At 46.1% G+C, this 258125-nt stretch overlaps 5 protein-coding genes across 9 annotated transcripts; 2 read left to right on the plus strand and 3 right to left on the minus strand.

Moving 5' to 3' along the window:
* Positions 1-7428: 7428 nt before the first annotated feature.
* On the minus strand, positions 7429-13525 carry RpL30 (ribosomal protein L30). 2 transcript variants are annotated; one of them, XM_089564231.1, is made up of 5 exons: positions 13466-13525; positions 13295-13342; positions 12577-12722; positions 8873-9003; positions 7429-7498 (listed from the first exon to the last, which is right to left on the minus strand). In XM_089564231.1, exons 2-5 carry the CDS (start codon positions 13313-13315, stop codon positions 7458-7460), a joined length of 339 nt encoding a protein of 112 aa, XP_089420357.1. In that variant the 5' UTR covers positions 13316-13342; positions 13466-13525; the 3' UTR covers positions 7429-7457. The 2 variants fall into 2 exon arrangements, with proteins under 2 accessions (XP_089420357.1, XP_089420362.1); XM_089564236.1 differs by lacking the exon at positions 13466-13525 and adding an exon at positions 13440-13458.
* A 148-nt stretch (positions 13526-13673) lies between these two features.
* On the plus strand, positions 13674-81970 carry Oseg4 (intraflagellar transport protein Oseg4). The gene is made up of 33 exons (XM_089564243.1): positions 13674-13831; positions 14473-14584; positions 18198-18272; positions 18659-18751; positions 18839-18940; positions 19090-19169; positions 20954-21034; positions 31936-32092; positions 33467-33609; positions 38289-38414; positions 39779-39871; positions 40815-40907; positions 43810-44012; positions 45823-45889; positions 46016-46033; positions 46121-46180; positions 46289-46398; positions 47161-47281; positions 48739-48807; positions 49976-50104; positions 50803-50891; positions 50999-51116; positions 53009-53094; positions 53945-54091; positions 55356-55488; positions 58563-58625; positions 58728-58940; positions 60278-60421; positions 62555-62687; positions 67814-67900; positions 69086-69215; positions 71735-71803; positions 79250-81970. Exons 1-33 carry the CDS (start codon positions 13808-13810, stop codon positions 79428-79430), a joined length of 3549 nt encoding a protein of 1182 aa, XP_089420369.1. The 5' UTR covers positions 13674-13807; the 3' UTR covers positions 79431-81970.
* On the plus strand, positions 21585-30620 carry LOC149371000 (uncharacterized). Its single transcript, XM_089564254.1, has 8 exons — positions 21585-22344; positions 22432-22557; positions 22805-22964; positions 23126-23289; positions 24188-24396; positions 24993-25344; positions 25676-25778; positions 28304-30620. The coding sequence occupies exons 1-7, from the start codon at positions 21752-21754 to the stop codon at positions 25770-25772; spliced, it is 1701 nt and encodes a 566-aa protein (XP_089420380.1). The 5' UTR covers positions 21585-21751; the 3' UTR covers positions 25773-25778; positions 28304-30620.
* On the minus strand, positions 27473-30321 carry LOC149371001 (uncharacterized). Its single transcript, XM_089567887.1, has 5 exons — positions 30287-30321; positions 28292-28378; positions 28112-28165; positions 27973-28011; positions 27473-27770 (listed from the first exon to the last, which is right to left on the minus strand). Exons 1-5 carry the CDS (start codon positions 30319-30321, stop codon positions 27554-27556), a joined length of 432 nt encoding a protein of 143 aa, XP_089424013.1. The 3' UTR covers positions 27473-27553.
* Positions 81971-88651: 6681 nt separating the features above from the next.
* Rim (Rab3 interacting molecule) lies at positions 88652-223899 on the minus strand. Of its 4 annotated transcripts, none has more exons than XM_089564267.1 (21): positions 223271-223899; positions 140792-141140; positions 139760-139873; positions 138965-139135; positions 137994-138324; positions 129786-130018; positions 116128-116341; positions 112467-112590; positions 111722-111804; positions 110689-110801; positions 109119-109249; positions 108571-108736; positions 107615-107704; positions 104845-104989; positions 103467-103749; positions 102465-102706; positions 100477-100801; positions 97921-98129; positions 94277-94648; positions 91841-91980; positions 88652-90422 (listed from the first exon to the last, which is right to left on the minus strand). In XM_089564267.1, exons 1-21 carry the CDS (start codon positions 223420-223422, stop codon positions 90219-90221), a joined length of 4191 nt encoding a protein of 1396 aa, XP_089420393.1. In that variant the 5' UTR covers positions 223423-223899; the 3' UTR covers positions 88652-90218. The 4 variants fall into 4 exon arrangements, with proteins under 4 accessions (XP_089420393.1, XP_089420387.1, XP_089420406.1 ...); XM_089564261.1 differs by having other exon boundaries at positions 116128-116344; XM_089564280.1 differs by lacking the exon at positions 129786-130018 and adding an exon at positions 132969-133042.
* Positions 223900-258125: the final 34226 nt, after the last annotated feature.

Consider the following 258125-nt stretch of genomic DNA (forward strand, 5'->3'; position numbering starts at 1 on the left):
AGATGGAAGTATTGTGACAATACTGAGGCATAAAGGGTCAAAGTTCTGCTGCCCTTTTATAGGATCATTGCTCGGAACTCGAGTCTGGAGAACGGGGTTGTGGGGGGATTTCGCACGAAAAATCGGACTTGCCCAAGACTGCAGTGGTACTCTGAAGTTTTTTTCTTCGAAAGAAGGATCGCTTACAGCAGTGTTGTAATTGTACGTTTGTTGAGGCATGCTCGCTAGCGTACGAGTTGAACTCTTCGCTTCGCAGTGAAACATGAACCACCTTTGCAGGCTGAGTGTTCAAAAGTGGATTTACCCCCGAAAGTTCGCAGCGGGGTTTGCGGAGCCTCCTCCAAGCGTACATCTCAGAGGAAGCCGGGTGCCGGGCCGGGGGTGGCTTGTACCCCTTTTTACCGGTGGGTGTCCGGCGGTGGGTTTCGAACCAACCACCTCCTGCAGGCGAAGCGGACGCCCAGACCAGTAGGTCATGACTTCGAGTTCACTGAGGTCGGACAGCAGCACTGGTAAATGGCAAACACTGAGAGGCGCTCGGAACGTCGCGCGAGCAGGAAAAGATCGCCGAGGAACCACTGCACAGTGAAGGTGGGAAGAATTGTACGCGCGCTCGACGGTCGCTGCACGGCGGGAAGGTCGAACAGAAACAAAGAGTCAGTTGGGTACTACCGCGCAGCGGTGGCGCGAAGGGATGAACATGCGATACCCGCCGTGCCGCGAGGAAACCACACGAAGGCCAAAATTAAGCAACCACCGGTGAAATCTGGATAAGGCTGAAGGCACGCGAAGGTTTCGGCGAAGACCGCTGCAGGACGAGCACCGGGCGATGATGAGAGGTCCACAGGGTACTCCATATAGCGGTGGCGCGAAGAGCAGGGCGAGCGTACGAGGCACAAGCAATGGCCGCCGAGCAGCGGAGGAGCCGGACGAGCGACGAGGAATACGCTGCGAAATTACGGCAAGGATTACGGGTGGACACAGGCGCACCAAATGTTAGCACCACGATGAGGAACCCGCACATCCTGAATCAGGCTTGGTGCTGGTATTCTGAAGAGAGAGCGCGCCGTTTCAGACGTGCACCGTGGAGGCCGCAAACATTGCGGGGCCGCCGCCGCCTGCCATCGTCGAGACAAGCAACTTGCCTACTGAGAAAAATGCCGAGACGACACAGTCCGCCAGTATAAGTTGCCTTTCTGCAGGAACTTCTGTCGTCTACTATATGTTTTAAAGAAGGAAGTGGTAGAACCCGCCTTGTACCCCGTACACTACAAACCCGAAAAGACTGCCAAAATTGCATGCTTTCCTGCGAAAACATGTTTTAAATAAGGCTGACATAGAACCAGTCCTCTATCCCGTATCCATTGGAGGCCAAAAAGCCCGCCAAAACTTCAATCGCCTTCAAGGCGCCTATGAGAGGGCAGAGAAAGGACCCGCCTTCTGAAGCTCTCTTTTAAGCGTATCGTTAATCGAATCCTGATAGTAGAGGACCTCTCGAAATCATTAATTTTGGTCGAAAATCCCATTTATCTCTAAAAAATAAACGTTTTGAAGAACTTGCGTGCTACCTAGGTACTTCCAAAACCAGCGGAGGTGGGATTTTCAACGTAGGTCGCATAAAGAGAGTGCTTTGACGGGCCTTACCCAGTGCACACAACGAAAACGTAATCGTGCTAGTTACTTTATGAAGCGCTGACGGAACAAAGCGGAAACCGCACGGAGCAGAAACAGTTCCAGACTGTGCGAGCGGGTGGCGTGATCGTCCGTCAATCACCTTGTGACCCGCCGTGATTCTCCCCGACCTTCCACCCTCTCCCCTAAAAGTGAAAGGGGATTTCCTCGCTCCACTTTGCTACCTGCCAACCGAGCCTTTAGACGGACAGATTTTTTCCGATATCGGGGTTAATCACAGGACGGATAGCATCTGTAACGCTGCGGCGGCACACACATAAATTTCGGGTGCTTGTGTATTGCTGGAATTTTCTGGGCTAGCCCAGCCGCTGGCAACCAAATTTTAGTTGAATGTTCTGACAGTAATCATTGCCTATATGCAAGGATGTTTGATCGATAATCCGATAAGGGCCGTGATATTCAGTGCAAAATTTCTAAGATAGCCCAGATTGAGTGAATGGGATCCACAGCCAAACTAGGGATCTAACAGCGCTTTTCGCGCCTATTTTAAGTCACAGAGCGGGTCAGCCGGCAACAATCTTAGGCATGCCTAGCTATTCCCGAAAGAGGCGTGCACTCCGTAGCACCGGAAATGTAAGGCAAGGATCAGATAGTATCTCTGTGGAGGATGGCTCATGCAAATACAGCACGAAGGCGCTGCAGTGGCTGAATGGCGCTCGGCTGCTGGCTCAATGCTAGAAGGCCGTGTACTGTGCGATGCCAATCCACGTTAAAGAACCTCAGGTGGTCGAAATTTTTGGAGCCCATCATTATGGCGTCCCTCATATCTTGAGCAGCTTTGGGACATTAAACCGCCATAAACCATACAGCAGCAGGAATGAAAGGGAAAATCCGGTGGTTGACTGCATATGTGGCAGTGTTGCATGCGTGCACCACAAAAGGCGTGGCTGATATCCCAGTTTGCCTGATCTAATGTGACGTACATCGTGGCCATGTCTCCTAGAGTACAATTCAAGTGCTCGGTCAGCCTGCTAGTTTGAGGATGGTAGGCAGTGCTGGCCCAATGAACGATGCAATCTGCTGGTCATGGCTCAGCAGAAACATTATTTTTTAAAAATACGTCATCGTGTATATGAGTCACGTGTTCATCGAAGCTGAATGCAACTAGTCCATTGTGGAGAACAAATATTCAGCTATCGTCTGCGCACTAACGAAATTTCGGCCGCGTTTATGTCGTCACAGACCCTGACGATCACATGCACTATGGCTGCTGTCTCTCAAAGACCAGTCTGATTGCCTCGCCAGATGGACTCGCCTTCGGGAGTTCGGCATCCGTGTCATCTACCGCTCTTTGCACAAGCACATGTGTTAAAGGTTTGCGTTAGTTTGGGGCGTGGGAGCCCCGCAAGCGAGGAACCTCTCAATACAGTTGCTGGGTGGAGACTGAAGCATTTACTGCGGTAGGGGGAGAGAGAGAATGAGTGTGTAAAAGAAAGCACTTTAAAGTGATGTGGGAGTGCAGGCGGTCACGGTATGGTGCCTAGTCAGAAAGAACGGGGAATGCGTCAATTGACGGGGCCGGGTGTTGTGGGGAGACGCCTGCTAGTTTTCGTGGAGGCAACCAGCTTGTATGCGCAAAGGAGGCAAGGGCTGCTGGAGCACCCTTGGGTTGCTTGGTCAGCGAACATGACAACATGCATGGACGCCGATGCTCTGCCTCACTCCCCACTTCCCAATGACGCTGCATGCTCCTCGGCTGTCAATTCCCCGTCTCTCGCTCCCTTACAGCCACTGTTATGCCTCTGGAGCAGTGGAAAGATCGGCGCGCTACCTCTCCAATGGCCGCACATTCTAGTGCACTGCACTGTCAAGCACCTCATTTTACTCTCCAGGATGGCCTCTTATACCACAGCAACTACAAGCCCGATGGTCTGAAATTTGTGCCTCTTTTGATACCGACCCTCAATGTGTACATGCTGGTGTTCTGAAAATGCACGAAAGAATTTCTCAGCGTTACTACCCAGGTGAAAAAAACCACTGAGTGGGCTTTGCAGTTGGTTCTAATTGGAATGCCCCAACTGGAGCTTTCAAACACACAATTAGAACCAACTTGAAGTTGCACTTGGGATGTCCAATTGAGACTAATTGGTCGCAAATACACAACTGGAACCAAATGGTCATGCCAACAGGAAACCCCAGTTGGGCCCAATGATTTTTTTTTCGTCTGGCATAGAATGTATGATTAGATCTGCAAACATAGTCCCGCCTTGCCTTTTGGCAGCGCAAGTCTCTCGCGACCTGCTTGGCTGACCCCTTGCAGCCACTACCGTGCACTGCATGCCCCTTCGATCGTTTTGGAGTTGACCTCTACGGGTACGTTCAGTCTCTGGGAACCGCTGGATTATCGACAGTGTCGACCATCTCGCCCGTATGAGCAGACCGTGCATTCCCATTGCTACTGTCCATTAGGTTGCTCTCTTCCTGCCAGATCATTTTTTGTTTTGCCACTGTGCGTTCCATGAGCTGATTATAGTGACAGAGGCCATGTATTTCTATCCCACATTGTTGAGGCACTCCTGGTAAAATATCGCATCGTTCACTGAACCAGCACCACCAACCATCCTCAAATTAACGGACTCGGTATTTTAATCGTACTCTCGGAAACATGCCCACGATGTACGTTACAGTAGTTAGCTTTCAAAGGCAGATTCACAAAACTCTATTGCACTCATCTTGGCAGCGCGCAAGGAATCCTCTGAACCAACAATCGACAGGGAAAAAAAATAAAGGCAGCAGTTTCAACGATGACTGAAATAAGGATGTTTCGCATTAGGTCCATGGCCGAGAATGCAGCTCTGCAAGCGAGAGACTGCTGCTCAAATGCCAATGGCAACAAAGGTAATTACAATTTCACACAATATGCTGGCAAAATTCACGCACCCTTGAAATCCTTAACAAAAAAAGCGTAACAAGTTAACCAAAAGCCCAGTAGACACCTTTAATGACCACTCACACAATACAGGGAATTGACAACTGAAAGCTGCATTACCTAAAAAAAAATTACATCATGCAAGCAAAAAAACGGGATGCTACGTTTAAGCACAACAGTCACAACCACCTGCATCCCGAGGTTCAGTGATGCGACTGGTGAAATGCAAATTGAAACAAGTTTCGGAGCTCTAAAATTTTCAACCTGGAGTATGTATTTTGAAGCAGAAGAACGTGCGATTTGGGAGCAGCCTGGGGCACTATTTCCAATCAGGAGCAATACATTAGTGACTTAGAAGCACTCTGGAGCAAGCTGCTCTCAGCTTCCAAATCTCTTAGGTTGGCAGAGAGGGCTGGGAAAGTTTGAGTGTGATATAAAGAGTTGCTGCACCATTATGTTTGTAATCCAACAGTGTCACACTCGAGGTCTTCAAGCATAACTGCGAAGCAGACATCTTAAATATGTCAATCTTTCGTTTCAATGCACATACTTTGTATACACTCACAAGCACAGTAGCTCAAATGTGCCCTTGTGCAGCTTCCCACTTCTCCACATCAAAACCACTCTTTTATTTACATTAGCCAGTTCTGTCACATTCTCCTGCACTAATGGGCTTGCCTCACACAGAAGCAATTATTGACACCCAGTTACCTCCACATCCTTGCCAGCCAGAGCCAGTTCTGTCATCGGGGTTCATGCTGGTTTTCAGCCATGAAATTCAAGGATTTTCAAGGACTTAGCAACACAGCATTTTATTAGAGAAACTTTTCTTCTATCTCACGTATCTAGCATTTATTGCACAAGAGACTTTAACGTAACAAATAAACTTTTCTTGAGGGTTGTTTACCAATAAAGAGTTGCTAGTAAGAGCGGCAACTGCGATACCAACAAATTTCTGCCGTTTCTACCCACAGCTGCAACTCACATCTGTCCTGCGTCTGCAAGCTTCGCTGTTGAAACCGTCGTGGAACTTGACCACATCATTTTATTATAAGCCGATGGATTTGACATCTAGCCGCACCAAAAGCAGACCTTTCATTCAGCTCTGGCCGCTTTAGATGCGCCGTCAGCTGCGGTTTCAATGCGAAACAGGCCAGGCCTAGCAATGACTACGGTGGGCAAGCAGCAGCGTAGTCCCGTCGCCAGACGTGCCAGTACGCGGCATCAATGCGAAATGATTGGCACCTGAGCCAGCATGCTCAGTCCTTGCTAGAAATCATTCTAATAACAAAGCTGTTTTGACTTTTCTGGTGCGAACTTTATGCATGTATAGTGCGCCAAGCAGTGCTCGATCACTGTTGCCCGCATGAAAAATTTCCTGCGTGGCAGAACTGCTATGGGCGATGCTGAAGCCCCTATAACTTCGCTTTTTTTATGGTGGGCAGAAAATTTTACAGAATGGCTTCAGGTGAATCCTGCGTTGCGTTAGCAGAGCGACGCACACGTGCTTGCTATGTGCCGGTGAACAGCTTGCGTCGCAACTGTGTAGGCTTCCTACGCTTACAGCGCACCAGGTTCTGTGCCCAAACCTTGCTCTTGGGGCAGGTTACGGGGCGACTGTAGCCATGTGCGGCGACAGCCGAAGACAGTGGGGCTTCGTGTTTACGCAGAGCTCTTGCCGAAGGGATGGCAATCAAAGACGCAAAGGTGGAGCTCTGGTAAAGTTATCTCCAACAAGATAATTAATAAAACTTAAAGGATACTAGCGTTTTTCCACGGCCGCCTCCCTCACCACACCAGAATTCAAGGGTTTTCAAGGACCCGCATGGACCCTGTGTAGTTTTCCTGCACCCGTGGGCTTGCCTCACTCGGTTACCTCCATATCCTCGCAAGCCAAGCGTTGATCAGGCTGAAAAAGTCTTCGAAAACTCTGCCTGGAGTACACACAAAGCCTGCACTAACCCTGTATGATGTTTAGCACTTCGTTTAACAAATGGCGGAGTGCTGGGGTCACCACTGGATCAGCCACGCCTCCAGATATTTTTTTACAATGGTAGCTACGGTCATACAGTCCAAAAATTTGACTGAATAGCGTGAAACACTGTTGACACGTTCGCGCAGCAAAAGCAATATCCTGGCACATGTAATGCTCCGTATATGCAGACATCGGCATATTGGCGCGGGTAAATTATACCACCAAATGACATGCGAGTCAAAATTATAAGCAATCTTAAATCATTTGACTTTCGCTAAGCCTAATCAGTCGGCCAGCCCAAATCATGCCAACAAAAGGTAGATTAAAAAGACATGCAAGCCCAAAGACGTTGATTGGCTTCCATCTCAATGCACGAGTTTCCTAATTGAGAGATAAAGCACCAGCATCTCTTAAACACGAGCAAAAACTTTGCTGGATCAAAGGTGGCTCGTGCATACAGCCTAAAAAGTACACCACTGAAGCCTGCACTGCGACATGTTTTTATCAGTCCATTTACTGCAAACTCCCAAACAAAAGGAACAAATGCTGCACAACGCTCATGTTCATCATGTATGTCTGCCTGAATAGCCAGTACATGGCGTCGCCCAATATCAAAGCCGAAAAATTTTCGTCACGATGACACAGCTCTTCTGGTTTAGTGCAGTTTTGCATAAGGGCGGCATCACTATGGGTTCAATGCCTAAAAGCAACATGGGCTCTGAGAGACATTATAGTGGAGAGCTCCAGATAAATTTCGACTGTCTGGTGTTCTTTAATGTGCCATCTGCCTTCAACAATGATGATGGGAATAATTTTCACTGAGTTATACCATTTTACAATACAAGAATTGACAAGCGATATTACTGCAAACTGAAGAATAAACAGTCAGCCGGTGTTTCTTACTTAATTGTTTATTACACTTCACTGCTCAGATGGCATGCTCCTGATGATGTCCGAGTCACCTGTAAAAGAGGTGAAAACAATAAGAAGCACACTTAGTCATAGCACTACTTTACTCTCCTTCTAATTCTTGGTCTTTAAACCCATGGCCAAGACCCCCAATTTTCTGCAGTGGAAAGTTTAAAATTTCCCAAATTCAGAACAGACTGCACAATGTTCCAAGGAATAACACACATAAACGAATCTCATGGGGTCACAACACATATTCATAGTCCAACAGAAAACAAAATCCATACACAGAAGCACGAGATGTGCATTCATGTAGACCTGTTTAAAGCAGACAGCAATAACATACGGCCACACAGCCTGCGCTCACTACTTGTGGTGCGCACCCTGTGACTGGCAATTGCGATGTTGCTGACGTGCGGGCAGAGCTTTGTGCTCGAGGATTACATAGTTGCAGCTTTCACATTTGTACCTTCTAAAATTCTGTCTACTGTACACAATGCACCCTAATCAGGAAATTTCACAAATTTGTACCATCCCAAAATTCATATCAACCATGACCGCAACATTGAAATTCTACTGTACTCCACTGCTGTCGGTCCCCATACTTAATCCACTGGCTTCAGTGAGCACACAGGAGAGCAAGCACGTCAAGGCAGCAGAGGTTCGCTTGTTACAACCTTCAGCTCTGAGAAATTCAGATCGTCGAACTAATCCTATTGTCCTGCTGTTCCTACTGATGTCTGCAACAATATATATATATATAGATGCTGACACACAATTAAAAAAAAAAGGCTCAAATCCTAGACATTTTATAGAATTGCAGAAAACAAGGGGCGCTGTATATGGCAAACTTTATAACGACATCAAATGTCACAACCATAGCTTGGTAAAACGACAACACAGTGTTACTAACAGAAGCTCAGCAACAATGTGCATTAAAGTGAACATGTAAGTGTGTGGAGCCACAGCTGCTTCATTGAGAACTTACAAAACCATAACTGTTGCATAACCTGAAGATGCACTTGCACAATAATGCAGACACGTCCAAACCCTGCACAACTAACATTCTGCCAGAAATTTGAAATCGCTTTCTGCCTGGTTTCCAAGTGCATGCAACAAGCACAACCTTCACGAGGACCAACATGTTCGGCCTGACAAATGTTCACATTGTGAGGCAGCTCCACAGAAGCAAAGGGGCAACAAAAACACTCCCTCATTTAAAGAGGTTCCCCAGTCTTATAAGTTAGCAAGCTTCTGAGGTACATATGAGCACAGGAGGAGGGCAGCGTTCGACAACAGGTCCACGTGGCCGCAGCAGCACGTGCACCTTGCTCGGGAGTGACACAAGCATTTGGAGAATGGAATGCAAAGGTGGGTGCAGTGTAGGGGCAATCTGTTCCAATATGCCAATAACTGTTGAAGCCTACCTGGATCAGTGATGCTCAGACAGCAGACACGGTAGTACTTTCCGCATGCTGTGCCCAGCTCAATGTTGTTCCCCGTGTAGTGGTGAACACCAGTCTTGGCAAGCATGGCGTAGTACTCGATCTCGCTTTTCCTGCAATAAATCAGGTAAGGTAAATAAATCAAGTTTGGAAAGGAGAAGTGCAGAGGGGAGGCCTACAGTTCTTCACTGCGTATACTAGACAGCAATTAATACACAATAACAGGAGCTCGGCATCCGCCCAACATCTATGCTTTCAGAGGCACACTTTGATCATGTGCTGGGGATCATTATGTGAGGGTAACCCTTTTTGTCTGTACTGCCACTGTTGTTACTAAGAGCTCAACTAAAAAAAAAAAAGAAATAGTTCACTTTTGGCACACACTGCATCGATACCAACATCCAGATCAAGATGCCATCAGAACCATTGCGATTTGTTCCAAATCTACAGTGGTACAAATTTTACAATATGCTGGGCCCTTCCCACAGCATGACAGGTGCCTGCTACCCACACAGCTACTTGGTGGCAGTGAACCTTCTGAAACATGGCTCCACTGTGCATAGCCCAGTACTAAAAATAGTTGACACCATGTCCCTGTTGATTCTGAATGATTCTAGCTGCTGAACGTGAAACTTGTGCGCTTCAGGCAACGACTGCTGTAAAAAATACATTCAATCAATCCTGTCAAAATTGCTACCCACAGTTTCTACACTGTTGTTTTTATATTGCACTGCGTTCCAGTTTGCTCACTTAACTATTTTGCAACCGTGAAAAAAATGACAGATTCTGAGTGTCTTAAAAAAAAAAAGGTTATTTCTTCATGAAGTGCTAAACGCACTGCGCAGTGTAAGGCACCAAACTAGATTATTGGTTATACTTATAATCTGCCTAGCATCCTACTTTGTAGGATGTGTTAAGAAAAACATTTCTACCAATAAAAGGATGACTCTGAAATGAAGTAAACATTTGATAATGAAAAATGTTTTAATTTTTTTCAAATTTCTGAAATGTTGGAAAAAAAACTATGACCATGGTGAAAAAAAAAAGATCTAGGAATCTAACCTCTAATACAGGACTAATATCTGCCCATGAATCCATACACATCCACTAGGCACATGACAGGTGTAACATTGTGGAGAGAGAGCAATGCAAGCAAATGAGAAGCACACATTCCACAACAGCAACCTCTGGGTGCTTTGTTTGCAGACCTGAACATCTTCCCACGAATGCCTTCCACAGCCCATGATCTAAGGCTCCACTTTATGAGCATGTTGACTAATGTAATGAGCATGCAATGTTGATAATTCCAGAAGCAGCTGAATTTCAAAAGTGGGACCTAGAACGAACTGAGGAAGTCAATCACCTGTGGTTTGCTGAACAAAAATGCACTGCTATGGCTGCCAACACTACTGCACTTCAATCCTCTAGGGTAATAGTCAAAGAGTGGGAATGTGGGAGCAACCAGCCACAAATTAAGCACAACGGCAGCGTCACACAACAGCAGCACAAAGAAAGAAAAAGAACGCAAGGCAATGCAACACCAAGGAAACTAGGCATGCAACTAATACCCATGCCACACGCTCACAAGAAATGGCAGTAAATGCTTAAGGCCTTAATTTTGTTAATGCCATTATCGAAAGTGACGACGACGACAACGCTTGCAAGGTAGTCAAAAGTTTCATCCGAATACAAACATTGCTAATGAGCACAATATATGGCAAATGTTGTTCAAATGTAATATAAAAACGATTTTTCAGGCTGTTCCTGCTTTACAAGTCGAAAAAGTAGCCATAGACTTGCATGTCAGCACCGAAGTCAAGAGTACCTGTCAATAAGGCAGGTTAAAAAGGCGCTCTTCACATCGAAAATGCGGTATAGATGCCTCATCTGACTGAAAGTTAAGAGTTAACCATTTCCTACTGGTTAGGAAGTTGTTACTAACAAAGCTGCATGCTTTTCTGCGCGTGGAATGGGAACGAGAGTACACATTGCACGGACGAATGAGTTGTGGCGAACTCAGTCGGTCGCGAATAGCAGTAAGGGTAATGCCATTAAATTTATGCGTGTGGCACCGCACGAATGCCATTAAAACTTAAGGCAGTAAGCACTTAATGGCATTAAATCTGTGGTTTGGTTTATGGGGTTTAACGTCCCAAAGCGACTAAGGCTATGAGAGACGCCGTAGTGGAGGGCTCCGGAAATTTCGACCACCTGGGGTTCTTTAACGTGCACTGACATCGCACAGTACACGGGCCTCTAGAATTTCTCCTCCAAAGAAATTCAACCGCCGCGGCCGGGATTGAACCAGCGTCTTTCGGGCCAGCAGCCGAGCACCATAGCCACTGAGCCACCGCGGCGGCGCATTAAATCTGTCCATGTGGAACAGGTTTAAGGCTGACACACAGTGGCTTACGCGCGAGCAGAAAAACTGGTGCAACACACTATGCAGATATCACATTCTGCCCCGTTGGAATGCAGATGGGCCCTTGATCTGTTTGTCTTGTGATGCGTGTGCTTACCATGTAGTCCATGGTACTAGATCCTATCAACTGCCCTTGTCTGCTTTTCTCCGCACACAAAGTGAGCAAATGCAGGAACCCTGCCCTATGCATCCAGTGGTAGCTTCTGCCACAATCTGCTATTTTTGTACGGACATGTAACAGGTTTAAAGTTTTGTGCATTCAGCACAGCATTCCCATCAGTGAACCCCAACCAAGCAACAAATGGAAGCGGCAACAGTAATGCAGCACTGTGAAGACACCTAGGAAGCACATCAGCAGAATGCAGACATTAATGTCTCAGAGGAACAGCCATTTTGTATTCAGCAATGCGGCAAAAAATGGCATGCCACCAGACGGAAGGTTCCTCCGTAATTAGGCTGCTTCCATATCTTTCTCACTTAAATGGTGTGTGAAACTCTCCAAAGTAGAAAACAAATGCGGAAAACCACCTGTGCTATGGCCAAGCAGGCTACAGTGCTGGCTTCGAATGCCATAGTACTCTACGTAGCTTAGATTTAGTATACCTACTGAAAAGTATGCAAAAGAATCTACAGGATCATATTTCACCAGTGTGCATGCTGCGATAAGACCACCTGTCTATGAATAAAGCCAGCGGGCAGAGCTCAGGCAGTGTAGTAAATTGCCAAAATGTAGACGCATGGACATCACCCAGTTAGCAGAAATTAGTCCCCTAATTCAACAACAGGAACCTATCAGGAGCACTCAATCTGTGTTATCACTTCATCATGAATCAATATTCATAAATCATGAACCTAGATCTCTTCTGCAGTAAGAGCACACCTCTCTGAACGGCAACTTCTATACTGTTTCATACACATTGTGCAACAACGCCAAAGCTAGCAAGCCTCTTTACACTAACTACGTCCGAGCCCAAGTAGTTTGTCATACACCCAAAGGACAGATAAGAGTGGCAGAGTGATGTGCTTTTGCAGGTGCATTACTTGCGTAGCCTCCGGAAGTGTAAAACAGTATATATGAGTTTGCACAGTGGAAATATACTAGAGTTTTAACATAGCGCATCCTGCTTTTGATAGGTGCTAGCTGTGCATGTATTTATTGAGGAGATGACACATGATGTTCTGACCACACACTTCAGTCACACAATCAGTACCATGCCCTGTACAGATTGCTGAAGCCCCGTGCAGCAAGAAATGGCTGGTTTACCTAAGCGGAGGAGTGTTGTTGGCGATGATGATCAATTTCGCCTTCCCCTGCCGCAACGTCTTGATCGTCTGCTTGTGGCCCAAGACGTACTTCCCGGACTTCATCACCAGGGCCAACCTCGAATTGATGCTCTCCAGCGCCTTTTTCTGCAGTGGCGTAACGATACGGGCATGTGACACGTGCTTGGTGCCGACGTCAACCGCTATCTGAAACCACACTGCCTTTTCCCGCCTTTTTAGCGAACGCTAGCCTGCCATACCAAGCATCAAAACAAAATCCTCGGTCGCTCGCCGGATTATTTCCACGCCGACATAAAGGCATGAACCAAGACTTATGTCGTGGTCGTCTCGCCTGTGCCGAAAAAGCTACGCCGTTGTACTGTCGACAGCGCCCACCTTAAAAAGCTCGTGGCTAAGAAGGTCCACAACCATAAGGTAAGACCGCGCAAATCACCCCAAAACACGAGTTGGGTGACGAATCCTGAGCACATGACAAATCGCTCGTCCAAAAGAAATGGGCTGGCTGACCGGCAGTTCGACCTGCCCCAGCATGTAATGCCACGGGTTACACTCTAGATTATCCTGACGCTACAACATATTTATTGACAGAAAAGTAACAAAAAAGCCGCACAAAAATCATCAATTGCTGCTATACCAACGGCGGCCGCCAAAAGCGAGATGCGGCGGATGCCTGCAGCATGGAGTTAGGTTTAACTCACCTGTTTCTTTTGAGCGACCATCGTGAAGCCGCTTGTGGGTCCGCCAATCTGCAATAAAAACACTGCTGATGAGATGCTGCACACGCGTTAAATCAAAGGTTTGGAGCTTTGGAGCGGAAAAGAATATTAAAATATTGACACAAACGGCACACTCAATGAGACGACACTCACACCACGTTGCCGAAGCAGGCAAAAAGACCCGTGAAAGAACTCTCAACACCAAGCCGTTCACGGTGAACGTTGAATGTAATAAAAATGACATTTCTTCTACGTTTAACCGCAATTTACAAATATTGCTTAAATAATAAATTAGTTTTTAAGTTATATTTGTTCATTTGTTGAACTAAATTAAGCGCACCTTGTTCGAGGGTAGCGTATAGCGTCGCCATGGCAGCTGTTCGTGATTGTTGCTGTTGTGATGTGCTGTTTTGATCGGTGATCGGCAGGTTTCATGACCGCTTTCACTCGATCTCATTGAAAACGATACTCTCAGCGCTGCACAAGGCGGTCATCATGTTCATTTACTTGAGCAAGAAGGTGAGACTGCTCTTACAACTTTTTTTTCCCACGGTCCTGCGGGTTCAGGTGAATGACACTTGTTCACAGCAGTTAGCGCGAGCGTACAATACATTGAAGCCGAGGCACCGTTTTGGGAACCGCTGCGGTGCAAGGACGTTCTGCGCTCTGCGCGCTGAACGCGATTGTTCGTGTACTCAATCTGGTCGCGCCAATTGTTGAGAGAGCCCCGTACGAAAGAAAACATTTCTTATTTCAGCTGTGCACAGCGCGAATTAACTTGTGTCAACTCTCTGGTAGTGGCGTACCAGCTGAGCGTCAGTGGTAGGTTGAGTTCGTGAGGCTTAAAAGAAACAAAAACGAATAATAAGTGCAGAAATGGCTTCAGTTGCCTCCGAGAAAGGATTGCATTCACGCCTGTGAGCTCATAGTCGAGTGTTTTGTGCAGCGCCCATTTGCATTGAAGCTTAAATGTAATAAAAAAACTCCCAACTTAAGCAACTCTGCAATTAAAAAAACAAACAAACTTTGATATAGTTTGCAAATGATCTATCAGCGCGTCTTTAATCCATGAAAGGAAGGCGCATGCGCGAAACAGATCGGCTGTATAATTTGAGAAATGGCGGTGATTTACGTTGCTTTTGTTTTTATTTATGCTACAGATTGCCATCCCCAACAACACAAGAATTCAGTGTTTGGCGTGGAACAGAGAGCACGGTTACATTGCTTGCGGAGGTGACAACGGCCTACTGAAAGTTTTGAAGTTGGAAACAGGTAATAGAAGCCTGTTTTCTACCTTTATTTCATATTTTGATTTACTTGATGATATTTGCTTTCAAACCACAGGTTGCACAAACATTCAAGGATTTTCGTAAGACCATTTATTTTCCATTTAAAGGTGTGGAGACACCAAAATTTTCGTAGTTCGTAGTGTATTTTTTCTCTCGAATGATACGCAAAGCATTAGTAAACATGAGTCACCATGCGAAATATGCCTACGCTTGGTACCTAACATATAATTAAATTTATTCATTGATGCACTTTTGGTTTTGTTTTCAGCAGCTGAAAGATGGTTGTGACACCACAAGTGAGCACCAGGTCACGTGAGGCATACAGAAACTACAAAAGCCATTCTGGCTTTTGGGGCAGTTTAGCGTAAGAGTTTAGAATGAATTAAAACAACAAAGCGTCTGTCATATTGCAGTTTTTGTGTCGTTCTTGTGATCTCATGCTCACTTGTGATGTCGCAACCAGCTGGCAACTGATACCGAAACTCAAGCTGCAAAGGACAAAAAAAATTCAATTACAAAGTATTTATTGAGTGCGGATGAATTACACGTGGTGACCCATGTTTACAGTATGCATCACTGCAGTGTAAAAACACACTCCGAAAAATCTGATGTCTCCACACCTGAGTATAGTTGATAGCTTGCCAGGTCTTTCGAGTGGTGAAACCTTAGTCATCATTTCAAACACTTCAGTTATGTCATCTGCTGCACTGACACCAGGACTTTATCTCTAAAAGTTTGCATGAAGGGCGATATCAAAAACAAAATATCAGGAAGCTACTGAAAAAGTGCAGGAAGAAAAAATAATGTCTTGTTGCCGTGCTGTCAGTCTCTTGCCTGCTATGGAGAGCCACATTTGATGTGTACACTCGGCGTCAAAAGTAAATGGAAGGCGACTTTGTCAAAAACAATTAATTTCTTTAAATCTAAAGCATAATGGTTCATGTTTGTTGGTGCACAGTGCAATTCGCAAAATCACAATTAGCCCGAGTCGCTTTGGGACGTTAAACCCCAACAAATCCAAATCCAGTACAATTAGGCTGCACATATGTATTCAAGGATGCGTGAGTTGGAGGATGCGTGAGTTGGGGGCCAATGATTAATTTTTTTCGTTAATATTGCCTTCCATTTACTTTTCACGACACCTGTACATGCTTCGTCATGTTTGGGATGAACTAATACACTGATCTAACATGAATTAGATTTCTAGGTGCTAACAATGTTTTTCCTGTACAGCCCTCAAGGTTTGATATGAATATTTTTTGTGAAACGTATAAACACATCAACATTAATCTGAAGAATTTCTTTCTGAAATACTTTTTCCGCAGAATTATTAGGTAGCTTTCTCACTTTGGATGGCTGACTGGGCAATTTGGCTACTGGTTTGTTTCTGCCTAGAAAAACCAGAAAGAACTTGACCCACTTGTCTTCTCTGCTGTTGTTGTGCCTTGGTGTTGCTTCCCCACAGAGCTTTCTCATTTTCTATGTGCAAGTCTTAGCTTTGCGATGGACATTGTCACAATGGAGCTTACACAAAATGAGGCCATTGGGGCATGCTCCCATTGACGAGCTCTTTTCCTTGCATCGTAATTTTTGCTCTCTGGCCTATCGCTGTTTATCTTATACTCGTGCCGCATGCGCACAGAAATGGCAGTAAATGCTTAAGGCGTAAAGTTTGTTAATGCCATTATTTTTGGCATTGGTGCTACACATCTACATTTAATATCATTAAATGAAAGTCACGATGACAGTAACGCCTGCAAGGCAATCAAGTTCACCTACATGTAAACAGTACTAATGAGCACAATAACTCACCAAAGTGATCGATATGTAATATAAGAATTATTCTGCAGGAAATGCCCCTGTTCCTGCGTGATAAGTCAAAAAAGTAGCCATAAACTCGCTTGTGTGTCAGCACACAAGCCGAGAGTATCTGTCAGAAGAGCTGGTAAAAATTACGCCTTTCACATCGAAAATGCAGTAGAGACACCTCATCTGACTGAAAGTTATAAACAAATCATTTCCTGCTGGGGTTGTTACTAACCAAGTTGCATGCTTTTATTGAGTGGAATGGGGACGAGATACGCATTGCTGGGGTGTGTGGGGAACTCAGTTGTGTGGGGAACTCAGTAGGTTGTGAATGGCAGTAAGGCTGATGCTATTAAAAATATATGTGTGCACTGCATGAGACCCATTAAAACGTGAGGCAGTAAACACTTAATCACATTAAATTTGTCTGTGTGGCATGGGTAGCTGTTGTTGCTGTAGGAGTGTTTCAAAGCCCTTGTAATCGGAAGCGTTTTCAACAGTCAGCATCATGACAGCCATCACAATCACCATTCAAGTAGTCGGTTTTGTACAGAGATCACTGTTGATGTGTTAAGTGAGGTTTTGATGTAAAAAAGGAGCATTTCTCCCTTCTTCTTCCATTGTATAGTCTTGTATGGAGAAATTTGAAATGTGTGGATTGGCTTGGCTTGTCTCCAACAAGCAAAACCTGAAAGTAGCGTCCTGGCAAGGACGGCATTTTGCTTAGAGTTAGTGGTTCACTCTCTGGAGGTTAGGCTTCTAGGCAGTAGGGTATTCAGGACTATGCCTGAACGCAAAACCTTTTCATTGTTTTTCAAAATGCTTTTTGCAGGAAGATGCGTTTCTTTGTGTCATGACTGTCCCTTACATTGCATTACAAAAAATTATTCGATCATTAGCAGCACTTTTACTGAATAATAAATGCATAACCTTTGCCAAATCTATGCAGTCCACTGTCTCTGCTTGTGTGCCGTGCAGCATGGCTCGTTTTGCATTGTAAGCATTCCATATCTCTTGAAGTTGAGAGGAACTTATATCCTCTGTTCATGAGCTTAGGGCTTCTTGGTCTGCTGGAGAGCCCTGCTGGACGGCTTAGAAACAAACTGTCTTGGGCTGTATATATTTGACAAAGCCCTTGCATGCATTGTGACTTTCATGACATTCCAAAAAGACTTTGCATCTGCTGTTTATCTTTGCATCTGCTGACTTTGCATCTGACTTTACATCTGCTTTGCATCTGCAGTTTGGGCAATATGAATGAGACTTTGCATTGGATTTCAGTGTGCTAGCTCTAGAGCTCCCGCTCTCTGATTTCGCCGTTGTGAGTTTATTCGGTCCCACAGTGCCCGCCGTGGGAGCTGGCGGTTCAATTAATGATTGGTCACGAGAGGTTGCTCGGCAAAAGCAACCAGGGACTCACAAGCCCGACCAGTGGCAGCACCTTCCATCGCAGGGCAGTGGTGCATCGCTTAACCGCTGCACCACAGCACCAGGAATGGTACGAGGACTCCCAAGGGTCTATGAATGTAAAGCAGAGAGTGACCAATTCCGCCTATGTGGGCTTTAACGCTATAGCGCCATACCCTTAAGGTGGAGCTGAAGTCCGATTCCGCCAATCTTTGTCCGAAGCCTGCTTCACCTTGAAAACCGAGCCTTGAACCGAAACTAAGGTGCTAGCGCACCTAATTCGCATTTGGCCTAACCATGATAAACCTTCCGCCATTTTTTTTCTAACTACTTGATAATTAGTTTTTTTAATGACTCGGTTATGTGCATCTCCTAATTTTCAGAGAAAGATGGGAAAGTCAGGGGCCTTGCTGCTCCAAGCAACCTGTCAATGAACCAGACACTGGAAGGACACAGTGGTAAGAGCTAAAGATATGCAGACAAGTGTTCTTTATTTTTTGTAGTTTCTGCTTTATACTTTGAATTTTCAAGTTGCTTCACTAACCTACTGAAAATATTCCTGCGAGCCTTTGAGGCATGCTTCAAACAGCAGGAGAAATAAAACAGATGTATACAAAAGAAGTAGTTTAAAGATAATTTATTTGCTTCTCTTTTTGTTACGTGGCACTTTTAGGCTTTAAGTTTATGTGGAGCTTGGATTTTGAGAAAGTGGCGACATTTTTGAAAACTTACTGTTGGCATGGGCCCACAAGGTCAAGCTATAAATCTCGATTGCGCTATTATTGAGCAGCATTTTTCCCACTTTACTACTAGCAGCAATTGACAGCTCTGCATTATATTTCAGGAGTTGTTCAGGTCGTGGCTTGGAATTCACAGTTTCAAAAGCTGACGTCAAGTGATCAGAATGGACTCATCATAGTGTGGATGCTGTATAAAGGTTTGGTTCAGAATACACTTGTTTCTGTGAAAATCTCCTATGTACACTTCAAGTACACAATCATGTTATATGTTTTCTTTTTTTTAGGATCCTGGTATGAAGAAATGATCAACAATAGGAGCAAGTCGCTTGTTCGAGGCATGGCATGGAATGCTGACGGTCAAAAAATCTGCATTGTTTACGATGACGGTAATTTTGAAAATTTTTTTTATTTACTGGAAATGAGTGCATGTGTGCGGAATTAAATCCTGCTTGCATGCAAATTATGCTGTGAGCTAGGGCCATCCTTGTGTTTGCATTGTTATAATGTGGCTTTATTTTTTATCATTTGCTTGCAGGTGCTGTGATTGTTGGCTCCGTAGATGGGAACCGTATATGGGGCAAAGAGCTGAAGAACCTTCATCTTCACTTGGTAGAGGTGAGTTGAGCTAATTTTTTTCACAGGGTCGCTGTTGTCCATTTAGACAGGAGCACTTTGCTTGTTATTTCCTTATCATCATAGTTCCCCCGATACCTTCCTTCTGCCTTCCATTTTTTGCAAATGCAATTGAGCTCACTTATAGTGAACCTGACGGTCACGCGATTCGCATTCTTTGCATCCGAGGTTCGTAGTAAGTGGACTTCCCATGTTTCTGCCAAAAATACTAAGTCAGACGGTATAAGTCCTTTATGAGAGTCTGCTTTTCCAAACTAGACCTTATTACGGCATTGTTCAAGCTCTCCAGCACACGCTCCTCGCTGATACTCTTGCAATCGACAAGCTGTTTTAGGGACACGATGTACTAACTAAATGCGCTGGAAGCATTCACAGTAGTAAGGGGCAGGTCGGCCTCCCTCACTTCGTCCTCATTAACTACCTGGCAACACGAGAATTCTGATAATTTGCGTACTGTTATTTTTATCAATGCATGGCTTTCCAATGCCGGCGTCTTCATCCACACCAATGAAGTCATGCCAGACTTTAGGTTGGGCCAACTGCACATCGGCGATGCGTTGCCACAAATACATGCGTCCAATAACGGTGTTGATCGACAGCATCCTCCATCGTTTCTGGGTCCCTAAATGCAGCCTTATGGAAGCAATTCTTGATGCACTCTGCAGTCAGTTCCATCTATGGGACCTTGTCGTTCCATGGCAGGGAGTAGACAAATTCAAACTGAGACGTCACTACACCGGATCGGTCAATCGCTGTCGGTATGTGCTGGTGACATGACGCAGACAGGAAACCTTCAGCATCTGAATTATGCCCATGTCAAGTGGCTGGCCTGGCTCATCGCATTTGGTGGCAGAAGAGCATGGTCACCGCAGCGAGAGTAGCCATCAATTGGTGCACTGCAACGATTGTTGAGCATGAGAAGGATTTTCCGGTTTTTTTTTTACCATGTTATGGCTGAACTCAATTAGCCACTCCGCGAACAAGTTGCCTGTCATCCCCATGTCCCCTCTAAACTTATGCCTAGTGACACATCGTCAAATAACAAGAGAAAAAGACATGCATCCTTCAGGCCTTTGTATCATGAATGTAGCATACGAGAACGTAGCTTCCAAAGCACTGCGTCTTGAGAGTCTTCCTGACAACAAATGGTGACCACCAGTCACTGCCGGTCACTCTCGTGCACAGTGAGTCGGTGATGCTAAGCTTACTGCGCTTTCCACAAGTGCCAGGCGTTACTTTTCAAGGCATGCATTTTTGACGTTCGCATCTGGCAAAACGTTTTGTTGGCATTGGGTATGTCCCATATTTCTCATTTGTTATTATGCTTTTATGCTTTTTCGGGTGGCCGCATTACTTTCATAGGAAGGGTGGAGGGGTTGACACGGAGGCCAGGAGATGCTCGTCGCTCTTCGCTCCTTCAAGAAGCAATGCTTCATAACTGCTATGCCGAGTTTACAGCATCTACTTATATGAGAGACATTACTATTGCCCTAATACATATTTTGACAGTAGCATCGCCCTAGTTCTTAAGAAGCAAGTGTTCGTTATAAGTGGGCTCGACTGTAGGTTCTTTCTTGTGCTACTCAAAAAGGGGAATGTGGTGGGAAGGACTTGGGCACACCTGATCACAAATCTTGTCTTGATTGAGTGTTTTTATTTAAATAGCCATAGAAAGCTGTAGAAATTTTGAGGCCAAGCGTCAGTTTCTTGAAGGGATCTTTTGACACGTATAATATGCCTTTGTGTTCACTGCCTGTTTCATCCAGTGGTCTCCCGATGGGAAGTTCTTGTTGTTTGGAATGCAGAATGGCGAAGTTCACGTCTACGAACAAGGGGGCAACGCCGTGGCAAGTACTATTTCTGCATAGTCATCGTGAACTGTGGTGGGCAGTGCTCATTGAAGGCTTTTCTTTTCAGTTTCCAAAGTACGCTTTCAGTGTTTGCAGGAGAACATTGCAGTTTTGCGAAGTGCAGTCAACTCGCCGCTCGTGGTTAATTCATTCAAATGAAAGAGCACGCTTGAAATTTTTTGTATGAAATCAACAAACAGGCTGACAGAAATGCTACCTAGTATTTCAAATAAACCATCACACAAGTCCTTGTAGTGTAAAAATGAATAAGTTACCAAATGTGTTTGAGGTTGAAGATGTTTTTGTGCATGTCCAAAAGTTTCTTCTCTAACATTCATTGTGGATGGAACAGGGTGAAACGAGTCATATGACTTATGAAGAAGGCACGCTCAGATATGCGCTGACTCACAAATAATTTTTTATTGAGAAGAATAAATTTTGTACATAAAAGTCCTGTGAAACGAATACTCTTTGAAAGTGTATTGCACATATGCTCTAGGCCCTGTACAGTCAGAGGACTTTTATGCACAAAAATTTGTTTTCGTCAATAAAAAATTTGTTTGGTGTCGGCGCTCGTCTGTGTGTACATTCTTCATTTGTCATTTGTCTCATTTCGTGCTGTTCCGTCCGCAATGAACTGTTATCAGCTTTTTGCCCCTGCTTTCCGTCCTTCTTCAGTGCTCTAACATCGCTAATTACAACTGCTTTTTCACGATGATAGTTGTTAATGGCAGCTTCTTCAGAAATGTGGGCTGCCACTCCCAATCCATGCTTGACTCACTCTCACCCTCCCTCACATCTGCACCCTTTCTATTGCACTCTTGCGCATTAGGGCTCATTCACACTTGCGAGTCGCAAAGGGCGTGCGACTCGCAGTCGCATGCGACCTGGGAGCAGCTCGCCACTACCGATGTTCACACTAGCAAGGCGACTACGCGAGTCGCCTTCTCGTTCTGTTCTCGTCCCAAACGAGAACCATCAGGAATGCGGTCGTACGCGCCCTTTTTCCGTCTGCTGCGGTTCGCGCCAGTCACTGCTCGCGCTTGTCCCGAGACATTTTGTTGCATCGCTCCTCGGCTCAACACAAGAATGTTTTACGGCGACCTCAGCGAGGAGGAAGACGTCGTCGCTGTTCTGATGTGCACTGCGGCCGCGCAAGCTTTTGCTGCGCGCGCGCGTACGGCACAGAAAGAGCGGCGACGGCGTCGCTGGTGGGTTCGACCATGCCTCCGATCGCGGGATGTCGCCGGACATGCGAGCCGCCTGCTACCGCAGCTGCGGGCGCACGATGAAGAATACTACCGAGAGTAAGTTTTCATTTCTGTCTTTATGGCGCAAAGCACAACTTTGCAACCTTCCTTGTTCAATCCTTTTTTCTCCTTTACGCATTCCAGCTTTCTCCGGATGCCGCCTCGAACTTTCGACACACTCCTGGATCTGGTGCGAAGTTCTATAACTGTGCGGGACACCAGGTTCAGGAGTGCCATTTCAGCGGCTGACCGTTTGGCCATGACAATTAGGTAACCCGCGTTGTCAGAAAAATGGTAACATTTTTTCTCATGTATAGCGTATAACAATTGTAGTTCCGATGTCATAACACAATGCTTGCTGAATTGATCTGTTTCATGAGTTCATGCTGCATAGTAGTGAGCACTGTTTTCATTATAAATAGTCAAGTATAAACAGTTCATCTGTGGTGTGTAAATCAATTTCCCAGTGAAGTGAGTATCTATGCTGTTCAACCTTTCTATGTCATTGCTTTGGCAGGTTCCTGGCCACGGGTCAAAGCCTCAGGGAGCTTTCCTACAACTTTTTGATAGGAAGGTCTACTGCGTGCTGCCTCGTGGCAACAGTATGCCAGGCACTGTGGGATGTGCTGAAGCCGCTTTACCTAAGGCATCCACAGGTGGCAGACGAGTGGCTAAAAGTAAGCTTCATTATATTAATTATGTTATTGTTGCTGTGCTCTGCAGGCAAAGGTTGTTACTGCACATGGTGTTCCGGAATACTTCACAGGATTAACTAATGAATGACCAACGCAATTCATTTTGATGAATGGAAGCATATCCGTTAAACTTTATTCTGCAGATCGCAGCTGACTTCGAAGAAAAGTGGCAAATGCCACACTGCGTTGGGGCCATTGATGGCAAGCATGTGTTAGTTGAATGCCCTGCCAACTCTGGGAGTGCAGATCGAAATTACAAAGGATCATTCAGCAAGTCATTGCTTGCTGTTTGTGATGCACACTACAGGTAAGGCTCTCTATTATGACAATCTTGGCATGTTCAGTTTGCAGACACCTTCTTAATAATGAGGCCGACCACAGGTTTGCATGACTGCTGACTATCAGGCAGCGATGAATAAATAAGACACACTGTCAATCTCAATGCCATGCAGAGGGCAACATTTCGTTTAAGCCCTTTGGGTTTCAATCCATGTATAAAATCATTGAGCCATAATCAAAAATGATGACTTCTTACTTACACTTGCTAGGTTAGAGCAAAGCAGAACTGTGTATGATACCCGCGCAGCAGAGCCTTGGAATGTTAAGAAATGCCGTACAAACTATGGCAAACAAATGTTGCAGCATACCTTACCGACACTTCTGAACCAGTTGCACTGCCACAAGAATCTTGATGTCTCCAATATTTCTCTGAAAGAATTGCCCCAAATATTCATGTAGTTCTTCTTTTTCTTGCTATTACCATTTTGAGTGCACCTGTCAGTTCTGCTGTCCTTTATTTTCTCCTCCCTGTGTTTGCCTTTATAGTCTCTTTGACCTAATATAGTTCTTTTTTCTTTTACAAGCAGAATGTACTGCTTACTGAACGTACATGTGTCATTCTATGCACAGAACATACGAGTTTTTTCTTACTATTTGTTTGATGTCCTATTCCGCCGCCGTCAATGCTGCACTGTAAGAGGAAGCCAGGACCTCTCAAGCTGTCTATACAGCTTTTTCCCTGGCTGTCCTCACAACACCTAGTTGCGGAAATAAACCTTCAAACCTTCAAACTGCACATTCTCAGCAACTGCAACATGTAGTGACCTTTAAAACATAACTTACAGGTACAAATCAAAAGAGCAGTTGTCAGAAACACATTCATTGCTACTCAATCTGCACTGAATTTCAAACTATCTTCCATACAGGTTCCTCTACGTTGAAATGGGGCATTTTGGAAGCGACTCCGATGGCGGAATTTTCGCCTCGTCGACGCTCCAAAAGAAGATTGCTGGTGGCGAGTGGGGCTTTCCCACTGCAAGGCCTCTAGGTGGTGAGGGGCCGCTGCCCTATTTCTTCGTGGGGGACGAGGCCTTCCCGCTGAAGGACTACATGATGCGGCCTTTTCCAAGACGAGGTAGAGGACCACATCTGAAGTTTCAATGCACTTAAAACGTAAAGAGCTATGTCACTGGCATGATCAAGCAGTGAAGTGTGCATCTGTCATAATCTGAATTTTCAATATTTTTTTCCTCTCCAAATATTGCATGCCTAGTTTCATCAATGTTTGTCATATTTTACCATTTCAAGAAAGCTGTAACACAGGCCATGTAAAGCATTCTAAGAGTTTTGTGTTGCATGCCACAAATTTGTCAGCCCAGCCTTTGCAGTGTCACTTTTTCATCTAACTAGGACGTTTGTGGTTCATTCCTGTAAACCGGTGACCTTGCTGTTAACAAGTGTATCGAAATCACATTACAGAAATGCCGCTCTAGGTGTGCATTGGCAGGAGTACTAGAAAAAACAATACACATGCAGTAACTTTTCTACACTTGGCAGCAGCATGAGCCTTAAGTATTCTTCATGCTTGAAACTTTTCAGCTTCAGTGAAGGCTCCAAGGTCATGCTTCCCATGCAAACAAGTAGACTGTTTGGTCTCACAGTGCATTGCTTGCGACTGAGAAGTGCATGCAAATGTTCTCTATACTTCATCACTCATGTTCTTGTCTTCAGCCCTGCATGAAACTGCGGTGCAGTCAAACTACGAGCGCCGGATTTTTAATTATCGGCTGAGCCGGGCACGCCGCATCATCGAAAATGCGTTTGGCATCCTGGCACAGAGGTGGAGGATTCTGCGGCGACCCTTTAAGGCAAAAACAGTTAACATCAATAGATATGTTGGTGCATGCATAGTGCTGCACAACTATCTCCTTAAAGAGTCCGCAGAATCCTCCTCCATGTACTGCCCGCCAGGCTCTGCCGACGCTGAAGATTGGGAGGGCCGCCTCTGTCCTGGAAGCTGGAGGAGTGACGACTCCAGCTCGGCCTTGAGGGCTCAAAGGCTCACAGGCTGCAACGCAACACGGTATGTGGTTTGTTATACAGCTGTTTGTTCCAATCATTGCACTACATGTGCCACCAAAACAGGCGCATACATTAGGTGTCCGGCATTGTCAATCATACTTGTTCAACTTACTAAACCTCATGTAATTTGTTTTGATTTCTTATGTACAGAAAATCTCAAAGGAAAAAAGTAACCCAATAAACTAGAGGGTTCTGTAGAACCCAGTTTCAGAAGTCCTCGTTTATAATGGTACACATCAGAGGCTCGGAGCATTTCGGCACTGTGTGACATGCAGCACTGGAGTTGGCTTATCAAGATAATGAAATATAACTTGAGTGCAATTTCTTCCCAGGCATGCCAAGCAAGTACGTGAAAAGCTCACGCACCACTTCGTCACGGCAGGTGCAGTACCGTGGCAACATGGAATGGTGACCGGAAATCACGAGTAACCAGAGGTGGGTTACACAATGGTGCATTTTATTTTATACAATAAGTGCTTGCAAGATGATGTTTTGCTTGATAAAAATATGTACTGTCTGTAGCAAAAGTTGACAGTCCTCCATGCCTTTGCTTCTAAGGGTATAGCACACTGTAAACTTTTGCAACAGATGGTACTTTTACATGAAGAGGGAAAATATGAGCTTCTTTCATAAGAACAATGCATGAAGTGAGGTCATTCATAAATTAAGTGCAAGTAACATTAGCAGTGAGTAGTTGAAGATGAAGATTGCACAAGTGTTTGTAAGTAAAAAGCCATTGGTAATTTTTATCGGTTCCTTATTTTAAAAATATCACATAATCACATTGATCACAAAAAATAAACAGGAACATAAATACTAGGCACATCGATATCAACTTGTACTTTTAAGGGCAGTCACGTCGCCGCAGTGGCTCGGTGGTTACGGTGCCAGACTGTTGACCTAAAAGATGCAGGTTCAATCCCTGCCTCCACTATGACGTCCCTTATAGAGTTGCTTTGGGACGTCAAGCCCCAGAAAACTCGGACTGTGGTATTACAATTCTACAGCCAACCTTACACAAAGTGTGGCTGGGTGAGGGCTTATGGGTTTAAACTTCCTAAAGCGACTCGGGCTATGAGGGACTGGGATCAAAAAATATCACAGTTTAGTCATGTCACGTAAAACAGCGCTAAAAATGGGAACTTCTGCGGTTCAATACAATAAAATCTGGATTAGCATATGTTAACTTGAGTACTATAAATTACATGGTAGCGCTTAAAAAAGGAACATAAAAAATGACTAAGTCGCAATTGCACATTCATTTGTATAAAACATTTGCAGTTAATGAAAAATAAAAGCACAAAAAATATCACAGTTCAGTCATGTCACGTAAAACAGGGCTAAAAATGGGAACTTCTGCGGTTCAATACAATAAAATCTGGATTAGCATATGTTAACTTGAGTACTATAAATTACATTGTAGCGCTTAAAAAAGGAACCTAAAAAATGACTGAGTTGCAATTGCACATTCATTTGTATAAAACATTTGCAGTTAATGAAAAATAAAAGCACATCAACACTACAGCGTGTTCCGCAATTAAACGTGCTCCATAGAATGCACCTCATAGCTAAACCAGTGAATTGTTCAAGCTCAATTATCGCAAATACATGGCATTTGGTCGGCAGAATTGCTTTCTACCACATTTCTTTGGGGTACTTGCCTGAATCAATAAGAAGAAGTCGGATATTCCCATAGTTTGCAGCAACGACGAAACGAAATGGGTCGCTCTCTCGGTGATTGCACTGGTGGTGCCATCTCGTTGGTCAACCATGGAGATTAGGCAAATGAGGGGGTTCTTTTGTGGGAGGTTTGAAGACTTTTCAGCAACTGCTTTATCAATGACCACAAAAGGCTTAGTTTGGCCAAAACTGCACCAAGTTTGAACTTTCTTAGGGTAGAGCACCTTCAAAACCTCCCACAAAACTCTGCCCCACCTCCTTTGCCGAATCTCCATGGCCAACAACGAGACGACACCACCAATACAATCGCAGAGAAACTGGCCCATTTCATTTCATCGTTGCTGCAAACTATGGGAATATCCGACTTCTTCTTATTGATTAAGGCAAGTACCTCAAAGAAATGTGGTAGAAAGCAATTCTGCCGACCAAATGCCATTTCTGCACGAAATTTGAGCTCAACCAATTCACTGGTTTAGCTGTGAGCAGCGTTCTACAGCGCGCCTTTAATTTCGGAACAGTCTGTATGTTAATTATTCAATCCTGCCCTGCACCTGCAGGCTATACGTCATGACTTCAATGTTGTGCATGAGGTCTTCAGCCAGGTGTTGTGGCATGAGTCTCATGCGGGCGTCCAACAGCATACAAAAAAGTCCGATGGGATCCCTCTGCTGTTGCCGCTGTTGCCGCTCTTCCCTAATCTGAGCCAAATGGCTCACACAAGCCCTCATGACGTCATCGCCAGCATTCCTGCAGACCAAGCAATTTAGTGTAGTGCAAACTGGTTAGTCAGTTCACCAACCGTCATGGAAGGAAATCATGGGCAAAAGCGATTGGACAAGGGAGAGCAACAGACAAACCGCAGTCTCACAGTTAACCTTACTGCAAATGCCTTCAACTTTGGGAACACAAACATGTACACTCTCAGTAATGATCAGATTGCAAAACTCACCCAGAATTTTCTGTTGTTCTCTTCTGCGACGTGCGTGGCCTATAATGCAATACAAAGTTTTCTTCATTAGACGAAAGAACTTGTCTTGGTCCGCCTGTTTAGCAAAGTAATTGTTTTGCCAGAAACTCTGCCCACGTACCGTTTTGCAGGTGTCGGCTCAGCAGCATCCTGCTCATGCACGTCAGGACTGCATCTGCAAGACGAGTATCATTAGGGCACTTTTCTTGCACGTGCAATTTATAGCAGAACACAACCTAGTGCAAAGTAGGTGGACGACAAGAATGTGAAAATCTACCAGGGTATTGCAAATTTTACTTACTCTTGCTCCCAGGTTTCTCCTTCGGCATCGCTGCCAGTGGCCTGAGGCAGTAACTCCACATGCCCCTCCTGCGTTGCCTGCGTGGAGCTGCAATGCCAGAGATCAAGGATAAATATGCAGCAGCATGATAACAGACTGTGCAAAGGCACCATGAATATGTTCTTTGTTTTCGCTGATGGCAACAGTTTAAACAAGACCGCTTTAAAAAAAGACTGCTTTCAAAGCTCTGCTCCTGCTGTACTTTTGGGCCTGTAGCGTGCCATCGTGGTCCGGCAGCCGAAGACTACGACTGTCCCAGTACGCCTGCCAAGCACGCGCAGACTGGATTTTCATGGCTGCTTAACTGCAAGGCCGGCGCAGCGCTGTTCCATCCAAGCCTGGCTGAGCGCGTCCAGCCGAATATATTTGTGGAGACCTGACGTCCGCTTTTCCTTCGCCATGGATTGAGCGCCTACCCTTCGCCCTGCTTGGTCTCCGCACTGCACTTCGCAGTGACTCTTCTACCTGTGCAGCAGAGCTAACGTTTGGCACTACTCTCTGTGTCCCTGGCGAATTCTTCGAGCCCTCACCACCCACGCCTGCTGACGTCTCAGATTACGCCTACCGCCTACGTAGCGCTATGAGCAGTGTAGTTCCACCACGTCAACGCCAGTATTCCCGTCATGTCCACGTCCCCTCCGACCTTCAGCGGTGCATTCACGTCTTTGTTCGCCACGACGCCGTACGCCCGCCCTTACGGCCACCATACGATGGTCCGTACCAAGTGCTCCGGCGTGCTCCTAAGCACTTTCTCCTGCTCATCAACGGCCAGCAGGACACAATCTCAGTTGACCGTGTTAAACCTGCTCATCTTGACACCGACGTCATCGCTAACTGTGCCGCTGCATTCCCTCCCGACCGTGCCAGTCCTCGTCGCGTACGATTTGCGCCAAGCCTATCCGCTTTTCGCCATTCACACCTTGCTCGTGGCTTCATCGCTAGAGGGGGGGCCCTGAAGCGTGCCATCGTGGTCCGGCAGCCGAAGACTACGACTGTCCCAGTACGCCTGCCAAGCACGCGCAGACTGGATTTTCATGGCTGCTTAACTGCAAGGCCGGCGCAGCGCTGTTCCATCCAAGCCTGGCTGAGCACGTCCAGCCGAATATATTTGTGGAGACCTGACGATGACTGGTGCCCACGATCCATCTCCACAGGCCTAAGTTGGCCAGCTGCTCAATCGGCAGTTCATTTATCATGTTTATTTCCATGTTGCCTTGGCAGGCCCATACCATGCGGTATAGGTCTTAGGTTGTACCTAAAAAGCCTCCTTTTTGTCACTAACCTTTCACCACCGTCATCAGCAGCATGGACAAAGCTGAAAAGAAATTAACGTGCATATTTTACACCAGAATGAACTTTTTGAATAACCAAGTGCAGTCGCTTGTGAAATTTGTTTGCGCAAGATTAGTTGTTTTTTTAGTGGCCTATTTGTTTCTCACCTTGTACCATCTTCCTCTGTACTGCATAGGACTCTGGAAAAACAAATTATGTAGTTCAACATTTCATGATCCACTCTCATGAAAGCAAATACAGCTGCTTGATTACACGCAGAGATAACAGTACTACTGCTCAATGCACTGAGGCACAGATGAGAGGGTGACTTGTAAACATGTGACTTGGACATTGACTGCCTTAGCAAAAGAAATCCTAGCGTTCAGCTTAATGTTGCTAGCAGTGTAGATATGTAACAAGAATACTGCTAGAGGCACTAAGCATATAGTTTGATAACACTAAACTAGCCTTTCTGCTTAGACTACCCCAACAATCACTTTCATGCTATGAGGTGCCTGCGTTTGTTCAATGCAGTGCTCTATGAGATGCCCGTGTTGTTCAACTACCATATTTTTGGCCTTGTAAAAGTCACATTATGCTTGCTCTGGCTCTGTTCTCTTTTTCACATGTATTTCTACATCAAGTGTTGCAAAAGTTCTCATTACACCAGCAAATTAAACTCACAGTGCAGGCTGCAGTGAAGATTCCATGAGCTCCATCATGGATTCAAAATGCGGCCATTTCACAGTAGGGATATCTGCCGCCCCAGCTCCACTCTTCTGCTTTTCTTTTATTTCCTGGCGTTTCCTAATGTAGATATCCTTCAAATTTTTAAATTTTTTCTCTGCCTGGGTGCCTGGAAGATAAAAACGTTCTCATGAATATATATGGCAAATAAAATAATCATCATTCAAAAAACGCTGTGCATTCAGCTTGTTTTGTCTGACTGTGCCTGAAAGCTCAAAGTGTTGCTTCTTTCAAGTAATCACTGCTGTGGCTTATCTCTAGAACTTTGTGCTGCATGGAGATGCTGATGCACGTGCATGTTCCGCATGTGCACATTTTGTGCTGTCGTCGAAGTACCGCAGTTGGGTGAGCATGGAAGTGCGTAGCAATAATAACTTGCACCTGAGCAAGCGTTTCACAAGGCGCGGGGAGAGAAAAAATGATAAGAGGCCGAGCGTACACTGTCCTCGCAGTAGCCAACGCACGTGTCTACGTGCACACAATGCACGCTTTTACGCGAGCGTAAAAACACACGTCTCGGCCCTAGTCTTCTCCGATTTCGAGCGAAACGGGGACGAACGCCAAGCGGTAGAAGGAAAGATCGAGTTCGGAATATGTTTTCATCGTGTGTAAACATTAGCACGCGCTCTTGTGAGGAAAAACATGCTGCCCTCGTCATGCATGCTACAACAATACGAACTGAGCACATCTAAAAAACAAACGCGGGATACTTACGGGTTAAGCCGAATAGTCTTCCAATTTCTTCCCATGTGCAGTCCTTTTTAGTTCGGTTTTTAAATTCGGGGTGGTGTTTGTCATACAAAAATCTGTACTCGCGCACAGCGTTGATGAGCAGCTCTGCGGAGTACTCCATCTTTTGAGTGACCACGCTGGTGTGACGCCGATTTTGATCTTGCCGCCGGGAATGAACAACCGGATGTAGGTGACGCTTTCGTCAACTTCCGAAGCGCCGCTGATTGGTTCAGCGGTTTGCGACTCGCAGTCGCGAAGCTGAAAAATCGAGCAGCGAGCGACTGGCCTGCGACTGTCGCATTTCGACCAAGGCGACTGTTTGCGACTGTCGCTTTTCGACCAAAACAGTCGCGCGACCTCTGCGACTCGCAAGTGTGAACGGGCCTTTACTTGACGCCAATAGATGTCTATTTTATGGCATTAGTTGTTGGTGTTACTGTGCAAACACCGCACTCACTTCTGACATGTATACACTAGGTTCTCAAGGATGGAGTGCGCTAGTTCACATTCTTATTCTTTACAAATGTGCTTAATGAACTGAAATGCTCAGCACGCTGAGCATTTCATTTGGAGTAACACTATGACCCATAAATTTTTGTTGGTAACCCATAAATTTTTGCTGGTAACCCATGTGAAATGGAAGTTTGTTTTGCTTCGAACTGCTCCAAGATAAACATTTACTTGTTCCAGACTTTTTAGAAAGAGGATGGCAAATCCTGTGCTTTCTTCCTTTCGTTCTTTGTCTGTTTGTTTGTGTGTTTGGAGCTCTTAGAAGAGTGACAGCACTGGCTGTTGAAATGTAAGCGAGATTTGACTCGGCTCATTGTGGCTTCTCTGGGCTCTCGCCCATGCAGTCCAAGATATCGCTGCCGCTGCTGCACAGTTCCAGCGGGACCAAGCTGATCGGCATGCACTGGTACAACAGGTGCCTGCCCGAGCCAGGCTGCCCCGTCTTGGCCATTGGCTACGAGAACGGCAAGGTTCAGCTGATGTGCAACGAATGCGATGACTGTACGTGATCACTCAACAGTGCATGGCTTTTGAATCGGACTAGATTTGTAAGGAAGAATAAGAATGGGGTGGAGCGCATATGGCAGGTTATCTCGGATCATGAATGGCAGTTTACCAATATCCGTCAAGAGAAAAGTATACAACAGGTGCATCTCACCGGTACTCACCTATGGGGCAGAAACGTGGAGGCTAACAAAGAGGGTTCAGCTTAAGTTAAGAACAATGCGGCGAGCTATGGAAAGAAAAATGATAGGTGTAACTTAAGAGATCGGAAGCGGGCGGAGTGGGTGAGAGAACAGACACACGTTAATGATATCCTAGTTGAAATCAAGAGGAAGAAGTGCGCTTGGGCAGGGCATGTAATGCGAAGGCAAGATAACCCCTGGTCCTTAAGAGTAACGGAGTGGATTCCAAGAGAAGGCAAGCGTAGCAGGGGGCGGCAGAAAGTTAGGTGGGTGGATGAGATTAAGAAATTTGCGGGAATATGGTGGCCGCGGCTGGCGAAGGACAGGGTTAATTGGAGAGACATGGGAGAGGCCTTTGCCCTGCAGTGGGTGTAGTCAGGCTGATGATGATGATGATGAGTTTTAGGAGTGACTGCTTTAAAGGGGCACTGAGGGCAACTGGGGCCAATTTTTCGCTAGCAACATTTGATTGTTCAGCCTTTGGTGCCTTTGTTTATGTTTTTGTGGGAGCAAAAGGCAGATTTATTGCCGAAAAATTTGAAGCTGGAAAATATTTTTTCATGCCACTTGAGTCAGACTTGTGATGTTGATGATGACAGTGAAGGTGTTAGGGATGCCATCATCGCCATTTGCAAGTAGATGGCCATCTGGTTTGGCCTGAGAGATGTGTTTCAAAAAGGAGTGGCGTTGTCATAGGTTTTTGTTAGAACAACTTCTTTTGTGTCTTTCGCAAGTTGTTATTAGTAATGATGCATCTTGTATTTTACTAAAGAAGGGTAATAAACACATGATGGCAGAGTGGTTACAAAGCCTCTTTCACTCTGTTGTTGCACAAAGAAAGAATCAGCGAAGAGTCTTGGTATGGAAGGGTGGGTGAGTGACTTGGAAGTATATATGGGCCTCTGCCATGAGACACACTTCCATGAATGGTGGGTAACAGTGGTGTGGAAAGAGAAATAAAAGATCTCATGAAACACCTAAAGCTCTTATTTGAAACACATTTACCTGTTTTGCTTAAAAGTGAGTGTGAGCTTACGTTTTCTGTTTTCCAAAATTCATTTTATTGCTGCTGTTTGTGCATGTGGTTATGTGATTTGGTTGAATGAGTAAAAATAGAGCAGGACGTGTGATGTGGTTCAAACTTGCATTTGTGTTGCTTGGTTCCAACATTTTTTTACCGTCATTTCAGCTCCACTTGTCTTGGACACAGACATGGTTTCCACATGCCTTCAGTGGAACCATGATGGGACTATGTTGGCTGTGACGGGAAAAAGCTATGGCCCGGAGAGTGAGAAGCGAAACATGGTCAAGTTCTTCAACCCCTACGGCCAGGTGAAGTCTGAGGCTACATTCTGTGAAACCCTGTTTCTAGTTATGTTTTCTACTTGAATAACACAGTGTACTTAGGTAGACGTCAACTTAGCAGTGTTTAAGGGACATGCAAATTGCCTCGTTCAAGCAGGAACCTCAATAAATAGGTGTATTGTTTAGCGCGCCTGCTATCTATAGTGCATTCATAACTTGCACATCAGCTTGAAGGACCTTTGAAATTGACCTTGCTGAATGAGTCTTCAACCATTGCCATAGACACTACTCCTTGCAAGAGCTCATTGCTTTCTCTGTTTGTTTTTTGGTTTTAGTAATTTAATCTTGTACTTAATCATACATGACATGTCCTTTTTCTCACCAAATGCCTCATGTCAGCTGCGAACTTCGCTGCACAGGTATTTAGTTCAAGGAACCGAATTTTCAGATGCAGAGTTTTTCATGGATACGGCTTATGTTATTGCTAAGGGGTCAGAGCTTTCAGTTTAAACGGAAAAAAAGAAAAGAAAAACATACGTTGAATTCGTTTTCTTGTAATTTGGTTTTAACTGAGAAAGGTTATTATCCTTAAGATGTATACTACAGCTTCTAGCATACCATATTTACTCGCGTAATAGGCGCACTCGCATAATAGGCGCACCCCTAGTTAGGGCACGAAAAATCAGATTTTTTTTATTTCCGCGCATAATAGGCGCACCCCAAACTTGGCACTGTGATCAATACTGTATTTACACGATTGCAAGCCGACGCCTCGCCACCCCCCGCTTCCCAATCTTTATTTTAACAAAGTTTTTGCTGAACTGACTACTAGTCCCTACTAGTGCTGCTGCCGTCGCAGCTGCTGCGGACCCACAGCACGTACAACGACATTGCGTAGAACAGCCGCACACAGTTGTCAGGGATGCTCACTTTAAACGTCTGTTTGGAAAGCTTCATCTCCGGCCGGAAACGTTCCCAACTTAGGCCCGCGAAAACCTCGGCGCTTGGAGTCGCGTACGAAAATTTAGGGACGCCGCAGTCGCAACTGCCGCACTTCTCGGCCACGTCGTATTTTCCAACCTGCCGCACGCTTGCCGCGTTCGAGAGCAAACTCCCAGCCGTGTAGCTGTTAAGGTGCTTGCCCGTCGAGCTAAAACATCAACGCTCTGCGGCAAAGCCATAAACCACGATAACTATCGCGCTACCGCAAATCCCGGCACTTAACAGCAACAACAAAAAAAAATGAGCTGGAGATGCTGATGGTGATATAGATAGCAAAAGCTCGCGGCGGAGGAAAACGATGATGATGATGAGCTTGGCCTTGGGCGGCGTCTGGAAGCTCCTGTGCGCGTGTGTGGCCTCTGCGATCAAGCGCCCGTTGCGCGCAGCTGGAGCCGATCGTGGAGGCCTCGGCGCGCGCATTCCGAAAGTTTCGGTGCGGCCCTTACACGGAACTTTTTTTTAAAAATATTTTCTTCGCGAAAACGGGGTGCGGCCCGTACACGAGTGCGTTTACGCGGTGTGTTCAATTTTGCGAGTCGAAAAATTTCCGGAAATTTTACCCCGTGTAATAGGCGCACCCCGAACTTTGAGCCGGATTTTCTGGAAAAAAAGTGCGCCTATTATGCGAGTAAATACGGTATTGATCACAAATTACAAACAGTCACAAGAGCGAATTAACAAAGTGTGGAAGCCAGGAGCGCAGTGAGATAGCGGGATTGTTGGATAATGTAGTGAAGTTCTACGTTTTGAGGCATTCCTGCACTGCTTTAGACACATGTGAGGTGTAGACCGAGAGGCTCCCTACCTTGTCTACTAGTGTAGCGCTTTCTGCACCCACACTGTCATCACCTTGTCAGAGCCATTACCAGAGCCATTGCTTGTTAAGGAGTTCTCACATGACATGTAAGGACATTGAAATCGTCTGTAACCATAACAAGCCAGTGTAAACTTGAAACTGTGCACAACCATCACAAAAAAGTCATGTTCTTGCTTTGGTGACCATTCAGTGGCACTTCCATTACTGCTGTCATTATATGGGCTGCGTGATTTGAGACTCTGGCTCATTCTGGATTTCGGCCGCGGCCACTTTTTTTTCCAAACCGAAACTTTGTTAATGCTGTTGTAAAGCGTTTGATGCTGTTATAGTTTGGTCCTTGAATGAACGAGTGAGCAGTGTGTCACAATCAAGAATTACACTTGTGTTTATCCTGCGCAGTCACGCCAGGTTATTCTGACATGAAGGCAACTAGACGCAAAGGCTTTGTTCCACTTGCCTGTGGCTTTTGCTTGCATTTTTGCTCATTTATTTGATATGTCACTACCTTGTTTTTGGAAATAAGCTTCTATTTATGTTTTTTGTCTTACGGCCTCTAAATTTAATGCACTACAGTAAAATCTCGATGATGCAAGTCTCGCAGGGTTGTGGAAAAATTTCTGTCCTCTGAAATTTCATGTCCAAAGCGAACCAAATCCCTATGCAGGAGCATAGGAAATGCACTCACACAGATCTGTTTACGACCGGCGGGTTTACGGCTGTTTACGATTGCTCTGTACATCACCATTTTTGCATTATTGGTTCAAGAACTATATCCGAAAAGAAAAGATAATTCTTCCATGAAAAATAGTATTTGCTGAAAAAAATTTAAATTTGGATTTTGAAATAAACGCTGAAAATGTTTGCCAAGTTCTGAAAAAAAATAAAAACCATAAAGTCCAAACCCTTGTTATGCCCTGTTATGGCATTTGAAAACTTTGAAAGCAGTGCTTCCTTGTGTTTATGTACAGACATTACGCACAGACCTAATTACCATGCCTGCATGAATATAGTGCAATCTTTATGTCTGATTATACAGTATTCAGAAGCCAGATATTAATAACTGTCAGGCTCATAAGCTGCGAGAAGCGACCATTAAGATGGCCCGGCAAAATGTGTGGCATGCATCAGCAGAAGAAGGAGCAGCAGTGATTAAAATGTAGTGCAGGTCATTCAGAAAGGGAAGACAGTGGAAGAACGGTGTGAGGTAGAGAAAAGAGAATATAGAAAACTAAGTGCAAGACTGGAAATGCAGTGATGGTGGCTGCGTTGCATGATAGGCTGCACGCATTAGGACATTGGAGGCTTTGCTGCACTTACTTGTGTCGCGTGCATTTAGAGATCGTTTTGTCTCAAAATATTGTCGCTTCTTCATTTTTCGAAGTCTGGTCAATTCATTTCAGCCTTTGGGCATGGTTGCCCTGAATTAGCCATAATCATGTATATTCCTCGTTTTTCTTAACTCTTAAACTTCGCCCCTTGCATCACATTTGAGGTCACATTGTATTTGTGCAGATATAATATACTGGGCCATGTGGGAGACAAGGTGAATGGGAGGGGCAGTAGGTATTTACTGATGTTTTTGTTTTGTGGTAAAATTCTTATTCATAAGCGTATGTAGATTTACTTGTTTGATGAATCTTTTTGAGAATCTTAAAGGTGCACTGAAGAGGAATCTGAACTCGTCTTTTTGACGCGGGAACTCGATCTACACGTTCCGAGCATTCTTAGAAACGTCGACCTATTGCCCTGTGCGGCTGATTTCCCTAATTAAATTGAATTAACGTCTGGCTCCCGCCTTTATTTTTTTAATTCTCCCCGTACGGTGGGCGGAGTCGACCAACGCGTGGAGTGCCTTTCAGCCAGCTCCGTGGAGGCTTTGCTTTCGCTTAATTTTGTTTTTTAGGTTTCTGTGAATAAATAGTTTCATTCACCGATAATATAGCTGCAAAATAAGCCCGAAGAAATAAAAATACGCTCGGACTATTCGCTTCTACGGATTACTACGTATTACTCCTCCAACGGCAGAGTGGCAAGCCGCAACGGGACTGGGTGAAAGGCACTCCACGCGTTGGTCGACTCCGCCCACTGTACGGGGAGAATTCAAATAAAAAAGGCGGGAGCCGGGCGTTAATTCGATTTCATTAGGGAAATCGGGCACACAGGGCAATAAATCGCAGTTTCTAAGAATGCTCGGAACGTGTAGATCGAGTTCCCGCGGCAAAAAGACGAGTTCAGATTCCTCTTCAGTGCACCTTTAACATCTCTATTACTATGGCTCTTCAGAACACGCTTGAGGGGTTTTATCTATCAGTTTTGTTCAGCTGTGGAATCGTGTTTAATGAAGTCACATTTAAAGAAAGTGCACGAAGGGACTATACCTGACTGGGCATTTCTTTCCAGACAGCATACACATTTGAACTTGGGCGTGCAATTCCAAGAAAAACAGCTTTTCATTTCTGTGGACGCATGCATACATTCAGTGGGCAAACAATACAACTCACTTAAAGCTCTTCCTTTTATGGCGTGTATGCACTGAGTGTTCTTACAGGGTGTGTAAGCAATAATTACATATCTGAAAAAAAAAAGAAATTCAGTACCAAAAATTAGCTGTTAGAGCATAGTCCGGGGAATCAGTTGGTTTATGAGAAGAACCAACAAGAAAATTTCTAGAAGTGGCTGTTTGTTTAAATTTTCCTAGTATTTGCTTAGATGTATACCCTGTGATTAGCTCCACGTTTTACTAATCATTTTTCTGGGCTCTAGTTAGCCCTTATCTTATTAAAGCTTTGACTGGAGCAGTGCCTTGTAGGTCTCCTGCTTATTCAGTGCAGGCCTGAAATGTTCCTTCCAGAGGTGTAATGTGTTTTTCCTCTGCTGTCTTTCACAGTACCTGCATACATTGAGGGTGCCTGGCAAGGAGATAACTGCCTGCGCTTGGGAAGGGATGGGACTCCGCATCGCCCTGGCTGTCGACTCGTTTATATTCTTTGCCAACATTCGCCCGGACTACAAGGTGATGCACTGCATTTCTTTTTGCCTGAGAGATAGTTGATATGATATCGCTTTTTTTTTTTGTGTGACCCATCAACAGTGGCACCTGTAGTAGGATATAACTTAAAAAAAAAAAGCAGTTATTAACACTGGGCCCAGTCGGCAGTGCCCTGTATTACTCCGCTAGCCAGTCACAATAGTAAACGAAATCAGCTTTTTGATGTTTTTCTGTATTAAACAATCCAGGTAACAAAATTCCAAAGCTAATAATTTTTTCTTGTGATTAGCTTCTTGTTTAGGTAACTTGAAGATTTTTAACAACGAGCTACTCTTTTATCATGGAGGAATTTAGTTTTATCCGTCTATAGTCATTTTACAGCCCACTCTGGCCGAGAAAGTAGTGCCATCAGTTTAGCTCTGTTTGTAATGTGCTCTTATGATTTTTCAGTTGATTCTTGATTGATTCTCCTCCCGTTAATTCCGAAATCCGAAATTACATTCGAAATTGTTGAATATTCATACAGGCCAAGAAATGTCCTGTTTAAAATGATTAGACATTTACTTTTACTCTCTAATAACAAAGGAACAGCAGGAGTACCTTCCCATGCTTTCCTTGGCTTCACTGAACTATTGACTTGTTTTGTATATTACTGTGTATTGCTGGGCACAAGTCAGCCTTGGCTTAGAAAACCAGCTATCCGAAATTGGGGGGGGTCGACCTACAAGCCGAGTCGACCTATTTGTGACGTCTAAGGTAGTTTCGGATCAGGGGTGGGTAGTATGCACCATGTATCTGTGCTCATTCCTGGCAGAACACATGCATAAAGAAAACGGTATTTACTTCATACGCAAATCTTCTCCGCTAAAGGAAATTCGGACTGCGCGCCACTTACTCACTGCCATCAAGTTGGTGGGCACTCTCTCGAACGGGTGGTCAAAGCACGAGAGCTAACGTAGGATCAACTCTAGGGCGTGCATTGCACCGGTATCCGAAACTTGGGAGTTTTATTTACCATTATTCAGTCTGGTTGCACACAAATATGGAAGGCAGGATGGAATGCTGTTTCTTCGCTTTTGATCTCCATTAGTTCTGCTTATTGCCCCTCTGATTGTATCATTATGCATGCCTACAAAACAGAGTGTTGCGATGGTGCGGGGCAGCCTTAAGGGAACGGGTGTGAGGAGGTTGTACTCACTGGCTTATCTTTGCCGTCAACTTTTTTTTCCCAACCAGAGCTATGAGTTAGTGGGCCGACCTGTATTCGGAGTCGACTTGTAATGTGCCTGTGCACGGTACTTACTGTTGAACTTCTTGTGTCGTAAGACGCTCGTCGGGGGTTTTTGGGATTTGTTTTCATTGTTTTCTTGTTTTCCGTAACATTCCAGTGGTGTTACCTGGCAAACACAGTGGCCTATGCATTCAACAAGACAGACCGTGTGGAAAGCACGGTGGTCTTCTGGAATACTAACACGAACGAGGTAAGCTGTTAGGTCTGATGGATTGTTCAGATGGTCTTCAATTTGGTGTGCATTCTGAGCTGTGAACATGTTCTCTCAAAAAAAAGAAGGCAATTTTGCGTTCATTGTGCACAATTTTTAAACTTATGAAATAAAACTAGCACTTGGAGGATTAAATTGTAAAATACAGGGCTTATATGACATTTTTTTGAAGTTGTGTTCGCTTGTTAGTTTGAAAGTAGCAGTAGCTCAAAATTTACTTTTAGTAATTAATTTCTGAACTTACTGGAGCCACCGTTTTTCGACATTTGTTGCGAAGGCATATTAGTTTTGATTGATAGAGCAATTTTTTACTTTGTAAGAGCACCATCACCTGTCATTGCTTTTGGGTACATTTGGAAGACTGGTAAAATGCATAATTGAGTTCCTATCCCTGATGATATGTGCACTAATCAGATATGGAAACCATTGTATGCTTCAAGATCTCTTCCACCTGTGCATCAGTATGTTTTAATCTTAAAGCATGATGGACTCTGTTTAGGGCTAACCCTTCAGGGTTGAATTGTCTGATCAGCTCAACAGTTTGTCCACAGACAGCATTCGTGGGTGTCTTCCTGTGTGATAAAAAGAAGCACTTGTTGCTGAAAATTTCACTCTCTGCAGGAGCAAAATATAATAAACTGCAGACTCAGTATTGAATTTCTGAAACTGTCATTGGGGAGGGTGACACTCTGGGAGTATTTTCTAGCCAGTTTGCTCAAATTGCTTTTAGCACACGCACTTTCCTGTATATGTGTTTTCTTTTTACATATTTTCTCGACTTCTTCAAAGAGCGCACCAGCCACTAAATTTTTGCCACAAAGCCATTTCATCTGCCACTACTTGGTGCCCTCCAGCAATGTAGTGCATTCTGTGCAGTTTCTGCTGGTGCCTTACAATTTTATTCACTTTTTGTGACTGACAGAAGTACGTCAAGTATATGAAAAACCTTCTGAAGATGTGCGCCGCAGGAGAATTGTGCACAATTTCCACTCGAGAGGATGGAAACAGTCCCAAGGTTGGCTCGCATTTCTTTTTTTGCTTTCAGTTTTGTTTTCCTTGCATTGCTCTAAGCACAAATGCTCACATAAGTTTTCGGGACACGAAAATTGCTACAAAGTTTAACTGCGGAGCATTCGAAGGATGCAGCCACGAAGTGAAATTTGTGGTTTTTACATCCATGTGCGACGTGTACAGCGCATCCCACGATGTTCGGCTGTGCCTTTAGGTTGAGAAAAAATTACGCATTTTAGTGATTTCGGTGTTGTCAAAAACTTTTGTGGGTATGTGTATTGTAAGTCCTAAGTGCATAACCGACTGTGAACGAAGGGTTGAATATAAAACGCTTCTTTCTTAACCCTTTTGCTGCCACTCCCGAGATAACTCGGGCTACCACATATGCACACCCCCTGCCTCTCCCGAGTTAACTCGTTTTGGCTTTTTAACTCACCCCCTGCCGCTCCCGATAATACTCGTGTAAAAAAAAAAAAACAATGCAAACATGTAGCGCCATCTATGGAGAGACCCCGTAAATTCATAGATCTTGTAGGGTAAATTTTACACAACAGATGGCGCGCATGTTTCCACATCCGAGTCACTTCGTTTTGGTCTCTGCACAGCAGCCATGAGGCTATGTGCCACACTCGTCCACGCTTTGACGGACGAAGAAATTCAAAATTGCTTGTGAATTCGGAGTCCAAACATAATGAGAACGAGGAAGGAGCCCACCTAAGTGCCTTGTCGAGTGATGTCAGCGATGAAGTCCCCCTGTCACCGAAAAATCTGCATAAGAAGAGGAAATCTGACAGGCCAGATTGGTGCTGGAAGATTTGATTCATTACAACTAATATCTATACGATTATCCTGAATAAACATGTCTACATGTCCTGCAGAGCATTTTAGTGCGTTACTAGCAAAACATTTCCAGGAAACTAACATGCGAAAAAAACCCGGCAGGGTGTGTGCAGATGTGAGTAAAAAAACCTGGCAGTGAAAGGGTTAATTTTAGAGCAAACGGTACCATATGTATAGATTACCATTGCTAGTGATGAACGAACTGCCATTCACTTGCAAATGCTAAATGCTGTTTTCTGGCACTTGATATATTTGACATTTTTTTGTGACATACTAGTACTTGTATAATATGTACAGACATTTGGGACATTCGTGTTGCCTTCACTGAATGCACGTTTTGAAGCTTTGAAGCATAAGTAATGTAATATTTGATCTCAATAAATTAAGCGCATCAGTGTGTAACTGTGCACATGTTTTATTGTATGTGGTGGTTTGTAATTGAAATGCTCTGATGAAATAGTATGTCAATGCGTACAGTGTAGGGTATATCTGGATGTGCTACTAATGTTAACCTATTTAAATGCTGTATGCAGTAATGAGTCTGTTGGCTAACTTATCAAATATTGACCACAGTGCATTTTGTAATGAAAAAATTATCATTTCGGTGATTTTTTTTGTGATAACTTTCTGTGTGGTACCAACGTAACAAAACTAACTGAAAATTTTATTTCTTGCATCATTTTGGGTAGCTGTTTTGTGTTGAGTTTTTTTCAAGCTTTGGTGACAGGTTTTTTGTAATATAATAATAATCACTCTGTTTCAGAAAGTGGAATAAAATTTTCATTTTTGTTTTGACTGCTATGTGTAGTTGATATAGCTTCTCAGTGTAGAGGTGGGAAACAAAACTAGGAAAATTGCATTAAAAAAAATTAAAGTTTATTTTAAAGCACTTGCTAGTTATCATATCTATATACCTAAACAACGCAACACTGATTATAATACGAGGTGGGAGTTTGAGACTTCTGTGTGTTGAAACCAATTATCAACTGGGGACTCGAAAAAAATGATGACAGCATGCGATAATATGGAAGCATCGGATACGTAGATATTATTTGAGAGGCAACGCTTCAGAAATGCACATGAAATCATCATGTGCAGCGAGGCCTCTGATGCATAAACATACGCAGCGTCCCACGCAGTTGCGGCCACTGTCACTGCAGTGTTCCCTCTCTCTGTGCCAGTAAACTATTTCAGTGCTCACTCTTCCTAAACTGGCTGCGCTGTCTTTTTCCAAGCTCATATGCCACCTTTCGTTTGTTTGTGAGAGCCACGCGCTCCCAAGGCTGTTGGAAAGTTGTCTTCTCCTAATACCTCACGAGTGTAGTGGTGAAGCTTGCTGTAACTATTTTGAGGAATAGCGAAAATACGAAAATCGCATTATACCTTCATACCTTGATTCCGAATATAATGTGGACATGTTGAACTAAGGAAAAAAATCTCATATTACATTCATATTAATATGATATGTTGAAGCATTAAGATTAAAATGCAGTGGCGGGACTTCAGCAGTTGTTCTTTTTGTTTCGTGAGAGGTATTTATGTATATTTTTGCTTCTACTATATTTCGTCAGATACCAGGAGTAGTATTCAGGCATGAGGTTTCAGCATTTTATCACATTTTAGTTTGGAGCAGAAGTACCTGTGAAAAAAAAAAGTAACCAAGAAAACAAATGTGAACAACAACAATCCATTTCCATCCATGGTTTGGTTTGGTTTATTGGGGTTTAACGTCCCAAAGCGACTAAGGCTATGAGAGACACCGTAGTGGAGGGCTCCGGAAATTTCGACCACCTCGGGTTCTTTAACGTGCACTCACATCGCACAGCACATGGGCCTCTGGAATTTCGCCTCCATCGAAATTCAGCCGCCTGCAGCCAGGATCGAACCCGCGTCTTTCGGGTCAGCAGCCGAGCGCCGTAACCACTGAGCCAGTGCGGCGGGGCCCATTTCCATTCATCTTGTCGTTTTAATTTTTGACTGGTCTGTGGGCTTTGATTTTTTTAAACGTTGCCGGGCATGTTATTTGTCTTGGCTTACTGGAAGGCACTTTCAACCCTTCTCCCCAGTATGCCTTGATTGTGTGCAACTCCATTGGGACGCCAGTGGACAGCACGATGACGGATGTGGAGCCCCTGCAGCTATCCATGACGGAATCGCACGTGTTTGCGGCATCCAAAGATCAGATCTTCGTGTGGCGCTTCCAGACACCCCGGGGACGCACTGTCGTGCTCGAGTTGTCTGGCCAGCGGAGCAAACCTGTGCTTGAGAGGTATGGAAGTGAAAGGGATGGGGTCAATTGTTACAGCCTGCTCTGTGACGACAGCCATGCTTGAGAGCTCCAAAATAACATTAATTGTCATTGGGTTTTTCAAAGTGGTGCAAAATTTGTTACTGTCCAAAACCTACGAGAAGAGCATTTGTAAGAGAGAAGTGGTGTCTGGTTGTGCAAGTCTTAAGCCTTACTAAGGTGCGGAAACTTGTGCGAAATAGCGGTTCACAGCCAGAGTAAACGTAGCATGGAAAGCAAGGACGAAGCTTTTGTTTTCTTTGTTTTCTGCACTGTGTTTTTTATGACCTCACATTGAGTTAGCAAGCACATGTGATTGGTGATGTTGACCCTGTAACGCTGGGGCAATGAAAACGTTGGGTAAAAGTTCTGAACTTCTAGCATTTCATTGCTACTGACCCCTACAGTGTGGAAATGTAAAACACTAGTAGCTATATTAAGGAAAACTTAATTACTCTGGAAGTAAAATGTGCAAATTATGCTGATTTCTGAACATCTAAGAAGGATGAAGATGAACACGCATAGTGATCCAATGAAAATCTTTCCATCATGTGTAGATGTAGCAGTATTGCCGGTGATATTCAAGGTGGTTTTGCTTGAGGTTAGCTTTTGCAATGAACAGTCTTTCAGCGTGACTCCTTCATGTGTGTGAGCTGACTTTTCCGTTTTATTTTTGTATTTATGTTCAGAAGTGCAGTTTATGCTGTGCTAGGAGAGATGTCACAATCTTTTTTAATGCAAATGAAGACTATAGCCATTTCTATGATTTATACGTACATGATATGTCGGGCATTAAAGGGTTTGAAGTGGCCATAACATGGCTGAATAGTGTGCTTGTGAACAGGCAGCATATTATTTTGAACTCGCCCTGAAAGCAGAATGGAGCTATGAAGCATGGTTTTCAAAATCAGCCTTACAAGTCGGTGATGAGTTACAATTTCCCCGCTATGCATGCCTGTAGAGGTAAAGAGCTCTTGCCTTGTCAAATTTTTCCACTTAATGAGATGATATCCAGGACCAGTGAACTCTATTGAAGGGAATTTTAGCATGCTTTAATTCATTTCTTTGCACTGAATTTATAATTACTGATTTTTACAGTTGGTCAGTTACCTCGTAAATAAAAAGTGAGTTTGATTTGTGCCAATATATAAAAAGATCTCTTCTACGTGGAATTATTTTTGGCTCCTAAATGCACTACTGAATGCATAATTTTGGTATGACAGTTACTAGTGGCATTGGCACATTGCAGGTTTGACATTCAAAGTCTGATATGTGTTGTCTATTGCAAAAAAAAGTGATTGAGTAGTATATTTTTAAAAATGTGCCATTAACATCTTATTCCTTTTACATTTAACTATGCTTGCCAGGAAAATTGACAGCATTTTGTCGCTGCAAATTGAGAGGTTGTTTTGTGAAAATTTTTTTTTTGAGGGATAGTCAGAAAAGTGCAGCATTTTCGTGTCCCTAATTTTGCTTTATGGTGTGGGACAGATGGTAAACTGTAGGTGAACGTATTTTTCAATATCAAAAATAATCGAAAATACTGTTCTGGATTTTTTTTTTCATTTCTTGTTTGCCATTTTGAACAATTCCACACATCTTTCTATGTGGAAGAGGCAATTTTACAAAAAGATTATGATTTCCCAGCACATACTGACAGATCCAAAACTTTGCTTGTATCCCTTGTAAACATGACTGAAGTCTGATTATAAGGGTTTAACTTCGAGGGATGCCTGAAGGAGCATTGGTGTTATCAGAGGGTTACAAATATAGCTGCTTGTCTTTGTTACAGGGTGATTCACATCAATGAAGCCCCAACAGAGGGCGAAAATTCGAATGACATGGATAAGATTTATGAGGTAAGTCGGCAGCCTGCATTTTATTTTGTTTGATGACAGACTTATACCACTGGTGCTCTTATCTTGGTCTTATTATGGTCTTATTATTATCTCATTATGATGGTCTCATCTTGCTCTTTATTACAGGCGAAAAAGAAGCATCAGGTAAGAGGCACTGTTGTCTGTTGATCTTGTGTCTGTTCTTGATGCTTCACTTTCTGAAAGCGCTGAAGCAAGTTTACGTTGTTACAGTTTCAGGTCAACACGGACCCAATATGCTGTCTTGCGGCGTCGGAAAAAATGCTGATAGTTGTAAGTTGTACGATTACCGCATTGCTCTGTCTTCTTTTGTTATATTCTTGTATGTTCCATGCCCTGTTTTTCATGGCGTTTTTTTTTCTTGCTTGGGATATTTTTCAGGGCCGAGAGTCGGGCACATTTCATCGCTATTCAATGCCTCAATTATTGCTCGTCCAGAAGTACTCCATCTCTTGCCGACCGAACAGGATTATGCTGAACTGCACTTCTAGGTGACTGAGAGGGGGCCTTTCTCAGAATGTGCTTTGCGTGTGCTTTTTTTTTTTTCTGGTACAGTTTACTCTTGATATTTCGAACTCAGAAGGGACCGAAAAGTTGTTAGAAACTTTCAGAACTCGAATTAAGGGGAGCTTTTCTGGTGGGATCTAACATCAGTTTAAACGAATCCTTTTAAACAAATTATCAGTTCGATAAGTTAGACACACCGAGAATACACTTGATCGATGCTGACAGTTTTATGAAATTTATGAAGCTTTTTCTTTGCAAGTTAAAATACAATTTGTGTGTAAAGCTGGCATTTCGCTCTTCAGATCTAGTTGGCACTAGAAATGCAGGTGTATTGCAGTCTAGGCATGCAATGTATTCTTCCATTTGTATTTTTTAAATATATATATATATTGCTTAACATATATTTCATATCATATAGAGGGCCTAGCAGCTATTCTTGTGCAGTGCACATCGATATTTTTCCAAGAAATGAGTTGAGCGTGTACATTTGTTTAGTGCGTATGACATGCTTGCCTATCTCAAAAAGCATTCGTCTTTATCCTTCTCCTGTTTTCCTCATTTGCGTGTTTAACAAAAGAGGCAGACAGTGGGTAGGGATGTACCATGTGCTTTCTGTCAGAGGAACATGCATGTAATTTTTTGTATGCTGTGCACATTGACGGTGTCATCTGTACTGTCGTCATTTGTCTTCAACTGAAAATTTCTTGTTCTCTGATATGCTTTTTTTTTTATTCTCAACATTCTAGTCGAATGTCCGTGATCGACATTACAGGCTGCTTACTCCTGTTTGACCTCGAAGCCAGGTCATTGGAAGGAGAACAACTTGCTTTTGAACGCCGTGATATTTGGGACGTAAAGTGGGCAAAGGTAATGAGATTTTTGTATCAAAATTGTAAAGAATATCTGCACCAATTGTACAGTGCCTGATAGTTAGTGAGCTCTGAAAGTTGCACTGCATAGGTCAGTGCCAGCATACTCGAGAATGGCTGCAAAACAGTTGCAGTGGTGTTTTAAAGGGTTACAAGAATTCAATTTAGCATGACTTAAAAAAACAGCTCCTAGCTAGCATGGCAAATGAAAGTGCTTAGTAATGTGAAACCCCATGCTTGAAATGTATGCGAGCATGTCATAATTGGCGTTCGACAATCTGCATTCTTGTTACCAAAACTTCAAGAAAGTTTTCACGAAAGTTTTGGCACTAGCGGTCATCAGGAGTAACCCAGGTCTCAGAATTGGCAGAGTCCTGTGAACCAAATCCAAATCACAATACCAAACCAAATCATAATACAATGTGAGGCATACATGTATAACTACTTAAACAAGCCTCTTGCACTGTGCATGCTTTAGCTAACGTTTTTTCCACTATGATTACCCGTCGCCTCCCTGTTTGACTCCTTGTGTCAGCAGTAGAAACTTGGGTGTGCCACTATGCAAAGTAGTGTTTGATATTAGGCTTGTGCGAATAGTGAATTGCTAAGTGAATATGAAGCGAGTGGTTATCTTGTTCGAACAGTTTCAAAGTGAAGCAAATAGTTTGCGACTCAAAGTGTAGTAGTAAAAGAAAAAGAGTCAATTCTCAATAGCTTATTAGCATTTGCCTAAAGACGCGATTTGCAGCATTCGCTAAAGTAACTGAAATTAAAAAGTGGAACAAAACAAAAAAAAAAGCATTCGAACTTGCATTAGGCAATGTTCAAACAGCAGCTAGCCAAAGTGCATTAAGCATCATGGTCTCAAACCCTTGCTATACGATTCTTTACATGCTGCTGATTTTAAATAAAAAAGTTCCTGACAGGTTTTTCAGACACTGAAATTTTGGACATGCCGCATATGGTGCCACAATTTTTCCAATCTCTTTTGCGCGGCTTACTGTCATGCGACCGCAACAGGTGTAGTAGGTTCTGAAAGTCTGAAAATAATAGGTTCCGACTTTCAGGGCAACTATGGCCCACTACTAGGTGTGCACATTAGCAACTATGGGCATTTTAAATGCCTCTAAAGCAATGCTCTATGCTTTAGGACACACCGTGGTGGAGGGCTTGGGATTAATTTATATGGCCTGGGATTCTTTGTCGAGCACTGAAATCTCGGCACACAAATGGTTTGCATGCCACCTCCATCGAAGTTTGGCTGTCACGGCTGGGATTGAGTCTGTGAACTTGCCCTGGTTACCCAAATGCATTGTCCCCATAACTGCTGTAACGCAGCGCTTCATGTCATTGTGCAGTGTGTCCAGCTCGCAAACTTTGTGCTGAGCAAATGGGGGCAAATTCTTGTGAAGTTGTTAACTGGTGGTGGTGTTGTTGTTGCATTAAATTATGCAGGACAACTCTGAGCTCTTTGTGCTGATGGAGAAGACCCGCATGTACGTCTTCCGCAATTTGGACCCTGAGGTGGGTACTATTTGATGAGTTCTCCGAAGTTCAGGTCAAAAAAGAAAAAAAAATGGCAGTTCTTAAAACCTTGGTGTAACCAGTTAAAAACCATTAGGTGGACCCCACTATGGCCTATGCTACGCATACTTACTGTTCTAGCAGGCACCACAGTGCCATATAGTCTTCGCAGCCTGCCTCATAAATGTGGAAACCGTAAGACAAATAAAATGTCTTCTTGCCACTTTGGGGTTTCCTACTGTAACTGTCACAGGTCGCTTCATTATGTTTTGCAAATGTCAGGTGTTTGATTATGCTGCTTTGAATTAAAAATATGTAGGCCCTTGTCGTTAATTCTTGTCGACAAAATCTGTCAGTTTCATTACGAATCTACCTAGTCTTAAGAGAAAATAAAAAGGATGATGGCCTTGAGGCTTATTACATTTTTGCTATCTGAGTTTGTAGTCATTTGGTATCCATCAGTGACAGCAGCTATAAATATCCTCTATAAGAGCGATAGCACGGGGAAAAGCTTGGTGAAATCAGTCTGTTGAATTTAGTTCTGTTTTCCAAGCTGTATTTGGTGTACCTTGGATTGAAAGGTACTGTCAGGTGGGGAAAAGTATTATTTTGGATATTTCATTCCTTGTCTTGAAGGAAGGCTTGCTGTAGAAAACCTGTGTCACCGCTGTTACATTTTCCTAGTTGCTGCACTACTAGATTCTGGTTGCTAAATGGCAACATCATCATTCAGGTGTGGTTTTGATAATGTTGGATTGAGAGAGAACGGAAAGATAAAATGTCTAACACTGTTCGGTCAAGCATTTTTGCTACAGCAGTGCTGTAGGTAGCGAAATTTAGCTGAGATATCAACACCCCGGGGCTTTGCTTAGCTGTGCAAAATGACAAAGAGAACGAGAGAGAGAGCGCACATGTGTACATGTTGCAGTGCTACCAATTGTGCATGTCTGTTTTCATTTTTAATGTGGGGGCAGCTCCTATTATAGTCTTTTTGGCAGCAGTGATTAGAGCCATCGATGAGGTCAACACACAGCAGTGCTCTGAAGCTGAGTAGTATATATAACTGCTTTGCTGCCTGCAGCCCGTCATCAAGTTGTCTTTTACAATGCGCACTTTGGCTTACTTAGGCCTGAGCCACCCCTCCATCCGTCTTATCTTTTCTTTTCAGGAACCGGTCATGTCGAGTGGTTACATATGTAGCTTCTCAAACTTGGAGATCAGGACCGTTCTTTTGGATGAAATCATGCAAGACCCAGAGAACCCTAGCCAAGAATTTGTGTGCAACATGGAAGCCAAGGTGGGCAGAAAGATTATTTGCTAAAAGAAATGCTCGATAAGCAAATAGCGGTATAAGTTGTAGTGTATTACTGATGAACAGCTTTAGTAAGCAGTCAAGTTCACTTATAAAGGACCTAACAACCACGCGAATTGTGTACGTTGTTTCTGATGTTTGTAGTAAGTGGACCTCCTAAATTACAGCCACAAATGCTTAGTCCGGCAAAAGCAGCACTTATTTTATAAAAACTGTGGTGTGTGTGTGTGTGTTTCTTCAAAGCAGACCCTACCGCAGCACTTTCCAGGCTCGCCAGGGCAGTCATGTTCTCCTAATTCCTGAGACTGTGGATGTGTGGACCTGTAGTGTACTGTGCTGTAGTTTCTGCTTGTTACCAAACCCTGACGCAATGGTTTTGCTGTGAATGCATTTGTAGAATCATAACTGAGGAGACTTTGTGGCCTTTGCTGAAAATGCTAAGTAGCATAACTCCTTTGCTGACCAGGCATTTCAAATTATACAGCACTTTTAAATGCAAGTTTGATTTTTGTGGCAGTGTTGCAAGCAGGTAGCTTTATCTACTTCAGTTAGAGTGTTGCAGTTGAGATTTTGACAAGTGTTTGTCATCTAAATTTACGAAGACTTGTAAAAGTTCTGGCGCAGTTGTGCGACAACGCTTATTCTGCTCCATTCCTTTATGTGTTATTTCTTTCTTGCTGCAGTCACTGCGGGACTCAAGAGATCTCTTAGCCAAGGTGGGCATAGAAGAAGCGACGCAATTTATTGAGGACAACTCCCATCCGAGACTCTGGTAATGAAAACCACTGTTTTGCTTTCTTGCTTTGTCGGGTTCCTGTCAGCATTTCCTTCAGACTTCTTTCAATCAGCAGGAAGAAAAGAAACTTCCTTTCTATGCAGGCAACTTCTGGCTGAAGCAGCTCTGCAGAAAATGGACTTTCAGACTGCAGAAGCAGCATTTGTTCGTTGTCGTGACTACCAGGGTATCCAGTTTGTCAAGCACATAGCCAATTTGCCGGTTAGTTGCATGCATCACTGATTTTGCAAGCTCATTAACAGTCGTGTAATAACCGACGGGTGTAGCTCTTTATTATGGCTTCAGTTATGCATGAGTCAGCATTAAAGGGACACTGAGGAGAAATTGAAGTTGACTTGCATCGACAGAATACCAGCTCCTGATTACAAAAACGCCATTCATACTGACAACAAAGCTCCTGTAACATAGAAAAGAGCAAGAACCAAAATACAGGTATCGCCGCCACAGGCCAAACTCGCAAGTACAAGCTTCATGGCGTCATAGAACAAAACAGTGTTGCTAGAACCAATAGTTCTAGCAACACTAGGACACGAGAAGCTACGAATCACTGAGGCGCAGCAAATGCATGCGCAAATCTCCTTGACGTCGCCAGATGGCGCCACGTACCCGATAGCTACGCGCGCTCCTGCAGCGCCGGGACCAATCAGCGCTTGCTCTCAGCGGTATGGGGGCTCCCGGTATTCCGCTAACGGTAACAAGGTACACGGTATGCTAAAGGCGTCTATTTGCGAGAACTTCGTTGACGACTTCGAGAATGGGATCCATTGTAACGCTGGCAAAACGCCGGTGCAAATGTAAACGAAGCGACGGCCGCAATAGCCGATAGATGCCTTCAACGTGCGGCCGGCGGTAGCTTTCTTTTCGGCTGCTGCTGGGCCGCACTGCTGGCCGCCAGAAATCACGGAGTCTGCGTTACGTCATGTGAATGTCATGTTTCACGTCACTTAGTTCTGTCCCAAGTTTGAATCCCAGAATCCCAAGTTTGAATCCCAAACTTGGGATTCAAACCCAAGTTTGGGATCCCAAGTTTGAATCAGAGTGGCGGGAAAAACTATTTCAACTTCGAATCCAAATTTCTTAGAAATAAATGCATCTTTTGCTGCCGGCCAAGTGGCAACAAAGCCATGAAATGCCGAACTATCGGATTTTGCTATAAAAAAAAATATTAATAGAGCTCTCCTCAGTGTCCCTTTAAGGGCAATGGTACAACATCCAGGGCAGGGCATTGCTGAAGCAAAGTGTATCGATGTACATCACGCAGTTTCAGCTGATGTGCAAAATTGGCTTGATATAGAGATGTACACTCGGCGTCAAAAGTAAATGGAAGGCGACTTTGTCAAAACAATTTAATTTCTTTAAATCTAAAGCATAGTGGTCCATGTTTTTTGATGCACCCTGCAATTCGCAAAATCACAATTAGGCTGCACATATGTATTCAAGGATGCATGAATTGGCGGGGCAAAGATTCATTTTTTTCGTTAGTATTGCCTTCCAATTACTTTTGACGGCACCTGTACAGTACAGTCTTGGTAATGCAAATCTCAAGGGGTCACGAAAAATATTCATATCATCCGAAATTCGTGTCATCCAAAACTAACAAATTCTTTATGTAGAAGCACGGAAACTGCACTCATGCAGATCTGTTTACAGCTGACAGAATTTATATATTGGCTGCCACCCCCACTGTGTGTACGGCACAACTGGCGATCACGGCGTTGGCGATGTGTAGGCAGCGCTTAGTTCGTGAGGTCATATCATTTGTAGTGGTACGAGTGAGTGTTCAGAACATCGGATATAATGCACATGGTACACAATGCACTGCGGCCAGGGATTTTTACAAATTTGTATCATCTCAAATTTCGCATCAGCTGTAATCATATCATCGAGATTCTACTGTGCAAACAAATTTCTCATTTGTATTTCTATTTCATTTTACTGGGTGTCAAAAATCACCAAAATATATGCCTTTAGATGTTATTTGGTATGTTGGATGTCTGTAAAAAAAATTTCATAGTGCCCTCCGTAGTGGGTGTAGTAATATTTTCAATTATAAAAAATGTGTGCTTATTTGATGTTGTTTTGTCATCCCTTAGAATGAAGATATACGGAAAGCAGAAGTCAAAGCATACTTCAAGCAGTTTGATGACGCAGAGAAAATCTACTTGGAAATCGACAGAAGGTTGGTGCCAATTCAACAAGAACTAGTTAGTATCATGTATTAGTTAGTATTCCCCACTTTCAAAGTAGGGCTGGAATGCCTGATATATATGTCAGCCACGTTGACAACCTTCCAACATATTTGGAGAAACGTACACTTAGTATTGGTAGCTTTATGTGGAATCTAATGTCGTTTATAGGGTGTCATTTGATTGGTACTGTGTGCTGGAAATGGTTTAAGGAAGAATACCTCCTCATTGGTTCCACACGATATATGGAGTCTCAGTTCGTTTATTTTTGTGTGTTTGTGTGTGTTTCACCTTGCACGCTGCTGTCCTCTCCATTTGGTTAGTTTTAATTAGTTTCCTTTTTTTTTCCTTGATTACTTTGTTCACTTATGCTGGTTTTAGTCTTTCTCCTTTGTGGGTTGCATTATGTGTGCAAACCAAGCCCCTTATCCATACATTTTACATTCATTTGCAGCTTGCTGGGTGTCACTTTTTATTAGTACCTGAGTGCATGTTTGTGTTCGAGCTGTCCGTTTCGTTTTTTGTTTTAGTTATGGTATGCAATCCTTTGTTGCTTTGTTCTTTTTCCCAGTCATGCCGAGTGCTGCCGCATCTTCTGACCCACCCAACCTCCCTCCGCTGTTGTGATGTGTGTGTGCATTAGCACCATTTCTAGTCCTGCCGAGACCAAACTCTGAAGAAGACGTGTATGCGAACCCTATCCTGTCCAAGGAAACAGCCTAGTCAAGCAAGAAAGTGTAATTATGCTGAGAGTGTGGAATGAAAGTTTTAATGCTGAAACTGTGGAGGGAAGTTGTTGCTGCCATAAGTGATGCGTAAACACGGCGGGCCGGAACTCCCCAGGGATCTGGCAGTGTCTATGCGCAAGATGCTGGGTGACTGGTTTCGCGTGGTCCAGCTCCTCAAGAGTGGCAACAGTGGTACGGACGACAGGCAGCTTGAGGAAGCCTGGAATGCCATCGGGGACTACTATGCGGACCGACGCAAGTGGTAAGCTGACAGGCAGTTCATGCATTTGAGGAGTTGGTTCCACCGCTGTTCGCTAAACTCACATCCGTGCAGATCGTTGCATTGCTGGTGGAGATAATTCATGTCTGCTGCTCCTTCTTAAAGGTGCACTGAAGAGGAATCTGAACTCGTCTTTTTGCCACGGGAACTCAATCTACACGTTCCGAGCATTCTTAGAAACTTCGATTTATTGCTCTGTGTGGCCGATTTCCCTAATTAAATCGAATTAACGTCCGGCTCCCGCCTTTTTTTTTTATTCTGCCTTGTACGGTGGGCGGAGTCAACCAACGCTGGGAGTGCCTTTCACCCAGTCCCGTGGCGGCTTGCTGCTCTGCCATCGGCGGAGTAATACGTAGTAGTCCGTAGAAGCAAATAGTCCGCACGTATTTTTATTTCTGCGGGCTTATTTTGCGGCTATATTATCGGCGAATGAAACTATTCATTCACGGAAACCTAAAAAACAAAATAAAGAGAAAACAAAGCCTCCACGGAGCTGGCTGAAGGGCACTCCACGCGTTGGTCGACTCCGCCCACCATATGAGGCAGAATTTAAAAAAAAAGGCGGGAGCCGGACGTTAATTCGATTTAATTAGGGAAATCGGCCACACAGGGCAATAAGTCGCAGTTTCTAAGAATGCTCGGAATGTGTAGATCGAGTTCCTGCGGCAAAAAGACGAGTTCAGATTCCTCTTCAGTGCACCTTTAAATGGTTATTTCACTTGCATTTGGGTTTTACTTGGGCCTGTACTATATTACACGATTTCATTTTTATTTTATTTTATTTTTGATTTTCTCTTGCTTCGGCACTGGATGAAGCAATGTAGTTTAGTGCTGTAGTGTTTCCTTATTTTCTGTTTTAAAAAGTTTGTTCACTGCCATTTATCAGTGCCAGTGCTCAACCTTGACTTTTTCTGCTCCCCAACATGTAATGAGCTATCCCACTTATGTTCTGTGAATCCATCTGGATTGTTCATGAAATTTTCGCAACCATGTGTGGCCATTTTTTAGTGTTTGGGACTATTTGCGACAATATAGGTGTGCTATATAGAAAGTTTCAGTTTGTATATAAATACTGTTAAGCCCTGGTGGAGCACATCCCTTGCTCTGCGGCTCGTATATAGACACAAACTGGGAATGGAACTATGGGTTGTCATCATTCTTTTTCATGCACAATGTGACGTCTAGCAGTGGCCAGTGGTGTCATGTGTTCACAGTAAAGGGCTCTTGCATCTCTGCATTCGCATAGGGACAATGCCATCACATACTATAAGCAAGGCCACAATCATGGCCGCCTGGCTGAAGCTTATTTTGCCATTGAAGATTACAACGGCCTGGAGAGCCTCATGAAAAGCCTGCCTGAGGGGCAGTCACTGCTGAGTGTACGTAGGAACAGTTGGCACGGTTTCTCACGCACAGCTTTGCACAGTGTATATGGTATCACTGCTTGATTATCTCTGTTCACACTGTGTTAGCACACAGATTCTGAGAGCATGGCACTGTTAATCAGAGCACTGTGGAGGATTGGCATTTGCTCAGAGTCAAGGAGCTTGGAGCTGAAAGTGTGTGTGTAGAGTGCAGGAAATCAGTTTGCTCGGTGCGGGGAAAGACAATGGTTGCCTGATAGTTTGAGAAGGTGGGTCTGTGATGAGTATATTATGTTCACCCACTACCAGAATTTTGCAGAACACGGTTGACAAAACTAGTTGACCACCATTTTTTCACGCAGCCTGAGGTAGACGTATGCAGCCTAGTTTCTTGGTGCGCGGATTTCAAAATTATGCCATTCGATCTTAAGCAGTACACGCTGGATGTGAATAAATTTTATTCACCAAAGTTGCGCTCCATAAGCACTTGACAGCGATTGCACGCATGCTTGTACAGCTGTACTGGTAGCCTTTACTAAATTAGTATCTTGAGCAAATGCCTGTGGAGTGTGTAACATCTGTCCTGGAAGCAGAAAGGTGGAGAAGGAGCTGTGCATGTATCCATCGGACTTTCCTGCTATACTCAGTGTCTCTTTAGAAGAAGCGTTGTGTACTTGAGACTGAATTCACTGGTCTTGGCATCGACTTATTTGTTGAAAAAAAAAAACGAGAAAAAAAAACAATGGGCATTGAAAAAAGAACAACTAGGCTTAATGTAGGGCCGCAAGGCTGCAACACTGCCAGGACAGCCTACCGATGTTTTCAGGAACCTTTTTATGCATGTTGTGATGATTTCTGATATGTGAACCACATTACAGGAAAGCTTGCTCATAACTGCTAGCATTCTGCCAATTTTCCACAGCCCATGTTCTGTTCGCACTAGCCACACAATGCACAGTGAAAGGCAGCTATTGCTCTGCTTAGAAGAACAAAGCTTCCTGGGAGCTCTCACAGGCTACTCTCACAGAGTGCTGGCTGCGGCATAACCTTGTGTTTAACATACTGTGATGGCCCTTCGCTAGTGTCTGTTCCATCAGACCTTCAGAGTCTTCCAACTACAGTGCAGTTAGCCCAGATATATCGCACATCGAACTTGAAGAGGATTGTGAAAGAATTCCTACATAAAAATTGGCAAACGATAGGATTATCTGTAAACTAGAAACAAAAATACATTGCACTCGCGCTAATGACATGCTAATTGCAGCAATGTGCCACCTGTCAATATGCTGACAGTCTACTGCTTGTGGGGCATTATGTCTAACCTGCTTCACATTGGGGTTGCTGCGGCCGGTGCTTTGGAACTAGCCACAAACTATTACGAGAGGTCTAATCCTGTTACCAGCACACCATAAGTAGAATAATCAGTCATTGAAATTAAGGCACAGTTGGTTTCTACAAGCGATGTCTTTGGCAGGGTAGGTAGCAAAGCGCGCCAGGCGAAAGCCTCCGCAAGGCTTTAGTTATTTAGGTTGGCTTCACTGCATGGCAGTGATGTCGCGTGGAAACTGAGCACTATAGACCAAAGGCTACCCTCCAGCACACCCCATGTTGGCTTTGTCATGTGGTTTCTCTACACTAGCGCTTCCAGCAGGTGCCCCAGGCTGGGCAGTCGACCTGTCTCTACGAGCGAAAATTGATTGAAGAGCACCATTGGGAGGAGCGTCACTTGTCACTTGCAAGGGCGCGGCGTGGAGTACGATATATCGTATGATTGGCGAAATTGGAGTTCTGTATGCGGTGAAACTTTCCTATACTCTTACACAGGATTTTCAAGGGGATAATCTGCATGTTTGGTACAGGCAATAATTTGAAATATCAAGGTTCGATATATCTGAATTCAGTTGTGCAAATTGGTTGATAGGTCGAATGCATGACTGCGGGAAACTGAAAATAAAAATGTTGGAATGGAATGTCTATATCTACACGAGTAGATATGGTACTACTTTTCTGACCCTGGTCTTCATCAGTTCTGGGCAGTCTGTGAGCCTAAGGACTAAAGTGGCTTGGTGTCGTATCAGTTGCACAAGAAAAGCTCTTGGCATTTTGTTTCCCTGTTGCTAGCTTGTCGCACATGACATGCATTCATTTTTTTTTTGTTTTTCTGATAAGACAATGGGCTATTATTCCTTTTTACTTGCCTTTCAAACATCAAGACTAGCTTTCCACTGCACCTGAATGCTGCCTTTGAAGTTATGTATCCATGTGTGAAGACAATTTTGTGTTACGCATTCTGCACCACAACACACTGATGTAGCCATAGCCACTGTGCCTTGTTAGGACTGGCAGGAATGTACAGTCCCGGCCATAATATTACGGAGTGTGCTTCAGTGATCAAACTTTTGTCATGCCTTACCCAAATAATATTAGGAAGTACTTTCTACATATGCTAGCACGTGCTGCTGGTGCGTTTATACTCGAACCCAAGAAACCATCATATCTTCTCTACGGAATGTGTGAGAAAATTTCAAACACCGAAGCGTGCCCCCTAATATTTGGCCTGCACCTGTAAGTTGCTGCTGCAAAGAGATAGCAAGCATTCATCATTCTGTGCCTCTTTTTCTCTTTGTTGTTAGCATTGATTGACCAAGTTAAGTTTATCACAGGACAAAGGCCTATCACGGCAACCATGCATTACTTTTGTCGTGAGCCAGCAGTGGCCATCGTGTCCTAATTAGTCTCTGCACCTGAGCCTTTGTTACTGTAATCTATTGCATCATCCCTTATCAAATAATACGCCTAAGTGCATATGTATATTGCACTGGGTCTTTTGTATATTATTTTTACCGAAACAAGCACTTCTGTTAGTTACTGAATGGTGCTTGAGTTACGGAATTTAATATGCATTTGTAGCTGTAGCTTGCTTAGCGAGGTAGTCCTGTACTGACACTGAATTAATTTCATCTAAGTATGCAACAGAGTGTACATTGTGTGCATGAGGATCAATTTGAGGGATTAGTGCAGGAGATCGTTTTGAACAGAACAAGTGTGAGATACGATCTATTGAAGAACTTGATCTGCCATTTGCGCAGGACATTGGCTCTATGTTTGGGTCTGTCGGCATGTGCAACCAGGCTGTCGAGGCATACAAAAAGGTATGATAACATAGTTTTCCTCTTCTACAGGTGCTAAGCTGGTATCTGAGAATTTAGCACCACTGTCACTTTATCACCTACTGTTTCTTTATCTTTGTGCAGTGCAACAAGATAAAAGAAGCCATTGACATATGTGTTTCCCTCAATGAGTGGAACACTGCCATCGGACTTGCCAAGCAGTTCAACGTGCGAGAAATTGACACACTCCTGGCTCAGTACGCAAAGCGCCTCCTCGATGAGCGGAAAATTCTCAGTGCTGTTGAGCTGTACCGGAAAGCCAATCGCTTCCGCGATGCTGCCCAGCTGATGTTCAGGGTACACTTATTTCTGCTGTTCTCTTCTTCATTTTGTCTAGGTTCTTGAAAGTAGACTATGAATGCAAGCTTGTGACATAATCGCCATTGTGCACTGAGGTCTATTTTGAAATAGGTAAATAAATAAATAAATAAATATTGCACTGTTAATCAGCCCTGATAAGCTTGTCTAAGTGTCCATTCAGAACTTTGCTTATTTTTGTCTCTTCATATACTATATCCTACATCTCATTAGTGACAAAGAAATGTCTCAAAAGAGTGTAGCCATGCCTCAGCAATGTGACCTCGGCAAATTTTGCCATAAATGATCCATCTTTTCTATTTCACTTAATGCGAACTTTTTGATATGTTTAGATTAAAACAGACTAGCATTTGTGTTACCATCACGCTTCTGTTGCAGCTTCTCATACTGGCAACCACCAGTGTGATATTAACAATGTTTGGTGTGCCATGTGGCAGGCCTAGATGTGTGCGTAGAGCTTGGTCTTTGAAGCCCTCCCATGTGTAGAGGAAGGAGAGGTGTATGCTTAAGAAACAAAGCACATGTCACAGTTGGGCACCTGATGAACTGACATGTTTTGACCGAGAGAGTCCTGCCAGATGCGATAGGCAGGGTCACCTCTCCACTGATTATATCAGATTTTTAGCGATTATTTCTGAACAAATGTTAGGGTGGCACATGTTTGTTTTGGAATTCACAATTCCTTTATGACGTAAGCACTTTTGCATATAATAGTTGGTGCACAACACAGTCTTCATACACCCGAGTCCTCAGATGCCTGCATACATCTGTGATGGGCTCTTCGAGTCTGGCCAATGGGGTCTTGGGTCCTTTCTTTTCTTCTTGGATGATGCAGACACTTCGGCCTACATGCCATCAGACCTGGAGCTCTTTGATCATGCCAGTTGTAAAACTTCCTATGGGGCCCATGTATTGAAATTCAGCGGTCTGTCTGAGTCAGAGTTCGGAGATTAACAGTCTGTCACGCCACTTGTGCCATTCGGACAAACTGCTCAACGCTGCTCACAACACCCAACGTAGCAGAAAAATAAAAGTTGCAGGACACCATGGATAGTTGACAGTCTAGCTCATAGGTGACGCAACAATCTGTTAACGGCCTGGGCAAAGTGGCCACTGGTACTAATAAGAATTTTGGAGAGGTTTTTTGCTGGTCAAAAAAAAAAAAAAGACATGTACACAAGTGAGAGCCTGTCGGGAGAATCAGAATTTGGAGCGGAGTTTCTCAACTGGCGTGATCAAAGAGCTTTGATTCGAATCTGTCTTTGCCTGTGCCGTTTACTGAAAGTGGTGACTCAGGCGGTGCTTGCTCTTTGAAGGTTGCAGCTGAAGAGTCGAAAAGGAACTGCACGCCATCTGTTATGAAAAAAATATATGTGCTGGCGGCCACCTTGGTGGAAGAGCACCGGCTGCTGTCTCGCAAGATGTCCAGGAGCACAGGAGGCACAAAGGCCACCAATGAGGTGAGGAAAGGAACCGTTGGCGAGTTTATACGAGCTTATAAGAACTGGTTGTCATCCTTACATAGAGGTCACTGTTGGCTGTTATATGGGATGGACATTTGACTGTCATGGATATTTGACTGTCACTACGAATTACAATTGACTCTCAAAAATTTGTGCTCAGAGTGGACCCCAGATTTGTTCAAATTGTGCAGGATGTGAATTAAAGGGGCCCGTTAAAATTCACTCGCTCCTGGCAGAACCAGAGCATCAGTTTAGTAAACCGGGGTTCAAGTTAACCAAAGTACACTGCACGAAGAGAAAAATGTATAGCCAATGTGCCTTGCAAGCATTTTAGTTATGTAGTATATGTGACCAAAACTTTGAGGCTAACAAAAAGGCTGGAAATGATTCAAAGAGCAGTGCAGTGAATGAGAGGTGGAGTGATAAAAAGCAGGATGGTTTGTAGAGTAAACGCACAGCTGCCAACCTGAAAGCTTTCAAATTTGTAAAACCTTTGCAGCCGGGGGGGGGTCTCATGAGCGCGTCCTCACTGGACGCCATCTTGGTTGTGTTTGAAGGATGGGCCTCTTCCCCACTGCCTGATATTACTCACTACTGTGAAATATTATTAAAACGTCCGCATTCCGCTATTTTTCGAGGCCTCTACTACAGCGACCTCCGAATGGCTGGTGTGCACACTTCAAATGCGATTTTCTCAGCTTCGTGTTTTTTTGCCAACATGACTAGCCTTACAGAAGTTTTTATTATGTTCTTGTGGTGAAATTGCTATCATTCTTACACTGTTGAATCCAGAAAGAACTAAACTGTGGAGCTATGCTGTTTTTGTTTGGCTGACTCAAGCATTTCAAATTTTGTGAGCTTTAGTGTCACCTAACTGTACTTCATAATTATGGTGCTTGGACAAAATTTTACCTTTTTTTTATGATGATGTACTTTGACAACAGTGTGAGTAGCTTAACTCCAGATGGCTGCTCTCTGGCTACAGCCCCATTTCAATCCAAACCAAAAAATATAGAAAGAAAGTGTCTTAACTACCCGTAAGAATTTAACTAATTAGGCTTCAGGTATTTTCCTATAATATGGGAACTAATTGAGATATACTGAAACTAATTGTATTTTTGAAAAGAGGAAAAACCACATATGCACACCTAATTTCATTGCGATATCTTTAAAAATAAAAATGTTCACTTCAAGACCCATGTCTCCCCTTAACTGCACACCTAAGTTGAAGCACCACGATTCTCCTGTGCCTTATCTTCTTGGCTCTGAACGTTAGCTGATACTTTTTTCTAGACTTGAAGTAACATTACTGAGAATGAGTAGCTTCATTTGTAGGTGGACACAGGAGCCAGGTAGAGTTCCTGCTGTTGTTCTATGGCTCTGAAAGTATGCTTGTTGTTGCACAATTCGGTTTTTAGGGAATAGCTTGATAATGAGTGAGTTGGTTCATTTCAGTTAAAATTGGGAGCTCCGAAAACACCAGACAAGAGAAAGCGTGTGAAAGATGATGCTGACATTCTGCTAAGTTTTATTCCTACCATGAAAGCCACACTTATGTAGGGCAGTCTTTAGACATATGTAAACAAGTCTTGATGTATGGAGTGAGTGTACAGGGCAGGGCCAGTGGCCATGTATGGTCGGTCGCCTTGTGTTAGAGCACTTGCCGTGCATTCGGGAGGTGTTGGATTCGATCCCCAGTGCTGCCGGGTACCTACTGTCTGTCTAATGTGTACAAGATCTCCGTCAGCCTGGCACTGGGCTCTTCTGGTGTGAAATGCTTGGAAAAGGGCCTTTGATCACCTCTGCCTCCCTCGATGGAAAATCTATCCCTGAGGGACCGAAAACCACCTTGTGCAATAAAGCTCAATGCAGCCCTTTTTTCGGACTGCCTGTTCAAGCCCACAGGGATGGGATTTAAAGGCACAGGTTCTTTTTCCAAGCCATGCAACTTTAGGCAGCCAAGCACCAGTCTGGGCCATAGCTTGTGCCCATTTTTGAGAAAACCGGTGGGTACCTGGCCAGCTGCGGGAGTCGAACCCACCACTTCCCGAAGCGGGGTTGGTATGTTGGTTGTGTGCCAGAAACCTTGTGCAGGAGTTGGTAGAAATTGATTTTTATTGCTCCTTTCAGGCCAGTTTGGCACTGAATGCACTGATGTCTGACGACACGAAAGGTGCTGGCACATTCAGGCCTCTGGACCAGCCCTGGAGAGGTGCAGAGGCTTTCCACTTCTACCTGCTGGCTCAGCGGCAGCTGTATGAAGGTTCGTGGTTTGTAGAGCCCTTTTCTGTACCTGCCTTGATGCAGCGTGTGGTAAAAGTTGCCAGGAGAATGGACGTTATAAACTTGTAGCATGCTTAAAATGATACAGAATGGAAAAATGGAATCAATGGACGGAAATGTATTGCTTTCAGCGAGAGCAAGTTACATTCCTGCTTGCCAGTTGACTAATGGCAGACTGGTGGCATCATCTATCCAAAGGGGGCAGAGTTGTCAAACTTTTTAAGCTTTACTGATTGAGTGACAGGCTGTACCACAATCTTGGTCTATTTTCTGAACATGAATACAAAAATTGAATGTGTTCACTGCTCTGTTAATTCAATATGTAATGTAATGTAGCAAGATAGGTTTATGAAGACAATTAGTGACAGGCTTATTGGTGGCAGCAGTCTCCTTGGGGAACTGATTCAACCACCTCTGTCCTTAATATGAAGTCGTCGGAATGTAGGTGGAGTTTTCAACATGCATTCACTTCCCAGTAACTTACCAGTAACTTTCAGTTGTCAGCAGTGATGCTTCATAAATTTGCTCAGTGTCTTGTTATTTTTGGAAGAAAGTTTGCTAACATGGCTGTCTTAGCCTAGCTGGCATTTGTGTAGCATGAGGCTAGTATAGAGGTGGCGACTGCAACACTTTTTTCTTTTAAAAAAGTTAACCGTTGGGCTAGCTGGTGTTCTGGCGTCACACTCATCTTATTTAGCACAAACCACAGGATGAAGGAAAAGCCGAAGACAAACACGTGCTACTGACAACGCAGGCACATTCTTACAAGAAACCTTGTAAATTGGCAAGCAGGCACGGAATAAAATTTTTGTACTCACAAGTAATGTGACAGCTCAACCAAGCAAGCTTCTAAGGGGCTGAAAAAAAAACAAAAAACATCAGCACGTTGAACCAATTAACCACCTTTTTCAGGCTGTGGGTAACCTTGTGCATGTATGGTACCACCTCCAGCCTCTGTTTACCCTCTGAGGTATTTGCTGTGTCCTTGCTTGTACCGGTGCTCATTTTCTTCTCAAGAATTTCCGCCACTGTAACAGTGGCTGACCCAGGGGAGCTAGCTGAAAACAGCCTGTCCAGTGGATGATCAAAACTTGCTTGCGTCTCATGGACACATGATCTCCAGAGCGTAGGTTTTAAGCAGAGCGTTACATACACACATACACATATTCTTTATTTCTCTAAAAGAGAAAAAGGCCCCTGGGCAAAAAGCTACTTCAGATTAGCTTGACTAGGCCCGGGGCCCATTACAAGGCAGCAGGGCATACAGAATTCGGACATAATAAAGCACAGCATCAATTTGACCAAGCACTGCAATTTCGAACGCAAAAAAAAAAAAGACGAAACTTATAAGGTTTTTTTACCAGTTAAATCAAATTGAACATGGCACAATATAACAGGCAAGAAGAAGAAATAAATCAAATCATAATCAGACATCTAGAACACAATGCTACTAAATATTTCTAAGCGACAGACATAAGTACAAAATATGATGTTCACTATGAGATAATAGAAATAGGGAAGTAGAATTTTCTGTTTGTGAAGAGACACAGTGAGGATGTGCAAGCATGTACACAAAACAATAGTTAAGAGAAAAAACTGTCATCATCCATACGACTGAGAAAATTTTTGATAAAAACATTTCTTTTACAGCCGGCATTCCCACACCACCATTCATTTGAATTAAGTGTGTTAGGAACTAGGAAGCGCATCATTTGCCTCCCATAGTTTGTGCGAGTCTGAGGTACCGACCATTGGTTTCTTTGACGTGTATATCTGGGTGGGTCTATTTTTTGTAAGGATGCAAGTTTGAGGAGGAATTTGCTGCGGTGGGAGATCGTGGATTTCATAAGAAGCAGGACGTTGTACTCTAACATTTTGTTTACTGGTAGAATATTGTATAGGATAAATAACGGTGGCGTATGTGTCATGTAATCAGCGGAGGAAATAATACGGATGGCCTTTTTCTGCAAGATGCCTCTCTTTAAGATTTTTGAGTTGGCCGAGTTATATGCCAAGAGCTCTTTTTGTGCACGAGGAGAATATGCCCAGCGTATATGCCTTTCCTTGAATTTCACTTGCTAATCCAAGAACTTGAAGTGTGTCTTCTTCTGGAAGCTGACAAGTGAAAGTTAGCCCTTTGCCATAATGTTTAAAATCATGCAGTACACTTTTTTAGTGTAATGTAATTATAAATGGAGCACTGCGTGCTCACAACGATGAAAACGTTCATGTAATGAAAGACTTTAAGGTCGTTATTGTTAAAGTTGTTAAAGTTTTGGATTTGCATTATTTGTGAATACAAAAAGCAAGGCTGTCAAAGGAATCTTTAAAAGTGTTTTGTTGAGTGTGCCACGAACGTCGTGTATGATATCTCCCTATCCTGTGGCAGATCATACATCAGCCAGATGAGGCGATACATCAGTGACCGACCCGGAGCGCACACAAAAAGTAGTTAATAAGGAGGGCATGCACCTTGTTGACCATTGCATTTCTTGCACTGATTGTGAACCGTGCTTCTGTGACGTGAAAATTCTAGGCAGAAGTAAGCAAAAAAACTGCTCGTGAAACCTTGGAGGCGTTTTTCTGTCAGTTTATCAGTTTTATTTCATCAGTTAACACTCTACAATGCAAAGATGAAGTTACTTTCGCTCCTGGTACGAACCTTCCTGCTAGCCAGTTTACAAGATTCCTTTTAAGGGTGCACCTATGCAGGCGTACATATATATATATATATTGTATACAGGGTGTTTCACCTAAGACTTTCTGCAATTTTTAAAAATAAGCTATTTGAATTAGATGCGCGCTTTTTCTGGCTTAGCATTGTCATTGGTGTAGTACATCATAATGCAGCTAAGACGTGCTAACTAGCAGGCTTGTTAACCAATATTTAATAGTTAACTTTTAAACTATTACCGTTGGACTCCTTAATTATTGAGAGGCATGTAGCCCACCGTAAGTAATGTCCATATCCGTTTTTAGAATTTCGAGAACGCGATTATCATCGGCGCTGTGGCCCAACAAATTTTGGCTATTTCGACGAGTTAGGTTCACTGGAGAGGTTGCTTTGCCTGCAAGCTTCTCAAACCGCATGTATTTTGGTGCGATGTAAGCAAAATTTGTTAGGCCACAACGCTGAGGATAATCGCGTTCACGAAATTCTAAAAACGGATATGAACATTACTTACGGTGCACTACATGCCTCTCTATAATTAAGGAGCCCAACGGTAATAGTTTAAAAGTTAACTATTAAATATTGGTTAGCAAGCCTGCTAGTTAGCACGTCTTAGCTGCATTATGATGTACTACACCACTGACAATGCTATGCCAGAAAAAGCGCGCACCTAATTCAAATAGCTTATTTTTAAAAATTGCAGAAAGTCTTAGGTGGAACACCCTGTTTACTCTCGTAATGAGCACGCTCGCATAGTGGTCCCACTCCCCATTTTTATAGTTGCGAGTTTTCTTTTTTTTTTAATTGTTAGCTTTTCGTAGCATGTTCCTCAGTTTTCACGCCATTTGCAGCGGAGACATTGGCAGTGCGCCAAGAGACTGTGTGCTGATAACATCACGGCGTGTTGTTCATCATTTAACGAGAGCTCCTGCGAGGGTATGGCGCGCTCGGCAAATTCAATGGCTTGCTCGGTGCTCTGCTGTGTAGCCTGTTGCATTACTGTGTGCTTGGAAAGCTGGCAAGCTCTTGGGCATTGGAGAGGAACATAGCAGTTTAAACTGGAACGCTATAAAACATCATCGAAACTGAAATGCTACGTAGGAAGCAGAATCTTCACACCTCAAGTGGTTTTGGGAGTGAAAATGCTTAACCCCCTCGCCGTGGCTAAAGCTTAATATAAGCATTCACGTAACGCACCTGTAACCGTCAAGCGAGTTTTTCAAACCTCGCATAAAAAACATGCATTTGACCTTCAGGGCTGGTGTTCACCGTGTTTGCTTTATCTCACCACAAACTCTATCACAAAATCATTGGATCGCACCTTGATGCAGTAAACACCTTTCGAAGTGAATAATGCTGAACATAGACGACATGAACGCATCGGACTGCGTGCTTTTTTTTTTATGATGGACGGATGAGCTGGTGGCAGGCGGACATACATAAAATTTAGACTCTCCCAAAAGAACCTTAAAACATTTTTCCACATGATGAAACCTCTCTCCAAATTGATGTCAACTTTTCTGGAAAAAAGTGGGTTCACTATGCGAGTACCGTATTTTCTGGTGTATAAGACGCGTTTTTTTTTTTCAAAAATCTGGCTGGTGCGTCCTATACAAGGGTGCGTCTTATATGCGAATTTTCCGTTTTTTTTTTGCGAGTTCAGAAATTACTCAGGTTCATGTTCAACCTTTTTTCACCGAAAAAATATTACTACCAATAACGCAGTTGTAACATGGTTAATACTTCAATACGGGGACCGCCGTGCGCAACTTTTTTAGGTGAACTTTATCATGAAATGGCGGGGTTGACCACTTCCGGGATCTTAAACACGCGGCCGTTTCGGAGGCCCCAAGCAAAGATAATGTGAAATGACAAAAGATGGTGACAGTCGCGCTTCTCGCCATTGTCAAGACAAGCCAAGAGAAGCCGATGTTTTTTTTTAGTCACCCTTTGCAAGTACGTAGTGCGAAGAGAATGCTTCAGACGCGTTGCCTTTTCGATAGCGCATCCGAAGATGAAGACTTTGAAGGTTTTATGTAAAAATAAATTGTTATGGACATAGAGTTCTTTCGCTTTTTTTCTTTTGTGCTAAAACGTGGGCTGGTATGGCGTGAGTGTTGCATTTTTCGATCACTTAGCGTTGCTTAAGAACTTCTCACACGTATGGTGCATTTTGCGATGGTCGCATAAGCATGTTTAATTAAGCCTCACTAGCCTAACTGGGTAAATGGGGGTGCGTCTTATACACGGGTGCGTCTTATATACCAATTTTTTCAATGACACCCTGCATATATGGCGGGTGCGTCTTATACAAGGGTGCGTCTTGTACACCAGAAAATACGGTATACATTTCACTATATATGGTATGCATGGTTCTAGCTTTTTTTCCAGTGCACACTTAAACCAGCATTTCTTCTCCTTTCTTTTTCAAATAGGATTTGTTGATGCAGCTATGAGGACTGCTTTAAATTTGAGGGAATATGAAGATATCATGGATCCTTCAGAAATATATTCACTTTTAGGTAAGGCTATTTTTTTCTGATATTTGTATTGGATTGTATTTCTGATGCTGGGGTCTCTGATCTCTGCATCTTGTTGAGGCTGAGGCTCTGAGAGCACAATCAGATTTAAATATTAGAGAAATTTAGTCAATTTTTCTAGTGAAGTGAAATCTTGTTAATTCAACCAATTTTTTTTTTGTTTATGAATGCATGTCCTAAAAGTTTACAGTGGTGTTTCAAAGGGCAACTGAACACGTTTTAAAATTCAGTGAGCTTCAAGGGATTGAATGTGTGATTGTTGCAGGTAAAGAATGCCAAGTGTTTAAAAAATTTTTTCCACTGTCATTTGAAATGATGACATAATCGTGAATAAAGCGGCGGTGACATTCAGGCTTCTCCGAAACACAGGTAGGATCTGCATGATGATGTCATCTTAAGCATGGTACATTTCCAACGCAGAAATGCATCCTTAAAAGAATAAAACAAATGCCAGTAAAGGCAAGACCTGCTCTGTGCTGCTTGATGACATTCAACGAGGCATGACTGGCCATGGACGAAAATCGGGCTTCCTTCAATAGATGACACTGTGTGGAGAAGCCTGAATGTGTTCATGGCTTTAATTGTTGATTATATTGTCATTTTAAATGCTAGCATAAAAAACTTGGCATGCTTTACCTGCAGGCTTCATACATTCAAACTCTTGAAGCTCATTTAATTCTTAAAAAGAAAATGGTTCAGCTTCCCTTTAAACATTTGTAATGTTTCTTGTAATGTAATGTAATTCTTGTAACTGCATTTGTAAGGGCATTTCATGCGACTGCACAAATGTGGACTACTATCAACACCTTTCTGCAGAATTCCGTGTTAAATTGAAACATGTCAGATAATCAATACTTGTTGAGGAATTGGTTAGATAATTGCAGAGCTTAGTGGGAGAGAGTGGTTTTGATTAGATGCAACACAAATGTTTGGGAACTTGAAGTCTGTTTAATGTAATGAATGGTAGCAGCTGTTCAGCAGTCAGTACAGTGAAACACCTGTTCAGAATGAAAGAAATTATTCACTTTTAGGCACAGATATCTGTGCCCATGGGTAGTGCAAATCTCTTGGAAGTTGTGAGGGTCAGGCTCAATAGAAACTATCAAGCAGTTAGTAAAGGGTGGGCCGACGACGGGATAGTTTTGACCTTGGGCATTGGTTTCACAGCACTGACCAGTTGCGCCAATCGCTCCTTTGGAACATGCTCCAAGGCCTTTGCGAAGCTAGAGTCCCTGACCTCCCTTAGTCCAGATGAAAGGCAGGCATTCCAGCAGCTTGCAGTGGATATATTCACCAAGTAAGTCCATCTTCAGTGCCTTTTTTAATGTAACACCTGTGGGCTCTCTTGGTGTCAATGAATGATTTGAAACCGAACAAAATAAGGCTGCGTGGCCATGTAGTTTTACCAGTTTCGTTGTTGCTGTGGTGTAGAAATAATTTGCATGTTTCAAGCACTGTGTAGAAACCTTCTGCGTTGCGAAGATGCTTAGTGAGACATCTAGGCATTTGTGTTGCAGTTTACTTGCGAGTTTTTTCTGATGGCAGAAAATGAATAAAACTGGAGGAGTTCTGAAGAGATTCTGAAGAGTTTAGAGGTTATTGGGCACAGATAGCTTGGCAGGTGCATGACTGGAAAGACTGACGACACAAGGGGTTGAAGAGTGTGGTTTCTGTAGCTGCACGTCTTTTTGTGATCGTCCATGGTTCACTTTGAGATTAGAGGTTAGGTAATTTTTAAGATGGGCAGGGCATCGATTTGGAGGTGTGAATGCTTTTCCGCTTTTCCTTTTTTATATTCCTAGTTGTCGCAAGGTCATTGCCCTTATCAAATTGGTTTTCTCAAAGCGTCCAGCAGCCAGCAAGTGATGAAGCTGTGTCGGAAATGACACTGCACTAAGAACAGTAGGATCAAACAGAACGTTACTTGGAGCCATAATTTCAGCTCAGTACACGCTAATTTTCTATTTTGGAAGGTGCATTTGAACTCACTTCTTACCATGGAAGCATTAACTTGGTCATTCTCAGATTCACAATACTGTTTCCTGCAAAAAATGGCGTTTGCACCTTTTTATTGACGTTCGTGCTTTAAACAAGGCCTTCGTGAAAAGTAGCTTTAACCTTCGTGTTTATGGTTCGCATGTTTATGGTTCACGTGTTTATGGTTCCCAAAAGGATGTAACACTAGCATAGAAAACAATACAGCTGTCTCTTGATACTTGTGGGCATTCTTATTGGTGAAAACACTGAGCATTGTTTAACAAACAAAAAAAAAGTTGCAGCTGCAGTCACTTAGCTCCCCACTTTTGTAGTGTGCAGTCATCACACTTAATTTTCACTTTATGATTGTCACTGTTTGTATTGTGCACATCGCCTTTATGAAAGAGTTGCCATGGATTGGAAACGTGCCTTGGTTTTTCACACCATTGCTGAGTAATAACTACTAATGATGGAATGCCGACCACCTGGGATAGTAAGCTTTCTCTGCATGTTCAGAAAACAGAATCCTTGTCAGTTCCTCTAAAGGATGGTGGCCAGGTTTGGATATTTTAAAATACGCCAGCACATTGCATAGATCTGGCAGTTTACAACCATTTTTTGCAAAACCTTAGAACTGTGGACATGGTTAATGAAGGTGAAAATTCAAAATAAAGGCCACCCACACCCCTTTCCAACATGGTCAATCTCTCTTCCTTCGCTGATGATGGTGAAAGTGCGCTCATCATCATCATCATCATCAGCCTGACTACGCCCACTGCAGGCCAAAGGCCTCTCCCATGTCTCTCCAATTAACCCGGTCCTTTGCCAATTGCGGCCACCGTATCCCGCAAACTTCTTAATCTCATCCGCCCACCTAATTTTCTGCCGCCCCCTGCTACGCTTGCCTTCTTTTGAAATCCACTCCGTTACCCTTAAGGACCAGCGGTTATCTCGCCTTCGCATTACATGCCCTGCCCAAGCCCACTTCTTCCTCTTGATTTCAACTAGGATGTCATTAACCCGCTTTGTTCCCTCACCCACTCCGCCCTCTTCCGATCTCTTAACGTTACACCTATCATTTTCCTTTCCATAGCTCGCTGCGTTGTTCTTAACTTAAGCTGAACTCTCTTTGTTAGCTTCCACGTTTCTGCCCCATAGGTGAGTACCGGTAAGATACACCTGTTGTATACTTTTCTCTTGAGGGAATTTAATTGGTGTACCATTCTAATAGACAAGGGATGGATCTCCCCAGTGTCTGTTTGGTGGCGCTCTGTTGTCCTGCTCTTTACGTCCACAACTCGTCTTTAGCACGAAGAAGCCTCATCTTTTGACACCTTTGTGTTGTATTTTATTTTAATTTCATTTATCTACTGTATTTTTGTACTGCAGCTTTGTCATGCTTCTCTACACACATAGCCGCAAATGTGCATTTTAATCCACTGCCCACATGTTACCTTAGATACGTTGGGTAGTCATGTTTTACCACTGGGTGGAGTTCTGTTGGGATCTGCCCAGTCATGGTGACAGATGTCAGCAAGCACCCTATGTTGTTGACTTTTCACGTTGCTTTGCACACCAGTAGTCTACGTTAGGAAAATTGCAAACTGCAAAGTTGGTTTATAACTTACGGGGAAAGGAAAGTGCGCAGTAACTGCCTCGTTTCTCAGTAGAGACCTCACCTGTGCTGTGAGGGAAGAGATGAAGGAGGGAAGAAACAGAGGAGCTGTAATGGTGTGAGTTCTGGATTACTAATAGGTGCTAAATTTCATACACATTGTGTTTGAGTAAAACTAGAGTGATTTGTTCTTCCTCATTGCTTGTTTTTTTTTTTTTTTTCAGGCACTCGAGAAATGACTCAAGGGAGGTTAAGAATGAGTGCCCGAATTGTGAATCTGCTGTGCCTGAATGGTGAGATGTGTTCTCATTTTTTTTTCTGATATAAAGTCGCTCTGCATTTGGACCTTACATGCAAGTTATCGAGGAAAACATTGGGGCAGTTAGTTGTGTAATCGTGTGTTTCACTTGCCAGCAGTGGCACAAAATAAAAATAGCAAACTGCCGCCTAATTATTTCACTTTTGACGTTTACTACTTTCTAATTATAGTTGACTGCGTCCATATCATTCTAGCACTGTGCAGCGTTGTTTGTGCCGGTGAACAGCTCCATTATATTAGTGGCACTGAAGGTTGCTCTGGCAAGACATAGAGACTTCTTAAGGTGGGATTTTGCTTATTGTACTGTGCAACATGTTCTTCATTCCTTTCTTTTGGACGATCGAGAGGGAGGTGACCAATTCTCGAGGATACCACCGTGGTTGCAGTTGAATGACGGGGTTGCTAGACCCTCACCTCGCAGGTTGTCTTTACAAAAAGTGATTTAAAAAATACCATTACTTTTACTGCTCGGTTCGATTCTCCAAGCAACATAAAGGACAGAAACAGCGAAACATTCAACTTTATTTCCGTATAAAACGCAAATAAATTCTTGAAAGAGCAAAAAGAAAAGTTCGCCTTCACTGCAAAGCATCTGCTGCTGTTTGGCTTCGCTGTGCAGCATTTTCGGGAGCTTGCGGTTGCGTCTAAAGTGTTTACCTGGAAAGGTCACTTCTGTACATCGTTGTCTTCAAGAAATATGGCCGGAGTTAGTATAACTTTTTCTAAAGAACCAGTCTGGTAGCTACAGGGTTGGACTTGTATGGTACTTCTAAAAGCATGGTGCCGTGCACAGCATCACACCACAGTTGTCGTGCCACGATCGGGTTCCTTTTTGGTTGCTTAGGTTTTGATGCTCTCCAGCCGCTTGGAGCAAATGATGCTGGGATGTGTAGGCACCGTAGAAAGTGACACCCATTGAGTCGTGGTGCCAAATTGTTGAGTACCATTCGTTATATCAGTTGCGAGGCTAAAGGTTTTCATCAGTCATAATGCCCACTATGTTAACCATGAGGTCCAGATACATCTTCTTTTGACCTTTCAATAAAAAAGGGGGAGGTGAAGGCGACGATCTGGTGGCATTGACCATCACTCGCTGTTGACGTGCTGAACTGTTTTGGTCGGCTTCGAGATGAAGCGCAACAGCTCAACTGCATCACTTTCACTCCCAGAAGAGAAATTGATTTCGTTTTCTGAATCTGAGGAAAGGTCAATAGACCTTTGTTTTGGCCTGTTTTTTGGGAAGACACATCAACACGGCAGGCATCACCACCACAGGCTGCCATCCCTAGTTGCCTGTTATCTGCGTTTAAATTATTTTTGACCATATTTGGCGGCCTATCAAGCTTGGGTTGTTTTTTTTTCTGCACTGCCGTATGTTGATGACAGTGTATACTGCAGTGAGTGCTCGTTAATTTGAACTCAGTCAATTCGAAGTGACGCCCAAGTACTAGCATAGCCTTGTGCATTTCAGTGGGGCAAATCTCTGAATAATTTGAACATGTCGGTATCCACTATGGTTAAAACTAGGGGCCCCTGGCTCACATCGCTCCTTGCAGACAGAAGTCGGCCCATAGCCCTTGGTTTCTGTGGCTGTTGGCTTCTGTCATATTTATAACGAGCCCCTCATTCCCCTTCCCTTGTTTGCTTAATTGCTTAGCGAGGGCCTCGGTTCTGGCAGCCTTGACGCCATAGGAAGCATAAGAGGGTTCTCACGCAGCTTCCACCCTCTCCGTTCGATGACGTTCTATGTCACACCTGCGGTAACTCAGGACGTTCTACGTCCGCCGCTTATGAACGTGTGTGGCGCTGATGAACACTCTCAAGGTTAGGTTACTTGTAAACATAAATACCCCCGAAAGCAGAAGATTTGACAGCCGTCGCCGTAGCTCAGAGGTAGAGCACCGGACGCGTAATTCGGAGGTCGTGGGTTCGGATCCCACCGGCGGCATGTGGTTGTTTTTTCTTCTGGTTTTCTAATAAATTAGCTTTAAGCGATAACACATTCAGTAATATTCTAAATTGATCAGCACCACAAAATAAATAAATAAATTAAAAATCCCCTGTGCCCCTTGTTGGCTTCTGTCATAGTTATAACGAGCCCCTCATTCCCCTTCCCTTGTTTGCTTAATTGCAAATTTACTACAGGTTTTCCCACTGAATTTAATCCTAGTGCCAGCAGAAATAATCTGAGCACCGACAGATATAATCTGCCTGCCATGTAATTTAATCTCAGTGCCATGCACTTAATCCAAGCGCCAGCATATTTAATCCAAGCGCCAACTCAAACAATGCCAGTGCCAACCAATTTAATCCCAGTGCCAACGCAAATAATACAAACGCGAGCTGTTTTAATCTAGGTGCCAACCAATTTAATCCGCATGCGTAAAACGAATGCGGTTGAAGATTCCAGAGCGCAGAGCACGAATGCCAGAATTAAAGCGAAGTTAAGATAATTTCAGAGACCATGCAAGCCTGTGAGTCACATTCTCATGAACTATTTCGTTTTCTTCGCATACCTTGCAGCATCAAAGAGCCACTAGCAGCTTTTAAACCTCAGTATTTGATGCAGCTCTTGCGGCTTGTGACTGTCGTGTATTAATTAGTTGGGTAAGCACTGCTGATTATAGGTTGTCTTATGCGCTGAATCTGCATGCTAGTTACAATGACGGCATTCATGCTGTTTTCATATTGCCGGCCGTTTTCATGCAACAGGTGCGAAATGTTTTCGGGAGGCTCTGATAAAGATTCAACACCACTAGCAGAAATAAAAAGGGAGTAGTGTGATACAGAGTTCTTCCAGGGGGGACGAGTCATAGAACCGGGGTAACGGTTCTTCACTTTACGGTTTATTTAATTTCAAAAGGAAAAGTGAGCGAAGCTACACCGGAGCTTACAGCCTAGGTCAAGAATAGCTACTGGCGGCTGCCTTATAGCGTTGTTAACAATCTAGGTTTATACAAGCACAGAAGGAGCGGTCTTTGAAGTGCAGTTTTATTTTCTGTGGGACATTAGGTGGCGCAAAGTGTGACCTCACACTTTTTACATGCCATCTTCACGCAAAGCGGCTGGTATAAAAGAAAAGTTATGGCGGTCGAAAGCAGCGCACTCTACTCGCTGCACTTGCTGCATACAGTGTCGAGCAGCGTCGAGCAACAAACTGCGCCGATGCTCCCTTTTAGTCAGTCCAAGTCTCTCCGCTCGCTGAGGAAAGCTTTGACTTCAGACTTGAACTTCGAAAACACTTCCTCTATAGGGTTAAAAAATGGGCTCTAAGGAGGCGGCCTCTTGATTGAGTGCAGCTGACTGGCCATGATTGCCTGTTCCGCATGGCTGTGAGCGGGGGCATTATCAAAAATAAAAACGGCTTCTGAACCAGGCTCCTCACTTTCGACACGGGCTGATATATCGCTCAAAAATTCGTTAAACACGACCCAGTGAACCTTGTCGACTGCCGTCCAATGTATGACACCATTTGCTGACATACAGGCGATAATGTTAAGGTCTACGCCTCTGGTGCCAGTCGTCGTCTGCACTGCAGGTTGCGCCTTAACCGCACGGCTGAAGCTCTTTGAACACCATATGTTATAGTTGGTCTCATCAACGTAAAACCTGCACAAGCAGGGACCTTCACACTGCAGCCACTGCGCATATGCTTTGCGGGTGCGTTTCACGCCATCTCTGTTGCGGTCGATCGGCCTCTAAGTCACCAACTTCATAGAGTAGCCATGCGCATCCAGTAGGCCATCAATGCTACTTGTGCTGATGGCAATTCCGGGCAATTCTTCTTCCACCGCCTGCTTTATTTGCTTTAGCGTGAAAGCAGGGTTGTTGTCCACAATATTTTTGAGAGCCGCTACAACCTCATTTCCGAATTTCTTCGACGTTCCGCCTTTCTTCAGCACCTCTCTATCGGTAGCTGCAATGGACCTTGCTGTCTTTAAATTGATGCCCAGCGTGTCTGCCATTTTTTTCACATCTCCTCCACCCCTTGACACATCGAGAATTCTGGCCCTGTCATGTTCAGAGACTTTGCTGTTCTTTCTTCTTGGTGCATCTGGGGGCTTGAATGGCGGTCCTCGCTTTCGGTGTCCAATTAGGACGTAAGAGCACGGCTCATCGGCTTCCATGGAAGAAAATACTGCGCGTTAATGTCCATGCGAGATGAAGGAAAAGTCGTACACTGTCACCTGCTTATAGTATACGAGTGCGTACCACAACAGTCCGGCTCTACTCCTTTGTGCAAATGCAGCCACAATGCGGCACACACAAAGCCGTCTGCTTTGAAACTTTCTTGTCTTCAGTGTTTTTAACAATGCTTTTTTACGGGCCTGAGACATAAGTCTTATTTCTTGAAAAAGAAAGTTCACAGATTTCTAGTAACGTGTGCACATATCTGTCTTTTTCTGTTGTCCTAGCATATTTTGCAAAAGCAGACGACAATCCACAGGAAATGGAGGCGCAAAACTTGCCTTCTGCTTTGCAACTTTCCATCATTGGCTGTGTACCTTTTTTTCACACGAAACTACGTAGGGCTAATCTAAGGTACTGTTTATTAACACTTTCTTTGACTATCTGACAAAATAATCGCATCTTTTATTGAAGGCAGTGGATTCAATGTTCCATTATAAACAGTGTGTGCATTTGTGCCCTCCTCCGTTCTATGGTCATAATAACGAGTCAGTAAGCCATAGCACTGAGCCCCTGTGCAGCTTTTTAATGCTGATATTGTGCGCTTTAAACGGCGCTTTCAAACACTTGTATCAAAACAGTGTTGGTTATAATATTGATGAAAGCTGGATGAATATGTGGACACTTCGCTCAGGCATCGCATGGTTTGAAAAATTATCTCATCTTTATTCCTGGCATTCGTGTTCTATGCTTTGGAGTCTTCTACAGCAATCGTTTTTCGAGTGTGGATTAAATTTGTTGCCACCTGGATTAAAACAGCTGGCGCACGTATTATTGGCGTTGGCACTGGGATTAAATTGGTTGGCGCTCGCATTGTTTAAGTTGGCGCTTGGATTAAATGCGCTGGCGCGTGGATTAAATGTTTTTCACTCGGATTAAATTCATGGCACGCAGATTATATCAGTCAGCGCGTAGATTGTTTCCACTGGCACTAGGATCAAATTCAGTGGGAAAACCTGTAGTTATGCAAAACAATTAAAAGAGAAAAACATGTTGCCCACAGGATGTGAAGTTGCATGCTTGGCTGCCGGAGCCAGTGCCTTGGAGCATGCCGTAGCAGGTCTTCACTGCTGGAGCAATGGCAGGTGTTGCCAATGCTGTGGCGCAAGCCATTGCAGATTTTTGTTGTGCCACGGTCGCTGGGCCTTGCGATCATGTGGTGTGTAAAAAGCAGTTGGAGTATTGGCGAATGGTCGCCGAAGTCGTGTTTTTGTTGGTGGAGTGCCTCCTATATTCTTTCGGGAAAAAAAACGAGCGTTACAGAAACAGGGTTCTCTGTCGCTGATCGTGCACTTGCTCATGTTGAAGCTGCATGCGAAACTGCGTTTGTACTAGAAGCATTGGGACAACCAAGCTCATCTTTGGTTGGGGGTGGGATCCTGTATGAGCGACAGTGTGCCCAGCTTGTTAGTGAGCCCACCGTGTCTTTGATACTTTATCTGGTGCATTTTAAATTGGAACCAGATAAAGCTTGTATGCAATGGCTGCTGCTTCTGTTTTTACATTTACACTTGCCTTGCATGCCCTCAGTGCCATGCAGCATTCTGTGAAGAAGAAAAACAAAGAGAATTATGATTTCACAAGTGCCGATTTCAAAGGGCCTATACTGTTTCTGTATGTTTCTTGTACAGTCGTGTATGGAAGGCAAAATGGGACCGTGGTTTAACTTGACTACCGTATAAACGCGTGTAAGGGCCGCACTTTTTTTTCCAGATTCGGGAGCCAATTTTCGGAGTGCGGCCCATACACGCGATTTAGAAAAAAAAAAAAAAATTTTTTTAAGCAAAAACACAGCAATCAGGGAATGAACGGCATTTATTCTGGTGCACGCTCATCCCAAAAAAGCCGCGCAGCATGTCCGCTGTCAACGCGTAGCCGTTGTTCGCATTTCCATCACTAGCAGAGCAGTTCGGGGAAACTCGCACGGCTCGCCTCGGAAAGCGCGTTTTTTGCAGCTTGTGTTTCTCAAGGCACCCTTTTGATTGCACGGTCATCGGACGCACTTCTCGGCGTCGAGTTCCCTGCCCGCACGCCTGCCGCGTTCGAGAGCTAACTCCCAGCCGTGTAGCTGATAAGGTGCTTACTCGGCGGCAGCACGCGAAAGCCACAACTACGGCGAATGCGCTAATCCGCCATAAAAGGCTGGAGCTGGCGATACTGATGCTGATTAGATAGCGGGAAGTCGCGGAAGCGGGGGAGGGGGGGGGGGGGGGGGGAATTGACGATGATGATGGCTGCGGCCTCGGGCGCCATCCATGGACGGTTTTTGGAAGCTCTTGTGCGCGTGCTTGGCCTCCGCGATCAAGCGCTCCGCGATCGAGCGCACCGTTGTTCGCAGCCGGAGCCGATCGCGGAGGCCACGGCGCGTGCATTTAGAAGGCTATTCCCGCCTGGGTCATGGAAAGTTCGGGTGCGGCCCTTATACGGATTTATTTTTTTTTAAACATTGCCTTCGGGAAAACGGGGTGCGGCCCATACACGGGTGCGGCCCTTACACGCGTTTATACGGTATATCTGAGTTTACTATAATGGAGTTCTGCTCCATTTAATCTTCTTGTCATATTTTTGCACACTACTATGCCTGCAGCCTTTTGTAAAACCCTTTCAGTAGTCCACTCAGCGAGTTAGGATGCATGACAGCTCATACGCACAGAAAGGAACTTGCAGTTTAATCCCTGCCAGCTGAGTGACTGACAACTCCTGTTATTAGGGAGGCACTGTGTCTGATTTCCAGTGCCAGGTACCAACTGGTTTTCCAGTAGGTACCAACTTTCTCCTGGTCTGGTGACCTGGTCGTTGGCTTCTCTGGGGCGAATTGCTTTGGAAAAAGCATTCCTGGACCCCTCTTCATGCAGAACAAACACGTTAGCCGTGGTGCTCTTTGGCTACGTTGTCCTGATGATGATGATGATGATCCTCGTGCCGTTAAAGTTGAATCATCATGAGTGACTGACAGCTATGCTCATCATGCGGGCCACCACCAAATTCTTTTCCTCAGCGATGGGAACATGAGCTAGGCCATTTAACAAGTTGGTTTGAAATTCCACGTATCGCTTGTTCACCCCTACGCTAGTGCAGTATTCACCCCTACGCTAGTGCAGTATCTTCATCACGTTACAAAGCCGGTTAGCCTCGGGGATGAAAAAAATCATCGTCGTCATCATCATCACGGCAGAAAATACAGAAATACAGCAGAAAAAAAAAGGATGTTTCCTCATTTGTGCACTTTAAGGACCACGACATGTTCAAGCTGCGGGAGCAAGTTGCCCGTGTGCATTGCAACCAGCAGAGTCCTCCGAGAGCCGAGCCAGCAGTGGACCTGTTCGCTGTGCCGACACAGTGCCCACAGGCAGGACGTCGTGCACCGACACAGCTGTCCCCTGTGCCACGCGCCCAAGACAAGTGTCGCATAGAGGCCACCCTCTGTGGGCTGTATTGCAAGCTATTTTGAATGACACACTTTTAGATACAACATAGTACCTTATGCAAAGTGTTTACATAAAAAAAAAATGTTCGATATGTAGCATAGCCAGTTAATACCACATGATCTCCAGTTATTGTAGTGTCTTTTGTGGAAAAAAAAAAGGATATACTAATAGGAGTGGATGTGCACTGCGGTAAGTTGGCAGCATGCGATCTCTGGTTGGGGTTCTTGACGTTTTTAGCCTCAGGGAATCCCGGTGACTTTCAACAGGTGCTGAGGAACCTTGCATGTCTTGGCTTCCATCTCCTCTTGCTTAACATGCATGAAAAAAAAAAAGAGCATGCAGTCATATGGCTCCTTAATAACAGTCCATATTCAAGTAATAATGACTAGCTACATGATGAAAACAGTCCGCAGTAAGCATTTCCACTATGGTCAGTCCAAAAATAAGTTGGGGAAAGGAAAGGCGGGGGTCAAGGCATGCATGGATATATAGGTGCTTGGTTAACCTGAGCAGCACTCAAAGGAAGGAATTTTGACAATGTAGACTGAGGGGTCAGTTGGTCAGACATGTTTTAAAGAAGAATGTAGCCTTAATATAACACACAGGAAATGAAATGACAGGAGTAGTGCCTGTCCTGTCCTCGCCTGATTTGCATGCTGTTGTAATGCTACAATCTTCTTTAAAGCAGTCCATTGAATGCAGTTTGGGAGCCCCTGGGGTATGTATATATTAATGCATTATATGGTGCTATATTTGATTACTGCTATTCAAAAAACGGAGTAGTGCCGTATCTGACCACTCAACATATATGTTGTCATAGATGGCAGAAACAAATTTGAGCTAAGAAAATTCAGAATAATGTGAAAGTTAAAGGGTCAGTCTACTCACCGAGATGAGTGTATGGCATATTCTGGTAGTTGTTACCCTATAACATCAATAACGAGGGGACTGCGCCCGGTTTAGGCAGGAATTTATATTTTATTTCGGCGTTAAAAGTCGCGTAAAAAAGCATGGTGGCGACCCCAAACGTTCATTTTGTTCAAGAAAGTGGTAGTCTTTTTTTGTAGAAGCATAAGTGAATATACTATGTACCATTTGTATGCCTCAATGTCAGAGAAACGCACGTTTTGTTCTAGTAAACTGTAGAAGGCGTACCGCTCGCTTTTTCTGTAAATCACATGAATATTTATAGTTACACGTACGCAAAACGCAGGCACATTCCCACTTTTAGTTCAGCGTATGCTAGCAGAGACGCAAAAATAAACTCAGCCTATAGTGGCGCCATCTGGTCGTCAGGACGGGAACCATTGCTGTAAACAAACCGACTCTCCACTTAAGCCTAGGAGCGGCAGAATAGTCACTCTAATTATTAAAATAAAGCAAATTTATCTCTTATATGTTTCCTTATAGGCGAGATGAGACGAAGCGAAAGACAGGCGCCCCATTTATGGCCAGTGAACGCACTGAAAAAGGCAGCAACAACGAGAATTCAGTCCGAAGCGAGAGGTCCGGCTTCGACGGGCGCCGCCATGTTTGTCGCCGTGCGGCGGAAATCCAGATGGTTGCCAGATGAGACTACCATCTCATACAGATGTGTTCCCACATTAATAAATTCTATTTTAAAATGTTCTACCGCACTCCTTGGCACCACAGCTGGCTAAACGGTAATTTGAGTAAAGAGCTATCGGTTGCCGCAAAGAAAATATGGTCGATAAAATTCAGTAGACTGACCCTTTAAGGGAGAAAGGGTTGCACAAATTTTCATTAATGCAGTGCCATTTATTTTTTTCTGCTTTGCTTTCTGTCATCACTGTTGGATACTGTGTGCTTTACCACGTGTATGCATGTGTGTTGTGCTTTTTATTGCATAATTTTGGTTCGTGCAAATGTGATTTTTATTTTTTTTATCCATGATTTACGGAGGATCTCTTTTGTTGTTGGTTTTCCAAGTTCTTGAGTCAGCAGCATCAGAGAGAGTGCTTGAAACTGCAGTATTGTGCCTTAAGTGCCGCACTGCATCAGATATGCATGTAGATATCTAGCAGTGTGCTGCCGCTTTTGTATAATAGTTGTATGTCAGTATGTAATAATGCCTTTGTTAGCGAAATGGGAATGAGAGCGTGCGTTCGCTGTGAAGGGATGTTATGATTTTGTAGAACCCGGTGCTCTCGTATATCAAGATGTTGCGCTTATCGTGTCCCTTTTATCACTCCGGTGCTAGCTATGTTATGAGACCAAAGCTGTACAAGACTTCTACAAATGATCTCCCCTGCTCCATTTTTCTTTAGGATGCACTCTGTACAAAACAGATACTATATGGGCAAGAAGAGTGATTTAGCAGTGTTTCATGTGAAGCTACTAGTGTTTAATGAGTGCTTCCAAAGCAAGAAAATGACACAGTTGTAAATTGTGGCTGATCGCTTTTTAAGTGCTTTGCATGCATACTTGATCACACCTTTCCAATTTATTTCACTGTCATGTCACGAAAGAATTTTGTACGGTGAATTAAAATTCTCTTCACCAAATTCTTTGCCCTTGTGTGTGACTGTTGGAACAGATCAGTAGAATAGTGTACGTCTTGTTAAGAGAAAACCTTCACTCCCTGTTTCACTAATTAGCCAGACTGCAAAATTTTCTAAATCTTGCTTTCCAATTTCAATTCTGTTTTCTAGGGCGGAAATAAAAGATGTACTGCTTAATGTCCCATTGTTTAACAACTTTAAAGTGGTGCCTTTGATGCATTATCTCTCTCTGCACAAGCAGCCATAAAACAGATGGATGTTGAAAATTCAGAGGAATGTTAATCTGACATAGTGTTCATACTAGACAAAACTAATACCTAAAATTATGCAGCCGCCGCGGTGGCTCAGTGGTTATGGTGCTCGGCTGCTGGCCCGAAAGACGTGGGTTCAATTCCGGCCGCAGCGGTTGAATTTCTTTGGAGGAGAAATTCTAGAGGCCCGTGTACTGTGCGATGTCAGTGCACGTTAAAGAACCCCAGGTGGTCGAAATTTCCGGAGCCCTCCACTACGGCGTCTCTCATAGCCTTAGTCGCTTTGGGACGTTAAACATCATAAACCAACCAAACCAAACCAACCAAAATTATGCAGAACAATCACATTATAATTGCGAATTTTGTACTTGTCTAAAAGGTACCAAACCTTTCCGCTGTCCTTGTAGTTTCTTAAAGTTCATTTCCTGTTTCATTTCAGGAATGCAAATACTTTATAGAGCAAGTGTGGCACTGATTACAATTTCTACATCAACTTTGTTGTCCCTCATCTCATGCAAAGGTACAAATTAAGGTTTCAAGGTAAAAATTTTCTATAGCATAGCGTTTCACTGAAACATCAGTGGCAACTGCTGAAACAGAGAATTTTGCTGTTCTGTCAACAGTTTTTTCACGATAAAGGACACTTGCGAGGTGCATAACTGTTCATATATCTAGTTGAATGTGTCCTTGTTTGGCATTCAAATTCCACGCTTGCACCGTCTAGACCAGCAACAGATTCTTCTGAAGCTAATTTATGCATACCACTACATCCAGATATAAATGAGCAGTGGCGATGTGGTAGAGCATCCACCTTGGATTCAGGAAGTGCTGGGTTTGATCCTCGGTGCTGCCGGGTACCCACCGGTTTCCTTATGGGTACAAGATTTCCACCGACCTGGTGCTCGGCTTTTCCGGGGTGAAATTCTTGGGAAAAGGGTCTTGGACCAAACCGTTGCATTGATGAGCCAGTGATTTGTTGCGCCATCAAACAACCCTAAATCCACCTCGTGCAGTAAAAGCCCATTTGTGGCCCTTTCATAAGCTGAATCATGAACCGCCTGTGCAGCCTGTTGGTATTCGAAACTGGTTTTGCCCCCGTATGGACGCAACGGGGTTTGTGGAGCCTCTTTCAAGTGCACACCCCCTAAGGAAGCCGGGTGCCAGACTAAAGGACGCTTGTACCCGTATTTTTACTAGTGAGTACCGTATTTTCCGGTGTATAAGACGCAGCTTTTTTTCGAAAATCTTGCTGGTGCGTCCTATACAAGGGTGCGTCTTATATGCGAATTTTTCATCTTTTTTTTCGCGAGTTCATCGATTACTCCGGTTCATGCTCAAGCTTTCTTCACCTAAAAAATGTCACTACCAATAACGCGGTTGTAACACGGTTAATACTTCAATACCGGGACCGCCGTGCGCGACATTCTAGGTGATCTTTATCATGAAACGGCGGGGATGACGACTTCTGGGATCACAAACGCGCGGCTGTTTCAAAGGCCCCAAGCAAAAGTAATGAGAAGCGCCAAAAGATGGTGACAATCGCGCTTCTCGCCATTGTCAAGATAAGCCGGCGTTCTTTTTTAGTCACCCTTTGCAACTTTTTTTGCTCCGCGTACGTAGTGCGTGTTTCTGCCGAGTTGCTTCCAGAAATGGGTGAACCTTTTGATAGGGCATCTGAAGATGAAGACTTCGAAGGTTTCAAGTAGAAATAAAATGTTGTTATGGACATATGGGGAGCTGTATTGTTTTTTCTTTCTTTTTTGCTAAAACGTGGACGGGTATGGCGTGAGTGTTTCCTTTTTTGATCACTTAGCGTTGCTTAAGAATTGCTCACAGGTACGGTGCATTTTGCGATAGTCGCGCAAGCGTGTTTAATTAAGCCTCACTAGCCTAACTGGGTAAACTGGGGTGCGTCTTATACACGGGTGCGTCTTATATACGAACTTTTTCAGTGACAGCTTGCATATATGGCAGGTGCATCTTATACAAGGGTGCGTCTTATACACCGGAAAATACGGTATCCAGCGGTTTCAAACCAACCACCTCTTACAGCTGAGGCGGGCGCCCAAATCACTAGGCCACGACTGCGGTTATTTTTGGCATTCAAATGCTACACTCGGCATTTCACCAGCTAGAACAGCAATCGATTTTTCTGAAGCTAATTTACCACTACAGCCAATATAACGGAGTTGTGCACTTTTTTCTTTGCCTGCAGTTTTTGCCTGTCATCAGTGTTTGAGGTGTTCTTAACCCTTTGACATGCTATTTTTTGTTTTCCATTGAAATGATATATTTCTTTTGTCTAAATAATGTACTCAGACCTTAAGAATGATAATTAGGTTAGTTTTGCAGCGCCTGAATACTAGCGGTTGATTTTGTACAAAGTGTCATAACTGCTGAAAATAGCAACATCGAAATGCCGGGACCTATCAAGTAAACATCCGAAGGATCGCGGAAATAATTCCTATTTCGAAGGTGCACAAAAATGCTGGATGATGTGCTACCCCGGTCACTGTTTCTCGGAATATTATTTACTGCTTTTGCTATATGGCATAAAAGAACAGGTTATTTGCGAGGTGAAGGATATGAAGTTCACCTGAAACAAAGAAATCACTGCTAGGTGCAGCCCACTCTCAGAAAATGCTGCGAGTTCGTTTTATACACAGTTGTGTACACAGTCACGTCAAAGGTTTAAGCCAGTTGGTCATGCCAGAAAACATGTAGCTGCATGATTAGGCAGGAGAAATGAAATGAGTAGAGCCAGGATGTAGTCCTGTGTGCTGTTTCTGTACATGCCTTCACTTTGATCAGTGTCTGTTTTGTTCTCAGTCATGAAATGAGCTTGCAAGAGAGTTACGCAGTTTCTCGTCTGTGTAACACGTAGTTCATCTTGTTTTCCAGTCAGCTGATAAAGGATCATCTTTTTTCTGCACAGTGAATTAGCGCTCCCCTTCTGTGCTCAACTTTTGTACATTGCAGCTTTGGCATTGCCCAGTTAGCCTGTTGCAAACATCAAAAATGTTGTGGTTTTTTGTGATCATCCATGGCATTTTTCTTGGCGAGTCTTTCATCTTAAAGTGCATATGTGTGTACGTGTGCATGCTCACTCATAGACTGGCTCCAGACATCTCTGTTGTTCATAATGCAAAAAAAAACAGTGCGAACAAACGGGGACGAGACGAAGAATGCACAGGAACAAGCGCTGACTCTCAACTAAAGTTTAATCACAGGAAACACGCTTATAAAAGGAAACAGAAAACAAAAAAACACCAAAATCAGAACGCATGTGTTACTATGTGATGTCCAGATATGCAACCTCACAGTCACGCAGGAGCAGGGATGGTTTGCTGACACACAATCTTGCTTTCTTTGCCATGTTGTACGCCTCGATAATTTCCCTGGTCACTAATCTAGTTGATCATTGCCGAGAGTGTCAATCATGTTTTCCGTCCATACATTTTACTGACATTTTGTACAAACACCCCGACCAGTTGACCAGGGAAATCATCGAGGCGTACAACATGGCAAAGAAAGCAAGATTGTGTGTCAGCAAACCATCCCTGCTCCTGCGTGACTGTGAGGTTGCATATCTGGACATCACATAGTAACACATGCGTTCTGATTTTGGTGTTTTTTTTTTGTTTTTTTTTCCTTTTATAAGCGTGTTTCCTGTGATTAAACTTTAGTTGAGAGTCGGCGCTTGTTCCTGTGCATTCTTCGTCTCGTCCCCGTTTGTTCGCGCTGTTTTTTTGCATTATGTATCACCAACTCGCCCGCTTATCCATCCTGTTGAATCTCTGTTGTGCAAAATATGTTCAGAGGCAACATACTGCAAGTTTTTGAGAGCAGGTATCGCGAAACGAAATTGAGCCTCTCATAAAGACCTAAAATCAGTCCTTGGGTCCTACAGTGCTGCACTAAAGGCATGCTCACTCAAGGAGAGAAATCCCCGTCTTTGCTCCTAAGCAAGCGCATTGCACAGCAAAAGTGCCATGTATTTGTGATGAGACACTGTTGAAACTCTGAGTTCCCCACCGGAACATCATAAACGGGGGGGGGGGGGTCTACTATTTTAGGCGCACAAATGACCTTCCTGGCTAGGGCGTAATCGGTTCAGCACGGCAGCCGTGTGAAGCCCTAAAACATAATGTTGACTCACCTGTCTGTGCCTTCTCCCATACAACGACGTTGTGCTGAGAGGGAGGCAGGCGTTGTATAGATACGAGGGAAAACAATCAACGGCACACTGCAACACGCGTGGCTGCTTTTAAAGATCAAAAAGGCAAACTGTATTGGTACAGTATACAAAATGCATCAGTAACATCACTGCACCACAAGTCCCAATGCTATACCGAGTGTTCCTTTTTTTTTTTTCCACAATTTTTTTTCTCGACACGGCACACGGATATATTTATATCACAAATATCCATGTATTCTCCTTCTTTCTCATGGGCACACTAAGTAAGCCCAAAGCAAGAAGAGAAATGGAAAAGGAAGGAATAAAAGAAAAGAAAAGTTTCAAAGAGGAAAGAAAACAAGTAACGAATAAAAGACTAAGTTGTCGCACAAAAGGTAGAGTTTTGCACTACTCTTGTAACCGCGCCCAGCTATCGACAGAAGCTTGAGAAAGCACAACTTGTGGTTATTCGTAAAATAACACATTCTCTTCGTCTCACTCTCCTTTTTTTTTTTTTACACGTTCGAGCAAACATGCTGCCTTCTTTCAGCGGAAAAAGATGCTTCAAGGACAACCTATGAGGTGATATGGAAGAACTTCACGCGTAATCGTGAGAAAAAGTGTGACAAGCGATACTCATTCAGTTTTCTCAAATTTGGCTGCAGAAGCATAGAGCATCTTTTATGTATATTATATGTGTATATATATATTTATATATATGTATGTATAATATTTATATAATGTATGGGGTTACAGTCTGCCAGTTGCATGCAGTCCTTTGGATAACAATACCGGGTCAGCAATTTTTTTTTCTTTGCTTGCAGAATTTATAAGTTGCCTCAGGGGGGGTTCTTCCTACAACTATGAGTAGACTCTGTTTCCTTCATTTTTGTGCCATTTTTAAGGGTCCTGTGGGCAGTTACACTTCTTTGCATAATTTAAATGTGGTTGATTCATCCTGTACGCATTGCTTCCACCTTGCCTCTGTGCACTAATGCATAGAGCGTGGTGTTTCACTAGAGGAGTGCAATGTACAGGTCTACCGTATTTTCCGGTGTATAAGACGCATTTTATTTTTTCAAAAATCTTGCTGGTGCGCCCTATACAAGGGTGCGTCTTATATGCGAATTTTTCGGTTTTTTTTGCGAATTCAGAAATTGCTCAGGTTCATGCTCAAGCTTTTTTCACCTAAAAAATATCACTACCAATGATGCGGTAGTAACACGGTTAATACTTCAATACGGGGACCGCCGTGCGCAACTTTTTTTAGGTGAACTTTATCATGAAACGGCGGGGATGACGACTTCCAGAATCGCACACACGCGGTCGTTTCGGAGGCGCAAGCAAAAGTAATGTGAAATTCCAAACCTCAGGTGGTCGAAATTTCCGGAGCCCTTCACTACGGCGTCTCTCATAGCCCGAGTTGCTTTGGGACGTTAAGCCCCATAAACCATAAACCAAGAACTTCACAGATAGGTAGGTAGGTAGGTAGGTAGGATAACTTTATTTAGCTCTACGGAGCTTTTATGCGATCAGATGAGTCCATCCATGGTTCATTTCGCGATGGTCGAGCAAGCGTGTTTAATTAACCCTCACTAGCCTAAGTGGGTAAATTGGGGTGCGTCTTATACACGGGTGCGTCTTATACACGGGTGCGTCTTATATACCAACTTTTTCAATGAGAGCCTTCATATATGGCGGGTGCGTCTTATACAAGGGTGCGTCTTGTACATCGGAAAATACGGTACTTGTTGAATCTTTTGTGCTTCCTGGACTACTGCAAATTGTTTCATTTATTACCTTAATCATTCGTTCTGAAATCATAGCTTGCCGATGAGGTAGAAGTCGCACTTGTGGGAAAGAAAGAAAGATAAACTGTACACATTGTTTGATTCACCAGCTTTTGCTATTTTCTCATAACAGTGACGTTAGTAACAGTATTTGTAGAAGAGTGAAATGTGATAGTAATACTATAGCAGTATGATGCTAGGAAGCATTAAGGTCACATCAGGAAAGAAAAACCATAACAGTCCCCATTAATGCCTGTCGGAATGTGGAGGTATAAAGATAGATGCCCCAAAACAAAGTGAGTAAACAAAGAACCCAGCCCGTTTGCTTTCGAACCAGAGGATGCTGCCCTCCCATCCATGCTGGCTCATTTTTGCTGCATGGTAACAAGATAACTACAACAACAAGCAAACAAAGCAGTTAGAGCTGGTTTTTTGTTGTCTTACACTACTCTCACAATTCAGAGCATGAGCTTAGAAGCCTTGGGTTTATTCCGTGGGCCAAGCCTATATGCAGAAAGATACACTATTAACATCAGACTGCCGCAGCAGGAGCCTCTACAGAAGTGAAAAAATTTGAAGGCATGATGTCGCGCTGTAAGAAGCGAAGTAAAACTAGTTTGTATCTTTTTTTTTTCTGTTTCGTTTGGTGGCAATAATTTGAGGAGGAAATGAGAGAAATGAAATGATCACGGAAAGAGCCGTCTATGTTGTCAGTAGTCGTCGTCGTCGTCTCGTGTCGTAATAGAAAACAGCAACCACGTGCAAAAAAGAAAACATGGTATTGATTAGGAAACAGTTCACAAGAACCAACAACCTTTTTTTTTTTCTCCCCACATTTGCATCATGCAACAGCACTTGTCAACAAAACAAGAAAAGACATGCTGGAGCACTGACTTCTTAAAACAGCCGTCATGTAACAACGCCTAAACGGAACAGAAGAAAACAGAAATAATAGCCGAGAACAGCATCATGTGTTACATGTGTGTGTTTATATATATATATGTATATATATATATATATCGTATTTCACAAGATGATGTGGTGATCAACAATGAGTGATGACACTTGCCAGCCCATGCGCGCATGCGGTTCCACCAGGTTAGTACATGGACAGTTCTTTTTCCTAGGCATCCTATAGAAACAGCACAAGATACAGACAGACGTATGCACAGAGCATAACAGGCACTTTCCCTCGAGACTTGAGAGAAGCTTTAAAGTAAAACTCGCTTCCATCCCTCCCGTTTTTCAAAAGGAACCGATAAAGAGCATCTAACAAACAAACTGAATGACAAAAGCGAACAAAATGTGGGAAAAGAGAGATTTACAAAGTCAACAGAAAGCCAACAAGAAGAGAGAGAGAGATACCATGCTTGGAAACTTGTGATTTCGCAAGTATGTATAGTATTTATATATCTATTGTATCTGAGCATCTTTTGCTGCAGAAAACAGCTGCTGCTTCCTCGCCTACTCCCTCTCTCTCTTTCGAAGCTTTGTTTTCCTCGTTTTTGTCTCCTGCGCGCGCGCGTGTGTGTACGTGTGTGCGAGTGGCGTTTCCCTTCCTTCCGCACAGAGGGAACTCTCTGCCAGGCGTTGTCTTTCTTTTGTTCAGTGGCCGGGCAGGGGGTCCTGCCTGCCCGCGCTTGTGTCTCTTTGTTTCTACTTTGGGGGCGAGGGCGGTGGGAGTGCGGGAACGCGGGGTGGGGGGAGCCGAGCGAGGGCAGCAGCAACGACGCCGCCGCCGCACCTCCTCCGCCTCCCACTCCCATTTCTGTTTTCTCCTTTGTACGGTTCCTTCTGCACCTCTGGAGCCAGCTGCGGAGAGAAGAAAGAGAGTCTCTCTCTGCCCCAGCCGTGTGTCCCTCCACGTGCGTCCGCTCACAGTCACAACAATGACGGCAGCAGCGGCGAACACTCCTCGCTCGTGGTCGTCGCCGGTGTCCGCCCGTGGCGCTGCCGCCGCAGTGCCTCCTCGTCGTCGCTGTAGTGTGGCGCCACGAGCGCCGCCTGGCGTCCCGCGGCTGCGTGTGTCGTCGTCAGCCGAAACTGTCCATGGAGGCGAGTGAGTTGCCCTGCGAGGAGGAGGAGGCGGCGGCCGCCACGTTGACCAGCGACGAAGGCGGGAAGAGCTTGTACCAGCCGATGGTCATGTTGGTCAGGTTCAGGTCGTCAAGCATTATCTGAGCCACGCCCATGAACACCTTCTTCTCCATGCGCCCGTACTCGCCCCACACCGTCACCTGTGGAGGAGGGTCACGAGAGGTTAAAGATTGGCTGTAGTGCTCAGCAGTTCTGAACAGTCTATGATTATGGTCTGTTGGCGGATGCTTGGGACAGGGGAGGCCTAATTTACACTGACAACCCCCCCCCAACACATGGGCGTTTTCGTATTTTGCCCCATCGAAGTGTGGCTGCCATGGTCAGGATTTGATCCCACGGTCTCATGTACAGTAGTGGAACATGTCAGTCGCTGCAGTCAGTCGTTTTGTAGCCGGCTCTATTACTTGCTTTTAGATATGCACTGGCAGAGAGTTAAAATGTGCTTGACATTCCAAGGCAAACATTCAGTTAGTTTTCACTCCCTAGCCTGTTCATTAATGGCAACATTAATGTTTATCTACAACATTACTATTCACAGTCCTTGCACAGTTTTGGCCATATGCATAATCTTCATGTTGAACCTCATTCAATTCAATGCCATCCGCAAAGTTGTTACAAAAGCTGGCCAGTTGTCACCACAGTTCTTCAAGGCACAGGTTGACATTGATCATCAAGGCACTGGATGACACTGATGACGTCATTACAACCAGCAGCTATAGCATCGAAAGCGCTCAAAAGAAAGTGTGCAACATGGAGAAGTCGAACCTGAGAAGAGATTGATGAGATCAGAAGTGCAGTATATCGAATATGGGTACTGCTGTTTCCATTCAATGTGACCTGTTTAAAACTTTTGCTGTGCATTGAATTTTCTCACAACTGCACACTAAATACCTTTGCTGCTGAGTGTACAGTCACGTCTTTCTCAGTGCCTTAAGAAGTCTAACTAACAGTCTCTGTTTACTTATACATTTCCAGCACTGCCCTATCTATGTTAGGCATTCTAAGGTTTTGTATGTATTTTTCTGGGAGAGAATTCTTTCAACCTCACATTTTTCAACTGAAAGCTGAAGTAGTTTAAGAACTTTTGTTTGCCAGTTTTGGGTAGCATGAGATACACTCACGTAAATAGACGTCAGGTCGGAATCTGTTACATAAGAGTCTGCATCCATCAAGCAATGTTCATCTAGTCAGCAAAGTCACGTCTTTGGGGCAAGGGTGCATTATAATCATCATGCATTTTATTCAGGAGTCCAGGATAGCTAGTAATTCTCACACATTCACAAGTTTACGTGTTTTCGCTTGTATGCTCTGCCAGTTGGCATGTTCCCAGAGTGAAAAATTTCTAGGAGAAAGTAGGTTCAACTTTATATAGTCGAGGTACACCAAAACGGAATGACTAGATGTTGAGCAAGAAAAGGAAGCACTTTTCGCATGTGAACTGTTACGCTTTACAGTTTTCAGCATAACAAGAAGCCAAAAGCTGTTTCTTCACGACAGAAAACTTCAAATGCTCTCAGACTCCAGATTGACCGTTGGCAGGAGTAAGAGGTATCCTTACCTGAAGCACACAACCTCGGTAATCTTCATTAAATATTAGCACCTGCTGGTAAAGTGGATCTAGGGTTCGTCGAGCTGTTGCCGTTTTCGCCTTTGCTATGCATTTTCTGCCGTTGATGAGATACACCTTGACGTACGGCGCTGCAAGAAGACAGAACATCAGAGTTGTCAAAAGCACCAAGTTTGGCTTCTGTGAATAAATATCAGGGCAACATATTTGTAATTCATGTCAATACAAAGCCAAAAGCACAAATTTTCACGCTGATTGTTCGGGGGGGTGGGGGGCTCATGTTGCAGCGCGGCCTCCTCATAGAATTTGTGGAGGGATCAAACGCAAGAATAAGAACTGTGTTCCCATAATGATAATGCCAATGTGTATTAGATAACGCTGCGCAGTGTCTAGACAAGTGAAATATGTATTTTTTTAAATAAAAGAATGCATTTGTATGTCTTAGAAACCGTGGCAGGCATAACTGATACCAATTCTTCCATACTTTTGCGTATTTAATAAGTAAAGAAAATATCACACGAAGTCTGTAACTATATCAGTCCGAAACCAGCAAAGCAGTGCATGCCGCTGATATGAAAAGCGTAAAGGCCATGAAATTAGCAAGTATAGAGGACAAATATTTTACTAAATCTTTGTCGTTCAAGAACCTTTACATTTTTGTACGTATGCAACAGCCAGGAAGAAATCTCAACGACGCTGTCCTTCGTTCGAGTGTACTGTGCAGCAGCAGCTGTCACCGGTCATGTATTGCGAGCAATTGCACCGAAATTTAGCCGCAACAACAAGCACATGTACAAACGAGGAGTTCTGCAAAATATGCCTGAGAGGTGCAAAGATAAAATGGAGTATTAGAAATGCGAAGATAAAACATTATAAAGGACAAAAAAGTGTCAATGGAAACAAAGTCACTGTATGTATACACAAAACCTCGCAATAAGATATATAATACACGTATGTCTTCATTAAATCTGTGTATCTAAGCAAAAGTCACTCTATATAATGCGTTAAAGAAGGCAAATAAACATCTTGCGCAATCACAGACAGTAAACTTTACACATGGAAAGACAGATGATCCAGGCAAGAACAAAACTAGGATAGCTGCAGTCGCAATATGTACTTGGGCCATGCTGCGGTCACGACAGCGCCGTATGGTTAGAGTAATAGAGGAATAATGTAGAAATCAATACAAAAGTACGTATTTTTAACTGCCTGCACGGCAACAATTATTCTGCACCCATAATTACAGAAAGGTATTCCTTTGCTTCAAAGAAAAAGTAAGTAAAACCAGTTACCTAAAAAGGAAAGAGAAGGACAAGCAAAAGCCACGAATGATGCCCCAAGTTGAAATAACCAATATCTGAGTGTGTATGTTGGGAAACGCTGCGTGAGCAGGGCTTTCAATAAGCAAGGTCAATCAAGATCGGCTATTCATGGCCTCAAAATTTTCGTATTTGCATGGTAATTTTGATCATGATGCTAACTGATGCTTTTGTTACGTGACCCCATGTGCATGGGCGTTGCCACGAAATCCAACTCGAGTTTGCAATGTTCGCGCCAAAATGTCTTTATGGTCTGAAAAAGACATTGTAGGTGACAAAATCCAGAATGACTTCTGGCGCCGGTGGTTGTTTTGGTCAGCGGTGCATGACAAACTGATGCCCCATAAGCCCCCCCCCCCCCCCCCCCCCCCCCTGGCTATGCCCCTGCATGCCTGCACCTTGAAGCACCAGATTTGGCATGCGAGTAAATTTTTTTCCCTCTCGCATTCTTACGGCAGATGTTGTGTAAAGTATTTAGTCGCACTCTCTTTCTCAAGCACAATATTATGCACACTGATCCGACCTGGAAGTTCATCCTCTCATTTCCTGACAACTGAAAGCTGGCTTCATGGCAGCAATGCTGCTACTATGGCGAAAACAGCTTCAAAATTGGTAGAAATTTTCTTGCTTTCTCTTCAGGTTTAAATGCAGACTTTCACTTTCATGTGCTTAAATTTCTATTGCAAAATAGCAAAAGGTGACAAAGCATATTATAAAAAGAAAAAGGAGTTCAAGCAGGACCATATGATATCACATGAACAATAAGGGCCACTCTAAACGAGTCAAGCCTCACTGGACATGCATGTACTTCTAACGGTGAGGTCATTCCCCCTTCCTGCCCATTTTTTTCGCCTGTGAACTATTGGGTCTTCTGAAGTTCGCAGTTTATTCTTTGTTACGTGCATGATATTCAAAGAGGCTCTATGACAACATGAGGCCTGACAGACGTCCTAGCTGCCATTTGGGCTCCCCACCCCTTCCATTTTCCCTTTTATTCCAGTAATTAGGCTGTTATTTTGCTTCCGCAGGTGACTAGTGATGCGACCTGGCTGTTTCAGAGAATTTCCCTCAATTCCATTAACAGCAGCGTCCCGAGAGAGCACCGTACCTGGGAGCATCTTGGCGCCGGGCTTTGGCTGGAGTCCCTTGGCGCGTATGACCTCGACCTCGAGGTGCGTGCGCCGGTCGCAGAGGGAGACCTGCAGCTCGCCCAGGATTGGCGAGGCGAGCGCCTGGCGGCCCACCAGCTGTCCGGGCCCCAGCTTGTCGACGAACTTGGCGAACTCGCCGCCGTCGGCCGTGAGCCTGAGCGAAGGCAGCCACGTGGCGCTGTCTCCGCTCAAGCTCCCTTCCCCGTCGGACGATACGCTGCTGGCCTGCCGCACCAGGTGGCGCACCTCCTCGGGCGCCACCTCCTCGCTGCGGTGCACGCTGAAGGTCGACGACCGTTTCTTGCGAAAGCCCAGCCGCTTCTTCTGGCCTGCACACACACGCACCAGCCTTGCTCACTCTATCCTCACTACGGCACCACGACTGCACCATCATCATTGTCATCCTTACAGCCAGCTTACATCAATTGCAGGACAAAACACTGACCCTGTGGCCACCCTATCTCGTCTACTCATCTGACTCAGCTCTTTCGACCCTGACCACATTCTCTGTTTCATATTACTTGTCCCGGCCATGTTCACTTCCTCTTGAATGCACCTAGGGTGCCATTAACTCGTGTTTATTCTTTGTTCCATGCTGCTGCTTTTCTGTCTGTTATCTTCAAGCCTACCATTTTTTTCTTTTCATACATCGTTGCACTAGACTAAATGCAATTTGAAGGGTTTTAGATAGCCTCCAACTTTCGTCTCGACAGACGATTCCAAGCAGGATGCAACTGTTATATTGCTTTCCTTTTGAAGTTTACAGGTAAGCTGCTGCTCATAAGTTGAGAGTGCGAGCCAAATGTTCTCCGAGCAATTCACGTTCTCCTCGCCTGCAGTCACTACTTGGCCCAGATATATGTACTTCGTTACACTACCAGAGTCCCTTAAGGTACTGAAAGAATGCTACTACCAAATATCTCAATGCCAATTGTAAACTTGCTCCCTTTACGAACTGTTGAACATTATTTTTCTTTTGTATTCATTGTTTAGCCTGCGGTACCATTGCACGCCACTTGTCTACGTCTTCGATCACTGACTGAATTCATTCCCTCAGCTATTGAGGAATTATTACAGCACTAGCTGAAGATGGGAAGGTTCCTGGGCTAAGCGTATTAAGGCGGAAGCCTTTAATGCCTCATCGTTGTAAACAGGAGTTGTCGACAGAAATGTCACGCTTTTCAATTGGTCGAAATGGTCGTGACGTCACAGTGCGCGAATTTCAAACGGCGCAAATTGTACTTTGGCTAGTAACCATGCAACCAATTAAAGGGATCGTATAGTGATGCTCCAAGTAAGTGGAAATGAGTTTAGTTAATTCCTTAATCATGCAATTAGCCTAATTAACCTCTAATTAGGCCAGACAAATAAATAAAACCGAGTACGAAATTGGTGGAGTTCGGGAATCGAGCCCCGGTCTCCAGAGTGCGAGACGAGCATGCTAAACACTCCGCCATGCCAGCTCGATGGTTTCAAATGAACAAAGACGCCTCTAGTCCCATCTTCCTCCCTTCCCTCCTCCCTTCCCGTTACAGTGAGGTTCAGGTGTCCACCGAGCTACGCCAGACAGATACATTTCCTTTCCTCAAAAACCAATTTACCGACGAGCAAGGCGTAGAACCGAACAGGCGATGGCGTTCTGTGAACTCCCTGGCAGCGTTGCAAGACGCTGTCGCGTTCCACTCTTAGAGGCGAAGCTTAAGATCTTAACCACACATCAGTGACACAAGCAGCAACACCGCGCTTAAGGCTTTCGCCTCACCACACTTTAGGTCAACAAAGTGCCCCCCTGAGTTTTTTGTCATAGTAGGGCCAGGCGGGGCTGCACTGGCTGCACTGCCATCCCTTGAGGGCCCGATCACGCGACCACCTCATACACGTAGCATGTGCCTTGCACTAACAGAGCGAAGGATGCCAGGAAAGGCGTGCTCGTGTTGGTAACCGATTGGCATCACTGCAACCGAGTGTGACTGGAAGGAGGAAGGCATTGGGGGAAGAGGCGGTTGGCAGGGACCTCACATAGGCTGGCTCTTTCTGTGCATAATCGTTACTGCACGGCACGTAGTGCTGATTTTCCGATACAAGAACACTATAGGCACATGCCTCCCATGGCAGAAAAATTGCGTGGCATACTAGAGACTGAAACATTTAGTTTTATTACTGAAATGTGATTTGACTGATTTCTTTGACAGACCACAAAGTTGCCGAGTGCTGGTGCATCAGTGAACTTTAAATTTTTTGTCCAAATTGAAGCCAAGGAAAGCTTTAGAAGACAAAACTTGGCTTTGCGTATGCCGAGTCTAAGACCCTTTCTTATTTCTGTGAAGCATGACTGCCGTAGAGTATGCTAGGACAAATATACCGCAGGTGTACAACTTGGTTCTGGTTCCTCTGAGGTGCGAGCCAGCATAGCAGCCGAGGCGAAATGAATGAGGCCAAATGGGTTTTTTAAAATTGAAATAACTAATCGATGCCCTTCACTAATGGCTTGCTTTCTTTTTTCAGTGGGCACAGGAAATAAAACAAGCTTTTGTTTTTCTGCTTTGGTAGCTACCAGAAGTCCACACCTGTGTGTACAACTCTGTCTGTGGATGGCAGAACGGCAGCTTGTGTTGTAATAAAGTAACAGTATATTCGCTTCAGTGTCATGATCCCCGCAAATTAAGAGTGTCTTCAATAGGATGTAAGAATTGACGCCCTGTGACTAGCGCCCAGCTTTCTCTCTTAACCTTCCTACTTGAATACCGGCACATCTCCCTGTGGATTTCTGGTTACTTTACTTGGGCCTCAACCTTCACAAGAGCCCCTCTTGGATGTAATGATTATTTGTGCATTGTCCACTGTGCATCTGGCCCTTAGGGGCCATATGCTCAACGTTTCGACACTGCACTATCATTTCGGAAAGAATAGTCAACGTCTCTGAGGGCCATGAAACCATCCAATCCGTTGGCTGGCGTCAGAGTATTTCAAGTGTTTCAAATATTTCAAGCAAAAGTTTTATGTCCTTAGCAGAGGTGTATGCCATGTTTATGACTCAAATTGGCCTCTCTAGATAGAATAGTAGGTGTTGCCACCCTGTAAGCATGGGGAAGAAAACATTAGAAAGAGAGCATCATGCGGTGTGGCCAGCTGCTAAGCTGACCTCTCTTGAATGTTTCCCTCTCCTCAGCTCTAGCTTTCCGGGCGCACCAAAGTTGGCCCCATGTGAAGGTCGATACCCGGCTCTGGTTGATAAAACATGCCACGGGGTGTCACATGCGGCTGAATTTTTCTCTTTAATTTTTGTGTGAATCTGCTTCAAATCTGTAACTGATGCCTAGCTTCCCGAGTCTTTCTTCCTCCATGCCTAGTCGCATTCACGTGAATGCGACAGAAGTCGACTCCAGTCCACTTCTTGAGGGAAAGTGCAAAAACGTCGAGCAAGAGAGTAGAGCACGAGTCGTGCCAGTCCTTCTCAAGATCTACTCTTTCTCTCGAAAAATCGACTGAAGACGCATTATGCCGCATTCCTGTAAATGCGGCTCCTGTTATGGTGACTGTGGCGCCGAGGCACTCCAAAGAAAGTGGCGCATGCGCAGTCAGTAGGTGAGGGGGCTCTCACCGGGTGGAAGGCGCACGTTGGCGCTGAGCAGCCGGTCGGCGGCCTTTTCCGTGAGCGAGCCGACAGCCGTGTCCGAGAGGCTGCCGTCCACTTTCTCGATGCTGGTGGCTTCCTCTTCGCTGTGGGTGCGGGCCAGCGCCCCCGCGCTGGGCGCCGCCGCCCGCACGGGGTGCACGGGCCCGTAGCTCTGCATGCGCGTTGTGAACTCGCTGCGAACGAAAACGGGAGGAGGGGGTGGTGGGGGCCACTCTCAACGTCACCACCTACGGGGAACAGAGACGGTTGCCAGTATCCCGCTGGCTTCACAAAGAATACTGGCTGCACTAAAGGCACAAAACAAAAGCTGCATACATACATACATCCAGAGGTTCACGCTACCAGCCTCATGCAGAGTCAGCCAAGCTTAGCTCAACATGACGACCATTCATTGCGACATACATGACACATTTTTACACAAGACAGTGAAAAGCGCATAAGTGAGATTGTTCACACATTACTATAGCTGCTGTATGGCACATTACGCGCGTTCTGCGCAGAAGATGTCGCAGTCCAGCGCAGTGCGATTTGTATAGCGCACCGCCAAGTCGGTTCAGTCAGGAGGGCGTACATATCTGTTGTGTTGCACTGTGCAGGACTAAATCGACTAAATCACTGTGGAAGACGCAATCAATATACAATAAAACCTTGGTAATTTGGACATCTAGGAACCAAGGAATAAAAACGTCTGAATTGTCCGAAATCCGAATTGTCGAAAAGCCCTCAAAATGCTTCCAAAAACTGTTCACATCAAGTTAAATTTATTTTCATAAAAATTCGGCACTGGCCTTCTGTTTTTGAGACGAGAACTGTGCAGCAACGACAATTTTTTGCAGCTCCGTTAAGTACCCCACTGCACGTGCACTCTCGAGCATGTCGAAGCAGAACTACTCCAAAATGGTACAGGCCTTTGCGGCCTCCTTCACGATGCGATGCGGCAGCTTTGAAGCTTCCTCACAAACGACAAGAACAGCACGTGAGAAGTGCGTAGTTTAGACATACTGGAAGAACGTTGTGGATGGAAGCCAGGGAAATGCGCGTTGGTGTTGTAACAAAGCGACACCTACAAGAAGTAAAAGAGACGATCAGCGATTTGCCAATCTGCTTTCTAAACGGCGCGGTCTGGCTTGGCTGAGAAAACGAAACTATGTAGCCGGGATATCTTTAGGTGTAGCGATAAGGGCCCTCCGATTGTTGCTATGCCTGCCGTTGTGTGCACGTAAGATGTTAGCAGCAACAATGCAACATACAATTAAGGCTTCAGGAAGGGTATTTTGACGGCTGCTTGCCATGCCAGTCATGCCTCGACACGGCCCCCTTCGGGAGCCCGTCCCAATTAATCAGTGTGACAGTGTGAGCTTAGCAGTGTCCAGATTAACAAGAGCCCGACGCATTGACATGGATGGATGTTGGCGGGGAGCACGCTGGCAGTACGAATTATCAAACTTACTGAATTAACGGAGGCTGAAATAACGAGGTTTTACGGTATATTGATTTTGTGACTGTTGCGAGACTTCTGGTCCTAGGTTGTGCTTTCTACATCAATTGGGTTGTGCCTTTGCTGTTTCGAGCAATGGCAATAACAAAATGGAAAAATGGATTACAGTGATGAAGTCATGTGAGAGCTGATCTGTGTCTGCCTTATCTTGGCGTAGACTTGAGTGAGATAAAGCAAAAACTCAGACGGTGTTTAACTGATCCTTAAGAATACAATGTGACAGCATTAGAGATCCTTCCTGCACAGGTACTCTTTCTCTTTGTTAAATTCATTGGTTGCGGGAAGTCCTCATACCACTCATAGAGCAGTGGTGCAGCTGTTAAGCGATGCGCAACAGCCACGCCAGCCGGTGGCTGTCTCAAACATAGCCACTGATGGGGCTTGTGAGACCCAGGTTGCTCTTCCTGAGCTCCCGCAAAGCTTATTTTTGGACAGATAGCTCTTAGCGAGGCTGTCCGTCTCTCGACCAATGAGCTGATGCCCACTGCCAGGGTGGGTAGACACGCAGTTGAGTTGAATTTATTTGAATTAATTTCACTGCCACCAGCCATGGTGGGCATCTTACCCACCTGCCTGCCATGGCAGGTGGACCACCTGCTTTTTTATGACACGGACGGACGCCGGCTTTTCTCATGAAAAGGACCTCTAATGCTCTCGCATTAAAATTTGCTGTCGAAATCGCTGCGCTGATTGCCGTTAGAAGGGGGTAGTATAATTAGGCTATTTCAAAACTACAGTTACCTTAACATTCAGGCACTTAATCCTTTTCTTTTCCTGGCACAAAAGGCCTGTAGTGACAATAGCATCTACCTTTAAATACTCGTTCCTTTCTAGCTTACAAGACGTTCGTTTTCAGTGAAGGCATCCTCTGTGTCATTAGAAGGTAGTAATCCATCAATCTAGGCTAACGGTGTCAGTTTCTTTTGAACATGTCCCTCAAAATCAACACCGAGGGGCTCCGGTTCCTTTCATCAAGGCAGCACAAAACCACATCGGAGTATGTGTGTGGCACACACGCGCACCTGAGCGTCCTGCTACTCCTTGGGCGCTCGGACTGCGTGGAGAAGGCACTGGTGACGGAGAACTTGGACACAGAGCTGGTCTCGGAGCCATCGCTCTCGCCGGCGCCGCCCTCGGCTCCCCCTTCGGGGCTGAGCATGGAGCCGCCGAGGCCTAGGCCCGCGGCCAGCCGGCTGCCCCCGCCCCGGTGCGAGGGCCCGCGACCGCCGGCTGTGCCCCGGTGCATGGGCGGTGGCAGGCCCCGGTGATGGTGGTGCGCATGCTCCAGCGCCTGGTGGTGCCGCATGCTCACCTCGCTGTCCGAGTACATGCCCACCGGCGTCATCGCTGCACAGGGGGTGTCACTCGGTCAGTGTGCACATTTTGTTGTGGAGAAAACTAATTGGTGTGCATGACTTCAGGGAGGAAAAGAAACAGAAAGAGAGCGTCTTGTGAATGGAAAAGACCACCAAGTGTACGGTGTGACTTATAAGTCACTGTGCACTAGACATGTAAAAACCCTTTCCAGAAATATGGCACAGACGCAGGGATGCAGACAAGGACCAGCTGCAGATCTAGCTCAATAGATCTTTTGTACTCAAAACAATTGTTTAAAAGGGCACACATCTCAATCAAGGGTTCTGTGAGGTCTTCACTCGCATACAGGCATAAAGCATTTGCAGGATCCCGGCCGCGGCAGCAGAATTTTTTTGGAGGAGAAATTCTAGAGGCCCGTGTACTATGCAATGTCAGTGCATGTTAAAGAACCTCAGGTGGTCGAAATTTCCGGAGCCCTTCACTACGGCATCTCTCATAGCCTTAGTTGCTTTGGGACGTTAAACCCCATAAACCAAAACCAAACCAAACCATTTACAGGTGTCATTCAGCACGAAAGTGCCCGCGCTCTGAATGTATGAGTGGTATGTCTGCCAAACATTTTTGTGCGAGGATCATATAGTGCAATACAATAATAATTTCAGTGCACATTAGGGCATCCAAAAAGCTCCAATGGGGTGGTTTCGGGTTCAGAGGTGTCTCTAGATAACTTGTTTTAGTGCGTTAGCACTTATAGTGGCCATTCCCCGCACTTAGCCATTGTGTGCTAGTCTGTGTGTTTGTTTGTTTGTTTGTTTGTCTGTTTGCCTGAAGCCGGATGCGTGGCAGGCCGCTCACCTGCACACCGTGTGGTGGGCAACCAGGTCTGGTGTATATATATATTGCCTGACCGCTGTACCACTACGCTAGGAGTGGTAGGAAGATGTGTGTTGTGTACGGTTTAATATCACATAGTATATAGCCCACAAATGCTACCGCATATCGTCACCCGCTGTGGTGCCACAGTGGCACCGTCTAACGTGCTCTTCTTGATTTTCTGATGCGTTGAGGACGGGCATTATTGACAATGTTTTTTCACAGGCAAATAGTATAATTTCCTTTGTCACAATATGCCAACAGTTATGGCAACAGTTATGGCAACTCGCATGTATGGCACATGTGAAATGGCTGTGTGTTTCTAGAGTTTTTACTGCAAGGCCAGACCAGCTGGTGCCTACTTATATTCTTTGTTTTATTTTGCCACCGAATGAAAACTGCCTGAGGTAATGAGTACACGTGCTGCACAGCTTCGCGGTTTCGGGTTTGGTGTGTACGGAATGCCAGAGTTCGTTGCGCCACAGCGCACCGAGCAGAGCTGCATTTGCGAAATTCTAAAAACTGATATTGCTGTTACTTCGTGTCAGCTGGAAATCTCTAGTTGCAACCAGGTGCCAAACTGTAATTGTTAAAAACTTTTTATTAGAATTAAGTTAACCAAAATTCTAGCTAACATGATCTTCCTGTATTCAGGAGTCCTCCGCCACCGGCACCTCTATGACGCAAAAATCTAAAAGGCCCAGTTTTAAATATCGCCGGAAGTCTTTGCTGAAATACTGAGTTTAGTGCTGAACGACACGTCCCGGTAAACCGCGCTAGGAAGTCAGAAGGCAGAGGAAAGCGTGTGTGCTGCACTTACTGCCGGATCGGCGCTGCTTGATCTGGAGCTTGAGCTGCCGGGCGCGCTCTTCCATGTCGAGAGTCATCTGGTCCCGGCTGGTGCCGGGTGCCCTGCGAGCCCCGGGCGGCGGCACTTGGGGCAGGTGGCGCTTCTTGGGCGTCGGCGTGCCCGTCGGCGTGCCGCCCAGCGAGTGGGACACGCGGCCACCCATGCCTCCTCCGCCACCAGGCATGCGGTCGTCGTGGGGCGGCAGGCGGGGTCTGCACGCGCAGGTACGCACGGTTACGGCTCTCAGGCCACTTATTCTCGGCTCAGATTTCGAGAGAAAAATGTCCCGGTTTGATAAAAGCAGCAAAAAATCATTTGCGTGCAGGGCAGCACAGCTTCATCAACAGCGTCCATAACCTCACAAGAGAGCCCCGTCGCCTCTGATGCCACAGCAGGCGAAAAATGCTGCTTACTGGCTATAAACTGTGATGACACAGGCAACAGCTGCCAATGACAAAAGGGGAAAAGAGTATACATTAGGAAATGAATCGAAACAAAATACAGCACCAGGTCAGACTTTCTTTTCGGCTAGTTTCTGAAGGCCACAGAGACAAGGGCGTCCGGAAGGGGGGACAAGGGGCCCCCTGTAATTACGGATATTATTTATCCACTAGTTCCTTTTTGGTGCCAACCTACCGCCGCCCCCATCCCTGGACATTGGGTGCCCCCCCCCCCCCCCCCTGGAAAAAGTTCTGCGGACACCCTTGCACAGAGATATTACTTCCCATATTGATTGTTGATGGGGGTACTTAGGTTAATGCAGCACGGCATGGATAGGGCGCAGACCGGTGTGCCGCGCTAACATCGTGTCGAAGGAAATCAGTATGCAGGATGCTTAGGTACTCAGGAGAGTACCGCATATGGAAGAAGCCAAGTCTGCATATTTGGTGTACATCTGCTAACTCAGCCGCAAACACTTTATGCCTCGAGCTGTCTCTGTGCTTGCGTACGTCGCGGAGATGGCATCCGTACCTCATGTCTGGCGGCGACAGCGACCTGGAGCTGGACTGCATGAGTCGGCCCATGGGTCCAGAGCCCAGCGACCGGGAAGGCACTCGGTACAGCGTCTGCTGCTCCCTGCCGCCACTGCTGCTGCCCGCTCCTCCGCCGGGGAGCACCACGGAGCCCGACCGGTGGCGCCGGTGCGGCATGTCTCGCCGCGTGGGCCGCTCGCCGAACTCCTCCTCCAGCGGAGGGCTGCCACAGCCGCCCGCCGACGAGAGGCCCAGGCTGGGTCCCTCCAGGCTGCGACGGTCTGCGCGGTCAAGGGGAGGCGTTATTTCGCACCGCTGCCTACTTTTCTTGCACGGGGGGCGTTTTGTGGGAATGCCTGGAACAGCTATACACACCGCCACCTGGTCCTCAGATCTGAGACTCCTGACATAGCTTTGCTGAAGGCCACCCTCCAACTTCCCCAAGCTTCAAGCCCTGTTCACTACTCTTGAACCCCATGTGCACCAAGTTGCTAGTACGGTGTCGGGTGGTATTTTGGTTTCGCTGATCATAAATTGATAGTGGACCACTGGTATGCTAGTGCGATGGCTAGTGTTTTAGCTGACTGTTCAGGAACGCGTTTTGATTGGTGTTGCAGTGAAACAGCTTGTTGTGCCCTCCTGGTGGGGTGAGAATGGCCTGTTGCCATTTATATCTAGGGAGGTCAGGGAGATTGGAGCATGGGTGTGGCGTATCACATGGTGATTGATTGACTGATTAGATCAAGCCACCCGCTCGCACTGTCTGAGCCCGTCAGTGGCAGTGGCTGCTCCGTCCAGAGGAACAATATAATAACGCATAGTCTGCCGCAGCAATTGTATAGATCGTCAGCAATATTTTTTTCAGCAAGCCATTATGAGTTAGGGGTCCCAAGGATTAATGTCTTACAAGTGGTACAAATGGGCTCAAGGTACATCAACACCACAGCAATTCCTGTGATCAATTTTATAGTACTCTGCACATCTCCATGCTTTCTCAATCTACTGCAATTTGCAGCCGAGCTCTGAATGACACTCCGCCCAAATTGATGACTTCGCTGTCTCATTGGGCTCTCTGCTTTAGTGCCGGCAGCGGCCTCTCCTTTCTACGCATCATGTGGTGCCTGTTGCTGCATCGGTGGCTGCTTCTTTTCGCCAACTCCTTTCGTCCATGATGGCATGGTTGACATTAGCTTTCTGATGTCTGAAAGTGCTAGGATGGGCTGCGAGCAACTGTCTCTTATGACAGAGAAGATGTAGCCCAAATATCTGCTCCATCTGCGGGCTTCGCGCGTTGCATAAGCTTCGTAGACACGTGGTGAATTTGATTTGCAAGTCCACAGCACACTCGAGAGGCTCCGAAGCCATTGGCGACTCACCTCTGAGGATGGGGATGGCGTCGTCGTAGTCAATTTCGGACAGGTCGCTGTCGGACAGCCTTGATATCGTGGATGGCGGTGAAAGGCGATCTGATGATGTCACTGAGCTTGTACCCTCCGTATCCAGGTACATGTTGCGATTTTTCTGCACGAGTGCACGCAGAAAGCCAACATTGCATCTCTTATGTGCACTGTAGCACACTTTGAATTTTAGGCATTTAAATAACAGAACTGTTTGTTTATGTAATGGACATACGCATGTGAAAGTTTGGCCGTTAGCATTTGTCCCACTCTGGAATACCTTAACAGTACAACTCCCAACGGGTCGGAAGACTTTTCACAGTGGAAATGTACAATGTGCACGATCTCTCAGTAAGAGAAGTGCGAATGAGCACTCGACGTCACTGTTGCGAGTTATGTGGAAAAGGTATTCAGTAAAAAAGAGGAGTGAAAGAAAATTAGGTAAACCATTTTGACTCTTGATAGGTCTTCAAAATGACCCTCCAGTTCAGTGTACGATGAGTGCAGGAAGAGCTGGCAGAATGCTTTCTTCGGCAAAAAGTTGTGATAAAGCTTCTTAAAAAATACCACACACGTGGCAAGTTATGACTTCTTTTTGAAAACCGAAACCTTGCTTTACCGCATATATATTATGACGATGTTTTTGTGGGCCTGTAACTACCTTTTGCCAAAAAGTTTGTTCACTACAGCACTGTTTCTCAGCAATCAATGTGCCAAAAGCCCATCGAGTGCCAGTGGAAGTGAAGTCCACGAAGCTGGAAATGGGAGTACATGATGACCACAGTATAGGTGATACAGATAAATTTGGCCACAAATAAATTTGTGCCATGGGTATGCAAAAAAGAAGAAAAAAAATAGTGTACCAACTTGCTTCACTGCTTCACCGACACATTGTGTCGCTACTGAACAATGCTGAACTTGCTCATGAAATCCGAGTCCCGGAAGCATGACGGTGGGTTTGAATCAAGCCACTGAAGCTTCATTAGGTGCTTCTATCCAGCAGAGGAACTCAGGCAAGCTCACTTCAAAAGGACAAGAGCTTTGGGGACCATAGAAACGTACACATGCACCATTTGATGACTATGGCAATTAAGTGCAAATCTGAGGAGGTGTCGATATTCACTACCCTAGCAAAAATTCTGATAGGATAAACTGTTAAGAATCCTATCAGTTCTGTCTATTGCATTATGAAACGATACAACTAATACACTGATAAAATTCCTTTTAGTTCTATTCTGGATGTATCAGCGTTATTCTGCGTATATAAGTCTATCAGTGTATTAGAGTATTCGTATTAGTGTACCAGATCTATGGCGCCTATCAGTACCTATATGTGTTGTATAGGTGTAGTATGTGCATCGAGGAGAAACAAGCTTTCTCGACAGCCAAGAAAATAAGTAAAAAACAATCTTTCTGTATTATCACAAAAGGCAGTACATATAATTCAATGATGAAGCAAACAATTTGTGAAGGAATGCATAATGAAAATCTACACAACAAAATTAATGTACCAAGCAGTTCAAAAACGACTAATAAATTGATCACATTTAAAACAGCAAAGGTTTTTACATTGAATAACAATGAAACCCACATCGTATTCACACCTGCCTTGTCCTGCAGGAAACAAAAAAAAATGCTGTGAAGAAAGTATTAACCCAATAAAAATCAACCACACCAACAGGAGGAGTGACAGAAAGTATTTCAAAACACTGCATATCCTGCAAGTTGTAAACCATAAAACAAACGAAAGGAGCCACTGACTAGAAATTCACTGTAAATGAACATATACCTTCTCGTCAAGAACACAACAGGAATAGCAGAAGGGTGATCACATTTAAAACAGGAATAATATTTTCGCATTAAACAGTAAAAGCTTGAGCCCAGAGTAGCAGGCAATAAAAGAAAACTGCTATAAGCAAACTACAAAAAGCAATCAACATCAACCACAGAACAGGTGGAGAAAAAAAATGCAAAATATCTCTGCACTCCTGAAAGACACGAAACTGAAGCAAACTTTGACTAGGAATTTACACCAGCGCTTTTCCAATTCGTGAAACATGTACCAACCAGCCCGTATTTGCCCTCTTCTGTAATATTCTACCGGGCTTTATTAGTGTGTCAGTTGGAATTCTATATGTTGTATGAGGATCTCTGTTTTCTGTAAAAGACTGATACATCATCCTATCAGGTCTTGTACATGGCACAGTGAGATCTATCTGCTCCCTACCAGTCTGGTACAGAGTTCTATGGGTCAGGTAGGAATATAAATCAGACTAATAGAAGGACCTGTACGACCTATACATATTTTTAAGAGACTTGTAGAAATTTCTATCAGTTTTTTTGCTAGGGTATGCTTTGACTTTTATTTTTACTCCTCTGTTTTCAGCACACACACCACAGGCACTTTCTTAGTATCTTGTTAATAGATCCTAATGTTCTGTTTTGCGGCCAATGAAAACTACAAAAAATTTTCTGAAGTCGTGCAAAAGACGACCTATTACAGAAAAAGAAATTGAGAAAAAAAAGTGCTTATAGGTCAACCTGAGCAGAGAAAGGTAGTCATCGAACCCCTACATTGAGGGAGGGGGATAAGCTTTGTTGTAAAAGGGCCCCAACTACGGGGTGCTTTTGTCAGCAGACAATTTGTGTTGTTGAGTGTAAAACACACAATGCACACTAGCTATTCCTCCTTGGTGGGTGTCTCTGTATAGGTGCACACTAAAACAAGAGAACATCAACAGTTGCTTACATAATGTACACCTAGGCTTTCTTCATGACTGGTCAACGGGTACCATTCGCCGTCTCCACCTAAAGGCGCCGTAGCCAATTCAAGCACAACCTGAAAGAAATGCAGAAAATAAAGTTGACAGGACAGTTACTACTGTGTAGCGCGAGATTCAACGACAGCTGTTAGGGTGCAGTCAAACCTCACCATAACGCAGCAGTTTATAATGAAATAACGGATATAGTGAAGGAATGATGATTCCCCTTGGAAGTGCAGTCAGCACAGGCTATAACGAAGTTACGGCTATAACGAATTAATCACTGACCCCATAAACATTGTTACAACGAAGTTCAAGGTCAACTGTATTTACATTTTGTGATGTGTTGAGGTAGACAATATGACAGCGACTTCATATCTGTATATTTACAGAGCTTTCCCCACATACTCGGTTTTCGACTAGCTCACCTCTCCATTATGTCGCTCTAGGCACGTGGCACTACTGATGTCCCTCTCCTCACGCGCCGCGTTTCCTCCACTCTTGCCCTATACTCTTCCTGCTCTTCCCATGGTAAAAACCTTCTGGATGGTTCCCATGGTAACCGCTCTCTGGTTATACATTCCTCCTCTCACGCTCACGTCATATCCTCCTCCTTGTATGGTAACCACCCTCCGAATGGTTCTCTTGGCAACGAACCCACTGGTTGCGCTGACTACTACTATGACATACTACTACTATTACTATCAGTACCACTACGACGACGCGAAACTCAGGAGCAAGCGCTTAACAGCTGTTGCTATATAAAAAAAAGAGTACCTGTTAGCTCCGGTGTCAGCTTCAACTCGGGAGTGAGCTAACTTACACATATACTCACGTCTGCATGTACACATTACCAGAGTGACGAGCAAACAAAGTTGAGTTGGAAGTGCCACGCAAGCGGGGTTTCTCGCATTCGCGGCAGCCAGAGTGAGTGCCTACTGACCTCTCCGAGAAAATCGTTGGCGCCGTATCGGTCGTAGTCCCAGACGGTCACCTCCAGGGCTCGGTTTATTAAGTCGCTTTTCCGCAGTGGAGCATAGACGAAACTTTGGTTCCACTTGGGCTCATTCGTGTTGGCAATGGTCTTTGTTCTTCTTTTACTCTTTTCACTGAGGGAAGGAAAAGCGCCACGTCAGGAACCACAGTGCAGAAGAAAAGAAGTGCGTCGAATGGTAACACTATCAGTTAAACAAAACTTTGTACTAAATTAGACTTGCTCTCACCTTACAGTCAAGCTTATCTAATTGGGCTACTCTCTGAATTCAAGATGCCTTATAAAAATTGTCAGTAGGGTTTAATAATGTTTGATTATGCTATCTGCGAATCTGGCCCAAGAGACTACGCTTACTCTGAATGCGATTTTGATGGCAAACAGAGTGCCATAAAACATAGAAAAAACTAAGCTGCACAAATGAAGAAAGGAACACATAAAACGACATGACGCAATTCTAGAGAAACGATTTGAGATATGTTGCATGAAGAATCACTCACCTTCTATCTTGGAGCAGGAACATTTTTACATAGGGATTCCTGGCTTGGTTATTAGATCGCGGTGGAAGCTCTGTGGCACAAACAATTGTAACAACTAACTGCAAGGATTGAGCATCGTACCAGAGTTTGATCTGAAAAAAAAGGGGAGGGAAATTTGATATGTCAAGAAAATTATTCATAAATTACAAAAGCACAAATCGCAAACATGGCTACTAGCTCGATGGGCATTTTTATCGAAGGGGAGTAAGCATTTAAGTATGAATCTTCAACCGCAAAACTGACACCGAATTAAAATGTTGTGTGAGAAAATAATTCTCCGGTTAAGACATTCTATTCGCTATATTCAGGAAACATGGCAGTACCTTAACTGTGGAAATTTTCGCCAATTGTGAGAAATGTGACCTGAAGTCCTGTTGTCGCAGCGTGCAATGTAGTCCAGTTTCTCTGTGAAAAATTAAGCTGACTGCGTAATAAGCGCATATTATTTGTTACGATGCCAGGCGTATGTCAAGGTTGGCATAATTTAATGTCTACTAGGTGTTCAGCAAATAAAAAAAAATGAAGCTTTGCAAAACGGCTTCTCACTCCTAATATACAATAAGATATCACGACTCAGAAACTGGATGGGTCACTTAAGCTTTGCCATAGCATTCATGAGTTAATGCCCATATCTGTGGAATTTGTCATTTTCTACTTAGCATTCATAGATCCCTGGGAGTCCTCACACCACTCCTGGCACAGTGGTGGAGCGGTTAAGCAATGAGTCAATAATGTGCGATGGCAGGTGCCGCCACCGGTAGGGTTTGTGCAACCAAGGTTGCTCTTCCAGAACAACCTCTCGCCACCAGTCATTAATTTAACTGCCACCCACCACGGTGGTCAGAATGCTCACAATCCGGTGAACAGGTTATTATGATGCCACAAGGTCACGTGACCTAGATGGCCCACCCTGGTTGCTTCTTCAGGGATTTCTCACTCACAATGGTGATGCCGACGACACTGGATTTTCTGCAGAATGGGAGTCTTAATACTATCGCGCTTCATCGCGCATTCTTATTTAGATAATGCATTGCCACATCTTTCACGGCACGCAAGCTACCTCCTATGTTACTAAGTTGAATGTATACTGTAAGCTAGACAATAAATTGGACTAGTTGGTGTCCGTGAATGGTAAAGTGAGCAGCTCACAATAGCAAGAGCACAAGACAAGAAAGACGCAACGTATGTCCGGCTTCCTTCTTTGTCTTGTGCTCCTGGTTATATCGTAGCTTAAAAATTGCTGAATTATCCATTTGCTGAAAAGGAAAATACATGCCGGCAGTGCGCATTTTCAACCAAAGATGGCGCCACATTGCTCAGGCGCAGATGGCGCCAGCCATCACCTCGATCCAATTGTCCATAAAATCCAACCATCCACCCATCCATTCATCATTTGTTCATTTGTAAGCACTCTCTGGTGACTACAGGCGACCGTTGAGTGCGTCCACTAAGCGTGACGCGTCTCTCAATACACGTAAAAGAAACCATGGTAGGTTGAAATGAAAAAAGAAAAGAGTAGTGGCAGGCTTACCCGGATGCGTCCGCCAAGTATTGGAGAACGTCTAGGTCTGTGGCCTAATGTTGGGGAGCCGGGCGTCACCGTAACGCTGGGCCTCCGGTCTGAGTAGTCCTGCTTCCTCACGTCTGCGACCAAAAACCCATGGCACGTCAGCTCAGGCGAACATGACACGAACAGCAATAACTATTTGCACTTCAGAAAGATGGAACGCGTTCTGCTGCCTCCTTACTTCTAACTGGTTTAGCGCTAACATTGCCTATTAATTTGTCTTTAGCCTGTGCAGCAGCTGCTGGCAAGAACAGCAACCATCCTGACTGAACGTCTTATTGAGTCGGAGTTTTGTTAAATGAATTACAGTAGTGCTTTAGGATGTATTGCAGTACCCATTCTGAGCATTTTTCTCAACAACGTAATCATAAAACCATTCAGTTAGTCACTCTTTCACTAGCTGTCATTACTACGTGGTAGTAGCGAGCTACAGGGAGGGACTTTAGTCTACGCATCGAGTCATGTGTTACAAAATGTCTCCGATGAAATGCCTTTTACTGTAATTTGTTAGAATGCAGTGGGGGAATCCTATGATGGGCAGGTAAATTGAGACTGATTGTTTGGTTACCGTTAAGTGCAACGGTACCCCAAAAACACAGGCCCATAATGCAAGAGGCAGTACTGTTGCGTCGCAGTGTTGTATATACATAAAAGGATCCTTATGAATCCCCCCCCCCCCACCGACTACCAGCGACGATGCTTCCAGAGGCGCAGTTCGAGGAAAAACAAAGAATTAATAAGCAGATAAGGGCTAGATAACGTAGAACTAATTTCTCCATTTCTGTTGCGTATTTTGTAAAAAATTATTTCTGGGTGACAACTTTCGTGAGGTACCCTGCGGTATACAAGGCGCTTTTCATAATCGACAAGGAAGTGTCCAGGGCCCTTTCAAGTACGCGTGCACTCAAAAAAAAAGAGCAGAGAAGGGAGCCGCTGAAAAGCAATAATCCATGAGCTTTAGGTTAAGGACGGAGCAAGGTACAGAAGAGGTACGGACCTCGCCGAGCGGTGCTGCCCGTGCTGGGTCCCGAAACATGCCTCCTCATATTCCTGTCCGATATGTCTCCTCTTCCAGCATCACTGCAGATAGCGAGGAAGGAGTAGAAAGAAAGATAGAAGGGAGTTAAAGCCGAAAAAGATTCAGTTGCTTTAAGTCACTGCTGCTCTGAGAAGTATAATAAACATTGAGAAGCTTTCACGAAATAAAAGAGTTCACAAAGAGGCTACGAAGAATTTTTAGTTACTGTTTATTGGAGGTATGTCCGTGGAAGTCTACAATGAAGATCTTTACATGACTTGTGGGAAAAAAAAAACTTTACTTCCGAGCAATGTGGTTTCATGACTTCTCGTGATCAAAGTGAGTACTGGCATCAAAGTTCTCTAGTGAGGATACCGGCATTTCCCAGCAGCCAATGTACAGTGACAATGCAACGATTTTTTAATTATTTTGCTTCAACATGGCTTTAAAATTAAAGAACATCCTTACGTAGCGGTTAAAAAAAACTTATAGAGAGGTTTACTGCTATGCATGAAAGGTCTGTTTCAGTTGAATTGCCTGCAGGTTTCATGAAGCAAAAGGGCGCTATAAATATGCAATATTTAATTTTTTTAAAAGTGAAATGCACTTTCTGTCCCTCAGTGCAACAACCTGTTAAAGTTGTAGCGTTTAAGTGCAATTTTCTGCATAAGGCCACTGAGGATGACATCGCATACAACGTGCAGTAAATACTTCTGAGCACTACCTGAGCGGCCTTGAGACGACGAGTTCGACTTGCATTTCCTGTTTAGATTCTGATATGATATCGTAGACCTCCTCGTATGTTTTGCCTTGAAGTGACCGACCATTCCATTCCAGAACTTCGTCTCCTGAAAAAAAGCCACAGAGATGGATTTGAGGATGGGACATCTGCATATGATAAAAAACACCTTCGGCGGTATCTCTTTGATTTCGTTTTATATACTTTCAGACCCACAAGAAAGACACCACAAATAGCGCCATTTTCTACCATGAGAAGGGAAACATTGTTCGCTTAAGATTAGTCTAGATTTGGCACAGTTTTCTCAGGCCGCAGATGTACTCACGCAAAGCGCACAAACACATTCGCTGCTCCAGAGACAGGCCACGTGGCTGACAGAAAGGCCAATGCAGCAAAAGAGTGCAGTTTTTAGTCTACGGTGGTCAGGGCACGGTGTAAGAATATATTCCGTGGGTCAGAGACCACCTGCAGTACATATGGCCCTCGAACCAATATTTTGGGAGGGTGTCTGGCCGATACATCCAATCACTAACCACACTTCGTTCCCATGTAGAACTGAGTTCTACAACTTGTGAAAACAACGTCACCTTGACTTCAAGCATCAGCCCAGAGGCTAATAGTTGCTTGCTGCTGAGGCCTAGAACTGTATGACAACTTTGAATCTTGCCAGTTTGAGGGATCTGCGTTATCATGCAGTGGTTGCTGCGATTCTGCAGGTGTACATCAGGCACCTCCTGTTCATTGACGCTAACAGGAGACTAGCCATTGTCGCCTCGCATAGTATAAACACATTTTTACTGGATGGAAACTAGACATCTCAGACGCAAGATGCTGAAAAAAAGGCAGCGAGGTTGCCATGTACTAATTGTTTGGCTTGGCTTATTGGGGTTTAACGTCCCAAAGCGACTCAGGCTATGAGGGACGCCGTAGTGAAGGGCTCCGGAAATTTCAACCACTTGGGGTTCTTTGACGTGCACTGGCATTGCACTAAATGTTTGTGCTTCTGTTTCTTACAGTGCACCAAACACAGCTTTAGAAGACTAGTGACTAGGGAGCTTTTTTACAATCCTCGTGCACTTGTTCTGTTCATTTGTCGAACGTACGAACACATACGTTGCCACGTATGACATATTTTAACAAGCCTCGCTTTAAACTTATGTGAAACAGTTAGGGCCCTTGGGTGTAATATTAAGGCAGTGGGATAAAAAGCGTAAGTGCTCTCGGACGAAATTAAAAAGATCACGTGATTTTGCCACATTTTCACATTCTCTCATCTGATTTCATCTCCCGAGCACACGGGGACGGTAAACCACATGCGAACGCAATATACTGACGTCACCTGCATGCGCGTCTTTCTCCGCCCCCATCGCCCACTTCACTCTTTTGCTCACGGCGCGTATAGTTTGGTTTGGTTTATTAGAGTTTAACGTCCCAAAATAACTAAGGCTATGAGGGACGCCGTAGTGTCCAGAAATTTCGACCACCTGGACTTCTTTAACGTGCACTGACATCGCACAGTACATGGGCCTCTGAATTTCGCCTCCGTCGAAATTCGACCGCCGTGGGCGGATTGAACCCGCGTCTTTCGGGTCAGCAGCCGAGCGCCATAACCACTGAGCCACCGCGGCGGCCGCGTGTACAGTTGTCCCATTCCATGCCTTTCCTTATGAATTCCTCCCCCTCCTTGCGGTTTTAGTTAGCGGGAGCCCGAAGTTTCGGTTTCCCGCTAACTAAAACCACAAAGAAGGGGTTAGTGGGCGCTCGCGTTTTCGATTGTTGGTTAGCGCGCTCGGCTACTGAGCCTGAGTACCCGGGTTCAAACCCGACAGCTGCGGTCGCGTTTCGATGGAGGCGAAACGCAAAAACCGCCCGTTTGCTGTGCGGTGTCTGTGCACGTTAAAGATCTCCAGATGGCCGAAATTATGCCGGAGCTCTCCACTACGACGCCTCTTTTTCTCTCTTCTTTCACTTCCTCCCTTCCCTTAATTACGGCGCGCGCGGTTGAGGTGTCCACCGGGAAGTTGGTTTATTGGGGTATAACGTCCCAAAGAAACTCAGGCTATGAGAGATGCCGTAGTGAAGGGCTCTGGAAATTTCGACCACCGGGAAGTGAGACAGTTACTGCGCCATTTTCCTTTCCTGAAAAACCAGTGATTAATTTTCGGTTTCTCGGCATGGCTAGCGTTATACGCGGTGCTCTAGAAAAAGTGGGAAAATCAACGGACGACAGCTATACTATAGAGGCGGACGCCGCTGAGAAGCGCTATAGCGTGACGTTTAGGAGCAGCATAGTGGTACTCTAACGTTAAAATGCGAGCGGTCAGCTTGAAGTTAAACTCGCTTTCGTTTCGACACTGCTCTTACGGTTCATTTGGAACATAAGAACACACAAGCTGCCATTTGCATGTTCAGTTGTCTGCTCAAAAATCTACATCTAAATGACAGAACAACTAATCTAGGAAGGCATACAGTGTTACCTGCCCACTTTTCTGAAACCGGATTTCACGACTGAGAGAGACTTTCAACGATCCTGTGTTATTAAAGTTTCTTCTCCTTTTGAAATCGCCGTTTGGTTTTTGTTCTGCTGGGCCTAACGGTGATTATTATCCGTCTCAGAAACTCAACTTTCCTATTGCTATGGGAACAGCCAGCCCTCGGCGCCACGCCACCCGCAAACTTCGCAGAATGCGCGTGCGTTGACGTGATATGTTCCCCGGTAACCTAAAGGGACCGAACGTGCTTCATTTCTGTTCACTGCGTTGTTCTGCAATTCCTTTAATTTTCTGCTCTGAGCCGCATTATACGACACCGTTTTGATGGCACTAAAAGTGCTCCCGAGAGCGCAGGATTGAAGCAGACGATGCCTCCTAATTGGGACAACAGCGCCCCCCCGCGGCACCCCGCCGTTTTGGCCACAGCGCCTTTCATTGATCCGGGCCTCGCTTTTGTCGCTACATACGTCTAGAGCGCTGTGCTCGTTTGTAGGGTGGGACGGGCAGTAAAGCTCACTCACCGCGCGCTTGCCCGTCGGGCGTAGCTTTGTGCTTTAAATATTTCATGGCTAAGGGATAGCCGTAAGTGGGAATTGCTCATCACTAAGGTTTAGTCAAGTGACTCTCCCTTCTAGTTTTCGTTTCTCCATGCTTATCGTAAAAGTATAATAGATGGTCATTTGTTAATAACGACATAGTTGTTCCTACCAGCTCAACGGAAATATCCGGAACTATTCACAAGACAAACAAACAAACAAAAAAGAAACAGCTGTTCTCTGTCCCTTTTGGCAGCAAAGCAGCGAGCTGGGAAATTGTTAACGGTTTCATCATTAAACAGCGAGTTTCAACGCTAACACAAGAAAACTGGCAGAGCTCATGCTATTGTCCTTTCTCGCGTGATGCAAGAGATGCAAGTTTTTGCACAAAGGCAAGAAAGTAACTAGTCTTGCCAAGATAAACCCAAGTCTCTGGAGATCACACGAAGAAAAGAACTGCCCCAAAACAGCAAAAATAAGAAGCCTCCCGTGAGGCCCAAAGGTCTATAAACGAGGCCGGCTTCAGACAGGAAAAGAAAGAAGAAAAAGGAAAACGGGGGGGGGGGGGGGGGGGGGGCGAGTGCGAGTGAAGAAAGGGAGGAATTGAGGCGTGCGTACCAGGCCTGAGGTGTCCGACGGTGTCGGCGACGCTTCCCTTCTTGACCTTCTCCACGAGGGCGCCCAGCTTTCCGGACTCGAGGATCTTGCCGCCCACCACCTTGAGGCCCAAGATAGCGGCGCTCGAGCTGCCTCCCTCCTGGAGGTTCTTCTTCAGCACCATGTGGCCGAGCATGCGCGTGCCATCCGCCGAGGGCTTCCACGAAGCCGGGTGCTGCTGGGACACCACCGGGAGAAGGGCAGGGGAGCACACATGTACCCAACGCAGGGGTGCAAGAACGCTCCTAGGGTACACGCGTACGACGATGACAGTTGACACGTTTCGACCGTATTAGTCGCGAAAGCTTCCGGCAAGTGGCTTTAACTCTCGGTACGTTGGACTCGTCAAGCGGCCACGTACAGTTCAGCTTTCAAGTTCCCCGCCCACTCTGCGCGAGACGGAAAGGGTTGACAAGTCGTGCGATGGTTCAACTTTTGCCTTCTTGGTACTCTGGATGCTTTAAGGACAAGGCTTCGCACTGAGAAGAGTTCAATGTCGCAGCAGGCGTCCCAAGGTCAGGCTACGTAGCTGTGCCGACCACGCGCATTGCAGCTTTGAAATTATTTGAGAAAATGTACATGCCGAGCAAGATACTGAGCTCTTCTCTGTATTTTGTCTTTAAGTCGAAGCATCAAACTCGAATGAAGCCTTTCCTTTCGACCACGCGTTGTCGCTTAGATGAAAAAAGCGGGGAAAAAGACAGTTCGAACTTGGACAAAAAACTTGACAAGGAAGTTTCGCGACTGCTACGGTCACCAAAAAATGGTAAACCAACGTCCCCGATATGTCAGAACTATGTCCCACTTCGACGACCATGAACAAATTTTGAAGGTTTAGCAGAAATATTATGGTAATCGTGTAGCTGGCTTTTAAGAAGAACTAAGTTAAGGGGACAAAATGCCGACAACGTACTTCTAACCAAACAAAAGCGCGAGGGAGAATGCTATGCATAACACGATTCTGCGACTAGGTGGTTGGTGTTTCCGGCTGCCAGTAAAGTAAAAAAAAGTTTAGCTTTATCAACGTTCTTTTTTTTACACCAGTTGTCGGAGAGAGTTTTCTTCATATTTAAATTCTTAAAGAACTTGGTGACAGATATTAATCCAAAGTGACGGCAGCTAAGATTTGCAAAATATCGGACGCCGGCACCTTTCTCTCTAAGCTCAATATTAATCATAACGAAAATTGCTCGTATTCTAAATGTATTTCGTACCGCTAGTACCGCCTCAAAACAGTGAAGTAGTTTATTACCAAGAATGGTCAAATTCACAGGTTCCGAGACGTCTGCGCCACACTGTGTTGTATTTTTTTTTAAAGCACAGATTGTCGAAGTCAAATCTGAGACCTAAATTCCAAGACACCATTAGGCTAATATAGACGCTGCCATAATACTGCATATAAGAAACACCACACATTCGGACAACATACGTTTTTAAGTCTGTGTCTTCTGGTCACAAGGACGAACGGCATTGCTTTGAGAGTTTGATTGAAGACGTATTCTACTCACATTATTGAATAGATCTGACAAGGGACATCACTCATCGCTTAATATAACAATTAGCCTTCAAACACAATCTCAATTCAAAGAAAAATAAATCAAACAACACATGAAATCAGAGAAATCTGTTTTCCCAGGGCCATTCAGGGCGTTTCTGATAGAAACGCAACGTTAGCGGACAAATCGATCTGTAGTAGCGCAAAGTCGATTACAGCACTTTGGAGCGCTATTCAAAATACGTACAACTGCTCTTGATCGGCGTAGGATCTATTTTCTTGCGTGTCGCGCCGCTCACACGCCTGAGCTGTTGTGTCAGCGTCGTAATTAAAGTAATATTTGTGAAAGACAATAATAAGCCACGGTTTCCTCCAGCGAATACTAGAAGTGCGAAAAATTTCGAAATTTACTATAATTGAAAGCCAATAGTAAAAAGGTCGCCTTTTAACGCTCTTGATGCAAATTCTAGTCGGGGGTCTTGTGTGTTCTGTCCGTTACAGCCGTTGCAGTTTAGGGCGTCGAACGCAGAACGAAAAGGTAAAATTGCCACGATGATGACGCCATTCACGAAAAGAAACATTGCGTGAAAGATCTTCAGTGGTGTCTGCTAATGGCAGGGCTTTAAGTGTGCCGGAGCCTTGCACAAGGAAAATGACACTCGAACTTCCCCATTTTCAATGGATAATAACGCTGACAGACGACCTACAATTCATAAAATCGCTAACTCGAGTGGTTTTTCCCAACACAGGTTACCGTCGGTCAGACGGAGGGTTATTAGTGCAAAGGCTAAATTTCGCTTAGCGGCGCTGCATTTCTCTGTTTCTATTTGACGGTACATTCTTGCCGCCGGTCTACTAGACAAGACACCACCATAAGCGACTTCCACTGCCCTCCCATCTCCTTCCAGTCGTATTAACCCTCACTCCCACTTTTATTTTCAGCGAACGTGAACTAGGGAGAATACTAACAGATTTTACGAGGACACAGTTGCCACATCGACCGGTTTCAAAATCGAGACAAGTCAAGAGGAGGACTACGAATGACGCCGGCTTACCTAAAAGGCACCATCCTGTACGAGTTCGGAACGCGCCGGTCGCATAAGAGGGATGCATCTACACACGTCTGCAATCGCCGGTCACGGTCGACAGAGGCGGGAAGGAGTCCGACGGCTGCCCTCGGCGCGGCGACGGGGAGAACGTCGTCGACACGACCGGGTTTCGAGCTCGATGACGGGAGAAAATGAAAGGCACGGGAATAGAGGAGAGGGGCGAGTGAAAGAGTGGCGGGGGTCCAGAGAGGGCGTTCGGGGAAGACGACGCACGGAACCGAACGGGAAGTGCTGCCTCGAAGTCGTGAAAGCCGACGCAGTCGCCGCAGAGTGTCCCGAGGCGCGCGCGCGCTCTCACGCGATAGGCGACGGGGGAGGAGGGAGCGCAAGAGGAAAAGAGAGCGCCCGCAAAGCTGGCTTCTCCGCGCCAATACTCTGCTTGCGGAAAAGCGCACTGCGCAGGTGCCACCAGCGATTTCGCCGAGCGCAGGACTGGGTTGCCAGAGGAGAGGCCGTTGTTCGCGCGACGGTGGCGACGGCGGCGGCCGTTTGGTCAGCTCCGGCGCACCGCCGCGCTGCTGCAAGTTGTCCGCACGTTCGCCACGCTTGCCTTGGAATTTTGTTTGCAATCACGCTGGCTAAACCACACACCCGTCGCGTTTGAAAGAGCTTTGCGCTTGCTGTAGCTCTAGATGTGATTGGGACAGCCGAGGGAGGGATAGAGAGAGGAAAACATACATTACGTTTAGCGAGTCGATTCCGCTACGGTATTGCGGAACGTGGCTGATTGCGTGGTATCTTTGCTCCATGGTGCAATAACACCATTTCTCGTAATTTATGCTTTAATACTTCAACAAAAGTGCTTTATTTTCATTAATGCTATATTTTATTTCATGCCTACCATTAAATATTATAATCTCCTTCATGCCATTGTCCTAGATTTGGAAAAATATTTGATAAAATTCCCTCACACCCATCTCTCATGCTTCCGCGCATCAACTTCACCTTTGTGCCTTGAGCTGTATTGATTCTTTTTTTTCTTTTAACTGACTGTCAACTACTTGTCCCAGCTCGTTGTCACGCGTCACCTCTCACTTTTGTTTCTAAGCCCACCTTCCGGGTGGTATGCTAGGCACGCCTATTTTACTTATTCGCATAAATGACATGTCGTTCCACGTTTTCACGTTCGGCTTTTTCGTGACATTTACGGAGTCTGTCGCCAAGTAACCAACCCATCTAATGATCCAGCGCTTCATAATCTTTCTGCTATCAAGCCTGGTGTCGTGTATTATTTATGCTTGTTAACGCTAGAGACACGTGACTAACCTTCCTCCACCGTCGTCGCAGATATATAACCTTCACCGATAACCATAGTGGGTACAACTTACCGACGTGTTTAAATATCTTGGTATTCGAATTTTCTCCTGCCTAACATGGACGTGGTACACTGCTTGAATTTCAAGCTCAGCGAATTGTGCACTTGAATATCTATGCCGCAGTCTATCCCTCGCGCTTTCTTCTGTCAAACTACTGGCTTGTAGGACTAAGATAACATTTTAACTTGGATAACGCTGGCGCCATCTTGGATCTCTACCACATTACTCCTATATAAGCTCTCGAAGGCATCCTAAACCGTGCCTTGAAAACCGTGGTGTGGAAAACTTTGGTGTATAGGGGTGGAAAGTGTTGAATACAGTACCTAACACAACACTTTCAAATTGTGCGCCTTTCTTCTTGATTGGTATAAGACCAAAAACTAAACAAAATTGCCCAATTGGTGCTTCGGCACCAATGCGCGCACAGCTAATGAAATTATTACCTGCTCTCCTGAATTAGCTGTGTTTCAAACTTATGCAGGCCAAATCTTTTACATGGCCCACTTATGCGTGCCATATAAAATAATTTCCTCGTTCTGCATTTCTCTTATAAATTTTTTTTTTCTCGTATCAAGTGAATAAGAAGTGCAACGCGAAATGTTACGACTATGTTTTCTGGCTGAGCCGGCTGTTGGTTTGCTCTTATTTGTTATTTTTAATCAGGTTAAATGATTCTTCAGAACCATACTTAGTAGCTACTCTGCTCGCCGAAAGCTACACCTAGCTCACTTCCGCCGAAATAGATGTAGCAGGAGCTCACTTAGTGAGCCCCTGCTAATTATAGGTATCTTACTCATCCTTACTCATCTTAATCATCGGTATCTTAGTCATCCTAGTGTTTCAAACACTAAACTAAGCCACTTGCGAAAACGTGAAACAAGAGAGGAGGTAAAGGCACTGCCGAGCACGAAAGTTCCTCGCAAAGGCGAAAACGAGGAAGCCTGATACGAGCCCGATAACAACGTTCTCGCATTTCTCTGCTCAGTGGTTGCTGGGCACGGACGCGCCAGCACATTTTTGCAAAGACAGCGGAGTTGCCGATTAAAAAAAAAAGAAAACAAAACAAGAACTGACGTCGGTCGGAACGGGGAAACAGGATCATTCTAGTTTTCGCGCTGCCCCGTAGTCCGCCGCGCTTATTTAGTTAGTTTTCTTTTTATTATTTTCAAAGTGCCGACGCGTCCGAGTTTGCACATTACGCGTCAGCGAAAAGCGATAAGACAACAAGAGCTCAAATATTTCTCTTTTATTCTTTTTTTTTTTCGTTTTGCCTCCTCTTCTGTTTTTCTCTTTCATCTTCTCTCTATCGCTCTCTTTGCCTTTCCGATCATTTCGAGCGACGATACTGTGCCACGCTGTCTGCACAAGCGGCTGTCCAGGTCGACGGAAGGAGGATACAAAGGTGGATCGCGATGGCGATAGAAAACGAGAGCAAAACAATGCGCGAGAGCACCGAGAACGAGTTGGGGGGGGGGGGGGGGGGGGCAAAGATGAAAGCGAAGGAGAAGAGAGGACGAGGAGGAAGAAGGGATCTCGAAGAAGGAAGACACATGGCATGTCGTCGAGAAACGGGGAGGGGGCAGGACGGGGGCAGGCGGTGTGTTAGACGGCGAGGGTATGGAAGGTGGCACACCGGAGATCACGAGTTTCTGAAAGCGAGATGTGGGGAATAGTAAAAAGAAACAAACACTAGGGACAGAATGGAGGAAGAAGAAAGGAGAATAAATGAAGAGGGAATGATGGGAAAAGACAATGATAAACACGGTACTCTGTGAGGTATAGCAGCCGGGGTTGGGGAAGAACAGAGTGGGTAGGGACGATCGAGGGCGCGAAGAGAGCGCCCGCGTACGTGAAGAGGGAGCGAGCGAAGAATAAGGAATACCGCGCGCGGCTAGGTAGGGAAATAGAGCGGCCCTCAGTGAGAAGGCAAGGAAAAGAATGAAAGAGGACAGAAAGAAGTGAGAAAGAGAGACCGAAAGCGGGACCTTTCCCTCTCCGTGTCCGCTTTCGAAATGGATCGATGCGCAAGTCAGGTCAGCTTCGATCGGCCCCTCTCTGGCTGTGGTGCTCGCGGCGGCTTCCTTGCAGTGGCACGGTGAGGAGGGCGCGCCTCTCCTCAATTGTACGCCAGCGGCGGCACCGACGACGAGCGGTCACACACGGCAAGAGCGAACCTCCCCCCCTTTCCTCCCCCGACACTTCCCCAAACTCCCGCCGCCGCTTCGGCAAGTCTTCCCTAACCCGTATGGGAGGGCGGGGGAAAAGCCGTGACCGGATCGTCTAACCGGGCTGGGGAGGCGGTGCCCCTCGCCGCCCATCTCAGCGACCGACTCGGGGGTCCCAGCGTGCTCCGACTCGCGAAACACTAGGAGCAAAGCGGCCCCGACGCTGACCGCGCTTTAGTAGAACACGCCGGCAGCCGCCGCCGTCTCAGCAGCGGCAGAGGAGAGAGCGCCGAGACAATCGAATAACGCAAAACCGGGCCATGTTCCCTCTCCGCCTCCTCCTCCTCCTCACGTGTCTTCTTATTCTGTCCCCTCCGCTTTTCCTTCTCAAGAAGGCCTGCCGAGACCTCGCGTGTCCCTCACTGTTTCGCGTCTGTTGTCGGTTCTCCGAGGGGCGATAGGGAAGGCCTCCGCGCTACACCGCTCGCACTTGTAACTGTTGTTTTCTTTGTTTCTGACGGCCCACACGCGACGCGGAGAAAGCTAGCCGCACGCACGACATGTTTGAAAATAATGAGGACGAAGAAGGGAGCAGGTTTAAAATGACGCCACCACCCATTAAGAACTTACACCCTGAACACGAATACGCCCATATGGGTGTAAAGAGGGAGTAAGATGTCCTCTAGCGCACTGGGCTAGAGGAAAACTTGCTTCCTTTTTACTTCTTTCTGCTTAGAGTGTAGGGAAGTGTCTAAAGGGGTGACGCTTAGCTAAGCCGGCGTATATGCGGCAGTACCAACGTCAACGCATATTCCTGTCGTTAGCGCGTGATTTGCTGCGGTGCCGCTCCACTATGATCTTTTCCCACGAATAGCTGCTACTATACGCAATGTGGCACGAACAACATTGACGCTATGACTGTCACTCGAAAGGCATAATTCTAACAGAATTTCGCGCCTTTTCACACTTTGCACTTGCATAGAAGAAGGATTTATGGAGGACTGATAATCCTCTGTTTCATTATGTTCACAGCCAAACGTAGGTCCACGCAAGCATGCCCGGCGCTTAAGCTCGTGACTTAATATGAGTATCGGCACCTTCGGGCGTATATGGAAACATAACTATTGGCTATTGCGTGAGACCTGGAAATAAATATTACTTCGAGGCATGGAGACATACCTATTGGCTCTCACAAAACTTTGTTCTAAATGACTGCGCACTATAGCGAATGAGGCGACATTGTAGTAAATAGTGAGCGGGTTTACCATCTGATGAGCTCCTTAATGGGTCGACACTCTATGTAAATAGAGTTCATGCGCGTTTTAAAACATAGACGGCCGATAGCTTTCGTTGTTGCAGCAGGTAGTACTCAGACTGATGGGTGGGTTATGCTAAGTGTGTGCAAGGTAGAGCTTTCGGTATCAGCGGGGATGAAAGAAATCGGAAAACAAATTTCGCGCAAGCGCGACAAGCTATGTCCAAGAAAGGCGGCGTTTTCCAAAGTGCTGTAACCGCATTTTCACTCAAGGATACTTGACACATTATTGCATTTTTCATCACCTACCCCAGCTACCGAAAAACATTTCACACTTGTGACCAGAAGACGCAGATTTTCGTAAGAAACAAACATTGCAATGCATACACGGCGTGGTTCTGCAGTCTTGAAGTCCCATACTGCGAACTTCAAGCTCAGAAACAGCCGTTCCATAAAGAAAATTCACAGGGGCACCTAATTACTTTAAATGTTGGTAATGCGATAGCATTAGAAGCTGTTGATGCCTTTACCGGGAGTGAAGTCACTTCCGGTTTGACGACGTCACTTCGCTCCAGCCAATGGGAATCAACCGGTTGATGACGTCACGTCCATTCAACCAATGGGGGTCATCCGGTTGGTGACGTCACTTACATTCAACCAATGGGACAATTTTATGAGCGACGGCGTATTTTTCTCCCGATGAGGCTTTTAATGCTCTCGCATTAAAAATGTATCATACAGTGACACAAAACCCACGTCGTCAACATACGCATTGAGCACGAAGTTAAGCAGGACATGCTGCGTGCTGCTACACCAACGAGCAAAGCGGTGCGAATAAACTGTTAAGACAGCCATGCACCGAATTGGAGAAGTCTCGCCACACTATAAAGACATTGAAGCTGAGTGCGCTAGGCTGGTGAATGCATGCGGTGATTGGTGCTCGAGAGGGGAAGCAGGCAAGCGGCGTGCATACGGGTAATAAAAGGTATTTACTTCCGCCCGCAGCTGTAAAACAGTTATAACGTTCAGCCAGTGTTGCGCGCGCGAATATTTCTAAATGGGCGGGGCAAGCCGTTCGCTTGTGCATTCGATATAGTGTGAATTTCGCAACATATAGGCTACCTCTGCGAGCTGCGCGGTGCGGCTAGTTGGACGGACGCACTGGCGAAATATCGGTTCGCGCCGCATTCACGCAAATTACTTTCTAAGCGGCAGCTGGAGTGAAGGAAACTGTCTTGAAAAGTGAAGCGCAGCTAAGCCCGCGGAGATCTCTGATCTAAAAAAAAAGAAAAGAAACCTAGTAAGCATGAAAATTCGTGACTATCATTGTGTTTCTACCTCTTTTCTTTTATCAATTTTCTGTGTTCTTCTTCTTGGGATATTTCTCTCCCCATATTACCCTCTTCCACACTCGGCAGCATGTTGGTCGTTTCAAACATGGCCGACGAAAATCTCTTCTTTCCATCAAGGGGCTCCATTCCTCTTCTCTCTCTCTCTCTCCCTCTCAGCTATTTGCTGGCACGAGTGAGAACACGAAACCACTAGGTTTAAACTCGAGCCCAATAACAAATACAAAGTTCGCTCAAGTTATGTGCTGATCGTCCGAATGACACATGTTACTGGCGGGAACACTTTCATTCACACTGTAGGCGGCCATTTCCCTCTAGACATCTCAACTTGCGTAATTCCCATGCGAGCATTTTAGTGTTTAACTGTTTCTTCTTTCTTGGTCACTCGCATGCGGAGCAGAAGCTATGGATTCTGTTTCCCCGTGCGTAGCAAAATTTTGAGTCACCGCAACCGTGAAATTTCTTTTTAAGTTCGTCATTTGGATGCCTGTTTGCATTCAAGGGGTGCCAACGTTAAGAGAATACAGGGAATAGGAAATATCTCCAAGTAAAATCAGGAAAACAACGAGCCGAGTTTGCCGCTATTAGCCCTATACGTGTATAAAACCAATTCACTTAAGCCTACACAGTCTCAAAAGATCTTAGTAACGGCTACTGTAATGAACCATGTTTCTATACACTATAAAAAAAACCCAATTACGCCTGCCGGATTTGATGTTGAACAGCCTAGTTTTATAGCGTGTGCTTCTTTAAATGAAAACCATCACCTTCTTTCTTACGACCAGGATTTTTGAATAAACTGCCTTAGAAACCCTGATAACGTCTCTAAATGTTCCAGTATTTTTTTTTCTGTGACTGGTGAATGAAATCCAACGAAACCAGCCAGCGCTTATCGGGAAAAAAATGGGGTAAAAAAAAATTGATGGAATTCTTCACGTGTTGAGAGAGCAGAGAGAACCTACTCGTCATAAAAAATTGAAGAGCCCTCTCGCGCTTAACATTCTTCTTTTCTTTCTTCTTGCGTTTCCTCCTCGAGCTAATGGCCTCAAGTGGTATCGTGTACACTAATGCCCTCATTTGGCGCAACTCAGGAAAACTAAGAAGGCACCGCGACTAAGGCCGAGAGAGAGAGAGAGATATGCACCGAAAAAAACAAAAACAAAAAGGCGCCGCGAGAGAGAGAGGGTAAGGGTGAGTTGGCGAACAAAGAGCGGGCTACGACGGTGGCGCACGTCGATAGTGGCTAAGTATAGACAGCTCGACGCGGCGAGCGGTCGTGTTCTCCGAGAGCAGTTTCGAAATAGCCGCGGCTCTCTGTCGACGGAAGGGAGAGGAGGAAAGGGAGCGGGGAAGGGAAGAACCTACAGCGCGAAGAGGCGCGGATAGCCTCAATATTTTAGCGAGTAACAGCGCGGGAGAGGGGATACAGAGGGGGGCTCGGTGTGTTGCAACGCTCTTCTGCCTTCCAGTCGGAGGAAATCGCGCCGGCAGGCCCTAATTAGCAGCTAAAGAAGCGAGCGCGCCAGAGTTTAGCATGCGCGAAGGGATTCCTGGGGCAAAGCACGCCCCGAACGTGGCAGTCCTTGGCTGGCTTGATGTGACGTTTCGTTTTGTGTAGTGAGCAGAACTAAATGGGAGAACAATGGGATCTCAAGGTCTCGGCTGGGCGAACTCTCTCTTCGACCTGTCCTTCACCGGGAGCTGGAAATGTTTAGTATATATTTAGGAGCTTCGTGTAGCGGCGTCGAACGGCAGCGTTCGTTGCATTATATATAGCGAGCAGATCCGCGCGAGATTAAACGCACGTGTTCGACTGATCGCAAATAATCTTTGCGAGCGGCGCTCGACATTGAACATAGCCACGTGATTGTGTAGGGAACGTATATATAGCCTACGTGGGGCTCGGATTTTGCGTCGGAGGATTAGAATATATATAACGCGAAACACGCGTAGTGTGCGGCTTTGTTGACAGAAATATCACCGGAATTACTAGCCGATCGATGCCTTCTTTTTCGCAGGAAGTCATTAAAACGTAGATTTAAATAAGGACTCACCCTGACTAACGACTCCGATCGAGCGAACGAAGCGAAAGTATTGCGAAAGAAAGTCGCATTTTGACATTACGCCGTGACTGTGGTAGGCCTAGTGTTGCTCGTTATAAAATTGTACAGTCGGGGACAAAAGTCTCCGGACCACGTGTTCCTCAAACGAAGCTTATAGCTCTACTATCAGGCAGCGGCTGGAGACCGCACTTGTGGAGATGAAAGAACAAATTAGCTTTTACCTCCACAAGTGTGATCTCCAGCCGCCGACTAATACCATAGCTATCGGCTTCGTTAGAGGAACACGTGGTCCGCAGACTTTTGTCCCTGACTGTACAGCGACGATTCGGACCCGGCTGACGCTGCAAGAGCTCGTATGGGAGGTATATGGGGATTGTATAGGAGGTGTATGAGAGTTTGTATGGGAGTTACGGGAGTCATATGGGAGCTTGTATGGGAGACTCCATAAGAGCCTAGTCTAAAGCTGCGAGGTACGTTGTTCAGAGAACCACCTCCAAGAATACTTCGGTATAATGGGCACTACTCTGAGGTCAGATTGAAACAAAATGTGAAGCATCACTGGAGGAATGGAACTTCTGCAACCGCGTGAAGCGGAATCTCGATGCAGTGTACTCTCCGCGAATTCGCGCAGGCAGCCGGTACTGTTCACAGGTGTGCAGCTGAGAGGAGCGCGTGACAGAGATTCTAGCAGAAGCGTTGTGAGGATGCGAGCCGATCGTTTCACAGCTGAATCGAACTAGGTTTCCCCGCGGTGCGGCTATCGCGGTACGGCGTCCCGTTCTTTTACCAGCCTGTGCGCACCGTATCTTGACATCTTAACGAGCTGCACGCGTTTACGCTGGTTATCGTACCGAGTAGCTCGAGGAATCACGTAACCTGACTGTAAGCGGTTAAATATGCTAATCAGTCACATTTTCTTTCATATCTGAATTCTTCTTGAGGTGTCATTTTTTCCTTATAATTCTCTTTTTACAACCATTTCTCACTGATCAGCGTTGTCGTCAAATTGTTACGTTTGCAGGGCAAATATAAAACTTCCAGAAATCTATAGAGAGTCAGCTTTCGGCTTTCTGTTAATGGATGAGGTCAAAGTTACTGAAACTAGCAGCACTGCGCTAGTTGGGCTTGTTTGTGCGATTTATTGGCTGAGGCGACCACAGTTTTGCTCCAGAAAATGTTCGTGAATTGATTCGCTTTAATCTTACCCCCTGCTAGAGGCTCGCTTCCGATATGCGTGCAACGGCTGCCAGGCGTATGCAACTTGTGTGCTCCTACTATCACATGCTGGGCTTGCTAAAGGCTGTGTCATGCCTTTGCAAAAAGCTAAACCACTACGTCCAGCGTCTGTCGCAACACTGGAAAGCTTACTATTATCGGGCTGGTTGAAGCGCTACGCAAGACGCTACTGCAGTTCAAACGACAAGTATAGTCTACGCAAGCCTTGTGTGGAAGACAAAATGAGCTTATCATTGATTCAGTAGCTCGCAACGGCAATCCCGGCGCTGTGGGCGCTCGCAGGCGCTTATAGTGTGGTGAGAAACGCCACCTATAGACGAATACCTGTGGTACCCAGCCACCCAGGTTCTTTCAGAACGCGCCCACAATATGAAGTGAGCGACGCGTGTCACTTTTGCGATAAGTGCTGGATCGCAACTAATTAGTGTCGATGTCTGTTGAAAGGTATCTTGGTCGCAGGGCAGAACCGGATTTCTTTCGTTGATTGTCAGAAGTCATCGAAACTTGAGAAGAGCCTTAGCGAAATTTTTGGAGGAGCTGAATTAACTTGTGCTCTGCGTTGATACGCGAGTGCACTGTAGCTAAGTACTAGCCCCTACCAGAAGCCGGATGTAATTTTTTTAATACCACGTCTACCCCTCGGAAAATTAAGAAGCGTAAACGTTTGAGCCGATTTTTTGTTGACATGCTTCAGCTATGAAAGGAGTGCGGCAAAATCCTTCGTAAAGCTCTGCGGGTGCAGTAATTACGCTCTTGTATCTTCCGCTGCGGCGCTCCTTACTTAGTAGACGCTTGCTCTTGGCTCTGTTTGCAGCAATAAATAAACAAAAAAGGGGGCCTATGCAAATTTCCAGCGGCGTTTCTTTGAAACTGGCGAATATAACATCGTAACGCGTGTTCAGAAGAACGAAACGGAAGCTTGATTCGTTTCCTCTCAGTAATGGGGATGAGAAATACCCGACATCCACCTGACCTCAGCTTCGCGGTGCAAAACAAAACTTGTAGGTAGCCACCAACGACAGCAGCCCCGGTACAAAGTTCACAGCACGGTTCACCAAGGAAGCAGCATTTATCTGAAGCCCGTGTCGTTGCTTCCGCACCGAAATCTCTCTCATCAAGCGGCTGAATATAGATCCCGGCAAACTCCAAGGTGATCGCCTCAAATTCAAGGCCGATAATTTGTCTCAGCAGTATGGCACATCGGGGCGTTTGTCATCAGAGCCCTGGACTGAGGGCCCCTTCCGGACGAGGCAAACTCCTTATTGAATAGAACAAATGGCTTCCAGTATCATCATCATCACTCGAAATTCGTGCGCATCCAGCACATCGCTCTACCGGGTGTAGTGATTGCGACTCGGCGAACATGCGCCAACTACTTTCCTACCGATGTCTTTGATATCACGACAGCAGTTCCAGTTTTTTCCCCAAGCGAAGGCGTACTGTACCTGCCCATCACATTTTAGAAGCTCCTGTACAGAGCGTCCCACAGAGCCGGGTTGGTCTTATCCGCCACACTCGAGCCGTTTCACCTTTTCTGCGGCATGGTTTGCGCTATAGTTTCGAGCTGGAGATAGAGAGAGGGAGAGAGAGGTAGGTGTCTCCATGTGTGTATGTGGGTGTATAGTATATACCTTGAGGCACAAGTCCTCGTTCAGGGTGGCGCTACTACTGGTGTCAATGCCCGAGTCCTTGGTGAGCGCGTCCCTGCAGCCTCCGTGGTCCCGATTGAAGCGCACCGTTTTCTTTCGGCACGGGTCGGCGGGAGCACCGCTACAGCCGCCCTTGGGAGCCGCCGCGCCGTACGCGTAAGGCACGCTCGCCGCCAGGCCCGAACCGGGCACGCGCGACGGATACGCGCAGTCACCTGCAGCCCGAGTCCAGGGGGTGAGGAGGATGAGCGGCACAGATACACCACAAAGAGAGAGAGAGAGAGGCAGTTCCCAACGGGAACCTCGGCCACTGCTTGCGTGCGCCCGTCGCCACCAGGGCGGCGTCGGTGTTGGCCGGCAAGAATCAATCCAAGACCTTTGATGTTATTGCTAACAGGTTCGTCGTGCTGGTAGCACTGAGATCTGGATGCCATTTTGCGCCCAAATAGTTTTAGTGTTGGTTTAGCGCACGTTTATGCGCCAGCATAGCTGTACGGTTGCGATGCATCATGAGGAGTGCGGCGAATGCTCTGATAGACGCGAGCGTACACCGTTGTCTTCTGTGAAGAAACTGACCAGGTTGCGTTTCGGGATGTCGGCACAAGTGAAAGATGTTAGTGCAACCGCTCTTTCATGGTCGGGTGAAGAGCCACTGGACAACTGACCGAGTATCACGTCCGTTGTTTTCACCACAGATGCGCATGCGCGCAGATGCGCATGCGCGACTGCTTTCCGACGGGATAAATAAGGGAGTAGTTACTCAATCTACTCCTTTTTGGGGAATTCTTACAAAACGCATTGGATCAACTTCCCGAGCGGAGCTATTTTAGGCTTAATTATAGCTTGCGACAAAGTGGTAGCTGCGGGTGCCCACAACAACCGAACGTGGGGAAGCTGCTGGTAGCTTCTGGACTGTATACTATATTAAGCATTCATCAAAGCGCTGAAATTGAGCGCCGAGACTCGGAGGGATTAAGTTTCGCTGGGTGTTCGTTGCTTCCGTAAGGTGACTAATCGCTGTTCCGGCATTTGTACGAATTTCCACTACAGCACTTGGCTTTTCCAGCTGTGCAGCTCGAAAACGAAGGAAGCACGGAGCAGGATAGTTACGCCGGATTAGCTCTCGTATAGAAAATTACAAAATACAGGACTGCTCAGATGTTGGCAGTAATTCTAAGAAAGAGTGTTTGCCCGATAGCTCATAACCAATAGGATTCGCTCAAAAGCGCCGCGAGTCTGTAACGACCACTGGTGGTCTAAACAATCTAAAACGCTGCTTGCGTCTATGTTCTTCAGCGATATTCGTATATTCGACTGATAAAAAAAAAATGGCATAGGCACTTCAGGCTGCTTACGTGTGATAATGCGAAAGCATTAAAGTGCTGAGTTATGCTACGTTGCAGAATGACTATGAGACACGACTATAACCACGAGACATGACTATGCATACTTTATACAAACTCTATACACCTGAAATTACGTTACTTGTAAAGTGCTGAGCCATGCTACGTTGCAGAATGACTGAGTCATGAGTCTTGACTTTCATACGTTACGTTTCGTCATTAACGACTACACGTGTTCGCTTACATACGTTGTGACCTCGTACACCGGCGTTCTGACATCTATACACCTTGCATTACGTTACTTGTAAAGTGCTGAGTCATGCTACGTTCCAGAATGAACTATGAGTCATGACTTTCATACGTTACGTTTCGTCATTAATGACTACACATATTCGCTGACATGTGTTGTGACCTCGTACTCCGACGTTCTGACATCATCCGAATTTCGTTCCAAGGACGGTGACGGAAGCCGGCTTTTGTGCTAATGTGACATATAATGCTCTCTCATTAAAAATAAAAAAAAATAACGCAGTGTGTGATGGCTCTAAACTTGGTTTCAACGCGGAACTGGCTGTCACAGTTGCAAGGACTGAACAACACGGGATGGTACACATAGTTTCAGTACCTGTGACCTAAACGCTGTTTTATGGACAGAAAGCACAGCAGGTGTTGACCTGGCAGCGAAACAACGGCGTTTTCAAAATTTTATTTTCGTTTTGCCGTTTGCATTCAGGGTACTGCAGGTTACACATCCCCTTTCACAATACCATGGAACGTCAGAAAAAACTTTATCTGGGAAGAGTCAGCCGTGATAGCTGAGTAGCTGCTCACACAGTGCTAAAGCAATACAAATCAGTTTCCGCGTAAGCGGGAAGGCGCCCCTTTACAGCCTCATACGCCAGAGGACGCGCAACAGACACTGGTACTCGTTGGAAGCGTCGCTTTTCTTTGTGCAACCGGCATACAGGAAGTTATGTGAAGATACCACCGCGTCTCGACGGCCGATAATAAGAGCGCACAAAAGCTGACCGCGCCGACCTCCCTAACGGCGAAAGTTCATTACCAACCTAACGGCTATCCCGCATCGCCTCTCAGAGCAACAAGAAAGGAAAAAGAAATAAACAAAAAAGTACAGCGGAAGACGCAGGATCCGGGTGAGCGGGGGCAGAGTACACAGCAATGGAAACGTGCATTGCATGGCGCACGCAGACACCGATCAGATAGGGCACGCACGCACAAAGGCATCGCCAAAGATAGACGCAAACACACTGGGTGAAAGAGAGAGACAGACGAATAAGAAGAAAGAGGGGGAGGGGAAAACGTGGCAACCGCAACATACGACGAGCTGTACATCGCTTCACGTGTGACCAGGGGCGGAGTAAATAAATAAATGAGTGAGTGAGGAACACTAGAAAGTGACGCCCACGGGGGCAGTGTGGACGTGACGGCTTTAGGAGAGGGACGGGATAGAAGAGGAAGCACACACACACACACACACGACGAGAAGGAAAGGAGCCGAGGGTACACGAAAGAAACGACAGAGAGAGAAAGAGAGAGAGAGGAAGAACAGAAAGAAAAGGCCACGAGCGAAGACATCGCAGGCGCTAAGTGTGTGAGCCACGCAGCGCTCAGTATATACAACGGCAAAGAGTGGAGACGTATAGGGGCACAAAGCGAAAGACGACGATGAGGACGACTGGCTGGCGAGCGAATGAGTCAAAGAAAGGGAAAAAAAAATAAAAAGGATGGGAAGATTGGGAGAGTGTAGGCCTGGGCCTGCTCCGTAGAGAGGTTGGGTCCGGGCCGGGAAGAAATGGCTCACCGAAAGGAATTTTTTCATTTTGGCATCGAGTATTTCCTGCTGCTTCCACGTGCGATTGAATACGTCGGCCTCGCCTGTGTGAGCGTGTGGGAGAGAGAGAGAGAGAGCGAGAGAAAACAACGAGAAGTTCGCGGTCAGCGCTGAGTTGCTGCACGCTGTGCTTTGGCTTCGCCGTGCCGCCACAGCACCCCTCTTCCCTGCAGCTACGCAGCTGCCCGAGCTACGCAGCTGCCCGCAAGTAGGCAGGAACTGCAAGGGGGAGGCAGCCTATACTGCAGCGTGTGTTAGAACGGCAAGAGGAGCGAGGCAAAATAAATAGCAAAAAAATGACCTCGCTAGCCCAGCTCGTTGCCAAGACCGCATTACGGCGTGATGCCGCTACCGCCAGTGTTAAGCGTGGGTAACTACTGGGCTCTTTTGGTGATTTCATCTCGCGTATATATCTATCTCGCCAGACCGCTTGTATTCTTTTCCTTTGAGGACGACGCGTGCATGTCGCTAATTTAACAGATATAATAACGCATAACAGTTGGGGTTGAATAAAGGAAGGGTTAAAGAAGCATTGTTGCGATACCTCTTGAGCGTCATCTTATTGGGCGAACTAATACTGTTCTGATAATGTGTCCCGAAATGAACACAGAGCACTCGTTGAATGGAAGAACAAATGAAATTGCAACTGATTCGCGTGGCCGGCGACTTCTCGCCTTATCTCGCTGTGACATAAACGTACGGTTGTCCTCGAGGCACAACAATGATCCAGCTTCCTGTCCGTGCTTTTCAGAGGTCGTCTAATGTCTAGCACTATGAAGGGAAGCGTTCGTGCAACCCATCTCAAGACCCATTCGGTTAGCGCTGGTAGAACCGGGTGCGAACGTGCTAGAAACCAGTCGAACGCATTCAGTAGTAAGGGAACTGACAGAGGTTACCACAGTTCTGTGCAGTAACAGAAGTATGGAAGCAATATAAAGTGCAGCTGAAAATCGCTATCCGGAATTCAAGAGCTCGGGTTGTTGCTGTACGAGTCCGCGTTCTTCCTTTCGTCATATCGATTGCACGGGAAAGGTTTCCCTATAACCAGTGGAGACTTCGCTAGTGGCTCTTCCATTAGTGATCGAGAGCTCCAGCCACGCTTACAACAGCCGATACATCCTGCCCATAGTTTCGATGGCTGTGCTCTTGCCAGAGCAGGATCACGTGCAACCGTGCTCGTAGTATGGGCTTCATTTCCGTTCGACCATTTTCTTGTTGCTTCAAGACTATCCTCTACTCTGAGAGGTATACACAGACAATTGCTGGAGTTCTGAATAGTGAATCCCAGATAGCAGGAACCCACTGAACGCTTATGCACAGTCAGTATGACCGAAATATGCTCGCGATTCGACAGCTTTCATGCCAACTAGAAGTGAAAGAAAATATGCATGCGTTTCACCTTACACTGTGGTATTTCGAGAACTTTCACGTGGTGCATCAAGAAGCAGAAAGTCAGCAGTTGAACTGGTCTTGGTGGCGAAGCGTCGAGGCGAAACAGACATAATAACGGGCCCCAGGAAGACGACAGCCATAGTGGCATGGTCAAGCAACCCAACCACCAGGCCGTTTTGCCAATCTACTCAGTACCTATCTACCCGGGCTCTTGACCACTACCACCACCACCACCAAGCCTCGCTTCTCCACTGTTCACTTCTCTGGCTCCAGCGTGCGCATCTTACGAGCGCTGTCCAAACGACGAAGCCCTCTATACTATACGGTCCAGCCCGGGGTAAAACGCAACTCTACCGCTGCTTCCTTTTTATCGCAGCCAGCCCTCGAAACTACTGCGCACGACGACCGTTTACGCACGCCGCGCTGCCGAGTTACATGCTTCGGGTCGGAAGGAGAAAGGGGAGAGGCAGCAGGGCGTGGATTGCTCAACGCTCCTCGAAACAACACAAGCACCCATGGTGCGCGCATTATTACGCGCGAAAAAACGCAGCGCACATTTTGAAAAACATGTTTGCACTCCTCTCTATATATTTCTTTCAAAAGCGAAACACACGCCAAAAAAAAGGAAAATAATCAGTGGAACAACGACCGTCCATCTGGAAGAAAAGGGGAGCAGGAGGTGAAGGAGGGCACAAAATGGAGGACGCTGCACGCGGCAGGAGCAGCAGCAGCAGTGGTGGTGGTGGTGGTAGCGGCGGCGACGGATGAAACAAAGGGTACAACACGGCGGGAGAAACGGGAAACGCACAGAGGGGGCGGCGACGGGAGGATAGGGAGAAGGGGAAGAGAGAGAGCGGGTCAGGCTCGTTTTCGACGACGGCGCAAGCGGCGGCGGCCGCCCTTGATGCCAGACGCACCCGGGAGCTAAAAATAGCCCCGCGCGCGCCTGCTGCACCGAGTCCCGGAGCAGCTCCGTCGCATCCCCGTTCCTTGTTCTCTCCACCTCCTCCCCGATTCCCGCTTACTCCCTCGCGTCCCTCTCTGCATCCCGCCGCCGCTTCCCCATCGAGCCGGGCGGCGGCGGTGCGAGCGCGCCTTCCTGCGTCCTCTCTTCTTGGTGCTATTGATCGCAGTCAGCAGCGGTGCGCTGCTAATATTAAAGTGGGCGAAAGGGAAGGTGGCGGGAAGAAAAAGAACTGAAGGAAGGGGAGGAGGATGGGAGAGAGGTAGTTGTTCCTGCCGGAGCCTAAGAGGGAGAAGAGTGCCGAAGAATTGCGCGAATATACCGGCGCACTAAAAAAGCCGAAAATAAAAGCAGAAAAAAAAACGAACATGGTGACTAGAGAGAGAAAGAGAGAGAAAAAAGAGGGCGAGAGTTAAATCGGCTACACACGCTATGGGCGTCAAAACACCTCGACAAAAAAAGGCAAAGCAGAAAGTGGCGGTAAAAGAGCGAGAGAAATAGAAAGCAAGAAAAGGAAGAATACAAGTCAAGGAAACGCGACAACGTAACGATAGGGCGACGAGTCGAAATAGAACGAGAACGAAAAAAAAAACATTCCTTACGATGAAGCTGGCAAGGGAGCGCCAAGTACGCGAGAGTCCCAATCATAAAACACAAAGAGAGAGAGATAGAAAAAAAAGATGGAAACACTAAAAGGAGGATGCATGTTCGGGGGTGGAAGACGATGAGCAGAGGTGCACCCGGTTAAAGGGGGAACGAATGACGAGCCTAAAAAGAGGAAAGGGAAGGAAAAAGAGAAGGCGAAGAAGGAAGCAACTCCCTCTACAGTTCAATGGGCGAGGAAGCAAAGCAGAGGGAGCGAAAGAAAACGAATGAAAGAGGAGGGAGGCCGGATTCCGAGAGCGAGTGAGGAGAAAACAGCGTTCGCGATAGTGGCCAGTTTCTTTTTTGTTGTTGTACTTTGTTTTCAAGGCTCGAAAGGGTGGCGAGGCACAAAAATAAGAAATGCGAAAGACGTGATACAAAACGGAACGAAACCTTGGGCATGGCGCGTAGAAAGAGCGCTGGCTCGATAAGCACGCACACAGCCCGGAGTGATAACAAAGCCCTATAGAAAGGCCGTTTGTCACGAAATGCGGTAAATGCTGCTAATGATGCGAACGTTTGTCTTATCCAGCGGAGCTCACTTTTTGACAGGAGGCAGCTGCATAAACATTGCTGGCAGCGTGAGCAATTATTCCTTGCCTGTTATAACGCAACACGGCGCACCAGCGTAAACTATAACGCACGGAGGCTGACACAGAAGCAGTCAGGGTATTTTGTAGCAACCCAACTTCGCAATGAATTCCTTTTCCATCTTTCGAAAAACTTTACCACAATGGTTGCCAGCATTCTCACTGATATTTTCGCATCCAGTGCTTGTTATTTAGAGAAAAGATTGTCATTGTTTTTAATCTTTCTGCTTTGGAACACCTGAATTTGGACAAAATAATCAAGATGACAATTTGTACAACGTGTACGTGTTGTGCTCAGAAAACATGACCAGAGAGGGTATTTCAGGCATTTCTCTCTGCGCTTCAGGCATTTCAGTTTGAGAAGGCTAGTGTCAGCACAAAACGCGCCACAGTGCAATTTTGAAAAGACCGTCAGTGTACCATGAGAACAGCGGTACGACACTAAGAACAGCGCATGCTCATGATGAAATATTGCCACTTTAGTGCTACAGAAAGATGGAGTCATATCGGATACAAGTACAACCACTTGCCGAGAGCGCTTAGGCATTGCTCATGAACCTTGTAGACAATATTAATGGGTGCGTTGTAAAGGATTTAGGTTTCAGCATCACAGAGTACATCTGCCAGCATCCGTGGAACGTACAGTCAGGGACAAAAGTCTCCGGACCACGTGTTTCTCTAACGAAGCCGATAGCTCTGCTATTATTCGGCAGCTGGAGACCACACTTGTGGAGGTGATCTCCACAAGTCCGGTCTCCAGCCGCTGTCTGATAGTAGAGCTATAAGCTTCGTTTGAGAAACACGTGGTCCGGAGACTTTTGTTCCTGACTGTACGAAGTTACAAATATTTTATCTGATCGGCTAGACCGCGTGGGGTAGCTCTGCGCTCTTTGAACATAGAGACATTTTTAAGAGCTCAGGCTAATGCCTCAACGCAACCTTGTAGGTAAGACACACTTTCCCTTTTTAGAATACCGGGTAAAAACTTCGTAACCGCCTACCAGCCGTTGCCCACGAACTTTCGCACCGCATTTTGTAAAGACTCCCTCGAGTCTGACTCCACATGGAGATCACCGTCTTGGACTACACAGATAAGAGAAGCGAAATATAAGCCCAGGCAGTAGAGAGGTGCTTTTGCGACGTTATCTTCTTGTCTTTCTTGGAATTCGTAGGTTCCCCTCTGTACCAAGTGGACTTGAGTTCGATTGTGAATAACACGCTCTGTTCCCCTGAAAACGCGATGGCTCGGTACAAACGCGAAAACGCGAAAACGCCAGGGCGCGGTGGCTTAGACCGTTGCGATAAGGACTCTCTGAGCGTCGCCATATTGCTCTTTGGAGTGAGTGGAACCGGTTTGCAACAGTCCAGAGAGGAGGCGTTGAGAGATAGAGAGGGTTGTGTGACCTTTTTCGCTGACGCTCTCGCTCTCCTCGCAGCTGGAGCAGTCCGGCGTGGAGCGGGCCTCGTCGTCCGAGGAGCTGAGCGAGCGCTGGCGCATCTTGCGTCCGCGCTTGTGCCGGTGCGGCTTGGGCGGAGGCGGCCGCACGCACTCAGACTGGTCCGAGCTCAGCGAGTCGTTGCGCACCACGGAGTCCACCTTGCGCCGCTGCTGTGCCTGCTGCTGCGGCTGCTGCTGCTGCTGCTGAAGGCCGACGGCAGATGAACCGCCCGCGTGGAGCGGGTGGCCCACCTGCGGAGTCTGCAGGGCCGGAGATTGCTGCTGCAACAGGGCACCCTGGAACACGGGAAAGATCGCATGGGATGAGTGACCTGCACGTTGGGCTCGGTCTTCTGACATTATAGCCCTCTGACATGGGTTAATGGCATCCTATTTGAAATCAAGAGGAAGAAGTGGGCTTGGGCAGGGCATGTAATGCGAAGGCAAGATAACCCCTGTTCCCTAAGGGTAACGGATTGGATTCCAAGAGAAGGCAACCGTAGCAGGGGGCGGCCGAAAGTTAGGTGAGCGAATGAGATTAAGAAATTTGCGGGGATACGGTGGCCACAACTGGCGAAGGACAGGTTTCAATGGAGAGACATGGGAGAGGCCTTTGCCCTGCAGTGGGCGTAGTCAGGCTGATGATGATGACATGGAGAACTCGTGGCGTCACAGCGGTCTCTTGCTGGCCCCAGTAGGTGCCATGAAAGTAACCATATATGGCCGATAAGAGGGCACACCATCTAGCATAAGCACACAGTCAGACGCCGCTCAACGTTCAAACAGGTCCCTACGGCAGACGACAGTAGTGGGAAAGAATATACCGACAAAGAATAAAGGTCGCCAAAGCAGAAGCGCCGAGCATAAGCCGACGTCTCTCGGGCGACGTCGTTCCCACGTCAACGGCCGAGGTGTTCAAGGTGCAGAAGGGACTTGCCTGCATGGAGGGTCCCTGCAGCTGCTGCTGCTGCATGTGGTGCGGGGTGAAGGGCTGCCCCGGCTGCGGCTGGAGCCGGGGCGGCCAGCGGCGCTCGGGCGAGGGCTCCCGCGACGAGCGCATGTGCGGGTCACAGCCAGACAGGCGCCTGTCGCCGCCGGGACACGGTTCCTGCGCACACACAGGCGGCACACGTATATACAGCGACCCGTGACAGGTACGATCAGCAAGAAATGAAATGCGAACAAGACAACTGAGCCAGAGACAAAAAAATAAGAAGCTCTTAGCTAGGGGGAACTCAATACTAGGTCAAGTTATTTTAACTTCGAAGGCGCGAAGATTGTCCTTTAGAAGTGTTCATCAACCTCGCTTGTACTTGCTCTCCAGGAGCTAATATGTTGGTGTTTTTGTGTTGCAACCACAGTGTTCTTGTTCGCTTTTCATTCGTTGCTGATAGTACATCTATTGGCAGAGACAGGCAACCGAAGTAACTTCTCTGCGGCATATTTCCTCGCACTAGAGGGATTACGCGGTTGACGACAAACTGATCACCGAAACACGCATAGCTCACGAAAATAAACGGTCATTTTAGTCAGCGTGCTTTTCATGGTGCTTTGTTTCATAATGGAGCCGTCTTGGACTGAGTTTGCTCCTCGAGAACGACCACAGAAAGCGTTCTTCAGGTAACGTGCGCGAGGAAACTCAGTGCAGGCAACCTATTCCGCGTAAATCACCTAGAAATCCCGATCAGGGAAACACTGCCATCAACGCGCGTCCGTAAGAAGTGATACTCACCTGCGAAGAGTACTGCCGCCGCAGCTCCCGGCCTCCGAGGTTTCCTAACCGCTGTAGGCTTCCTCCCCGCACCAGGCCCATAGGCATGGGCGTCGGGTGGCCAGTGTAGTTGTCCTGTGGGCAGAGTGAGAGGTGCAAGCCGGGTGATTATCTCTGGAACAACGGTCTCGCATTAATGCTAAGGAATAGGCGGCAATTTCCCTTGCTGCGTTTTCCTTCGCAGAAGTTGTTAAGCATGATGACGACGCCTATTTCTCCCACGAGCTCCCCGAGAGCTTGTAATGATTTAAACCTGCTGGAGAAAAATGTCCCCACACCTCTCGCACTGAGCGAATCATGTGCATCTTGAAAACGTAGCAGCACGAAAAAACGAGGACAAAATAGACACAGGTACGACAGGACATATGCTGCCTGTGTCTATTTTGTCCTCGTTTTTTCGTGCTGCTACGTTTTCAAGATGGATCAATACCAACTGGCCCAAACTTCGGTGTTTTTGCATAGTGAATCATGTGCCTATACAACTCTGTGATGGCATGTGACCTTGATATGTTTCATCGTGACTTCGCCACTTTCAAGCGAGATCTACGCAGGTCATTAGCTCTCAACACTTGCTGACTCCTACCCAGCCATTTATAATTATCCCCTTCTTTTCATCTGTTCATTTGTTCTCATCTCAAATAACCGCCGCATGCATCACTGCCCTAGCCCTTTGGCTGTTGGCGGCCACCTCAAAACAAATAAATAGGTTGGTTGGTTTATGGGGTTTAACGTCCCAAAGCGACTCAGGCTATGAGAGACGCCGTAGTGGAGGTCTCCGGAAATTTCGACCACCTGGGGTTCTTTAACGTGCGCTGACATCGCACAGTACACGGGCCTCTAGAATTTCTCCTCCAAAGAAATTCAACCGCCGCGGCCGGGATCGAACCCGCGTCTTTCGGGTCAGCAGCCGAAACAAATAAATAAATAAACAAATCAATAGCTTGGCGAGCCCAGTATATATCTTTTCAACCGCGCCCGAGAAGACGTGCGTACCTTTTCGGCCGAGTGGGCTCGCTCCAGACGGCCCCTGGCGGCGACGCCCGGCGGGGGCACGAGCTGCGAGCCGCCGTGTATCCACTGTCCGGTCTTGATGAGCAGCTCCTGCTTCTTGCGGCACAGGATGCACACCCAGATGACCTTGGAGGAGCGCAGCGTCACCTTGCCGCCGCAGCGCGCGCAGCAGCGGATGCTGCAGTAGTTGCAGATGTGGCCGATGCCGTCGGCGAACTTGGTCTTGAGGCAGATCTGGCACGTGGCTTCGAGCTCGGCGCCCAGCTTGCGCTGTTCGGCGCTGCGCTGCCCGATGGCCGTCTCGAGCAGCTGCACCTCGTCCTGCTTCTTCCTGCGGAGCGACATCAACATCCTCGGTCAGCACCCGATAGGATAGGATAGAATAAACTTTATTTGCTCTATTTTACAAGTTATCACGGTCGACAGAGGTCGGCGCCCCTATTCCAGGGCACCGCTGAGCTTGGCTGCTCGCTGGGCATGGATGACCAGTTCTCCCTGGAGAACCGGGTTGCCGCTGGAGAGCAAACTCTCCCACAGTTCCGCACTCGGACTTTGTATACTATGGAAAGCCACGTTTCTTTTGCATTCCCACGTGATATGATATAGGGTGGGTTTGGCCCCACACCATGGGCATATGTCCCTGTATTCATCTGGGTACATTTTGCTTAGTATATGCAAGTTAGCAAAGGTTCCCGTTTGCAGTTGCCGCCAGTATACTGCTTCTTGTTGATTTAAAAGGTTTTTTTTTTTTTTGGGGGGGGGGGGGGGGGGGGGGGGGGGGGAGGATACTTTGCCCTCATTCCTCTGTAACAATTCAATATCTCCGAATACTCCGGGACTACCCGCGAGAACTCCTCAGGACTCCTCCGCGGTCTCCTTCTACGCGCAAGTGCTCGGCCATCGCTTCAGTTCGCGAATGTTTTGTTCGCTCTCGACAGGGTATACTCAGGCCATTTCTTCACGAGTGGAGTATATTAAAAAGGGTATTGGAACTCTTCGCTTTGAGCGAGAAATTTTATATTGAACAACTGCGCTGATCCCCCATTCCTGCGAATTAAGTTCTGCTTGGGCCTAAAAAAAAAAAAGGTCTGCAGGGTTGTCTAAATCAAAAATATTAAATCAAAACAATAGATTGGGAATATGGAACCTCTGGCGATTCACCTAAAAGCCCTTTAGGTGACTTTCTATAAATCAAAGCAAATCAATTTGTTCCTTCACTTGGCGCATTTACAGATTGAGGTATCTCCTAGAAAGAGATATCCGTAGATAGCTTGACGGGCTTGCTGCACCCGCTCCCGAGCAGTATTTGCATCAGCACGCATAAAAGAGAAAGGTTCTCAAAAAAAAAAAAAAAACACATGGTACCAGAAAATTAATAAAGAAACCTTCGATTGGAGAAATGACTCCATGCAAGCGCCAGGAGCTCAAATGAAATCGAAATGGAAGTCAGAATTGATATATAATATTTATGTTCGTTCAGTATAATACGTGCGCAACGAACGTCTCATATATATAGCGGATCATCCCTTGAGAGGCATAACAGGGCTATTGTACACACAATAGTAATGTGAAATCAAGAACCACCGCGACGAAAGACAAAAACTCGCAAAAACGAACCCAATAGCAAGAAGAAAAAACATGTTCAAGGGACAAGAAAACATACCAGTAGTGCGGCACAACAGAGCCCTTCACAATCCGCCCTTGTTTCCAGTAATATTTTAAATATCGGGGGATAAAATTGGTGCCATATTTCAAAATGAAAGCCGTGCGGCATGGCGGTAATCCAGCAACGCTCTCTATTATTCGATTTCTGTTTTGCGATAATTTTCATCCATCAAAGAAGCAAAATGTTATTGGGAGCACGCCAAAATCATTTATTTAGAGTAATATCCTAACGAGCAAGTTATAAATTACAGGTTACATCAATAAAGTTGTAGTAAAATACACATTTTTCTCGCTCTCTTTATTTTATGCGACAGCGCATGCAGCTCGTTCGGCCGAAAAGCCGTTGGCATAGTAGAAGTCATCACCGCGTGTCGGAAATTATCGGGGGCTACGTAAAAAAATGGCAGTATGGTAATTTGTGGTTCTTGTGATTTATGACTTATTGGTGTATAATGGGCAATGGTGAGTTGATGAGATCATTGTAATTATTTGTTCAAATAAAGAAATAAAAAAGAAAAAATGAAAAAAGGGAGGTTCAAAGGTGTCAAAATGCTCATAATGAAAAGCCAATGCTTGATGAAGGTAATTAAGAAAATTCAGAGTGTCTAATTGATCAGTTAGTTAATTGAAACAATTGAAGAAAGGAAAATGCGTTCATTTACACCACCACCACCTGCAACACGATGTGGCGCTCCACTCTTAAAGGCGAAGCTTAAGCGTGCTCCAATTTTTTTTATTATTTACAATATTTTGTCGGGTGCATTCGCATGTGAATCATTCCTCACACCGTCAAAGCTGCCATTTCTGGTACAAAACCGCGTATAGTGCAGGCGACTTCTACGAGAATACTGTCATCTGTCCTAGTTAATTTGTATTATGTGCAGTAAGGCATACCTGATACCAACGAATAAGGCATTATCACGCCGGCTTTTGCGCCCCGTCAGACATCGAACGAGGGCACAAGCAATTTCGCAATAATGTTTGTGACGTCATCGCTAGGTCAAGTGGAGCACCACTTCCGGCTACGCAGTAGAGTTCCGGTCTCGGTTTGCTCTTTGAATATGCAATGCACTCTACTAGCGAAATTTCACCCCCCTCCCTCCCAGAAGTGTCGTCAGACACTTCCTTTACCCTTACAGAAGGACACTCTCCAGTTCAACGCCAATTGTTTGTTCCAGCTCATATGTCTTCTCATTTTCATCGCTTCCTCCACGCCATAAGGAAGCGGAATGAGTGTGGAGTCACTGGGGTCCACCGCCCCATTGCACCACTCGACGAGTCCAACGCGTTACTTTCCGCCAAACCCGGCCCTAGTGGATGGCGGTCTCCGCACAATGCAGTATAGATGCTCTCGGTAGACGTACACAGAGAGAGGACAAAACGAAGAATAGCCGAGACGAGCGTAACGATCGCCCAGCGTCTTTTCTTCCGCGCGTCCCACAGTGCCTCTACACGCCGCATCTTACGCCCACGTACCACTATGCCACGCGAATTGGAACTCCTCTCCCCATCCTCCGCACTCTTCCGCGAGTCCGAGCCCACAATGTACTTTTGTTAATTGCGCTCTCCGCTGACCTTGAGCTGTCGCCGAAGGCGGAGACAGCCGCTTTGCACGAGCACGCATGTTGTCCCAGGCGCAAAAGAAAGCGTCCGCAAAAAAAAAAAAGAAATATATGGCGCATTGTTGGCTAAGGGAAGAATCCCCATCTTCAGAGCCCCAAGAAAACAGCTGCAAGATGCGGAGAGCGAGCTGGCGATATTTACGAGCAGGAGTATAGCGTAAAATGCGGCATAAGGAAGGGGGACCGCTGAAAAGAAGAAAGAACGACGGGTTCGCGCGATAATGACGGGAACCGTTATTTGAAGTGAATTAAAAAAGAAAACGCGTACTTTTCGCGAAAGTGAACAGGAATACGGCGTGCCCGCTCTCAAGCACTCCTGCCCAACCCGGCGCTTGTGTATATGGCGTTGAAGTAAGCGAGGGAAACAAATAAACAGGTACAAAAACGATCATGGAAACGTCCAACGAATACACAGCAGCACTCCTTATAGACTCCAACTATCAAACTGTCGCGGCACAACGCAAGACGCGACCGTCTCGACGCTTTCGAAACGCGAGACTCAAGCGACGCTGCTGTACTACCCGCCGCGAGAACAAATGCCTCCCGGACAGAACAGTAAGCCCTCTCCGTCCGACCGCTGCTGGACGTACAGAGGGAAGCATGTACGCTGCGGAGTCTGACGAGTATGCATGGCCCCCCTCTTTCGTCTACGCATACGCGTTCGCATCTGCCCGGGGAAAGACGGACGAGCCAAGTATAAAAACGCTGCGGCGAGATGCTGCGTAGACGCATATATGTATGCCAGTCCTTGATCCTGTTTGGACATACGAGGCCTGTGTGGACTTTGGACAGCCCGGGTCTGCGAGCGGTGGGGGACTCTCATACAGCGCTTGGGCCGCAAGAGGAACGATGCGGAGGAGCGGTGGAGGCGTTTCAAATTTTTTTGCTTTTTTTCATTCGCCTCAAGGCCGGCGCCTTGAAAAGACCGCTTTTTATATAAAGTGCCCTTTGTGAAAGAAAAAAAATAAACAAAGGAAGTGTAAAAACAAAATGGCGGCACTCGTCAAAATGCCGCCGCCACTTCTCGTTGCTGAGGGACAACTTCCGCGAGTCGACTAGCGGTAAAGAACAACGTGTCGAAAGAAAAATTAACAAAGGAAGGCTACGCAATATTCTGTGAGTGGTGGATTATAGCAACAATACCCTTCTGTTGTATTCTCAAGACATGCGCCAGCTGGGTTGCTGGTTCCGCCGTCGAACTAATAAAGCGTGGACCTGAAGTGTGTGCGTGTGCAGGCGAGGATTTGTAATTCCTTCCTGCAGTTTATTAAGTAGCCACGAAGTGCATATGTGTAAAACGCTTAAACTGAGGACTGCTTCGTCCAATTTTAGTTCTTACTAAAAATCGGCTCTATGGCTTTTTCTGGTTATGCTGACCTTTGTCAGGTAGCAAACGACGCAGCTGTTGTTGAGAAAACTGCACTTAAAAATTTTCTCTTCATGCGATTCAAAGTTGTCTACATCGAAAAGGAGTCCGTGATCAACGTCTTGAGGTGAATTGCGCTGTAGCCTAGCCTCTGGCATCCGGGCAAAAAAAAAAAAAAAATCTCTGTCGACGCACCGCATTTCACCTGCGAAAAAGGTCGGCGACGACGACATCTGCATCTCGTTTTCTATTTATCTATTTATTGAGCCTAACTTAGATTCGTACTCAACGTTCCTTTTGGAGCTATCGCATAATTGTTTCGTTGTTGCTTTCGTTGCTGCACTGTTGTTTTCGCTGTATTGTAAGTTAAAACATTTATATTTGTTCTAGTGCCCAGCAAGAGAGAGAGAGACCTTTGCTGAAGATATTAAAGCCCTGCGTCAAGGGTATACCGTTCATAAAAGATTAAGAGGTCGGTAGGGTAAACAACGCGTCAAGTACTTCAGCTTCTACTACACGTTTAACATGGACAACCCTTGAGCAGAACAACTGTTCCGTCCTATTGAGCGGGCGAGACGTCAGCCTCTCCTTCCAGGATGCATGAAGGAGGTTTGGGAAGATGAGAGAAATGTGGAGGGGTGTGTCTTGAGGCTTGGGGGCAGTTACTAAAACTGTGGGTTGTTGAAACAGTCGCCACAATGGGCACATCTGGAGCACTAGCGAGCTTGAGCGCGGAGGTGTGCGAAATGAGTTTAGTTTCGTTATTGGGGGTTTAACGTTGGTTTGGTTGCTGTATTGGTTTATTGGGGTTTAACGTCCCAAAGCGACTCGGGCTATGGGGGACGCCGTAGTGAAGGGATCGGGAAATTTCGACCACCTGGGGTTCTTTAACGTGCACTGACATCGCACAGTACACGGGACTCTAGAATTTCGCCTCCATCGAAATTCGGCCGCCGCGGCCGGGATCGAGCCCGCGTTTTTTAGGTCAGCAGCCGAGTGCCATAACCACTGAGCCACGGCGGCGGGGTGGGGGTTTAACGTCCCAAAGCGACTCAGGCTATGAGGGACGCCGCAGTGAAGGGCTTCAGAAATTTCGACCACCTGGGGTTGTCTACCGTGCACTGACATCGCACAGTACACGGCGAGATGAGGTGACGAGTGTGTGTGTATATGGCGATAGTGATGAGACCTAGACCCTTCGTAGTGGGTGATGGCATTATGCCGCAGAAAAAAAAAGTTAAAAGTAGACATTATAGCACAGCGACTTGTTGCCATGGGTCTTCTCGTTATACTGTGACATTATAGCACAGCGCCTTGTTGTCATGGGTCTGCTCGTTATAATGGCTGGGACATGGGAGAGGCCTTTGCCCTGCAGTGGGCGTAGTCAGGCTGATGATGATGATGCTTCTCCGAGGCGGCTGTATCACCAGTGCTCAAGGCACGTCGCAACGCATCGTGTGGCGCCACTGTTGTATTCATGGCCGGATGCAGGGGCTGGAGATGCGGGCAATGCAACGCGACGTACTGAATAGTTGCTTCACTAGCGTGACATAGGGGCACCTCGCATCGAGACCTGGAAAAAACTTGGTGCGGAACTACTTCGTTCTGAGCACACCGGCTCTCCCTTTCTCAAGAGACACAAGGATGATTTGCTGGCCGCTTCCTGCTTCTACTTCGTCGTTTCGATCGTCTTTACTTGATCGCATGTCTCCTGTCGCCAGTTTGGCTCTAAGACCGCTGTCAGCGTAACCCTGGAGAGCTCGTACAGCTTCTCAAGTCGTTTGGACCGAACTACCCAGCTGGTACGTATGCAGCGGCGTAAATACTCCTATTTGTCCACGGGCCCAGCTCCCGCCTGGTATAGGCCACTGAGTCTGCGTTCGAAGGGCAGCTTAGCTTTGGCCTCACGAGCCTGGAAGGTGGACCATCGCACGTCACCGTGTATCACCCTCTATCAACGTCACCCTCGTCACATACCTCTGTACATCTAGTGCAACAAGGCCAGCCTCTCACTGGCGGATTTTAAGAGCTCTCCGTGTCGCTGATGAGAGGCACAGCATTGCGTTTCCAAAGGTAAAGCCATGGGTACGTTGACCGTCTTCCAAAGTGCGCGAAACACCTCGAAGCGACTAAAGCCGCAGTGGGATCTCTTCGTGAGGTATACTCCTCATTAAATAGCCTCTGGTTTTAGCTTAATTTCACGATCGCTTCGATGTGCCTGGCGATAGTGACCATGTTGCCGAAATACGTGTGTGAGGTTGTTCCTTCCACTGGGCTTCCTTGGAGCCGCTCGGGTTCTGTAACCATGAGGCAGGGGTCGGGTCCCTTGAAGAGTGCTGACTTTCTAAGGTTGAACGTAAGGCAAAGTTGGGTCCCTTCTTCTGAACAGAGGTCTAAGAGACTCTAGAGGTCTCAGTGCATGGCGATGTTCCCGGTAGAGTTTTTTGCGTTTATTGCCTGCGCCGCTTCCTTATTCCACCACCCCTATTATATTCAATGTCTGCTGTTGCTGCTGCACCGTGCATCAATTGCTGCGTCCATTTTTGCACCCAACGTACAAAGGCCTCATAGCCTTCAATTTCTGCCTTCTCAGCATCATCCGTTAGTAGCTTTACTACCTTCTCAATCTGCTTGTCATGCGATTTGGGCTGTTTTTGTTGCTTTTTACCACTTTCTCTTCTTCGATGGGTGTCCCCAAAGGTCAGAGTGAAGCGGTTGTGGTCACTACCCGGGCTTCTTGTTCCCTTCTCATCAATCTCCATATAGTTAAGTTTATCAGAAACTTCAGTGGAAAACATGCAACAATCAATGGATGGTGGCCTGTTTCTGCCACCCATATTGTTTTCCCCTGGAATTTTGCACTTGTGTTTACCCGCACTGTTTAAACTGCGTCACTGCACTCGGGCAACGTCTTTCTTGTTTGGCCTGTCGTTTTGTCCAGCATATCAGTGTGAGCACTGCAGACTTCTACTAGCAGGAAACGGAGGTATAGCGCTTGTATGTACGGTTTGAGATATCCAAAGAGTTTTCTTTTTTTTTTTTATCTGCACCTCTACCATTCGACATGTGTATCAGTCCTATAGGACAACCATGGCATCAGCTATGTTTACCCTGTGAGCCACAAGTATTCTACGTAATCCATGTACACTTTTTATCACTGGGTGTCTGTTTTGCTTAAAGCATCTATTCCACCGCCACATCTTTCAGCATTTCCTCGATTCTATCCCTCCCAGTTGTACTTCTCATTCACCGGAGCAGACTCGATATTTCTCAAGTGGGTTCCACCGTATTGTCCATGTGTAATACATGGTAAAATGGTAAAATTCTCTCCATTTTCATGTGCGTCTTCCACCTTGCATGATCAAAAACATGACTGTCATTTGCATCCTTTGTTTTAGAGTTCGCCGCGTCTTTTTTTTTTTTTCGCGACCTGTTTAAAACTGAAAAAGTGGGTCCTGACTGAGTAAATCGTCTGTGTAAGTGTGGTTGTAATCCCTATTCATGAACGCACTGTAGCGGTTGCCCCATCGCTTGGGATCGGCTGTGGTCTGTCACTCTTTCAGCCCTGTTGGTCGTTGTTCCGTCCTGTTTCCGCCTATCTTTCCTGAGAGAGAGATCTCAGTGAGAGGGTGCTATTGTCTCCGGTGTTGTTGCTACGTTTTGAGTAGCTTCTTTTCTTCGGTTCCCATTTGGAAGTATTTACGTTGGGCTCCCCGGGTGACTGGCCCTGGAGATGGAAGCTGAAGGCTGTGGTAGTCTTGTCTTGAAAGGCGTTGTTGTTCTTTGTGAGCACGGCGTTCTTGTGCGTTTAAAGGGTGCGTGGAGGTACCCAGAGAAGAGTTCATTCGGCTAAGAGCGTTATGCGTTATCTTTCCGTACGCGTGACCATATCAGCCGGAAAGGGCGGTTCGAGTGCTTGCAGAGGAAGTCTTCGAAGAAGGTAGTCGAGTACGGGTAGCCGTTATTCTGTTAGAGGAGTCCCAGTGCATTTTGCGACTAAGTTACGCTGATTGACGTGTTCCCAGAAGAGGGGAGTTTGCAGTCGGCTGGGGTAGCTTCTGCGATGGCTTAGAGCTCTAGGTAAGAACAGAAATAGGGTTCTCGGAGGAATGAATATGTGCGAGTAGAAGGAAGTGAGTTAATATATGTCGAGGTCATTGTCAGGTTGCTCTTGCATATTCCTCCAGCTGGCTTGGCAGCAACCTATGCATACTTCGCTCAACGGAGCATGAAGTGTTTAGTGAAATAAAGTACGCGGAGGGTGTTAGTCCGCCTTCTGATGGCGAAGTGGACAAACGCTCGTGCACTGAGATTTGGTAGCCGTCAAGCAGCACGAGGTGCTCTAAATTGATCCCAAGCGTTCCGCTACCACATGCCTCAGAGTCGACGGTGTCTATTGGCACTTAACATCAATCAATCAATCAATCAATCAATCAATCAATCAATCAATCAATCAATCAATCAATCAATCAATCAATCAATCAATCAATCAATCAATCAATCAATTAATCGCATCATCAGCCTGACTACGCCCACTGCAGGGCAAAGGCCTCTCCTATATCTCTTCAATTAACCCTGATCCATTGCCAGCTGCGGCCATCCTATCCCTACAGACTTCTTGATGTCATCCGCCAACCTAAATTGCTGCGCTTGCCTTTTCTTGCAATCCAGGTCGTTGCCCTTAAGGACCATCGGTTATCCTGCCTTCGCATTACATGCCCTGCCCAAGTCCATTTCTTCTTGATTTCGACTAGGATTAATCTGCCTTTGTTCACATTCATATTGCTAATGACATTGCCCTCTTTGTATTTTAACGCATACACCTGATTTTCGCCTACGTCTAATTTTCTCTACGGCGCTTTTGGGCTACCTCCATTATTTAAAACATGTTCGATTCTTTCCATATCAAACTTACTTACGTCTGTTACCTTGTGCTTATAGATTAGCTTTGGCAGCTCTGCCAGCTCTATTTGTCTGAGGAGTTAAATGATTTCCTGCTTAGGCCACTTCGGCGTTTCTTAATCAGATCTTTCGTCTCTTGAAGTAGATTGCCAATATTTTGTCTACCCATCCTGCCGCCTACTTCTACTGCGCACTCCTTAAATGATAGCTGTCATATTACCGTTCATTGCTTGCATATTAAGGTCGTTGTCCTCAGTTAAAGTGGAATATCTGTTCTACAGCGAGATTATGAATTCCTACCTTTTCCTCTTTACCGCTAACTCGTTGATGGGCTTTCGCATCACTAGTTTCTTCCGTTCCTTTTTCAAGTCTAGGGTAATTCGAGATCCTGCTACCCAGTGGTCGCAACAACGCACCTTTCCGATAAAATTTACACTTTTCAGCACGAATATGCTGCACCCATGTGCATTACGCGACAGGGTAAACAGCTCGTTTGGTCGAAAAGCCGTCGCCGTGACCTAGGATTGACAGGAAGGCCTCAGAAAACTGACAGAAATATTCCCAAACTTTCAAATTAAGAAAAGAAATTCGCCGGCATTGTGGTTAAAACTGAGGAACTCTGCGTGCCAGGCGGGTACGCAACGCATATGCCACAGAGAGTTCAGTCCTTTCAGAAACAAGGTTGCCCACTGTCCCCGCTCCTGTTCGCACTATACTTGCAGCCACTTTGCATAAGTGTTATAAACAGTAGAGCCACCAGTGGCTTCCGTATTATGGGTCACGAACTGAAAGTATTAGCTTATGTAGATGACCTCGCGTTTTCCTGCGCTGATAAGCCAAGCATCTATAGGTTATTCGTTTAACAGAGGAATTTTCTTCAGTGTCAGGAGCTCAGATTAATCATTCTAAGAGTTGCGATCTCTGGTTTGGAATGTGGGGATCGACACCTGCTGAATACGCTCGTATGCAACGGACACGTAGGCCACCCAAGTACCTTGGCGGCCCTTTGAGTGCCTATTAGCGTAGTGCACGTAACTGGAAAGACCGTGTGCAACTGTTCAGCGCTATGCTCAAACTTTTGTCCCCCATTGTCTCTCGATTTTTCGCAGGGCGACCGCATGTAACTGTTTCTCGCCACAAAATTTTATTACGTACTCCAAATTATTAATTGCACAAGACTATATCCAGCGTGTTCATAGGGTTTTCGCCACTTTTATGTGGGATTCGCCTTTTGAATCTATGGAGCATGATAACATTTTCCGGCCTGTAAGTGCTGGTGGCCTTGGTTTAGTCTACCTTTATGTCCGGCAGATAGTTTCGCGTTTCATGCTCTTCCGTTACACTACACACCCAATAGTGCGTATATTCTTGCAAGTAAATTGAGTTCATGCTTTACAGAGTGTCGTTGTGTCTTTAAATGTTCCTGGTCGCGTGTGTTTGTGGGGCTTCATGCATGAGGTGTACTTGGCTGTTCGTTTCCTTCTTATTTGTTTCCACCCTGAGTTGCTGTTTTCATTGTCGTCGAAACGGTTGTACAATGATTAATTTGTATGCTCTTCCCTCCACCCATGTACCGTTCTATGTATTTTGGTTTAACGGGACATGACGTATTAAAAAGATTACGTAAAATGCCCCTCTCGCCGTGTGCATTTTTCTGTAAGCTGCATAGCGAGACATTGCCACTTAAAACATGGTTACTGGCGTCTTTGTGATGCTCCAGAAATTAGTCATCGATTGCATACAAAGATGCAATACACTTTTGGGACATACTGCAACGAACATTACAGAAAAGGCTTTATACTACAGAGAGTCGTTGGTTCAAGCGTGTTAGCGGGGCACTAAGTGAACGCGAAAGTGAGAGAAAAAGAAAAAAAGAAGGAAAAGGCGCTATCGCGTCCCCATTTAAGGTGAAGCTTAAGCGTCCTCCTAATTTTTGAGGTTGTGGTGCGCGTAAAACATCAGGTAATCGAAATTAATCCACAGCCCACACTACGGCACCTTCATAACTGACTGGACTGATTGGCACTAAAATTAAAAAACAAACAAACAAACAAAGGAGAAAACAATTAACATTTAAATTTCACAGATACCAGCAACTATGAGAAATTCCTACGTGTATTGAGATTTAGATGCCAGCCAACTGCACCAGGTAGTCTATATTAATCCGGAGTCCTCCACTACGGCTTGCATTAGAGCCAACAGTATTTATTGGCACTTAACATTGACGGGCGGTCACACGATGCTGAGCGAGAAACTTGCTTTACCTAATAGTATGATTTACATTTTTCTATTACAATGGTCGCCTCACGTTGCGTCTTTGAACTTGATTTCGTCATCGTCTTTTCGTTCATCTGCTGTGTGGGCCCCTGATGATTGGAAATGACTGGGGGTGGGTGGTGTGTGGAGGCCTTGTGGAGAATGAAGGTAGGCAGGTGGTGGTGGACGATGTTTCTGGAGGGTGCTCCCTCTATCTCTCTCTCTTTCACACACACACACACACACACACACACACACACACACACACACACACACACACACACACACACACACACACACACACACACACACACACACACACACACACACACACACACACACACACACACACACACACACACACACACACACACACACACACACACACACACACACACACACACACACACACACACACACACACACACACACACACACACACACACACACACACACACACACACACACACACACACACACACACACACACACACACACACACACACACACACACACACACACACACACACACACACACACACACACACACACACACACACACACACACACACACACACACACACACACACACACACACACACACACACACACACACACACACACACACACACACACACACACACACACACACACACACACACACACACACACACACACACACACACACACACACACACACACACACACACACACACACACACACACACACACACACACACACACACACACACACACACACACACACACACACACACACACACACACACACACACACACACACACACACACACACACACACACACACACACACACACACACACCAGGGTTGCCGTTGGTGGCTACTTTGCGCCAAATTGGCTACTTTTCGACCCCTTCTGGCGATGAAAATTTCACGCTGGCTCCTTGGCTACTTTCTGGCTACTTTGAACTTCTATTTTGGCGCATTTACTAGCCATTTTTTTTTGCAATTGCATATACCAAGCAAGCAAGAACAGAAAAGAACAATTATTTCCAAGCTTTGCTGTCCTCATTGCTGTCCTGGTCGCCTTGATGCGCGCGCGCGTCCTCGACGCATATATTCCTCCAACGAACTGGAGTCTGAAATATGCCAGCAGCAGAGAATTAGCGGTGCACTTGATCGCGCATCATGTTTGACTTTCTGGCACGCAGCGGCATCATACAAAGACACTTGCGGCGAATGCCCTTTTCAACACTTGGCGCAAGGAGCACTGAAAATTTTGACCCTTCCAATTTCTAATTCTGATGCAGAGCGCGTGTTCTCTTGCGTGAACTTGACAAAAAAAAAACGTAGCAAAATGAAGCTGGACTTGCTTATGGCGTTTCTGCGAATCAAATTTGGGCTACGACTCCAAGAAAAAACAGCACCATCGTTTAACGTTCCTGCTGAGGTGTTGAATAGAATGTGCCAAAATTACTCCGGCAAGAACACTATCTACTCTAGATAAACTACGCGGACTGAACTTTTTTTTATTTGCAACGTACCTGATACTTGAAGGCCGAGCAAGAGGCCCGAAATTCCGTGCTGTTTATTTACTCTGTGTTTTTGTGTTGATTCAAAGTGATATTATTTATTGTTCATTAATAAAAGTTGCTTATAATAATGGTTCTTTTTTACTTGGCTACAAATTTGGCGCCAAGATCAGGTGGCGTGGCTACTTTTGGCTACTTTTGGCTACTTTTAGCTTCAGTTCTGGCTCTTTTTGAAAAATTCCCAACGGCAACCCTGCACACAACACACACACACACACACACACACACACACACACACACACACACACACACACACACACACGCGCGCGCGCGCGCACGCACACACACACACACACACACACACACACACACACACGCACGCACACACACACACACACACACAGCTGCTTTTTCGCTGAAAGAGGATCATACTGCTAACGCAGTAAAATGAATAATTCAACCGAACAACGAATCTCTCAATCAATTATACAGATATCAGCGAAGATGCGTTACTGCCACGTCTACTAATCGGATTTGGCCCCCCCAGTCAAACAACACAAGATGGTCGAAAAAAACCCGGAGTCCTCACTGTGGCATGCCTCTTGGCCCAAAGTATTGATTAGGCACTTACTAAAACACACAAATTTCAGTTAGGATTTACAGAAACATACAAATTCCAATTATGATTAACAATTCCTGCCGAAGTATCAGTCACATAATCTCACATCACTCCATTCGTTAATTTCACATGGAGATGTCCTGGACTGCTATCGTATTTTGTGCGTTCGTCTCATGTGCTTGTTCACAAGTTTTGTGCTGTCAATGGGGCCTGGCACCTTTTTTTTTTTTTTGCCGCCTTCAACTTATTCGTCCCTCTGCCATGCCACTACATCGCGTGAGCCTAGTTTTGTTAAAAGCAATTCTAATAATTTAATCTTGTTCAAAGAGTAGAAACACCAAAATCACGGTGCGTTTTTTTCTTTTTTTGTAATTATGTGCAAGACATCATTAATCACCACATGGGATCTACCTAAGCCCGGCAACCAACTTAAAAATAATATCTTCCCAATCTTGTTTCGGTTTGGACACCTGGTTGGGAAGTGGCTAGAATGTGGTGGGTAGAATGACACCGTTTTGTTAAGGCCACCTTGCTAGAAAGTGGCTAAAATGTCACCGTTTTGTTGAGGTCACCTGAAGCTCTAAAAAAACAGCGATCCTATAGGTCCTTCTTCCCTGCCGTGTAACGCCGGCATAAGAGATACAGGAATTTAAAGGGGCGAAGCAGCGACATCATCGCAGCTTTTTTATGCCTCATGTAATTCTAATAGAACTTTGACTGTATAGCCATCGTTAGGCTGTTGAAACCGAAACTATAATATCATGAGAGGAGAAATTCGACTGTACTTTAGATACCGAGCGCAGGCGAATTACACGTGCTGACCGATGCGTGTACTGTACTAATGTCTCGCACCCCTTTCCAAGGAATAAAACAAGCAGTCAAAAATGAGTAGTCCATACACCTTAAAGGGACGCTAAGGACAATTTGACGGATTCTTCTGCGCAAATATTTCTTTTCTGCGACACGGGCTCCTTAAAGGGCAACTGCAGCACTTTTTTGAGAATTTCGCGACATTCAAGGAAACAGATCTTTATAGGCTGCAGGTAAAGCATGCCAAGTGTTTTTTCACTAGCATTTAAAATAGTGACGTAATCGACGATTGAATTTTGCGCTTCTCCTCAATGCACCAAAGAAGTGCAGGGAAACTCAGCGCGACGTCATGGAAGGTATGATTTCAAATTACCGCTGTCGTCAGCCACACCCTGCCCTGACGCGTTAGACGCTGCCAAACAACTCTCGGCAGGGTTCGCCTTCGGTGGCGTTGGGTTTTTTCTTTCAAAGCACGCTTTTGTGCGTTGGAGATGTACCCATACCTTCGATGACATCATCATGCGCCCCCCACTTGGCGTTGTGCGCTGCGGAGAAGCTGGAATGGCGTCCGGATTTTAATCGGCGATTACTTCACTATTTCAAGTGCTAGCCCAAAAAGACTTCGCATGCTTTACCTGCAGGTTTCACACATTCGACCCTCTTAAGCTCGTTGATTTCTAAAACCTATGCAGTTTCCCTTTAACGCTATCGCATTAGAAGTGACAGCAATAGCTGTTCCACATCCCATCTCCCACTGTGACTCCACCATTATTGCACCATGACTACGCAATGCTTGTGCGATTGTACCACAGTTGACATAATGCCGGAAGCGCCAACCCCTAGACTCTCGTGTTCCTTATATGGCTCAGATCCATCTGACAGTATTCTCCTCGGGCATCAGCTAATGTGTTTTCAGTTATCAACCCGTTTGCAACAGCGTTTATCCCAGAGAAACTCTTTCTTTGTAGGCGTCAGAGTCAGCTGAGCGGGCTTGCGGAGAAGTAGAGATTCGAAGAGCTTTATAGTCTTACATCGTTTGCCTCGGTACTGCTTCACCTAATGTAATCAAGTACAGACGTAAGAAAAATTGCTCTACTAAAAAAACCTGGACCTCTTATCAATACTGCTCGAACATTCATGCCAGTGTCCACTCCTTCATGGCTTCTAGTTCGACCCTCTCCCGCCATTTCCTCACTCCAGAAGCAAAACTGCAATCGGGGCAAATCGATTAGTTAAACCACCCGAGAAACGCGCGAAAAATAACCATAACAAAGGAGGGGGGAGTGGCATGAAGAAAGGTGTCATTTTTCTTCAGCCAAAATCTCCCACCGTCCTCCCTTCACTTTCTTGCCATCCTTGACGTTCTTAAATTTCCAAAACATTTCGGGTTCGAAGCGCGAGACCAGCTACCCTTATACGCAGCCCGCCAGATTCACTCCGCCAAGTTTACAGGAAAACAAAGCCGGCGTTGTAAAGGCGTAAAAAAATAAAACAAAAGCGGAAAAAGTGGAAGCGAGGAATGGGGCTGAATTCCGAAGCCCCCATTTTACATCGTCCGCGATCTCGAGAGAAGTTGTGCTTCTTGCAAGCCGCGCCACCGAAGAATAAAGTGAAGGAAAGCAGCGCCTCTAGCGGCAACGGTTACGGCGCACCGTTTGTATTTTCAATTAGGGCAAAAAGTCCGCCGCTCGCTGAGAGCGGCGGGCGGTCGCTCCCCTTTCCCTAGATGCCGACAGCCTCTCCCTATCTCCCTATTCCCTCGCCGCATCCTTCGCGATGTGCGCGTGCCTCTCCCACGCACTTTCCCCACCTCAGTACGTTCCGCCGCGCGCGGTCTTAATAAAATTAGCGTCTCGGAATTTCTTGAGGAGGCAACAAATGGGAAGTTACCGTCACCCAAGCTGCGTGTTTTAGTTTGAGAGCGACGAGACATTGTCCTCGCTTGCTTTCGTTTTGGGCTTAAGTACGAAATTTATGCCCAATCTATGAGGCGCTCGTTCAGGTATTACTCTTTCTTCTCCTGAACGTTCGTGTCTCGCAAACTCATGGTCCTTTCTTTTACGGTGCTTTAGAACAGAGTACATATAACTGCTGTGTAGTTACAACTTACAGGTATCTAACCATAGAAATGCGTTTCACGCTTTACAATTTGCTCTCCATATTTATTTTCTACTTTCGTGAACGACTGATTGCAAAGTTTGAGTTCGCTTTCAGGAAGTTGTTTGCACGTGACATAAACCGTGCAGTGCAGGTACGAGCAGAAGATGGTACAACTTAAATCGGATAAAAGCAGAATTAAATTATTAGGCTACACTGACTCCAGTTTAACTGGCAGTACATACTAAATGAAACTAGTGCTCTCTCCCCTACACTGTTAGTTTGCAAACGCAACAAGCAACAGGCTGTACAACTAAACAGCGCAAGATATAACACGCGAGTTAAAAATGTTCATCCACGTCACCATTGATCAGTCTTAATTTCACCTTTCGTGGCCTTCTTCTTCCCCTGTCGCGAAAAGATGTCATGCACGCTGGCTTTAGCCGATATCTTTTCCTTTTATTTAAATAAATGATCTTCGCCAGCTTATGAGCACTCGTTTTAAGTGGAAATATGGCATAAAACATATATGGATATATGGAACATATATATGGAATACACTGGATATATGGAAAACAAAAAGATGCCTCATATACATCCTGATTTTGAGACAATGTATATAATGTATCCACACATGGAAGCTGGTACGAAATTGTCAGTTCTCACCGGCAATGGTAGCTTGGATCGTTCGGGAGACGTGAATAATTAAGACAAACATTTTCATCTACCCTTGGCAAAGCGCATGTATGATGGCATACTGCGTCTGATGGTTTATAAACTTGCGGCCAGGGTACGGGTTCTACTGGCTACTTTCACTACCACGAAAATGCCAACTGCCTCGAAGCGAACCATAGCACAATTTCTCAACAAAAAAAAGCTTGAAATTTTTTATGAAAAAGAAAGCGCTGTGGGCACATCTCGTTAGAGGGGAAGAATGGAAAATGATAAGATAAGGAAAAAAGGAAGGTTCTGAATTGGGCGGGAAGACGAAATACAGTGCACCAGGCTTTCTGACGTAGACCCTCCTTTACTAGTAACTATAACGTCATGTTTCAGTTCTATGGTACTTCACATTATTCTGAACTTGCGGCCTACTTCGTGACGTAGTTTCTGAACCACTGCTTTGTGTAAGACCTGTAAAGAGAGTGTTTTGAAGTGGAAGCACCTGTAACCTGGTGTACTTTGCCTCAGAAAGGCAGCAAGGTTTCGTTGCGCAGATAGCAGAGAAAAAGTTTGACTATTAGGCATTGCCTACGAAACACTGCGGGCACACAAAGCATTCACGACGTAAAATTAGCAGAAAAAAAAACCCATAAGGGCCAGCCTAATCACTCCAACCGCGCCGCACGAAGATGTCGTAGCTCCTTTTCCGTGAACCAAAATGAATCGTCCGCCCTGAAACTGATCTCGTGGGTCTCCATGTTCGAAAACATACACACCTGCTGTCCAAAATAGGCCCAGAAACTTCTACCGAAGCGTACGTTCCTAGCAGACCGCAGCCCGATCAGTTCGACACTTGACGCCAGAAGCCAGTGCATATTAATTAACCCCGAGTAGCCGGAATTTATCCGCGGCACTCAACTATGGCGCCTTTTTCTTTCACTTGCTCCTGCATTCCTTCCTTCACGGCGCAGTTAATGTGTGCGTCGAGGGTGAGAGGGTTACTGGACTTTCCTTTCCTCATAATTTAGAAAGTCTTTCATTGTGCAGGTGACGAATGCGGGTCTTTTTAGTAGGAGAGATGCGCACCAGTCACGAAACGCAAGAAACCACTATAAACTACCGTTGGGAACGCCGTTTGGCAGCTGCGAAGTGCGCGATGCGGGGCAACTGGACACGACTCGCATATTCACCTTTCTGCGAACGCATTCCGTTGCCTCAGAGACGAAAGGACAGCACGACGCGACAGCCAAGTCCTCACACCGCATTTCCCAGCTGTCGTTGTGAGCAAAGAGTTACCGCCACCGTCGGGTGCTAGCTGCACTCGTGCATCATGCGCTTGTGCAACTCCGTCAAGGATTGACAACGGCGGTGGTAAGTTAAAGCGCCTCACTGGAATGTTTAAACACTGTGATGCCGTATGGCCGCTACCACCAGGTGCCAGCAGCGCATGCGTAGGTGATCCCGAGAGGCCTGAACAGGTCGCACCTGTCCTACTGGCATACGCGGATGACCCCAGTAGGCCTGGTGCGGCCTGTTGAGGCTCGTGGCGTCCTACTACGCATGCGCTGCTGGCGACTGGCGGTATGCAGTAACAAAAGACAGCGAGTTGGGCGCATTGGTACAAATTCATGTTCGAAAAATGTAGTGCGAACAGGCTCTCAATCAGCGCTTGTCTTGTCCGTGTTCTCTTTTTTTCCCGTGTTTCAGTCTTGTTAGCCCTACTTTTTTTCAAACATATGAGGCAACGTTATGATAGAGAGTTTTAACATAGCGCATACTGCCACCGCCACTGCTACCGCTTACTGAGTACCGCCATAGTCCTTCAATGCTTGAAAAAAGCATTGAAGGACTATGGTACCGCCGAGCCGTCAGTGAGCATGCGCATGTCGCCCTGGCGGCGACAGATGGCGCCAGCTGCTCTGTTAACTGAAGGCACAACTGCCGCGTCAGGACCACCTGCGCATGCGCACTGGTGGCTCCCGGTAGCGTTGGTGATACACGCTATGACAAAACTCTCCACTAATTACTACCCGTAACCGAAGCAAGGGAAGATCAACGAAAAGACGGCGGCGGTGGCCGCGCCTCACAGCGCTGCGTAAGTCCGTTCTGAATCCGGTTTGTAACATACAGAGAAGGAGGGGCCTGGTGTCAAGTGAAAGTGCAGGAAGTTGGGTTAGTTAGTTATATATGACGATAAAATTAGCGAAGAAAGTGATACTTAAAGGAGAGTAGAGACAACAGAGCGCTTGAACACGGGTTGTGCTGGAGAAGACACGACTGGGAGCCCTCGTTTCTTTCCTTTTGCCCTCCTCTAGCGACAGCGACACCACCCGAGCCACGCGCACAAAAGCGGGTAGCAATCGCACCTAAGATACGTCCCTGCAAAAAGAAAAAAGAAGCAAACAAATATTAGCCGGGGTGGAAAACTTGCGAATGCAACTTCTACAGTTATCTGAGTCGCCACGAAGCACACTTGAAGGGGTAGCAAGTCTAATCTTTCGAAAGATACTGAAAACGCGGCAAATGCGAAGTATCGTGCAGAAACTTCCAGCACGTCGACCTGCCTGGTAGCGCTGAGGTCGGGCAAGGTGAAACGAAAAGGTGAAAAGGAAAAGGTTGTCACTACCAGTGTACTAACCCGGCATGAAATCCACGGATGAAGGTTCCTTTCAAGAAATGACCGAATGTACCAATAATAAGAAATAAAATTAGGAGGAGGAAAAATTCCCTCCGCTTAGATACTTTTCAAGAAGATAATGTTTGAAAGATTCTGTAGTGAGGCCCTTTAACAAATAGGACATAGTCTGACAACTCCCCGGAATTGGATTCTAGGTAAGATTCTAGGTAAGATAGTAAGATTCTAGGTAGGATTCTTTGCTTCGAGGTAAAGTTTAATGTTCGAACAAGAAACGGAATGCAGAGTGCAAGAAAAATATATGGGAGAGCGCTCAGATTTAGAGGTGACCGAGCAACCTATGCAAACAACTTCGCCAATGAAGGGGAGAAGAGCGGAAACCAAGAGTTGTCCGAACGTCTAGCGCATGGCGATCAATTTGATGAGAGCCAGTGTGACGGAGGACTTCTTGACCCGAGGCTGAAGTCTCCGCTGACAAGTGGCCACGGTTGATGCAGTAGCTAGCTGGGGAGCGAATCACCACCTTTCTCTTCAAGAAAAGCGTACAAATAAATACTGCCTTTTGCTGCTGGCAGATTTTCATAATCCCAGCTCACTCCCTTTAGTGCAACCTAGTCGGTTGCCTTGAGGCCTACCCCTGACAGGTGGGAGAGACCCGTAATAATGCACATCAACGCAAACTAGTGAGGACTGATTCATTTATCATACTGTCGGCTTCCATGGCAGCGGATATCTACCACTCGCTTAGCGATTATCCAGGCTTCGCTGCTGAGCTTACGACGATGTGTTAAACTTTCTGCACATCACCGCCAGATGTCTCTAACAATTTGCAAATATTTCTTCTTCCTTTCTAAATGAGAGCCGTGGCAAGCGGTCAGCAAGCGTGAACAATGAAACGTTTTTGAAAATACGTCGCGAACTTTCTTGACATAGTTTCTGAATACCAGCTAGAAAGTGCTTCAGGAAATGTGGCACCATCTCTCTGCTGCCACTCACTGGTCGTCTATAAGAGGTATTAAGAAGGGTGGGAATATTGCGAATAGCTGCTGATAACAGTTATCGGAGACCACCATACCGTAACCACTGATATGCTGCTGGTACTTACCCCTTAAGTATAACTTCCGGGACGAATCGCAACGCATATTTGAAGACTTAAGCCCTCAAACCACAGGGCAGGACTTAAAATTAGTATGTAGAAACCTTAAGTGAAGTTAAGCTTTCTGGGAAGGTAACAGCACTTTATAATAAGTAAGGATGTATTGGAATGAAACCGGAATGAAACGCGAACAGAGCCCACAGACAAAATGAAATATTTACCTGTGTACATTCAGCGACAGTGTAAACCTAGAGTGATTTATGTTTCCTGGTGAAGGATGCAGCGAAGGATATGTATTCATAATCCAGTCGCAAACGAATATCGCGCTGCACACAGGAAAAGTACGGAATATGCGTATTCGCGCTTAATGGTAGTACATCTGTCTATACGGAAAGTTATGACCGCACATCCGCATCATGACAGAAAAAAACAACAGGAAAATTAGAATTGGTTGCAGTTCATTTAGCAGGCACTAGCTCTCTCTCCTCCAAGGATGGCAGCTTATCGTTATTCTATTTCTTTTTACATACTGCAGCCTCGTACAAGTCTATAGCAGGAGGGTATGACAAATGCATAAACAAATGGCAACAATCAGCACAGAAGAAAGAACACAACATGAGCATCTTAGCAGTCCTCGCATATTAGAATGAAACTTGGAGGGCAATGAAAACGCTTGGAATAAAATACAGGTCAGCGCAGCGAGCCACGGAAAGGAAAGTAATATGGTTAAAGTTAAGATAGAAGAAGGATTACGGAGGAAACATGAGCTATTGATATCTCATTGAAATTCAGAAATGGAAATCTACATGGGCGCAAAATGTAAAGCCAGCAAACTATAATCGATGCTCCTTCGGGGTAGCGGAGTGAATATATGGAGAAAGAAAGCATAGAAGAGGGCCACGGGGAGTTAGGATAATTTGAGATGAATGGGAGAGGAATATTCGTTATACAGTGGATGTGTCCGGGCTGATAATGAAGAGATGATAATGTGAACTACAACACAGAAACGACGTGACATTCGGCTAGACGCTGTCTGGCTTGACAAAAGCGGCATGCCACGCCATTTATGAAGCGAGTGGAAGAGTGTGCATCATTCAGATCGGTTGTTGTATAAATGGCCGCCTCAGGGGGCATCAGCATTCAATAATGAACAAAGTAGACTCCCATACACCCCGGCTCGGTTGCACTCGTCCGCACATGCGATGAACGGTTAACTGAGCCAGTAATATTGAGAAAAAGCAGCCCTCAGGTAAGTAACGATTTTCACCGGTAATAACGGCAACGAGCGTATTCACGGACTTCCGACCGCCTCGCACAAGAACGAAGACGGTTTCTTAAAAATGGGCTGAGCAGAGTGGTTTTCCTCAGGCCTGAGTGCGTAAACATGTGTCGTGCTTCCTGTTGGTACATGCGCTACAGTGAAGTACCGTTTCCTATCTGCGTCCCCCTGGGCAGTGTTTGTAGCTAACATGTTATGCTAATTTGCCCACAACCGGGAAAACACTAGGGTGCTCTGAAACAACATCCACATCTCACTTTGTCTCTACTCGAACATTTCGCACAGGAATCTTACTTAATTCTCTCCTCCCCCCCTCCCATTGTTTTTGTCCGGACAGGGCGCGTACATATGGCGCTCGTGCGAAGCGGAAAGTGCATGTCAAGGTCATTGTTCTATTCTGTGCATCCGTCGTCCTGTCTTTTGTGTCTCGTCTGTCAAGCTTTTTATCCATAGTCCAGCCTCCCTTCACTCCCGCACACCCCATAAGCGAGTTACTTCTCGGGAAACAAAGAACTCCTGGGTGAGACATTTGCGTGCATTTGCGCACAGGTCGCCCACATAAGTGTTCCCCTGGCCCGAAGGAAAGATCTGCAGTCGCGCTGCCAATTATTCATGCTGCAGCACAAAAAAACAAACAAAAAAACATGTGTCAAGGGAATATTCAAAATTCCGCAAGTGCGCTTTCCCACATAACTAGGTTGCCCCAAACAAAATGGCCGACTTCGCTATAAAGCATCTACGTGGGCTACAGGACAGGCGCTAAAGGTGTGGATAGAATGTAAGAAACGTATTTTGGAAGAATCAAACAAAAAACCAGTCTTTCTTGCTTTGTTTCAGCTGGACACGCATGTTCAGCCATCTTGTTTGGGACAACATTGTTATGCGAGAAAGCGCACTTGCGGAATTTTGAATATCGCCTATTTGACATTTTATTTTCTTAAATTCGATAGCATTAGAATCCCCATGGGGCCTAAATGTGTCGTCGGTCATAAAATTCGCCCATTGGCTGAAGAAAGAGATGCCACCAGACCTGAGCATTCCCAATGGCCTGGAGGAAGTGACATCACCAGACTGGTGCATTCTCATTGGCTGTAGAGAAGTGATGCCACCAGACCCGAGCATTCCCATTGGCCTGGAGGAAGTGACAACACCAGACTGGTGCATTCTCATTGGCTAGAGGGAAGTGACGTCACCATACCAGAGCATTTCCATTGGCTGGAGGGAAGTGACGTCACTTCCCGTAAAGAAATCAACAGCTGCTAATGCTATCGAATTGCCAATAATGGAATTAGGCGTCCCGATGAATTTCTACTCGCAGCATGCCGACGGGGAAACAAGTGGAGAGGGGTAGCTGTATCACTTGCCGCTGACTCGATGGAAGCGCGATGCCATGATTTCCGCCGTGAAAAATAATGTTGATGGCTCTTTGCGACAGAGCGGTAGTTAATAGCTTTCTATGGACTTCAAACGCCACATTCTTATTTGTTGTTGTTCACCGTGGTAGCATTCGTGTTGCAAACTTAAGTTGTCCCGCTCTAGCTCTTGCACAGGCTTGACATGTTGGTGCTTTGGCTGCGCTGCGGTGCCACTTATACTGCATACATTTGAGGCTCCCGGTGCACGCGTCATGAGCTGCCTACGCGCTGTCACCCATTAGCAGACGCGAAACGAAGAGTCTTGAATAAAACTTTTTTTTTCATAATGGCAACTATGAGAGCGTTAGAATAGTAACTTGCTACGGAAATAACTGACTTCGAACGAAGGAAGGGGATAACTAGCCCCGCAGACCTTCTACACGAATTACACGCTTTCTCCAATAGGTATACTGCATAATGTGTTCATTTGTCATCGAATTTGTCTAAAATCTGGGGAAAATGCGTCGAAAATGTTACCCCAAAGCGCGATGGAAAACGGCAAGATTTTGTAGTTACTGCAAAGGACTTAGTTTTCGCGAGCTAATAATTATCACGTTTTTCGGGAATCGCATGCAGCTGAAGAAAAAACAAAAATGTCCCGCGGATAATTTCAGCGAGGTGCCGACTTAATAGTGCCGCGTAAAGATTATTGATTTATTTTATTATTATCTTATTTAGAATTTATTTTATTATTTTTATTTTGAAAGACTATTTATTTATTTATTTATTTATTTATTTATTTATTTATTTATTTATTTATTTATTTATTTATTTATTTATTTATTTATTTAAGCGGAAAGTGCAGGGATAACTCTCCGCTGGCGTGTTCTCTTCCCGAAGAAAATGCGCCGTCGTTTCTAGACACTGCCCTCTCTTTTTTCCCACGACCGGGTTCTACAAGGGAAGCAGTTAAATGGTAGTTTTCGCAAACATTCGCCCGAGTTTCTGTACGACAGAACCCTCTCCCTTTCGTGAAACGTGTCAGACCAAGCGATAAGAAAAGCCATCGAAGCTTCTGACGGCTTTTCCGGTTAAGGTTTATGTTTGTCATGTGAGCGAGGTGAGTTTATAAAGAAAAAGATAAATTTCTGTCCTGTCTGAGGCTGCCGGATTCGGTGGGACGGCCAAAAAAGTCCTCTTCAAGGAACAGCTGCCATCAGATCGTTTTCTTTGTGACTGCTGCTGAGTTCTTGATAAGGTCAGTTCCGTGATAGTATGGAACCAATATTATACATATGTTACTGAAGAGAGAAGCACTGAGGGATCTGCCACCCCTGCTTAGTGAAATTTATTGCGCTTTAATTATTATAAAATTAAAAATTAAGCCGAATTCGTGAAATGTTTATCTCGCGAGAAATGTATTTTACAAGCATGCAGTATTTCTGTTGCTATCAATAGTTATACCGCAATAGTTACCCCTCTGATAGTTAATTTTTAGCTTGCTATTTGTGATCTTGTGTGTGTTATTTGTGATCTTGTTATTTGTTATTTGTGATTTGTTTGTGTGTGTTATGTTATTGTGATCATTTTTGTTCTGGAAGATTTGTTTGAGGTCGTGCAGCCACCTGCCCTGAACTTTATTAAAGAAACCAATGGAAATCTGTGAAATCAAGCATTGATAAGCTGCAGGTCAAGAGGATTCATCGTTTATAACGAGGCAATTTTTAAGGTATGTTTAGAAATATTTATCAAGCGCATGCCCAACCTGCACATCCGAGATTGAACAGCAGAAACTAAGCTCTGAGCGCCCGTATTTATGCTCGTCGTCGATATAAAATAAACAAGATACAAAGACTGCAAGGACGGAGTGAGAGAGAAAGGGGAATAAGGCACGCACAGTGATCGATAGCGGAAGAGGGAGAGGGAAATCAAAACAAGCCTCGAAGGCGGCACGACCAAACATAAATGCTTATTTCAAACCATACACTCAACCTACGAAGCTGGACACCTATATGGCAGATTTTTTTTAAGGAACGTATTTTTTTCTTTTCTCTTTCATTTTTTTTTCTGTTTAAACCAACAGCTGTCCATCGGAAGGCAGCTGCTCTCGAATACGAGATACATGCACTCACAACTGCTGGCAAAAAATTAACGATTTTCCTGGCTGGCTTTAGGAGCGACACAAGTAGTTATGCGCCTCACTCGTGCTAGAACAGGCCTACTCGCACTCCCTATTAAGTATCAGGTGTCCTTATTAATTTATTTATTTACTTATTTATTTAGAGATACTGTCAATCCACTGGGATTTTAACAGGAAGGGCGCTGGAATAAGGCACATCAAAGTATAAATACAACAACGTCAATGAATTATTGACACAAAGAGTGAACATGAAGAAGGATTGAAGGGCAATATAAAACGACTAAAGTGTCGCACTTAATTAAGGCTCAATATATAAAAGTCATGGGATACAGCAATAGGATAGTCGGATTGTACAGTTAGTTGAAGACAAGATAACATACTCAATACGTGGGATATATGTGAGACTAGAAACACACAAGCACTGGTAAGAAAAATGGCAAGGCAATAAAAAGGAATTTTCCAACAAAGGCTCAGATTCAAGAGCGTTTAAGAGTGAAGATAATTTTCTACCGACTGAGTGAAGATATCTAGTGATGTGCTGCGGGTAACGGAGTGGTCAAGGGCGTTCCATTCTCTTATTGTAAGTGGAAAAAAGGAGTATTTCAGGCAGTCAGTACGAAATGTGTGCTCTTTTAATGTTTCTGAATGTCTGTGACGCCATTAGAGGCTATATTTTGTTTACGTCAAGCTTTCACGTACATGATTCTGGAGAACCAGCAAAAAATGCTCTCCGCAAACGCCCCCTGCCCGTTTCAGTTAAAAACATATCTACTGACTGATCCTACAAAAAAAAAAAAAACATGTAAGAATTCAGGAAATAAAACATGACTTAACCATTCTTCAACTCTAGGCTGACAAACTTTTTACATGGTAATGTAATATCGCACTTTCCAGAGTAATTTCGCATCTTCATATATTCAATAAATAAAATCACTGTCAGGCTACAACCACCAATACCCGTGAAATAAATCCGTACGTAAAAATAGGGCAAAATATCTCGATCAAGCTCCTTTGAGGTTAAGAAAGTGCCCGAGACTTGGAGAAACCTTCTGCTGATAAGTCTGGTGAATGGCACTTCTTTTGCTTTAAACGTGTAGTCCTCTTTGAAAAGGGGACACAGGGGAAGGAAGCACAACCGACATGTGTTTCCCTCCGCCACTGATCTGCTTTCCAAAACATCTCCAAAAGTTCCAAAGATAAAGCACCAACTAGCCTCAGCCCTTGTTCTATTGATGACGATGGCCCGTAACAATGGTAGTGCTCTCTTCAAATCAAAAATACAAAAATAACTGCGGACCTCTCTTTTTATTTTTCATTTGGCGAAAGAAACAGTTACTCGTTGTTCTAAATTTATTCCCGCAATATTCGACTTGTGTTCGACTAAGCTTCATCCGCTACGTTTTTCCACCGTTACCGCCGCTAATACCTTGGGAGAATTATAGGAGAAATTGTGGCATTTATCGAGAAATTTGTAATTAGAGTGAAAAATTATAAACGAGGAAACCATGAATAAGTGAAAAAGTCCACATTGGGCGTGGAAAATGCAATTAATGCCATTGCTCCAATAGGAACTCCTTACCTCATATAAAAGACACCGTAAATCTGCTCCTAACTGTGATTCTATCTCTTTTGGCATTGCGCTTTGAGAATTCATTTGAACAGCCTCCCAAAGACTTAAAGGAAGCGTGCCAGACGTGTAAACGGCCTAAGTAACTTTTCACTCACGATGCAAGTGGCTAGTATCATGAGAGATCTTACTAAAGCTGCAAGATTATTCTCTGCAGTTGTTATTAGTATAAATCAACTCAGTGAAAAACTGCGAATAAAAGCAAATAAAAGACAGGTAACAACACACTAGCGGGAAAGTGCAGCATACCGCAGACTCGACAGTGACGTGTGGATTTTGCAAGGATGAGTTCTTTTGAACACTCTTGTTATCTTGTAGAGGCGTGACTTGAACGCTTTCCAAGAGCATGACATCTTTTGATAGGCAAGAAATTTCACCTCTTCATCACACCCTATATCACAGTCGTAACGAAGACATAGCCGCTATGTCGCTCAGTGGTTACGGTGCTCGGCTCCTGACCCGAAAGACGCGGGTTCGATCCCTGCTGCGGCGGTCGCATTTCGATGGATGCGAAATCCTAGAGGCCCGTGTACTGCGCGATGTCAGTGCACGTGAAAGAACCCCATGTGGTCGAAATTATCCGGAGCCCTCCACTACGGCATCCCTCATAGATTGAGTCTCTTTGGGACGTTAAAACACACAAACTAACCAACGAAGAGATTCCTCCAGAATAAATCTCAGATCTCGTGTTGTTGGTACACACAAAAATTTTCACGTAAGTCGAAGCAAAGTCTTAAGGAGGAGTAGTAGAATTCCCAATAGTAATACTGAAGCAGTATTATTCCTACTCGCATGGTGCACTGGGGAGAAGCTTTGCGCCAAGTAGTGGATTCTTAAAATACATCTGGAAAACATGCAGATGCCTAAAAGGTTTTCATTAGAAAGGTGTGGAATGTCAGGAGATTCCCCACATTGGCGTCCATCTTAGTATAGTCACGTTATACAGAGCGCTTAATACACGTGTAAAACATTGTGTAAGAAAATAAATATGACCCAGAAGCTCGAGAAGCCTACGTCTGGTGGCGAGCATTTAACAGCCGCAGCCACGGTATGCCCATGCTGCCGCAGCCGATGTCAGCGCACCCTGGAGGCCACGTAGCAACGCCTCAGTCTGGCCAGAGACTCGTTTTCCAATCGGATAGGTGGCGCCGACAGCGCGCCCCTTTCTAGAGCATGCGCAGTTGGTTTCTGCAAGCCGTCAATTCGAATAAAGCCCTATTCGGGATAGAAGGTGACTTCTCTGCCATTAAGTCTCCCCTCAGTGTCATGAGCTTGCTTAAGTGCGCAAAAACACTTAAAATAGACCACCATTTTTGGGAATAGTGCTGTGTTCTAGTCATCTGAACAAACCTCAGTTTGTTCAGGATGGAACACTACGTGTATGTGGCCTTAACAAACCTAACTAAAATTACTTTACGACAAGCCGCATCGCATGGTGGCTTGAAGACCGCGTGTAGAGTGTAGAAGGCGCTCCGTAGGTTCTTCCGCCAATGTGAATACGGTACCGATCGATCCATATGATCAGACCTGGCTACAACAGGCAACAAAATGCCGAAAGAAGCTCTTCCGTGACCACGGACGCCCCCGCAAATTTGTTTCGACACGTAAGTTACCGAACGCAGAACCTGCTTGCGTACGGGGATGGAATGCGATGCATGGAGCTCCTCAGATGACCACTGTGACCGCCTGTGGCACGTTCGTATGACGAAAGCTATGCGGCTCTTATGGACGCGTGGATATCCGATGTATTAATTTGTATTAATTCATTTAATTCTTACAAACTGCACTTCAGAGGGAAAGGAGTGAATTGTAAACGTAAAACACGTCGGACGATTTGAGGACAGCATAAGCGGGCCCCCCCCCCCCCCCCCCCCCGAATTTATCTTAGAGCACTGAAGTCAATTTACCACTTAACCGTGATATCACGTCGAAGTAAAGGAAGACAGTGGCGTTTGCAGCTGTATTTTAGAGACAACCTGTGGCACCTTGCGAAAGATACAGGAATCGCCGCACATGACGAAGAAAAGCCTGAGAACACTCTTAGCCGTGCTGAGAAGGAAGCGTTAGCTGAAGATAGCATACTAAATAACGAGTACTGCCGCTTCAGTACAAGAAACGGGGGTGATCATGGCCAACTTAGAATTTACGATGCTTAGAGCAAAGGTTTCGCGACGATGACAATGTAAAAGAGCTGACGGCTGGTCAGCAAGACTAGCCCACTTAACAGACCGCATGCAGAGAAAAACAGCATCGATTAGTGCGGAATTGTTAACAAGAAAAATATAAATACACTACACGATGCAGATGTTTAAACGTAGAAATATTGCATATCTGTATATATACGACTGTGGTGTGCACTAGAATAAATCGGATATTTAAAGGAAATAATAAAGCAAGGAAACTCGCTGTGTTCCTTTCTCTCTGCTTGTTTCCCCTAAAATCTACCAGAATTCACAACTTCCCCTAAATATGTTCCTCGTATAATGTCGCCAAAAATAACACCAAACTGACTATCTGGCACACTTTGTTGACAGGATTTAGATCGTTCATGGTGCCTATAGCCTCTTCGCTGACATCGACCAACAACTACCGGGGCGCCCAACGCTACTCTTCCAAGTCCGCCGCCTACCACCAGACCTTTAAAGCGCTTCTGCGTCGTTCCATACAATGGTAGAGACACGGCTCCGCGACGTCCTTGCGGAGCTGCAAGGGACCCTAATACTGTACAAGCGAGCGACCTACAAACGGGCCGTTCGCGACAGTCTTCTTGCGACACACGCTGGCGGCGGCGACGACGACGAGAAACGGGCAAACAGCGATCCGCCAGAGCGCCGTCGCCAGCGAGGAAAAAGCATACTGGCTGCATTGCGCGCGCGAGACATAAAGGAGGAGGCGATAGGGAAGAGCGGGCGTGTGGAACGGAGCGGAGGCCAGGCTGAGTGCGAGCAGGAGGGTGAGGAGGCGGGAAACACAACCGAGCGACGCCTCAGCGAAGCACTGGCGCATTCCGAATCAATGGAGTCCATCCCCCGCTGCCTCGCTCCCCCTCCGCCACGCCGCGCGAACCTCACTCCTCCCTTCCTTCCTTTCACACACCGGTGACGTCAATGATGGCGTAGAGCGTGACGTCAATAGCGTCACGCCAGCGCGACTCGCGCAAGCATGAATCCCCGCCGCGGACCCCCTGGCTGCCTCGCCGCTACTCTTCCCTCTTTTCGCGGAATACGCGCGCCGCGTTGGCGGCTCATCCCTAAACGGGAAAAAGGCGCGCGCTTGCCGCGCTGCCCAACAACTTACAACAAGTCGGCAGCCATTACGTTATCTCTCTCCGGCCACCTCCCCCTCATTTCCTCCGGGGCATGCCGGTTTCGCTCGTTCCTTTATGCAGAGCTTTTAGTCACAGTTCGCCCACTGTTTCGACCGAACCTCTGCAGGAATCCCGACGATCCTTTTCGGCGCGGTAAACTCTCCCTAAGCACTCTCTGCTTTTCTCTTTCTCGCCGCCTTCTTTCTCTTACTAGCGGCCAGCAACCGTCGTCATTCACCTATGACGTCCACACACACGCCGATGACGGGCCCTCGAAGACAGGCAAAACAAAAAAAAAATGAGGTGGAGAGGGACCTCTAGGGAAAGGGGAGTCAGATGGGGCGTGCCGAGATCGGCACTGCACGCTTCGCGCGCGCCGATTTGAGCCGCAACAGCTGTGCAGTCCGCTCCGTACGTGAGCGGCTTTTAACGGCTTCCCTATCTCTCTCTCTCTCCCTTTTTTCTTTCTTCTTACCCGCGGCGACCGGCACACACGGATCCGCTTCACGTTTTTATCGGGGGAACCGGCCTCATTGCTGAAGCAAACAGGCCCTAAACCTCCGACCGCTGCCGTAAAGATAAGCGCCGCGGCACAACAGTTCCCTTGACCGCGTCTTCTTGTCTCTTTCCACACAGGTGGACTAATTTTAGGGCCAAGGCTACCGCGAAAACTGTGGGAGCCAGTTGACGCAGTCATAGGGGCTACCAGCAGGCACGATGCGTGTTTGTAGGTCGCAAATAGACTCGCCAGGGAGATATAACCGTGGTGATAGATCCGGGCGCTACGAAGAGCGACGAATGTGTTCAACGGGGGGTCCCACAGCATGCAGTCGATTTCAGTCAAGTAAATAATGACCTTCCCACCTGCTAAACACTCAAAATATGCTAATAGAAGGTGTTGGAAATCTTAATCCTTAGCACCAATATAGTGATGTTGAAATAAACGTTAACCAGGAATGTTCAACTTCTAGACGAATTAAGACACATTGTTCGCGCTTCGAGTGGTGGATTGAGAGAGCCTCGCCCTGTAAACCATTACCTGTATTGACTAAAATTTCTTGGTTCTGCGGCTACGGCAGAGATGTGCTGGCGCAGGGTTCGACCCCCGGACTAAGTCGAATTTTTCTCGACAGCAGGAGATTTGAATAACATGTCCATTCGTTCTTTGAACCTGTACGTTTTACCACGCAAATGCTCCTTAGATTGAAAAGCGAAGTGCAGTGATACGGCCGGAGCGCTGAAAATCATAAGAACGACAAAACTGCTTTCGCGGCCAGAGTTGCTATGAGGCGAAAAGCACTTCCTAAAGCCTGTAAAATGATTCGTAGTGGCCCCTGTGCTTTTCATTCACCTTCTAGAAAATTGGTAGGAACGAAAATTTTCAGTGAGGTTTAGGGACCACCATATTAATAGGAAAAGCCCTACAAAAGGCGCAGTCAGACTTGAGAAATTAAATGCTTAATACACCGAAATCAACAAGTAGAACGAAGAGCGGCTTTTAAGGTATGCAACGCTGACTTGTTCGCGTTCATGTTACCTGCGACAAACCCCAAAAGAACGCGCTCTCCTTCGAAGCCAAACATCGGATGCGAAGGCAAAATTAAAAGAGACTACGCGCAAGGTTCTGGAGAAGGCACGAGTGGAAGGTATACAGAGTAAAGAATATGAAACAAAGAGGCACGCTGGAATAAAAAACGATTAATTTCTGCAGACGCAACATTTAAACAAAGAGTTACTTCAAATGAGCACAGCTTGGGGGTTCGTACACAGTGGAACATTACAAAAGATCGCGGCATTTGAGATGCTCACAATATTCGGTCAAACAAAAGCAGGAGCGACTTTAGGAGGAAATCCTGGACCCAAAGAGCAAAAGAATAACAATAGGCTGCATTTATCAACAGACACTTAGAGCGCGTGTACCAGTGGTGAGCAAACCATGCCGACATATGCATATCAATATAAAATTAATAAGCAAGGTATAAACGAAGGGAGGACCGAAAAATTACCGGTGCATAACTCTTGCCACGACTCAGTCCGCGTAAATAGTTATAATCTTCAACGATTGATTTTATGGTTCTGGGGGTTTAACGTCCCAAGGCGACTCCGGCTATGAATGACGCCACTGCGGATAATATCGACCACCTGGCGTGGTTTAGCGTGCACTGACACGGCGCAGTACACGGGCCTCTAGCATTTCTCCTTCATCTAAATGCGACCGCCGCGGCCGGGATCGAACCCGCGTCTTTCGGGTCAGCAGCCGAGTGCCATAACCATTAAGCCACTGTTGCGACTAATCTGGAATGAATTTGATGGACCGTAGATTTAAAAATCAGAGCATTTGAAAAATAACTGAAGGCAGACACAGACCTGGTCAGTTCGCCTCAAAGAAAGTGGTGCTCAGAGGCGCTAGTGACGTTCACTGTGCCTCATTCAGGCTAAGGCGCAATTTCAAGCCAGATAAGCGGTTTGAGTAAGGCCGTTCATACTTTCTATGCTCTCAGCCAGAATGGTGACAACATCCGTGGTCTTGTTTCCAATCTCTGATGAAATAAACTGGGAAGCTATATGCTCTATCGACTAACATCCAGCACTCTGATCGGTGACAAGGTTCCTATATAAGTTAGGTTAGATGAGATTAGATTAGATGAAATCAGATCAGACGAGAGGGACAGACATTAGTGGCATCCTCTCTGAATCGGGGCGGTGGCGAGTGCCGCCTTGCATAGCAAATTAAAGTGGCCGTTTTATTCATTCCTTTCTTTGCATTTAATTTTGTTATTATTAATTCCCATTCTATTTTCTGTGTCCCGAGCTATATTATTTTTATTTCTCCGATGAACCATGCAGTAAAGATCAGGTTCTTCTACTCTCCTTGCACCAGGGGTGCCCCGCCAGAGACGGTTGGTTCCAACTAGAAGACTGAAGCTCTTCGCACCAGGGGTGCCCCGTCAGAGACGGTCTCGTGATCAGTTGAGATGCAGGGGTAAGGCGAACACTTCAAATTTTATGTACAGTATTTACAATAGATACACAAGTTCAGGCACTCGAGACAAATTAAACAGCAAAAGGACAAAACAACAAAAGGTGGAACTGGCTAACACTAGGGGAGGCCCCTACTCGGCGTAGCCGAAGATGCATAGCATCTCACCTTAGCGCAGAACCCCGCTTCCGGCTCCGGGGCCCAGTTTTAAAGCCCTAAAGGCCCGGCCCACATTCCGTAGCTTCCAATCATGTTGCGGCCTTAACATCATTGGTTCATCCAGGGCATGGCCAGCCCTCTAGCTTCCGTAAGGTAGAGCACTCTTTCCACCTCAAAATAAAAACAAACACAAATAGAAATTCGTCCCAGCACGTGCGCGAATCGGTACCGCGGGGCGGGGTGGACACCCGCACTTCTTGGCGCGTTCGCGAGCGGCCGCGTTCCAAATAGGAGACGCTTCGCTTTGAGCGCCCCCAGCCGCGTTCCGATGACCCCGCGTACACTAACGATCCCTTACACATGCAATTTCACTATTCTGCCCTTGCACCACTGCTACTCTAATCTTCTTTTGTTCGTCTGCAGTGCTTATATGCTCATTTTGTCTTCATTATCTCAAAGTTTCTGAAAGGCTGAACATGCTTCATTTCGCATCTGAATTTGTGTGTTCACAGTCTAGCAGAGATTAGCTGTTATCCTATCACTTGCTGCTGTCAGGAGTCTTGCGCAGAACCGAAAAAAAAACAACCTTTCAGTGCTCATCGGTAATTAACTGCATCAATGATAGGCGGCGCTGCTGTTCTCCTATCTCTATAATCTGGCCCTGGGACATGTTCGGGTTTTGATTCGGAATTTCAAGGCTGGTATGATTTTAAAAATTCGGCTTCACTACAGAAGCCATGGTGAATGAATTTTTGGCAGCAGTTATGGTTGCATAAGTTACTTTTCCGCATCGACATGATGATCCCGTAGATAACGGCTCGGACAACCATTCGGGAAAATGTACTCAAGCCAGCGTGACGAAAACGCCGGGCATTCCATTGCCTTGTCATGCGAGCAGCTCACGCAAGCACAGACTGCGTCGCATCGATTTGTCTTGTAAACAAATCAGAGTAAATAAATGAGCACACGGGACCTTTCTACGAATCAAAAACATAATCGAGAGAATGGAGAAATGAGAATGAAAAAAAAAGATCAAATATTTGTTTGCCAGTAAGTTTCGCTATAAGCTTCTTTGATTACGCGTTGTGGTTTTGGGGGAAGAAAGGCGGCAGACGAAAAACACAAAAATTAAGGAAACTAAGCGAAAAAGACAAAAGGAATAAAAATGCACTCACGGACTTAGTGCACATATGTTTGGAATAGTTTCTAAAGTTTCTGAGAAGGTTTCCAAAATTTGACAAGGAGCCGAATGTTTTGAAAGTCGGCAAACAAAACGTTATATATGCATGACACAGCTGCAAACAACTGGCCAAGGGACCTAATTTGCATTTAACTGCCATTGAAGCTTGAAGAAGTTCCCCAGGTTTTAACCTGCAACACCTTCTCCCATCTTCTCAGGTTGGGAACTTTAAGAAAATGTGCTGCGCAGTTTCAGCTTTATCGAAATTTTCAGACTGCAGACTGATGGCTTGCTTCAAGCGGCACCGACATCAGTTCGTTAATACAATATTATGAAGGATTTCATGTTAACGGGCTTCCCGATAATGAAGCAATCGATGCGAAAACCTTGATTTTAGATGTGGGTCAATCGAATGATCGAATTCCTAACTATGAGACGGTAAGCTCCAGACGAAATTCATTTTTTTTTAGTAAGCGTACGTCTTTTACGTTAATGCAGCGCAAATTGTTTAAAAAAAAGACCTTTCTGGGGCTTTAGCATCGGAGACCATTACGAGAAGCTTGTTCATCTTTTCGTTTCCGGAAGTATTGCGGAGTGCTCATTTCCAGGGTGTACCATTTAAAACCCCCCTTTTTTTCCCTTTCGCAGCATCGAGACAGCCAACACAAAGTCAACTATTGGAAAAAAAATGACATACAGAATATCGCGATAACGTTTTAAGCCATAATCGCTCGTATCTGCAACATGATCCTGCCTCTTGAAACAAGCCTCACAAAAACTCTTCAACAGCAGAAAACGGGAAACGTCACATCACGTTGTCCATTTCTTTATTTTCCTACATGTTCAAGCATGCAGTGCCATTACAAGTATGCCATTGCTGTCGGTGTTCACTGTTCGTCTTGTCGTCAAAGACATGCAAACAGTTTGCTTTGTAATATACTTAAAAGTGTAATGTAGACTCCTTTCACGCTTTTATCTTTAGGCATATTCAGCGCCTTCTATTTCCTCCTATTGACTTCTCACATGGGGAAGCTGTTCGGTCTGGGAAATTGTGGAATCCTAACAAGATTACCTGCGTCACTCCCAGGCAGCTCATGATAGAAGCAAGGCATCGTCCCTTACAGTCATGGTCAAATGTTTACTTGACGCGGGTAAAAAAAAAATCTCTGCTCGGTTAGGTAAATATGTTCACTCAAATGCCCGGCTGCATAAGCGATCTTGCATGCTCCATGCATGCTGGATAGCGCGGCAAAGCAGGGTCAATTTCTTTTACCGTGAAACCACATCTCAAAAAATTTAGTTCATGCACATCTATGTCATGTGCTCGTATTTTGAAAACAATCAAGACCTTATGAAGAGAAGCCAAAAAATGAGGTCACGGTTGGTGCTTTAATGACGCTTGCTGGATTTAATACGTGAAGAATTTTTGCTCGTATCTCATTTTTGTATACCCCTTTCTGCAGTTGAACGTCATGTCAAGGTGACGGTGAAAACACACACACACTGTTGTGCTGGCGCCCAGATTCCGCTGGCCTCTCTGGAAACCAGCGCCGTGCGCCCGCCGTCGAGCAAAGCAAGCTCAGACTCTCATCGGACATGTCGCGGCTTGCAGCGTGAATCATCCCGCCTCGCCGGCGCGGACCCTTCCTCCTCCTCCTCCCCCTCCTCACCGTCGGTTCGAACTCCTACGACGCTTCGCCGGCCGCCCTTTCCAGTCTGCAAGCCTTCAACGGCCGGGCCCCTCTCGACCACTGTGGAGAGATCTGCGATATCTTTCACATGGTGTGGGCATGTACTCAGAATCCTCACCTTCCCCCTTCCCCCACCCCCACCCGAGAGGCATGGGAGACTGCCCTCCTCAACTGCTCCACGCTGGAGTCCCAAAGGGCTCTGGTCCAGCGGGCGCGAGACGGGGCCTCGTCGTGCGGTGTCCCGGACTAAGGATACCGACCACGCAGCAGGGTTTTTTAACCCTCAAGCTCTCTTTGAATAATAAAGTTTTTCACCACCACCACCACCTCTCGACCATTCGTCTAATTTGAACGGTGGCCAGTGCCGTGACCTGATTGGAGGATTTGAACGGCTGACTGCCGCAACGGACACCGGAGGCTAATAGAACAGAGCCGCGCTGAGCCCGAGCAGCAGACGGGCAGCAGAAGAGCCATCACGCCGGAGCTACGCTCGCCGCCGGGCGCCGCCCTTCTTCTTTGTGCTAGCCCGTGGTGCTCTCGGCCCTTGTATCATGTAAAAGCCCTTGTACATATTGTATATAAACGTCCTTTGACTCACCGTCGCCTCGACCGTTTCTTGGCTCGGAGGCCCAGGCCCAACAACACACACACACACACACACACACACACACACACACACACACACACACGCACACACACACACACACACAAAAGAAATCTTCCATGATGATGCTACAGCCAACTGTGCTGGGCGCGAAACTCTTCGACTCGGTTGTGTAGAGTTTGACAACCCTGGTTTTAGTTTTGTCAGAGTAAAGGTTGATGTCATCATAGTTATTACGACGAGCGGCTATTTACGTTTCGTTTGTTGTTATGACCTTTCGATAATCTTCATATCCTCCTGAAGGAAACCCAGCGTCTTGTCGCAGGTCCAATAATGATTACTAGTAATCATCAAAATTTCTCAGGCACTGCACCTAATTTTCACAGTAGGCCAGCATGACTTCAACTATCCCTTCTTCGCAGGGAATTGACGCTGACCGAGCAAGATCGCGTCGGCAGACAACCCACACTCATCTACGCACAGCTTCCCAGCACAACGAAGTAGTTCCTCAAAAGCCTTACACCGCGGCTTGCGAAGGCGGCGAACTTTTCTTTGACCCCCCCCCCCCCCCCCCCACATATCCGGCTACCCGCACCAAGCGTGCAGAGGGGGCAAAAAAAAAAGATAGAGAGAGAAGAAACGCCTAATTAGCACCATTTGCACGGCCGCTCTGCTGCCAGAGACAGCCTGATCTTCAAACAAAGGAAGAAAACTAAATGTATCCAGAAAAGAACCGGCTCTGGCAGACAGCGGTACTAGAGGTGGGCTTGAGTAAACGAGAACAGACACGAAGGGGGGAACAAAAAGAAATCAAAATGCGAAAAAATAAAGTGACGGCGAGAATGCTGTCCGCGCCATGTCTCGCTTTTTTCAGACTGAGGAGACTGACCTTTTTCCTTCCCCTAGCTCCCCTCTCTTCCCCAGCCCTGTACTCCCCATTCTATTCCTTAATTACAAAAACTTCCCCCGCCGCCGCTTCCCCTACGCCGACGAGCCCAGCCAGGCGCCTCGCGGGCGCTGTTCGTTTGACTTCTGATTGTCCCTTACCGAGCGTCAAACGGAACAAGCGCTCCCCTTTCCCCGGGCTCCCCACCTACCCCCAACGAACACACAATGACCCGATTCCGAGTCAACGCCAGCCTCGAGTTGCTGCTGCTGCGGCCGCCGCCGACGTCTATTCGTTTTCTTTGCCCGCAAAACAATCTCCATCGCTCGCCCCCTTCCTACTTACACTGATCGCGCTCTGCGGACGCGCCGCGGCTATTCCCTCCGCGTCCCAGGAGGAAGGACCGGGCAGTTGTTTTCCTCGCCTCTTTTTTTTTTTTTTTTTCTGCCAGAAAGCAAGACGTCGCGCCATAGTTTCGTCGCGCTCTCCCCCCCTCCTGCTCTCTGCTCCAGTCTCGTGCGTCTGCGGCCACGCCGCTAATGATTTTTGGCGAAACGCAGTATATGCTCGCCTCCGTATCGCTTCGGTGCTGGACGGCGGAGGAGACGAAGTATCCCGCGGAATCAAATTCTTGCGACCGAGAACCAACGGTCGTGTCCGTCCTGATATCGACATCACACATCACTATCGGCTGCGCACGTAATAGAAACTTCAACGGTGATCATCTCCATCGTAACTATCCTTCATGTTCAAACGCCTGCAGCAATCATATTCTGTAATTAGCTCTGCTTTTAGTCGGCCGCCGACCTCCGGCTTCTTAACTTCTAAACTTCCAGCAAAATTCCAAACCACCTCGTTGCCACACTGGTAGGACACCTTCAGCTTACATTTACTTCTCTCTGTGTATCGTTCCATGTTAGACAGGTCTACCATTTTTTTTTCTCCGTCACCCGATGCTATTTTCTTGGTCTCGTTTCGAGAGTTTTAGTGGTACTAACTTCCTGCCCATTAGGTGAGTACTGGCAGGACACAATGGCTGCATACTTTACGTTTATGCGACGATATGTTAAGCTCCTGCCCACAACATGCAAGTGCTAGACAAATGCCCTAGAGCTCATTCTTACTCTCTTGCTGCCAATGACTTTTTACTCTAATGGCTGTGGGTGGTTGTGCCAGTGGGTTCCGAAAACAGACTCCTCCAGCTGATTATAAAAGCACGACCGACCGCGTTCACGCATTAAGCCTTCGCTCTTTCCTTGGCAGCCCTATAGGTTGCATTGCAGGTCGTTAAAAGTCTACGCTGAGAATGTACACCGCACGCATTCTTAGCGACCTCCGATACGCGTAAAGAGGCCTAACATTCGCGCCAATCCTCTCGCGTGCTCATTCAAACATTATTAGAGCGACCATGCTACTTACTCTGCCTTCTTAATTTATTTATTTCAGCTCTAGTGCAAAGAGGAAGGTGGGAAGTTGTACAAGAGCCAGGGCCCGCGTGATGAATATCACGTGACTCGTGGCGGGTGGCTCGAGAGGGCGCTCCCACTCAGCCACTCACTGCCATGGAAGATAAGACAGGTGTCTCCAAGCAGCACTCAGAAGAACTTCTCGAACGTCGCCGCGAACGATATGCACCCGAAGAGCCGCGTGTGGTGCCCGCGAGCGTTTGAACCATACATGGCAAAATTACTCTTGAAAAGTAATTAAATTAAATTACTAACTGTTTTCAGAGTAATCTCGCAAAAGAAATTAAATTACATTACAAATTACAGCTCTCAAAAGTGATGACATTGCATTTCAATTAGTTCCCAAAACTAATGAAAACAGCTTCTAAATTACTTTTCAGTTTCAACGCATAAAAAATTCGGCACTGGCCATAGTGCCTAAAAAATTTTCGGATTTTTTTGTCCACACCGCCACATGGCTACAAAGTGGACGTCGGCAATCTTGCCCCTCTTTGAAGAAACGTTGTCCTAGTCCTTTGAACAGCCGCTTTGCTGACGTATACGTGCGAGGCCAAAGCATGGAAGGAGGAGCACGAACTCATTGCTCAGCAAAAGTAATCTCGCCATCAAATTACTGCTCCAAAGCAATTAATTACATTACTAAATTACCAGCCTAGAGAAGTAATAAATTACATTACAAATTACCGAGAAAAAATTTAATTACTGTAATTTCATTACAGTAATTTAATCATTGGCATGTCTGTTTTGAACACCGTCCCGTTGGACTTTGCAAAGGTACAATAAGTTTAAAAATGACCCCGTGCGGGTTTCTTCCGCGGGCTGGCTACAAGCATAGCTAGCCGAGTGATGTTCACTGGACTGACAGAGAGAAAGCGTGCAAACAAGAAATAAAGAAAGCTTAAAAAAAATAATTATTCTTGAGTCTATTAGCTTTTTGTTCTGCTTGCAATAAGCGGATAATTCAGTGCAAAAGCGACTGCGTTATGTGTTTTTTTACGTTATGCAATCTTTTATTTCAGTTATCTTTCAAGTAGAAAATGATTACAGTGTTAATTTCCTACAGATAAAGAAAAAGTGCATTAGCTCATGCTATTCTTGGTTTAATGACTGTTGGCTTTTCATATGCATGTCGTAAGAGCTAGTGATTTCCCTACCCTTGTCTTCACAATACATTACGTCATGTTATCATACACTATGTTGTATTATGTTATGTGGAGCTTAACGTGCTGAAACTGTATGAGGGATATGAGCAAACCCGCCGCGGTGACTCAGTGGTTAAGGCGCTCGTCTACCGAGCCGGAGTATCAGGGTTCGGACCCGACCGCGGCGGCCGCGTTTCGGTGGAGACGAAACGCAAAAGGTGCCCGTGTGCTGTGCGATGTCAGGGCACGTAAAGATATCCAGGTGGTCAAAATTATTCCGTGGCCTCCACTACAGCACCTGCCGTCTGGCCTAGAACAGGAGTCCACCACGGGGAGGGGAACAGTACCCCAACCCGCGCCTAAGACCTTTTCTTTAATAAAGTTTACCTCCTCCTCTTACCCAGCACTGAGGGAAAGGGATGAGGGGATATAAATGTGAGGGAGAAAAGGGAGAGATGAGAAAAAGCAGAAGACCAAAAGGCTTAGGCAAAGTCACAGCCTGCCGTGCAGGCCCGACACTCTTAAGAACCGCTGGAGGGACTGGCAGGCCCTCACCGCCGATGATCTCCGCGGCCAGCGTCAAAGAATCTTGAACTCCGTTAGCGGGCGTGAATCGGTGTGTTCCAGCGCACGGCGTAGAGAATGTCTTGCAGAACTGTACGCTGGGAATTCACAAATAATATGAGATATGGTCTCATCGCGGCCCAAGATGTCACATGCAGTGTTATCAGCCGATCACAGTGGAATAATAGTTTGTAAATGCGACACCAAGCCACAGGCGAGCGACACAGCAAAGTTTTCTCACGTTGTGGTAGGTCGGAGGGAAGCCCGTAGATTCAGGTCAGGATCCAGGGATATTGGGCGAGGGTTCGATCCCTGGCAGGAATTCCACAAGACAATCGTGATCTCTCGCCCCATTGTTCGAAGCATACCCGCTGCGTCGACTCTCGAGATGAAGATCGACAGAAAATAGCCCTCGTGGTGAGCATCTCGCGCGGCTTCGTCCGCGTGGTGGTTGCCTGCGATGCCGCTGTGTCCTGGCAGCCATTGGTAGACAATATCGTGCCCTTTATTGATGGAGATGTGGTGTAGCTCTCGGATTTTCGCGACCAATTGTTCACCGGACCCATGACGAAGAGCAGACTGTATGACTTAGAGGGCAGGAATTTGAACTATACACTATCAAAAAGGGTAAACGTTCTACGAGACATGTGAGGAGAGAAATAAATCTCTACCACAGTACTCAAAGCAGCACTAGCTCTGTAGGAGCATTCTGAACCTACGAAGGGTCGTTGCGTTTCCTCGATTTGCCAACGTAGCAGACGAAAATTTATGTAAGCTCGAATAAGGTTAGTGCCCAAGCACAGCAACAAAAAACAAACAAACAAAAACAGGGAAAATGAACTAAAAACAGAAAAAAGCAGTAAGAGGGGGGGGGGGGGGGGGAGGGGGGAGGAGTGGGGCCGCGTACTTGCACAATGTATTAGATGAATAATGCTTGACGAGCAAACCATCGCATTCGCGAGACGTACTCGCTTCTGGAATGCCTGTCATAAAACGCCTTTCTACAACGACATTAGATATATTTACTATTGTTTCGGAACCACTATTATGGGACGGAGCCCTGTCCTACAAAGGCTGGGGGAAAAAATAGAAAGGGCTGGGTTGGGTCTCGAGAGAGCTGGAAAAAAGAAAAAAAACTTGGACAACCACGCAATGCGCGCCTTGCGAACGCCGGAGAGCTTTGAAACGCACCAAGGCTAGAACCCTTTTATTTATTCTTAAGCTGTTATGCGCGTAATAAGATAATCTCGCTTAAATTGCAAGCTCAGCCGCTCGCTCGCTCCGAGCGTCGTTTAACGTCCTTATTGAATTACTGCCTCGAATATGCGCGTTAACTTTCTGCCGTGGAAAAAACAAAGGAATTAGGGATCGATTTAATGCAGACACTGAAAAGAAAAAAAAATGAAAGACAGTCTCCAAACAAAAAAAAAAAAACGTTACAAATTGCTGTGAAGCACCGAAAGAGAGAGAGAGAAGCTGAACGTGGAGAGGGGGCTGTTCGAAGAAAGGAGATTGGTCGGTTCCTATGCAGTGCTGAATGGCGAGCGGCTATAGCAAGAGGCTAGTACGAAAGAATGAGAAAGGATAGCACTTTCTAAAGGAACTAGACACAAAATAATTAGATTACCGCAATTAATAATTTTTCTTCTTGCCCGCATTAGTGGCTAAAGTTACGATATGCTCTTGGTAAGAGCAGCCGTAATTCGGTTACAAAGATTTCACAACTTTTCGCTGGCAGACAATTACGGTTACCCTGGGCAAAACGCTCTGGTTTAGACAGTGTGAGGACACGATGTTCGTACTGGTTCTACTCATGCAAGGGAGCTAAAGCTGGGCTACCAGAAATGTCCACAGCGGCGAAAGGTTCATTGGGGCCGGCACAGGTTTCGTCAGAGCGTTTGAAATTTACTCTCTGATTACGTGAAACGTGTATAAATGTGGACACAAGAATTTGAGATTCATAGTTTTCAGGCATATTTTATGCGCAAGAAAGAAATTATAGGCGTATTTTTTTAACACAGATTAGAACATCACCGACGAAGTTTGAGAACAGACGGAACATGGAGCTTCAGTGGTATTCGGGCTCCAACTGAAACATCTATGTTGAGGAGTTACAATGCCAGACAATTAAACATTCACCTCTGCCTGAGCATGCAGTACGATGGATCTTATTTCTTAAAGAATCTTGAGAGCCATCTGATTCTCTGCCGCGGTGGCTCAATGACGCTCGGCTGCTGACCCGAAAGATGCGGGTTCGATCCCGGCCGCGGCGGTAGAATTTCGATGGAGGCGAAATTCTAGTGGCCCGTCTATACTGTGCGATGTCAGTGCACGGTAAAGAACCCAACGTGGTTGAAATTTCCGGAGCCCTTCCCTACGGCGTTTCTCATAGCCTGAGTCGCTTTGGGACGTTAAACCCCTACAAACCTATAAACTATTTCATAACTAAAAGGCAAACCAACCATTGACAACAAGAGATGAGAGCAATTTAAAAGGAACTCTCCAGGATTGCTTTAACCGTCCTCTTAAACAGGAGTTTTTTTTTTGCATAACAGCAAACTCTTGAACAAATGGCTTGGTGCAACCGAACTGTCACACTATCAACTTGCTCCGAGCTACCAGTTTGTTTCTTCCATTCTCAGCCATCGTCTATGGTAGTAGCCACACCAAAAGGCCTTCAAACTTTATGCCAAGCATTTCTAAGTAATATGGAAAAATATCAACGAACAGTTAACAGTAAACCGACAGAAATGATCGTATCAAACTGGAATACGTAAATGTATTGAATTTCTTTTATACTGAACTATCATTGCATAGGAAAGCTTGTCTGAATGGCTTCTTTATCTGTACGCGAGTGCGTAACGTGTCCTGTGAATGAAAGGCTAGAATTATCGACGCTTATTAAAGAACTCATAGCGGCCTTTTCTACGCTGGCAAATAATGACAACCGTTCACTCTCGGCGACTACAGATCTAAGTATACATTACTGAGAATTATTGATTCCAATCACATGCAGAGCATTATTTACCTCTCGAACCACTACGGGCACCGGCGGAAAGGTCGCAAATTAAGAGGCGCGTATAAGGTGATCTGTAAGCAAAGGCTGCGATGGGCACAGTGGAGGCAACTGAAACGCGAAGCGGAATGCAACAAAATTGTCTGCAAACAGAAAATCGGAGAGAATAACGGCAGAGCCGAAGTCCATAAGTGAAGACTGTACCCAACCTTGCGATAAGCGGCTAGCGGTGTTAGCAGTGTGCGCGCGTTCTAAGCCGTGACAAGCTTGAGTGAGTGAAAATGCGATCATGTCAAAACTGCTTCACAAATTTCATTTTCTGGTGTTTGTTTGTAAACCTAAAAAGCCCCGCTGACAGCGAATCAATGCGCTTTCGTAAATCGCGTACTTTGCGCTACAAGCGCCACAATTATGACCAGGGAAGTGGCGAATCTTCAGGGGCTTTTTGGGAGGGGGCTAAAAGTCACCTATGTCGCGGTTGCGATTAGCTGCAGAAAATTTCTCCACGCGGTTAGGAGTGCTAAGGGGCGGTTGGTGCAGTATAGGGACGCAGCTGATTCTTATTTCGGCTGTAAATTTCGCCGGCTAGAAGATGACAAGGCCCGCTCCTGCGCATTCGTTTTGAAACCAGTCGGTGGGAGTAAATGCGAGCTGCAACTCAACTTTTTCAACCGGCGCTACCCACTCACGGCACCGCCACGGAACTTTCCGAAACTATCGCAGCGAATTAATGCAGCCAAATCGGAGAGGGGGGCAAGTGTTTCGAAATGGATAGCCAGTTCGATGCTCCTTTGGATACGCATAATTTTCTTAAAAACATTGGCGGCAAGTTGATCTACATTAGCGCGAAAAGGCGAAGCTTCCAGCCAAACCGAGCGCTCCCTATTGGCAATGAGGTGCCGTTCATTACGACTACGTTGAAATTCCGATGATTTCAAAGGAGTTGGGGATGGAACGCAACACTTCCCGCGTGGCTATATTTTTGACCCTTCACAGAGTGCAGCACAGCTTACGCATATTACAAGTAAATTTCAAAAGACCCCGGAGCTCTATAGCGGCACCGAGCAATCCCTAGGAGCAAGAAAGTTTTATTATTTCGTTACATTAAGACCAAAAGAATACAAGTGATTTGGTGAAAGGCGCGCGAAAACACAGATATTATCGGGAAGGTTTCTTTTAGCACATGGAGGGGTCAGATCAAGGACGAAGTTCCGCGCTGTTGGGACTGGGCCTCCGAGCCTGGTCACCACTGCTGGGACTGGAGCATCTCAGCCTGCTGCCACTGTTGCGCAGAACTGAGTGAAGAAACGGTCGAGGCGATGGTGAGTCAAAGGACGCTTATGTACAGTATGTACAAGGGCTTTTACATGATAGATACAAGGGCCGAGAGCACAACGGGCTAGCACAGAGGAGCAGGGCGGCCCCGGGAGAGCGTCTCTCGGGCGAGATGGCTCGTCTGCTACCACCCGTCTGCTGCTGCGGCTCAGCGCGGCTCCGTTTTTATAGCCGCCGGTGTCCGTTGCGGCAGCCAGCAGTTCAAATCATCCAATCAGGTCACGGCACTGGCCACCGTTCAAATTGGACGAATGGTCGACAGAAGCTCGGCCGTTGAAGGTTTGCAGCCTGGAAAGGGCTGCCGGCGAAGCGTCGTGTGAGTCTCGAGCCGACGCTAGAGAGGAGGAGGCGGAAGGGTCTGCGCCGGCGAGGCGGCATGACTCATGTTGCAAGTCGCGACATGTCGGCGAGTCCGGGCTTGCTTTGCACAATGGCGGGCGCACGGCGCTGGTTTCCAGAGGCCAGCGGAATGCGTGCTCAAGCACAACAGCGCCCATCTTATCGTTTCTGTATCCTTCGTCCCCTTTGTCTTTGTCGCGCTGATTATCTAATTCCATAATGATTAAACAACTAGTCACCACTAATATTTTAATTGGAGCTGCTAACCAGCATTCGGGATGCGTAGACGGTTACTCGAAAAACTGTGAGCTCTCACAGGATCAAAGTAAAAAGCCGCAAGGGACTTGTGTAAGGCCTGTCCAACAGATAATTTGTACCACCGTGCTTCTATAGCCAGAGCCGACAATGAGGTGCTTCTCTCTTTTAAAACGATAACTGCCTACAAGGAGCCCACCAGAATTCATTCTAGTTCTTGCATATCCTCCCCCATACACAGTTCACCACCATGCATTATAGGAAAGTCCCTGCAGTCCTCCAGAGTCTTCGCCGAACAGGATTCGCCACCCGTCATCACGCGCTGCCGTTTTTTCCTTCCTATAACCAGCAGCGTTATGTGAGACGTGCTTAGCTGTAAATTGGACTTTTGGAAGAAAAATATGTAAATAAGTTTTCGCGGCTATCCGACTGAAAAGCATTATTAAATTCGCACATATATCTTATTACACTTGTTTTATATCATCTCGAAATGTAAGGATTTACAAGGGACCTCGCTGATATTAGTAATAAAGACTTGGATCAAACCTGAACGTGAGATGGAATTATCTGATAATTCTAATGAGGTGAATTCGCATTGTCGACATTTTACTGCCCTTCTGAAAAATAAAATATACGTCTAGAAGTCACAACCACTGCATAAATCGCTGCGGCAATATGTTATAGGCAAAAAAAAAACTCAACTTATACATAGAAAAAGAATGATAATCAGTTAACGGGGTGGTTTGGAAGAAGAAGCAAATATAAATATAGAGCCAAAAATGGATCCGTGTAGATCTGGTCAAGCTGGTTGCCGCAGTGTTTGCCGCACCGGCGATTCTATACGCGTAGCTGTGAGCCCTCCGCTGAAACAGCGGGACTCATCTTGCCAGGACGCATAGCCTACATACAGAACCTGCCACCAGGTGAAAATGGAGATAGCTTCCCAAACGCCACTGGTACTGCGAACTGCGTCCGCTGCCCCTGCCATACGCAGCAGCGTAACGCTTTGGACCTTACTGTTTTCTGTGGCCTCTATATCGAAATCCGAAAAGCTTGCCTAAGAATTTCATGACCACCATGTTAATATTCATGTCGTTTTCTTCCTTTTCTGTACCCTGTTCGTTCAATCCCGCTCCCCCTCAGCATAGTAGCATGTCGATGGTTTTAAACACGCTGGCTAAATCATCGTCTCTTCAGTATATAGCTGTTCTCTCTCCTTCTTGAAAGTACTAGAGGACCCTCTCATAACGAAATTTTACTAATAGTACGCTACACACTGGTTCGCCGTCACTTTAAGCCCGAACTAATTCTCGCAACCCAGCACCAAACAACCCAAAACCACGAAACGGTTACATTTTACCATTTGGACCCAGACTCCATGCTTTTTACTGAAAGGAATATGACACAAAACTTCATCCCTTCAAAAAGAAAAGACAAAAGTAGAGCAGAGAGTTACTTTCGCTTGAGAGCAACACAGCCAAATAATTCGTTCGGCGTAGTATGGCATTCAATAGTCAGGTCGCTGGGTATGCAAAATTGATACCTGCGTGCCCAATCACGGGCTTTGCGCTTGAAAAGAGCGCAGAGTTAACTCCTGTGCACGTGAGGGCCACGATCAAGGTCTTCGCTCTTGCTCAGTCAATCTCAGGTGCAGTTTCAGGCGCTCACTCGCTATGTAGCGCCAGAAGTGGGAGATGGAAAGAAAGAAGCTGCGTTCTGAAGGTGGCAGAACATGCAAACGGTTCGATACATCCCTGTATGGTTTCACGTAAAGAATAAATTTTACACAGACAACTCAGTCACGGTCGTTAACGAACTGGCGTCGCTCCGGCGTCGTTGACCGCGAGCGAAAAATCTACGAAAAAAGGCCGCCATCGTCTGGAAGACGATGAAGTAACGAGCGTTAGCTGTTTAGTTTCTAGTTGCTGCCACAGATGGCGCTGTGATCTCAGTGTGGTAGCAGACCCCACAAAATCTCGAAACGTGATGAGTAAGGGCTAACGCTCTTAAAATACCTAGAGAAGCAACCTATAGGAGGCAGGTAGGCCACCTAGGTCACGTGACCTTGTGGCGTCATCACAACCTTCCCACCGCATAGTGAGTAAACTGCACAGCATGACAGGTGGCAGTTAAATTAACGATTGGTCGCGAGAGGTCGCTCGGGAAGAACAGCATGGGTCGCGCAAGCCTCACCGGTGGCAGCACCTGTCAACGCAGGGCAGTGGCGCATTGATTAACCGCTGCACCATTGCACCTGGAGAGAGGACTCCCAGGGATCTATGAATATTATGTAGAGAACGACAAACTCTACATATATGGGCTTTAACCGGCTAAAGCTATCGCGTCATACCCTTAAGGCGGAGCTTAAGTGTCCCCTCCAGCTTTTCTGTGTGTTTGAGTTCGAATAATCAGGTTTATTTAACTTTTCTCAAGCAAACTTTCAGCAGATGGAGTCCGTGTTTATAGAAGTGCATATCTTGGGTGCCATCTGTAATCGCTGTCAGCTACCGAGAACTAGAAGGATGCCGCTGGGTTAACACCGACTTCACGGCACGGTAGCAACTGCAGGGAAAGTTGCGTACGCCGCAGAAGTTGAAGAAAGGAAAGAGAGAAAGAAAGAAAGAAAAAAAGAAAGCTAGACAAGCCGGTTATGCTCGAAGCGTCGCAGAACTTGGTAACAATGGAACAAAATGTGAGAAGCCGTTGCCGAAGGCATGACGGATGGGAGAGCGAGGCTGTCGTCAGTTCGAAGAAGTATAAGAGCAAGTTCACAGCGCGCTCAGCAGAATGGTGGCATTTAAGAGCCCGAAAAAGAATTAGAAGACGCGGCGACAAATGTCAGGAGAAGCTCGATCACAAGCAGAGCAGACAGACTAGACTAAATGGACTGCATCGAGACTGCCGCTAAGCAACGTTTATTGGAGTCAAAGGTGATATAAGAAAGAACCGTGATGATTAGAACTAACGGGTGTCTTCTGTGTCCCATCATGGCCGCCCTGTCTGCAGCGCTCTGTGACCGTTACTTTAGACAAGGACCACACTTTTTTTTCCCCCAGAAATACTGGGCGCTAACCTCATCTGCTCCCTACAACCACACGCAGGCAGAGTAAATAGAAAAAATAAAAAAGAACGAGTTCGCTCCTCAGCACAAACTGAAAATCGCGTGGGTTTTAGACGCTCCCTTTCACCTGCAGAAAATGCACATGCGGCTTACTTACAATATAAAAATAGTGTGCACAGGACATGCTTTAGTTGTTGTCGTGCTAAATGCTGCCACGACAGTGAAAAGAATGCGCAGAATACGGAACGGAATAAGAAAAAGCAACAACAAATAATTATCTCCCAGCTCGAGCGTGAGAAGGACAAGAAACAATCCGCACACGGTGGCTTGATGAGTTCATCGACCCCACAGAAAAGCAGACAACGTCAGCGAAGACGTATCGCCCGCTGTCCAAAGCTTCTTTTCGCAAGCATTGGATAGCGGCAAGCAAGTTGCTTCATCCGCCTCTTAGGAATATACAGTTCAGCATGCTCACATGACCACTCAGATTTCTCCGGAGAATTTGTGGAAAACACCCGCACAGATTGATTCGTTGAACTGTGCACTAAGCAAATGCACATCCCATTATACGCACTCTCTTTTCACACTGGCCTTTAGGATATGCCGGGAATTCATTGGAGTATAGATTTCTATAGACTCACTGTACATTCAACATTTTCAAGATAAATTAGGACCGTCCAATATAATTCTACAGAGACAGCCTATGAAAAGGGTCAGTGCTGATAGCTGTCGGAAGCACGTCGTTACTAGTCTTCTGACAGTCCGCTAGTTCCGCTGATGCTTTTGGATAAGATTCGGTACATTTGATGCCAGCGCGTTTACAGTGTGCACTTCCAATCATTCAGAGAGAGACCAGACCCTCCAGAGATGTTAAAGCTTAGCTATAGATGACATAAAGAGACCCGAAAAAACATCGTCTGCACCGCCCACACACTCCGTTCATTTCTCAAGATCCAACGCTTTGGTCGTCGTTGGTCATGTACTGCCCGAAGAAAGATAACAATTCCCTTTTCTAAGCTAAAGTTCAAACGGTGACTGCACGGAATAACACCGGCGGCCAATATGGTGAGTCACGTTCGCCAGTAAAGCCCGCTATACGATGACGCAAGCAGAGCTTCGAAGACGCACAGAGGGCGACCGTTCGACGTGCCTCAGCGCTAAGCGTTGCGATATGTAGTACTCCCGTTTTTGTGCTTGCATCGCCTTGCACGGAATACCTTTGGAAGAGAAGGTTCATAACAGGCCACACACTGCACCTTAGGGAATTCCACGCATGCGGCGCAGGGCATAAGACGTTGTATACTCCGAGCACCGCACTCTTCTAAGATGGAAAGGTTACATTGGGCGCTTTAGCGGTAAGAGCCGCCATAGACCTCGGATCTGGAGAATCGTCGGCAGGTGCTATCGGTTGGCGACGGTTTGGCTGACTAGATGAATGTGCGGCACTTGCTCTACTATACTATAGTTCTGTTAGGTCAAGTGTGATGTGGTATCGCGCCGAAACTGCACCTTGGGTTTGAGGGACGCCGTAGTGGAGGTTTCCCAATTGTTAACCACCGCTTGAGGTTCTTACCCGCGCTCTGACATCGCGCAGCTTATGGGTGTTTTTCAATTCCGGCTTCATTGAAATGCGGCCAAAACGAGGTCGGTATTCGATCCCGCAACCTCGTGCTCAGCAGCAGAACATCAGAGCTGCTGAGCCACTGTTAAGTCGCGGTGTCACGGGCTCTTAATGAGAAAATAAATGAAATAGAGAGAGCCGCACGCCTTGAGAGCACCAATAGTGCTTTTGGAATAACTCCTTGCTCTAATTGCTGTAATTAATTGCTTGCTCTAATTTCTCCTTGCTGTAATTACTCCCTTAATACAAATCTACTCCACCTTGGGGGATTCCCTTAAACATTTGACCTACTCCTTGCTCTTCTTATAGTTCACCGCCCACGTTACTGTCCCCAGCGAAACTAGTACGCACCCGTCGTAACGTCGTTCAACGTATCGAGGAAACGTTGAGGGACGACCAGGCGGACAAAACCAGAATGTCGGCCACGGCCGAACTTAAGCGAGAAAAACTCAATCAAGCTTTTGTTCTTTGATAAAAATAAACTCTACGGCTTTTTATGACTATTTTATCCTTTGTTCAGCTGCAAAGACGCATTTATCGCTGAGAAACGACACTCTAAAAGTGGAACATTTTTGTTTTCGCCATTGGGTTCAAACACGTGACGTCAAGGCCGAAAAGGACTCCGTGATCCCTATTTAGAAGTGAATGGCGGGTGTAACCTAGCCTCAGAGAGTTTGATTGAGAAAATGGCCGGTGGCGGCGATACCTGTTTCTAATTTTTTTTTATCTTTTCTACCTAATAAAAGTTCCGTTCTCAGTGACGGCAACTTTTTTCTCTTTAGAACGCGATCATATACCATTACAGGCGAACTTCATCTTGCCCTCAGTGTCCCTTAGAGGATGGCTCCCTTTATGTTTCCGGTCCTCTTCCCGGTTTCCGGTCTCGCAACGATCGAAGTTACGGGCTAGGTTCCTCGGTATTTCTGACCGGCGAATTCAATCCAGAGATCACCTCGTACTACGTGTCCATCATCCACTCCCTCTAAAAGTGCAAATGCCACTTCGTGATGGCTGGGAACGAAAATAAGAGACACGGGCGAAATGCTCTTGCCAAACTTAAGCGAAGATTTTTACTACATGCTTTCCAAGACGCTAGATGCGCTCTTTACTTTCGGATAGAAATGCTACGGCGTTCCGCTACCGAGCACGATACAGCAGGCTCGAACTGCAGGCGCGGCGTCCACAATTGCACAGAAACCAAATACGAAAAAGAAAACAATGCGTATGTTCTGAGACTTGTGTACAGTACCTGCCAGCGGACACCAGGATGACCCAATTAACCTGGGGCGTTAACTACAGCGTGCCTCATAATCCAGGGTGCTGTTTTGGCAAGTAAAAATCTATGAACTTTTAAATGTACTTCAAAACTTCCCGATGCCTGTCCCGGAAAAGTACCCGACATATATTATCAGAGCCAGATATTATTATTAGATACTATTGTCATATGCATACAAACAAACATTTCCATGAAAAGATTCGCAATTTGTGCTGTAGAGCTTGATCAGCAACGACGTTAATGACATCACCAATTAGTTAAACACAGCATCACTAATCCCAGTGCCTTGAGTAAGTATAAAAGACAAATAGAAAAAAAGAGCAGAAAAGGAGGGACAGCCCAAAAACTTCCATACCAGGCCTTCACTTTGAACGACGAAAGAACAAATGAGGAAGGCACAATTGAAGCAAAGGCGAAGGAGGCAGCGACGCAAATAAAGATGAACAAAACTCTCAGGAACAAAACTATTCGTAAGTTTTTGCAGAGATTGGAGGACGTCCGTACCTGGCAATCACCTAATTCTGGTTCCAAAACAGCATTTTAATGCGAGGACCAGCCATTTTTTCCCCCTTATTTTGCCGCAGTAGAACAGAGGAAGATCGCAACGAGGTTGACACATCTGGAGTTTCCCGTAAATGCACCCTATTCAAGGAGTGTTAACCCACGTTGTACATTTCAGTGGTTCTCAAATGGCCTAGCGCAACTAAGGACCGTTATTCATGAACTGAAGCCAGGCGAATCAGGACACGTGTTCACAGAAAAGGAACACACAAGAGGAACATAAGAAAATATAGCCCTGTGTTAGGTGCCACGATGTTGTGGTCCATCGTGTAAGGAACTTTCACGAGTCGGTGGTAAAAAAAAATAACAAGCGACCCGTTTGAACTGTGCCATGGCTTAAATTTTCGTCGGCGCACAAATCCTTCCTTCAAAAATAGTACTAACTTCAGGGGTACTGCAGGAGTCGAACAGCAGGAAAACTGTTCTTATAACATGCGTACAACTTAGTAGGCGCTTGGTTATCTCTCCAATACCTCTACGTGTTCTTCTTTTATGTTAACACTTGCCAATGTGGTGTGAACATTTGCTGATCTCGTCTACGAGCGCCGAGACATTTGTAACGCCCCTCGTGCAAATAGGGGTGCGCCCCACAAATCCAGGGGCACAGTTTCGGATGCGAGCAACATCCTTCCTTACGCAGTGTACAAGAAAAGCAGACTGCCGCACGTAAATATCAGACATGACAAAACATCGAATGCAACACGCCTATATTGTTTTTTAATGGAGATACAGCAGAAAAGTCCGCGCAGATATAAAAAGACACATTCCGAAAAATCCAATGACCCTTGGCATTGCGTAATAATGAACGCTTCTACGCGCAAAGGACTAAACATTAAAACAAACAATTACGTAAAGGGCAGATTCAACGAAAAGACCCTCACGTACACGTAGCTTCTTTTAGTTTTTCAACTGCCCATGTTAGACACCATGTCGTCCTCTTCGACTATATCGTCACACCAGCATCAACAAAAAGATATCTTTTTTTAAATTTAACGTTTTTCTTGGGAGGGGGGGAGAAGGACAGTTGGCTGCGCGACCAGCTGCCCAAGACCAGCGACAAAATAAACAGAAAAACAAAAATAAAACACAACGGGGTCGGGCACATCGGCGTACGTATAACGGCATAGGCACACAGAGACTACATATGTGCCACAAGAAGGCGCAGGGTGCACCTTTTTCCACCGCATTTCATTATTTTCCTCCCCCCTCGACCTCTCTTTAAAGGGCGATTAAGCGAGAAAACAAAGAAAAGAGTGCGAGACGAGAGAAAAATTGCTCGTACATTTAAGCGACGTTACCCATTAATACGTAAAGGCGAGCGCGCGCACGCCTTGCAAGCAGCGCGAGGGATCTGCGAAAGCTCGTCTCCCCCGCTGCTGCCGCTGCTGCGGGGTCGCCTCTTTTAATAAAAAGGCCAAGAAAAAATACGCCGCGGGGACACGACAACGACGATGACGAGCGTAGGCATGCCGGAGAGAACGGGCCTATAGGGAGGGGAGGGGGGACAAGAAACGGCGACATAAAATTGACACTGCGAGCGCCATTAAAACAATAAAGAGAGGAAGCGGGAACGTGCGGTACTCGACAAATGGCATAAAAAAGGGGGGGGGGGGAAGAGGAAGGGGTTGAGGCTGAACAAGAAGCGAAAGGGGAGAACGGGAATAACGAGAGGAACAAGAAAGGAAGGAGACACACAGAGAGAGAGAGAGAGAGAGAGAAAAGGAAGAGAGGAGAGGAAACAAGGGGGCGCGCAGGGGTGCTATTATTGATCCAAAATGGCGGAATCCCTTCGCCGACGTCACTTTTCCGGCGGCGAACGCGACGATCGGTGCGCCTTCTTGCCTGCGCAGTGCGCAGTTGAAATGGGGTTGCGGGGGAGAAGGAAAAGGGAATGAGGGAGAAAAACGGGGCATATACCGAGCTGGGCGAAGGAAAGGGGAGGGGGAGGGAGGGAGGTTGGATGGACACAGTGGGATCACGCGCGCCGTTCTAGTGCAACGCTGACCGCGCCGCGCAGCAGTTTCCGTGTAGCATGAGCGAGTGCGCCGACACGGGCGACCAGTAACTGCTCAGTCAAAGTGCCACGCCGCCGGAGGGGGCTAGCGGGGCTGCCGGTCTGCCTTGCGTACGGAGCACGTATAGGGGGGAGGGTGTGGGGAACCAAAGGCCGAGCGCGGATCGAGAGGGAGCCATGCCGCTTCTATATATAGTGCGCGCGCTGCGTAGCGCTTTTCCAGCCCTACCATCATCCGCCCTACCTCCCCTCCCCCTGTTCGTCTGTTCCTCATCGACATTCATCTTTTTTTACGTTTTTTTTTGCACGCGCCTGCACAGTGTACACCCGTTCCTCTCTGCTTCTCCTTCTCTCTAAGAAGACTGATTGACCTTCCTGGCCTCTATACTCATTCTGCAGCGATGCTCTTTATCGTTTCTCTTGTTTAGTCAGGCACGTCGATGCCGCCGTGGCTGCAAGCCATGCAGGAAAGCCGGTCGCGTTAAGCGGAGACGCGTCAGCCGACTGGGGCGATTTGCCGTAATGCGCCGTAGGTGATGACGTCACAGGTTTACCAAGGACGGCTACGATGCGGGGGATTTCTAGAGTGGCGTATCGAACAGACTATCGTATACCGCGCTGTTGCTTTCGGAGCTTTTCATTTGCCTTGCAAAAGATGATCGGGTAAAGGACGCGGTCAAGACACAGAAAGCAGCAACTGTACCAGGATTTTTCTTTGATAATATTTTTTTCTTTTCAGTGAGAAGGTTGCGAGAAGTGGCATCACGTTATCAGTCATCAAATTTTTTAGCGTCAACTGCGCCAACATCTTCTGCTTAACATATAAGCGTGAGCACGTTAAACGATCACTCATAAGAAATTCGCCTACATACGCAACCTTGAAACGTTCCAAGCAGCCCACTATACGCTATGAAAGTGTAAGCCATGCGAATTTGCCACAGTCCTTAGCAGAACGCTTGTTTTCTTTGTTGAACTCCAAAGGTAGGCCTAAGAGTTCAGTTTTTTTTTTCAGTTCGTATTGACTTAATAGTTAGTGTAGAAAGCCAGCCAAATAATCTCAATTTTAACTTGTACATTGCTTTACGGAGCAGCCCCACACGGGATGCTGTAGAAGCTTCCAAAATGAAATTTATTAGACATGCCAAAGACGTCCCATTCAGCTTAGATGACAATAAACACTATCAGTGAATGACATAGGCGTCCACTTTGGTTTCTTTATCAGACACTGTACCCAGTATTCAATCTTGACAACAACGCACAAGCCAGCCACTATATATTAAACCAGTACTCATTCTTTAAGACAATGAATGGATCTATAATTCGGGCACTGTCAGGCGCAGGAGATGTGTAGTTTCCATTCTTCCTTAGTACCTAAAAGGCATAAATTGATCTGAAAGTTCCGCAAAGAAATAGTGATCATTGTGACACTTTTGACACGTTGTGTCCCAGCACGCAACCAGATTTAATCGTCTGCGCTAGGTCACTTGCAACAAAATTCACAGGCATACCTAATTACGTTGTGTTGGCATCGGAAGCTGGTGATGCCTTTACCGGAAGTCACTTCACTTCCGGTCTTATGATGTCACTTCCCTTCAGCCAATGGGAATTTTGCGGTCCGGTGACGTCATTTCCCTCCAGCCAATCAGCAAATTTTATAATCAACGACACATTCTTTTTTTCCGATGAGACTTGTAATGATATCTCATTAAAAATTGCGCCAAAGGAAGCTGCACAGGTTAATTCTACTAAAGCGAATTTGCACTCCATTATTGACGGTTTGCTCTGAACTCCAGCTAACACGCACGCACACGCACAAACACACGCACACACACACACACACACACACACACACACACACACACACACACACACACACACACACACACACACACACAAAAGAAAACCTAAATGTCAAAACAGAGAGAGCGTTTGTCTTCAGAGACAGGCCTATATGGTACATTGCTTCAAGCTTCGACGAGTCCAAAGACAGCAAAAAGCGAAATACTAGCGTTTTCACAGTCGGCATCCTGAAAAACACGTTCTCCTGGTAGCGTATTTTGAAAGTGCAGGTATAGACGAAGGACAAGAGAACGGGACGGAACAAGCGCTACTCGCAACTGAGTTTATTCGGAAACTTACTTGACGGACAGCCCGCCTGCGCGGTCGCAGTCTGAACCGACTGGCACAATGTAATCGCAAAAAGTCGGCAGGAAGCGGTGAAAGACGGTATAGGCGTACGGCTAAAGTATTTTCCAACGATCGCCATCTTTCATTACTACGATATTTCACCTCCAGAAGTGTGCTCTCGAGTCACCAGCCGATAAAACCATTATGCGCCGCGCTTGAAGCTCACGGTTGCTAGCTTGACTCTCCGCCTCTCCTTTTTTTCTTTTCTTTTATCAACGGCACCCGTTACTGCACACTGAACAAGCACGCATCCTTCCCACTAATTCTCTACAAACTTCGGACATAGCTCACTGTTCCAACTGTCCGCAGATCAGGGCAGGTATAAAACACATTATGTATTCATGTAACACTGCTACAACCCCCCCTTATTTTCTTTACCCTCCACCTACTTCCTGGAGTACGTGACTTCAATCGGTCTCGACAGACGAACAGAGGGCTTTAACACAGCAAGCGCCCTTTTCACTGAGCCTTAGTATACTGGCCTCGAATAAAGTTTCTTTTCCCTCCTCCTACCCACACAAACAACTCAATTGAGAAGACGCCGTAGCATGGCGACAGTTACAAACGGGAACATTCCCGTGCCTAAACATCCTAAGTAAAATCTACCCCACGCACTACAAGAGCGAGTGCCCGTGGTGTGGAGACAAACCAACCCTATACCATACCACATGGGCTTGCCAGAAAATAGACAAGCTATCCATCATTGAAAACCCGAGTGCGGAACAGTGGGAGAGGATGCTATCCAGCGACATCCTGAAAGTCCAACAAGGACTAGTAAGGCGTGCACGCAGGGCAGCTACCCTCAGCGGAGCCCCGGACTAGGGGAACCGACCCTGATGATAAGATGGAAGACTTCATCTGAAGCCACAAAACAATATTGTAAAATAGAGCAAATAAACGTTTTCGACCACCACCACCGCCTTTCATCTCTCTCCTTCTCCATGTGGATGCTTCACCAGATTCCTCGAATAAATTGAGCATGAATTAGTTTCGCCTTATTTCATCAAAATACAGTACAAACGAAGTTTTAGAAACGAAAGGGTATATATGGTAGGCTGAATGAGATCTTTCACAACATTAATCGTAAGTGAAGAGTAACGCAATCCGGACACGACAAGCGGACACGATAATCAGGGAGCAACTGAAAAATAACCATATAGTTGGGACAGCTAGTTGGAACAGCAGCTGGGACAACATCGAGCTGTGATGTAAGCTAGACACGGTGGCGCTGCTGTAGCAGGCTGGGGGTAAAAGCTGGGGTTACGCATTAGAGGAATACACCTGAAGATAAGCTTTTAAACAGTTTTCTGATTTCGCAGTGAAATTATGACGTCTCCCTTTCGCGAAGAAAAGTCAAGTATACATCCCAAAGCAGGGTGTGAAAGCATTAATAACCTTTTGAAGGCGATGTATTTTTAAAACACCGCGATATATGCGCGCTGCAGTCACCCCCTCCTGGGGGTACCAAGCGGGCGCGGGACCCATTGAAGCACACGTAAATACTTTTTCACTTATTTTTCTCGTTTCAAGTGTGCCCATGGCGGCGGCTGTTCGTTGTGTTAATTTGTGAGTGATTTGAGGGAAAATGTGACAAAGTTTGTAATGTCCTTTGGAAGCTGTCTTTTCAAAACGCCACGATAAATGCGTGTTGTGAAGCCGGACATATCCCCAACAGGCGCTTTATCAGCTGGGTGTTTCGCCGAACCATACAATCTTCTGGTGGAATTCCGATGTGCTGTCGCATGCGCTACATTTGCTCACTGATACAGTCGTTAAAACTAGACAGCCTAGACATATCACACGAAAGTTCTCATACGGCATGATAAGCGAACGAAAGCAAATCACGCACCATAGCAGACGACGGCGCAGACGACACCGCCGGCTGCCACCGGCGTCTGCAAGCGCCCCGTTTGTTTGTGAACAAGTTGCTTGTCAACAGTCAAAGAAAAACTGATCGCATGTTTACGATAATGATAAGAACTGCCTCTAAAATAATAATAACAACAGCAACTAGAACCGAGAAGATGCTGGTCCTCTCAACTACAACGTGCCTAAGATCACACAGTGCATCTCTTGAAAGTAAAGAGAATCAATCAATCAATCAATCAATCAATCAATCAATCAATCAATCAATCAATCAATCAATCGTACACGAGACCCAAATACACTGAATAAAGATAGCTGCTGGAAACGTGGTTTTGATTTTGCTAAAGCAGTCCCAAGTTTCTGGTTCGCAGAATAAACCAAAGGACAGTTGGTGAGTGCTCACACATTTTAATTCCCGAAAGACGATAGTGAGAAAATGTAGGCTAGATTAAACTGTTTTAAACGTCGTAGTTATTCAATTCAAAGAGCCCTCTTCTGGTAGTCGCACTTGTCTCACGACAAGTGCTAAGTTACGATGGCTTAATTCCTAACCGGCTTATTCTGCGACAGTTGCCGCAGTAGCCCATGCAGTCCAAAGAAGCCCTTTTAACTGGCTGTCACGACGCCTCAAAAAAGCGGACCTGAAGCTGATCGTCATGCACATCGAAAAGATCGAAAACTTCCTGTAATACTCAGTGCCTCGCACACCGAAATGGTAGCGAAAATGGAGGTTTCAGTGTTTCAGCAATTGTTTGCTTAGAATTAACGAAACTGCTTGAACATGACCGAAAATGTTGACGATTAATGTTGCCATCCTCGCCACAACATTGAATGGGTAAGTGAGGGATGAAAGGTAATATGTTTTTAATTGAAGCCCTCACTATAGTCAACCAAGTCCGGCATGCCTATCAGTTACAACCAAGCAGTATTTCCCACAAAGTATCCGTGCTTCCACGAGCAAATAAGCACATCTACAGTCACCCACAGAGTTTTACGGGATGTCAACGATCGGGAAAAACTTCATTGGAGCGCTTCCTCGCAAACGAGTCGCTTAATCCTAGCGGATGGAGCATGCTCGTGCCCTCATACTTATCGTTGTTTCAGGCGACTGGTTCGATAGACTGCGCTGTAAATTTTTTATGCGAAGCATATTACTAGAGCAACACTGCAGCCCGTCGAGCGCGGCGGTGGAGCTACCATTGACCTTTAGCGTGACCACGTGACACCACGTGACAACATGACGTCACAGCAGAGGAGAGATGGGCTGCCGGCTCGCGCGGTCGGCCGCGGCGGTGGAGGCTCCACATCAGAGGCGCGGCGGCTGACCACGTGGCAACATGACGTCACAGCAGAGGAGAGATGGGCTGCCGGCTCGCGCGGTCGGCCGCGGCGGTGGAGGCTCCACATCAGAGGCGCTGCAGCTGACCACGTGACGCTACAGCAGCGGTATAAAGCTGAGCTTGCCTCGCTCTCCGGGCACTTACGAGGCGGCCAGGTGTTGGGATGCCGCCTAGAAGCAGGGCTGATTTGAACGAGAAGCGAAAGCTTCAGCGTGCCACAGAGACCGATGAAGAGCGGGATGAACGTCTGGCTAAGCGGCGTGCTCAATATGCGGCTCAGCGACAACGTTCTACAACAACTGAAGAACAAAGCGAGGAACTTTACCAAGCCTAGCCATCAATATGCTTCGCATCTGACTAGGCTTAACCTTAGCTAAGCCTCAGCCATTTTTTTTTCCCGCACACACCCGCAGTCCGTAAATTTCTCCTGAAGGCTGTACTCTCCGTGCAAAATATATCTGGTTGCTCTACAGTTTCCGATATGCACGTCTTGAACCACGGTCAAAGATGCAGTTTAGATGACACGACGGCCACAACTAAACAGGGTCACTATTTTATTGCAATAGTGCCACGAAAGCTCGGCCAAGGAGTGCTACGGCTTATGGTCCGGTCCGCACGATCTGGGTCAATGACCCAGTTCTTGCAAGCATATCGCGCCTTAGAAAGACGATCACTGGCGATCGAACTCTGTTCTGCCGGCATACTAGGCGGATGCTCAAACCACTATAGCCTACCATGGTGGTCACAACAAAACGAAACAAACTAAAATCGGGTGCTTTTGTATGACTTAAATTGCGAGGACACTTTGGCAACTAAAGTGTTGAGAGGCGAAAACCGAGGACACTATGCCGTGACGACTTCCAGTGGATGTGACGTCACATCGTTCCTGTGGCTATATCGATGCCCAAATTATACATCTTTTGGGGATCTTAAGTGTTAATTGCGCTTAATTACACATTTTTCCATCCAATTTGGGCAAATCGGACGTTTTTCCGACCATTCTGAGACAATTCTCACTCTGCCGTGACGACTTCCGGTGGAAGTGGCGTTACACCGTTCCCGTGACTATATCGACGTCCGCGCTATTTCGACGCAATTTCGACATTTCTACCTATAATTAATTAACTAATTATTCTACAGTCATCAAACTTGGTTTTTAGGTTCATTTTTTCCTCCTCTATCTGAAGCAACCATGGATTTATTTTATCTTTTTAGTTCCCGAGTTAAACGCTTGTGACACGCTTTGTTAACGGACGGACGACAGTATGAGTCATTAAATGCTTTCTTTCCCCGCCGAGGTGGCTCAGTGGTTATGGTGCTCGGCTGCTGACCCGAAAGACGCGGGTTCGATCCCGGCCGCGGTGGTTGAATTTCTATGGAGGCGAAATTCTAGAGGCCCGTGTGCTGTGCGATGTCAGTGCACGTTAAAGAACCCCAGGTGGTCGAAATTTCCGGAGCCCTCCACTACGGCGTCTCTCATAGCCTTAGTCGCTTTGGGACATTAAACCCCATAAAACAAACAAACATTAAAGGCTTTCGCCTTAATATGCGGCGCCATGGATACGGAGATGTTGCGTACGCGGTTAATACGTAAGGGGACCCCACACTTTACAGGAACGTCACTCTACCGAAACACGTTCAATGCCTCCTTCATAGGGTGAATCAAAGCAGCGCCTTCATGATTATGGCAACTAGAGAGCCACTCCTTCGGACAGCAACGAATATACGTGTACACACACTGCATTCAGCCTGATAAAGCCAGTCACGCCTATATGTAGCCGCGCCCGGTTTCGGAACGGCTCGCAACTCATATCCCGTCGCCACTCGCTCTGTGTTCGTCACGCGAGGCACGACACGCGCAGCAACGGCTGCGCGTGAGCAGGTATACGGTAGCCATCACCACCGTCACCGCGTGCGTCCACGCATATGGCCGCGCGATGTTGCGTGTCCGGGTGCGGGACCCAGTTCCGAGAACGTGGTCCGACAGAGCACGTTGCGAAGGCCACGACAGCTGTTCGATCAAACGCGCGCGGGGTCGCGCGCCGCGTTTACCCACTGCTAAACGGCGCCTGGTTACGCAAGCTGTAAGGCCTGGTGGAGGCCCACGTCCTATGCGCTATATAGTATACAGGGCCGGCTTCTGCCGCCCCTTCGGCCACCCGCTCTGTATATACAGAGTGCCGTATGTTATTTCATACCGATTAGTAATAAAAGAACCAGTTAAATCTAAACTAAAAATATGTTACCTGAAAAAATTACTGCTTACAATGGAGCTTGACAAGATGTCTGCCTAGCCAGTTAAGCCACCTGTAAAAAACTTTTCTCTGTGCTTATGATACCTTTTTGTCGGCAATCAGTACTGTATAAAGAGAAACGCCTTGGTCTACATCCGTCGTAAAAGATGATGGAACGCAGTCTCAGCGAACAATTTAATTTCAGCGCCGTCTTTGCTCGCAGCCAATAATAGATAAATGCGGCCTGATTCCTTTTCTTTCCTTTTTCTCTCTCTCCTCTGATCTCTTAGCTCTCCGCTATCTGCACGTGGCAGCGGTGGTGGCTTAGCTCGAGCCAGTAGGCAGGCCCGTGCAATTTCCTTTTTATCCTTCTCTCAGTCACAACAACGACGAGTTTGCGAATAGCGCAGTGCACCAATCTGAAGCACTGTGTCTCAGGATGCTAGGAAATTAAGTATTTCAAAGTCGCTATTGGTGAAAGTTTGACGGCTGATGTGATGCGCAGGGTTGCCAGCAGTTGTACTCCACTATTTATCGTTGTCAGCCTTAGTAGCATGCTAGGTGTACTGCCAGGCTCGCAAGTTTAGGCAGCATTAAAGAGTTATCCCTCATCCAGCCGTTCTCGAGCGATGCTGAATAAGTGCGGCTTATTTACAACAGCAAAAAAATCTGCTGGTCTGAACTAAAAGCTGCTAATGGCATTTTGACAGAGTCCACGGCGCAGTGTAGCGCTGGGGGTACAGATACGAACAGACTGAAACACACCATAAAAAAAGGAAATACCATTCACTTTAGCAACTTACACCATAAACTAACAAAAGAGCAAGGGAAGCGGCGTACTCTTACCAAACACTGATAAAAATTGTTTAGAATTATGTATTAATGAATGTCGCTACCCGTTGCTATCTCGACAAAACAAGAAGCAACTTTCGAGTATTCGTTCGAGAAACTAAACAAAACGTCAGGATTCGCTAAAGCTTCCAGCAAAAGCGAAAAAAAAAATTAAACTGATGGTACTATTTGTATCTCGACAAGAAAAAAGTAATCGGCCTAATCATTCTTTTTTTTTTTCGATACCAGAGAAATTTGATTTTGAACATAACAATCCGAATTCTGTCATCGTGCCTTGAAATGCCTTTTAATGAATTCTTTAAGTGATAATCATCTGCGTCTTCTATTACGACATGACATATAATGAGATGACTTAAATTTCAACCATCCGAAAGAAGGAAAAATGTTGCAAAATTCATAAGCTAATTGCAGACCTTTAGAGCAATAATTTTTTCAACGCGCGATTTCGAACATGGAGGGCCAAGTAAAACTACTGCAAATTTGGTACGTGCACACCCCGAGGCCGCAGGCGAGGGAACCTGGGTTGTACAAAGACACATGTTGACATAAAACACACAAGATATACATGAGAAGCACTATCAGGAGCAAAAGGAAATTAAACCAATTGCTTCCAAGATTTTATGGTTACTCTTCGAAAACGCACATTAAGGTGTTGCTTGTGGTCGTCGGCGGTGTAGGCTTCATGTACTGAAGCTAGAAGAAGAGCTTTACAGATGTTTCTAACGGTCATTCAAGAGCAGATTAGGTCCAGATAGCGCACGGGCGACTCTGTTTACATCAAATATTGTTACTTTGCCGCGCATAAATAGCTGAACAGACGGATAGAGAAATTTTTGCCACCGCCACTTTTGAAATATCTAATCATTTCGTATATACTAAAAATAGTTCAGGTTATTCCTACGAACGACAGATTTTGTAACCATTGCACGAGCTTTACACTGTCGTTCAGTTCATTTTCCTGTGACAGCGGTGGGGAACGCGGGGGAAGAAATGTGTAAGCACAGCTTGACCAAAGTCCAAGAAACATGACAGTATAGACCAATACAAAACAGAATACAACTCTATGTACAACGAACTCTAATGTACAATGTCTTTCCGATTAAATGAACTTAAACTGGTACAAGAAAATTTGCAATTATATTCAAAGCACTATCGGGAAAATATAGAACATTATTCACGTAAGTGATATCAGTTATCCGTTTTCTTTTAGAAAAAAAAGTGACATTCAGCACTACTATGATAATAAAAGATAATGAAAAACTTTCAAGCATAACACAAATGTAAACTTTCAAGCGTAAGCAACACCAATTTCACATTCCTTACTTCTAGGAAAAACTGGCACGGTCTTATATAATGATTTCGTCGATGTTGCGTCTCGCACAGAAAATTCTGAATTCATTAGTTTCCACACTTCATTATTTCTCGGCACACATACGAGAGCACCACACACTTCACTTACAGTACAGGCGCCAGCCTTACCCCTAAAAGAAGAACGATAAAGGTTAATTAGCGCGCTTTATTTTAAGAACAATGCCCGTTGCTCACACAACGCGAATTCCGGCGAAAGGTCGGCAGCGGGTCCACGAAAATAGCCAATGAAACCCCGCAGAGAGCAAATCGGCGCGCTCCCACTATAGGCGAACAGGCATACACGCTAACACGGGCAGCAGAGGCGCTTTTCCCACGACCATGCATGGTGCTCGGCCCTCCCTAGCACGCAAACGACGTCTGCACCGCCGCTGCTGACGCAACTTCGAAGAGAACGGCGGAAAACAAGCCGCGCTCCACAGTCGAAATGGGAAACAGTTTGCCCGGTCGGCCTCTCATCCAGCCCTTCCGCAGCACTGCATTAGTTGACCACATCGCGCGAGGGAAACAGAAAGAACGGATCGATAACGAGGGGAGACGGGAGGGGGCGAGGACACGCGAGAACCGCTCCGGAGGACGAGGGAGAGGGACGAACGGAGCGAGACGAATTAAGAAACGCATCACGATGTAGACGAGGCGGGCTATTTCTGAGATCGGAACATCTCGCCTCCACGGCAGATTGGTGCGCGAAGTGTGAGCTGAGATCGACCGCCACACGGGCGAAGACGCGGTGACCGCGAGGCGCTTTGAGGTATGGACGGTGGTCTCACTGCTGGGCGAAACCTGTCCTTGTTATCCTAGCAGATTAGTTGCCGGCCATATGTGGTCGACAGTGCGGAGCAAACATTTCACCTCAACTAAGTGAAACAGAAAAATTGTGAGGACACTTTGGCCACTAAAGTGTTTGAGAGGCGAAAGCCGAGGACACTATGCCGTGTCGACTTCCGATGGATGTCACGTCACACCGTTCTCTTTACCCAAATTATACATCTTTCGGAGATCTTAAGTGATAATTACGCTTAATTACACATTTTTCCATCTAATTTGACACAAATCCGACGTTTTTCCGACCATTCTGTGACTATTTTCCCTATGCCGTGACGACTTCCGGAGGATGTGACGTCACACCGTTCCCGTGGCTATATCGATGTCCGCGCTATTTCGACGCAATTTCTGCATTTTTGCATATAATTAATTAACTAATTAATCTACTGTCATCAAACTTGGCTTCTAGGTTCATTTTTTCCTCCTCTATATCTGAAGCAACCATTGGTTTTCTTCTATCTCTTGTAGTTCCCGAGTTCAACGCGTGTGACACGCTTTGTTAATGGACGGCAGTATGAGCCATTAAAGGCTTTTGCCTTAATAAAGCTTTGAAACTATGTACAAGGCGTGTCACTTTATTCAATGCGCACTTTTAAAAAGTAAGAATGCAATAAGAGTTACAGAGCAACGTTCACGACGTTGGGTTACATGGTCAGGCGGGCACCTCGTTAAACATATCCAGAAATTATGGACAAAACCATTATTTTCAGCGGGAAGTTGTTTTTGAAAGCGCGTATTATAAGATTGCCCCAAAGCAATTAATATATCCGCAAGTCCCTGCTCGGGGTGCTTGTAGTTATCTGCTTTTTATTATCAAAAACGCACACCATTGGCTTTCTGTCACAGGCTTAGCTACTCAGTGCGAGCGCAGGACAAACTTTGAAAACAAGAATTTGCGGCGTGCCGGAAGGACATACCATTTCCATCGGTAATTTTATAACAGTGTTCTACAGTATTCCGCACCTGCCTCACAATTAAAAGAGATGTCAGAGAAAGCTGGGCTTGTTTTCGCTGTGAATTTGAATTGACTGATTATTGTATATACTCCAGTTAATCCTGTATTAATTTTTCATAGTTATAAGTATTAAATAAAGTGAAACGCCCTCTCCAATGAGACACTCAAAACACTGTTCTCGCCACGCGGCATACTTTTTGTGCACAAAACATCGACTGTTTTATTCGTCTCCTTACCGCAGCGGTCACCTAGTGGTGCGAGCATCCGTCTGATGTGCGGGGTCGATCCCCAGTGCCGCCGGGTAGCCGCCGGTGATACAATGGGCACGAGCTTTCCTCTGGTCTCGTGCTCAGATTATTTAGGGTGAAGTGGTTGGGAAAATGGGTCTCTGACCCCACCTTGAGCAAACGAAAATACCTTGCGCCATGGCGCTCTTTGGCCACATATTGCCTTGCGCCACAAAAATCCGTCATCATTGTACGTCTCGTTATGTGTGCGACGTTGGTGTCGTTAGTCGTGCTTGAGCGTTACCTGTACCTACTTCGAGTTTCCCTTCTGCCTACCTTTCACTCGGTTTAAACAAACAAGCCCAACAGCAGTCCTCCTTTTGAGTTTAATGAGAGAGTCGAGTTTTGAACAGCCTGCAGCTATACGGATGCGCTTATGCGAATCCGCAAGTTTGGGATTACATGTAGGATTAATCGCAATCAATTCTGATGAAATTATTTCTCAACGACCATTGAATTAGCAAGTCGTAGTCAGTGAGAACAGCTTGCTTCGAATTTTGCAAGGTTTAGCAGGTAACAAACTTGTCTAGCTAGTTTCACAATTCAAACTCAAGAAAACTGACAGAGAAAAATTCACATAAAAAGCCAGATTTATGAGTCACTCTCCCACTAGAACAGTTGTCGAATTACAATTAATAAATCGTCAGGATTGGAAGAACATCTTCAGAGTCTACACAAAGCAAAAATCATAGCCAGTGAATCAAGCAGCCAACCATGCTTGCCGGAAAAAGAAGAAAACACATCTCGGGGTTTTTCTCTCCATGAGAACGATTATGTTATAACGATAGCGTTGCGCCATGATCCGGGCCATGAAGCAGGCCCCCAAGTCAGGCCTATGAGTCATACCTATGAGGCAGACCATTGACAAGGCCCCAAGTCAGACCAGTAGCCATGCAATGGACCAAACCTCGAAGCCAGACTCATGAGCCACGACGTCGACTGTAGGCCCACGATCGAGACCCATGAGCCACGCTGTAGGCAAGAACTACAAGCCAGGTCCATGAGCCTGGCCATGGTCCGAACCCACAAGCCAGACCCTTTGGCACGCCATGGATCAGGACGACGAGGGTCAGGTTACAATGCAGCTAAACATATGCCAAACATCACAGAGCATCCACCCAATACTGGACTTGTGTTGGCAAAGACAGGTTCTACAAAGAGCCAATCTTTGCCAACACATTTCTAATATTGGGCCGATGCCCTGTGCTGCTAGGGTGGGACCAACTTCGAGAGTGCTTACTCACTCGCCTGAGCAACGTTCTTATAGAGCCCGGTAGGTGACCTGAAAGTTTTTGGTTCCAACATAATATTACAGCGATGTCGATTACCCCGGAAAAAGACCCTCATTAGAACTACTGGTGAAATTATAAAAAAAAGGGGGGGGGGGGGTGTTTACAGTCACAGTTCTTCGGGAAGTCAAGTTGAGCGGGAAATGGCAGTCATAATTTAGTTTTTCTGAGTAACATGCAGGATTCAAACTGTGAAACATAACGTGCAGCTTCAGCGATATCGGTTAACTGACCATGATGAGAATTCATTGAGGTAGCATCAAAAACAAAAACTCAAAGGCTACGCCAATACCAGTGCCCGAGGCTTCCTGAGAGAAACACTTAACGAAACAGGTTACACAAATGCGATAAGACAATGGAAATGAACTAGCGCGTGCATTAATAAATTCAAATGCAAACAACACTCACTGCTATTAACGACGAGAGGACGAGAAAATGTGTCTCCACCGGCACCGGCCGAGCGATCTCGCGTCTTCGGCAGCGAAGACGACGCACGTACCCCGACGGTCGCCACCAAACTGACCATAAACCCGAGTCACAGGAAGCACTCGTCGATACTGAGCCGATACGGCCATTAAGCTTCCCATGTGTCATCTGTATATCACCGTCAGAATGACGAGACCCACAAAGACAACGAGCGACACATTCGCCCCGTCAGCACGTCCCGAGCGCGAAATGTCACGGGAGGATGGAAGAACGTAAGAAAAACAGGCGTTTGTGAGCCGGCGGGGAAAAAAAAAAAAGGATTTTTGTGGACCCGCCGGCGAACGCGAATACCACTCCGCAAAAATGCTTTGAAGAACCCCTGGTGTCAGCCAGCGCCTACGTCTTCATCGTGTCTAGACGTCAGCCGCCAGTGAAGACGTGAACAGCGTCAAGGCAAAGAAACGGAAAGAAAGTGGTGAAAGACGAGCACAGATCTGCGTAGTCACTGTCGACGTCGACGAGGATCTTTGAGCGCCCGATACAGCAGTCTCGCCTCCTCTCTCACCCTCCTCCCCTCCGCCATCCAGCGAGCCTCCCACGCCTGGGGGGTATCAGGTCCCTTCCGCAGGCAGTCAGGAAAGGCCGTCGCGGCGACGAAAATGTCAAGTGTGAAAGGTGGTGCGCCTGATAGCCTTACTTCCCACTCGCTGGTGTGGGCGGCCGCCGCCAGGGGTTCATCGATGTCCCGCTCTCTCTCTCTCTCTCTCTCCCTCACGTCCTCCTCTCCGCGAGGGCTCCCTAATGCGGGGACAGACTGAGCGTTGAACTTTGCCTGCCACGGGAAGCAGAAGAAGCTGTTTTGCTAAAGTGTATATCTCGTAGAATACCCGCCGGCGAATCTCTGGATCACGCCGCACACAGTGACTGATTTTCCTTTCAGTTCAGCAGGTAGGCGGCATTGAAAGTATGCTGTGTCGGAATACATCACCTGCATCTTAACCCAGTCCGCACATATGAATACATTCACAAGCATATGAAAGGTCGCCTCTGAAACCTGTTTAACGAGCCATTTCACCCTATCTTTTCTTTTTAATGAAGCGAATAGGGCAGGCGTGTAACGGATCTTCATTCAAGCTGCAAACAGACTAGAAATGAATCTAAGCTCAGATATCTTTATGTTTGGCAGACGAAAAATGCGATCGTTGCAAACCCATCTCCCCGAGGCTCCCTGAAAAGGTTGGCAGGGGGCTTAAGCGCCAAAGTGTCAGCGTAGGTGACCCGTCATACCAGCTTCTCAGCTAAACTTTAATACTTCATCGCGAATTCTGCCCACCTGCTTCATGCAAACAGCGTAACGTGTTTTTACACGACAGCGTTAAAGGTCGCATTCGGCAGGAAACCCCGCGTCGGTGTCGGCTTGACTGGAAAATGCCGATTGGTCGAGATGGTAGTGACGTAGGCGAGCAGTTTCGCGGAAAACAAAAAAAAAGTGGTCAAGCGGAATCGAACTGTTATCCGTTGAGTTGGGAGTCGGGCATGCGACCTCTACACCACCCATTCTTTTTTTTTCTTTCGTGAGAACGTTCGTTCAGTGGAATAAATGGAGACCTTGTATGAGAACCTCACACAACACAGTAGGCGAATCGCATTACATGAACACTTAGCTAATTAGGGTCACTTATTAGCGTCATCAATTATCATGGACGATGATGTGTAATTAAGCAGTATGTGATGGTAACAAGCGTGTCTATATCTGCGAAGGTGTGCTCCAGGGGACCCTCAAGGGACCGTAGAGATTCTTTAACTCTGTGGTGTCACATTCATAAGGTGAGCACAGGTGTCTCCTAGGTTTTTAAAGTTCACGGAGACAACTATGTGAAAGCGTCCTTTTTTTAAGATGCCGACTATTTTGTTACATTTGTTTCATATTTTCCTTTCCTTTACCCAAGTTAAGCAAGCTTGCTGCGAATTTGCTGCACGTATAACTTCTAAAATAATTCCGGAGAGCACTCCAGGCAATAACCGCGTCCAAAAAGTATGTCTCTGGATGGGGCTGTGCGACCTACATATCCCCACCATTGTCTTTGGGATTTGTGCCTTGTAGAACTATCGAAGCAGCCTTGGCCCAAGTGACCTACATCGCTCTGACTGAATTCAACGTCTACTTTCACGCATGCGCACGCAACAGACACAAGCACTGTGAATCTGTGATGACGTGCAAAGCATCCTGTGGGGATACCTCTAGCACATTTAAAAGGCAAGCTTACAGTTGGTTTGCTGAAAGAGATCTTTGGCATCTCTTGCATTGCCATCTTACCGACTGCGTACTGCGACTAGTGCGGTTACAAAATTCAAGAACAATTTTTGACTGGATCTCGATCGCGTACCTCGTAATGAAAGGATCGAGTCTAACACATTTCTTGTTATTAATAATGTGTTGGTTCGCGTAATCTCTACGGATAAATTTCCAAAATTCTTTCCAGTTCTCCTAATCCTTTTTCGTTTGTTTACTGACATATTTTATTTTATTATCACTCGCAGCGATGTGTGGCAGATCTTGGTGACAACGGGTCGTTTATTTTCATGAGCCAGTGAGAAAGAACAGTTAAATTGTCCCATCTCCGTGTACAATGTGCTCACACAAGTTTAATGTCTTGCTAAATTAACAACGGGAAGGAATGGGGAGAGAATTTGATTTATGCTGTGAAAAGTGACTGAGCGTCGACATTCATTTCTCTAGGTTATGCGTGTGGCTTAGCAGCCTGACGACCAACCGTCTGAAGCAAACTACAAATTATCAGTATGGAAACACTACACTTAAATTTTCTCGCCTGTGTAGACACATGGGCAATAAAAGCGGCTGTTTAATCAAAACTTCAAACGAAGGTTTTAAACCCGATATCCAAACTGACGTACGTCTTTTTCCTCAACATGTGCCACTTTGTATACTCCATTCATTTAGCTGCTTTTTTTTTTGTTTTACAGCCCTCTCAGAGCGTCATCCTCGCTCATTCCTCACACGCCAGGCACTGAGAATTGTCGGGTTTTGTCAACATAGATGTATGTAGTTATTAACACACATGCATATGTATGTACACATATGTAAGTATACATATGTAATTGTTCCGTACGAATATCCTTATTGCCTCTTTAAAGAATGAGTGTGCCGTTGAAACACTGACACAATAAAAGCCCACGGGTTTTTTGTGAAGCAGCTTTCAAATAGAAAGCAACCACCAACTACGAACATTTAAAAGAGCGGTGTATGTTATAGGGTGTGAATTCGCATTTCAGCGCCTGTTTAACGGACATCTTTAGACAGTACTTGTTTCATGTGAGCAACAAACTGCCATATTCGAGCTTTATCATTTAAGCGTTCAAACATTCGTACGACCACAGTCGTACCTATAGAAACAGAAAAAAAGAATGATGTCAAGGAAACAGAATTTTGGTTTTGAGGAAGCTCGCTATTGTGGCTTAGTTACGAAGGTGTTCGGCGCTCGCACAAATTTATGCAGGTACTGTTCCCCACCCGGACAAATTCTCGCAAAAAGTGTGTGCATATACTTCAGTGTCACCCAAGCAGCCTTGGAAGCAACAGCTACGGACGTCAAAAAACGTTTTGTGATGAACACCAATTATTTACATGGTAAACAAGTTCAGTCATCTTGCCTTCCCCTATCCCTCTATATGCTATGGCAGCTTTGTGTGTTCTTATCTTGCTGAATGTAATAACCACTGATGATGACAGCACGCGAATATGTCTTATAGGTTTAACGATAATAAGCTTTTATTCCAAAAACTGCCAAGGCTTGCAAACGCGCAGAAATTTGACAAGCTTTACTTATTCCAATGTTAATGAGATTACGTACAGTAACTGCTATCTGTTCTGCGCAAAACGTTTTCTGCGGGCATAATGTGAGCAGCGAAGGACATTGACCCTGATTAGTAGCGATTTTGGTTTGGCGCGAGAGGAAAAGATTTCGCGGCAAAACCAACACTTTCCTCCGGAACTACTCAAATCGGCGAATGAAAGCTAAAGTGAACTCGCAAGGTCTCGGCAAGGGAATAATTAAGACACACAAGATGAAAATATTTCTGCAATACAGTTACAATATTTTCTTCTAGACAGAAAAAAATATATGCGCTCGAATAAGTGATTCTAATGCAACAACATTCCCAGAGATTCGGAAAATTTGGCCGCCGCCAGACGCGCCGGAGAGGTGAGCAGAAAGTCAGAAAGCACCCACACAACCACGCACACCCTTAGGCCTGTGAACCTTAAAGGGCGCGCGGGTGCCTTAAAGGTGTTTACCTACTCACTGCACCTTTTAACAAAAAGGCACAAATGGTAAGAGTGCGGGAAAGGAAGAGTAAATAACGACGAGCGAATCTCTCAGCAGTATACACAGGTCAGACCCTTCAATGAACATGAAGAGAAATTTCGGTGTAAAAAATACTTGAAAGGTGCGAATTAATATTTTGTTCCGCGCACACGCACGCACGCACGCACGCACGCGCACACACACACACACACCACACACACACACACACCACACACCACACACACACACCACATACACATACACACACACATACACACACACACGCGCGCGCGCGCGAGGTTCGATCAGAGATGGGCAGCATTCTACTGGGACAACAACATGCTCCTGCTTTTCCTCTCATTAAAATTCCTTTCTCTCTATCTTTCTCTAACATGTTTTGTGGCACCCATTCGCAATGTGCTCACTAGTAGTCGCGAAGTTCTACGGAATCCCTATATGCCTGTCTTCTCAGATGCGTTGAAGGTGAAGGTGCTCACACAATATGCGACATTTTTTTCCTGTGGCAACGAGTGAATAATCCAAAGGAAGTGTTTGAAAATAGCAAGTATTAATAAAAGTACGAACAGCAGTTTCAAGCAATGTACCATTTTCCCTAACCGGCATGTATGTATGTATGTATGCATGTATGTATGTATGTATGTATGTATGTATGTATGTATGTATGTATGTATGTATGTATGTATGTATGTATGTATGTATGTATGTATGTATGTATGTATGTATGTATGCATGTATGTATGTATGTATGTATGTATGTATGTATGTATGTATGTATGTATGTATGTATGTGTGTTTTTATGTATGTATGTATTTATGTATGTATGTATGTATGTATGTATGTATGTATGTATGTATGTATGTATGTATGTATGTATGTATGTATGTATGTATGTATGTATGTATGTATGTATGTATGTGTGTGTGTATGCATGTATGTATGTATGCACGCATTTACGTATGTATGTATGTACGCATGTATGTATGTGTGCGAACGTGTGTGTGTGCACGTACGCGCATACATGTGTACGTATGTATGTAATTTATTCATAAGAAAGCGAAAAAGCGTCCATCAGGAGTCCCCAAATGCCGACGCACTCGCCACAGACCTGTACGGCTTTGTATATGTTTAAGCATGACCAAAATAACTTGTTAAATTTTTCCGACTTCAAAAAAATACGAACAGGTCCGCAGTATATAATACTGAAGACACGAAGAACAGCGCTACGCTAGCGACACCGACGGTGAGTTCAGCTTACTTTCTCTACTAACGACTGTTATCTTTATGTCGAGCGTACGAACTCAGGAGGCTGGCGATCAAGTGCTCATAGGAAATATTTTAAAAATGCGCAAAAACACGCGGACGTGGAGTCATTTCAAATGGAATTACAAGAAAAGAAGAAAGAATGAACCTAATATATATGTTTCTGCGCACCTCGCCAAATATTCGCAGTTTGTGTGTTTCTTGCGTTTATTTTTTTTCCTACACTGGCCTAAATTCGTGCGCCCGTCCCTGCACAATGAACGCGCGGCAACTGCGCAGAGACGAAAGGCTCTTTGTCGCTGCTGTAAAGAGCACCAATGCTAGTGCCTTAAAAAAAAAAATAGAAGGAAAAGAACTTACAGGCATACAAGAAAGCAACCAGCATACCCGGAAAACATTCGCGCGTGCAATGTGCGTGCTGTAACAAACGCGTCGTCCATCAGCGGTGACGGTGGGAGAGAGCGAAGAGAAGAGAGAGAGGAAGCGTGGAATGAACAAAGGAATGAAAGAAGGGAGTAAGGAAAGGACAGAACGTTAGAAAAAAAAAGCAAACAAGAACAAGGCTGTTTTCGAGCCACTTGTGTGGGAGCCAATCGTTAATTTATTGCTTCAACCTTTACCTGACTTCTTTTTCATTTTGTTTTATTATTATTGTCTTCTTTTGCTTACGCACGACTGGCGCTTTGCTGTGTTCGCAAGCTTATGTGTGCGTGAACACGCGCGTTCTGTGTCTAGGAACTTTTTTTTATTAGAGAAGCAAGAGGGGAAAACAAAAAGGTAGGCCCCAACCTGGTAATAACCTTCAATCTGCGCTTCTCACTTTTTCAGTTTTTTTTCTTGTTTCGCATTCCTGTAAAAAAAAAAAACACACACACACACACACACAAAGAAGCGCAGCAAAGTCTGTAACGAGCATCTCAATGACCGAACGCTGGCTTCGTGAGGAAGGCTTTTATGATTATTTTCTGGTTTTTTTGTTCCCACCTGTGCTATCATTCCACGCCTTAAACCTCCAGCCCGTAAAAAAGCGCCTTTGTTCAGTGCAGTTTGTGGCCTGAAGGAAAACTAGATACTAAACCCGCACCCTGGCTCTTTTTTCTGCCTGGGCTTTCAAAAACGGAATATAACTAATCTTATCTAAGACTTATGGTTAAGGGCAAGGTGAGGCAGCATTTTCGAACTCCAATTCTGCTTCTTTAAAAGCATCTCTCTGTTCCAAGAAGAACAAGATGAAATAATGAGCAGGACTTTCACATGCTGCCAAAGCAACGCCGACACTGACTCTCATCGCATTCATTCCCTGCGAATAACTTGTGACAGCGTCGCAGATGTTTACAGCAAGTGCCAGCCCACAGTATAAATAAATGTGCTATTCCAACGAACGCCATACGAATGGGCATCGAAACCTACATAGAAACGTCCAGAAATGTCTCAGCAACCGCCGTCAGACCGTTCCCTCGCATTTCTTTTCCTACATGAAGTTAGTGCTTGGCGAATGACAAATTACATTGGACTTTCTTGCAGATTTGCTCGAGGCCCTTCGTATAATTGCTGCGGGATGCTTTCATTCACGATATGACGGAAACGTTTCTCTTCTGTGACACTTCTGACTCAGCCAATAATGAGGAAATAATAATGGCCGGAACCTGTTTTCTTACTACTTCCATTTTACATCCCCCCCCCCCCCCCCCCCCCACACACACACACAAAAGAAATCTTCCATGATGATGCTACAGCCGACTGTGCTGCAGGCGAAACTGCCCGAACCTGTTATGTTGGATTTGACAACCCTGTTTTTAGTTTTCCCTTACAAAAAAGTTTTAGACAGTCTATAGAGTGTCTATAGACTTCTGTCTATAGACAAAAGTCTATAGGCAATACAAATCCCATGTTAGGAGTAGAAGTCCCCAAGTCGTTCCCAAGCTGCAGCCATCATTGCGTCAAGGCCGTCTCCGGGAAGAACGTTAGGACTGCGGCATAGTTCATATACATAGCAAAGTGACGTTTGTGCGAACTTATTATTCAGACCGTTTTTTAAAAATCAAGGTGCATTGTCTCTAACCCTATTAGAAATGCCTAAAATCAGCTTTTCTTTCTTCCTCTCTTTCTTTCTTTCTTTCTTTCTTTCTTTCTTTCTTTCTTTCTTTCTTTCTTTCTTTCTTTCTTTCTTTCTTTCTTTCTTTCTTTCTTTCTTTCTTTCTTTCTTTCTTTCTTTCTTTCTTTCTTTCTTTCAATACTGACAAAACAATACTGATGTGAAGAGTTGGGAAAGAGAGGGGAGGGGCGGTAATGTGGCGGTGTAGTTTGTTGAAGGTAAAATTATTGAAATGATATAGCATATCAAAGAGGCGCGCGATATATGCGCGGTTTTTCTCCTCGTAACTTCAGGTGTACAGGCAAGCGAACGATAAACCAATCACACCAACGCCAATAACATCGCTTGCTGCAACCATTTCACGCGAACGGTTGTTTTTTCGCTATTTGTGCAGTTGCAAAGCTGAGCGGGTGGTTCTCAAAAGTAACAGTTTTGTAAGAACATTTTTTTCTTTGCCGCGTCAAGTTTCGCAAAGCCGAGGGTTTCACTAAATCTGTCTTAATATACCGATGTGATATATATTCACGGACCATGATTGGTTGGTATCGGTTCATAATTCTGAGTGTAGTTTCGTTTCGAAATCAATCGCGCTGATTTAGTAACAGCGGTCTCACTGCGTTATTTTTCTCTGCGCTGACGTGCGATCAACAACCTAGCTCACCTACAACCTTCAATTGTGGTGAAGCCTTCCCCTGTGCTTAATGTACTACTTACAAACACGCACCATCACGTGATGATAGCGTAGACATGTCACGCACGAAAAAAATTATTAGGCAGCCACCAGACATGCTGACAATTTTGGTGCAAACTAAACGATTAACCCCGCCTCATTATGACGTCACTTACAACCACTGACATTTTAAACGTCTTTGGGAGTCTGTCGCTGACAGAACGCGCAAAACCTAGCTGACTGACAATTAAAGTGACGCTGAAACCCTCGAGTAGCACCACTGTGCCTCGCCTGGCTTCTGCGCACACTCTGATCCTGGCGTCGTTGTCTCATCTTCTCGTCATCGCGAACATGAACGTCAGGATCCTCTCGCCGTTTAAGCTTTTCCTTCTCGCTTGCATGACTTCTTCCGAAGGAAGGGGGGGGGGGGGGGGGGGGGGTCACAGGAGAACGTAACTAGATTTTAAAGCGGCGGGGACTCCAGCTTAAATGTACTTTCACATATACTATGCAGGGTTAGTGCTAGGTGGCCTTGTGATGAGATGGGCACTCTAATTTTGCCTAGAAATGCATAGCATATTAATTTTCTAAGTTAATGAATGGTGAAATACGGTCGTGGTGGACATGTATTCGCTCAAAGATAACTGCAATCAACTGAATTTAGACGCGATGCTTGTGCACAGCTGATTTAATATAACGTCTGTCCGCACCGCTAAGATCTCCGAAAGGGGAATTTTCATGGACTGACACTTTCTTTTACATACATATCAGTTGCGCAACGCACTTCGTCAACACGGGCTGTTACTACGTGATCGGAATATATCATTCATAGGTGTGTCAGATTACAACCCAGTAACAATCGTCATCAGGCACGAGAGCGCAGCTTCGGACAAGTTGAATAATTTCTTTCTCTCTCTCTCTCTTTCTCTGTATCCTTCAGAAAGTTCCAGAAGAGTTCAAGCGTCGAGAAGTGAGGCGTTAAAGAACACGTCAGAGATACTCTAGATTTCTTTTTTTTTTTTTTGAGGACGCAGCACCCGGTCTCGTCTTGCGAAGCTTAGTTTCACGTTAAACACTCTTCTCAATGGTGCAGAATAGAAGCGAAATTGGACGACCACTTGTACTGAACGAAGAATCTAGTCATGATTTTTCTGACGCAGTATTCCAACAGTGCACCCAGAAAACGTTATTGTTCAGGGATGTCAATCCGTTTGACACTATTTAGAGTGTCATCGAGCAAAAAAGGCGCTTCCGAATCAACGATGACCCTTTCACGCTAGCGAATGACCCCATGCTTGAGGCCACTGATCTAACGTTTCCCACGCTTTTATGGAGCACAGATCGGCCGAGTTTGTGCGCGCAGAAGCAACAAATAAAGCATCTTCATCCTGCGGACGTCGAACATCGAAACTCATCTTAGTTGCTGGTACGCAGGATTTCCTCATCGGAACAAAGACCGCGAGCCGTAACAAATTACTTTTTACCGCGCCTGAGCGGAACGGAAATAAACTGACACATATTCCATTGAGTCGAAGCGGAATCAGGAAATGAAGTTCTGAGTCCTGGTATGAATGCGCGTCGTTTTGCAGCGTCTCTGAAAATAGTATTAATAAAAATAACCTGAACCCGGTTACGAATTTCTTTTGCATAAGGTAAATGCTAAACCAACTCAATTTCTTTCTCTTTTTAAAACTTTTTTGACAGCTGCTTATTCAAAGCCAAACATACAGAAACGAAACGCAAGCAGACAGGAGTCAAATTTCTGTTTAACCATATTACTTCTCTGCTGCTTTTTTATTACATTTCATACTTTTATGACATTACATACAGGTTCTTTTATTTATTATTTTTACACCCTGCGTCGATGTCATGCAGGCGTTAAAGACTCTCTCCTTTGATGTTATTTGTTACTCAAGAAATTTTGCATAGAATAAAAGAAAGGTGTTCAATTGAAGTACTTAATAAACTTTTATGCTGAAGACCTTGAAGCCCACTTACAGCTTCCAGGCAGTTTTTACATGCAAATCTCCTCGGCAAGTTATTTTATCATTGCTTATAATATGCAGTACACTCCACGCTTTCGACGCATTATCCCCTCTTGGCTCGCCGAAAGATAAGCTTTTTAAGCGTTACAATAAACGTAGCAACAACAACAAGCGCCACGAGAAAGAGCGAAGCACAGTTTAAAAACGTTAGGATGCAATCAACCTCTGTGACATTTCAAGCTTGAAGATCCGGGCGCAACACTACACGACATTTGTGCTAAGTGTTGCGCAATATCTTCAAGCTTCAAAGGGCGAAGGTTAGGCGGCATCGGCTGCTAGGCGCATCGCTGTCTCTGCCGGTCGCTCTCTATACGCACTGTCGGTGAAGTAACGAACAACAAAGAGATAGAAAAACAAGGAAAAATCAAAACCAGTGAGTCAGCTTCCTCTTTGGCAGAATTTTTTCTAACAGCCTCTAATTCGAAGGATCCAAAAAAAAATGACGTTCGTGGCTTCTCCTGGTCCAATTAAGAAACTATTTAAGGTTTGAAGTTTTTAGGACTAGGTACTTCGGATTTACACAATGATACGTGTCCTCACCTCGGGATGTTGAGACAAATTATTAGGTACTGAGCTGTTCAGTGTGAAATACCCTGAACCGCGCACGCGCGGTAAACGATGCTAGGGCGTCCCCACACGCTGCATATTTGCCGAATAGACTTCGTTATCCCTTCGAACTCAGCAATTTAAGAAATCCAAACTTGGAATATTGGTAGATAGCCGAGTACAACTTTTGTATTAAGGGCCTAACGTTTTCGAGGTGCTCGTATACCCATGCACCCGAAGAAAAATTGCTCAAAAGACGGTCGCGTAAACGCAAGTAACTCTTGCCTCTCAGAAAATTAGTGAACGTTTTCCGGGTGATGCGTGAACTGCTTTGGACGCGTTGCGTAGCTACTGCTATAAGGTCGACACGAGAAGTACATCAACCAAAAAAAAAAAAAAAAGCCAAGAGGGTAATCGGTAATCGCAAAAAAAAAAAGGCAGCTTGGAAGCCTGCTTTCTGAAAACGTGTTAAGCTTGTGGAGCCTACGCTGTTCTTATGTCGTTTTCGTTTGATACACTGAAAACTTTACCAAGTGGTCAGGGAGGACCCTAGATCACTCACGTTGTCGAGAGTTACACCGCTGGTGTTTCTAAAAAATATATGTCATCGAACTACAGGCACCACTGCTTGCCTGAGTAATATACCAAATGAAAAGAACGTATTGCACTGGTTTTCTTATTTCGATATAATCAAACGTGGCATGGAGGTTAAAATAATGCGAGGCGAGCTGCGTGGATTCATCGTACATATCCTTTTTTTTTTTTACGCGAAGGGGGGGGGGGGGGGGGGGGGGGCTCTTCAAACCGAACGAAACTAAAACATGTTGAGAGCATCCGCGTTCGTCTGAGTCTCACGTTGGTCATTCCCCACTCCTTCTCTCCCCGAAGATTTACCACAGAATTTTGAAAACAACGAAAAGCTTAACGACCAGAGCCATCTATACTCAATTCGGATTCTCGCATAATGTCGGGAGCTCTCGCAAAGTCTCGGAAAACGCACAAACACTCCTCAGGCGCTCAGCCTGTCAACGGTAATCACATATAATACGACCCATCACTGAAGCCACTAATCTAACTATCAACCTATCGATTAAAAAGAAATCCCCCGAGGAAAACAACAACAAACACCAACAAGCATCTGAGCGTACTATAGACATTTTTTTCGCGTCATCTTTTATGAAGCCATAGTTCTGTCAGTGGCGAGCGTGAGTTTCGAACAGTCAATGCTACTGGTACAGATCGCACGGTGTATTTTCGAGTATGGCGACCTAATTTTAGTAGGTCACGTTGGGAACACGACGGAGAAGGCGAATAAGCAATGTACTTTTACGAGAAGGAATAAACCGTTCAAACGTGCGCACTTGTTTTTTTTTTTCCTTTCAGCCAAGAACACGATGACATTCATGGTAAATCTCAACGCCTAGTATCTGGAATTAGTTGAAACGACTTATGAGCAGTCCTTGTTGTGGTTCAAAGCTGCAAGTTAGTAGTTCTCGAGATCACTCTGTAGCTAACTGCTTACAGTGGAATAGCCGTGTTCTCGTAGGGTTCACAGCACAAGCAAAAACAAAAAAAAAACGTTCTGGTTCCTAGCAAAGTATGGCACCCATATCGTGCATGAATCTTAATGGTTCTAATTTAAATCTAAGGCGCCATTTCGAATTTGACATTAACGACTTCAAAGCCATAAGCCTGGAGTCACGACTTCATCAGGGGGCCTGCACGAAGTGATTTGCGCCACAGAGCAACAATAACAAAACCACGCGCACACTCGACGTTCACGACATCATAGACGGTAGTAAATTGCAATGCAGGGTGACAAAAAAACAAAAACAAAAGCAGGGGCGATACGCCACATCATCTGGTCAGCAGTCAGAAACTAAACTGTCCTTGCCACGGTCGTTCCCTCACAGCCCTTGAGCGCGAAAAGCTTTAAATTAGCGTGATAGATGTCATCCGCGGGTTCGCGCCGACGACGCATTATCCTTCGTTACAGGTCCTTGGCAGATTTAAAGAAGAATGGAGCAACTGAAGAAGCAGGCAAGTGAAAGTGAGCACACATTACAAGGGTCGACGACACCCCCCTCCCAAATGTTATCGCCCTTGCCCTTTGCATTGACCGACTGCCTGGAGAGGCTCAAGCTACGCTGCACACTCGCTGAGCTGGCACGAGAAGAGCAGGCAATCGTAACTGCTAAGTTCAGGGGGCCTTCAGAAACGGAAGTAGAGTAAGCGGCGTTACGAATTCGCAAGAGAAGCAGAGTTTCGGAGCAAGCTTACAGACCGTTAGGCTTAGCTACTTCCTGTGTTGAAAATGCGGTTTCGTAGAGCCGCTTCTGACATAACAGCGTACGTTTCTCTACAGAGCAGGGGTGTTTTGCACAGGGCAGCGTAAGAAGCCCTACTGAGAAAGCGCACATCACGACACCGTCTAAAACAGCACGCTCGCGTGCGCGCACACACACACAATCCTATAGCTGCGTCCGGTGTTCCGGAGGTGTGTAGGTGTCGCGCCGGTGTTTGGCTCTCCCGCGAGACGATAAGACCGCGAGCCCGGGCTCGGGCGCGGGCTTCCGACGGGCCTTCGCACACACCTCTGAGCGAAGCGACCCTCCCGAAGCCCAAACGAGATGCCGGGCAGCCTTTACGGCGATCCTGGCGCGCGCGACCGAGCGCGAAGCAGCGGAGGCCGCGAGGCCTAGCGGTTCCGGAACACGGCGCCCGTTGGTTGGTGGGGGGGCCGTGCCTGTGTCGGTGCTACTACTCACTTGAGGATCTCCTTCTCGCGGTCCTCCTCTTCCTTCTGGCGTGCCATGACCGACTCGATGATCCTGCGCTCTTCCTCGGTCAGGTGGCTCAGGTCTGGCATGGGCGGAGGCCCCGCGCTCAGGGGGGGCCCCGCTTTCGGCGCCGACGTCATAGGCCGCGCCGGCAGCACGGAGCCGAGGGGCCCCTTGGGTCCTCCGAACAGCGGGAACGAGAACAGGCTGGCAGCCGTCGGACGCACGAACCCGGCGAGGCTTCATTGGGTAGCTACGGGGCCGGCCTCGCGAGCCACAGCCGCCCGGCGCCGCAGCCGACACATAGCAGGCGAACAGCGCGCGGCCGCGTCGCGCGCGCGCGCTCTCCCCTCACGCCGCCGCCGAGCGCCCCCCGCTTAGGCCTTCTTGGCCGACGACGCGCTCACCGCACCGCGCACACATGCGGGAATCCGGGCACGGCCACCGCGAACCAGGGGAAGCACAGGCCTGCTGGGCACTGGGACAAGAGGACCGCGCACCAACGCGGGGTCCCTCCACCGCAAAAGGAACCGCCGCGCACACTCCGCGTTTTGCACCCCCGCGAGAGAGGCCACAAAAAGAAAGAAGAAAAAAGGCTCCGGCCGCGGCGACTCCGCTGCTGCTGCTGCTGCTCGGCTGCCGAGGAACAGCGGCGGCGCAGGCGGCGGTTCCTGACGTCAACGCGCCGACGCCGCGGCCAATCGACGCACCACACTTCCGGAACGTCAAGCGCGCGCGTCACTTCCGCAGCTGCTGCCGGCAGCCGTGACCGAGGGTCTCAATGGAAGCAGCCGCAGCTCGGCGACGGGCCGTGCGGACGATGCTGCTCGTTGCACGCGCGACGGTGACGGCGACGCAGCTTTTGCGGTTGTCGCCGCCACCTTGCATGCTTGGCAGGTGTTGTCTTCCTCCGTCCGCGTAAGGCATCATACAAGAAGCGCTGAGAACAACGCAGCGCCTGCGCCCCTCGCCGCCTTGTGTTTTAACGAACCAAATGCAACGCGCTGCCGAACAAGCTAACCAGCCCTGAGCCGGCCGTTAGCTTCTCTACACGGAAGAGCCACTTGGCGCTACAACCGGGCTTAATGCCTGGCGCATACCGCACCACCGAAAGGGCACTTCACCACGACATGATGTTTGTTGCGGAGAAGCAACCTTGCCGGAAAAAACTGGTGGTGGTATGAGGACGACGGGGCTCGAGGTCTGCCCGCAGCCCACCCGCATCGTAAAACGAGCGACGTTTCCTAGGCGCATCGCAGTGTTAACAAATGACATCGGCAGCCTAACGCTCAACGCGCGCTCCTTTTACGCCTAATGCGCCGAAAGTGGTTATACAGAATGCAGGGAATACAACGTATAGACAATACGAAAATGAGGGTCGGCAGCTCAATGTTCTAAAAACTTTTATGCTATGGCTCCCTGATATCATCTCGCTAGCACCTATTATCAAATACCAAATGCCTCCAAATTAGCAACAATGTTTCGTCGTCGATCGACGAAGGTTTCTCAGTGACAACTCTACACTGAGTTTCTCCACCATAGAGGGTGATGGCGTCGCTTGCGTCGTAGGACGTCGTAACTAAAAAACTCCGCGTTCATTTTCTGCTGTACCAGGTGTGGTCACCTGTATATGTGAGCTCGAGTCATATAACCCTCTTTCCAGATGCTATCATAAGGTAAGACATGGAAAAACAGTCACTGTCGCTATTTCATTCCTGAGAGGAGACAGGTCAATATATATCCTTTTCATAATTTGCGTCTAAACAAGATAACACATAAATTTTATGCGGACCTAGATTTCGAATCAGCGCTTACACCAACAGTTTGTTCAAAAAATTACCACTTAACTACATGTCAAAAAGAATTGAGCGGGCGTTCGCCTAACGTGTGACAGCTTCGGCGTGGAAACAAAAATGTGACAGATGAATGCCGTCCGTCGGGGGTCAGTTGCGAGCTAATTTAACTGTGACGATGGCACTTATGTGATTCGTTAAACAGTGGTTAACACGAACCATTGACAAGTCAAGTCCAGCTTTCTTGGGGGAAAAAAATGAATATTGAAATATTGTAAGGTACTATTATGGAAATATTGAAGGTAATGGTCCTTTCTTTTGATGCGTAGCAAAATCTTTCTTTTAAAGTTTTTCTATCGCTCGCATCGAGTAGATAAGACTGTCATAGAAAACCAATAGCAAAAAAATGCAAACCTACCGAGGGGAGATCTGTTGATATATTGATTGTTATAGTGAAATCTTGCGTATATAAAATACTGCATTCATAGACTACTTCCCGTTGAAGAATGTTTTTGTCCAGAATTGCAGGGTATGTAATAGGTGGCCTACGAAATTTGCGGAGATTGGGGGTGGGGCGCGTGGAGGGTCTGACACTAACGTATGATGAATAAAAGGGGGGTACTGCGCACAAAAAGACAAGGACAAGAAGATAACACAACAAGCGCAGACTCGCGACTAACTTTATTTGAAAACACGATACTCCTTTTATAGTTTCAAACTGTCACATCACACACATGTGGAAACCAAAAACCTTTCTTCATTCTGATACAGTTTGATAGACGGGTCACTTACACAATCTTTATCCTTCTGTTTGATGCAGAACGCCTCCGCCAACTCACGCGCCACCTGGTCACGGCTCCTCCTCAAAACTTTTGTATCTGTTAGCAAAGGCAGGCAAGGGTTATTGCGCGTAGCATCCGGGCATGCGCCACAATGCAGGGGTAAATTCGACCCTGTCCCTGATTTCATGGAAAGCTGGTGCTCTCTTAAGCGCTCATTCAGACATCGGCCTGTCTGGCCGATGTATACCCTGCCACAGGTGAGGGGAATCTGGTATACGACTCCCGTCTGGCACCTGACAAATCGAGTGGCATGACGCTTCTCGCAGTCCGCTTTCCTCTTGCCAGACGGGAGTCGTATACCAGATTCCCCTCACCTGTGGCAGGGTATACATCGGCCAGACAGGCCGATGTCTGAATGAGCGCTTAAGAGAGCACCAGCTTTCCATGAAATCAGGGACAGGGTCGAATTTACCCCTGCATTGTGGCGCATGCCCGGATGCTACGCGCAATAACCCTTGCCTGCCTTTGCTAACAGATACAAAAGTTTTGAGGAGGAGCCGTGACCAGGTGGCGCGTGAGTTGGCGGAGGCGTTCTGCATCAAACAGAAGGATAAAGATTGTGTAAGTGACCCGTCTATCAAACTGTATCAGAATGAAGAAAGGTTTTTGGTTTCCACATGTGTGTGATGTGACAGTTTGAAACTATAAAAGGAGTATCGTGTTTTCAAATAAAGTTAGTCGCGAGTCTGCGCTTGTTGTGTTATCTTCTTGTCCTTGTCTTTTTGTGCGCAGTACCCCCCTTTTATTCACCATGATTGACCGACTAGCCCAACAACGTACGCTCTTAAACTAACGTATGATGCTGTATAAATAAAAATGCAGAGGCATAATGTATAAAAGTATAATGCGTTGCTTAGGCAGGTTATACAGACATCTGGCGATGCCAAGCCTCAGCAGCTACAGTTCTTGGAACGAGACACTTGTCGTTTCGACTGCCGTATGTTTCAAATCGCAAGAAAAGTGGCTTATCTGTAATGATCGCTACATGCAGCCCGGCGACCTGACCCTAGGTGCGGTCGGAATGAAAAAGAAAATAAATACAGACGAAAGCTGCAGGACCTTGCGCGTTAAATCATAAGCTGCGACTGTGTGTATTTTTACCCATTAATAATTCCTGTTCTCTGCAAGGCGTTTTTTTTTTTTCTCGAGCATATACATGCAGACAAAAAAATATATATTTTACTTAGTATGCTTCTCCGCACAACTTCATTTTCGTCCCTCAAGGACATCTTTAACATTCGTCTTCACTTTTATTTTAGCAAGTAGACAACAGTCTCACGGCTTAGAGAACGGTAAGTTGGGGCCATCTATTCATTTTTTACGGTCCGTGATCCATCCATTTATCAAGGTAACACACTCATGACACAGAGAGGTAAGTCAGGGGCTATCCATTTATCTATCACGGTATACCTTTTTGTATTTTTTTATCACCTTTCTCAAAGGCTCAACAAAAGCTTTGTTAGATGAACATTCGGGATGTGGTGACCAGGTACGCCAGAGGAGTTACTGCCGGGCCACCGCTGAACTCATTTACTACAAAGCTAGATGCACTATATGTTTAAGGTGTTCCGGGCGTCACCCTGTCCTGAGAGTAAAGGGCTGATATAGCTGCCCTATACTACGCTTCTCATATATCTAATACTGGGATTTGCAATAATTATTGGCACTAATAGTCGGACGTTTATGCTTCTGATGTTCAATCTCGCACAGCAAGCCGCTAGATTATTGTATCGTGAACGTGTTTGGACACTAGAAGCTTTAAAGAAACATCGTAGGATTTTAATGTTGTTAAACCGAGTAGACGTGAGAAAGCATGTGCTTGGCCTGGTTGGCTCATGGTTTTCCTTTGCTGGCTTGTCTGGCGACGTTGCGAGACTCAGGTTAAGCTGTGATCGAGGTTAAGTTGATCTGACCTGTTCGCGCCGCAGATGCAAACTGATGAAGGCGATGTGCAATTCACAACCCCAGAGTGGGTATGTGCCATTCTGTCATAGGCTACAACAACAACAACATTTTCATTTTCATGTGGAGCAGAAGAAGAACCGCTGTTTCGACTGACGTGGTGAGCGACAGCGTTCTTGTGTCCTTCTTCGCCGGAGTTCTGCTGTTCCCTGTCACCCCCGTTGGTGCTGCTGTTCCACGGCCTGCCCTTGCGTCTTCTGGCCTATCTTCAAATTTTGGTGAGGCCGTTCCGCGAGTGGGGGTTTGTCCAGGTTTCCCTTCCTTTGGATGTAGGTTCCAAGGCTCTGTAGGCTTTCCGCCATTGCTATGTCTTCCCCGGGCTCAGGTCCGGTACCCTGGTTCGCCAGTTTGCCGGCTGAAAATCTGCCGCTAACGTCTTTCAGTCAGAACGGTGTCAAGCTTATCCCTGTGGCGCTGGTCCCTGTAGGAGATAGTGTAATTAAAATAAACTCTCGAATGATCCAGGAGCAGCTGAAGGCAGCCACCAGCCGCTATGTTGAGATTTTGGAGGTGCGACGATTTGGCAAGAGAGGAATTCTGTGCAAATCGGTTGACTTGGATTGTGTTGCCGATTTGCTCCAGTGCACCTCTTTCGCCTCACTACCGGTGAAGGTATTTATTCCTGAGCAACTTGCCTGCGTAAAAGGAATTATCCGCGGTGTGGATTCTTCCGCTACACCAGGGGAAATTCTTGCAGACTTTCATGACGCCGGTGTGGGCATCCTCTCAGTTTACCGCTGCAGCAGAGAGGCTGGAAGCTCTCGTACGCCAACTGAGTCGGTTATCGAAACATTTGCAGGGTCCTCTTGTCCGTCCGAGATCAAAGTTTGGCCTATTGTGTACCGTGTGGACCCACTGCAGCCCCGTCCTTTACAGTGTAAGAATTGCTGGCGGTTCGGACACAGTGCCAAATCATGCAAGTCCACAACGCACTGTCGTGTTTGCGGCGGTGATCATGCACTCGACATTTGCACTTCTGAGTCGCTTAGCTGCTGCCTTTGCCACTCTGATCACACAGCTGACGACCCCACCTGCTCGAAGCGTGCCGATGAACAGATCGCCTTGGACATTATTCAGCGTGACAGGTGCTCGCGCGCTGATGCATATGCCCGCCTTGACAGACGGCAAAGCTCATACGCAAGTATTGCCCGCACGACCACTACTGATGTGGAGGCAGCCTTAACTAAGTCCGTTGTTGCTGCGGTGGAGAAGGCTGTTGCTGGTGTACTTGACCGCATGATCAGTACGTTCAGCGATGCCTAGTCCCAGGTCATTTCCGCGCAGGCTGCTTCATCGGCTTTAGGTAACCTCACCTCGTCTACCTGTCCTCCCTCCTCTGCAACTGCTGATAATATTCAGCCCACCACCTCTTCTGCCTCCACGTCCGTAGGTGTAAATGACTCTGACCTAGTCTCACTCTCTAACGCTTGTCAGTCAGATGTTGAAACGACTACTCCATCTGAGAAGCGTCGTGCTTCCTCTTCTCCTTCTAAATCTGACCATTCGCATATTAAGACTAAGAAAGGTTTTGGCATTTCAAAGACATGTTTTGAAAGAGGCTGTTGCGGCTTCGTTTTTAAAGCAATAATCATGGTGAGAATATCTGTTCTCCAGTGGAATTGTCGCTTTATCTCATCTTCTTTCCCCGACTTACAGCAGCTTATACTTAAACATAGTCCAGACATTATTTTAATACAGGAATCGTGGCTCAATCCTAATCATCCATTCGCAATTAAAAATTTCTCCGTTTTTAGAAATCATCGCCCAAACGGCAGGGGTGGGGGCTTACTTCACTAAGGTATCTATATCTGATTTGACCGAGTAACAGTTGGCACGCTGAAAATCCTAATGCAAGACTTTGCCCCGTACCTCTTGCAGATTGTGAACGGGTCTTTGGAACTGGTCTCTGGGTTCCACAAAATTGGAAAACAGCGAAAATTATTTTATTGCTTAAAGAGCAGGGGAAGTGTTTTGATCTCTACAATATTCGGCTGATTGCTCTCACATCAAATTTGGTTAAGTTTGTAGAACGGGTAGTCTTAAGCCGCCTCACGGGTCATATTCTGAGTCTTCAAGGATTTAGCTAGGCTCAGATTGGTTTCCGCCGGGGGTGTTCGATTTGGACCACGCACATAGACTTGGAGAGCCGTATTAAGGTTGCTATGAGGAAAAATGAGGTATCAGCTCTGGTTACTTTACATATTGCAAAGGCCTACGACAGCGTTGAACACAGCATTTTGGTTCATAAACTGGCTAATGTACAACCTCCTTTGTACCTCTTTGCGTGAATAAGAGAGTTCTTAAGGAATAGAGCATTCTTTTGTTCTAAGGGTACGTTAACTTCTACAACATACGCCCAGTCTAGAGGTGTCCCACAAGGCTCCGTTCTTTCACCGTTATTGTTTAACATACTAATGCGTGATATCCCTATTCACCCAGCCGTCAAAGTTTATGTGTATGCAGATGATATTGCTTTTTTCGCTTCTGCCAAAGACATTCATATCCTGTACCAATTACTGCAAGAGTATTTAAATGCTCTGGAAGTTTGGCTAGACAGCCTGAAGTTAACTTTAAATGTCAACAAGTGTGCCGTCCTTGTTTTCCCACAGGGAACTCCTCTTTACATCTCTCTGCCGTATCACTCAATCTTGATCCCGCAAGTTGATTCAACAAAATACTTGCGTATAATATATGACCCGCATTTAGACTGGCGGCCACACATTAGAAGCATTGCGCTTAAGGGTGAGCGTGCCCTTGGCCGGTTGGTGAGGATCAGCAACAAAAAATTCGGTATGCGACGGGACGCTAGATCTACTCCTTTATAAGACCTATGTACGGCCAATACTTGAATTCGGCTCCTTTCTCTTTTCTGGGTGCCCAAAGTACAAGCATGAACCCCTGTGTGTTATGGAGCGACGCGCTCTGCGCCTTGGCTTAGCTCTGCCTAAATCAGTAGCTAATGCTGTGTTGTACTTGGAGGCGCGGATACCTGATCTCAATTCGCGGTTTGAGCTTATCACTGTAAGGACATTTTTAAGGTCCTTGGAGCATGTTCCTGGATTGGCTAACGCTATAACGAACCCAACTCCCTTCTTTGGTACTACATGGCCTCAGTATAAGCTCCCTCAGATGGTGTTCACTAATTCCCCGCTGTCAAATATTTCTGCATCAATGAGGTCTTTAGTACTAGTCAACCACAGGCGGGCTGATACGGCAGTCTTCTTTGACAACACCCTCCCAAAGAATGCTAAGAACCTGCCCGCCAATGTGTTAAATGGGCTTATAGAGGAGTACCTATACAATTTTCCTAACCATATTGCCGTTTATACAGATGCCTCCCAGCAAAATGAAAAGGCAGCTACTGGCATTTACTCAGGGGCCCTTGACTGAAGCTACTCATTTCGGGCCCCTGACTATACCCCTATTTTTGTCGCTGTGTTTCTGGCCATTGAGTTGGCCTTAATAAGGATTCCCTGCAGTATCACTCGGGTTATTATACTCTCAGACAACCTTTCTGTTTCGACAGCGCTCGAAAACTCGAGGGATACTCCTATGAGCCGTTCCCTTCAATTTTTTATTTCTCCACATGTTACAGAAGTACGCTTTCACTGGGTCCCTGGGCACTGTGGCATTGTTTCTAATGAGAAGGCTGATTTTTCAGCAAAGTCTGCCCTTGATGGACCTATTGTCCCTTTCGTCCCAAATACTATTTACTTGCAACACTCTTTTGCTTCACTTTTCATTTTTTTAAATAAACCACTACCACCACCACCTCTACCACGCTTTCAGCGATTCCAGCGTTTCCACACCTTGAGCCGTGAGCCTCTCCTCTCTGCAGCGGATTTTCAACACCTGGCATTTCCTTGGAGTGTGCGGATGTGCAGTTCGAGGCAATGTGAGGTGTCCATGACCCTTTTGCGCTGCAGGATAGCACGGCTGAATCTTTATTTATGCCGATCGGGGTTTTCGATATCCACCTTTGGGAGTGTTGTGGCGAAATTGAGTCTATAGAACATTTTTTCCTCTCCTGCCGGTGGCTCGCTGCTACACGAGAATTTACTTGGATCGGAATAGATAGAGGAAGCCCTCGCTCGGCTCGGGCTTCCTCTATCTATTCCGATCCTCCTATCCTTTGGGGCAAGCGCCAAGGGATATGCCCTGAAACCAGTGTGCGATTATATTCACGATTATTTTTTTTTATTTGGAGATACTGTCAATCCTTTTAGGGATTTTTACAGGAGTGGATTAAGTGCCCGTATACATTTGCTCATAGAACCATACACGCGTTTGTACACAAGAGTATGCGAAGACACTGCAACAAAAAAGAGGCAAGCACATAAAAAAAAAAAAACACTTAGGATACCGTCATTCATGCACTGACGCTATCACAGATTTACAATTATACATAAAAAGCAAAAGGAAGACACATAAGTGATGACATCACATCCGCGTTGTTGACAGTACAGAAATGCTAGCAAGTTCAACAAATTTGTTAATTGAAGACTGCGAGACCACACTCTGATCTAAAGAATTCCACTCACGCACAGCTCGCGGGAAAAACGAAAAACTGTAGGTATTATTGGCACAAAAATATTCTTGGAGTGTGAATTGATGCTTATGACGGGTTTCTCTGCAAGTATCGAAAGAAATGTAGGTATCAGGATTTACTTTAATCATGTTATGCAAGATAAGGTACAAAAATTTCAGACGTTGTAGCAGCGCACGGCTGGTTAGTGTATGAAGCCCAATCTCGGTCAGCATCTGCGTGGGTGAGTCGGTGCGCTGGTATCTGTTGCAGATAAAACGTGCGGCCTTCCGCTGGACAGCTTCGAGCGTAGATATTTGATTTTGGGCAAACGGAAACCATGCCACGTTCGCATATTCCAAGATCGGGCGAATACACATCACATAAGCCAAAAGTTTGGCTTCCCTCGTAGAGTACCGCAGGGCCCGTTTTAGATACATTAACTTCCGCATCGCTTTGTTTGCCACATAATCTACATGAGCTGACCAACCCATATCTGATGAGACCACGACGCCGAAGTACTTATACTCAGTGACTGTTTTGAGGATCGTACTGTTACATCCGTACGAAAAACAAAGCTTAGATTTCTTTTTTGTTATAGACATTGACACTGTTTTGCTAAGGTTTATGGCCATTTGCCAGTCCGTGCACCATTGGGCTATCAAACCAAAATCCTTGTTGAGAGCAATTTGGTCTTGCCGGTTAAGAACTTCTCTATACAGGACGCAGTCATCTGCGAATAGTCTTATCTTGGAATCCACCTGACTAGCTATGTCGTTCACAAACAAGAGGAACAGGACAGGCGCTAAAACGGAGCCCTGTGGTACACCCGAGAGGACTGGCATTGTTCCGGAAGTATGGGCGCCGAACTGAACAAACTGGCGGCGGTCAGATAAGTAGCAGCGGATCCATTGCACAACTGGCCCATCCCCTAGAATATATTTGAGTTTAAGAAGTAATTTTGCATGGCAGACACGGTCAAAGGCTTTCGAAAAGTCCAGGTAAATTACGTCTATTTGTGTTTGGTGATTAATTGCTTTAGCGAAATCATGTAGAATCTCAACAAGTTGGGTGACAGTGGACAGACCTCTTCTGAAGCCATGCTGGTGAGGGTGGAGAATGTTATTTTCTTCGACAAACTGCGTAATAAATTTTAAAATGATATGTTCTAAAATTTTGCAGCAAGTACACGTCAGAGAAATGGGCCTATAATTTGACTGGCAAGAAATATCTCCGGACTTGAAGATAGGCACTATTTTTGCAATTTTCCAATCCGCTGGGAGGCATTGTTCACTGATGGATTTATTGTAAATAAGACATAAATATTTGCTTATAGGCTCCGCATAACGTTTAAGAAAGCAATTAAGGATACCGTCTGGGCCACTGCACTTTTTGTCATCTAAATTTAACAGCAGCGAGAACACTCCTGCTTCAGTTATGACTGGTGCACCTAATGCATCGTTTTGCTGCAATGTTTCTGGCCTGTAATCTTGCATCGTGCCATTATCAGGAGTAAATACGGAATGGAAGAAGACATTGAACGCTTCAGCTTGCTTCCTCCCTTCCGTCGGTGACAACGGTTCGCGGGGGTTATCTTTGTGGCTAATATAACGCCAGAATTTCTGGGGCGAATCTTTGATAAAATTGCTCAGCGTTGTACTGCAAAAGCGTTGTTTGGCTGCTGCTGTTTGTTCCTTTATTTGTCTGTTTAATGAATTCACTTTGTTGTGGTAGTCTGGATATAATTTCATCTGGTCGATTCCTCTGCTAGAATGTGAATTCACAACTTTTCCTTCTACGTAATTTTTGTTTTGTACAAATTCAAGCTCTGCGTCCCAAAATTATCAAAATACTCCATTCCTTGTACATGAGTGCATTTGTATCCGCTATGCACCCTGGCCAATACCCCGCCGTGGGTATGTGCCATTAAGCCTGAGGACACCATCATCATCATCATCATCAGTGCGTGTTGCAGTTTAACACGAGGCGCGATCGGCTGCAGCGATAGCACAGTGCTCTCGTTCAGTGGCCAGCGAGGCTGATCTATTCGCGCCGCCCCGGGTTCGAATCCCAGTCGCGGCAATATTTATTTAGTTATTCAAGGCAAAAGCTTCAGCGATGAATTGGCTGTTTCAGCCGTGGACGTGAAGTAGAGCTTTCCAACCAAGAATAGGAACCAAGAATACTTTAATTGTTGATACGGATGATGATGATTTTATTAGCGCAAGGAAAGCCTGGCCACCAAGTGCCGTGACTTGTGTCGTTTGGGCCCACTCGATATGGGGCAAAGACAATATTTCGAATTCATTTCAGCCCACATAAGGCAAGAACGAGGTCAGGGGAAAGCTTCTACCCAGTTTCACTAGAGATCGAACCGCGTACAGCGGATGCTCACACCGATACGCAACCGCTGCTGCATTTCTTTTTTTTTTATTAGGGAAGCGTCGTTTGTAGCAATTTTTCGCCTGTCTAAATTATTGAAATTACATTTATTTCACTTATTATTCTTCAGGATGAGCGAAACAGATGGTCTGCGCACTGATTTTCGTAGCGCAAAGCAGTGCAGTGGGGCGTGAAGTAATGTGAACTGTAAGCAAGTCGTAGTGTTTGACCTGTTCCGCTGGACGAAATCTTCGGCAGGTATACCTTAAATTTGAGGTATTTACTCGACGAATGAACGCATTAGTTCGCTGTAACTTTTTAAGCGTGCGCTGTGTCATTTCCTTGCTACGCCAAACCTACGATATTGCCGCTGATTTGTTCCTTGAGAGTACGTCGGGGAATTGCTCGCGCGTGGCAACTCAAGTATGGTACATTTTAGTTCGGGGAAGAAACATGGGAGGTAAGGAAAGGCTTGGGATGAGGTTTACAACAGCGCAACTAGCTAGAGAAAGACAAATTATTGGTGCAACGTTGAGAGACAGAAAGGGAGCAGAGCGGGTGAGAGAACAAACGCGATTTTATAGCATCCTATTTGCAATCAGGAAGAAGTTGCCATGGGCAGTGCATATAATGCGAAGGCAAGATAACCGCTGGTCCTTAAGGGTAACGGAATGCATTCCAAGAGAAGGCAAGCGTAGCAAGCGGCGGCAAAAAGTTGGGTGGGTGGATGAGATAAAGAAGTCTGCGGGGATACGGTGGCCGTAGCTGGCACAGGACAGGGTTAATTGGAGAGACATGGGAGAGGCCTTTGCCCTGCAGTGGGTGTAGTCAGGATGATGATGATGGTACTGATAATTCCACAAAGCTGCGGAACGAATTCCAAGCAGACTTATAAATTAAGATATGGGCCCACATGTACAGCAGTCAGTCTGGATAATCTGTCTGCACCTCACACATAATCTCTACCTGCATGCTATCGGGGACACTAAAAGACAGCACACTACCAAACAGCATGAAAAAAAAATCAGCACGGCGACAATACAGCGCACGGATGCACATTGTTCTAATTGCAGAAATACGCTCCTTGGCATAAATCAAAGAATTTTGGAAGAATTCTGGAATTCTAGAAATTATATTCTGTAACTGTCCAAGCACTGAAGGCATCCTCGCCCCTGTTCTTATATCCAATCCAAACTTAGAAACCGACCTATATCGAGGGCGAGCTTGATCGTTCCACCGTCACGCACACATCCGAAAAATCTGGCTAAACACGCGAGAGATACCCTTGCTTCACAAGACTGTTGTCGTGGTTGTTGCTGCCGTCGTAAAAATCGCGCATACTCACAAGAGAGATTTGTCGTGACCAAGCGGTGACTAGCAATCTTGTGGATTGGATGCGGCAGAAATGAGATGAGACCGGAAAATTGAGCAACTCAGACTCATTGGCAGAGATGATTGAGCGTGGTAATGGGACCTAATAAGCTTGAATTTGTGAGAGGTAAAGAAGGAAAGAAAAACAGATATAGGAATAGGAAAGAGGACTGAAAGAAATGAATAAAAGGGGAGTTAAGAAAAATTATGATGGAAGATGTTTCGATTCTAGGAGAAAATTTTGAATTGCCCAGCAAACATAGCAATAAGCAGGCATAGAAGCGCTAAGGGATAGAGCAACTGCAGAATACAGGCGCAAACTGAGTTTCTGGAATGGAACTTCGAACAGTCGCGTCCTTAACGAACTGTAGCGGCGACAGAAGGGGAGAAAATGATCTATTGTTTCTGGTTGAGCACAGTACGGGCACAAAGGGGTGGTCGCGAGGCAAGGCCTGTAGAGGTAAATGCGTCGATTCTTTTTCTTTTCTAAGAATAAATGGTACGACGTTTTCCTTCGTCGATTATTAAGAAAATCATAGAAAAAAAAAGCCTTCGTAATAGTCTCAACACAGCTCGATTGATGTAAATACGCCATGGTATTCCTGTTCAGCGAAAAAAAATGTTGTAAGTTGATTCGTAATGCACATCGTTTCCGGTTCATATATACAGCAGTGAAGTCAGCTTAATTGCTTATAAACACCGCTAGAGGCGTAGAGGAAGGTTTCACTGCCTCGCGTGACTAGCTACGAGATAGTGGGGTCCAATGCGTGACGCTGGCCGGCCTGCTAGGGAAAAACAAGCACTCGGTACTACCCTACCGGCCTGGGTAGCAACAGTTTCAACTTCTGTGGCTTAACATCACTAAGGAGGTCATCAGAAACAACTCAGGCTCCTCATTAATGCCATGCAGTGTGCCGAGAAGGCACTAGTCCATTGAGCTACGTCGATGACAGAAAACTACAGACAAAAATCGCTCCGCAGAGCGGCGGACGATTAGTATGTATAGAAGCAGTAACCAATATATATGTCGTATCTGAGGTTTACGTTCCGGCCAAGGTACAGTTCTGCTGGATCCACCACACACGCTCTGCAGACGTTTCCAACCTAGGCACCGCCATATCACTGGCTGCACTGATGTGTTAAAATAGGCGCTACCACGTGCCAAGTTTAATAATACAAGTTGAGCGGTTAGTTCATGTTGCATTGCTTCTAGAAGGATAATTGAACGCTATATATTTTCAAACGGGAAGACCGTCCTGAGATGTCTGTCTGTGTGCTCGTCTGAAACTAAGTAGCGCTTAATTACTCTTCCAGAAACACACGCCAAGCGCCCAAAGGAGACCAGAGAGCATTGGGGCGACGCCCAGGAATCGCTTGGTAGTGACAGAGGTGTACACAGAAGTCCAGCCTGAGAAAAATTATCATTATCATCATCAGCTCGACTACGTTCACTGCGGGACTAAGGCCTCCCCCCCTCCCCCTCCAAAAAAAAAAAAGCCAAATGTTTACGCTCAGCTGAATGACGAGCTAAGCTCAGCGAGGTGGCCACAAACTTGTCTACCCACAACGGGCGCACGATCACGTGTCTCGGGCTGGTCACGTGAGCGGCGCAGCTCGATCGATGAGACGCGACCGTCACGTGACCGGACGTTGAAGGCCTACGCCCTGAATCCATCGAGGAGGGCTGCTTATAACAGCTCTCGCTGTAATGTGGCGAAGTCCACGTTGGAACTCTATACTCCGCCTTACAACGTGCTCGCAGCGAAGCAGAAACTAGGAGAGATTCCCGGAAGAAGAAGCTTATAAGCGCGCTGCTTCCAGGGCTCACGTTGCGTCCAACAGCATTGCTTGGATCAATAGACACATTTGATTGGGAATAACAGATTTAAATTCCATGCAACTGTCGCCTTGCACACTTACGAGGGAGCGACTCAAACTGTTGATTCGTTGCGCTAGGTCATCTACCACTGCGGATGCTCAACTCTATAGCACTACGACCACCAAAAATAACTGGCAGTAACACTCGTATGCGGGCGAAGTAATTGCAACCTTGTGTTTAACTTGAGTGTCGTTCACTCTCAACCTACAGTATTAAAGAACAAAGTGGCGAATACAGCTCGAAGGGGTCCTCCCAATCAATGGCGTCGGCCTATTTTGCTACGACGTCGCGGTTAACCACCTCGCACCTGTTAAGCGTGACATCGCAACTGGCAGGCTGACGCTATGCCATTGACCACGACGCCATAACACTGGGCTGATGCCATTGGCTGAAAAGCCTTTCAACTTAATAACGTTAAAGACCCCGTTACGCAGAAAATCCGGTGTCGGCGTAGTCGAGGTTGTGAGCGATAAATAGGGTGGCTCAGGCAGCCACCCCCGGAAAAGCGACCTAGGTGGGCAGCCTAGGTCACGTGACCTTGTGGGGTCATCACAACTTACCCATAGAATTGTGAGCAAGCTAACCACCCAGTGAAATTAATGGTTGATCGCAAGAGGTTGCTCGGGAAGAGCAAATTGGGTCACACAAGCACAAACCCGTGGCAGCACCTGCCATCGCAGGACAGTGGCGCATCGCTTAACCGCTGCACCACAGCCCCAGGAGGGGTATGAGGACTCCCAAGGGACATATGAATGTAAAGTTGAGAATGAACAATTCTCATATATGGGCGTAAATTCCGTAACGTTGTTGCGTAATATCCGTAAGGCGGAGCTTAAGTGTCCCCTCCAATTTTTTATGCGTAGCATATTGCAATCACTCAGTTCAGCCCTTGAGCGCGGCCGGGCAGCCACCAAACCACGTGACGTGACGTCACCAAACCACTTAAAAAAAGAAAAAAGGAAAAAAAAAGGAAGGAAAAAAAGAAAAAAAAGGGACGGCTGAGCATGGTGGCGGTTGCCACCGCCCCGTTTCAAAGGGGGCGCTCCTATCCATCCATCCATCCATCCATACGTCAAGGAGGAAAAGCTGCTGAGAAAATCGAGTGCCGCCAAGCAATACCTCGCGCAAAAAGACCGCGCAATATGCAACGCATTCTTGGCTTAACCAAGCTAAGCCTGGGCTTTTTTTTTTTTCGATCTGTGGCGTAAGTACAGAACATGCGTTTACACCACGTGTTCTATGTTTGACCACTTCCTCTGAAGATCTTTACATATGTCACGACACGACAACTTCTCCGAGGGAAACCAGCAGTAGCAATCCCTACAGCCGCGCAGGGAAATTAAGGCGCAAAGGAAGGCGGAAGGAAAGAACAGCCACTGCAGAACAGCCCTCATGACGCTGCAGTGAACGGCGGCGAACGGAGGAGAAACAAGCCAGCGATTTGGCGATGAACGGACAAGGGGAAGAAAGCACGAACAGCGGCAGATCGCGGAAGGGAAGAAGAGGGGGGCTGGGGCGGGACACCAGCCGGAAGTCATTTTGGTGATATGGGTCCTTAAGGGGAATAATCATCTCCTCTGAAGCCAGACCACAGCGGCTGTGCACATTTTTTTGCTGTTCTCCCACCTTTTTTCTTTCTTTCTTCATCTCCTTCTTCTTGTCCACATCAGAATGGCTTTCTTCTTTTTCCTCCGAGCTGAGGGGGCGCGCGCCAGAAGCACGCGTACGCCTTAGGAAGCCGTATATATATCTCCGGAGGGACATATGCTCCTGAGTTGGGGCTCGAAGCGAATGGGAGAAAGATTGGCTGTCCCCCGCGGAGACTCGTGGTTTACTACATGCGCCTGCATTAGGTTCGTGTCCAAGCATGAGGTTTAATGAATTCACCAAGAAATGGAAATGTTTTTTCTAAAAGCAAAGCGCAGTAATTTTCGCACTCTCGGAGCACGTTTGATCGTCGTGAGAGAAGGGGTGAAGGATGGAGAGAAAGAAGAGGGAGAGAGTCGCTGTACTTAAGGCTCCGGATTAATTTCAACCACGGGGGGATCCTTAACGTGCACTCACATCGCGAAGCACAAGAGGGTACTTAGGCACGGAATGTTTTTAGCTCCCACTCTCGGAAAACAGTCTGAAAAATCGTCCTGATCCCACGGCGAAGCAAACAGAGAAAATATCTGAGACTTTCGCAAACCTTTCGTTAATAGCGTTCAGCAGAAATTAATAAATTGGCCGGACGTTTACGCTTGCGGAAACATGATTTTAAATGACAGCTTTGATGGTTAATGCCGCTACTCGCGCTTTAGCCCCACGGGAATGAGGCCTACTGAATTCCTTTTGCTCACAGTTTGGTGTAACCGGCGCAGTAAGTAGTCGTGGGGTGTAGTGGATGCCCACATGGGGTGTAGGGTGTGCCAACATGGGGTGTAGGGGGCGCCCACATGGGTCGTAGGGATTGCCCACATGAGGTGTAGAGATTGTCTACATGGGGTATAGGGGGTGCGGGAGTGCGGCATGCGCGGACGACGGCGCCGCAGTCAGGACGAAGCCTCACTATTTTCGTTGAAGTAACCACTGACGACCAGGCGTACCGTGTCTTTTTAATGAGGGAGCATTAAAATCCTCATGGAGGGGGAAAAAATGCCGTCGGTCACAAAATTTGCCCATTGATTGAAGGAAAGTGACATCCCCAGACCGGATTATTGGCATTAGCTGGAGGGAAGTGACATCACCACACCGTCGATGACGTCAGTTCCGGTAAATGCATCAACGTCTGCTAATGCTATCGCATTGCCAACACATATTGCAATTAGATTTACCTGTTAATTTTCATTCTACTTTAACGCGATAGCGTTGAGTGCCCCATTTGGCGTCTGCGTTGTGAACGAAGAATCACGGGCATGGCTCAGTCAGGTGGTCCTTAGAGAGCAACCAAGGAGGCAGGTGAACGCCCTGTGTCACGTGACCTTGCGGATCCATCACAACCTGCCCGCCGGATTGGGAGCAAACTGCCGAGCGTGGCAGGTGGCAGTTAGAATAATGATTGGTCGCTCGGGAAGAGCAACCTGGGCCGCACTATGCCCCACAGGTGGCAGCACCTGCCATCGCCGGTCAGCGGCGCGCCGCTTAACCGCTGCACCACTGCTCCAGAAGGGCTATGACTCCCAACGATCTATGAATGTAAAGAAGGGAATGATCTCCTGCATATATGGTAATTAGTTAACCATTACGCTATTGCGCCATGCCCTTAAGGCGGAGCTTAAGTGTCTAATTTTTCCAACTGGCCTTTTCTTTTAAATTACCGTTCGTGTATTCTGTTCCTGTTGCCTTATAGCTTTGCCTGTGAAAGCTATGCTGGGGCAGGGATTCCATCAGATTTATTTTCTGCATTTCTTTTGCTTCGTGTCCAAAAAAGGGACATAAATGGAGGAAACGAAGACCTGGTGCGCCAAACAGGTGTGTCCTCGTCAATGACACGGAACTTGCCTTCTGCTCTGTGCGGGGCAGAGTCGATGCGGTTTATGGATGCGGACTACATGGCCGCCACCCGCGCAGGGTTGCCAAGAGCCATCTGCTTCACGTGTGCGGGTTCTGCGTTGAATATGGTGGCACAAAGAGCCCTGGCGCTTCCAAGTGGCGATTCTGCGGTATGGGATGCGCTTTGGTTCTTGCGGGATGCAAAGATGGCTACTCCATGATTACTACGTCTTCCCGGGGTGTGATGCGCAGGTAAAATGGCCAGCTGATCCGAGGCTCGTCGCTCCTCCCCGTAGACTAGCAGCCGAGGGTTTATCGCTTACACCCAGCACATTAGAAGCACCTGACTAGTTATATTAACTTTTTTAAAAATTGTGCTTGCTTAAAACGACCGCCAACGTGACTGCCCGAGTTTGATTTCACCGATATGACAGTTTCCTATTTGTTTTTTTAAATAGTCGGCTAACGTTACGCGATGTACCCTGCAGGTTTCACGTGATGACGTCAGTGCCGCCAATTGTTGCTCTGTTCATGGTGCATTGGATACTGAGGATAGGTGGCCGCGGTACGGCCGTGTCCTCTACCACTGTCCTTATATTTGCGCACAAAAACGTGAGTGCTATAAAGGTGGCCATGCAGGCCACCGAAGCACAGTATAATGTACCGCGCACTAGCACGCCTCTGCGCGCGCAGGCGCAGCCCGGCAAGTAACGGTGAGAGAGCGCGCACAAGCGCTAACTTCATCTGAGCTATGTTCGAATTGTGTGGTGCGTGTATATGCTTAAAATCAGAATTAAATGCGTAATATGAGGACAGCAAGCAAGAAAACTCCGTATCGTGCAAAGTGATAACAGAAGGCGTGTAACAGTACACAAATACGGAAGTACAGTACAGAAAAATACGGAACATATGTTATATACGTATGTGGCGGATTCTGATTGAAGAAGTATTAAACAAATAAAAGTCTAACTTACTCTTGTGCATTAGATGCCAAGCACTAATTACGAATTTCACTACATACGCAGCGAGTGAACGAAACATAAATCGCATAACTGGGCCCCGTTTGCATCTTGTGCAGTATGTACAACAATAAAACTGCGGTCATCTTTCCTCATTTGCCGCGTCGGAAATTGCAGTAGTCACGTGAACGTATTCTCTTTTATGGGAACAATGTTGATGTCAATGCCTGGACAAAAATTTCATCCAACTACGACAAAGTAGATAACAAGGGTAGCTTAGCGGGAGTTCGCCCGTATACAAGCTCTCACCGGACGTCTCACAAGTTTTATCTTCTATTATATTTTGTCTGTTTTCATTCGGGTCTCAATGACAATTTAATGACTAGTTCTTATGTTGAGTTACTCTGATAACTTCTGAGAATTCAGCGCTCTATTACTAAATTATTTACTATTACGATTACTCGGGGGAAAAACAGCGGTATCTGACATTCGTCCGGCATTTACGGGAAGTCTTAATGTCACCATTTTTCTCCCTACATTGGAAGATGACAACTTTCAGATATTTTGTCCTGCCTCAGACGGCCAAGGTCTTCACTCATGGTAAAGCTTTGGGACTAAAGAAATATGTTTGTGTTTGCAGCCCGTTCGCAACATCTTATCCGTATACATGCACGCACACGCACGCATACAAATACGCCCTTGGTCGGCGCCGGATCTTTGGGAACCAAAGCGCTTCGACCGAGGTAAGCGAGACAAGAGTGTTCTGAAGCTCGCTGCGGATCAAGCACAATAGTATTTATTATTCGACACTATAACCGTTGTGGGGACGTGCCCCGTTCGTCCCCTGTGGTTGGCTTCCCCACGATGCACCCTCCCTAGCCTATAGTTAGTTACTCTAAGTAACGAGGGAGGGCGCCGGCGTCGCAGAGACACTAGTGGTCGGAGCATATACAGGAACACTAAGCGCCCCGCGCGCAACGAACGGCGTGATTGCTGCATGCGCTGACTTCAGGCGCGGCGCTCCGCTCTCCGCCAGCGGTGTGAGGACTCGTGGTGGGCACATATCCCTCCAGCTCGTCCCGTCCGGCCTCTGAGTTCCTTCCTTGCCCTAGCGTGGGCGAACGTTCGCTCGTAACCGTGCTGGTGAGTCGGACGTCCTCGATTCTTCAGCGTATTCTGGTGGGCTTCGGCAATTTTGAATTGTGCCAGCAGCGATTAATCTAGGGAAAACGTATACATCCCCTCGATTAAAACCCCACACCGTTTAACCGCATTTTGTACAATCAGCTTTCGGTGACATTCGCTGCATCTTTTGGACGATTGAATGTCAGCGCTAAGGTGGCGATGGATGCAGTTTAAATACAGAACGTGGTGCTTGGAACGCTGCAGGTAAGCGGGAGGCCAGGAACAACAAATGTGCGCAGGGTGGAATAGAACACGGACGCCATCGAAGTGCCTGCCCTAAAGCACGCTGCCTGGCAAGATCCCGAAGGCTTAAAGATCAAGATGCGCAGCCTTTGTTAAAAGTATAGTGCCCAAGGGGTTTCTCCCGAAGAGGCATCTGCAACATGTAGGTGATGGTGAATCGCGATACCACGGGTTCCCGAGCTCATGTGGGCCCACCCACGCTTAGCCGTGCATGACGTTTGGCGGTGTCCGGAGAAGAGGGGATTTTGGTGGTTTACAGAACAGAATAGCCGACGCCTAGTGCTCGGACCTGTAAGTCCCCTCGGCAGAGACAACACATCACTTTGGCCCCCGCTTCCCGTAGGGGGCACCACTGAAGCTGATCTGACCAAAGGAGTGGGGGGGGATAGAATCGGCAGTCGCCTCTTTCTGTTCTCCTCCCCATTTTTTACTTTCTTATTTTTTCCTCGCACCTTCCTTGACACCTCCTCCATTCTTGCTTTTTCCTTTTTGAAGCGGCTTCGCTAGGCTAGTCAACTCCGAGTATCGCGTGTGCTCCGTCGTTAGAAAAAGCCACAGCTGCGCATGCGCAAATGACGTGACGTCACATGAGAGGCGCAGGTGGTCGGAGCCGCCGCTTCCCCTCTCTCGTTCGGTGCCCGCCGCTGCCCTTCCCTCCTTCTACCTCGGATTACCCCGGAGCGACGACGAGAGTTGGGGGGGATCCCCGTCATCACGTGTGCGGTCAGGCCTCCTTTCCCGCCCCTCTCGGTTTCGGCGGCCGCGCAGGCCGCGCGCACGGGACACAGAGAGAACGGAGAGTGGAGACGAGACGTCGGAGACAGCGGACGCGACACCAGCGGCACCGTATTCACTACACGCGCGGCTCCTCCTCCGCCTCGCCGCAGCTTGCCACAGCCAATTTTTTTCCTAGCGTAACTGAAGGCCTACTACCCTGAGTTACGCCTTGTTTGATTACAACTGACATGTACAGCTGGCGTAGGCAGGATTTGCTTGCAAGTTCCAGTGCCATCCCATCGTTGGGCTCCAGTGGGAGGCTGGCAGCTTGGCCGAACTGCACACACAGCGTTACGGCTCCCGCTCTTTCCCAAAATGATCACCCTTCTGAAACAGTGCCGAACGAAACCGCAGAATTTTTCTGTAAAAGTATGGAAAATTCCTAAAATAACATGTTGTCCGTAGTGATGTAGAAGAAAACCGAGCTAGAACATGTCCCTTATACTTACAAAATCACTAACAGATGCCGTGGGCACAGGATATAAGGTCCACCAAAATGGCTAGTGGTTATCTATTTCTAGACCTCCGTGACAATATGCAGTACTCAAAACTCGGAAACAATGTGTTCATTGCGGACATCCTTGTCTCCGTCACTGCCCATCGATCTCTCAACGCAATACATAACGCAATTTCAGAAAATTATTTCCTACACCTCACTGAAAACGAAACGCTAGAAGGACTTGCTGACCAAAGCGTCATCAAAGTCCACGGGATCAAAATAAAAAAAAAACAAATAAATATCCACCAAACAGGTGGATAAAGCACCTAACAGCATCGCATATATATATATATATATATATATATATATATATATATATATATATATATATATATATATATATACGGAAAAGAATCCATAAAAAAAACACTATTCGGTGTCAAACTTCAAGCGTACCTGGATATAAATTATCGGCATATTTTTTGTTTTCAGTACCGTCCCAATCGTTTCAATACTCCCAGGAAAAAAAAATGCCTCGTTTTTTTTTCAGCATTGAAATTTCCCGAAATTTACATCTCTAGCGCTGGGCAACGAGACGAGCTTGCACTATGACGATCAGTTTTCAACAAGATGTCAGCAGAACGAACTTGTGTTTAAAAAACTGCACGGGACACTCAAGCTCCACCGCAAGGGAATGATGCGATAGCGTTAATGGGTTAATGCCCACATATATGAGGAATTAGTAATTCTCTACTTTACATTAACAGATCCGTGAGAGCTCTCACACCACTCCTGGCGCAGTGGTGCGGCTGTAGTCACTGTAAAATTTTAAAAGTTATTCCAGTGGCTCTAGTGCAGCGGTGAAGCGATGCGCCACTGCTCTGCGATGGCAGGTGAGGCCACCGGTGGGCTTTGTGCGATCCAGGTTGTTCCTTCCAAACGCCCTCTCGCGACCAATCATTAATTTAGCTTCCACCTGCCACGGTCGTCAGTTTGCTCACGATCGGGTGGGCAGGTTGTTATGACGTCACCGGGTCATGTGACCTAGGTGGCCCACCTACGTTGCTTCATGGGGGTTTTTCGCTCACAACGCCGACTCCGACGACGACGCCGGATTTTCTGCACAAGAGAAGACTTCACACTAACGCGCTAAAAAGTCTAACACAACAGTTGGTACAGAGACTGCTCCAGACTGGCGGTGGCCCTGGGTTCATTCACCGGATCCGAAAGAGATTTCCTTAAACTACGAAGTTTCTGTAAAATCTATAGTCCTTTGTAGCCATACAGCTGTGCTTGGGTAGGTGCTAATGAGTAATTACTCCCTTATTACAAACACCCTCCGCCTTGGTGGATTCCCCTAAAAATTGGACTATAGTATTCCTATCAAATGGTGTGCGACCTCCGAGCTCGTTACAGGCATTGATCATGGAACCATGTGTACGGCTCCTGAAACGGCGAATTTAAAAATGCTTGACCAATACGGGCGCATATAGATAGTTTTCAAGTGACGTCACAGGCGCCATCTTTAGGTACTGTGGCTAGCTTCCACAGTGTATGCGGGAACCGGTTGGTGATGGGAGGGTTAAAACGCCAAGGCTTTCGCTGCGCTTTCGGTACCCAGCGATGGCGGCCGCTATGACGTCGGTGAAAACTATGTATACCAAAAACCACAATAATGGGGAATAACATGTGAGGGGCGAGACGTGACATGGCGCTCGCAATTTCCTTCCCCTTGGCCCTCCACTTTCTGAGCCACCGTTACTAATTACGAACAGCTAAGCTTTCCGTAATATACGTTATACTTGAGGGATTTTCAGGTGGCTTTTTGAAGTGATCGAAACATGCTGCAGCAGTGCATGAGGCGATGTCTGGTTAAGAAAAATCTTTAATAGATTTCTATACATGCAAGGGCAACATGTGAGTTATGAAACAGCCCTACACGTATGCACCGCGGTGGATCGATTTCGGTTCCCTGGCGTTCGGTAACGCAACCATAATCTCAGTAGACGGGTGTTCTAGCTTTTCGCCTCCATCTAAACGCAGTCACGACAGACGGGACAAGATAGACACCGAACCAGCTTACTATAGTCGGATACAACTTAAGTCTGCAGTGAAGCTCCGCCCACATTCAGCCTCCGCGCACATAATAGACGATATGCGAAATGCGCAGCGCCATCTCTCGGCGCTCCGAGAAATAAGTCCTCCATGTTGGTACGGTACAGAAAACGAAACCGCGGCGCTGCGTTGGGTTAAAACGGCTGCGCTTCGTTTGAAAAGTGGAATGACGATGCGCTCTTACGCTATGCTGTCTACTATGCAAAGAAACTACGATGCGTGCCAGAACTAGGTGCGTTCCAGCTTTTCGCTTTTCTATTTTTTCTTTACTCTGTCCCAACGTTTTAGTAACAGCAAATGCCATGTGAGGTATCGTGTGTCAGCAAGCCATTCAGTGCACAGCTTGCGCTTTCTGCGCTGATTTTTCACAAAGCTTTCTAGGTGATTTGCGTTTACATTAAGATACGGACCACATCCTTTGTTGCCTCTGATTAAAATTAGAAGACGATTTAGTGCATTTATTAACTCTCCGGTTGGGCGTGAATATATGTAGACGCATACTTGAGCAACGTTATAGAGAAGGTAATTTTTTTGAGCGAGCCTACGCCTGTGTTCCTCAAGCGTGTATTCCAGTCGTGAAGAAGCACGTTCATTAATGTGCAGGTAAATCGCGGCCATGGGCACTCAGTGCGCTCCATCTAAAAACCTCGATTGCTCATGCCGTGGCATACTAAGCGCACTCGAAGAACCACACGCGCATTACTGCTTTTGTTACGTGTTCAATTAAGTTTTTCCCGTGTTCTATTAGTTTTGGAAGGGCTAGCAATCTCTCTGGACAGGGTTGTTGCAAGATCCCACACATTGTTTTCTTATAATGTCGTACGTGATCGCGCCCGCATATGTTATGCGCGTTAACGCGTCTTTGTGAGGCAATACATCCTACGTATGAAAACTGAGGTATGAATGCTTTATTTTTTGAGGATTCCTATACATTCGATATCTCCGGCGGCGAAAGTCTGAAAAAAAAAAAAGCTACTCTATTGTGAAGGCGGGACGCATTTCCAAGCTAGAAAGTACGTGCAACATTGTACTGAAAACTCTTCAGGCCATCAGATTTTATCGTTGTGGCAAGCTGCAACAGCTTGCTTCGCAACAAAGAAATTTGTGTAGGTTTGGGAGGAAGCGAATTAAGTGTCGGAGGCAACCGAACATGCGAATTTCACCCCCGCATACACAGCTTGACCAGCGTATCGAGTCCGTGCAGGCACCTACAGTTGTACGCTCTTTCTCTAATCAAGCCGCCGCGGTAGCTCAGTGCTTATCTGAAAAAAAAAACTGCGCCTTTGCTTACAATATTTTGAATTATATGTGCCCACTTTATCTTGTTAATATCGACTGACAACATCGCAATACTCGCTTCAACTGCGTCTTAAGCAAGACGCGGTTTCAACGAATTGCGGCGAAAACCAGCCGGCGCCGGGCTCTGAAACAGTGACGTTGAAAACCGCGGATGTGCATTGTACATTGCACTAAAGGAATCACATTACGCAGCTGGTCGAGGGTCCTGTGTGAATATACTGCAATGCACGAAGCTCCTGGCGTCGGCGCGAACGAAAGTTCACACTGTCACAGAAGTTTGTCAAGACATCTGTGCACTCAGCGCAAAATAACCGCTCGCTACCCCACCAGATGAAATCGCGTCCACCTGGGAATGAAATAGCCGTGATAATGCGTGATGCTTGAACCGGTGCTTTAATGCGCGAATTAGAATGACAGTGGCGCAGTGTTCGGCTTGCCAACACACTTCCCAGTGCCGATTCTGGCAATCATCAACGCCAGACTTCAAGCGAAGCTCAGGACGCGGTAGGAGGAAGTTGGCTCTTACTGAAAGTACCTACATTTGGTAAAAGATCAGCAGTGAAAACAACGCAGCACCTGAAGCTTGTCTGTTGAAATTTCACACGCAAGATTCATGACAGCTATACCGATATCAAGAATGTACGCATAGCAAACGATGCACCAGCTCGACGAGCTCGCCTGAATCAAGATGGAAACCGGAAGTTGTGGGCGCGGTGTTGCCAGACCACCAAGCAATTTCGCTTATCGTCTATTCCTCCACGACAAAAAAGTAGACCGCTGCTTAAACGATTCTTGTTACGTTAACAAGAAGCTTAAGACAAGAAAAAAATTATGACCTCTAGAATTTTTATTCACGAATTGTTTGATTAGCCAAACATTAAAAAGCTGATTTCGTTTACAGTTGCGATTGGCCAGCGGAGTAATACAAGACGCCGCGGACCGCGGCCCAGTGTTAGCAACTGCTGTTTTTTTAAGTTGTATCCTACTATAGTGCTCGTAACTGAACGCCATATCATCCACTGAGCCACTGCGGCATATCCAAGATACAACTGGGCAAGTGCGCAGTAATGCGCGCGCAAAATGGGTAAACTGATTTTTGACCAGTGACGCCAATAGAGAGACTACCAGTAGGTTTAATAATGCGCCAATTGTATGGTGTTTTATCAAATTTATGAAAAAGGCAGTCCGGCGATTCTCGGAGGGATTCAGTTAAAAGATTATAAGCTGCTAAAAATAATCCAAAAAGCAAACTGAATACCTTGATATTCGATTCGCAGTCAATAAATAGCAATATTCACACTCCTATCGAGTTAGTGCTTTTACAGGAAGCATGCTATATGGCTATATCTAGCGCCTGCTCATTGCTTACACACCGCAATCTCAAATATGATTTAGCCAAGGCAGAAAAAAAAAATGGTTGCCACTTTTTCCATACATGGCCGGAAATTTTGCAGCTCGGTTTTCTGGTATTCAGAAGAGGGCGCTGCAAACGCCCCACTTCTCTCTGGAAACCTGAAACGCGCCGTGAAAGAATGTATGAAAGAGGGAGAGAAAGAAGGAAGAGAGAAAGAGGCGCTGCAGTAGAGGGCTCCGAATAACTTCCGAACACCTGGAGTTCTCTAACGCGTACCGACATCGTACATTACACGGCTGCCTTGTGCTGTGAGATGTCACTACACATTAACGTCGCGAATTAGGGCCGGACTGGAGGAGAGCCCACGTTTCGTCCCGTCTAGGCCGACCGTGCGCTAACAGGCTTTAGACGGTGTTGTGAACGAAAAATCACGGGCATGGCTCTGGCAGGTGGTCCCCAGGGAGCAACCTAAATGACGTGACCTTGCGGCGTGATCACAATCTGCCCACCGGATAGCGAGCAAACTGCCCACCATGGAAGGTGGGAGTTAGATTGATGATTGGTCCCTCAGGGAGTGCAGTCTGGGCCGCAGAAGACCAACCTCTGGGAGCACTTGCCAACGCAGGGCAGTGGCGCATCGCTGAACCGCTGCACCACTGCGCCAGGAGGGGTATGAGGACTCTGAGGGATCTATGAATGTTAAGTAAACAATTATCTTCTGCACATATTGGAAATAACCCATTAAGCTATCGCGTCAAACCCTTTAGGCGATGCTTAAGTGTCTCCTCCAGTTTTTAGTGCGCTAACACTTATAGATTGGTTTTTGAGTGAAGGAAATGGCGCAGTATCTGTCTCGCATATCTCGGCGGACACCTGAACCGCGCCGTAAGGGAAGGGAGGAAGGTAGGAGTGAGAGAAGAGAAAGAAAGAGCTGTCGTAGAGGAGGTCTACGGAATAATTAACCACCTGGCAACTCCCTGCATTTAGCCGTTGTGTGTTTGTATGTCTGAAGCCGGTACTGTGGGAGGCTGCTCACTTGCCCACCGTGTCAGACGGCAGCTCAATTGATTGCGAGAGGATGCTTGGGACGGCACACCTGGGTCGCAACCCAACCCAAATCTGCACTTGCCATAGAGGGCAGTGGCGCATCGCTTGATCGCTTCATCACTGCGCCAGGTGTGGTAAGAACACTTCCAGGGATCAATGAATGATGAACTTTAACCTATTATCGCTATCCGAACTACTGCCATCCGTGAACACTGGATCTGAACACTGGAACCGAAGTGAAAAACTGATCTGATAGAGCATTTGGCCTAAGTGCGCAAAACGACTTTCTTTTAAATGTTATTTATGTTTGACATTACTTTTATTAATTACTATTTATCGCCTAATAAACACCTTTTTACTCTTTGTTTCTCACTTTCCCTAATCAATCACTGCTTCCGCGTGAATGCATCTTTACTTTTTGAGAATGACTGGTATATGTTCTAAAACCACGCGCATATCGCACAAATAATAGGATAATCTGAGTGAATTACGGTTGTCAAGTTGAGCTGAAAGCAAAACCAGGAATTTTTCGAGCGAAAGCTCTACTTCGCGACCAAAGCTGCAAAAGCAGATTCATCGCTGAAGCCTTCACCTTGAAATATAAATACTGCCGCGACTGAGATTCGAACCCGCGGTGGCGCGAACAGAGAAGCTTCGCATGTACGAGAGCACTATGCTATCGCCACAGCCGATCACGCCTCGTATGAAACTGCGACGCACTTTCGTGATGATGATGTCCTCAGGCTTAATTCTGAGCATTGTACATCGTCGTCTTCATCAACTTCCATCTGCGGCACAGACCCGATTCTGTCAGCGTCGATTTCTAACCTTTCTGAGCCTTTTGTTTCCTTTTCCCATTTCAGCCGATTACGCACTTTCTTCCTCTCTCTGTTCCACCTCATGTTGTCCTCTTGCTCCTTTTCCTCTGTCTTGGCTACGCTAATTATGTTTCCGTAGATGCTTTGACATTTTTTTTTATAATAATAATAATTCTTTATTGCGCCAAATATTTAAAAAAATGTACAGAAATCCGGCCTGCCAAAGCCTCATAGGGCTTGAGCGGCAGAGCCCGACAGGCAGCGGAACCGCGCAGACATACACACAGGCAAAAAAAAAACACATTCAAAATAACGGACATCAAATTGAGATGCCATATTCAGTTAGTTTTAATCTAACTGTGGTTTCATTTCATGTGCAGTTATTAACGCTTACTTTAGACACTTAGTGCCAGCATATATATATTTTTCAGGAATATTTTCTTCTGTTAGTTTTTCCTCCGCAAAATGCGTGTGCCGACCTGCAGGCAACGTTCTTTGGCATCCATGTCGGCACCTCTCCCAGAATGTTTCAAAGAGGATCTTTAAAAAGCCTAGCCCGAATAAAGCTTCAGCGTAGATGATGGAAAAGCCTCAGCTGCAACGCAGCCCGAGCGCTAAGGTCCCAATGAGTAAAGCTGAAATTTGGGCGAGTTGGTAAGCATTCATCTTAGGGGGAGCAGCGGGATAAAGGCTAGACACGCGGCGCATGTCTTTCGTGTGTCCCGCCTTTGTTGCGCTGTTCCCCCTAAGATTAAAGTCCCAAAGCGACTCCGGTTATGAGGGACGCCATATGTAGAAGGCTCCGAAAAATTTCGCCCACATGGGGTTCTTGCGTGCGCCGACATCGCCGCGACCAGGATCAAACCCGTCTTTCGGGTCAACAGTCGAGCATAAGCAGCACTAAGCCATCGCGGCGGCGCAATCAATTTTTTTTTTTAAGCGAATGCCGAAACGGCTTTCCGCTAAAAATTCTCGCTTGAATTAAAGGGGCAGTCCCTTCTCCTTTATATATTTGTCCCTGATTATACTGATGCACAGACGTACACTTAGAGACAGAAACTGCCCTGTCAATTAATTGCAGCGAAGAAACTGCGCGCAACAAAAAAAAAAAGAAAATAAACAATTCCCTTTAAAATCCTGATTTGACACCTGACATGCGGGTAGCGAAGCGGAAAAGTGGTGTAAAGACAGAATTATGCATCATTAACATTCGAGCGAGTAGAAGAAGTGCTAATGAAAAGCAATGCACGCACATGAAGCCTAAAATAAAGCGGGCTTTCTAAAAAAAATCCAGGCGAGGTACGATCCAAATACATTACAAAATATTCGCGCATAGCCTGCCTCCATTCCGCCAATCACGGTGGTGAAATGGGACCTGTCAATCAATGTTGTTTGTTGTGATGTGATCGCAGGGAATTACCAACAGAAGGTTTGAAACAGGCTAAGAAGCCAATACCCTTACAGCCATTGTCTTTCATGCGTACATTACTAATACCCTGGAATTCCAGCATTTCAGCCAGATACCGATCTAAGTGAAAGCAGTTTTGGGAGAAAGGAGCGCCACCCCCCTCCCCCAACCGCAGCTTCTCCTGTTCCGGAGCCCCTGGTGACACGCAATGTTGGTCACAGCCTCCGAGATTCATTGTTGAACTTGGCATCCACGAGATGACGTCGTTGATTTCCAGATGGCGCCACGGCTCCGAGCAGCTAGAGCCTGCAGCTAAGGGCAGCGGAGAATCTGCTAGTGGGCGGAGGAGGGAGTGTTTCGGTTTTTAAGTAATCGGTACCGTCAGCTTTCGACAGCTGACAGCGAATCGTGTCATGCATGCACACCAAACGGCGAACACTTGAAGTGACTTTAGAAGGGCAGCCAATGTAGAAGGTGTCGCACCACTCGAAGGCTTTTGCCCTGACGTCGGGGAAGGATGAAAGATGCAGGAGGGGTGACGAGTCTAAAACAAACAAAAAGAGGCAAGAATCACGCGAAGGGACCTAACGGACATATGCACTAATAATAATAATAATTTCCCGCTCTGCTTACGAATGAGTAACAGCTGCCTAAGAAAAGTTGACATCGTGTTTACTGTCGCTTCCGCACGCTTGCGTAGGGTCAGATTTAAGCGGGATTCACCCTTAACACCGGCCCCCCAACCCCCCGCCCCCACGGCTCCCGCCCAACCTTCTCGTGCGAGAAAGTTTGCAAACCACTTGATCCACTTTTTGGCGACGAAGAAACCAAGAAATCCGTGGTGCCAATAGAAATGTCTCACTAATCTGCCTTTGCGTTTCATGTGTTCCGACCCTTTGAACAAGATGTTTGTGGCGGGCCGACCCACACCACCTCCTTGCGCGCCAAGACGCTGCTGCCCCTTAGTCACGAACTGCGCCTTATTTTCTTTATAACTTTTTCTGAGCCATTCCCACCCCCCCTTCCCTCTCCTTTCCCTGGGAACCCACTAGCCCATGTACTTACTTCTCCAAGAAACGTTCCCGCTTCAGACAACAGCGACGACCAGCGGTCTGTTTAGAGCCCCTTTAGGAGGTTTTCACCGACGTTATAACAGCTGCTATGCTGGTGGTCCAGGTCTCTGGTGAAAAAGGTTTGGTTTGGTTTATTGGGGTTTAACGTCCCAAAGCGACTGAGGCTATGAGAGACGCCGTAGTGAAGGGCTCCGGAAATTTCGACCTCCTGGGGTTCTTTAACGTGCACTGACATCGCACAGCACACGGGCCTCTAGAATTTCGCCTTCAAGAAATTCAGCCGCCGCGGCCGGGTTCGAACCCGCGTCTTTCGGGTCAGCAGCCGAGCGCCGTAACCACTGAGGTACGCTTAATCCACCTGTGGTGTCACTAGCAATGTACCTTGGAGTCAGTGTAACAGCAAGGGACCACGAAGGGTCAGATCATATGACATGTTGACAATATGATACATGCCTTCGAAGAGACAGAAGTAGTGCATGCGCTAGTAGAGGAAGAAGTTGGTTGTCTCTCGCGCTGGAACCACTGAGGGACCGCCGCAGGTTTTTCGTCTCTGCGCCGGTGTTCTATTCGCGTTGCACGCTACAGTTTGGTGGAGGTGCTGGGTATGCTTCCCGACCCGCGCACTCCGTACAGCGTCACTACGGACCTCACACGGGTCCACCAGCGACCCAGCCGCCGTCTCCGCGGAGAGTCGCCTGAATTTGGGCCCCTTCCCCCGCCAACAAGGACGACGCAGCCTCGACCGCCGAGCCCAACTGACATGGCCACTGACACCAGGCCCCTGCCGCCGATCCAGCCTCTACCGTCGAGTCCAACTGCCATGGCCGCTGACACCAGGCCCCTGGCGCCGATCCTTTGCCACCCACCGCGAACACCGCCTTTTCACGGTGACGTGTTCGAAGACGCTGAGGATTGGCTGGAGACCTTCGAGCTATATACAACGGTTGGTGCGACGAGCGCTAGCTAAATAACGTCTACTTTGCCCTTGAAGAGTCTGCCAGGACGTGGTTTGAGAACCACGAGGCTACCCTTCCCACCTGGGAGGCGTTTTGCCGGAGTCTCCTGGCCACGTTCCCCAACGCTGACCGCCGGGAGAAGGCTGAAGCTGCGCTGCACTCCCGAATACTCCCCGAGTATAACAAGGAAAGAAGAGCGGCGAGGGCCAAGGCTCTTATCGACCAACACGCCAACGACGAGCACGCGCGGTACGTGGACGCGGCCGAATACCAACGGAACGCCTTCGCAGCGGTCGTCATAGAGGCGTCGACCGGCGCCACGAGGACGGCAGCGAGCGTGAGAGGCGCCGGAGCGGAACAAGCGGAGGAGGTGGCCATCGCCCTGGCCATCGCCGACGCAGACTGCTACACGGTGCTGAGTGACTCGAGACAGGCGGTGCGAAACTTCGCCAAAGGCCAAGTCTGCAGGGAGGCCGAGCGCGTACTACGAGCGACTAAACTGCAAGACCGAAGAGTAAGAATCAAGTGGTTTCCGGCGCACGCGGGCGACGCGTCGGAACGCAGTGCGAACCACAATGAGACGGCACACGCAGCGGCGCGAGCGCTAACCAACCGCGCCCCGGCAACACACCGTCCGACGTGGTTCGGAGCCAAGGACCGCATGACCGACTACAGCGAAATCACGAAGGCCTACCGCCTGGCTCGCAGGACTCTCCCACCCCCGCACCCGAGGCTGAGTCGAGCGGAGGCGGTACTACTGAGACAGCTCCAGACCGGATCGCTACCGAGCCCGGGACTGATGCATCGCATGTACCCCGAGACCTACCCGACCGATACGTGTAGAGTCTGCCGGAGGGAGCCGGCAGATCAGACGCACATCTTGTGGGACTGCATTAGAAATCCAAAGGAAGCAAGATCAGGAACAATCCCGCCGCGGCTGGAGGCAGCAGCGAAGAGCAACGACCATGACCAACAGCTATGGGCGTCCAGCAGGTCCTCGGGGCGCTCGAAAGGCAGGGACCCAGCGAGCCGGCAACGGCGAGCGGAGACCCGCGCCGAGTAACGGCAGCCTCGTAGACGACGTAGGCCCTCGTCGGGGCGCGCGAGCGCCCAACTGCAGGAACAAATAAAGTTTACTCCAATCCAATCCAATCCCGAAATCAGCGCACGAACGAGGGAAGCGCACCCCTGAAGTTTGCTCCCACTGCACCAGCGCCACTTCTCCCCTGCCGGTCATTTTGGCGTTGCTGTCCGGGCACGTCGCCGGCGGAGCGCATTGAGCCAGCAGCCTGTCGGCTGGTACGCGCGTGCTGCTCGCGCAGCTGGCACTCTCTCTTTCATTGTGAGCACGTGCCGTCCTGCTCGCGGGCGCACAAAAGTGGTGTTGCCACTCGCTGTGAATTCCGCGACGTTCTAAGAGTGGAGAAACTGGTTGTGTGTGCGGCTGTCACAATAGTTCTCTGAACATCAACGGCCAAGGAATGCCCGTGTAATTCTACAGATTTCCTGGTGATGTCCTACATTCTTGGGGGAAAAAAATTTAATATTGGAAAATTGTAACGTACAGTAACGGAAATATTGAAGGTAATGGTGCACCCTTTCTATATGCAGCAAAATCTTAAATATTTTTCATCGCTCGTATCGAGCAGTTGACGATAGGAAAAACGTTAATACGAAAAAAAAAATGCAAGCCTATCGATGGGAGATTGCTATAATCAAATCTTCCAGTATATGAAAAAAAAAATGCGGTCATACATTTTTTACTATTCAAAAATGTTTTTGTCCGGAATTGTTGCGTATGAAATGGATGAGAACGAGAAAAGGCAGGCCTCGATAACTGCTATGGGCAGGGTGAAGTAAGCTTTTTCCTGTTACTAAACACGTTTGGTATGTCGCACGCGTAATATTATTTCTGCGCAGTTTTTGCTGTAATTCACTAAGCATGCAGTGTTTAGTAAAGCTCGCGCTAACGAAACTCATTCTTTTTGCCGTTTTTTATTTTGGAGACTGACTGCAGCTAGCGGCATTATGCAGACGCGTGTGAGGCAAGGTCAGTGATCGCCTGAATGTTCCGACTTGCGACGCCGGGCTCAATTTTCGAAGTTGCTTTACATGTAAAAAAATTCAAAAAATAAAAATAATCAAAATGTTTGCTTGCACATCAATGAGCGTTTGCATATGAGCGATGGCTCTGCAAATAATTGTTTTGGGGATGCGCGTGCGCTGTAATCGGAATTAAAATAAATATACGAACCGCTTATCTCCGTTGTAGCGATTGACAAACTAGAGCATTTTTTTCTCTTAGCCGTATATAGCAAACAGCTGGTAGGCGCATTTCGTGCGTGTTTTCGTTTTTCTCCTCAGCCTCGCGTGTCGCCTTAAGGCCACTTTATTTTAAGTTAAAATAAAAATTATTTCCATCATTATTCATCGAAACACGTAACAAAATCCTTATTATTTGGCCAACAAACCTGCATGCACCGAAGTGCTCAGTCACCCAACGAAATTAAGCATCTTGCGAAGATGGCCGTGCCAAAAAAAAAAATGGTATTTACCTCGAATTCCACGTCTTAAATGATCTCGTCATTTACTTGCGATACACATTTCGCCGTTACGGTACCGGCTTTTTCGTCAACAATCTGCTTCACGTAGTGGGCCTGATCTACTAGCAGTTCTTTTTTCAAGTTCGCAGCGAAAAAAAAAAAAATCACTCTCCACTATTTCTTTTAACCTACATCTCAGAGCGTACTGCCGCGACCGAAAGAAATGCGAACAGCGGAGTGCCTAGGCTCTCCGCTGTTGGAATTTATTTTCGTCACGCTTATACTTGGCTCGCAACACAAATACGCTAGAGACATCCGTGATACAATAATGTACCACTCTAGCGTCTTTTCGTTACTACCGAGATAAAAACGCATTGAAGAAAAATTCCGACTGCGCAG

The sequence above is a fragment of the Amblyomma mixtum genome, chromosome 1 (assembly GCF_055824585.1).
Source record: "Amblyomma mixtum isolate Tamu chromosome 1, ASM5582458v1, whole genome shotgun sequence".
In the NCBI taxonomy this organism is placed as follows: Eukaryota; Metazoa; Arthropoda; class Arachnida; order Ixodida; family Ixodidae; genus Amblyomma; species Amblyomma mixtum.

Bases quoted from the DNA above. Each gene is read 5' to 3' on its own strand.
- Rim (XM_089564261.1), bottom strand. From the start codon at position 223,422: ATGACGTCGGCGCCGAAAGCGGGGCCCCCCCTGAGCGCGGGGCCTCCG. The intron at 107,705-108,570 runs GTCAGTAGGCAC...CATTTCTTTCAG, and splicing joins CCAACGATTTTCTCGGAGAG to GTTGTGCTTGAATTGGCTAC. The intron at 98,130-100,476 runs GTGCGCGTGTGT...TTTCGTTCGCAG, and splicing joins AGGAGTAGCAGGACGCTCAG to CGAGTTCACAACGCGCATGC.
- RpL30 (XM_089564231.1), bottom strand. From the start codon at position 13,315: ATGGTCGCTCAAAAGAAACAG. The intron at 12,723-13,294 runs GTGAGTTAAACC...ACGCCACTGCAG, and splicing joins TGGTCGCTCAAAAGAAACAG to AAAAAGGCGCTGGAGAGCAT. The intron at 7,499-8,872 runs GTAGGCTTCAAC...CCTCTTTTACAG, and splicing joins TCTGAGCATCACTGATCCAG to GTGACTCGGACATCATCAGG.
- LOC149371000 (XM_089564254.1), top strand. From the start codon at position 21,752: ATGATAGTTGTTAATGGCAGCTTCTTCAGAAATGTGGGCTGCCACTCC. The intron at 22,345-22,431 runs GTAAGTTTTCAT...TACGCATTCCAG, and splicing joins GATGAAGAATACTACCGAGA to CTTTCTCCGGATGCCGCCTC. The intron at 24,397-24,992 runs GTAGAGGACCAC...TCTTGTCTTCAG, and splicing joins GCGGCCTTTTCCAAGACGAG to CCCTGCATGAAACTGCGGTG.
- Oseg4 (XM_089564243.1), top strand. From the start codon at position 13,808: ATGTTCATTTACTTGAGCAAGAAG. The intron at 32,093-33,466 runs GTACGTGATCAC...CCGTCATTTCAG, and splicing joins GTGCAACGAATGCGATGACT to CTCCACTTGTCTTGGACACA. The intron at 50,105-50,802 runs GTGGGCAGAAAG...TTCTTGCTGCAG, and splicing joins TGTGCAACATGGAAGCCAAG to TCACTGCGGGACTCAAGAGA.
- LOC149371001 (XM_089567887.1), bottom strand. From the start codon at position 30,321: ATGGAGCTCATGGAATCTTCACTGCAGCCTGCACT. The intron at 28,379-30,286 runs GTGAGTTTAATT...CTGGCATTGCAG, and splicing joins TCTTCACTGCAGCCTGCACT to CTCCACGCAGGCAACGCAGG. The intron at 27,771-27,972 runs GTGAGTTTTGCA...CTTGGTCTGCAG, and splicing joins AGAACAACAGAAAATTCTGG to GAATGCTGGCGATGACGTCA.